The 288,358-nt window shown below is 41.4% G+C and overlaps 1 protein-coding gene and 1 long non-coding RNA gene across 5 annotated transcripts; one reads left to right on the top strand and one right to left on the bottom strand.

Annotated features, from left to right (window-relative positions):
* Positions 1-75,375: 75,375 nt before the first annotated feature.
* Positions 75,376-88,282, bottom strand: LOC139082202 (uncharacterized). The gene is made up of 3 exons (XR_011537955.1): positions 87,845-88,282; positions 87,251-87,292; positions 75,376-77,081 (listed from the first exon to the last, which is right to left on the bottom strand). It is a non-coding gene; the product is annotated as an uncharacterized lncRNA (long non-coding RNA).
* A 387-nt stretch (positions 88,283-88,669) lies between these two features.
* CDH11 (cadherin 11) lies at positions 88,670-235,063 on the top strand. 4 transcript variants are annotated; one of them, XM_070612042.1, is made up of 15 exons: positions 88,670-88,770; positions 89,082-89,159; positions 89,669-89,858; positions 150,769-150,893; positions 189,730-190,132; positions 194,409-194,703; positions 197,775-197,894; positions 200,027-200,194; positions 203,428-203,615; positions 208,357-208,610; positions 214,463-214,599; positions 215,429-215,562; positions 215,795-215,912; positions 231,161-231,412; positions 233,740-235,063. In XM_070612042.1, the coding sequence occupies exons 5-15, from the start codon at positions 189,905-189,907 to the stop codon at positions 234,234-234,236; spliced, it is 2,391 nt and encodes a 796-aa protein (XP_070468143.1). In that variant the 5' UTR covers positions 88,670-88,770; positions 89,082-89,159; positions 89,669-89,858; positions 150,769-150,893; positions 189,730-189,904; the 3' UTR covers positions 234,237-235,063. The 4 variants fall into 4 exon arrangements, with proteins under 4 accessions (XP_070468143.1, XP_070468144.1, XP_008521188.2 ...); XM_070612043.1 differs by lacking the exons at positions 88,670-88,770; positions 89,082-89,159; positions 89,669-89,858 and adding exons at positions 107,221-107,321; positions 109,893-110,084; XM_008522966.2 differs by lacking the exons at positions 88,670-88,770; positions 89,082-89,159; positions 89,669-89,858 and adding an exon at positions 133,474-133,791.
* The last annotated feature ends 53,295 nt before the right edge of the window (positions 235,064-288,358 follow it).

Raw genomic sequence — 288,358 nt, 5'->3', positions numbered from 1 at the left:
AGAGTTTGGGCAGATTCTTAAATTTTTAAAGGATTTTTGAGACTCAAAGAATTCCATCCCCCTCTTTTTATTTCCTTTAATGAAAGTACGTCTTGGTACAAGTAAGTGTCTTTCCTCAAATGTAATGAGAAGTTTGAAAGAGTTAGCTTCTAAGGCAGAGTTGCCTCCATGGTTAAACAAAGGATCTGCCAAGGATAAATGGATAAATCCGAAGTTGGAACACCTAGTTTTGATGCAAGAAGAAACCTTCCAAACCACTAGTTGTCCTGGTCAAATTAGTTTAGTTTAATGAGAAACTTTCATGATGTTTTATAGAAATGTTTGCAAAATCACAACCCTGTAAAATGTCATGTCATATTCCTTGTGACTTTGGGAAATGTCAGGAAGTAAGCTATACCAGTAGGGTTCTTAATGCTTCTGATAAAAGTCTTTCCTAGAGAGGGAAGCAGATATTTACAATTGCTGTTGAGCCACAGGTCACAAAACATAAAACAGCTGGTCGAATGGCAGAAGCAGAGGACCCCAAACTATTCACAGCAGCTCTCACCGTCTGTGGGTCGGGTCCAGAAGCAAGCTCATTACTAAGTGACTATTTCACTCTAGTAAGTCATTTCACCCTCTGGGAATCTGGATTCTCTCTCAGTAGATACTGGGATAACAGTAATGAACTCCTGAGGCTTGGAAAAAAGGTCAGTGAATTTTATAACTAAGGGACCACCTAGCATCCTTTTCCTTCAGACAAGTTTTCTGTTTTTAAATGGCTCTGGTTTTCTTTTACTTTAAAATTCAACACATAGCTATCTAAAAAATATTCAAATGTATGAAGAAAAAAGTACTCACAATTTCTCAGCTTAGAAATAACCACTATTAAACTTTTGGTGAAGTGTTAAGTTTTACATGGTTCTTAGTATGTTTCTGTTCATGTGAACATGCAAATGAGTTTACAGTGTGTAATGTGTGTTGGTAAATATGAAGTTTTGTGTATTGGTTTATCTCAGCTTCATTTTATAAAAATTTCCCTACAGCATCAGAAAGTCTTCAGTTAAATCATTTTTTTTTTGAGGAAGATTAACCCTGAGCTAACGTCTGCTGCCAATCCTCCTCTTTTTGCTGAGGAAGACTGGCCCTGAGCTAACATCCATGCCCATCTTCCTATACTTTATATGTGGGACGCCTGATACAGCATGGCTTGCCAAGCGGTGCCATGTCTGCATCTGGGATCTGAACTGGCGAATCCTGGGCCGCTGAAGTGGAACGTGCGAACTCAACCACTGCGCCACTGGGATGGTCCCCAGTTAAATCATTGTAATGGCTGTGTAATATTCCATCTACTAAATGCACTCTAATTCATTCATTGTTCTACTGTATTTGGAGAAGCATGTTGCACCTACATCCCCATGATTTTGCTGCCATAAATAAAAGTGATAGAAAAATTTTCACATAGGACTTCAGAAAAATATAATATTTAGACCCCCTCAGGAATGTGGGAATTTTAGATGAAAAAATATGGGCTAATCAGGGATTTTTCCAAGTCACTGTAAATAAATTAAAAGAGCAGGAATTTGCTTTGATGCTGGGGATGAGAGTTTTCTTTAAACCGTTGGAGGGAGAAAATTTCAAGTGGATCAAAACTAGAAATTACTCTTTTTCCACCAAAATACAGTAAAAAGGCAACAATCAAACAAAACCATTAGGAGAGATCAAGACTTTGACATCATTGTAAAGAAAAAAATGGCAGCATTTAGAGTGTTGATGAAGGCAACTATCATCACTCAATTCATTTAGTTAATAACAGTCTTGAAGGCCCCCTAAGAACAGAAAATAGACAAACTAAATAGAGGACAGGAGTAGTCAATCCTAGAACAACAGGCTTCTTCACACCTTTGATTTGTTTCTCCAATGATGCTAAAACTATAGTATATACCTAATGATAATGGAGATTTTGTGATACATATAGCATCAAAATGCAATCATTCCTATGTGTATATATATACGTGTGTGTGTCTGTACACATTCACATCATCTCTTCTAAGCCATATTCTTCCTCAATAAGCTTTTAATTAGACTTTAGTAAAAACAAGAGTGCAGTTCCTTTGTCTACTACAGAAGTGTAGCATTTGGGCTAATTCTGCCAGTAGCATACACCTGTTTCAAAGATCAAGCCAAGCCGAGGTGACATTCCTAGACAAATGCACCAATGAAGCGCATGGGAAATGTACACCATATTAAACTTCTACATTGTAGTCATTAAGTTGGTTTATGAAGCAGGAGGAACCTATCCAATTAGTTATTTGGTGCTCTGGCATGTACCTTAACTTACCATGGAAGCAATGGTGTTTTCAGGCCCTGCATCTTCAATCAGTACCACACAGTTCCTTAGGCATTGTGCATCATTCACTTGGTGTTTTAGAAGACTGTCATTGTGGAAAACGTGGCACGAAACTTTGAGGTCAGGATCACTTGCCCACTGTTTCCAATTTAGCCAGAGTGGAACCAGTTAATTATCTTTGAGAAACGATTTCCAGATTTTTCTTTTTTCAGCATGGATCTTTTTTCCCCTAGCGGGAATGATTTTGATGGGTGGCTGAATGTTTTGGCGCACACTGAAATCTAATTTTATTCCCTGCTGTTGAGGTAACGTAAGCTTGATTTCCCTTCGCTGAGGATGGAAGGCGTCAGAGTGGCGACCTGGCCAATTTCCCATTGATCCCATCCTCGTCCACGGGATGGAGTAGGGAGAGTGAATTGACCTAAGGAAACCTTTGGCTCGGTGCCCTCAGAAGTCAGGGTGTTAGTTTTCAGGCTCTGCCAGACACCGTGGCCAAGGCCAAGGGTGCTCTGTCAAATCTATCCATTTCAATTAAGGGCTAGAGAGTTGGGAAGTAAAATAATCAATTTTGCAAGCTGAACTCAATCATCCTGTCGACACTTTATCTTTGCTCCGGATATACTTGTACAGGATATGTTTAATACGACTCTATGGCATTATTCACTGATGACACTTCTGGTTAGAGATTGATCAAAGCTACTTTGTAAAAGTTATCAAGCTAAGAGAAAGTAGCAAAAGTTATATATATATGTGTGTGTGTGATGTAAGTGTGTGTGTTTGGTGTACAAAGCTACTTTATGCCAAGGTGTTTCTTATTTCTCATTGAAAGATCTGCATGAACAAATGCCAAGCTCTATTGCCAAATCAGCTAAATTATTTCTTAATGTATATTCAATGCTTCAGTCAAATTTCTTGATTACAGTCCCTCCCACATACCCCACAAAGCTATGGACTTTTACTAATGTCCTTTCCTTCAACAGTGATTCTTTCAACCATTTACTACCTCTCAATGCAATGATTTGGTCATTTATTAAGCAACTCTGGTGTGCCAGGCAGTGCATTTAGACATGTTCACACATTATTGGTTTGATCCTTAAATCTTTAGAATAGATACAAATTCTAACAGATAATTTTGAACAACCTAATTTACTTATCCCACTCTATTGTCGTTACTTTTTATATTGTATTCATTGAGAAGTGATCAAATTAGTGAAGGCAAGGTCTGGGTCTATCATCACCATTCTCTTTTTAGCATCTAGTAGTGTGTGTGAAACTGAGTAAGCACTCAATACTTCTAGTAAATTTGTGAATTATAATATCATTATTACCCCATTTATATAAATCAATTACCTGATGCTTAATGAGTTTAAGTAACTTAACTAAAAATCACACAACGTGTAAGTGTGAGAGCTGGGATTTGAATCTGGTTTTGTCCCCTCCCTTGTCTGCCTAAGCCCATCACTGATTGAGATCTCCTTGATTAGTTTATCCCAAGTTGGACCCATGCCCTGGTCTAGAGTTGTTTTCTGCCCCTCAGAGCACATGGCTTCAGATGATTCGTTCTTGAACAAAAGTGAGGTTCTGCCAATGAGGAAGAATGGTAATAGAAAAATAGCTTTGGATAGACAGCCAATAGTGCCTGCCACCAAAATGGAACAGTGAAATAGTTCACGGGAGCTACAGGGTGAGGGCTGTTTCTCGGTGTATGGCCTCAACTAGCACTTTAGTATTAATAATCCTGAAACTTTATTTCTAATTAATATCTCTCTCCCTATCTCTCTGTCTGTGAGTATCCAACAGATATTCCATACTTGAGTATTCCACAGGTTCTTCAACTCAACAAGACCCAAGTTGCGCTAGTCATCTTCTCCACAATATTTTTTCCTAATCCTGTGTTCCCTCTTATCTTGGACCTTGGGCACCACATCTGTCACTTCATCCAAGACTTGAACTTAAATGGCTTCTTACAATCTTTCTCCACTCTGACTGCTTCCTCCACTTAGACACATGGATTCTAGCATTGAGTTTTGTCATTTCTGAGACGCAAATATCTCTTAGAGTAGTCCACTCAACTCTATGGTTACCATCACTGTCTAGACTTATATCCTGATAGTGTCTCCTCTGGGAAATTTCCAGAACCTCTATTCTGGATTTCCGATCTCTGGTTTCCCCAAACCCAGTATAGGCTTGACTATGACACTATACCTTATTTCTCAGCTATAAATCTGCTTACAGTTCATCAATGTATCTTAGTTATCATCAAGATAAAAGGCCCCTTTTTATATGAATTTTCTTTAGCTATCCAGACTTACCTTCTGTCTATCCACCTTTTTCATTTTATCAGTGAGAAATCCTGAACTACATGAGTTTCAATAACACACCATGGATGACTTGTGCTTCCAGGTTGCCTTTAGCAATTAACAAGACAAAATATAAGAATGATGTTTTTCAGACCTAGAACAAAAGGTAGCTCAGGGAAGTGATCTCCAAGATAAGGAGATAAATGGAGTAAGTCCTACAATTTCCTGGAGCTTACTGCTTGGAGGTTTTCCAGGCCTCAGTGAAAGGAGGGGGACCTCAAACAGAGCCTTGGCCTTCCACAGTGGAGGAGATGGAATTGAGAGTTTGGGGAGATCAAGACAGCTAGAATCCACAGGGCAGTACTGAAGAGTACTAAAGAGGAGATGAACATATGGAGAGAAGAGCTGTACAAACAGAGCTCTGGAGGCAGGCAAGGGGTCCTCCTAAAGTCTCCGTCTGAGTACTGATCAGTGCACGGAGGGGAGGAAATTGCCAGAGGCAAGGGAAAGAGCCACCTGAAAGGAACAGTTGGAACAATCTCTGGAGTTTATATAGGCCCCAAAATACTTTGTTCTCCCACCAGTCAGAGTGAAAAATAACAATAATAATAAAACCTTGAGAATACATGTGGCATTGGGTAGAGTACACAGGAAGGTTATTGCCTCAACAGTGGAGTAAAATGAGCCCCACAGTCTAAACACTGCTCTAAACAGGCCTACCAAAGCTGAAAAGCAAACCTTGAAAGTATGAAATCATTTTCAAATAAATCATCTGCATCCCAGAACAAAGCTCAAATACATTTAAAGGAATACAAAAATGACCAGTACCCAACTAGGTAAAATTTACAGTGTCATCCTTCCAGTAAAAAATTACTAGGCATGCAAAGAAGCAGAAAAATGCCACCCATACTGAGGAGTAAAATCAATTAATAGAAACAGACCTAGGGATTTCAGACGATAGAAATAGTAGATGAAGTCATTAAAACAAGTGTAATAAATATATTTCATATGTTCAAGAATATTGAAGAGAATACGAACATGTTAAGAAAGACGTGGAAGATATGAAAAAGATCCAAATTGAACTTCTAGTGGTAAAAATATATATATATTCAGTATTTGAGATTAAAGGTATTCTGAATGAGATTAACAGCAGATTAGATACTGAAGAAGAAGAGATTAATGAATTTGAAGACACAGCAATAGATACTATCCAAAATAAAATGGAAAAAGGAAAAAAGCTGACACAAATAGCAACAACAACAGAGCTGTAGAAAAACTTTTAAGTGGCATAATATACATGTAATTGGAGCCCCTGAAAAGAGGGGAAGGTCATATTTGAAGAAATAGTAGCTACAATTTTTCCAAATTTGATCAATACTTTTAACTACATGTTTGAGAAACTCAATAAACCACAAGTGCAAGAATCATGAAGAATATTACACCAAGGTCATCATAATTAGATTGCTTAAAGATAAAGAGAAAATATAAAACATCCAGAGAGGTAAAAAGGCATTATACACAACGAAGCATAGGTAGAAATGACATTAGAAACAGTGCAAGCTGCAAGATAGTGTGCAAGTTTGTTCAATTACTTGCAGAGGGGAGAGGAGTGTCAACCACGAATGTTATATCCAGTGAATATATCTTTCAAAAATAAAGGCAGAATGAAGACTTTCTCAGAGAGACAACATCTGAAACAATCCATTAGCAGTGTGCATTACATGAAATACTAGAGGAATTCCTTCAAACAGAAGAAACGTGACACCCGATGGAAATTGGAATCTAACAAAGGAATGGAAGAGCTCCTGAAATGGTAAGTAAATGTTGACTATGTAAGATTTTTTTCTTATTTTTAAAAATTTCTTTACAAAGCATAAAAGCAAAATTTTTTTAAAAAATTATGTGGTTTATAAATATACAGAAGTAAAGTGTATGATAACAAGAGCACAAAGACCAAGGGAGGGAAAAATGGAAGAATACTTTTGTGAAATAAAAGATTACAATAAACACTAAAGCAACAAGCAAAAACAATTAAAAACTACTACTGTCAATAAGAAAATAAAAAAGATCATTTGAATCTTTAAAATATACTCAATCCAATAACATATAATGTTTTCTCTCTTTCTGTGCCTATTAATATATGTTATCTCTATTTCTGCTCAAGAGTACCTGGCAAACTTCTACTCATTTCTCAAGGATCTGCTTAACTAAAACCTACTCTGAGGAGCCTCCTGTGATGCTCATAGTCATGTGTACTTTCAGAAAAATAATGTTATGACCTTATTATTGTTCCTTTCCATGGCTTACTCCTCACCAGACTTTAAGTTTTTAAGAACAGACATTATGCATTGTCATCTCTCTATCTTCAGTAAATAGTGTAACCCTGCCCCACATCTAGGTACTTAGTAAATATTTATTGAATGAATGAAGAGTGAATATTCTATACTTTTATTAAGTCAAATTACCCTTTGGATCTTTCCATCCCCAGCAGATTTACTTTGCTAGCACCTGGTGACCTCTTTGATTCTAAAATAATCTGTTGGAAGACTAACAACTTAGGTTAAATAATACTTATTCTAATTAATCTTGAGATCATCAAGCCCAAATACTTCCATAGTAAATAATAAGACCAGTTCCAAGTAGAGTTCTTGGCATTATCTTGTTCCAAGAAAAATCCAGGGTATCTGAGAATTTCTACTATTAACATCATCTATGAAATCCTTTCCTGCAATATTCTGCAAAGTTCCACTCAAATGGCTCTTTATCATAAGAGCCCAGTCTGCCCAGTTCCCCAAATAGAAATAATCTTTTACCTCTTCTGACCCCCCGGCCCTTTGCACTTGGCCATTGGGTATAGCATTTTTGGATATGAACTAATTCTGTGTGCTTCTTCTCTCTCTTCCTAGACTATGAGCTCCTTTAATTTTACTCATCTGTCCCTCCCTCCTTGGAGCATATTGCCAAATTTAGTATACGTTCAATTACTCTCTTAAAGAAAATGAATGAAGAATTCAGACTACCATATGCCCAATTTTGATAAAGTTTGTCACCACTATACGGAATTGTGGGGAGCCACTGAGCTTAGATTTATATAGAGAGAAACTGAGGCTTAGAGAGAACAACAAAGTGTCTTTGCAAAATGTCTTTGTCAATCATCTATAATTCCATATCTATATTATGAAATTTCACAAAGATATATTTTACTTAAGACTTTTCAACAAGAGGCTGAAATTCTATTTTTACTTGTTGTTTTGTTTTCTTCTTAAAAAATGCTTTTAGGGGCTGGGCCAATGGTGTAGTGGTTAAGTCCGCATGCTCCACATTGGTGGCCCAGATTCGGATCCCAGGCACAGACATAGTACTGCTCATCAAGCCATGCTGTGGTGGCATCCCACATAAAATGGAGGAAGCTTGGCACAGAGGTTAGCTCAGTGACGATCTTCCTCAAACAAAAAGAGGAAGATTGGCAACAGATTTTAGCTCAGGGCCAATCTTCTTCACACACACACACACAATACTGTAAGAAATCTTATTAGAGGTCCATAACCCATTTATTCATTCACTTATTTATTCTTTCAATAAATGATCATTGTGGGCTACCCATGTGCAAGGCATGCTACCACCAAAGGATGAAGATATAAAGATTGATAGAACCAGAACCCTCGTCCTAAATGGGTTCCGATGATGGCAAAGACAGATATAAACAAAATATTAGTAGCATGTAATAAATGAAAGATAGAGTCATGCACAGAAAAGAGGAACCTACCCCAAAACAGCGAGGGAGCAAAAAGCAATGTGGATGACACACTATCTGAAATGAAACCTAGAGGAAGAGAAGACCAAGACCGAGGCAGGGTCAAGCATGGAGGAGAGTAGAGTGTATGGTAGAAGAACGGGTACAATAGGAGAGTGTCAAAAGACGTAGCTACAAAAGTAAGTAAAGGACAAATGACAGAGAACCTTTTGCGCAGAATAACAAAACTCAACTTTATTCTGAAGACAGAGAATCATTGAAGTGTTTAAGTGAATGAAGTTTCTATTTGTGCTAAAGAAAATCAGTGGGTTGTACGGAGAGTGTATTGGCGAGAGTAAGATTCCAACAAGAAAGACAATGAGCTTGCACTGGGATTCATTTTCCTTATCTAGAGAATGAGAGGAAGGCAAGAGATGATTCCCAATGCTAATCATTTATGATTTTCTAAATGAGGTATCTCTGGTTTGATGCTGTGGGAGGGACCTCAGGTATGGCGCTTTCCTTCTCAGAGCCTCTAAATTTCATCATCTCTAAAATGAGGGATCGGGCAAGGCAATCTCTGAGGTCTCCTTTCACACAAACAATCCATGGTCCTAAGATCATTTTCCTTCTCTCAGGTAATAACAAAAGTGTCAGAGAGTGTAAAACAATGTCCAATAATTTTATAATTAAAAAAATATGGGAATACTGCACTCCGATGTCTACTCATCTCTGGCAATTAGAAGATAATTACACTGCAAGTTTTTAAAAGGTCTCCCCAAACTTGATGGTTCAGCAAAAATTATTAATTGAAACTAAAAATAAACGTGTAACCCTCCCCACGTTCCCCTTCTCTCGTATCCTAGTGCGAGATCCCCAGTGAGCCCCATTTCAGCAACTAAGAAAACATACAATGGCTCTTCCTTATTGATTCTTTATTAGAACCACGTGTCTTGTTTGAACAGAAGACTCTGTGGGTGATGGAGGGCTCTGGGTACCCCCCTGGGCAATTAAGCCTGGGATTGTGAAAGTTGGAATTGCTGACTCCTGCCCTGGAGCTCCTGGAAGACCACTGCAGCTGACCCTCAATGCAAATAGTATAGACATCATTTGCCAAGGGGAAATAATATAAAAATTGGAACATTGAGAAGTCCAGGTTCTAGAATGAGGCTACCTGTGTTTAAATTCAGCTCCATCTCTTACTAGGAGTACAATCTTGGGAAATCTTGCAGACTCGTGTAAAACTCAATCTACTACTCTGATAAACAGGAATAATAATGATAATGCCTACATCATTTGGTCAACAGAAAATAAGATGTTTACCTTCCTAATGAATACTGTAACATACCTCCTTCTGCAATTTGATCCTTTCACTCAGCTCAACCATTTTTTTCTACTATGACATATATCTTCTAACATACTATATAATGAACTCATTTATTATTTTTACACATTTGTTTCTCCACCACCACAAAGAATATGAGATTCATGGGCAGGGCTCTTTGCCCAGTGATTAGCCCAAATTTCTAGAATTTTTCCTAGCACATAGTAGGCACTCAATAAACAGTTGTTGAATAAATAAATTAATAGTGAATTTCAAATTGGCTATTAGCATTTAATGAATGTTAGATGAAATTTTTGTCATTGACATCAACATCATCTTTAAATTCCATGTAATGTGGTGGTTTTGGTAGTTATCAAGAATTAATCACCTTATTTTATTTTTTCGTCATTGATAGCATTCAAGGTTACATTTGCAAGAGATGATGAAGTCAGATTTGGTTTATTCTCCCCTGGACACAGCTTCATTGACTGCCTGCTGTGTCAGGCCCTCCGCCACATGCTGGGGAAATGAGGAAAAGGAGATCTAAGTCCCAGCCTTTGAAACTCACAAACAGGTAGTGATTATTATCTTGCAATTAATGAACTGAATCTAAGGCCTCTAATGAATTTATTCCTTATCTAATTATATCACCTGTGATCCTCACACACGCAAATAAATGGTCTTTTCCTCTCTTCCTTCCCCACCTCCAACTCAGGAACTTCAAGGAGCCTAGGACAACGTCGGTGGCTTGGAGAGCAGGAATAAACAAAGGCCATGAAAATCACCTGGGAACTTCTTAAATAGGGAAGGACCCGGCCCAAGAAATTCTGGCTTGGTAAGTCTAAGGTAGGGCCAAGAAATTTGCCTTTTAGCAAGCATCCCAGGTGATTCTGCCCCAGGTGGGTTGCAGACTCCACCTGGAGAAACTCTGAGTTAGCGGGTGTATTTTGCGTGAGAAACAGTTAGAAGAGCATGCAATGGCTTTGAGATTCTGTGCACAGTGCTAGAAATCACAAGCAGTGTCTGCCAAGGGGTGACAAGGCTGAAATAAGAGGCAATGGGTGTCATATTTGCTGTCACTGGGTGCCTTGGCTAAGGAAATGACTGAGAAGAAAATTGGGGTATATCCAGGAGGATAAGGCTCAGGACAGGTACCAAAAACTAATAGCTCCTACAGTGGTCTGGAGGCCAGAATAGAAAACTTATCCTATTTGGTCTTTTCCCTCCAACTCCACAACTAGGTTGGGCCTCATGTCAAGCTCCTTTATTTCTCCTATCCTTCAGATGCACAGCATCCTACATGTCTGTCCTTTAGCGCTTCACTTCCATGCCCCACCTCCTTCATTCCAACAGCTTCCATTGCTCTTGACAAATTCCTCACGGGTCCCTCTGCTCTCCTCATTTTTGCTGCCGTGCATGCCCATCAATCTGGCAGAGGACAATGAGATTCCTAGGATACAGGACAATCCCCCTGAATGAATAAACTCACTCTGGGCACTAACTCCACAAGCAAGGGGCTCGCTGCAGAGAAACCTGGCAACTTCAGGGACCCGCAGCTCCTTGCCCTCACTCAGTGCTTCCAGAAAGGCAGAGACACGGCCTGGGGATCACAGAGACGCCAGCTGGTCACTGATGATTTTCCGCTTGTTTGATTTTTTTTTTTTTTTTTTGCTTTTTGGTCTATTTGTTTGTTTGAGGAGCTGTGGGCAGAAACGGGCCCTTCAGAGCTAGACGCTAATGAGAACTAGGCAGACATTCCTCCAAAAAACCACATCTCAAAATAAAACATAGATATTTTCTGAAGGTTTCAATTTACAAGCGGGAAAACTGAGGCCAGGGAGATGAAAATGCATTCTCTGTGTTTAGCAGATGTTCTGAGAGCTTTGTCTCCTAACAAGGTCCTTAGGTTGTTTTCTTCCTCACGCAGTCACAAAGAAAGGGATGACATTAAAATAGTATGTTCAAAACATGGAAATATTAGTTGTGAGCCAGTAAATTATCAATATTTCAATCTTTTTAAATGTAAAAAGATTCAGGTTTTTGGAGCTGGCCCAGTGGCATAGCGGTTAGGTTCAGCACACCCTGCTTCAGTGGCCCAGGGTTCATGGGTTCAGATCCCAGATGCGGACCAACACCAGTCATCAAGCCATGCTGTGGTAGCATCCTACATAGAAAATAGAGGAACACTGGCACAGATGTTAGCTCAGGGATAATCTTCTTCAAGCAAAAGGAAGAGGATTGGCAACAGGTGTTCTCTCAGGGCCAATCTTCCTCACCAAAAAGAAAAAAAAAAAGATTCAGATTTTAACATGGGCTTGCAATTTTCCAAAAACAATCGTGGTTCTGAAGAGAAGCTCAAGTGGCCTCATAAAATCTACCTGCTGGCGTCTGTTTGGTCAACATCTAAAGAGCAAAACTCTCATCCAACCAGCTAAAGGCTGCTAGTGCCAGATTTATTTATTTATTTATTTACTTTGAGGAAGATTAGCCCTGAGCTAACATCCACCACCAATCCTCCTCTTCTTGCTGAGGAAGATTGGCCATGATCTAACATCTGTGCCCATCTTCCTCTATTCTATATGTGGGAAGCCAGCCAAAGCATGGCTTGATAAGCAGTGGTTAGATGCTCACCCAGGATCTGAACCAGCGAACCCCGGGCCACCAAAGCAGAGTGTGCAAACTGGGCCAGCCCCCAGATTTATTTTTAATTATAATAATTAATAATATCACTTCCAAAATGCACAGATTAAAATATCAAATAAACATGCATGGACAGTGATAAAATATTTAAATTCTCAATGTGGCTGCCACATAAAAATGTTCCTATCCATTCATTTATTTATTTGTTACCTATTTATTGAGTATTTACTGTGGGTCAGGACTGTTATCAGCTCTATGGATTAACTCTTGAACAAGAAAGATAAAGTCTACCTTCAAAGGTCCTTTATTCTAGTGGGGGGTGGGGATAATAGTGAATAGCTCCAGGTGATGGTGAGGGCTGAGGAAGCCAAGCAAGGTGCGGAAACTAGAGAATGGTTAGGTCCTATTTTATAAAGTGGGCCTAAGGAAGACCTCCTGGAGGAGCTGGTTGCTGTGTACAGAGTTGACTGCACGGAGGGAAAAATGGATGGGAGACGAGTTGGGTGTTTTTTGCAGCAATCCATGTGAGGCAATAGAGGATTGGAATAAAGGAGTAGAAGGTGTGTGGTGAGATGTGGACCAAAATGGGATGCATTTTGGGAAGGAGAATTCATAGGGGCTTGCTGATCAATGGAATGAGAAAGTATAGAAGAGGGGACTCACAAATGACTCAGATTTCTGGGCAGAGTGACTGGGTGGATGGCAGTGTCATTTATTGAGCCGAGGAACTGGGGAGAGCGATTCAAGAACTGTATTGAAGATGTGATCTCCCTCATGCTCATACTTGGACTTGACACCAATCAGGGTAAGTTACACACACACACACAGAGCTTCCACCTGGAAAATCCTTACCTAATTCCCTTATTATCTTAGTAGTATTTGCATGTATGCTTTTGTACTCATCTGTATGCTGTTGACTCCAAATTTGACTATAAAGATGTTAGGGACTCTAGAATCTCAATACTCTTATCTGACATTTTAAAACAGAGAGAGAAGTGTGTGAAAGAGAATGATCCTTGTGATCATTAATGAGATAAGGAAAGTACCAAAGGGGGCCAGGAATGCGCTGCTCACTGGATAAAGGATGCAAAGCTTATTAAGAACATGACTCTCTTGTGGAGAACCAAGCAGAAGAATGCTGGACCAGGAGCCCTGAACCTGGAGTCTCAACTTCCCTATCCAAAGCTAAATCCACTGTTAGCATTCTGTCTCAGGCACGTCTATCTACAAGCCTTTCTGTCTTCATCTCCCCCATCTTCACAGGTGGAGTCCTGGGCTTGACTGCAGACCCACGCCAACCCTCCATGATTATAGTGTTCAGCTGATAAATGAAGAAACAGTGTGTATGAGATTTCTCCCTGTGACACATCAAACAGAGACAACTCCAGGTGTTCACATCAGGTTCAAATGTTTCATTTCTGGAAAGCTCTGTCAAACTCTCCACAGCCTGCCAGAATCGGAGCTTGCTCACAGCTGCAGGATGGTTTCCTTTTACTGTCTCACGCTTTCTACTCCCCTTCTCCAGCCCACGATGAACCATCAATGAAGGCTTCCTGTCATAACTTCCCTTGTGCACAAATTTAAAAACTTGGGTCAAATGACATTCAGGACCATGTCACCCTTCCTCAAGAAAGAGAAAGGATGGCCACTTCCATCTGTAGCCACCACAGCTTTCAGCCAGACCTGAATATAGTAATTGTGTAAGGGAGCACTCATTTATCCAGCATTGTCTATGTGATACCCATTGCAGTAGGCAATTCTCATTTCTCACAACAATTCTGTGACATGGGTGATCTTTATGGAGACAGGCTTATAAAGGAGACATCAAGGGAAATTGGTACAAACTATACTGGGCCCTTACCTCTATGAGGCGAGGTCACAGGCTAACTTGTTCAGACAAGTATTTCTTGGTCCCACTGATCTTCATGTCAGGATGTGGTATAACTGTTTCATTTCTTCCATTTCCTGATTGGTGAAAGGATCACCAATGATCATGGCAATTTTCTTTTGTCTTAGAATAGTTAATCTTTGCCTTTCTCCAGTTTGTTTATAGGAATTATACAGCTGAAATAGTTATTTGTTCAATTGATGCTGGCTAGTGGGAAGCCCATAGAACAACAGGGATCTGAGCATCGTCATCCTTGGGGTCAAGATATCAGGAATGCTTGAATTCATCTGAAAGTGTTTCAGTGCTTACAGGTCAATGCTTGTACTACATGTCACAAGACTCACCAAGATTTTATGCCACAATAAGAGGATAAAATCACTGAGGACTGAGCTCTCCAAATTATGAATGAAGGCCCCATTTTACCTTTCTTACTCATCTCAGGAATGGTGCAACTTCTTGGCACAAGACTGGGATTGTTATGTGTTAGAAGAGAGAGAAAATCAGAGAAATGTTGCACTGGGGCAAAGGGAAAGTGTCCTCCTTTGAGCTTGCGTGAGGGTGCCACATGGCCTGTTTCTATATCATCGATGGCCATCCGTGAGGCTAAAAAATGTGTCTGTGACTCTATGAGCCAAAGGCATCCTTGTTTCAGAACAAAAAGTATGTTTAATTATTGTTATTGATGCTTTTTACTAATTTCCAGAAGTACCGTGGCTGAAATAAAAAATTAAATCCACTAGAGTGATAAATGATTATATAATCCTAAATAACACACCTAATATACAAGAGACTTTTTCTTATGATAAATCTGGATCTCAACATAAATGAGAGTCATTTACCTCTTAATAACACTGAGGCATAGGCTACTGTGGGGAAATAGAGCAACGCAGAAACTTGTCTGCTAAGCCTGTCACCTGTCTCTGATGAATCGGGAGCTCATGGGAAATTTTCCATTAATACTCAAGAGGGCAAATCACATCAATCATATCTGTCCCTCAGAGGAAATATTCAAATACAACAATTTCCAGGTAGAAATATTTGAATTTGGTAAAGCAACAATAAAATTTTTAAGTAATATAATACCTGGCTGGAGTGGCAGTAGCCAAGAATTCTGAATCAATTCTCTCAGTGTTGGACACACAGAAATCCAACCGAATCAAATTAACTTTATTTTTAATCAAGATGAATTCCGCTGTGGGAATGTAGGAAAGACTCAGTCAAAGGCAAGTGTCTTGAGTCGGTGGCTGATGGAGGAACAAACGTATTGCTGAAATGCACGGTCTTTTACTTAAGAAACAGCTCACTTTCTCCTGCAGGACTCATGCTGCATGTGATTTGCAGTTTTAAACCAAAAGATATATCAGCAAGCTCTTTGTAAATGAAACTGCATGCAAATATGAGGTAGCTATTGTGGAGTTTGTAGTAGGAGAAACAGTAGCAGCAGCAAGAGTAGTAATAGCTAATAGTGATACGGCAGTAGTGGTAGTAACATTAGTAATAATAGGAGTGATGATAACAATAGAAATTGCAGCTTCTATTATAGAACCAAGCTGGGAAGATTGGGAGGGTGTCTTCCACCTTCCCCCTCCCCTTGCATAGATTAGGAAACTAAAGTTAGGAGAGAACAAAGGGTTTATAAAGGTCTTACAATAAGTCAACCGGACACCCAGCAACAGAATTCAAATTTTGTAACTCTCAGTCTATAAAATAGAACAGAAATCTATAAAGCTATGATTCTCAAAGCTATTCAAGAGGGAGAAAATCTGGAACCCATGGCAGTCTTTGTAGAACATGGAGACATATTACCATAGTTATGTCGTCACATAAACTAAGAATAGTCCCAGCAAAAAATGCAATTGTGCTCTTTGTCTACAATGCATTCATTAAGCGGGGAAAAAAGCTGCTAAAGTAAGCCTAATTAATTAAGAGTTTCTGAATCTTTGCATTAATGTTTGTTTCCTTAATGTGCATTATTGGATATTTTTTAGGAGGCCGTAAGAGAATGGGTTGTGGCTCATTTAAAGAAGAACATTTTGAGAGGTTGCAGTTGAAAGGGTTGTTTATGTGTCAAAAGAAATCTCGTGTGTCCATACATGTATCCACTGGAAGATATTCTTTCAGCTTGGATCCAAGCTCAAGATTACTCTTTACGTCGAAGTTTTGGAGCTGTCGTTCAAAGAAGAACCAAGAGATCAGAGAGTCCGGAGCTCGTGTGCGTGAGAAAGAAATCCTTAGGACTGAAAGAACAGAAGACAGATGTTTCCCAAGAACACCAGGAACACAGAGCATGTTAGAGGGAAGCAAAGACTCCTTGGCCAAGTAATTGACAAAGAAGTATTTAAAATGAGCCCTTAAATAGATGGTTGAACATCCGCAAATCAATCAACGTGATACACCACATCAACAAACTGAGGAATAAAAACCACACGATCATCTCAATAGATGCAGAGAAGGCATTTGACAAGATCCAACAGCCATTTATGATAAAAACTCTGAACAAAACGGGCATAGAAGGAAACTACCTCAACATAATAAAGGCCATATACGACAAACCCATAGCCAACATCATACTCAATGGGCAAAAACTGAACCCCATCCCCCTGAAAACAGGAACGAGACAAGGATGCCCTCTATCACCACTCTTATTTAACATAGTACTGGAGGTCCTGGCCAGAGCAATCAGGCAAGAAAAAGGAATAAAAGGAATCCAAATAGGGAGGGAAGAAGTGAAACTCTCGCTGTTTGCAGACGACATGATCTTACATATAGAAAACCCCAAAGAATCCATTGGAAAACTGTTAGAAGTAATCAACAACTACAGCAAAGTTGCAAGGTATAAAATCAATTTGCATAAATCAGTAGCATTTCTATACTCCAGTAATGAACCAACAGAAAAAGAATTCAAGAATATAATACCATTCACAATCGCAACAAAAAGAATAAAATACCTTGGGGTAAATTTAACTAAGGAAGTGAAGGACCTACATAATGAAAATTACAAGGCCTTTCTGAGAGAATTGGATGACGACATAAGGAGATGGAAAGACATTCCATGTACATGGATTGGAAGAATAAACATAGTTAAAATGTCCATTCTACCTAAAGCAATCTACAGATTCAACGCCATCCCAATCAGAATCCCAATGACATTCTTTACAGAATTAGAACAAAGAATCCTAAAATTCATATGGGGCAACAAAAGACCCCAAATTGCTAAAGCAATCCTGAGAAAAAAGAACAAAACGGGAGGCATCACAATCCCTGACTTCAAAACATACTACAAAGCTACAGTAATCAAAACAGCATGGTACTGGTACAAAAACAGGTGCACAGATCAATGGAACAGAATTGAAAGCCCAGAAATAAAACCACACATCTATAGACAGCTTATCTTCGACAAAGGAGCTGAGGGCATACAATGGAGAAAAGAAAGTCTTTTCAACAAATGGTGCTGGGAAAACTGGAAAGCCACATGTAAAAGAATGAAAATTGACCATTCTTTTTCACCATTCACCAAAATAAACTTAAAATGGATTAAAGACCTAAAGGTGAGACCTGAAACCATAAGGCTTCTGGAAGAAAACGTAGGCAGTACACTCTTTGACATAAGTATTAAAAGGATCTTTTCGGACACCATGCCTTCTCAGAGAAGGGAAACAATAGAAAGAATAAACAAATGGGACTTCATCAGATTAAAGAGCTTCTTCAAGGCAAACGAAAACAGGATTGAAACAAAAAAACAACCCACTAACTGGGAAAAAATATTTTCAAGTCATATATCTGACAAAGGCTTAATATCCTTAATATATAAAGAACTCTCACAACCCAACCACAAAACATCAAACAACCCAATCAAAAAATGGGCTGGAGACATGAACAGACATTTCTCCAAAGAAGATATACTGATGGCCAATAGGCACATGAAAAGATGCTCATCATCGCTGATCATCAGGGAAATGCAAATCAAAACTACACTAAGATATCACCTTACACCCGTTAGAATGACAAAAATATCTAAAACTAATAGCAACAAATGTTGGAGAGGTTGCGGAGAAAAAGGAACCCTCATACACTGCTGGTGGGAATGCAAACTGGTGCAGCCACTATGGAAAACAGTATGGAGATTCCTCAAAAAACTAAAAATAGAACTACCATATGATCCAGCCATCCCACTACTGGGTATTTATCCAAAGAGCCTGAAGTCAGCAATCCCAAAAGTCCTGTGCACCCCAATGTTTATTGCAGCACTGTTTACAATAGCCAAGACATGGAAGCAACCTAAGTGCCCATCAACAGACGAATGGATAAAGAAGATGTGGTACATATATACAATGGAATACTACTCAGCTGCAAAACAGAACAAAATCATTCCATTTGCAATAACATGGATGGACCTTGAGAGAATTATGTTAAGTGAAATAAGCCAGAGAGAGAAAGATAATCTGTGTATGACTCCACTCATATGAGGAATTTAAAACTATGGACCAAGAACAGTTTAGTGGATACCAGGGGAAAGGTGGGGTGGGGGGTGGGCACAAAGGGTGAAGTGGTGCACCTACAACATGACTGACAAACATTAATGTACAATTGAAATTTCACAAGATTGTAACCTATCAATAACTCAATAAAATAAATAAATAAAAAAATGAGCCCTTAAATAGGCTTAAAAATAAAGGTTGATTGAAGAAGTCAACCATTGTGTCACCAACCAACATGGACCAGGATCTACCTGACCTATACAACAGGGAATCCTCAGAAGACTGACAACCTAAGGATATCAATCTTCAGACTTCCACTTTAAGCAATTCCGTGGTAAAGAGGGATTAGAAATTAGTATGAGAAACCCCCAGGATGATGTCTGTAGCGTGATGTATCTAATTATGCTTCGGTTAACAGTGTATTATATAGAGTCTGGTTCTCGTTGCAGACTGTGGCTCAATCATTCTCAGCTTGTCCTGTCATTTTTATGAAGTCTTGAATTAAAGAATTCCCCCAGAGATGACCCTAGACAGGGAGTTACGCTAAGTGGACCTTAGCTGACCAGCAAAGTCAAGATTCAGGCGTGCAGACTGGTAAGCCCCACACTGAGAATGTTCGGCAGCTCCTTCCTAAATGCCTAGTAACACATTAACACAGTACTTGCCAGTAGGTAAGTAAGGGCAGATGCAAATGTTTAAGGGGGAAAAAAAAGGAGCGGATAAGAAAAATAAATTCACTATTTTTCCTTGTAATTTTTGTAGGGAAAAAAATCACTATTACTTTATATTAACTCAGATCCTACGACCTGAGTGTTATGTGACAAGATCATTTGGATACAACTTTCCAGATTTTCAAAATATCTTTCTCCAACCCTTCTTTTCATCCCTTTAAGCTATGGCTTCATCTCTCCCCATCCACTGCTCCTCTCCCTTACACTCCCTTCTACTTCTTCACCTCCCACTCACTCCATAACCCATCGCCTTACAGGTTAGGCTGTGCACCTGATACCCATGGCCCACACCCGACCAAAAGTCAGACTGCACCAGAACAGGGTTGCTCTCATGCTTTTGAAAAAAGCACCAGACTACCTATCACCTTTAAAAAGAAATCCTACTTTCAAGCGTTTGAATCAAGATTTCCTTTGCAGTCTCGCCAAAGGAGGAGAGGTCACTTTGCATCTTGTTTTAAAGGGGAGGACAGACAGACAGAGGAGAGAATCTGCCACTGCAAAGCATGCTGGGGTTGACTACAAAGGCTCTATCAGTGACCTTCTGGAACCAACCAACAATGATATCTGGAGCCAGTTTTGGTCCGGTAATTCTGCCTCAGGCTCTGCAGGAGGCTGCGGTAGAAACCTCATGCTCACAGCTAACTCCACTATTTGGCCTCGGGGAAAAGTTTCCCGGCCAAGTTTAAACCCCTGGAGACTAGGGGTGTATAATTTAAGCACTAACATAACCTAAGAGGGAAAGCAACAATACTAGTTCTCCCATAATGGAAAGATCATTATTTTTAGGTTTGTATAGAAAGCAGAGCTGGCAGCTGTGAGGAAAAACGTACCCTTTGAACAGGACCTACCATTGTTATATTTAAGCTGTTGGCCTACAGCTTTTGACTCAGAGGCGATTGTCACATGCTCAGAATTACCCCAGGAACAGTCACAGGCTTAATGATTTTGAAAGTAACAATATACAAATAAAGAAAGGTGAGGGACCACTGCTGAGAAGTGTTTTATGACCCATTATTTCTTTTGCTGCTAAAGAATTTGTAACCATACTTGGAGCTGATAAAGAATGATAATGCCACTTTTTTTTAAATTTTTGGTTTTTCTGCTTATAACTGTTTACCTGTCTTTCTCTAGGAAGGATAATGGAGGTTAAGTACTTAGTCAAACAGACTTAATTTAAAATATTGCGTCTGCTACTCACTATGTGGCTACGAGTAAATTACTAACCTCTCTTACTTTTCAGTTGTTTATCTGATAGATGCAGAATGGAGATAATACAGGATGTGTCTCAGAGAGACGGTGCACGATGTTTCATTCATTCTACACATATTTATTGGCAGCTACTCTGCATCTGGCAATGTGTTAGTTTCTGGGGATACAATGGAGAACAAGACAGACATAAAGATTCTTGCCCTGTTGGAACCCTACAATCAAGAGTGTCAGATGGGGCAAAAGGTAGGTACTTAATAAAGGATAGCCTTTATTCAATGGTTACATCCCACTGTAAAGACCATTGGGTGTGGGAGTGAAGGGGAGCAGAATGCACCATCCCAAACTATGCCTCATTGACATAAGGATTATCTTAAGCTGGTGTTTTTTAGGAAACAGCAGACACTGGAGAAGCTCTGAAAACTGAGTAGAAGTCACCCTTTTGTAAGAGACATTTACAATTATCAGGAAACTCTCCCTCTGTAAGGATGTCTTCCCCTCTGGGAAGGAAGAGGAAGATGACTAAATCTCTAGAAACTCTTATCAATGGAGAAGGCAGAGATTTAAATCTGCATAACAACTGTACCCTTGTTGACTGTGTTTTTCCTAGTAATGTCCCATGACTGGCCTCCTGGCCTCCCAACATCTTTCTTTTGTCTTTAGCTGAAGAAGGTATTTAAGGTGGTGGCTTGGGCCATTTCAGAGACTTGCTCGGTTTTCCTGGACATCTCCCAAGTATGCAGGAGGTGTACAGGTTGTTATATTTCTGTTTGCTTTTCTCCTGTTAATCTGTCTTTTATTACAGGGAGTCTCAGTCAAGAACCTAGAAGGGTAGAGGGAAAATTATTTTTCCTCCCCTCTGAGGGTGAAGTTGACCAGGCTTGATCCCAGATCTACCATGTATGAATGACTTGACTGGGGGTAGCATGTAACCTCTTGGAGTCTGTTTCTTCATCTGCAAATTGGGGGCAGTAATAACTGCCTCCCAGGGTTGGAGTAAGGATAAAATGTGGTAACTCACAGCTTCTGGCATTCAGAAGTTTGTGAATCAGAAACCCCTCAGACCAAGAAATTGACAAATTGATAATGGCAAGAGGGACTGAAAAACTGACTGAGTCTGAACGCCAACAAAAACAGCTGGCCAGCTCTGGCCTCCGTCCCACTTGATTGCCCTTTATTAGCATATATCCAGGTATCACGCTGCAGGCTGTGGAAGAGGCAGAAGAGAAAAGCACAGTTCCCCAGTCTGGGGGTAACGGGGAAAGACAGCCTCATGAGGAAGGTGGAGAGATAAGCAGCCTCACCCTAAGGGTGGGAGAATTCAGTGAGTGCAATGGGACAGGTACAAGTAAAAGGCTGTGGGGACACTGTGGGAATACAATCAAGTCTGAATCCCAGGAAGCATGTCTGCCATGTTGGTGACCAGACCTCTAAAGCACTGGGGACATTGTAAACAGAATGTTTTGTCATTCTGCAATCATGAATGCCTACCGGGGGAGACATCCACTGCTACATATGAGTCCCACACTAAACAGGGGGATGTGAAGAGAAAAATAGCATCTACATGGAATCCACTGAGGGCCAGGCACTGGGCTGGGTGCATTAAAATCATCTCCCTTGACCCTTAAAACAAGTCTGTGAATGAGACGCTTTTTTGCTCCATTGTAAAAGTGAGGAAGGTAAGATTTAGAGGATCTAATTCACTTGAGCAAAATCATGCAATCAGTAAGACAAGGCAATATGTGTACCCCCAGGGCTTATTGATTCAAATGTTCTTTTTCCTACTATACTATGATGCTTCTCACTAGTCATATATGGATCACAGTTTCCCTTGGGAGAGAAAAGTAAGTTAAAGAAGGTGGAAACAATCCAATAAATTGATTCAAAGTGTCATCCAAGTGCAGTGCACTATTATTATCAAAGGTTCAAAAGAAACACTGGATTTACCCAGGCAGAGTAATTTGCCAAAGAAAGTGAGGGCTATTTCAGGTCCAGCATTCAAGTTATTTTTGTCTGTTGATTTTTGCCTGATCCTTTTATAGGACATAATCTACTGTGACCATATGCAGTAGACATGTAAAGGACATGAGTCTACACCTTGACTTTGAGTAGGGACTCAGGACGTGATCTTGAAATCATTATGGTGGTTAATAAGCATGTTAAAATGGTTATATCATGTAGAACTATCCATGCTTTGCGACATAATTGAGTCAGTTCGTAGACATTATAAGGAGATATGGATTCAGGGGAAGACTCAAGGTAACAAAACTATGTATGGTCAAGGATCAGGGTCCTGAAAGAAGAGGCTTAGTTGTCCTTTGAGAGGCTGACTCACAAAATTCATGAGATTTGTCATCCGAAGCTCTTTTCTTAATGGACCAGATTTATCCCAATTCAAAGGCAAGAATAGATGTGCTTGGAAATTCACTCAAGGCTTAGCGGGATGTAAAACAATCCTGTAACCTGGTCAACAGTACTATTAAATCTGAGTATGTTAAAAAAAAAATAGAAGGGCATTTCTGCATCCAAGAAGAATAAGGAGAAAACAGCACTTTGTCAATGTTGATTCAGTACTGTCCGGGGAGAGATACTGAAGTTAGCATATACCCACATTCTGGACACTAGGCAGAGTTCAAGAGTCATCTCCACTACCTAGAGAATATACTTCTTAATATTATTCATCACTTTTTGCTCTAATTGCTGTTCACAATGGAATAATTGAAAAGTCTGATGTGGATTACTTGGAATTACAGAGTATATAGTATGATTATTTGCAAGGTATAACCTGCAAATATGTAATTGTACGTTAATATGTTGGCCTCTGAAATCTACTTTGGTCTCTTGTGATTTGGGTCAGTATGATTTAGCCTCAAGTGGTCACTTACCTTGAATGCCCTGATATTGTTTCTGCACTCATGATGCTGAGGCAAGACCCTGAATCCTGATGGTTACACCCAGGCCTATAGCCCAGAGACACCTTGTCTGCATCTAACACTATCACTTTAGTACATCATGACTATTGAAACAACGTACATTTTTATGTAAAGATTCACTCCCTAGTCCTTAAGCTGGAAGACAACAGGTGTGGCTCTTTTTTTTTCAAGTCCGAATGGGTGACTCTTGCTATGTGACATTCAGCCAACAGCCATTACTGCCTTTACTATGTTAGCAGGTACGAAAATGAGTAAGACAGAAGCACTGCCCATCAAGTACTGAGTCAGGTGGCAGAAACCATTCACGCGTTCATCCATTCATTTATACACCCATGAAACAAATATACATTGAGTGCCAACTATCTGCCAGACTCTGAAGATCCAGCAGCGATCAAAATAGACAAGTTCCTTGACTTCATCGTTCAATGAAGAAAGAAACATGTAGTGTGTGCAATGATGGTCCATGCTGTGGAAAATGTTAAACTAGGTTTAAGATGGAAAGAGAGCGAGAGGCTGGGGTAGGGACAGTGGTGGTCACTATTTTATATAGAGTAATAATGGAAGGCTTTTATATTAAGGGGACATTTGAGCAAAGACCTAAAGGAAGTGAAGGAATGAGCTAAGTGGATAAACGGGGAAAGAGTGCTCTTAGAAGAAGGAAACACCATATGCAAGGGCACACTTAGCAGGGTCAAGAAAAATGCAGAATGAAGTTGACATAGGAAGAACAGTAGGAGGTAATTTCAATGGGTTGAGGGGAACAAGATTATGTAGCACTTTGTAGGTCATGAGGAAGACTTTAGCTTTTCCTTGAAGTCAAAGGGAAAACTAGTGGAGAGGTTTAAATAGGGAGTAATGTGATCTGAACTGCTGTGTGGAGAACAGGTTGTTGAAAAGCAAGAGTGAGTAAAGATACTACAGAAAAACCGTCTCCAATGCTATGAACACCATTCTAACCTAGCAATTCAGGAATGATTTGTCCATTTAGAGACATCTGGAGCTGTTCAGAGGCTAGGCCCATGGGCCAGGGATGACCTCCTTTTTGTTTCTGTCCTTCCTCTAGCCTCCAAGAGGAAAAAAAAGAAATAGTGGTCCACGATCTCTGGAAAGAGCACCAGTGGAGCATTTGCCTATAATTGACTTGAGGTAGAGTAAGTTCCTACTCTTAAGCAAGGCAGGAATAAAAAAGGGTAAAGATTCAATCCAGGACACAAAAGGAAACTCAAATGACTCATTTCTTACCCTATCCCTGACCCCACTCTAGTCAGAGGACAATATAAATGCCCTCAAGTGGTAATGAAAAGGTGGAGATCCCAAGCTCTCTCTACTAGCCAAGAAGCTGACCAGAGAAAGAAATGACAGGAATCTGGAGTGTCTCTCCTGGGGCTGCATTTTTATCTTTCTCCAAAGGTTAAAATGGAGGCACACTACCATATTTGGGAAAGAAAGCCAGCAGTATTGATGATGATGTTGGCAGAGGCAATGAGCCAGCTAAGATGTCAACATTTCTGAATATAGTGGCTTTGGGGATGACATAAGAGATGGCAGGAGCAGCTGTGATGTGGGGAAAAAATGGTGAAAGCACCTCAGGACTAAAACAGTGACTCTAGGAAGGCACCAAAAATACAATCAAGAAAGAGACAGGTCAGCAAGATCCCGACTGAGGATCACATGGCCATTCTCTTCAGTGATCACTACCAGACAGTGGAGAAGGTAGAAGCTGCAGTGGAGATGGTGAGAAGGAGGTTCACAAAGGGCAGGGTAGCAAGTTGAGCAGATGCTGGCCAGAGTTGGTGGAAATGGAATCTAGAGCATGACAGAAAGGTGGTGGCAGTGGGTGTGTCAGTCCCCTCTCAATGATCAGGTAAAACAGCACACATTTACATAAGATGCTTCCTTCCAGCACCAAGTGGGAAAAGTCTAAATGGGCTTGGGACTTATCTAAATGTTAAACTAACAAAAGAGATATTTGCTCCATAATCTCCCCTGGGTTTATTTCTCCATCTAACTTGGGTTGCACTAATAGACGCATGAGAAGCTCCGTGTTGTAATAAATGTGGCAACTGTCAACTCCTGCTAGGACTGGAAAATGGGAAAGAATAAAGACACTACGAATAGCTCTGGCCACAGAAAGAATCATGGCCTTAGACAAGACGCAATGACATAGAGAATGAACTGGATTTGTCATGACTGAGAAACAAGTGAAAATGCAAGATTTATTGCTCTAGGACAGCAGAAACCAAAATTCCTGGGAAGGAAAAGGGTGGGAAAGGAGAAACATGGGAGAGGAAGGGCTTTTAAATACTCCCTCATGTATCAGGTAATCGAGAAGGCCAAGCGCACACCCTGGGCTGGACACATGCTCAGAAAAAGCCCAAGAAGACCTTAAACTTTCAGCTCTAGCTGACCTTCAGACTGTGCACAGCAGGGAGTGAAGACTGAGTCGGAGTTGCAAATGGACTGTCCAAGCTTTGAAGGAATGCCCCGACAGAAAGACAAAATCCACAAAGACTGAGAATATATCTTTTTCTTTCTTTTCCCTTTTTTTTCTCTTTTTGGCTCCAGGTGTCTAAGGAAACTGTGTCTAAACACTAGCTGACCAGTAAGCAAATAGAACACAGACTTTAGTGGCCACACTTGACAAATAATACAGAATTTCACAAAAGTGGTTTAGAAAATCACTAAATAAACAACAGCAGCTCATAACAATCAGCTACAACATACTATGGGAAGGGGGAGTTGCTGATTTCTAGAGTTGCTGCATCATATTATTCAAAACGTCCAGTTTCAACAAAAAATTATGAGGCATGCAAAGATACAAGGAACTGTGACTTATTCCCATATAAAAAAAATTAATAGGAGCTATAGTGTGTACAGTTTTCCCAAAACTAATATATCCTTTATAGGTAAATAAACTATGGTCAATCAACATGATGCAATATTCTTCTGCATTGAAAGGAAATGAATGATCAGGCTGCAAAAAGACACAGATGAATCTAAATACATATTACTAGATGAAAGAAATCAATCTGAAAGGGCTACATACTGTATAAATCCAATTATATAATATTCTGTAAAAGACAAAGCTATAGAGATAGTAAAAAAATCAGAAGCTTCATGGGGCGTGAGTCAAAGAGGTAGGATTGAGTAGGTGAAAAATGGGAATTTTGGTGATGAAATGCTTCTGTATGATACTGTAATGGTGGATACATGACACTATGCATGCATCAAAACCAATAGAACTTTACAGCACAAAATGAACCTTAACATGTAAATTTGTAAAAAATCCTGTAGGCATTTGGGGATTCTCAGGATGAAATGCATAATATGATAAAAGAATCTAACTATTTTACAAATACATGAAATAACCTCACTGAAGGGGGTAGAGGGAAAGGATGGTGACTAAGTACCTTTGGAATTGAGTGGACTCTATAAGATAAAGGCAAAAGGAGCTGTATATAAGCACTGTACTCTCATCAATAAAGTTGTTTTCCAGGACGGTGGGTTATTAATTCTCACACTATACATGTACATTGGAATGAACAATTAAGTCAATGGTGGTGAATGGTGGCAGCCAGGTTTCTCACTGTTGTATAGGAGGTTACACAGAAGCAAGGGGAAGAGGCTAGAATGATCTATGTGATGATGGATGATAGTTGGAGATATCTGTAAGAATTCATGTTTAGCTTAATATACATACAAGTGGCTATATATGGAAATATTTACAGATATGTGTATACACACAGTTTTAGTATACAAACATATATGCCCCTGGTTTGTAGGCTGAGAGGACCTAGAAAAAATGACATCCCAGTAGCAATGAGCACGCCTAGCTTCCAGATCTTGGTTTCTAATACCATTCTCCAATACAAGAAAACAGGTCTCCTTGGTAAAATGGATTATTCTAGGACTGGGGCAGAAAATATACAAAATAAGCATGGGCATCTTGTAGTGCCAGAAGGTAAGGAGGTGCTAAAAATAAATATCAATAATAGGGGACACAGGGGCCAACTGAAAGAGCTCCCAACGGCCAAAGCTGGGAGAATTTGAGCAACAGAATAAAGAAGTATGGGATTAAAAGTCTGAGTATAAAGTAAACATTGATGAGTCCATACTGACACAAATAAATCATTGAATAAATAAATCAATGTAGGAGAACAGACAAATCTCCCGTGCAAAAAAATTCCAAATAATTTACGTAGATTGTTCGCCCACAAGGTGGGAGAGTACAGCCCCACTCCCCTAGTGTGGGCTGTGCACAGCGACTTCCATCCAAAGACTCCAGCACGTAAAGAGGGGTATAAAGAATAACTTTACAGTTGAGAAACCTGACACACAGGAGCTCAGCCAGGTGGCCAATATCGACATAAATAGTGGCAAGCCATCTTGTGAGCACGTGGTCTTGATATGATGCGATGAAAATAGTACTTTATCTCTGTGGTCTTCCTCCCCCAAACACATAACTCCAGTCTAATCATGAGAAAAACATCATACAATTCTCAATTCTGGAACATTGTAGAGAGCGTCTGCACAGTACTTCTCAAAAATATTAAGATCATCAAAAACAAGGAAATTCTGAGGAATTGTCATAACCAAGAGGAGCCTAAGGAGTAGCAATAACTAGGTATAATATAGTATCCTTGGTGACCCTCGGACACCAAAAGCAATAGGTAAAAAAAAAATAAGGAAATCTGAATATAACGTGGACTTTGGTTAATAATAATGTATCAACACTGCTTCATCAATTGTCACAAATGTACAATCCTAATGCAACGTGTTCATATTGAGGGAAACTTGGTATGGAGTATATGAGAACTCAATACTATCTTCACAAATTTTTGGTAAACTTAAAACTGTTCTAAAATGAAAAGTTTACTTATAAAAAGAACAATGACTAATATCATATCACATTTTCCTCAAGTATTTTTCCCTATTTATTTTATATATATTTAAATTTATTTTATATGTACTTATATAACCTGTTTTTTCAATTATTTTAGATAAATTCATTAACCCTTGTTATCAAAAACCTTTTCTTTAAAACATTGCAACTGCAACAAAAAGTATGTATGGAGGTACCATAAGTACTCAATCTCTATTACTGTACATTTAAAGTGTTTTAAGACACCTCTATTTATAAAACATCTTCCACATAATATTTTTTAAAGATTAGATACAGGTGGATTTTTTTCACAGGTTTTCAAGGATGAGTATCAGCAGTGTGGTCACTTCAAGGGCGGAGAGTAGGAAACAAAAGTATTTGCTAAACACAATGCTTCTTACATTTTCACATACATAGGACTGGCCTGCAGATCTTGTGAGTTCAAATGCAGATTCTGATTCAGTAGATCTGGAGGGGGCATCTGAGATTCTGCATTTCCAACAAGATCTCAGGTGGTCTTGATGCTGCTGGGCGGTGGACCACACTTTGGATAGTCAGGCTGTAAAGAGCACTGTGCCTTGCTTCAGAGAAGCCAGATTGTCTGCTTTACCATCTTTCTTTCTAGTGTGACCTTCAAAGTCACATGCCATCTGAGAAAATATACCCTCCCTACCCCTTCCTCGTTCCTCTTTCCTCCTGTGGCTGCTGTGAATTAGATCATGAACGTGAAAGCTCTCTGTGACCTATGAAACACCTCGTGTAAGTATGTTTGAGTTCTGTCTTTCACTGGAAAGCTCACTGCAGTGAAGCCCCCATATTGTACATTGCAACTTTTGCAAAAGTGTCTCAATCACAAAAATGGCAACATTAGCAACTAAGACATGCATGAAATGGCTGCAGCACCATTAAGGTTCTTACAGTCCTCGTCGCTGGGAGTCAGACCGTTTAATCCTCATTAGGACTGACATCATTAGCGGAAAGAGTTAGGAGACGTAAGAGGCCATAAAATCTGCGCCTTGTTTTCAAGGAAATTGACATTCTTAGCAGAGCTAGGCATGGTACAGGTCATTAGGGATGGTGGGATCATCATTAAACAAAAGCAAGTCAATCACATTGAAGATGGCAGGCGAACCTTGTGTTTTCCCAGAAACGGATGCTCTCAGCAGCACGTTCTCATCAGGGGCCCACAACAACACTTTCCCAAATAAACAGGCATGTTGAGGTTTGCATTTCTGTCCCTGGGATATGATCATCAAGTTGTCAGGTAACATGACACCCAAGAGTTACAGATTCTGTGCAGATGGATCCAGCGTAACCTTACAATAAGGAAAATACATTTTATTTCATTTCTTTAATCAACTGGAAATTAATCACGTAAAGTATGATTTTATTTTATTATGAAGGCTTTGCTGGCACTAATAAATGGATGGATGGATGGATAGATGAATGGGTTAACAAGTGTAAAAATAAGTGAACGGTGAGTGATAAGGGTTGGACAGATCCAATCACGTGGGATTTGGTGAATAACACGATTATATTTTTAACATGCAAGAAACTCCATTAAACCCAAAGTTTTGACTAGTATATGAAGAAAACTACAACTAATGGAAAGCAGGCAAATATAATATACCTACATGCAGACAGAAATTGGGAAAGGAGGGAGAAAAATGGCAAAAAACTGAATTGAAAAATCTCAGAGGGCAGGAACCGTCTCTCTTATCCACAACTATATGTCCAGCACCAAGCAGACTTTCTGACACAACAGGAACTTAGTAAATATTGTTGAATGAATGAACGACCATGTGATTGCACCAACTGGGTTAAGACTTGAAAGTATATGAGCATCACTTGGGGAGTACAGATGAAATCTCCATTTCCAAAAATTCTGACTGTGTAGGTCTGGGGTGAATCCACAATATTTATTTCTCCAGTAACTATCCCTAGATGTTTCAGATACAGGTGAGCCTCACTGAGAAACTCCAACCAATTTTTTCATAAGAAGTTATTTTCGAGTGGCCCCAAAGAGGCACCAGACATGCCTCATGACATTCTGTTTTGGACAGTCTAATAGCTCAATACTGAAACCACATCTTTGATTTCGGGTTCAAGACTGTCTCTGGAATGCTAAATTTGCCAGGCCATCGGTTGAGCAGATAATTCTGTAGACAAGCTACATTTCAAACTCTACTGTCTGTTCAGAGATTTCTGTGTCTTGCTCTTTTCTGAGATATTAGTTAGTATAGTTGTTCGAACTTTGGATCAACATTGGAAGCGCCAAATGGAGGGGTTTCAAAAAGACCCATGCCTGAGGCATACTGTAGCCAGCAAAATCACAAATCTGGAGCTAGGACTCAGGGGTGACTATGTAGGATAGGTGTCCTCCATACAACCAGCTTGAAGACCCTGCTTCATCCGCACCTGCTCCACTTTCAATGAAGTTTCACATGGCCCCTTTTATCTTCTTCCTCACCATTGGTTGTATTTTCTGAAAACTGCTGGATTCAAAACCTTTTACGTCCTGAATTCTGGTTAAAAACAAGGGAAAAGCCCACTGCATTAAAATGAACCAGAGCAGAAATAAACGGGGAAAGAATCCATTTTTGAAATTATAGTTTCACATAGCTTACTTTCATTTAATAATTTAGTTTGGCAAGGCTGCGGTGTGCTCCGTTGTCATGCAGCTTGGATTCGAGAGGGAGAAAAAGGGCTGCAGATCCAGCAAGGGACCGCTGTCTGACTGGCCTGCCCTGGAAGTGATCCCACTGCCTGGGCTGGTATCCTCAGGTGGGAGAGGATCATTCACAAATGCATAACCTCTCTCTATTCATTAAAAAGACCTATGTGCTTTATATAGCTTCTGCCTTGTTCCAGAACAGATTAAGGAAAGTTTAAAGGTAATTCAATAAAGGAAAGATACATTGGAAGTAGGTGAAAACAATGAAGCAAAGAGAAGCAAGGACACATGGATAAAATGAAGCCAAATATGAGTCCATGTCCCCATCTACTCTCCCCAGGCCTCCCATAGGCTCCTCCGGGCTCCCCAGCCTCCCGAATGCTCTCAGCCTGCATGGTCCTCTCCTGATGCTGTTTTGTCATGCCGACTCCACCTCTCTCCGCCGACACCTTGCATCCAGTTGCCTGCCTTATGATGCTGCCCCGGCCGCGCTTCTCCAGCTTCAGCACGCACCAGAATCTCCTGGAGGGCTTGGTAAACCTCAGATTGCTGGGCTCCTCCACCTGAGTTCTTCCTTCAGTAGGTCTGGGGTCGGGCCTGAGAGTTTGCCTTTCCTACAAATATGCAGGTGATGCTCATGCTGCTGTGGGGACCACATTTTGAGACCCACTACTCTTACGGTTTCTCATTAGAATATGCACTCTTGGGACAAGACAAAATAGCTCTCCTGACTTACAAGGCTATGGAGTTTTGGCCTCTACCTTCTTCTATAGGCCTGCTGAGCAGCACTGTGTAGCCTCTAAGCTCCTACGACAGCTCCTCCTTCACACAGTTTCTCAAATGAGCCATACTCCCTTCTGGTACAAGCCCTCTGCACATGCAGTTCGCTCTCACCATTAACCTCATCACACAACCCCTGCCCCACCATCACCAAAACTCTATTTGTCCAGTTAACTCATGTGTCATCTCCACAGGGAAGCCCGTAGTATAAATCAGGTTTTCCTGTTTTATACTCCCACTATATTCCTTTCCTCTACAACACCCATCTCAGCTGGTAATTATTTATTCATAAGTGAGATATGTAGATTAATGTCTTTCTACTCCTCTAGACTCTAAGCCCCTGAGAGTAGCAGCCATGTTTGGTTTTGTGCACTTATTTTCCTTAGATCCTAGCACACTGCATGGGACAGAGAGGAATCATTTACTTCTAATGAAATAAGACTGCATATACTTGTAAAGAAACCAGTTGTTCAGAATTATTAGAACCATCTCTGATTCTTGAAGTAGGGTGAGGGTTGCATGTGACACAAACATCCTGGTCACCCCAAAGTAGCAAAGCGTGCATTGATGTCATCCCAACTGAAATTCCAGGAATTGAGCTCTTGGCTCCTGCCCTTCACTGAGTTCCTAGCATGGGCCAAGAGAAGACTTCCAGAGCACGTTATGGTGGTGATAGGTGGACAGAATGTGATACTCTGCTGGTACACTGCTGATGGCTGATGGTCTGGCTTAAAACAGAGTTGATTTAGAATCCTCAGAGGAATCGACGGACTCTATATACTCCAGGCCACATTCCAAGAATATTGCTTCTCTCAGCCAAACTTTTGAAAAATATTGGATATCATCAGTGTGTTTAAGATTTTCCTCCCTGGCAAGTCACTGGAGGGTAGTTCGATGGGTTCCATTAAAGACTGAAACTTTATGCTATACAAGCCAGCCTAGATGAGAAACCTGAACCTTGGACAAGCTGCCCAGGGCCTTCTGGGATAGCCAAGGTTACATCTACTATCATTTTAATAGTCGTATTCTGGCTTCCCTGATCTGTAAGCCTAAAGCTTTCAGGCTCCAAATTTCTTACAGGAGACTGCAATGGAGGCACAAAGATTCACGCAGTGAGAAGAATGGGGGCTGACTACAGATCACAATGATCTGGGTTCAAAACCTGCCTGTGCCAACGGCCAGTGTAGACACTTGAGCAAATTGTGTAAACCCTCTCTAACCACCCGTTTCCTCAATTGGAAATGTTAAATATGTTTTTAAATGATTAGGAATAAATAAGATAATGTATGTAAACTGACCAGCTTATAAAGTATAATAAATTTTATCTTTATTGTCATCTATGACTCATGATTTTAATCAGCTATTTTAAGGAACTGAAAGCTTGATATACAATCATAAAGCGATGTCACAGGAGTTTTCATTTGTGAAGCAGAGCAGATTTGAGGCCAGGCTAAGCCTGGCTACAAGCCTTTGTTCTTGTTCCCTCTAATGCCTTGAGAAAGACCCAATGGATGCTTTTTTAAAACACTAAAATAGAAAAAAGTGATTCCCCAGGGCCTAGTGGATGATGGGACCTAAGAGAATCAGGCTGTCTTTTGTGCTCAGTCGGGTGGCGGCAGGGCCGGCACCTGGGGCCCACCTCAGAGGCTTCTGTTCACAGCTGAGTCCTGCAACTCAGGCTGCTCCTGAACACCTTGTAAGTCGGGTATTAACCTGGCTTGCTCAGCTGCCAGATCCTCTCCCCAGTGGTTTCTGCAAAGAGTCTTAAGTTTGTCAGCTCATTTTTCACTTGCAGCATCTAACTCTGGAAATGGCGAATGGTCTTGGTCTTCCCCCAACTCTGATTAGCACACAGAGCATTTTTTTAACAGATTCTTCCATTTTTAATACTGCTCAGAGCACCAGAGTGAAACAGCACTCACTGGGCATCAGGAGACACTTTTGACCTGACTCTCCTTCTGAAAGGGCATTCAAGGAGCAGGAATGGCATATGCAAAGGTGCAGAGGCAACCAAAGGGCCTGGGGTATGTAGAAAGAATTTGGAAACTCAGTGTAGCTGGAGCCTTTGGAATTCAAAGGGTGGGTTAGACAATAGGGTCAGGCAGGGATGTTGGAAACAGACATTAAAGGGCCCTTCTTGTTCCTGGGTTCTTCTTACTCTCATAAGACACACGAAATCAGCACATGTAGGGGAGACATGGAGAGGCTGGCAAAATTAGAGTATGTGTATGAAATGCCACTCTCACTCCGGCAGGCTTTGAGAAGGATGGAGAGAATATAATTGAAACACAAGTAAACAAAACATCAGTCAGGATGTTCTGAAGTAGATGTTGAAGTAATCCAGATTTTAAAATTATATATACGTATATAATTTTATATAGTTATATATTATATATATAATTATATATATAATTTTTCCTTATGTAAACATCTTAACCACCCCCTAAGCCTGCACACGCACATGCGCGCGCACACACATACACACACACACATTTTAAATAGAGAAATCACAATGAGGACGGAGAACAGCCGTGAAATTGAGGAAGCCATCCTAAGGAAAAGTCAACTGGATGTGGGAAGAAATGGCGGAAAGAGCCGAGGAAGCCATCCTAAGGAAAAGTCAACTGGATGTGGGAAGAAATGGCGGAAAGAGCAAGCTTTTTGTTTGCTGGCTTAGCATGTCTAGATGGATAAATAAATTATCATGAAGGAAGCTTTAAACAAAGGCCTCTCCCTCAAGGGTCTTGGTTTTACCATTTGTAAGATTATCATTTGTAACTCCTGTCTCCGATTGAAGACAGAACTTTATCAGGGTAGAGGGAGGAGGTGTGACCTCTGTTGCAATCATGATCGTGCCCAAGGTGGCCTTCTGGTCAGCCAGCAGCTGTATTTTGGGAAGGAAGTTGGTGATTTGAGTCTACAGCATGAAGGCCTACATGCAAATATTTGAAAACCAGGATTAACGCTTCAGGGCTTGTTGCATGTTTGAACATTAGGATAAGAATTATGCCTGATGAAATAATTCCATAACCTGGGCTAGGTAAACCTGGCTTCTCAGTGTGTCTGGGCTATTTAAGTGAAAATTCAACCAAAGACACCATTTCCCAAAATTTTGAGTTATTTGCAGAGTGGATCCATGAGCTCGTTCTGTTCCTAGATAACTGACGTAAGTTGTCTCAGACTTAATTTCCTTAACTCTAAATTGGGTTACGAATACTGATCCCATCAGACTTCACTGAAGATAGAATAAGAGAAAGTGAGTAAAATGACTATGGCACAGTTTGATATATAGAAGGGCTCGCTTGAAGTTACTCCTTCCATCACTCTCTCTAGGGGATGAAGCCTCAGCTCATGGAATGCCTGATGATTTGGAGTCAAATAGGCCTGGAGGCTGTCTTATGAACTTGAACAACTTAAGTTGCCCAAGCCTCAATTTTCTCATCTTTCAAATGGAGCTAGGAGTAGCTACGTTACATGATTGATGAGCTATAGGCAATAATCTGTTTTCATTGAACCCTTGTTCAATACATGTTTGAAATAAATTGTATCAACTGTTACTGAATGAGCTGAAGCAGGGCATGGTCATGAGAGGTTTGCTCAGACAGTAACAGCCAATCCAAGAGAGAAAGAACTGGAACATTCCCTTTTTAACTAAGTTAATTGGTGATGAACATGTGGTGGGTAACAAATATGTTGGGGAAATGGAGCATTAAGCTCTCAATCGTTGGGAAAGAGTGATGTCTAAATAGTTTTCTTTTTTGCACAACTTTTTGTATAACAAGATTATAACAATTCAATTAACAGCAAACAATACATTTGAGCATTGATCAAATACTATGTGGCAGACGCAGTACTAGGTTTTGAAAGAAACAGAAAAAGAAGATAGAAGAAAATACAAACTCTCACCCGTTTCCCAGGGAAAGTAACCCATAAGCGAACGAGAGTAGGCAGAATTAGTCTTTCAAGTAACAGTAAGCACATCTGTGGCAATGCACAGAGCCTATTTCTTAGTTTTCTCTTTTTCCCCTAGGTGACCAATACTTGCCTTTGCAAGGAGTCACTTCCTCAGTTAGGAATGCACCCAACAGCTTCGACTGGAGAAGAACTAAATCACAGAGGTAACAAAAGATAGTGCCGCTCTCCAAGAAAAACTCACACAGAGACACAAAAAGACCTTGAACATCTAGAAAACGTGGGCCCCCATTAAGGAAGCAGAATGCATTTTCTATTTCTAAACAAACTTTAATATTTTTCATCTGGAGTTATTTCTATATCGTCAGCAGAAAAAAATCTTTGCATGTGGTTGTGTATTTATGAGTGAGTTTTATCTCTAAACAGATTTGTAACTAAAAACAGAAATATCTTTTTATGGGAGACAGCTGGTTGGGAGATTAAAGATACACACGGAGAGAGAGAGGGGCTCAAATTAACAAACATTCCTAGACATAGCATGTCTGTGAGTATTAGGAATCTTTTAACTTGTGACCTAAAAAATATCTAATTTCCACCAGTTTCCCAGGATAGATTTCAGCCTATTTGACATTTAAAAGAAAAAAAGATCTTGGAAAGCCTAGCATGGAACTATAACTCTTCAAAATCTCAAGGAATCATAGATAACCTATAAATACCGTGTGAACGTAAAATTCCTAAATATGCAGTTCCGTTTATGGGATTCAGGGAAAAAAAATTACGCATCAAATCAGGCCAATTCTGGGCTGACTTTCTCTTTCTTGGAATACAAAAAAGATGTGCTTCTGAAATTTTGGATTTGATCTCCAGTTTCGAGCATCTGCCACATGTTTGTGCTAGGAGTGTGCTGTCATTGCAATAAAACTATTCTTGAGTTTATGTTCCAAAGGGCACTGGCAAACATAAACTTTTGAATTTTACGAACTTGGGACTTTTTTTTATTGGGACTGGGTGAAACTCTTTGAATTTGGTAAACCAATCCCAAAATAGGATTTAAGTTACCAATGATGAAAACATCTCCAGTTATTTTCTTCCTAGTCCGGGAATGGCTTTTAAAATAAAGGACCAGAACTCAGGCTGGCTTCATCTGAGGCTGTGGTTACTGTCATGGGAACACTGGTGGGAGAGGGTTTGAGGACAATCACTTCCACGTGGTGAGCTCCATGTCCCAACTCAAGAGTCACATGGGCATTAAGCTGATTTAATTTTTGGAATCATCCGCATAAGACCAAGACATAGAGTTGGCTAGACTCAATGCTTTTAACACTAAAACCAGTTGCAATGGTCAGGGTTGGCTGATGCAACAGAAATTAAACAACGTCCATTTCCCACTCTTCTCCCAATCTTGCTGTGTGTTTCTCAAAATTTCATTATTAAAATTGACTTACATGTTTTGATTTGTTTGAAAAGGAAAGATATGCCTCTCTTATATGTGGAAAACTAGTATCAATTGCCACAAGAAGAAGGTTATGTAAAAATAAATACAATGAAAATAAAACAATGCTAGAAATTGTTGCCTCCTGATGACGCTCTAGTCTAATGCCTACTCTTTTGTGGTGGTTGTTTAAAGGGAGGTTAGCAAGTTTTAATAGATATTAAAGAAAAATTACCAACGAAGTCATTTAATGGACTGATGGATTACTGAAAAAGTTATACTTTTACCCTTTGTAATATTTACTGTCATGGGTTTACACTATGAAGAACGATCATCTTTAACAGTCATCAGCTGTTTATATTCTATGCTTTGGGAAATCCTTCTCTAGAGGGCAGCTGCTACCACTATACAGAAGCCATGTCACCTGATAAGGCACAGCTCTTTAAGAGCTTATCAGTCATTAGCACCCAGGAGTGGATGAACTTTAGATTCTTTCTCGGTCTCTTTTCTGCCCATCAACACTGCCTGCCTCATCTTCTTCATTCTAGAGTACGGACAAAGGGTGAAGCTTTCCTTTGCTCTCATATATTCCACACTTTTATATACATTGCTCCTACAATCTAGATAATTCTCCTCCTCAATGCAGTCTTTCCTCCCACAAACACGTCATTTTCCACTTAGACAATTTCCACTCACCCAGTAAGTAAGTCTCAAAGAACCTCTAGAGGACAAGTTGACGATAGAAATTAAATGTGCTACTTTGAGAAATGTATTAATCACAAGTCTTTTCTTAAAGGTATAAAGATATGAATACAAGACTGATTATTTTAGCATTGTTTGAAAAATAAAAATGGAAGTAATGACATTATCCATAAGACTGGCTAAATAACCATGCTTGCTCCATAAAATATATTTTGAAGCAGTTAAAAGTAATCCAATCATCTATATACTTACACGGGAAGATAGCCATCTTGTCTATATAATTTATTGAATGCCTCCTTGCTCCTTACCTGAATTAATTCATTCATTGAACCTTCTCAAATCACTAAGGAGTAGCAGTATTACCCCATATTACAGATAAGGAACTGAGGACATAGGAAGGTGAGGTTATTCACCCAAAGTCACCCTGTTAGTGTAGAGGCAAGATTTAACCCTAGGAATTTTAATGCCTTAGATAGTTCTTCTCAATTTTAGACTGTCTTGTAGCTTTCGAAGAAAATACATTGAATTGTTAACTTCATTTACCTTGGAAGGAAGTAGCAGATTCATAAGGGGTATCTCTGCATCCCAACAGAGCACATGGTGCTTGTTCTCATTGGCTAATTGCCTGATGCCTTTAAGCCCTACTTAGAGGGTAGAGACATGAAATGGGACATTTTTATTTATGGACATTTCTATTTATGCCAATACCAGGGTCCAATACAAGGATCATAGTGTTACTCTGTGAGACCCAATGTCCGGGGTAAAGACCTTCCCAAAGGACTCACCCCTGCAGGATTGGATTTTCATGACTATATCCCCATAGATCTTACTTGGGTTCACTATCTCGCAGTCCTGATTCCTCCCCACTTCCCGCCTCCTCGACCCTCTCAGTCTGGCACGTTTTGTACCTAGCTCATCTAGCTCTGTTTTATTTTTAACTCTTCTAAGATTTGGGGTTCTTCTTTAGACTTTCTGAATATCAGAGCTCAACTTATCCCCCCTTTTTGTGGTGGGAGGATTTTTATTTCCAGAGTCATGCTGAGCCGGCACTGCTGTCCCCAAGTGGAGCTGGGTAGGAAGAAGTTGATTATGGCCCATGGTTTTAATCTTTGGATCTCGTCTGTCTTTTCAAGGTGAAGCACAGAGATGTATTGGGGGACGCTGTTGATAAAATCACTGAGGTAGGGGCTGGCTTATTTTGAGTACATTATAATCACTATTGGCAAATCTATTCTGAAAAGCTCTCTTTGAAAACGAAAGCTCTGGGCAGTATGACAAGTATCATGAATTACCACCTTCCTACTCAACAACATAATTATTATTGTTGTTATTATTCCACAGAGGTTTATTTGCAAACTTTAAATAGCAAGTACTTTTATCTGGTTTCCTGCCAGATACCAGGTGTCCCACCCTCTGTCTTGGTTAATAATGACTATAAACATCAATTGGAAATAAGTCTGGAACATTTCCGTGATACGAAGTGGCAAAAGATGACTGAACATCACGGGGTTGACTATGGCAACAAGATGGGTGTTCCTACTGGGGCCGACACGGGGCAGACACTGTTATGTGCTTCATATTCAGAATCTCTCACCTTCTCAAGAAAACATCAAGGTAAACATTATGAGCCCATTTCAGAGATTGGGATATTGAGGATTTGAGAGGTCATGTGATTTGACCAAGGTCACCAGTAAGTGGTAGAACCATGATTCAGATGTACAACTTTCTGATCTAAAGCCCCAACATATTGTCTAATTCTGACTTCCATGGTCAAACCACAGACTTGCTTTGGTAACCTCCAGCCTTTGAAAGGAGTTCTTGAGAAATATGAATGCTAAAGAAATTCTTCTCTAATTTCTGGGTTGTGGCCACCATGAAGGGGTGGGGATATATGGATAGGAGTTTGCTTTTCTCCTTCCTAACCACGGCTACGCATTCTGGAATCTCCCAAACCTCACAGCACTGTGCTGCATCAGCACACAGCTGTGGAATGTCTTCCAGAGAAGATGTTTATTTTCACTGACTGACCCTTCCTCTCCCACGCTTTAGTTTTATTTTATTTTTTTTATGGGTGTAAGTGTGAACAATCACCATCCACATGAAATCTTCCAGCTGCTTCTGGAGCTCTTTGGAAGCCAAGGTCTGAAAGCCATAGTCTACTCTGCCCTGTTGGAGGCGCTCTCTGAGGGAGGGACCCTAGGGACCAGGCAAGGCTGGGAGGGAGCAGAGGGCAGGGAAAATCCAAGCCAAAGATGCCTCTGGACCTTCTGTGGCTGAGTGGGGCTGGCTGTTGGGATGATCAGCAGACATGGAAAGTCTTTCCAGCTCTGCTCCTGTTTCTTTCCCTACTGGTCCTCTGTGGATTTTAGGACTGGCTTCCAAGTGTTTTTCATTTGGTCTAAAGCAAAAGGCCCCGAGCTCCCCATCAGGAACTGCAACTTTTCACCTGATAAGAAAGTTATGAGATCTATTGGATACATTCCAAGTGTGTGGCATTAGATTATATACTTTTTTTTGCTGAGGAAGATTAGCTCTGAGCTAACATCCATGCCAACCTTCCTCCACTTTATTATATGTGGGTCACTGCCATAACATGGATGATGAGTGGTGTATGTCCCCCCACAAGACCTGAACTCGTGAACCTGGGCTGCCGAAGTGGAGTGCACCAAACCCAACCATTATGCCAGGAGGCCACCTCACATTATACAATTTTTTAAAACTTTTTTATTGAGATAAAATTCACAGAAGATGAACTTCACCATTTTAACCATTTTAAAGCATGCAATGCAGTGGTTTCCAGAACACTCACAATGTTGGGCAGCCAACACCAGTATCTAATTTCAGAATATTCCCATGACATCGACTCACTGAATCCCATCAACAATGCCATGAAGCAGGCATTCTTGTTTGCACTTTCCAGATGAGGAAATAGAGCCTAAGAGACCTAAAGTGACAGAGGTTACAAAGGTGTAGAGAGGTGGAACTGGTATTTATATGCCAGAGTGCCCCGTTTCAAAACCCAGCTGAGCCTGTTCACCTGGGGGGCTGCTCACAGGAATATTTCTTGATATACAGAGACATTCAAGTGGCACTAAAAGCGATGGCTTACTTCTCATAAGAAACCCAGAAATTCAAATGGAGGAGAAACACTTCGTGGCATTGAGCTTAAAAACTTCCCAGTGAAAAGTTGGAGAGGTACTACGAGATTGCAATCTATAACTTAGGATGGGAGTTGGGAGGTTATGACTTTGATGGAAGTGGAGCAGAGGGTACAAATGAAAAAACAAAAAAATAAGAAAAGTATGAGTTGCCACCAGAAAGTCTACACATACGTTTGATCAGTATCTCCCTACCTCTGTTTCAGTCATGACTCTGTAGGACTCTTCAGTACGTTACTCTGATGGATGAATGTGGTCTACACTCTTATCCAGGAACCAGTAGTTTAGCCAACAAACTAAGCCGCTTGTGTAGGGCAACACCAGGTTAGTACAGATGGGAACCATTAATTAGGAAGAATGCCTACAAGAGTGAGGAGACGTTATGCCAGCGTTGTAAGCACCCAGCATTAGGGGGAGATGAACTCAGGGAGGAAAGACATGCAGCAGGTGAGACCCAAACATGGAGGGTTCTGATCTCTCGAATCAGAGAGGGCTTCAGGCAGAACCCTAGAAGAGGAGGAATACTGAGCAGCCCTCAGACCACTCCCAAAGCCTTTATTCCTTCAGTGGCACCTTCCCTGATGCTTCCCCTCTCTCCCTGTAACATTCGGTCTCTCAGAGATGTTGCTCTTTTATTGCAAAGCCTGGTCCACGTGGATCCCCAGAGTAATTCTCATCTCCTCTTCTCATGGGATTGGAGGTAAAAACTGAGTATGCTCTTCCGGATGGAGTTACGTCTCCCTTTGGATCTAGAGGATTGACTTCAAGTTCAGAGGCATGGCTTCCTCCCTCTCGCTGCTGCTCAGTTAATTCCTTGCAGTTCTCTTTCTCCAGTCTGTGTTGGTTTCAGGGTCTGAGGTTTGCGCTTGAGCCCTTCTATCTGAGGGCTCCGATTCCTCACTGACTCCACTTGAATTACGCATATGCTTTTTAAATCCCTTACTTTAAAACTGCTGCAATTTCCCCATTCAAAAGGAAATATTTGAAAACAATCCCTTGAAGAATTGATATAGTAAAGATGTCAATTTTCCTCAAATGGATCTATAGGTTTAACGCAATTCCTATCAAAATCCCAGTAAGATCTTTTTTCATAGACATGGACAAACTTATTCTAAAATGTATACGGAAAGGCAAAGGACTTAGATCAGGTAAAACAATTCTGAAAAAGAAGAGTGAAAGAGACACTTTATCTAATGTTAAGGGTTGTTACATAGCCACGGTCATCGAGACCGTGTGGTATTGGCAGAGGAAAGGACAGAGAGCAAAGGAACAGAGTAGAGAACCCAGATATAGACTTACATAAATATAGCCAACTGATTTTTGACAAAGGCACAAAAGGGCAACCCTTTCAAAAATGGTACTGGAGCAACTGGACAACTGTAGGCAAAAAAAAATGAACCTTGACATAAAACGCACAACCTGCACAGAAATTAACTCAAAATAGATCAAAAACTTAAATGAAAACTGTAAAACTATAAAACTTTTAGAAAAAAAGAAAAACAGGACAAAATCATCAGGATCTAGGGCTACACAAAAGATTTTTAGACTTGACACTCAAAGCATGAAGCATAAAAGGAAAAACCGAGACATTGAACCTCATTGAGATTTTTAAAATTTGCTTGGTGAAAGACCCAGATAAGAGGATGAAAAGACAAGCTACAGACTGGGAGAAAATATTTGCAAACCGCATATCAGGCAAAGGATTAATTTCTAGAATATAAACAGAACTCTTGAAACTCAAGAGAAAAAAATAAAAACTAACAAAAATGATTCAATTAGACAATGCACAAAAGACAAGAAGAGATTTTTACCAAAGAGGATATACTGATGGCAAATAAGTACATGAAAAGATGCTCAATGTCATTAGCTATTAGGGAAATGCAAATTAAAACCGTAATGGGAGATCATTACACACCTATCAAAATGACTAAAATTAAAAATAGAGAAAATGCCAAACGCTGGCAAAAATGAAGATTAACTGCATCACTGATACATTGCTGGTGGGAATATAAAACAGTACCACCACTCGGGAAAAGGGTTCGGCAGTTTCCTATACAACTAAAAAGCAAAAATGTGACTATTACATAACTGAGAATCACACTCTGGTATTTATCCTAGATAGGTGAAAACTATGTCCACACAAAATCTTGTGCATAAATCCTCATGGAAGCTTTATTCACAATGTGCAAAACCTGTAAACAACCCCAATGTTCTTCCAAAGGTGAATGGTTAAGCAAATTGTGGTACCTCTATACCATTAAATGCTATGCAGTAACAAAAAAGAAATGAACCATTAACACACGTAACAACTTGAATGGATCTCAGGGGAATGAAGCTGAGGGAAAAAAGCCAATCTTAAGCACTAAATACTGTGGAACTCCATTTATATAACGTTTTTGAAATAAAATTATAGAGATGGAGAACAGATTAGAGTTGCCAGCCCTTAGGAATGGGATGGTGGAGTGGTGGGTGTAGCTGTAAAAGGATAACGCTGGGGCCAGCCTGGTGGCATAGTGGTTAAGTTTACCCGCTCTGCTTCGTTGGCCTTGGATTCACAAGTTTGGGTTCTGGGCACAGACCTAGCACTGCTCATCAAGCCATCCTGTGGCAGAATCCCACAGAAAATAGAGGAGGATGGGCACAGATGTGACCTCAGTGACCATCTTCCTCAAGTAAAAAGAGGAGGATTGGTAACAAATGTTAACTCAGGGCCAATCTTCCTAACAAAAAAATAAATATATAAAAGGGATAATGCAAAGCAGTCTTATGATGATGGAAAAATTTTGTATCTTGATGTAATTTTGGTGTTGGTGTTTACACAAATATACACGTGACAAAATTGGTATAACTAGATACACACACAGATGTGTGCACCTATAATTGGTGAGACCAGGATGAGCCTTGTGAACAGTATGAATGACAATTTCCTGATATTGATATTGTACAAAGTTACACAACATGTCACCACCAGGGGAAACTGGGGAAAAGACACATGGTACCTTCACCTACATACCTTTATAACTTCCTGTGAGTTCCTGATTATTTCAAAATAAAAAATAAAAATTCCCTTGAGCAGGGCATCCCCATAAATGACCCCCATTCTTTTCTTCCAGTAGAAAGGAGGCTGCCTTTGCCTCCCATGCTCTCTCTCTCGTTAATTCTACCAGTTACAATCTCATTTCCCTCCTACCAATTCATTCTAATTATCTTCCTTGAGGTCTCTGGCAATGCTTTAGTCTCTTCTCAGTCTTCTCAGGGATTTGACCACGTGGTAACTATTCACCAAACTCTGTCCTGGAGAACATTAATTTGATTAAAGATATTTGCGTAGGAAAATGGGTGGCTGAGTCTGTTATTCAAATACATTCCTAAAATGCTGAGTGAAACAACTTGCTTTACTGCGAAATTTCCGAGAGCCTTTAATAAAGTGATTTACTCTCTGAATTTCTAAGAATCTGTCTGATCTTGAAGCAATCGCCTCAGTATCTTTCCACATAAACTTTCTTTCCGGGAGCTAATTCATGAGAATGGTGCTCCATATAAGACCACTTTTGGAAATTTTGCTAATCTCTATATAGCTGCCACACCCATATACACCCACACGCATTTACACATCATTCTTTGTATGCCTAATTTCTCTGACCTCTGTGTTTCTTCATGACTCATATTACCTGTTCTATTTATGTCTCCCTAAAGGCTCATTATATTTCTTCCTTGCACCCTGCCATCATGATTCCCAAACTATAATGCTTATTGTTTCATGATATTCAGTATTCGGGTAGCTCATCTTTTCAATCTGCCTGCACCCTCTTGATGTCAATTTTCATGGTTTCATTTCCCTCTATGAAGCATCTTCTAAATCTTTCTCACTAATCAGACGTTGCCTCTCTAATTCACACTCATGTATCCAGTCTACAACTGGGCATCTCCATTTGGGTGTTGTGAAAGCAACTCCAAACCAACTGGCCCAAAGCTGAATTGCAATTTCCCAGTCCTGGTTGTTATAGGCTGAATGGTTGTGTGCCCCCCCAGAATCATATGCTGAAGCCCTAACCCTCAATGTGGTGGGTATTTGGAGGTGGGGCCTTCGGGAGTAATCAGGTTCAGATGAGGCCATGAGGGTGGGTTCTCATAATGGGATTAGTGTCCTTCTAAGAAGAGGAAGAGACCAGAGCTCTCACTCTCTCTGTCAAGCGAGGACACAGCAAGAAAGCAGCCGTCTTTGAGCCAGAGAGAGGGACCTCACTAGGAGCTACTGTCACCCTGATTTTGGACTTCCCAGCCTCCAGAACTGTGAGAAATAAGTGTGTGTTGTTTAAGACTGCTATGGTTTTTTGTTACAGCAGTCTGAGCTGACGAAGACACTGGTCACCTTCTCATTTTCCTCATTTCAGGAAAAATTACTTCCACCAAGCCATTCATCTAAGTGAGATACCTAAAGGTGGTTCTCAACCCCTACTGCCTCCCTCTCCATTAGAATTAGCATTTACAGAGTACCAGTACCTTCCATATGAATTAGGCCATATATACCCATTCCCTTATGGAAAATGTGATTTAGATGTTAAGCTTATGCCCAAACAAAAGTAATGGACCTATATCATAAATCACTATCTACCAGACATCCAAATCCAGAGTCTTTCCACCCAACTCTTCTACTTCCTTGAAATTCATTCTTTCAACCACAACTAATATTCATTCTCCCCTTTCCATTTTCTTTGCAATTCCCCATGGCTTCTTTCTTAAACACTTGCAATAGTTTCCTTAGCTGAATTTTTCATCTCCAATCTTTCCCTTCTCTATTGAATATTCATGCCAGCACCAGATTTTCATGATTTTCAGAAAAATTCATCAGCTCTCATTGGATACTAAATTAAGTTTACAATTTTTAACTGGAATTAAATGATTTACAATATGTCCCACCCTCTATCTCCATCTGTATATGCAAAATAGCACTGTTTCTTTTTTTTCAATCAAACACTTTCCTTTCTAACTACTTAATTATATGTATACTTCTGGTTTATACATTTATTTACTGGTATCAGAACCTCTGGATTGGAAGCTCCAGGTCCTAGCCCCAGACTGGTGTCTATCTTGCTTAATATCTCTCAACAAATTTTATAAAATAACCTAAAGAAGTGTTAATAACATATGTGTAGAGGAAAACAGATGGGAAGGACTGTGATAGCAAGAGGAGACTGATGTGAATTCAAGTCATTGCCTACATTCACATCTAGAAAGAGTTGTAAAAGGGCGAGTGAAAGGATGGATGCATTCATACAAGCATACATGAATGAATAGGTGGCAGATCACACTGTGAATTAAACAGTAAGCCTTAAATAGGTGGAAAAATTTAGGTAACTTCCTGCATCACTCAGCCTGAGCTACCAAACTGCGAGAATTGCCTTTGGTCATCTCGTACTGACAAAGGCTTGAAGATCCTAGTGCTACCTAAACCCTAATTTTCAGACTCCTCCATGTTCCTGCCATCGTAGGAGTCACTATTACCTACTTACTCCACATGAAACAAAAAGATGCATTGAAAAGCCATAAAACCAATGATGGGATATCTTGTCCTGCCTCATCAGTGAATTTCCTATGGACTTTAGTTTTCTCATCAGTAAATTGAAGGCACTGGATAAAGTAATATGGTAGGATGACCCTCACCTTGGTACACTGATTTTCTGGGCTTCTTGCTTGTGGATCAGCTTTTTGCTAGTGTGTCTCCCCCTAGCTTGGCCTCAGAGAACCATGAATCACTTCCTGCATGGGCAGGATGGGACTAAGAGTCTCAGTAGATCACCTGCATCTGTCTGAACTTCTCTTGGATAACCAATGCATCTGTCTTCATTTCTATTGCGGGTGTGGTTCCCTAAGATGGAGATGAATGTTGCAGGAACGTCATTATGGAGTACTCTTGAGATCAACACCCATGGGAAGATAGGGAAGGAAGCAGAATTGGAAGGATGGAGAAGTCAAGTGCAATGTAGTCTCAACCATTCATGACGTCATGAATTCAAATGACTTCATGATGAACTCTGAAACTTGGATGGCCTTTTAAAGTTGTCCCCAGTTGGAGTGGAGAGATAGGCCTTTATAATCCTATGTCAACTAGACATTGGATACAGGCTGCCCCAGTTGAGCAGAACAGTTCTCTTCAGCCAAGGTACTTCCAGAAGAGAACTAACTTCTGAGGGCTGTTTGTCAGTGGCACTTTCAGTAGCTGGATAATAGGCTCTTTAGTATTAAAACAAGTCTAGGTGGCCCATCATAATGATGGATTCTGTCTCCAGGTAAAGCACGGTGTCTGGAAATCATAATGCCTGGCAAAGAAGTAGGAATCTTTGTGCTGGCAGAGGTGTCTTAGAGAGTGGTTGAAATTCTTGCGTCTTTCTCACTGTATGGAGAATGATCTGGCACTACTTATAGCTATTTCCAAATTCCTCAATATGCTCATTCACATTGACATTGGCAGAGTCACTAACTTGCTGGTCTGTGACCTCTTTCTCCCAATCTTTGTTGACTGGCTAATTTTATTCTCCAATTCCCAATTCACCTTCTGGCCAGCAGACATCATTTTCAGTCTCTTCTGAGTTAGGTATCCATCGTTCTTTTGGATGGATTGCTTGGAATAAGTTGCACAATATAAGGTTGGCTTGATGGGTAAACAATTTGATGGGATAAATGGGGAACATGGATGGATTTATGGATGAGTGGATGGGCGTATTTGATGGAAAGCAGTACCCTCTGGCCAGTTATCTTGAATTCCTCCCTCTGTTCCTTCTGTTCCAATATCAAGGAGAAAAAAATGAGGTTAAAACTGGAACTTTTGTTGGAAAGAAGAGAAGAAAGTGAAGTAAAGTTCTCCAGTGCCAAAGGGGATCAATCTTACTGATCTCAAATGCACCATGCTCATCTCTATCTGGTTTTTTGCATATGCGGTTCTCTCCATCTGTGATTCCCTAGCCTCCACTCTGGTTTCATATAAATCCCATCTATCCTTCCTGATCCAAAAGAATTCCCTTGGACTACTCGGTCTTCAACAATCTACCTTGTTCTCTGAGCCAATTTAATATTCTCTGCCTAAATAATAGAACTCAAGGTAAGAAAAATTCATTGATCACATATTTTGTGTTTGTGGTTGTGTTATGACTTCAAGATTAAAGAAAAATGGTCAAAACTCAGTTCCTCTCTCAAGAAGTTTGTTTTCCTTTTTATGCATTTCATAGCAGTACAATATGGTAGTCATTACCATACAAGGTATACGATGTGTTGAGAACATGTGTATAGTAAATGCTCAGTAAATTTTTTAAATAAATGATTTCATGAATTAACAGATTTGCATTTCAGCAAACCATCCAGGATAGACGGATAAATTTACAATGTGGGAAGACCAGGTAGGGGGTTTTGCCTGAAATGAGATCCTAAGCTAGGATAGTGGCAAAGATGTCTGAGAGATAACTGAATAGTCAAGAAAATAGTGCCCTACTTAGGGACACACACAGAGTCCCTCTCAGGGATCTGTCATCAGAACATGTTGGGTCAATGAGTGAATGATGACAAAGTTTGCACCCTGTCACATTCAAAGTAATAAATCCACAAATTTAGAGGGAGTTTATTTTCTTTTTCTTACTATTATAAGTCTTTATCATGAATCTTCACATTTCTCCTTTTCCCCTAGTTTTAGCAAATGTATTTATAGTTCGATTTAAGTAATGAAGCATTTTACACAGTGATCTTTTCCCATTTAGAATAATCACTTGTTTTTTTTCTCCAAACATATTTTATATTAAGACATTTTGGGTACAAATTCCCACAATTTGAGAACAAATATCTTCCAGATATCAGACACATACTAAAGCTGAATTTTAGCAGCTTACCAATGAAATAAAACAGGTTGAAATTTGAGTTGTCAAATTGTCACTTTTGGTTCAGGAATGACCATCTGAGGAAGAGCAGATGCTCTCCTAAGCCCACTGCCATAGCATTAAGAAGCCCATTTTTTGCTGATTTGTTTAATACATGTAGTTTTGAATTCTAAATTTAAAAGAACTACGTCTCTTACCCATCCCCCTGACACACATGCATACTCTCACAAGGCTCAAGCTGTAAAAGGCAACTAATTTTGCCCCAAAACCAGTGTGTTCTTTTCACTCTTTGTGCTTTTGTTCATGGGTTTCTTCAGGGATAAACGTTTTCTGAAACACTTCTCTTCCTGTTGTTTAACTCCCAGATTTCCACTGTGAGAATTAGCCACTGCCATCTCTGTCTAGAATACATCATATTAATGTGTGTCATTATTAATGTCTGGCACAAAGGATGTGTTTGATAAACATCTATTGAATTAAATAAATACACAGATCATGAAGAGAAAATAAAAGATCAGAAAAGAAATGCATTTATAAAATTCCAATGAACATACACTTCAGATTTTTGCATTTCATTGTATATACATTTTTAGATGAAAGAAAAATATTGTAAATAAATGTCAAACTCTTCTTAGTAATGTGCATACAGAAGTGTCTGGGGGAAGTGTATACGATTTACTTGGAAGGGTGTAAAAATAGATGGATCTATGATGGGTAGAGGGATGGATGGATGAATAGATATGTGGTTTACAAAACAAGCAAAATGTTCACGGTAGAAACTAGGTGGTAGGTATGCGGGTGCTCACCGTAAAATCATTTGCTGTATTTGAAAAATTTTATAATAAAATGTTTGGAAGAAAAACAAGATGAAAAAGAAAGCTTAATCAAAGAATGTATACATGCAAAGAAAGTAATCTCACTGAGCCCCCCTGTCTCTGATAATCAGCATTGACTCAATTTTTTCATTAACTTATTTTTAAGCACCCACTATGGTTCACATAACAATATTGTGTTACAAGACAGGGAGGAAAGAACCTTTGCAAAAAATTTTCATGGGAGGAAGATTCTACTAAAGGTCACCCAGGTGGTCTCTCTCTCGATGTACACTTACCCAAATATTTAGGCATCAATCTGAGATAACACAACTCATAAGTTGAGAGATTAATGATAGTTTATATGTGTTTTTGAGATATGAGGGACGTTTTATGGAAACAACCAACCCAAGATTTGTAGCAGGATCACAGGGAGCTCTGGCCTGAAGCCGTGACATCATTCATGTACAATATTTTATTTATCTGGATTTCAAGGAAATAAATTAAGGATACATTTGAGGCTAGAGAATGAAGCTTTGGAAATCACATATATCTTTCTTCTGATTTTAGAGTTTGAGCAGACTAATAAATAAAGGGCTGGGGCTTGGTTGTTTAGATCCACGGGAGATGGAGAAAAGCCTGCAGTAATGGGGGCCCAGGTGTAAGGCCAGAGTCAGCTAGTCCCTTGGGAAGGTCACCTAATTCACAAGTTAATTCACTTACTTTGTGACCTGAAGTATGTTACAAGCTCTCCACACCTTGATTGCTTCATCTGTCAAATGGAGCAATAGGCTTTACGTGCAATTGTTGTTATGGACTTCTGCTGAATATGACAGATTGAACACACTGGTTTGTCTCCGATCCCTCCTAACAGTTCAGTAAAATGACAATAAAAAACTAAAAGAGGCATAAGCCTGAAAGGGCAAAGAGAACAAAGGAGGAAGTCAAAGAAGAAAAGAAATGGACACATAGGTTTGGAAGATAGAAAGCTGATAGGAGAGTGAAAACTGACTTAGTCGAGCAGAGAGAGTTGGGGGAACCAACTTACAAAAGCTTACAAAAGTAGCCACTTACAGCTTACAAAAGTAAGCCACTTTTTCTCTGAAAACTTGAGAAAAGCTCAAAAATTGGACACTCCAGTTGTCTAGGAAGGCAGAATGAGTTGCAAGATTGAACTCAGCAAGGTTTCTTAAAAGTCTTTATAAGATTGCTCAGATCCTCAAGTCATCTATTGCACTCTGTGGGACCAGGGAACCATCATTCCCCAACTTCCGTAGAAGACTGTATTTAATACTTAGAGAAAGTGGGGGCAACCCCGTAGCCGCGTGGTTGGGTTCACACGCCCCACTTCGGTGGCCCAGGGTCTTGCTGGTTCGGATCCTGCGTGAGGACCTAACACTGCTCATCAAGCCATGCTGAGGCAGCGTCCCACGTAGCAGAACTAGAAGGACCTACATCTAGAATATACAGCAATGTGCTGGGGCGGCTTTGGGGAGAAGAAAAAGAAAAAGAGGAATATTAGCAAGAGATGTTAGCTCAGGTACAATCTTTAAAAAAAAAAAAAACTTAGAAAAAGTGAACAAGAAATGCCAGTCTAAGGCCACAAGGCACAGATGAGGGTAGAAATGAGACAACATACTAAAAAGAGAGAGATTAAGTGAATGTCTACAGACCGAAAAGGGGAAACTCCACCTCAACCCCCTTTCTTATTTGGCTCCTGTAATTCTGGTGAGCAGTCTTAGAATTGTAGGAAATATGACAGTTCTCTACTTGAGAAACTGACCAGCTCAACGAAAGGGAAAAAAATTGATTAATAGATAGATGGATGGATGGGAAGAGAGAGAAACAGAAATAGTATACTAAGCTTTTTAGGAATGTGGAGAGAGGGAGGGGGAGGTGGAATGTTTGACAAGGGGAAGCAGATAGAAAGGAACTGAATCTCATCTTCATACCACGAAGTCAATAGATGGTATCTAAAAATGAAGAAAAGATAAGATAAGTATGAACATATTATTTAGAAATATGAAGCTAAATACTTGCTGAAAACCACCAAGGAATTTGAGAGCAGCTGTTTCTGGGCAGAAGAGATAAACTTGGGCAGGGTTTGGGCAAGGAACTGTTGATTTTTGTTACTTACACATTTATGTGATTTTTAAAAACTATACACATATTTCACTTTCACAAAAAACTGGTTCACATAAGCATTAGGGCTTATCAATAAGAGAATTGCACATGGAAGGCAGTGGGTCCTAATGGTGAAGATATGGACTCTGAGCTGGGTTGTGTAGATTCTCAGTCTGGCTCCAGCTCTTAAAGCTGTGTTGGCCTTGGGGAACTGATTCATGCTCGCTCTCGTTGCCTTAATTCTCCTATCTGTAGAATGAAAACAACTTCCTAATAAAATGAAGGACCAATTTCACAGCTTTATTGTCGGATTAGAGAATGAGTAAATTTCAGTGGATTAGGATATTTCTACCAAGTAGGAAGTGCTCAGTAAGAAGAGTATCATCGTTATGTAGAGCCATTTAAGAATGATGTTTACATATAAAAATGCATAGCAGTTAATAAAAGGATACTAAGGTCCATATTGAGAAGTCTGTTATATTGTTTAAAAAATAGGAAAATCCTGGAAATACAGGAACATGTAAACAACGATTTTCTCTTAGTTGTGAAGCTTTCTATACTTTCAAAATGTCTATAGTGAACAGATCTCACTTTTATAATCAGACACAAAACCTTGATTTTAAAATGCAAATGAGCTTTGGAAGATAAATCTGGCTGTCGTGGGGAGAAATGATGTGAAGATTAAATGAGAAATGGTAACATCTGGCACGTCCAGACAAGATATTGGCTTTGTCCAAAGGTAATTTTCTGAAAGAAAGGTGACAACTGGTTTTGTCCAATCTAGGTTCTAGTTGTGATCTGAGGTCCCAGCAACACACATACGCCTCTCCAACAATATCTGAAGAAATCCCTTTATTCAGATGCAACAATGATAAAATGTTTAGTCAAAAACGACTTAAAACATTAGTCTTAAGCATGGCTATTTACCAGTGTTTAATGGGTAGTAAACAATATAAAAATATTTATTGATTGAAGAGATAAAGAGTATTGGGATGTGAACTGCATACAGCTTCCCATATCATTATCTCAGATGCAATTATGTAAAATGACCCATAAGAGTTGCTGATTGTAGTGCTGATATAAACCTTTAATTCTGTTTTCATTAGGGAACTATCCAATCCCATCCACAACCACTGTCTTGGGCTAATTCTATCTGTTGAAGTTTCTTCTGGACTTCTTTTCTTGAGCTACCCAAGTTCTGCTGGTTTGCTTCTGTTTACTCCTCTCTGTTCCTTGTCACTTTGATCTGCATTCAGCTGGTCACTCTCTGGTATCAGAGCCCTTGTTATGCTATGCATAAGATCCCCGGCTTTTGTGGATATTCTCATTAATGTTCACTTTATGTAACTTAACATTGCTAAGGAAACTTGCTTCCCTCCATAACGGATGTCAAATGTTTTCATTCCGTTCATTCATTCATTTTTTTCAACAAATGAATATTGAGAACATGCTCAGCTCCTGATGTCCCCTGATGAGCAAGACGTAGTGCCTGATCTCAGGAAGGTTGAAGTCTAGTAGAGGCAACAGGTACTTCACTTTATAACCACAAAGGCAAGGATGTGTGCCTCAATAGAAGGAAATAAAGGTGCTAAATGACCGTATAAGGAAGCACCTGATCTAGACAGTGTGAGTCAGGGCGGATTTCTTGGGGAAGGAAAACTGTGTATTGCCTTCTGTCCCACCTCTCTAAATGGAATGCTTTTCATTCTTATCAACTGCTGATGCACTTTATCCCTCTGTTCTTTCTGGGACAGGCATAGTTTCCTAATGTGAACCTGAGTTATAAATGGATCTTCCATTGGTCTGAAGAATGATGTCCATGACACATCAGCATAATGTCATCAAACAAACACTGCATTGACAACAGCTTAGGTGGCTTCCACTTAACTTTTCTCATCCTGTTACTCTAAGCAACATTCTGAATTCCATGAGGGCTTAAGAGCAAATCTGTCTTGCTTAATGTTTTAACACAAGTGTTTAGCACTGTTTCTCAAATAGTAGGTGTTCCATGAATATTGGTTGAATAAATAAATAAATGGAGTGTAGAAGATAATTAATTTTTACTCATCTTCCAAATGAAAGGGCTGAATGAGATGGTCGCCAAGTCCTGCTTCCACTCAGAAATGCTTTAGTTATGTGTCAAATGGATCTTTTCATAACAATGGTGGTCTGTCTACACTTTCCTTCAACTTGCCTTCAACTGCTTCAAAGAAAAGTCATCAGACAATAAATCAAGGGCATTAGACTCAAATACTTCTGAACCACATGTGTGACAGAATGGACATAGGCCCTGGAATCAGATAGACCTGGGTTCTGATCCTGGTACTGTCAGTTGCTAATTAATTGTGAAGTGCAAGGACAATACAGATGCATTCTCTGGGCCTCAGCTTTTACCATCTCGAAAAGAGAAATAGTGATGTGCGCATGACATATAGAAGGCACTCAATACGTATTTGTTGCATGATTCAACTTAACAGAAAACCAGATGAAATAACCTATCTATATTGCCTGAGATGAGTGTTCAGGTGTTCACTTCCTCTTTCTATACATTTTACAATCAAATACAAGTAAATAGGATGATGGCTGGAATGATTTCTCTGACCTTGACAAAAAGTAAGCATCATGTCAAATTTTTAAAGGGATAAAACTGCACAACTTTCCTACTTTCCCACAGAATTTAAATAGAAAAGAACAAGTGAAATGAGACAAGCAATTTATTAATCCATTTCACAATAGGTCCGTATTACATTATCTTTAAGGTCCTTTAACAAACAAAAATTAATTTCTAGACCCACAAGTTGTTGGCACATTGATAGACTCCTTAATTACAGAGTCTTTGGTTTAGAAAATAATGATTGATTATTTTAGACTGTATTTCACTTAGTTATGGATGAGACTCTGAATATTTGCACAGAGAAATTATTTCAAAGTTATTATGATTAATAAGTGTTATAGACAGGATGTCTGAGTTATTGCAAAGTCTGAGACAATGAAAATAATTCTCTAGAGTATCTGAAAGGGTGGTTCTGAGGTAGATGACAGGAAATTGGGAAAGTGAATTGTGCTTCTGTTTATTTATTCCGCAAATATTTATTTGATACTTTCTAAATACCAAACCCTGTAGTTAGACGAGGCATGATTCTTACCCCAAGAAAATCATAGTATAATGGAGGAAACCAAATATTATAGAAACAAATGCAATGTGGTGACATAGGTGCCATGATAGAGTTCAGAGAGGGGTCTCAAATGTGTGACTTTATCTGACGTGCTACACAAACAAACAAACATTGCCTCACAGACAAGATGACTTGAGCTGAAGTTAGAGAGAGAAGGAGGGGCTTCCCAATGGCCAAGGGTAGGAAAGACATGCCAGATTGCTGAAATAGCATGAGCAAAGGCAGCATTAGGCTTAGGGGTCCCTTTTAGGGGCTTGGTTGTAGAGTGGAGGGTACCAACGTTGCACGGCAAGGATGAGGCTAGGGAGGTAAATGGTCCATTGGTGGTTTGCCCACAAGCAAGGAAAGTGACCACAGTCACATTTTAAAGAAACCATTCTGGTGTCAACATGGAAACCTAAAGATGTCTAAAACAGGCTCCATGAGGCTCTTTGAGAAACTATGCAGATAAAAGGATGACGGGCAATGCTGAGGTTCAAAATGGCAGTGGGATGCAGTATAGGTAAGGCGACCCTCAGGTTTCTGACTAAGGGTATTGAGTGTGGGGTAGGGAGTGAGGTTATTCCCAGAAATATGGAATTCAGAGAAAGAAATAAGTTTTATGGGCAGGATAGATTCCAAAAAAGAGATTACAGAGATCTGAATTACAGGTGTCTTTTATTCATTAGAGATATATTCTTAATGAGAAACGATAAAGTATTTGACATAGGTAAATCTTGGTTTTCAAAGTAGGGATCCAAGTTTCCTCAATCTTCTTGTTATTATAACACCAAGCAAAACAGAATGCTTTGCGCTTTAGCCTTACTGATGGAGTATAGAGGAACATGATTCACAGTAATTTTCATGGTGGTTGCTCTTGCTTTGGGATTCATTGCATGTTGTAAAAAGAGAGAGAGACTCCTATTCAATTCACAAGGTAAGGATATCAGGGGAAGATTTGGTTGGAGGTAAAGAAAAACACTGAAACTCATGGCTTCTCTTAAACTGGGTTCCAAGCCCATGTTTGTGTGTTCAATTACAAAGAAATAAAAATTATAGGAGAGTAAAATCTAACTCCAGGGTAACCTGATGTGACTTCCATCTTCTTTCCATGGGTAATCCTTGAGATGTCGTTCTGTTTATATTTTGTCTGTCCCTTTTTTGTTCCATCTGCGTCAAATTCCTTGGCAGAAGAGTTCAAGGAAGCAGTAGCGATAACGGAGATGTCACTGGATAGCCAGTTAAGGGTGAACCAGGACAAATAAATTGAAAACAAATTTAACTTCTATGTGTATAGACAGTACGGAATAAGGACTGTTCCAGGAATTGTAAAAAAGCAAAAATTCAGAGAAGGGAACACAATGCCCTGAACAGGCAGAGATCTTCCTCTTTTCCCTCCCAACCTTTTGGTGCAACATCTCTTAGACCAAATCCCCAGAGAGGCAGTCTTGTGTACTGGGATGCCCCAAAATGGGTTGGAACTCTAAGCACAGCCACTTGTTACCTATATGACTTGGGAACAACCTGTTCAATCTTACTGGTGTTTATTCACTTACATACATTCATTCATTCACGGAGGCAGGACAAGACAATGGTCATGTATTCGGCAGTGATTAAATGAAACAGTGAATTCACATTTTACAGGTGAGGAAAAAAACATAAAGAGAGATTATAGGGGTTCATAGTGAAGCCTAGACTTGATCCCAAGTCTCCTGATAGTGACCACAAATATTTCCCATAAGAGACAGTAACAGAGGACACCACCGTGCTTTGGAGGGGAATGGGACTATGAACATGATTTGGGTTCCTTGGAATCATAGCAGCATTTTTCCTCTGTTCTCAGATCTGTTTAAGATTGTGGGGCTCCAAGGGTAACTTGGGCAAAAATATTTGAGTAATTTATCAACCCTCCACTTTACTTATGCTGTTCAGCTCTGGCCTAAGGGAGTCAAACCACGAGCCTCGTTCACCAATGAAGCTCATCAATCATTCAATCCATCCTTGTCCCCAGCCCATGGAGAAGAACTGAAGTAGCTAAAGGGAAGTTTGGTATCATTTAAGGAACAGCCAGCACATAAATACGGTCGTTCAAGATGTATGCCTTTTAAAAAAAGAAATTGTTTTGCAATAAAAAGAAGTAATGATTATCAGGGCAAGAACCATGAAATAGCAGATTGGAAATAAAATATGCTTTTATTAAGTCTCTATTTCCATGTGGCGGAAAGGGAAATAAATAATAGAATGCAGAGCTAGGGACTGAGAAAATATTGCCAAGGGTGGAGTCTGATGACTTGAGTATGAAACAAAGACCCAGATTTGGAGAGAGTTAAATATGTTGGTGAAATCAGAACAAATTTTTAAGTTCACCACTGACCTCACATGCAATGCTTCTTTATTTCTTGACTTTTAAACTCGAGGGACCCTTTCATTTTTTTTCTTTTTTCTAATCTCTTTTGATTTCCTTTTAAGAAGTACTTAGCCATTGTTAGGCTCAAATAAATCCTCTGATTCATTAGGATTCATTGAGATTTTATAATATGGTGTTTTAAATAATACCGCAATTAACATTCTTTGTGCTCTGTTTTTTTATTCTCTGGTAATCTCTCTTTTGTCTCACCTTTGTGTGCTGCCTTGAAGCTATCATAGTCAATTTCATATATATATATGGACAGGTACATACATATATATATGTAACTTTGCTGGTAGATTGTCTAGGCTAGATTCTGGCTGCTTTCATTTTGTAGGTCACTGCAATGTCATATTCATACTGAAGTCTTTAGTGAACTGCTTTGTGCTAGGAGAAAAGTAGGAACATGTTAATTTTCCTTTTCTCTTATCCTTAAAAAAATCTCATTTTTAGCATCTTGATGAATTTATAAATCAGGCTTTAAGGTTTTATTAAGTTTCAGGTAACAGTAAATTAAAATCTCATTCACAGATGCTTCATTAATTTCATTTGTTGCCAATAAATGCATCTACATTCCCTGATCCATTTGAGTGTGTCCTATAAATATATATTAATAATGAATTCCCAGAAAGAAATGCAACACATTGTTGTGTAAAGCATATTACAATGACAAGTATTTTCAAAGTGTGTGTTTAATACATAATTCAAATTATCAAAATGTGGGTGTATAAATCATAGCAGAGCTTAGAAATGAACTTTACAAATTCTTATATGTAAATTTCTAGCAAGAATCTTTCTATTTTTCTTGTGAATGTGTGGGTTTGGAATAATTACTTGAGAGGCATCCACACATATTAATGGTTTATAAGCATGTCATAATTAATCTGTCCTCCTAAATGTAGCACAGAGGTATTCTTTCTTTAAATTACTTTAACTGCTACAGAAAAAGTGTCACAGCTTATGTTTACCTGATTGACTCTCCTAACTCTGGTTTTTGTCTTGGTTCAATGAGTAGTTCAAATACTGGAGATGTTGGGTCATTATTTTTGCTTTTGCGTGATTCAGACTGAGAGCTGCGCACATGGAACTTAGACTGAAGGATAAAAGAGCCAGGAATATCCAAGCTGTCTTCTCTCCTTGGATCCTGTAGCTTCAAATATTTATCTTGAGGGTGTCAAAAATAAGGATCATCATCAGGGAAGGGGGCTGACATTGGCTCTAAGTGGATGATGTTAGCTCTGTCTAGTCACAGAGGATTAAATTGGAATCTAAGAGTGAGTGCAACTCACCCAATTTTAGAAAGAATGTCTGACCAACTCAAAATATCTTAACATAAAGAGTACAGCCTTAGAGGCAACGAGTTTCCTGCTATTGGAAGAGGTTATGCAAAGGCAAGAAAACCTCTTGACAGGGAAGATAACCTCCTCTGGATGTCCATGAAAGTTCTCTCAACTCTGTCATTTTATGATTATCTCCCTGGGCCAAAGCTTTCTGAGGGAGAACAATACTCTAGTGGATTCTTAAATAAGCAGGTAAAATAATTTTTGGTCACCTGAGTTGGTTTTATCCTTTGTGAAATTAATTTAGAGTTTAGTATCTCAGAGTCTTTCCCCTTCTTTATAAGGGCACCAGTCATGTTGGATTAGGGCCCACCCTTATACAAAAGGGGAAACTTTGGACATGGAGATAGACTTGCACACAGAGAGAACATCATGTGAAGACTGGAGTCATGCTGCCACAAGCCAGGGAGCTACCAGAAGCTAGAAGAAAGGCCTTGAACAGATACTCCTCTAGAATTTTCAGAGGGAGCATGGCTTTGCTGACACATTGATTTCAGACCTAATGGTTAGACTTCTCTTTTACAATATGTTCTGTTCCCACCCAAGTCTGAAGACTGATTAAGAAAGAGGAGACTTCCTTTTCATCTAAAATGGTATCCTTTTAAATATTTTGGACATCTCTCTGAAAGCAATACTGTAAATTAAATCTCTTCCAAGATACAAAGGGTGAAGCAAATCTTTACCTATTTTCTTGCTCCATGTTGCAGATACTGCCAGGTAATGGTGTAGTGGGTCTCCCTGTCTAGAACAACCCCTGATCTGTGGGGTGAATGAACATGGCATCTGATACCTGAATCCTATTGGATTTTATTTATGTTTTGTTGCAAAACACTTTGACACTTTTATTACCTAATCCCTTCCTATTATCAACTCCAGAAAGTAGGCAAGGAGGCTAGTATTTCTACTTTAAACAAAAGATGGTCTCATTCATAGAAAGATTGAGTGGGCTGCTCATGATCACACAATGAACTAAAGACAGACTACAGACCAGTGTATTGGTATTTTGTGCTAAATGATTTTCACCTGGTAGATGTCAGCATGTGTTTTAATCCTCTCCTCTAATACTTCAAGATGTTTGCCTGCTTTGATACAGGACTCTCAAATATCTATTCTGTCTGCCTGGGAGAGGGTTAAATATTTTGGCCTCATTGCCTTCTGGTTTGGTTATGTGACTTGCATGGTGAATGAAATGTACATGATGAGTGGAAATGACATGTGCACATTTAAGAAAAAAATTATAAGTTATTGTGTGGTCCCAACATGCCTGGTCCCTCTGGCATAATGCTGGTAATACTCTCAACAGAAACTACTTTCTTAACTTGAGTTCTGGCATAAAAGTGGTATGGAGCATGCCATATCCAACACATAATGGTCATGTAGAGTGGATGACAACAATCTTTGTTTGTAAACTACTGAGATTTGAGAACACATCCTTAGCATAACATAATGTAAGCTAGCTGACTAACACAGACTTCAAAGACGTTATCTTCTCTATCTTGCCTCTGGAGGGAAGAAAAGATTTTACTGCTATTCAAAAATCAATATAGTAGAAACAGATATTGAATGTATTATGCAGACTTTTAATTTATGATGTGCTCAATATGTTAATACAGAGATTAAATACCTCTGTGTGATAAGACCTAAAACTTATTGAATACCTACTATGTTTTTAAGCACTTTATACCTCAATTTAACTGTCTCACATCAACCTTGAGAGGAGATGTGATGGAATATAGAAGCATGGGCAAATTTTTCCCTTTCCGGTACCATGCCTTCACATATAATGTAAGAGCTAGGAAATATTTTTTTAAAAAACACATTTTCTTCTTTTAAAAATGTGAAAATTAAATCTCAAAGAAAGGAAGAGACTTATTTAATATTCTTCATTTAATATTTGTGAGAAAGGCAGTACTAGAACCCAGATACTCTACATCAGGGTTAGCACAATTACCACAAAAGAAAGGATTTTCTAGAGAAGTGTTGGGTTTTTATTATTTCCCTCTTAACTGTAACCCTCATATAAATGATTATGCAGAGTTTCTCCGGGTCTAGAATGTTGAATTGCTCCAATTTTGCACAAAAATTTAATTTTGAACCATTTTCATGATTGGTATTATCAGGGCTTAAATTACAGATCCATCGTATGAAATGCAGACAAGAAGGGGCCCAACATCTTAAGGCAAATGTGGAGGAGAGAAATTTGGGATAGCATTCAAGCAAATTCTCAGTTATAAGTATATATATGAAGACAAGTATCTACCTGTAGAACTATTAGAATGGAAACCACATATACTAGACCAGATATCAAAGGTGAAATGCAAAATCTGATGTGGTTCCCTGAGGGTTAAGAGGGTCACCATAGTATATATATTTTAGAAGGTCCTTATCTGTGAATGTGAGCACTGATGGAGCTGTTCCAGGTGCTGACCTGTCCGGGCCATCCAGAGGTGAGAGATGCACCAGTCAGCTTCTCAGGGGTGAGGGGAGTGCTAGAGACTGTGGATTTGTAGTGGCATCAATTAAAGGGTCAATAGAGAAAATGGTCTCATGCACTGGAAATACCTTATAAAAAGCTGCAAAATAAACCAAGAAGCAAACGTAAGATGTATCAATTGTCATCATTGTAGATTTGAGAGTGGAGAAAAGGCTGGAGGAAATGAGGATCTCCTGTCCTCATGTCTTCAGAGGGGAAAACAGTGCTAGTGGAAAACATGAGAGAACTGTAAAAAGTGCCTGAGACCAAGTACATAAATTGTACAACATAAATCACTGTTCACACTTTTTGGCGTCAATATAAAACAAAATATTTCAAAAAGGATGAAAAGAAAACTGGTAACAACCAGGAGAGAGAAAGGTAGAGTTTTAGGAAAGAAATATGGGTGTGTTTTAGGTTTAAGAACATGGGCAAGAATGTGTGTATGTTGGCCTCAGGTGAACAAGAATGCTTGTGAGGGTGGAGTTTGCCAGAGCATGAGGAAGGACTTGCAAATATTTTAGTACAGTTAGGCCTAGGACATCTTAATTATAATCATTTGTCTCTGCACCGCCTTCTTGCTGAAGTCACAGTTCTTTCCAGATAAGCCACTAGGGAAGATCTGTGTGATGTGACACAATGAAGAGGCATTTGCAGGAATCCTGTCTGTCCCCTGTGGTTTCGCATCCTAATGAAGCTCACCCACTTTCCCTAAGCAGAATCCTAATGACTGAGGCCTTTTAACTCTCTCTTTGTACATTTTGAAGCTTTGCTGAAGTGTCTGAGAATTCATTATACTTTATTTGACTTCCTTTTATTCTACAGAAACAAGGAGTCTCTAATGGAATGCTGGAATCCACATGTTTCAGGAATTGCACCCAGTGAAGTGAAGGAGAATCTTTAAAAAAATGATGCTCCCTGGAAGATAGTTCAGCATTTATGTACACATGTATGTTCACACACATGTGCGAGCACATGCATCCTCACACTCGTGTATCACTCATGATATGGTTACTTGTTTCCAGTGAAGCCAACCCACTGAACTTTGAAAAAGAGGTCTACCCATCTATAAAATAAACTATGCACGTGGCAAACTACACTGGGAAAGAAAAAAATAAGTGTCAAAAAGAAAGCAATTCGGAAGGGCAATAGAACAAAAAGTAGTAGTTAATTATGATTTATAAACTTATTAACTTGCTGAGCATTGTAACGAACCGAAGAACAAATTTAATTTTAAATAGCATTAAAGCAGCAAAGTTGCCTAGATGGAAACACGAGCCAAGGAAATGTATCTAAAGACTGAGAAATCACAACTCTTTAGGAAATAGCCCAAACGTCACCTTTTAATTCAGCTTTCATCCATTTAACATGAATGCAAGCAGAACGAATACAGAATAACAATGACTCAGCATTTCCTAGATAATTGTTATTAAGTAAAACAATGTGTATATTTTTTTCTTCCTTTGACACAAGTTGCATACTATTTGCAAAAACAAATTACCATGGCACTTTATAGTTTTGAACCCTAACGTTCTTCATGCATACTCTGTGCAAGTCATGGTCTAATAGTCTATATATTACGCATGTACAATTAATCAGAAGAAAGCCTCATATCCTCTACTTTGAAAGCAAAAAACCCGAAACATTAAAATGATATAGAAATTTGGTATTATAGAAATAAGCTACATAATAGGTGATGACAAAGCTAACTTAATTGTATTCGATTACATAATATTACATTTCAGTTGAATTATAACTCTGAACTTTCCTGTTTTGCCCACTAGTATGTGAAACAGAGGAAAATTGTCGTGGAGAATAAATCAAACTGTACCTCCTTAGGCACATCCCACTTGGTAGAGTTTTAGGACCTGGGAAGTGATTCTGTTCCTACGCCAATCAAATGTAACACAGATTGATGATCAGAGATAAAGAGGAATAATGGTGTGTCTATACTAAAAAGTTTTAGGGAACTAAAAGCTTAACCTACCCTCAATCTTTTTAAAATGATGAATAATTTCTATAGAGCACCTGAGTTTTAGGCTCATTTCCTTGTTGTTTTTCTGAACTCCCCATGCTGAGCTCATCTGTGCCCCCACTGAATCTAGATCTTTTTTATATATAATTAAATTGTACACGTGCTGAGCTCTTATTCTATATCAGGCACTGTGTAAAGAGTTTTACAGAGATCATCTAGTTCCTCAAAAAAAATCCATTAACTGCTAGATGAACTGAGGATAAGAGAGTTGAAAAAGCCTTCCTAAACACATCAGGCTGAACTGGGGGAGCTGGAAGTGGATCTCAGGCAGCCTGACTCCATGTGGTGTTCTTAAGTCTCAGGCTGTTGGTGTGGTGGGATCCATGTGATGGATGGCTGGATGGCTGCTGGGTTGGTTGGTTGGTCAGCTGGTTGGTTTGCATGCCTTTCCCAATGGACTGGGAGCTTCTCGAAAACAAGGATTACAATTTATTCATTTATCCTGGAAGCACTGATCATGTACTACATACTAGACACTATTCTGGGTAATTGAAGTATAACAAGAAAGAAAATAGAAAAAACACCACACCTTACCTTCTGGTGGGGGAAGAAAGACAAATACAACTTTACAAATAGATACATAGCATGTCCAGTGTTATAAACTGCTATGGACAAAAATAACCCAGGAAGTGGAATCAGGAGTGCTAGTGATCAGATGGTAGGGAGCTATTTTACAGACGGTGGTCAAGGGAGGCTTCAAACCAAGGTGATACTAATTCCAGCAAAAGATCAGTCATTGAAAGGCCATGAAGCATGACTATATGAACTATGTAAAAGAAACACCAACAAGAGCAGATGGTAGCAGGTGACATCAGAGAAGTAGCAAAATGAGGGAGATGCCATCAGATAAAAGCTGAAGGCCATTTAAAAACCTTTGGTTTATGTATACAGCACCTGGTATAGTTCCCTTTCCACAGGTTTTCATTTTTTTCAAAAAAAGGAAAAGACTTGACTTTGACCTTGAACAGGTCACTCCTTGTCTCATTGATGTAGAATCATCATCAGATAAATAAATGATAAGGCTGGTAATGGGTTCTTGACCTCTGCATATCTGATTTTAAGTTGCATAAGTAAATTCATATTAGTATAAAAACTACTCTTTAATGGCTTAATAAGATAATTAATTTAAAATCAAGATCAATAAAGTTCTGAGAGAGAAGTGACCCTAGACTAACCCAAGATGAACCGTACTGTGCTCAGGACTACGGCTTTTAACAATCTGGCCTTTTATAGGATAATTTAAGGTATTACATGAGGAATTAAGCTTAACTAGTTGGCACTGGCTTCTAGAACACTCAGAGCAAAGGTATATGAGAGAGAGAGGAGGAGAGAAGGAGGGGGGAAGGGACAGGAAGAGAAGGAGGAGGAGGAGAAGGGGGAAGAGGAAAAGCAGAAGAAGGAGGAAAAGAGAAGAAAAAAGATAAGTAATTTTCTCAAGGACAGAACTTAGATTTTGGAATCAGTCAAATCTGGGTTCAAATTTCAACTCCTCCACTTGGCCATGAGACGACTGGCTGCTTACTTGCAGAAATTCCCATTCTCCTTTGTCCTTGCTAACCCTGACCTTGCCTTTCTTATCCTCTAATGGCTGTGTCCCCAGGGAGACTTGAGCCCACCTCAACTTCATGATTGGAACCTTTCTTGGTCTAAGGTCATATCTGAAATGTTTACGTGTGTGTAGGTACAAAATCTAGAAGGATCTAGGAGAGCTTCTAGTATAGTCTTCCTTGATCTTAAAGAAACGTAAGACAGGAATGTTCCCTTAATTCAGCCTCTAGAGAGTGACAGCTGCCATGTGCCAGGCTGCCTTATTTTGACAAGCTGCAAGTTAAAGGTGGCAAAATGTGAAGCTGGTAGAAAGCTGGCTCCTTGGGATGACGAGTCATTGAATTACACTATCTTGTACTTGAAATAGCAGTAGTATCATCTAAGCCACTCTTAGATGGGTTTTCTGTTTGTTGCAACTGAAAGCCAACTAGGTAACAAAATTCACAACGTAAGTGATCTCTTTCATCCACCAAATACCTAGTGAGCCCAATCAACCGTGCTAGGAGTGAAGGGTACAACGGTGATAAAGGTTCTTAATCCTGTTGAGCCTTAATTTACCAACTTTAAAGTGGTGCTACTAATACTGACCTCATAATCTCACCATTGAGATTAGATTATTATTAATCTTGAGCTTTGTAAACATTAGGAAATCAGCTGAGAGATTACTATTGTATAAATGGAAAGGTTCAATGGATGCCTCTGGACAATAAAAATGGTTCCAATACGAGATTTGGTAATTGATGATGACCTCTCTTCAGAATATTAACACCAAATAAGGATGTCTAAAATGTAGATAAGCTTTAGTTTTTTACCCTGAAGAAGGTTAGGCAATACCATTATGGTGTCATGGAAAGAATATAGTTCAGAATCTGAAATCCAAAGGGCTCTAATTTTTATTGCTAAGTGACTTGGGAAAACAACATATTTGCTCTTGATTCACTGAGAAAATAGAAGTTATATCAGAAGAAAAGTTCTACCTGTGTCCATCACCAAATATACCAAAGTCCCTGCATCTCTATCCACAAGGGTGTGTCTTTGTTCCTGTTATGGTGAATGAACTCAACCTTGCTTCACAGGCCAACTTCTCCAGTGTGCCCTGGGCCTTCTCTCACCTAGCCAAGGATCACTCTCTTGCTCTGACCACCTCTCTTTCATGCATTGTCAAGCTTCCCCTATTACCGTATCACTTCCAACATCATACAAATACACTGTAGTATTTCCCATCTCACTAAAAGCCCTACCTTTATCCCATAACCTCTTTAGCCTATTGCCCCATATCTGTTTCCTTTTACAGCAGAACTCCTAGAACGGGATGTACATTCACTGTCTTGACCTCTCCCCATCACGTTCCCCCTTGTACCAATTCAAATTTAGGCTTTTAGTCTGACATCTCCACGGGACCCACTCCTGTCAATTATTCCTGTCACCACACATATGGTCATGTATTGGTCCTCATCGCACTTATCAAATGAGCAACAATTGACATAAACTCCCTTCATCTCTAAATGCTTAACTTGGCTTCTGGGACACCACCACACAATTCTCTTCCTACTTCACTGATCATCACTCACCAGTTTCCTTTTTTGTTTTCCCTCATTTATCCCAGCTCTAAATAGTGAAGTGCCCCCTGATGGAGTCCTGGAACTCTCTTCTTATCTAACTGTACTTATCCCCAGGTTATCTCACTCAGTCCTTTGAATGTGGACCTCATGTGTTTCTCTCCTATTTGACTGAACATCTCAAAATTCATCCATCGCAAGCCAAACTCCTGATTTCTTGCCATCCCACCCCCAAATCGACTCTTTCTACAGTCTTCTCTCAGTAAATGACAACTTTATCTCACCAGTTTCTCAGAGCACAAACCTGGGTGTCATGATTGAGTCTCCTTCTCTCCTCACATCCCATTTCCAATTCATAAGCAAGCCCTGTCAGATTCATCTCCGAAATACTTTAAATGCAAACATCCCTCATGTTCCCTGCCGCTATCTCCAGGTCCAGCGACTGATTTCTTACCTGATTCTGTTTTGCCTGCCCTGCTCCCAATCTATTCCCCTCACAGCAGCCAGGATGACCCTTTTAAGACTGAGCACGCCACCCCTTAGCTCAGAATCCTCCAGTAGCTTTTTATTTCTTTCAGTAAAAAGGCTTCTTTCAGAGTACTAAAGACTGTCTACGGGCTCACAGGATTCTCCTGCCGCCAACCACCGCCCTGCTGACAGCATCTCCTACTACTTTCTCTTCCTCACTTCATTCAAGTCGCGTTTGCTTCCTTTTTTTCCTTGAAGACATCAAGCACCCTCAGGGTCTTCGCATCTGATGTTCTCTCTGCCTGAATGTTTGTCTCCAGTTACCTACCTGGAGAGCTTCCCCACATTGTTCAGGGCTCAACTCAAACACTGTCCTTCCCAAGAGGCCTTCTGTGACCAACACACATAAAATAATCCCTTATCAATAACACTCTATTCCCTTACCCTATTTAGTTTTCTTCAGAGGAGTTTCATCAACTAACATACTATGTTTGTTTCTCATGTGCCCTCTCTCCATTAGAATATAAGTAGCACAAGACACCAGTTGGTCAATTCTATTCACTGCTGTGCCTAGAACTGTGTCTATAACATCATTACCTCTCCATAAATGCCTCCGGGGAAAATAAAAGAATGAATGTAATAATCATCTATGATCATACAGACTATACAGACAAATACTAACAAATGTAAGAGTAGATTTAGCATTTGTGTATATTTCCTTCTTATCTTTTCCTACATATTCGTATACCTTTGTTTGTTTATTCATTTGTCTTGAAGAGTGTAGATCTCATAAAATACTCCATTTTACGGTCTAATTGTTTCACTTGACATGCAAGCCAAATTATTTTCACACATTATTTTCAACTTTTCATAAATGAGTCTTCTAATAAAATGGGGTAACATTGCTTCAAACAATGAGTCAGATTTTACCTATCCATCTGCCCATTACTGGACATTTAGGCTCTTTCCATTTCTTTCTTCACTCTTTTCATTAACCTTGCTATTTTCAGTACCATCCTACTTCTAAAACTTAACAATTTCCATCAATATTTCCATGTTGTGCTTTCTACCTGCCTAATCAGTTAATACTGAGTGTTCATACTGGATTGCATTACTGACAAAAATGGTTTTCACACTAGGGTTTCAAGCCTTGCTCTGTCCACGCATGAGTGTGGGAGTCACCATGTTGTCTTGGGAAGAGCATGGACTTTGAGTTCCTTGGGCATAGATTCAAATACCATTTCCAACACATACAAATTCTGTTACTTTAGGTAGCTTACTGAGTTAGCCTGAACTCAGCTTCTTCACTTAAAAGAAAAGTAGAAGGAACAAGACATATCTCACAGAGTTGTGGTCAAGATTGAATGACAACTAAACGAGAACAGTATACAAAGGTCTTGGAAAACTATAGAGATATTCCCTCTCTTTCCTTTGTTCAGCCACTTGTAGATTTTTTGCCTTCGCCGATGGTTCCAGTTTGTTGCCGTTGTTGTGGCAGGGGCCTCTCTAAAGGAAGATTACACAAATCTACCCTGTTAAACTCTAGGGACTGTGTGAATCGCTTTTGCCAATGAAATGTGGACAAAGGAGTGTGTCACTTTTGAGCAGAAGAAGCTTGGTCAAGCATGCCTTGTTGTATTCTAGGTCATAACAACCAAAAGGAGCTTGTTGTATTACCATGAGTCCCAGAGAGAAGAGGACAGAGCTATAGCTGACCTTCAGTGGACATGCAGCATATGAGAGAGAGACGAACTTCCATTTTATGAGTCACTGGGACTGGGGGACGTTTATTATCACAGTTTAATCTAGCCTACCCTGACTACCCACCCTAACAACACAAAAGAGAAGTATCCAGTGTGTCTCCCCACTTCAACAAAAAAACGAAGCATCTAGGATGTCCAGGTAAAAAAAGAAAACGTAAAATAAACAAACATGCAAAAAGCTATGCCTACTTAGAACCTAAGCCTGGCCAAGGCTCTTTGTGAGTTATTAAAATTATTTATAGGTGCTATTTGCCCTCAAAGAGATCACAGTCCATTATGTTAGCATATGTTGTTATAAATTATCTCTTTTCCGTTCACACAAGGGAAGATGTTCTCTGACCTGGAAACATGAAGGAGACGTCAAAAAATGTCCTTCTGCCAAAAGGATGTGGAGTGAAGAGAGAGTTTTCTCATTGAATCCACATCATATTCTACATATATCCCAAAGCGACTAGCTCACTGCAGTGTCTGTTATTGTAGAAGGACAAAAAGCAATTCCACAAGCTATTTTAGGTTTCTTAATGGAAAAACTAGATGCCGAAGATGAAAGAGTTATTAGAAAAATAAGTCTTAGCTTTCCTATAAAAGCATCCAAAATGTGCTGCATATCTTGGCCAGTCCATCAGCACTGTGAAGGTATACATTAACAGACGGGATCTCTAATCAAAATATACCTTTCTTCCCTAGAAAGTAGCCAAAGAAGAAAAAGAAGAGCCAGAAAAGACACGTGAAGTTGAGTGAACATGTTTCAACCTCATTTTTGATGCACCTTGTTTCCAATGACAGACAGAGTCCCTGTGGGGGGAGTTCACCCAGGCCATTCACTCAACCTCTGCTTTCTCTCCTCCCTTTCCTGGCATTATAGCTCCTCATCGCCTCTCTCAAGTTCTGCTTTTGATGATGTGCTTCTCTGTCCCTGATCCTTGCCATTTCCTCTTCTTCTTTTATTTAAATTTTTAATCATGATAAAAGATGCGTAACATAAAATTTACCATCTAAACATTTTTAAGTGTACAAATCAATAGTGTTAAGTATACTCACATTGTTGGGAAACTAATCTCCAAAACTTTTTCACCTTGCAAAATGCAACTCTACACCCATGAAATAACAGCTCCCCATTTCGCTCTCCCAAGCCCCTGCCAATCACCCTTCTTACTTTCTGTTTCTAGGAGTTTGACTACTCTTGATACCGCATGTAAGTGGAATCACACAGTATTTGTCTTTTTGTGACTGACTTATTTCACTTAGAATAATGTCCTCAAATTTCATCTATGTTATAGTATGTATCAGAATTTTCCTTCCTTTTTAAGGCTGAATAATATTCCATTGTATGTGTACATATACCACATTTTGCTTATCCGTTCATCAGTTCATGGACATCTGGACTGCTTCCATCTTTTGGCTACTATAAATAGTGCTGCTGCATACATGAAGGTGCCATCTCTTCTTATGAAATTTTGACTCTGTGCAGAACCTCAGCATAAGATAAAAAGAGTTTGTTTCTCTGCCTCCCATGGCATTTGGACAGGGATCAAACAGTGGAGCTGGAAGTAGGGAGAGGTGATGACGTATCTGCCTCGGGCATAAAGTTTAAAGGACTTCAAAAAACTCAGCAATCAAGGTCCATAGTATTTCAATGCACTTTTTAAGATATCAAAATTAATGCAAAGATCCACAATAGACAAAATATCAAAATCGTAAGTAAAGAAAAGCACAATAACAGTACTATAGAGAGCCACATTAGAGTCAGAAACAAAAGAAAAATTAGTAATACTGATCCTGCCTTTATTTAAAATTTACCATTCTGTTCATCATGGAATTTTTGCATTATTGTTTAAATTATGCATTAAAATATTATGTATCTTGATTACTGAGCTTTTTGGTACCTCCTTAAATAGTGACATCTGTGACAAGCACCTCACTTTCCTCACCCTAATCCCAGCTTGTCAAACAGATTAGAGTTATGTGCCTATGGTCCCCACTGGCTTGATAAAATCAGATCAGACTAAGCAATAGCTCCTTTATTTTTCTCTCTCTAAACCTGAGAAGGAGGCCAAGTTCTACAGCTTAAGTTATCATCCATTCTGCCCATGAACCTGCCAAATATATCATTCTTTGAAACAGCCCTTTTTGTGAAAATAAATTTTTCATGGCCAAATTAGTTTTGTAAGTGATCAGTTGAACAGAGGTGAACAGATAATACTTGAGGACGTCTAGGAAGATATGTTAGATGTGCTGATGTGTACTGAGGTGCCAGTATATGCTACGACTCTCTGAGGGAGGTGCAGCCTGCAGTAGTTTTCATTTTGAGAAAGAAAGCACCCTTTCAAGGACAATCCAACTCCGACATCCAGGGAAATGTCTAGAAATCTTGGGGAAGAGATCTCAATAAACTGTCTCGGAGAAGATGCACACAACTTGTGAGAAGGTAAATTGATAATAGGCGTGCTGACACAACCTAAAAAATAGTGTCACAACAGAAAGTTGAAAATAGCTCACTTGCCACTCTGAGGGAAGAAAGTTTACGTTGCATGATTTAACATCCTCCTGTTGTTAGATAGCACACAGCTTCGTGTAGGATAGAGTAGGAGAAATGTAAGTTATTGTTCACAATCCTTTTATAGCTGATATTCCTTCATTCACAGAAAAGTACCATTTTGTTAATTTCATTTTAACTTTCACAAAATCATCATTTAGAGTTGAAAGACAGGGTCAAAGCTGGCTTTACAAGAAGGGGGAGAAATGAATTGAAATCAATTAATTTGAAGGCATGGAAAAAGGCTTCTCTCTCAGCATTATAATTGTGAGATTCATTTCTCTGGGTGAGCCAAGGTGCTGGAGTTTCTTTTTTTTAGATATTGGCAGGTCAGCTGTTTTATAGACATCCCATTATAAAGAGTAGATCAAGTTTATTGGTTGCTCCCCATATGCCAGACCCTCTGCTAATCACTTATGTAGATTATACTTTTTAATACATATGACAGTCCCATGAAGTAGACACTATATTACCCCCATTTTACTCAAAAGGAAATTAGGTTCAAAGAAGTTAGGTCACTTACCAAACTCACAAACCTAGTAAACAATGGAGCTTGGATCATAAACCAAGCAGTCTGACTTGAGTTGGCTCATAACCACTAGAGGCTAGAACCTTAAAATCTTTGCCTTCTAAGTATCAGCAGGTATTAAGTTGGCATCCAACTGGCAGCAAGTTTGGGGGGAACACAAACCTTTCCAGCTAGGACCAACCTAAATAATGCAAAGGAATTAAAGAACAATCGAGAAAAGTGGTGGCAGGACCATCAGCATCAATATAATAGCTTCACACTTTCCATGTGTACAACAGTCAAAGAGAAAAGAGGGAAAAGCACCCCATGCCATGGTGGAGTTGTCATATTAAGAGTATCACTTTCTAGGAAAATAGAAGATTAAATCCATACCACATCATATCCACAAACTTTCAGAGAAAGAAAGATACTTAGAGGTAAATAATTCTCAAAATCTGACTATGGCAAAGACATTGACTCTACTCCCCAAACCCATGTCCTCCTCCACATTTCTTAGCTCCTTTCCACTAAGGCCATGTGATGAGGTCTGACTGATGGATTTGGCAAAGATCTAAGAACTAGTGCATGACCCTTCAGCTCTTCTTTTCGCCTCCTGCAAGGACATAAACATTTCAATGGCAGAGCCAATGACAGAGTATCTTGGATTGTTACTGCAAAGAAGACATCTTTTGAATAACATTCCATTATATGTACATACCACACATTTTTTATCTATTCATCCCACGATGAACACTCAGGTTGTTTCCATATCTTGGCTATTGTGAATAATGCTGCAATGAACATGGGGTGCAGTTATATCTTTGAGATCCTGTTTTCATTTCCTTTGGATATCTACCAAGAAGTGGGAATGCTGGATCATATGGTGGTTCTATTTTTAATTTTTGAGGAACCTCCATACTGTTTCCAAAGTGGTGGCACCAATTTACATTCCCATGAACAATGCAAAGGATTCCCTTTTCTCTACTTCTTCATGGAATCTAAAAAAGCTGAACTCCTAGAAACAGAGAGTAGAATAGTAGGAAGTGGGGAATAGGGAGATATTAGTCGAAGAATACAAACTTTCAGTTATAAGATGGAGAAGTTCTGAGGATCTAATGTACAGCACGGTGATTCTAGTTAATAATACTGTATTATATACTTGAAAGTTGCTAAGAGAGGAGATCTTAAATGTTCTCACCACAAAAAGCAACACAGTAATTATGTGACTTGATGAAAGTGCTAGCTAACCTATGTTGGTAATCATATTGCAATATATAAGTGGATCAAATCAACATGTTGTACACCTTAAATTTATACAATGTCATACAATCATATCTCAATAAAGTTGGAAAAAATAAAATAAAAAAAGAAGACATCTTCTCTGGAGAGTCATCTAAGCAGCGGATTTGTGAGTAGGAACAAAATTTAATGTGCTAAGTTTCTGAAATTTCATTGTTAATTAGTTACCACAGCACTACATAGCCTGTACTGATAAATGCATTGTATCAGGATCACCAAGAAAGCAGCCCAAAAATAACAGATTATAGGCCCACACTCCAGTCTACAAAATCAAACTTCCAAAGATGGAGTATGGATCGCTGTCCTTACAAATCTAGGATATTCTATTGATTAGCAGTTTTGAGAAACACTGTTACAGACACTTAGGCTAGTCCCACTCAGCCTTCCAAGCTGTTTCCTCTCCAAAACCTACCATTACAGATAGAAAAACACAAAAGGAAACCCACAGATGGTGAAGCTAAGCCTTGGGTGTCCCGGCACAGGACAGAGAGGAGCATGGGTCTGACCACCAGCTTTGCTATTTCCTTCTGGTATGGCATTGGGCAAACTTTTTAACCCTTCTGGATCTACTTTTTCTCATCTGGAAATTAGAGCTAAAAATAGCATCTACTTCTGGGGTGATGGACATATCTTCTTGATTGGAGTATTGGATACATAAATGCATATATTTGCCAAACTTTTGAAATTACACAGCTAAGACGTGCATCTCACTGAATGTAAGTTTTACAATAAGAATAATAATAATAGTAAATAAAACAGCACCTACTTGGTGGAGGTGTTGGGAAGATTAAATCAGATAACCACGGAGAACACTTAGCATGATGTCCGGCATCTTTTGGATGTCTGGCTACTATTAGCTATCATTATGTTTATACTATGTGTTACGTATTATTTATCATGTATCATTATCCACATATCTTCCAAAGTTACACATACCTAAAGCCACGGTAGATTTGGAAATGGGAGGAGAACTCAGACTATTTCAGATTGTAAATTTTGTCCTCGAGGTGTATTTGTTCATGTTTTAAGTGCGTAAGGTCTCTTTACCAAAAATACTTCAAAAAGCAAATTTCATACTTACTCTGCGAGTTTCTTACAGAATGTTTTGGATTCACACCTCAGCTTATCCATGACTCACAATTTTGCAAATGGTTCATGCTCCAACACACAATATATATTTTGTTATGCCTTTGCTATAATTAATCAAGCAGAAAATGAGTATTACATTTCCTAATGACAACTTTGTGCCCGCAAAGAAAAACCTCGCCACAATGTTAATACATCTATATAGTCACCTGCATCAAAATGCACAATCCTTAACCCCAATTTCAAGCCTTAATTGCCATAGGCCACAATAATAAAGGATTTTTTTTTAAAAAAAAAATACAGTTTCTCTAGGTTTTCGCTTTGAGAAACGCAACACGGCATAAGGATATATAACACATAGAGAACAACAGGATAAAGAATACCACGCATTACAAATCTGTTTGGAAAGAGACAGATTAAGTTGCTACAAATTTTAATTTACTGGAACCCAAGAAAATGCACTTAACAATGATAGACTTTAAGAATAAAAGTTTTTGTTGTAAGAAATGTGTGAAATGTAATATAGACTCTTCTATCAAGAGGACCCCAAGAAAAAGTATTTATTGAGTTTCTACTCTGTGCCTTGTTCTGTGCTAGAAATCCTGGGGATGCAGACAATGAAAAAAGCAAAATTCCTTTCCTAAGAAACTTAACACTTTGCATTGGGAATGCTGCCTACAGTTGGGGTTTTGATAAGTTGCCAGTCTCTTGTCTCAACAACAATAGCGACAACAATAAGGACAAGCTCTGAGATTAAAAACCTGAACATAAAATAAATGATAAATATGATCATCACAGAGAAATAAGTGACTCCTGGGCAACAGAAAGATTTGGACGTAGCAAAATTGCTTATGTTAACATATTTGAAGAAAATTATGGCTACCAAAAGAGAGAGGAGCAAGAGATGAGAGAGACAGATTCCCAATGTGAACAAGGTATGCGGGGGGTGGTGGTGGGGGGAGACCAGACACACCCATGTGGACCTCTCTCTCCTTGGACAATGCTAATCCTGTTGCAGGGACGGCACGCAGGCTATGAGTCTGACGCCATGGACCACGTGGGACCATCCCTGTGCTATCCTTCTTCATTTGTGAAGCTCCCCAAAATCTAACATTGCAGCAGGTCTTTTCATGCAATTCCCAACATAAATACACACACACACACACACACACACACACACACTTCTTAGACTTCTCCTTGTTACTAACTTCATCAACATGTTTAGTGTCTTATGAGTAGTTGATAAAAGTTGGCTTTCCCATAGGAAGATAGTAAACACATGTTGAGTATTTATATCGTTATCTTTTTGTTTAATCCTATTAACAACCCTCAAAGCTAGATATCATTATCCCATAATCATGTGTAACCTAAATGTCCTCTCCTCTTTTAGTTTACAAGCTGCAGAGAAATATTCGGTTTCACCAACGACCACTCAGATTTATAACTCAGCCCCTCTATAATATCCCACCCCCCAAAACAATCCATTGTCATAAAAGCATTATCAAACATGATGACGCTTACTGATGGTGTTTGGGAGGAGAATAAAGAGGAGAACTGATATTGCATTTATGTGAAAAACAAAATCTCCCTTAGACACTCCTCTTCTCCACAGTCAGCTCCTAGCTCAGATGCCAGTGGAACCACCTGAAGTTGCATGATACAGCAGCCCAGTACAACTTAGATCTGCCTTGACTCTGACTCCCAATTTGCCAACTCTCAACCATTCAAGGTGCTCAGTCAAAGCCAAACATTCTCCTGGAGCTGTGGTGTCCTTGAGAAGGCAATTTAGGTGCCATCTTTCTCCACTTGAGTATTTTCTTGCCGCTCACCATCCCTTCCACGTATTATTTATTTCCTTGAAACACATATGGGGCTCCACTTAGGAGAAATTCTGGTGAATGAAGTTGTCTTCATTCCCTTACAAGTAGTTGGGACTGTGAGCTTCTGCTTTGTCCAGATTGCCTCCATCTAACATTGAGATAACTCAAGTGTTAGGAAAACACAATAAATGTCCTAATCGATCATCATTTCTGGGACTGAATTCTTGGAAGTGAGCAGCTGAAGATCACAATACACTGAATTTGAAGAATGCAAAATTAGATTACCCTGTAAAGTCACTGGAGGGCCTCCAGTCAGCATTTCCCTAGTAATGCTGGAATTTGCCATGTGCGTTTCCTTCCACCTACGTGAGAAAGGAAAGTAAACGCAAAAGGGAAAAAAAACCCAGTAGTACAAGACAGCACATGATTCCAAATCTAATCTTGAGATGCAGAGGAGAACTTCTGTAGGAGCTTTAGAGCGAACCCCAGCAATCAGAGAAATGCATAAAGACTTCTCAGTGGTAGTAGATCTTGAAAGATGGCTGGAGAATATACGACACATGAAGAGAACATCAATATAACAAAATAGGCACAAGGATTTTTTATATACTTTCCATACATTTATTTCACTGGGGCTGGGATGACTGTCCAAATCAGCTCATCCAATTAGGGTTTTTAAGTTACTTGAGGGGAAGAGACTATCTCTATCAAAATTGCTTACAATCATCTGTTTTCAGACATGTTTAATTTTATTATTCTTGATGTACTGACGATATCCTTAAATCTTCTCACCATCTTTGATCTTCCAATCCTATTAAAGTTCTTCTACTTACTCTACTGAAGTCATTTTGAGAAGATGTGTATGAGCCAAACAAAAATTGATGTATTCTCATGCGACTGTGAGGCAGCTCTTCTATGAAAGGCACAGTGGCCACAGAATTAAATGGATTCATCAGAGAAAGAACCAAGCAAGCAAACCTGTCATTGACGATTGCAATCCTTACAATCAGCAGTGGATAGTTAGATACGCAAGAAATTAGAACATTTCAGGAACAGAGAATCATCTTTTCCCAAAATAAATCTAGCTTAAGCCTAGGATTATTATATGTTACTTCTCTGCTTCAATTTCCTTTTTTCCTCCTCTCCTCTTCTTCCGTCTCTTTTCTTCTCCCCAATCCTCTCTATAAAACAGAAAGAGAAATTATTTTGTGGTCAGACACACATGGGCTTGAGCATTACTATCTGGCTAACCAGGAGCAGAGTATTTCACCTTCCAGAGCCTCAGTTCCTGACAATTGCAAAATGAGGTTGATAACATCAGCCATTCAGGGTTGCTGTGCAGGTTAAATGACAGAATGTAGGCAAAATGCAAAATTTCTAGCAAGGGAATATGTACCTTTGACACAGTAGCTACCCTGGAAATAGTATCTATTATATGACAATTAATAGTAATTGCCATAGTAGTGGTGGGTTTTTTTTGTTTTTATTTTATTTTTTTAAAGATTTTATTTTTTTCCTTTTTCTCCCCAAAGCCCCCCGGTTCATAGTTGTATATTCTTCATTGTGGGTCCTTCTAGTTGTGGCATGTGGGATGGTGCCTCAGCGTGGTTTGATGAGCAGTGCCATGTCCACACCCAGGATTCAAACCAACGAAACACTGGGCCTCCTGCAGCAGAGCGCGTGAACTTAACCACTCAGCCACGGGGCCAGCCCCCATAGTAGTGGTGGTTTTAACATTAGTAGAAATAAACTTTTGTCCAAGACATATGGTACTCTAACTAGACTTGTTACAATTTCCATTAAAATTTATACTTAGATGAGATCATAGTGTTCCTGAAATATCCTCTCCTACTCACAGCAGAAGTTCCCTGGGAAATATGACAACACCTGTCAGATGGACGTGTGGCCCGAGTTCCTATGCCTGAAGTGAACCAAAGCTCTCTATTTTGAGGGGCACGAGATCCAGCGGCAGAGAGCTTTCCAGCCAGATATCCTTCCTTAGACTGAGCAGCATTCTCTCTCCCTCCTCGAAGTTTCCATCCACTAGTCCCAGTTTTGTGTCCCCTGGGGCCAAGCAAAATGAATCTACTCACTCTTCTTCGTGACAGCCCCTTAGAAATTTGAACAAAGTGATCATGTCACCTCAGAGCATTCTTTTCTGCAAACTATACACTCAAATAATTTCTCCATGTGGCTCAAATTCCAAGCCCTTCATTGTCCTGAATGTCAATGTGACACCCAAGACTGAAAACTCTAACGCCATCTATGGCGGAATACAGAGAACAGAGAACCATCTATGATGTGCACTGTGAGTTCATCATTGCAGCTAAATGAGTTGCCAATCTCTTTGTGTTGAAACTTATCAAGTGTATGATTAAGTAAAATATCCAGATCTATGATGTGCCTCTGTATGTGTGTTTGCCTGGGTAAGTCGTATATGTGCTTGTGTACACGTTTCCCTCTCTCCCTCTCCCTTCTCTCTCTCCTGCTAGAGAAGATCCTTGTAAATGGCTTCAATTTCACATGAATATTATGAGAATTAAATGGGTTTACATGTAAACTGCTTAGAATGGTGCCTAACCCACGTAAGCACTAAGTGAATGCTAGCTGTTATTCTTATCTTATCCTCACACGCATTGGTACAGTCCATTTGCCAAGGGCTGTGATAGATTCTGGGGATACAAATGATGTATAAAATATGGCCCCTACCCTTAAACAAATAAGAGTCATGGGAGAAAATTTTTTTTAATGATGGGTTAAGTAGTGTATTGTAATTAGGCACGTGGTGCAGCGTATGGAACACAAAGGAAAGATATTACGTTCACACTGGTGGTTGCGGAGAGGGAGGGACAAGGAGTATCAGGGAACTATTCCTGGAGGTTAGGATACCTGAGCATGGAGTTTTCAAAGAATAAATTGGAATTAGCCAGAGCATAAAGCGGCAAGCTTGTTCTAAGCATAGGGGAACAGTAGAGGATGATGCTATGGGCATTTGGAGCTCGGGAAGGTTTGATAGGTTTCCATGCATTTGGCTTCAAGATCTAGATGCATTGTAAAATGCTAAACGTCCAATTTACAGGAGGTTATCATCCTATCAGACTGAATGCTTGTCAGTCTACCTCTGAGAAATACCAAGGTGTACCAGAATGAAAAAGCTGTATGCAGACACCCAAGCTGCACAAGGTCTAAGCTGTACGATCTTGGCCATGCAGTTTATCACCTGGCATTGTAGTTTCTTCATCAACAAACTGGGTGTAATGAGACTTCACAATAATATGAGGAAGGCATCTCCCCTCTAGGAACTGATTAGGATGCTGCTGCCACTACTGCTGGTGGCGTTTTCCATTTATGACATGATCTTTAAGACAGACATTGGCCAAATAAAACATATAAGTATTCTGAAAGTCACACTGTTAACAGAGAGAAAGTAAAAGATGTTTATCATGGAAAAGCAATTACTGGGTGCTGGGCATGAGGGTGAGAAACAGGGTTAGGAGGAAGGGGGGGAAAAGACTGTTATTTGCAGCTGCCTTTCTGCTTTGAAATCATACCTTCTATTAAGTGATGCTCTGACTAAATTTCTCTACTTCTTCCACCAGAATCTTTTGGAGATACACAAACCTTTAGCCAAAAAAATAGTCTTCTTCATTTTAGACACCTGCCACATCTAAAACAGTTTTATCTGGTGATTGATTATTTTGTCGCGCATCTTCCAATGTTCGCATCTGTGACTCGTCTGACTTGAAGAAATCAGGCTGTCTGGGTGCATTTCCCCGCTTCGGGTGATGTAAGCCAAGCTACAGGAGGAGAGCACTTCAGACTGCAAACACCCTCGGCAACTTTTGCTTCCTTAGATGAACATTTCTTAGTCCATCAAGAATTGCTAGTATTAAACACTAAATGATGACTATATGTCCCATTGCAGAGAACTATTGATGCGATTTGGGCCAGTTAATGGATTTCACTTTTTATCTATTTTCCCTCCATATTCTAGACCGAAACCTCTTTTGAAGAGTTGGCGTGACGTAGGTGATTTTCGTTCCTCCTCTTCTGTCCTCATCCCTCTTCCAGGATTCCTTCTTCAAACGTCCTCTTTGGCAGTAAATTTAGCACACATTTATTGAACACCTACCCTATGCCCGTATGTTTGAGATACAGTGATGAAGTATCAATAATTGTTGGCCTCTAGATATCTCTTGCAGAGAGACAGGGGTGAGACAGACAAGCATAGGAAATAATACACCGTGGCAAGATCAAATTATAGACAAGACTCTCTGTGGGAAGGGAAAGGTCAGGGGGTATTTTTCTGAAATGTTTGATCCTTTAGCTCAGTTCTGAAAAATGAAAGATAATGAGGAGTAGGAGGGAGAGGAGAGGGGAGCAGAGGGAGAAAAACATTCACTGAGTATTTATGATATTCTAGGCACTGTGAATTGTCATCTTCCTAAGATTCAATAATTCTCTGAAGCAGGTACAGATGTTATTATCTTTTTACAGTTGTGGTAAACTGAGGCTCACAGAGGTAAAGGGTTTGCCCATAGCAAGGAAGGGCCATAATCAGAATTCCATCTTGGGTAGCTCAATTTCCAAGCCCATTGGCTATGCGATGGAATTCTGCTGCCTCCCGTGATAGGAGCAGAGAAGGAGAAAATAGGGATAGACAATGATGTGGACAACTCAGTCAGGAAAGACAACAGGTGAGAATCCTTGGATGTCATCAACAGCAACGAATTGTTGACAAATGGCCCTGAGTGGCAACATCAGGGGACCTGGCTGCCCTTTGCACTGAGCTCTGGGGTAAAGTGAATGCTTCTGAGTGTCTTCTGGCCATTATCACTGCCCCATGTCCTATTTTACCTGTGTCTCAGGACAGGACTTCAACTGACACAGAATCAATATAAATGTATCCTTTGGACAAAGATTTACAAAAACTGTGCCTGGAGTGATCGTAATCAGTAATCATGGGCTTTTCGAGGGAGAGAGAAACACACAAGTCTTTTGGACAAACCTCTTTGTCTTAGACAAGAAGTGGCTCAGAGCAAGGGAACTATTTGCCCAAAGCCAGAGTCCAGAATCCTGGTCTCCTGCTCAGAGCTGAGTGATTTCTCTTTTTAACGAATTAAACCTCAGGTGACACTGCCCTCCTGACTCAGGAGGATATTTGTGGGCACAGGAAAGGAGAACAGCCTAATGCCCAAAATGCTTTCCTAAAACTGCAGGTTGGAGAACCTTATCTCCCTCCCCGGGTCATCCTCCAGATGGCTCCTAGTCAATAATAAGCTTGAGACAGTCGCATGAGAATGACCCTTGACATCTTTCTTTCTCTCGCCTGCTATAACCAATTCAACACACAGTCCTGCTTCCATTTCCAAATCACGTCTAGAACACGCCCCTTCTTTGCTGCCACTGCCTTAGTCCAAGCCAGCAGCCCTTGTCTCCTGGTAAACTGCAACCAGTCTTTACACATCCATTCATGCTCTCAGTTAGCCGTAACGCTCTTTGTCAACAAATACAATCAGAACACTCCTGCTTAAAAAAAAAAATTCCACGACTGCCCACTGCATTTGAGTCAACGGTTCAGGATTCTTTCCTTATCCTACAAAGTCCTGGCTTATCTGTCTCTGTGTAATTCCTCAGAGCTCATTAAGCATCAGTCTTACTGATCTTTATTAGTTCAGCAAACGCTCCAAATTCCATCTCGTCTCAATGCCCTTACGCAGTCTATCCCTTCCATGGAATGTTCTCTTCCTACACTTATCCCAGCTAACCCTTCTGCAAATTTTAATTCTCAGCTTAAAAAGAATACCTTTAAGGAGTCTTCACTTACTTCTCCTTATAACCTCTCCCATATAAATTAGTTCCCCAGTTATATTCCCTTGTAGGCTCTGAGCAATTAAATCACATTTACTTATTCATTTATTAGCAAACTATTTGACTCTGAGTAAGCTGTTGAGTCTCTGAGCTTTCCCGTCCTCACCTAAAAAATGGGCATAAGAATACTTAGTCTGTAGAGTAGTTTTAAGGATTAGAATTAAAGTACTTAACAGGCATTCATTGAAAAGCTATTAAAAGTGTTATTCTTAAATTCTACCCATGCCCAGAACAAAACTCTGTCCAATGGGGAATCAATCACAGCTTAAGCCCAGAACTAAGGTGACTGTCAATCAGAATAGAGAGACTGTATGGAATATTGTTTCCAAGAAGAAAGCTCTTGAGACACCTGTGTATCATACCGCATTCTGTTCTGACCCACGTGTGCTCTGTGGAAACACTATTAGTTCTCAGCCACCAGAGGCAATCGAATAGGGAGAGGGAAATACACACAACAGCTAGAGAAAGCACTGAAGTACGCACGGCCTACATTGTGTAATTTTATCTATCTTAAACTGAGAGCACTAAAGAGAGACTTTTTAAAAAGCTTTCTCCATTGGGTAAGGATGATTTCTGCCTTCCTCTTCTCAGCACTGATAGTCAACGTTTCAATGTTCATGAAAATTGCAACACAGAGCTCTCTTAAATCCTGTTGTCCAAATTGTAGACTATTTGCAAAGTAAGCCAGTATCAATCTTGACTAACATTTCCAATGGTTCTCCTGGAGTGCAAACACATTTAAATGTGCTTATTCACAAGTTTAAAAAAGAATGTAAATGTATGCACATACGAACATTGAAATAGCCTTCTGTGAGGCATTTTAATAAGCCAGTCCCTCAGTCCATACCAACAAACTAGAATTAGCTATCAGATGCAGAACTGTCATTCTGCATACCTGTAATTCATTTCAGGAAATTCATATGTTCTAGAAAAGTTGTCTGCATGCCACCATTTTGTAAATTGGATTATAGTTTTAAAACACCCAAGAAAGTAGCTATTTTAACTAGCTTTCGAATGAAACCTTTGGTAAAGTGAAGAATCATTTTTGTAATGTGAATAATTGGCATCATTAAATTCGCTTTGTAAACAAAGGACACTCGTACCTTGTTTAGATTCAAGTGAATGATCCATCTGCTCTTGGTTTGGGGATTCATTCACTCAGTTAGCATTTTCCATGTGCTTACTATGCATGTATTCATTCTACAAATATTTACTGAGTGCTTACCATATGTCTGGCACCGTATTAGATGCTCAAGATACGGGAGTGAACAAGAGAGATGATGGACTTTGCGCTCTTAAAGCTTGTACTCTAGTGGGGCAAGATGACGAATAAAAACAGCTAAATAAAAATATGCAATACAATTTCAAGTAGACATATGTGCTATGAACAAGAATAAAGCATCTAAAGGGATAGAAAGCGAGGGGCTACAGGGGACTGGAGTGTGGAATGGTGCTTCTGCTGATGGGAAAGCCAGGGAAGTCCTGGTTAAACTGGCAAAACAAGGGAGCAAGCCATGAGAAAGAGTAGAGGCAGGGTGCTCCCGGCAGAGGGAACAGCAAAAGCCAAGGTTTTGAAGCTGGAGTACACTTGTGTGTGGACAATAGCAGGACGGTAAGTGTGGCCTGATTCATCAAGGGCGAGACTGGAAGATTGGCCAGGTGGCCAGCTTATGTTGCACCTTCCAAGCCATGCAATGGAGGGAGGCATGAGCCAACTGTTCTCACCACCAGCAGAAGCAGGAGGTGCATGGCCCTCAGAATCCACAGATTTCTGCCCACCAAGGAAAGAGATGGTTTTTTCCAAACAGATCAACATGTTTATATCTTTTTTCTTATACCCTCCTTTTTCCTCTCTTGCCTTCTCTGCTGCTATTGCCCTTCCCTCCCTCTCTCTCTCCCTTCCTTTCTTCCTTCTATGAATATTTATTGTGTACTTACTGCATTCCAGGCACTGTTCCTAGGGATCTGATGAACGCCCTCTGCCTGGGGTATAGAGGAAAGTTCTCCCTTTTCCCCACATCCCTCCCCATCATATCAAGACTAGAATCTGTTGCATGAGCTTCTCCACTGAAATGCAGGCAAGTGGGACAACTTGTGAGTCAAACACACGTAGGTTGGAATCCTAGCTCTAATACCTATCAGTTGTATTATTCTGGGCAGTCCATATAATTTCCTTGTTGTCTTAATTCTCTCATCTGTAAAAAAGGAATAATAATACAGACTTTGAAGGAAGTTTTTGAGAATTTCTAGTTTTATATATGTTAGTGATTATTTTTATTACATTATTATTTATGCTTGCTTTCTTCCTTTCCAACTTGAATCTCAAAGTAAACAAAGGCTTCATATAATAAGGCTTTGTATAAGGCTGAAATCATCTTCTGAGATTCTGTCTCCCCTAGTGTTCTAGAACATCATATTCATGATTATAGGATACAACCCAAGGGATCTGACAGCCCAGGATGACCCAGAGGGGGAGCATGATGGAAAGCTGTTTCTGCCCATGGGCGACCGTATTAAATGGCCCCAACTCTTCACCTATCCACACCCCCTACCATGCTTTGCCACTATGAAATTCCTCTCACTTAAAAAGCAGATCATATTTCTTTACCCCTTAACCTTTGTTCTGGCCATGTGGTATGCTTTGGCCAACAAAATAAGGTAGCAAAGAGAGTTTCCAGCTCTAAGCTTACACCTTAAAAGGCCCCGCAAACTTTTGCTTGATGGCCTGTGCAGTTGCCATCGCCATGCGAATGTGCCCAAGCAAGGCTTAGGAGGAGGGTGAGAAATACAGGAAGCTGAACCAAATTGCCCTAGCCCAGCCCAGTCCAGACCAGGCCAACCCACAGATGTATGAGAGTAAATAATTGTTATTTTAAGTCACTGAATGCTGGGACCATTCATAATCTAGTATTGTTATTGTGGTAATATTTGACTGACATACTAGCCTTAATTTAATCAATACAGTTATTAATTAAAATGATCAATTAATCAAATATATTTATTGGATTTCTATATTTAATACACCAGGTGCTGGGGATACAGATATAAATTAGAAGAGTATCATCCTTGCCGTTGGGAAGCTTATAGTCTAGGTAAGGGGGAAAGACAAAGAAATGCTACTGGCAAGAGTTAGAGAGAATGTTTCCGAGACAAGGGGATGCCTGGAGTCAGCCTTTAGCCTGAGATGATTGGCTGACTGGTCCTAGTGGTGGGAAGGGGAATTGCATCTATGAGATGCTTTCATTTTAATGAAAAGTAGGACTTAAAAACCCCAAAATTTCAGCTCTGGAAGGATCCTCCCCAGAATTCATTTTGAGTTAGCTCTCGTTTACTGTTAGGGGAACTGAGGCTCAGAGAAAGGGAATGACTTATTCAAGGTGACTCAAGGAATTTGTGGCTGATCTAGGACATGAACCGAGGGCCCCTGCCCCCAACGTTGGCACATCTAGTTCTATATGAGCCGAGACAGGCCTCAAAGTGTCAGTAAATTTTGAACTGCCATAATATTCTTGACCAGAAGTTTTATTACTAACACCGTTTAAGATAAGATTAATCTCCATCCTTATTATAATTCATAATTGTAACATGACTTTTTTGCTCAGGTGATTTGAGGTGTGATAATCAGACCTCATAATTAATAATAGTAATTAATAACTTTCATTTATTGAGCCTCTGCTCTCTTGCTTTAGGTATGTGGGTACATTTAATTCCTGCAACAATCTAGGCACAGACAAGGAGCCCCAGTTTACAGAATTAGAGACTGAATCTCAGGGAGATAAAGCCTTTGCCCAAAGTCATACAGCTAGTAAGTGACAGAACAAGAAATCAAGCCCAGATCAAAGGGCTGTGGTCTTCCCACTTTTCTCTGCAGACTCTGCTATGGGAATCTCCATCTGCAATGTCTGGCTCAGAAATGGCATCCCTGTTCCATCTTTCTCCACTTCGCCCTCTGCCTGGGGGAAGAATGATAGGAGCCCACTGCAATGTGATAAAACGATCTCCCTGTTTAGATCTTGCCTCACTTTTTACACCATGTACCAAAGGATGCCTCCAGAGCAGGAAGCTTTGAGAAGGCCTGGGGGAGCCTGGGGCTTCTAAGTGGAAACAAGGAACTGACTCAGCAGGGCCTGGCTATCTTCAGAGTCTGAGGACAGGCACATCAAAGGAATGAGAGCCTGGTACCTTTGATGGAGGAACCAACAGGAAATTATCAGCCTCGTGCTGACAAGGACAAAGACAAGAAAAGGCCCATTTGGGCCTCATCTCTGTCTGGATTGGAAGAGGCAGGAAGCAGAGGGGACTGCAATCCTGGCTCCAGAGCAACCATGAACCCTGGCTTCCTCTGACGAGCAAGGTGAAGGAAAGGTGAGGCAACTTAAGATAAACACCCAAACTTTGGGCTGCCTGGATGAACTGAATCTTTTAATTCAAGCTGTCAGTGGGTTCTTTTTTTCTCTTTTCCTTTTTTAATCGAAACTGTAGTCACACAATACTCCACCCAAGTGCCTGATATGGATTTCTAAGACAGATCCTAACATAGTCATAAAAACTCCCCTCTGAAATGTGCACTTTGTACTGTGTCTATGTGTAGGTGTGTTCAAAATGTCACGAACTGGAATGCCTAACTCTAGTTCCCAGGAATTAATCATTTAGAAGAGTGAAAGGGGGGAATTAACTTGCTTTAACACTTAGAAGACTCTCCTAAGTAGTCGCCAAAGTAGAATTGCTGAATAAAAATATGGTTATCTTTCCATAAGAACTAGAACTCTTTTTTTTTTTTTTTTTTTTTTTACATTTTTCTCTCTAAAATTGCCTTGCAAAAAGTTTTCCCACTGGGGCTCAGCTGCAGGTCACAGATACTCTGGGAATAAAGGCATGAAAGGAAATTTCTTTTTGCCTTTTTTTTTGGTTACAGTTCAATGATTTTTTGTAAATGTATATATTTGTGCAACCACCATCATTATCCAATCTTAGGATATTTTCATCACCCGGCAAATTTCCCTCATGCCCATTTGCAGTCAATTCCTGTTCATCTCCTTAGCCAGGACCATCATTGGTCTGCTTTCTGTCTATAAATTTGCCTTTTCTGGACATTTTATATAAATGGAATCCCACAATATGTGGCTTTTGCATCTAGCTTTTAGCAGGTTTTTAAAGTTCACTCATGACGTAACACGCATCAGCATTTCATTTCTTTTTAATGCTGAAGACTATTCCATTATATGGATGCCTTACATTTTGTTTACCCACAGCTGCTGGACATTTGGATTGCTTCCAGATTCAGGCTACAATGAATAATGCTGCTGTAAACATTCAGGTACATGTCTTTGTGTGGATACATGTTTTCAGTTCTCTGGAGCAGAATCCCAGGTGTGGAATTGCTGGCTTGTGCAAAGGAACACTGACTGCTGTACACTGGGCTCCATCTGATTCAGGTGTGCAGTGTCTGGGGCAATCTAGCAAGCAATTGGCAACTTACTTTTTAAAATCCGCTGATGCTGTCATTCACAAAAGGGATGGCCTAAAAGAAACAAAAAGCAGTTGTCATTTGATGAATTCTGAACAGAAGGCAGAGGGCAAAGGCCAGCTAATGTCAGATCACAGGTGACCAGGCTCACCCTTGAACTTGCCTCCCAAATGGAAATGATGCAAGTTTTCTCATGGATCAAGAGATGTCCTCACTATCACAGATCCTGCACGACATTGTGTGTGTGGAATTAGACTGACATGGTTCACATGGATAGGATGAGAAAATTTAGACAACAGTTAGTTGCCAAACAAGAGCAAAGGCCAAGTATCTCTGAGGGAGAGTGGGACCCTCCTGCCTTCTTTCCTGGGTAACCTCCTTTGTAAGAGGAAATGGCAAGGTCAGAGCACCATCACTATATTGTGGCGGGGAGTGTGGAGGCTTTAGGAGGTAGCCTCAGGGGACTTTGGGGGGTGGCCTGCGGCATATTCAAAGTTTTAGGGCTTAGAGAAGACGGAAGAGGCAGATGAAAAGAAAGGACCAAAGCGGTTGAGAGAGGAAGCAAAGCAGAGTGAAGAATGGGCTCAGTCTGGGTCAGGTACCAACCTGGGGAGGTGGCCTCGCGACTCCCTCGCCCGGGGCATGTGTATGGAGGGGGGAGGGGGGAGGGTTGCCGCATCCAGTGTCCAGAGGCTTGACACCTTGGAGGCCTTTAGGGGAGGCGGGGGTAGAGGAGCAAGGGAACCTCACAGCTGAAAACTTGGCGCACCCCTCTCCCAGCCGAGGACTGGGAAGTTTAAAGGCCATGGCCACTCGGAGGACGAAGGATGCGTCCGCTCCGCGCAGGACGCCGGAGGGAGGCAGCATCGGGCGCCGCCGGCATCCCGGAGTCGCCGAGAAGAACGCGGGCCGGGCGGAGAGGCTGGAGGTGGGACCCGGAGAGCCTCGCCCCGCCCGCCGCCCCCGCGCCGCGCGGATCCCCCGGAAGCTCGGCGCGCTCCCGGACCCAGGGCTGGAGGCCCGGAGCCTGAGGGCGGGGTTCGGTCTCCCTCTCTCCTGGCTCTCCGTCCCTTCCCCGTTCGCGCACGTCCGAGGCTTTCTCTTCCTTCTTTTCGTTAACTCCTTTCCGTTAACTCCTCTGGGCCTGCTTGCCCTCCGCGTCCCGCTTGCCCTTCTCCTTCGCGGGCCTGTCACTGTCCCCTCCTTCCGCATCCTCATCCCCGTCCCTCCTGGAGAATTTTTTACCCTCTTTATGCATTTGCTTCTTCACCTTCCCTCTGTCTCTTCTTGTACCGCCACCCCTCACCCTGGAAACTTGTTCTAGCCAGGGGTCCCCACCAGGTCACAGTCGTTCCCCTCCAGCCTCTGGACCGCAGAGTGTGCGGGTCCCCACTCCGCTCCCAGAACCAAGAGCGCCCCGCCCAGTCCCTGGCGGGATCCTGAAGCCTCGGCCCTGCCGGTCCTTTCTCCCGGCGACGCAAGGCCAGGAAGCCGGCCCGGGCTCCCTCCCTCCAGCGGGTCCTCCTTGAGGGGTAAAGAGGAGGACTGAGGGAGGATGCGGGCACTGCGCCCTCAGGGCCTGTCTTCCGCAGAACCGCACTCTCCACGGAGCCGGGCGGGTGTGCAGTGAGGGGGCCTGAGGCAACAAGTGACGCTACAGGCAGGGGCCATTGGTACCTGCGGGAGGCGGAAGCCTAGGCACCCGAGGGACGCATGAGGCCGACCCTGGCGGAGCGCTCCTCGCGCCCCCGCTCCAGACATGAGGCATCGGAGGAGGGGGTGGGGGAGAATTGTAGAGAACGGAGACGTGGCTTTTCCCAAGTCCGAAGTCTCCCTCCCCCAGGTTTCATCGCCCGCGCCCCAAGCAGAGTTTGCAAGGGATGGGGGAGGGGACCCGCCGACGTGGAGCGATTTTCGGAAGGTAGAACAATTCGCTATTGCCTCCCCCGCTTGGACGATGCTTTCCCCCAGCCCACCATCCAGGCCTCCCGGGCAAGGGCCCAGCCAGACCAGCTGGAGCGGATTTGGGTGAAGGAGGAAAAAGGGGCTCCCATCCTTGCCCAGCTTCCCTCCGCCGCCCTCCCTGATTGGCTGTGCGTCTCTGGAGCCCAACTTCAGTCGCTCTAGACTCTGTCTGAGCCCCAAGGGAGCCGGAGTGCAGCGACCCAGGCGGGAGGGGCGGCCACGAATCCAGGGGTTGGCATCTCGGGGCCCCTAGGGGGAGGGGCGCGGACAGGGTCGTCCCCCGCAGCCTCTGCGAGGCCCAGCTCGCCGCGTCTCGCGGCCTCGGCTCCTCTCCGTCCCCCGCCCTTTCCTTCCCTCCCAACGGCTGCCTCCCTCCTCCTCCCCCCCCCCACCCCCCCGCCCGCCCGCCTGCCCGCCCGCCCGCCAGCCCGCCACCTCCCCCCGGTTTCTCATTCCTGCCACTAGCGCGCTCGGCGGCTCATTCCGCGGCCACCGCCAGCCGAGGGGAGCGTCGCTAGCAGATGCCGCGGGGGCCGCTCGCAGCCGCCGCCGACTTGTGAATGGGACCCGGACTGGGGCCGGGGCTGACACCGCTGCGCTCGCCCTGCGCCAGGGACCGACGGCCGGAGCTCGCGCCCACGCTCCAGGGCCCCAGGTGAGGTGCGCCGCCGGTCCCTTCCTGCCGCCTGGATGGGGCTTCTTGGGGGTGGGGGGTGGTCTCTGGATGAGAATGTCTTGGAGGGAGGTCTAACTGGTGAAGCTTTCACTAATGCAAAGCAGAAACGGAGGAAGGCGGGGGTACAGAAGATTTGTTTAAAAATCCAAAAGGGAGCAGGGAGCCAGCTGTGGGCGCAGGCAGCGCAGGGGGCAGAGGCGCCAGATGTGCGCTCCAGCCTCTCTCCCCGCTCGGGCCTCGTCTGGGGTCTGCGCTGAGGCCGCGGGAGAGGGGGTTTGCACCCGGCAGGGGCAGGAGACTGCAGAGCTGCGCTCCGGACACGCCGCCAGCCCAGGTCGGGTCTCTGGGGAAAGTCGCCCTCGGCGCGGTGCCCGCCCGCCCGCCCGCCCGCGCTGCGCCTCTTTCCGAAAGCGGTGACATGACCGTGCTCTGCAGGGTTCCTGTCCTTCCTCCCCGATTCCCTCGAGCGCTGCCCAGGGCTCCGTCCTGCGTTCGAGACCTCCGGGGAAGCCCCAGGAAACGCAGGGAAGCCGGTTGGGGTCGGCGATTCCCCCGCACTTGAGTAGCGGGGGTCTGGTCCGCTGACTGCGGCTCTGGGCGGCCGACTGCGGGGCGCGCTCCAGCCCTCCAGCCTGAGTCTCTTCGGGAGCTCCGGGGGCCGTGCGTCGGCTCCCGCCAGCCCAAGGGGCGATCCGCGAGCGCCTCCGACTCCGGCTGGGCTCCGGCTTGGGCTTGGAGGAGCCTGCCGGGGTCGACGTTAACTTTGCGAAGCGAGCCGTCTCCGAAGCCTTCGCCTCCTCGCGGAGCGCGCCAAGCCTCTCCAGCTCTCGGCACACAAGGCCTCCCTTTCTCAGCTTTGCCCCGGAACGCGAGCCGCGGGTGGGATGCGCGGGGAAGCCCGGAGGATGGGGAGGGCGGCGAGGAGAGCACCCCTTTCCCCCTCCACCCGGGCAGAGCGGTGGGAAGGCCCCCTCGCGCTGTGAAGAGTCCCCCGAGAAAGTGGGGTCGGGGACGCCCCCGGGTCTCGCTTCCTTATCCCTTTTTTGCCAAGGCCCTGCTTTTGCGGGGGGGCTCTCACACCCCTCCCTCTCCCGTGCGAGCGGTTTTCTAGATGCTAGAAAAAGCCCTGTTGCTTTTGCTGATAATGCAGCAGGAATTTCACGGGCCATCGCACTGCTATTAAGAAATTGCATCTTTTAATTATTTAATAATGCCGTCCCTGCGTGACGACCGGTCGTCCCTCAGGGGTGGGGGTGAAGGGTTGTTCCTCAAACCCGGCTGCATGAGGCTATAGATCTGCGTAAAGTCTTTCCTCCAGTTTCCCCCTAAAGAAATGTTGCTCAGATGGCTCTGAAATCTTTCCTTGTTTTCCTCTTTTGATCATTCCTATCGGTTTCATATGAGGCAGGGAGTTAAGTTTTCGGTTTAATCACAGGGAAGCCACGATAATTAATCTGGCAAGAGGATGGATCAGTTTCTTTAGCACTTGGGCTCGTAGCAGCCATCGATGGTTTTGCGGGATGTCTGGATTTCTCGGGGATGGGGAGAGACTAGTGTTCTCAGGAGCGAGGATCCATCAGCCTGGCATCCGCGCATTCGCCACGCTGGGCTCTGAGCGCTAGAGCCTTACACGATGGGAGAGAAGAGAAGGGGCTGACCTTTGTTTCATTAGTCCTGGGATTATTCTTCCTACAAATATGGAGATGCAGACACCAGAACCCAGAAGTAGTCACTGCCTAACCCCAGCTGCTGGGAGCCTGGTCTTCCAGTAGAACAAAGGAATAAAAGTTGCAAAACAAAGGAGCAGAGTTGTGGCCAAAGCAAGAAGGGCCCTGAAGCTCCTGATCGCTAAAGTTCATGAATCCTGAGCTCTGATTCGAAGTCTTTGAGTTGACCAGTGGGCCCTGGAATTCGAACCTCGGTGCAAAACTGAAATCCTGCCTAGTACAAAGGAATGTGAGCAGTTTTCAAGCATAGACCAGGAAAAGGCATCTGAGAGGCCAGGAAACTTTGCTTGAGTGAGAATGGTCTTTACATCTTGCTTGTGAAACATTACAAATTAATGCATTAAAAATGCCTCGTAGCCACACTTTATTATTAATAATAATTACGATTATCATTATTTTCCTTGTTATTTCAGAGTCTACATAAGCTGGTCACTTTATTATGTTGTTTGGGGGAAAAAATCATCTTTCCCACCCCTGGGGAGGGGAAATGGAAAGCTGCATTGAAAGGACTAAGCTAGGATAGTCTGTGGAGGCCCAGAATGTAGATTTACCCAAACCAGGCTTATTGCTTACTAGAAAAATAGGCTTTTAAAATAGTTCTAATTGAAGCAAAGGACCATCTTGATAGCACTTCAGAACTTTCATTACATTCAGAATTCTTATCAGAACACCAGACAGTAAAATTTCTAGAAAGCTAAATTCTATTTTCAATTAAGATGCAATCTTTTGTTAATTTGAGAATTTTTTTTTTTTAAAGTTACCGCTCTGTGTTTGTATGACCCAGCACTCATGTTTCCTCTTTGCAGTGGATGTGGTGGCTGTGGCTGTGGATGTTTGTTTTTTATTCGTGCGAGAGAGGGGGCCAGGGTTAGAGAGCCATGCCATGATTTGGGGGAATACAGATCAATTTCATGCTCCTTTAATGCACTTGTCTTCATAATTCATGGTTTTTCTTCCACTTTGAATAGAATTACATGGCTGCTTTGTAAAGATTCTGGTTTGGGGACCCTCATATGGGAAACGCCACGACTTTCACCTCAAGGCTTGATTTACAGTGCCAGAGCTACACTCCCATGAGCATGGCACATCTCGGAACCTTGCCTGTGAATGCCTGTGACTTATGAAGTTGACAGTTCGTGTAAACTTTGATCTGTGATATTCACCTCTATTTTCAGAACCATCTAAAACAAGATCTGCAAAAATCCGATTTTAGTCTTACTTCATTTTCAACACACTTATGTAGACAGATGTTCAAGAAACATCATTTCGTTTAAGTTTATTTTCAATATTGATTTTTTCACTTTGATCATAGGCATACCTAATCATTAAATAATAATGATAAAACAGTGGTCAATAGAGTTTGAACATAGGTAGCAATCCTTTTTCTTGAACTGTGAAGTTTGTGGAACGTCTTATGAATTGCGAAGGGCTTTTTTCCTAGAAAAATCTGCGCATTGTGTAGTTTACCAGTGAATGACTTAAGGAATTGAAATGCATTCGGGATGTTTTTTCCCCCTGATGAAATTGATCATTGTTTCATTAAAGTTACTGATTTGTCAAGAACCCTCATTCTAGATTTACCACGCATTGTGCGTTGGCAGCCTTTCCCATCCAAAGTTATTGCCCCTGAAATATGTAAAAGTCTTTGGTCTATATAAATGTGTGACTTAATGGGCTAGGGGAAAATCATCAACAGGTCTGGTAAAAAGGAAAAAAAATAAAGCTGGAGGAAGTTGGACAAATTCCGGTGCACCGGTAGGAGTGGAAACCAGCTTTTCCATCAGGATTACTGTGATAGCCATCCACAGCCTCCTCTGTGGGCAGGAAGGACTAAAGAAAACACTCGAGGAGGATAATTAGACATCTTTCTGCTATAATTTTACCCTGACATTGAGAGCCTTGTGCATCTCTGGAAGTGGGCTCCTTCGCGGAAGATTGCACTTCTGGCCACTAGAGGGCAATGGCGCCCTTCTCCAACTTTCTGCATGGGCCCCATCTGCTTTTGAGGGCACCATGAAAAGCGGTTTTGTTACCACCAGCCTTGTCTCCCCTCTCAGGAGAGACCGAATTCAATCCAGCTGTAGTTCAGGCTCCCGCACGAACAGTTTGTCAGGATTAACATCTTTCTAGTCGGTGGATCCCGTTATCTTCAGCCTCTTCTTCCCACCTTGGAGTTTACTAGAAAGTTGGAAAATCTTGTAACTTAAGGTTGTCTGAGCTGGAGATGGGTGGGGGCTGGGCTGTCTGATAAACAAGGTCAGCTCTCACTGAAGCAGTGATCTGGGAGGATTTTCTGGCTCGTTTTTTTTTTTTTTTTTTCTGCCAGAAAAAGCATCATTTCAGACTCCGAGGGGAAGGGAATGAATAAAGAAGAGAAATATTAGTGAGACGGCTGTGGTATCATTGCCTGTTCTTTCAAGAGGTTTTGAGGACATCTGCAAGCCATTTCTAATTTGCAAAAGAGAATAGCAGTTTGATCTTTGGTAAACACTTGTGGGTATGGAGTTTTAATATAACAGTAAATGTTTTACTATTATCTTTAAACCGTTCTTCATATTACTGTATAAAACCTAACTTTTGCAGACAGTAAAATTTAATTCAAGATTGGTCCTCATGCACTGGAGTTTAATCATTTGACTTTTTTTTCCTCCTCAGTGATATGGAAATTACTGCTTAGGATTAAATTGCGTATTTCAGGCTACACAAATTTATATTTGTTACTCTTTGATAGTGTCATTATGAAAGTTCTGAAGAAGAATGAAAAAAAAAACCCTAATGCTATATTATAATTAAGAGGAAAGCTCTATTAAAAAAATAAGTACTGTCTTAAGTGGATTCTTATTTGTGTCTTTTTGTTTTTTTTAACTGAGTATGATTGCCTCTCTGGTGAATCAGGAGTGGAGTTCTTTGCAGCTCTGAGTGTGTTGGAATGCATAGACAGTAGATGAAGAAGGAATCAGTGCAAATGGATTATGGGAAGGAGCATTAAGTAACGCGGTGGAAAGTACGACAAAGTGTTTTGTAAACTGATGCTCGCTTACCACCGGACAGTTTATTTAACGTAAAAAAAGAAGGCACTTTTAAACTCTAAGTGCTTGTGAATAATACACGTTTGTTAGAACTGGAGGCAAAATTCCTCATTTTGTTTAATTACTCGTCAGACAGTTGCGGAGTTCTGAGATTCTTATTGAGATAAAGCGTCGTTCTCATCATCTGTATGGTCAAGGTTTCTGCTCAGGCAGAGAATCTGGTGCACCAGGATGTTAGGTGAGATAGGAGTATGAGAGAGGAGAGAGGGAAGGAGAAAGGGGAGGAGAAAAAGAGTGTGAGAGAGACTAATGATGCTGTTTCTCATGGCAGGCCAAATACCAGTGTCTCTCTCTCTCCTCCTTTAGACCGTGTGAGGTGCTGAATCCAGAAAGTTGGCATAAACAGCTCTACGGGCCACAGTAAACAGTGGCCAGGGTCTAATTCTATTGCCTCCTGGCACTGAGCACTCCTCAAACAACACTGTGAATCAGGACTGCCTTTTCCTGGAATTTTCCTGGTTGTTGCAGGTAACCAAAAGCCATCATACGCTTCCTCCACAAATTCCCTTATTTGCCAGAAATCCTCCTGACATGGCATTGGCATGATGTCACAAATTAAGGTTACTTCTCTGGAATCGCTTTTCTTGAAGCAAATGGCTTCGGGTGCGGCTTCGTCCCCACTGTGATGGTCCCCTAACACAGCAGCCAGGGCGGTGGAGGCGCCTCCCTGGTTTCCCTTTAAGAAGCATCGAGATCTCTTTTCAGCTGTCATTAGGCTCCATCAGTGAGAGCAAACAGTGAGAATGTAGAGTAGCATCCTCCCATCGATGCTGTTTGCTTCTCAGTAAGAACAAGCAGGATAAAGGCAGGGATGGACATATCAGGTCTAACTGCTGTGTACCCACCCCTGCCATGAATCTCCGGGAACGTGTTACCCATCCTCACATCCTGAATGCTCTGGCCTCTTGCCATCATCCCCAAAGCTTGGACCAGCCATTCAGACTTGGAGGCAGCATTGCCTAGTGGCAGGGCCTGGCTTAGGGTGAGGAGAGTGAGGCCGAGGCATGCAGGTGCAGAATCTTCATTTAAAATTTTGATATTTTTGGGGCCGGCCAGGTGGCGCAGTGGTTAAGTGCGCATGTTTCTCTTTGGCGGCCCAGGGTTCGCCGGTTGGGATCCCGGGTGCGGACATGGCACTGCTTGGCACGCCATGCTGTGGTAGGCGTCCCACATATGACGTAGAGGAAGATGGGCATGGATGTTAGCTCAGGACCAGTCTTCCTCAGCAAAAAAGAGGAGGATTGGCAGCAGTTAGCTCAGGGCTAATCTTCCTCAAAATAAAATAAAATAAAATATTGATATTTCGCTTATCATGGATATTTTCCATTAATCTTGATTTTTAAAGTATTGCATTACACTGAGTTTTATGGCATCCCCTTATATTTTGTGTGCAAGGACTGTGTGTCACCTGACTCATCCTGGTTCCAGCCTGCCTGGCATTTTGATCTTTCCCTGTTGCAGCTCTGCTGCTTACAAACTATGTGACCAGGAATAAGCAACATCCCATAGATTCAGATGTGTCATCTGTAAAGATGGAGCTAATGATAATGTCTACGTCCTGGGATTGTCGTAAAGATACAATGAGCATGGAATGCACCGCCTGGTTCATGATAAGCACTCAATAAATGCTCAGCCCTTTTGTCCTCTCAGACATTGACCTGGGGTGCAGTTTTATAGACTAATGGTGGCAGGGAGCAGATCCACCTTACAATTATTAGGCCAAAATTCTGCACCGAACATTCGCTTGAGATGGAGGCCTCTCCCAATTAGTGATGAATTGTTTATTAGCGACTGCCTTTTTTGGAAATATTTCATAACGTTTGAGTGATCCATCTCTCTTTCATTTAAAATATTCAAGAGGGAGTGGAGATTTTAGAGATAATTATGGCTTTTGAAACGCGCCTGCCTCCTTCCCACCTGTGCATCCCCTCTTGGTTCCTTTTACACGTGGGTGGCTGTGGTAAGTTGCCCTGAAGTTGTGCCTTCCTGGGAAAGTTTGCCAAGCATGTGATGTTGAGATATTCATCCTAAGCTTTGCTTTCATTTAAAGGGGGCTTATTACTATTCCAGACTGGCTTCAATGATAGTTAGTCTCTCGATAAATCCTCGCCATCGCAAGAACGTTCCTGTTTGTTTTTCAGGGAGATGCCGTTTGGGATGGTAAGGGGTTGAGCGGGGACACGTTTGACTCATGCAGAGACTGTGACTGGAGCAGCTCTGGCCCCGTCTGCGGTCTTCCTCAGACCCAGGCCAAAGCACAGTGATTTGGCACAGTGTTGAAAATAACAGGAACCCTCGCCCCCACGCAGCCCTTAATGGTTTTCCAACTGTTTTCACACCCCATGTCACAGTCAGGCTGGGTTTTCCAAGGCCCCTGGAGTTTCCAGGTTGTCCTGCTGTGTCCCATCTGCGGCCTTCTTTTGTCATCTGTTCCTACCCCAGGCCCTGCTGAGTTCCCTCCCAAGTGCACCTCGAGGTTACGGAAATACTGCCTATGTTGCCCCGGAACAGGGAAGGAGAGAGAGCCTACTTCGTGAGGCCCTACTATGTGCTGGGTGTTGTAGCTGATACCTCATTTATTCTGTGCAGTCACACTATGAGGAGGGTGCTGTCATCACCATTTTACAGATGGGGAAAATGACTCTTGGGAGGATTCCGGATGCTTGTCTAAGCGCTCGAGGCTGGAAGAGGGAAAGCTGGATTTGCAAGCCTGTTTTGACTCCACCTGCCCAGCAGTTTTCTACTATGAGTGACACGTGTCACAAGCCCAGGCCTCCCTAGCTTCCTGAAGAAGAGCAGCTGGATGGAGAGCTGAGCTGACTGTGCAGCCCTGGGCCCCACCTGATCCCAGATCTTATCCAGAAGAGGAGTGTCCAAGATCCTCTCCTCTGACTCTCCTCTCAGCAGTTTTTCTGTTTGCCATTACCCCTGCTGTTGCTTAAATGTCCTGATGACAGCCTGCTAACTGCCTCTCAGGGAACCTATGATGAGAGGCAGTTCATTCACTCCTTTCATTAAAATTTCCCATCCTCTGAGGAGCAAAACTACACCTCTTTTATGACTTTCTCCAAATAGTGGCTGCCTCTGCTCCTCATCACTTTTTCCTTCTCCTGACAGCTCTACAAATAATTGAAAGTCGATGTCAGATAATAGTTAAAATCCAGCATTTATTGAGCACTTAGCTTGTTTCAGGCACTGTGCTAAGAATATTGTGTCTAATGTGAGACTTATCCACAGTGACCCTATGAGCTGGTAAGATTGTCGCGAGCATCTCATAGAGGAAAAAAAAACCCCAGACGTTCCCAGTGATCCACGGCTGGTAGTTGGCAAAGCTGAGATTCCATCTCAGGCATCTGACGCCAAACTTAACGACTATCAGGATGCTCCACCGTCCAACGCTTCAACTAATCTGGTGAGATATGGTTTCCAGACCTCGCGCCTTCCTCATCTCTCCCGTCCACTTCCACTCCATTTTGTCCTTGTCCCCTTTAACTTGTGGCATCTTAAATCAGATTCCTTATCATGGACATTGTGACCACTGCACAGCGACTGGACCTATTCCTTCCTGTAATGAGGACTGAACATTTCACTTTACCAAGTAGAACTCTCAGGAATCAGCTGTCTGAAGTCATTAACTGAATGATCAACTCTTCTAGTCAACCTTCATTTAGAGATGAGGGTCCAGGGACCCGGAGAGGAACCATGGCTTGCCTTCGATCACACGGTAATTTAGGGGCAGATGGAAGGAGAAGTGGGCAATCTTGGCTCTTAACTCAATCTCTTACCATTATCTACAAGCAAAAAGTTATTTTTTTTTGTCTTTTTAGAGTGGATATAATTGTGATCTGATTCTTATTTAAACATTAGTTCCGGTATATATACATATAAAGATACACAGTATTATGTCATTGGCCACTTACGTTGTAACACTTAAACATGGGACTGTGCATTATTCTCTATTATTTGGAAGCCACGGTCAGCCAATCCAATGTCATTTGATAATAATTTGCAAAATGTGTCATTTGACCCTGGCCTTCAGCTCTTCCTCCTTTACGGTCACCGACCATTAATATGTCCATTCCTAGTCTCCATAGGTAGAGGAAGAACTGTGTCTTACCTTTCCACCCCAAGCTTCACAGGGCCCTCTGGCAGAGTTTGGTTTGAACTCCATTTCAAACCCATTTCTTTCTCACCTACTCTAGTGAAAGGCCCTGGGTTGGGTACATAGAAATAGTCAAATTGTAAGACTTCCCTTGGAGTGCTGACAGTATCAGTGGTGCAAAACATACTATGTCTGCCTCTGAAAGCTCAAGGCTGCGTACAGCAAACGCTGCAAAGGAAGTATAAATAGGGCCTCAGGAAGGACACGTCACATCCAGTTCAATAATCAAGGATGGTTCGGGGAAGGAATAACAGAGCTGCACGCCTGCATGGCAGATAGGGACCCTAGAGGCCACCTAGACCAACACAATATGCCACTAGGTGTTCCAGCCGTGTCACTGTAGTGACGATGGCTGGATCATTGCTGATGATGTGGAACTTTACCTCTAGATGCAAACCATTGAGACATTAGGAAACTTCACTATTAGAAATACTTGCTTAGATTGAGCCAAACTGTCTCCCCAAAGGTCGTATCCTTTGATGCAAGCCTTTGATGCCATGCAGAATAGACGGTATGCTTCCTCCACATCTCAGTTATTCAATATCTAAGTCCTCTTTCAGGTTGCCTTCTCCCTAGCCTTAACATCTCCATAGCGAACCCCGCATTGAGTTTTGCTCCAGCCCTTCTAACGGGAAAGGACCAAAGAGAGAAATCTAGGCAGCTAAACTCTTGACTATCAACTCCCTTCCACACACTTCTTTTGTTGCAGCCCAAGGCTACATTACATTAGCTTTTATTGCTAGCCACATCACCCAGAGGACTTATACTCCGCAGTTTATTTGTTTATTTGTTTTTCCTTATGTGCTGCTGTTAAGTCGCATTTCCCCACCTGTCCCTGTGCACGTAAGACATGATAAGGCACCTTCGGTGGTGAGAGCTCAGGATCTGCAGTCAGGCTGCCCTGCCTCAAAACTTGGCTCTGCCACCTCCCAGCTGTGCAAGTCACTTTCTCTGCTTCTCAGTTTCCCAATTTATAGCACTGGGTTAATAATATCTACCTTATAGGGTGACTCTGATATTCAATGATATTAATGTATAAAAATGCTTAAAACAGCGCACGGATGGAATGAGGCTGCTGTTATTATCATCTCTGTCTTGTTTCATATCGTTAGATTCAGTCCATTGATCCAGCCTCCCAAAACATTTTAAAATTTAATCTTTAGTCTGTCATACAGAATATCTGTCATCCTTCCCAGCCTCGTGCTATGAGTTGGTTTACTCAGTCACCTACCTTTCCCAATAAAAACAAAATAGCAACAAAAATACCCACAGGAGGAGCAGGGACAGAATCTTGTTAAACTACACACAAGACACCTCCTTTTGAGGGATTCCTCGCCCTGGAATACAGCATTCTGCATGTTCCTCATTCCTTCTAGGGCATATTCGTCATCTTGTTTGCTTTTTTGGCTGCATAGCATTGGAACCCTTTCCTGTGTTTGCACAATAACCTACAATAAGATGTTTTCTAGAATGAAGAGCCCTCCTTCTACACCAGAGGTCAGAAGTCCCAGATAGTTGCTTCCCTAGCTCTCCGGGAAGCTGGAACACTGAGTCAGCACCAACTTCCCAGTTGGCTTTAAGTTTGGATTCAGTATCTTACACATTCACAGGCATGCACGCACAATCACTGGCCGTGAAGAACTCACTCTGGTCATTGTGGCAGTGGCTGTAGCACCATCCAATCTCCAGGTGTTACCAGGGTGGTAGAGTCAGCTGTAGCCCCCTGTGCTCAGCAGGGACAGCCGTGGTGCCCTCACCCACCTGGTTCTGTGGCAGGATCTGGTCTCTGGTTATGACTGCCCAGCCTTCTGACCCTCCTGGCTGTTTTCTGAGTCTTTAGTATTCTCCAGTCTTCCTGCAAGAACTGTGCTACACAGAGTCTGTTTCTGTTGCTTTGAACTAAGAAGCCCAAAAAGCTTCCTTCCCAGCATATCCTTGCAACACTGTTGTGAGAAACCTTATCCACTGCGATACTGAATGAGGGATCTGGCTTTTGAGTTCCTCCCTAATGCTGAATAGAATGTCGATGGTCAAGTAGTTAGATGTTGGGGTGTGAGGTGCAGCACAGGGAAGCCTTCATTAAACATTGAATAGTACAATGTGGGTTGGGCAAGAATTCGGTAGAAGGTCAGTATCTGGGCAGAAGCCTAGTGATGTAGCTCAGTAGATGAGGTGGGATTTCCACAGGCAGCTGTGGCAGACAGCACGCGGCTAGACATGTGGATGGCAAATGCTCCCTTGGAAGGGAGAGGGCAGGTTGGATGGGAAAGTGGCCCATGGATGCTGGCTGTGGAGCCAATGCAAAATTTCCAAAAATATTATCCAGGGGAAGCTAAGGCCAGATTCAGGGACAAGAGTCCAAGTTGGAACCCTAATCCAAGGGTGGCAGGATGGAAAGGAATATTCTGAATTCAGAGCCAAACATCTTAGAGAAGCTAGGATGGAACACATAGGAACTCTCTAGGCATTGATGGGAGCATAAAAGATGTCCCTGTACGAATGAGCAAGTGGCCCCCAGTCATATCCCAGCTTCTGGAGGGGACAGTCCCACACTCTCCTGGCAGCATGGCCTCTGACTTGGCCCAAGGATTGGATGTTCAGGTGAAAGTTGTCAATACTGTCAGTTTGGTGAATTGGGGCCACGAGGACAGATAGGTAAAAGCTTCCTCTGTTGTTGGTTTCACACCATCCTAGGACAACTTCACTGACCACCTTTGGAAGGAATCAGGATCACCCTTCCAGAGAGGGAAGCCATCAGGGCTGGCTCAGGGTTTCAAGGTTTCTGAGACCCAGTAGCCTATCTAATAGGCAAGGTGGTTGAACCATAGAATGGCTTTGATTCTGTGGTTGATGGAACCTCTTGCCCAGGCCTGACCCAATCATCACCAAGCTGCGCAGAACTCTTGGAACCATGCGTCTAATTTCTATGTGGTGCTCCCTGACTGGTCACTATGGACACAGATCCAGTCCACAAACCAAGGGTGACTAACCAAACATCAGTGAGGCTGGCTGAGCATCTTTATCATTAGTTATCAACTTTCCATTGTCTACTTATTAAAGCATGTATATAAGGTTTTAAATGTTTAACAGCATATTTAAAGGTTTTATAAAATATTTTCTTGAGAGTAGCAGCAAAATTGTATTTAAATTCCAAACCCAAATTGAAAATCAGGGTTCGCTTATGCAAACAATGGTAATTCACAACACTTTGTCCTAAAGTATCCCAGTGGTGAAGGGAGATTGCTCTTGAACTGCCTTGCTCCACTGTAGGCCTCATGTAAAGACACGGCTGTAGTATAAGATACAGTTTTCACTTTTACTATTATTCTTGGGAACCCGAAAAGCACTATATAAATGAAGTATCGCTATTAGTAGTATTATCTTAAGAGTAAAAATTGCAATTTATCAGTTAGAGCTGTGCACACTCGCCTTCAAAGTAATGCACTGGTGATTTTTGGGTTTTATTCATCACCATTCCTACTGCAAACATTGCAGAGAATGTTCAGCTTCCGCAGATCTCAGCAGTGCATTTGGGAGCCTTAGTCCGGAGACAAATGCAGCCTGAGAGGACACATCTTTGAAGTGAGGGATGGATCCTGCGGAATCATTTCAGCTGCCCTCTCCCCATCAACCCCACTCCCGCTGTGCCTTACATTGTAAGCCAGAGAGGCACCCCGTTTCCCTTACAGAGAGGCATGCCTTGTGGTTTTTTCTTATTGGATACAGAACTTCTGTCTCATTTCTCACAAATAGAGAAAGATCACCTGTCAGCAAGTTTGTGGCCAATTGCTGACAAATTTTCCCTAATAGGCTGCCCTCTGGTTCCCTCGCTCTAGGCATCCCAGCCCAGTGCAGCCCTGGCGTTGCTGATAAATAGCTGTGTGGCCTTGGGCAAGCCAATTAACCTCAGTTTCCTCATCTGTAAAGTGGCCTTTTGGGTCCTTGCCAGCTCTAAAATGGTCTGGCTCTCAAATCTTCTTCCATAAATCACTTGGCTTGGGGCTTTCCGACCGTGGCATCTCGACATTCTAGACAAGGAGCCATGCAGATGTAAATGCCGGATATGAATGCGTGGATTTGGTTTGCCCGCAGAATATGCCCATGCGTGATGGTGGGCAGAGTATGCCTGCAGGGTGGTAAGTTTGGGACTCTCTATGGCATACGTTGAATGCTAAATTCAGGGTTTTGGACTTCATTGCCTAGGTCCTAGGGAGCCTTTGAAGGATTTGGAGCAGGAGAGTGATATGTTCAATGCTTTACTAAGTGATCTCTGGACCAGCATTGAGAAGAACTGTTAGAAAAGAAAAGAGACTCTAAACAGGGAAACCGGTAGGGAGGCTGTCATGGTAGGGATGGTTAAGTTGGGACTGGGTGCGGCATTATTGTCATTGCTGATGTGTACTGAGCATTTACTGTATGCACGCACTGTGCTCAGCACTTTCCATAAATTGTCTCAATCCATCCTTGCTACATCCTCAGTGAGGTAGAAGCTGTAATTATCCCCATTTATAATACATGGAAGCCAAGACTTAGGGGAATTAAACAACTTTCCCCAATGTTATGCAGTCAGTAGTGGACAAGCTGGGATTTGAACAGAGAGATGCCTTGTTCTCCAATGCTCTCTTATAGGGAGACAGATTTAGGAAGCTTCTAGGGGTAGGTTCATGAGACTTGCTACTGGCTGTCAGTGAGGAATGAGAATGGATATTTTGTGAAGTACTTACTGAGTGCCCAGGAGTGGTCCTCCAGAGGTGGTCTCATTGCATCTTCCCAACCCCATAAACAGGAACCCTCAGATCCCATGGAGATGCAGTTGCAAAGGATTTGAACTCAGCACCTGAAAGATCCAGAAGGCTTTTCCTGTGATTCTTCCAGTGCATCCAAGACTGATAGACTCTTGGCTTTCTTCCCACTCAGGATGATTTCAAGATGACACAAATATTATGTTTTCTGTAATGTGTTCCTACTACTTGAATGTTTAAAAAGATGCGTTAGGCAGAAAAGAAGTTGTCTGTCTAAGATCCATGTTCTCTCTTGAAATTTTGGTTCCTGCCAGCCCTGGCATAGATGAAAGGAAGATGTCACCAAGAATCCCACATCAGAACATTTATTTTGCACCCACGGTTTACAGTGTATTTCTAGGGAATGTTGAGAGAAGCCATGTAAACTCAGTCTTTTTCTGTAAATGGCATTCTCCGCTTTCTGCTGTGTAGCACTATACTTTTTACAATGTGTATAGAAGGTAGGAGTAGAGGATCACATTGAAGCTGCTCTGATGCATATTAATAAGGGCCCAGGCTTCTGAGAGATAAAAGAATCTCTATCCTGGATTTTAAGGAGACATTAAGAGGCATCCCATTTGTCACTGCAAGCTAAGACTTAAAAACAAATGTAATTGCAAACCTCAACATGCAAAGTCTTGTTCAAAGAGACAGAGGCCACAAGATGTCTGCGTTTTGTATTTCATCTGCTCCAGTATTTTGGAGCATTTTCATCTGCTACCACTTGCTCCATCCTTTTACCCATCTTTTCTTTGTTAACCAACTCGCTGTAGGACAAGAGCTCACTTCCCTTGTCTGGACTCAAGTTACCCGTTTTGCAGAAGAGGCTTAGAATGGAAAATTGCCTCCCCACAGGAGGGATCTTGAAGAACAGCTGAGCTCTGCTTAAAAAGTCAAAAAAGAAGTTCTAGTCCCGCTGCTTGACCCAGAGACTACATATATTATTCTTCTCTTAACCCAGCTCCTGGGGTTCAGATTTTTATTTGGAAAATGAAAAACAAATTGATGGTAAGCTTTGGGGAACTCAGATCTTAGTTCTGGCAAAGAGCCTCCAAAACCTGTTCCCCGACTCATTTAAATTAACAGTTGTGAAAACAAAGCAAGGAAGGAAAGCTTCGTGAGTAAGAATGTGAATTTATTAAATTCACCCAAATAGTATCACTCTTCAAGGGTTATCTGTCTTTGGTTAATGTTGAAAATATTGATATTAGTGTTTCCCCTCTTTTTATATTTGCATGGGGTACAATTTGATTAATGTTTTGTCTGAAGATGGTTCTGTTCTGGGAAAGTTACATTGATTGTATTGGCTTGGCCTGCTGAGCATGCTTCCCCATGCAGGGCTGATTTGGGTGCGAAACGGAGCTGTTTTGGAAACAGTAACTTTACCAGCATTGTTGTACCTCCTTTGAGGGCTCAGTTGGGTTTGCTATAGGAGAGCATTGAAGATGCAATTCACGTGCTCTCAAATGGGAGACATTGTGCTAATACAGCTTTAATTTTCATATCAAATTGAACAAGAAATGAGTTTGTCAGAAATAATCATGTTTATTGCAGAGGTGCCAGGTTGGGTAGTTACTGAGATGTGACTGTTACTCTGTGAGGTGACTCCGTGGTGGGGATGTGTAGATGGAGGTCGTCCAGTGTGCTGGACCCACTCACACCCCCTGGGAAACTCCTAGGCGCCATTCCTGGCATCCATTCACCCCAGCTACGAAAACCCCCAGTCTCCTGCTGTGTTTGGCTCAGTCGCTGCCTCATTCCCAGTGCCCTGCGGGGCTCCTTATAAAAACAAACCAAAACGAAATAGAAGAAAAAATAACGCTTATGTAAATAGTTCAGTCCCTATGAAATTTATGCTTTACTTAAAATATATTATGACTTGATACCTGAGTCCGCAAAGGTGGGCCTGGAAATCCAATGTAGTTTGGGGATGAACTGGGGAGACCTCACTCACTCTTATATTGAACACATAGGAGGTGATTTTAAACTTATTAGTTATCTGTGAGGCCAGAATTCTTTTGGGTTTTTACTTCTTAGGTTAACTTTTGAATATATTTTCTCCAAACACTCAACAACTCTTACAATTCATCCTGGATCTTAGGATCCAGGACAGTAGTAATATATCTGAGTTTCCAAAGTCAACTTAGGCTTCTCCTGGTGTTTTTTTTTTTTTTGAATGGCGGGGGGGGGGTGGGGGGCGGGGGTAGGTCTCTTTTTTGAGTTAATGGTTTTCTTTTTTTTTTTTTGATGGGGGGGTAGGTCTCTTTTTTGAGTGATTGAAATCCTATATCCTCTCAGTGCTCTGTTGCCTTCACAGCAACAATAAAAATACATATCCTTCCTTGATGATCGTGGTGTGTGCCTTATGTTCACTGTCTCATGTTCCATTCCGGACTACAGGGCAAGTCTGGTCTGAGTGTCGAGCAGTGATTGAAAGCTCACGGGCTAAAAGGAGTTCAGACTAAAAGGGCTCAGTTTCCACTGCCACCAGTGTTTGGCGGTGTGGCCATGTGTATATGACTTATCCTTTTTTGCTTCAGTTTCCTCATCTGCACCATTAGGATGATGACAATGGCACCTGCAAAGATTCGAGTGAGTACTTACTAAATGTTAGCTATAATGCTGTGAGTTAGAAATGCATAGTTATTTCTGCTCTGCAGACAGGAAGTGGAAGTGCAGAGAGTTTATACATCTGGGTCATATGACTAGTGAGTGACAGTGTGGCATTTGTGTCTAAGTTCAGTGACTCCAAACCCATTTGTTCCTTTCTGTCTCCGCTACTCAAGTGTACTAAGCTGTTGTTTCTCTCTGTTGCTCCAAACTCTCACGTTGATTTGACAAGGACTAGCTTTCCATCACTTATGAAGGTTTCATGCTTTGCTCTTAAAGAAATCGACATAAATAATGCTCTTTCCAGCATGAATCATATTTGCATACCGCTGAGGATGTTAAGAACTCATTTTTCTCCACCAAATCCTTTTCTTTTGAGCTTTTATATGTTTACAATTAAAATTTCAGGATGATAGCTCTCTAAGCTAGTGCTGTCCGGGAGACATATAACAACAAGCCACAAATGTGAGGCATATGTGTTATTTAAAATAGTTTAATAGTATCATTAAAAAAGGAAAAAGGTAACAGTGATTTTGGTAATGCGTTTTATTTAAGCCAATATATCCAAAATACCATAAATATAAAATTATTAATGTGATATTTCACATTCTTTTTTCATATTGAGTCTTTGAAACCTGGTGTGTATTTTATATGTCTCAGGTGGGACTAGATGCATTTCAAGCGCTCAGGGACCACATGCAGCGAGTGGATACTATATAGATACTGCAGGTCTTGATTTTTTCAAGAGACAATTTGTACATCAAATATCTTTTTAAACAACTCTTGGTGAGGAAGATACACTCTTGGGTACGCTCTTATCTAATTTCATTCTCAGAACAACTGTGTATATTCACCCCTATTTTTTTTCAAAGGAAACTTAAGGTTAATGTTATGTAATATGCTTATCATTCTACAACTAGTAAGATGCAGAACTTTTAGACTTTGCATATTTTGTCTCCCTGTCCAGGGCTATTTCTGCAATACTATAGCCACTTAATAGCGATGATGATGATGATGACTTTGAAGAAATAGCAATAATAATATTAACATAATTCTGTTAACACCTGGCATTGGTGAGTTTATAACACATTCTCTTACATTGTCTCATTTAGTGTTGTGTTCATTCACATTTCCTGCACAATCTTTTAAAATATGAACTTACATCCGAAACGAGTCCCTGGCAGATTGCAGATGGCAAGGTCCAAAGCTAACGAGGATGTGATAACTCATTGAACCAAACTGCTTCCAATGCTAAGTTTATCCAAGAAATCAGATTCGTGTACAGACTAGAGAGTTTCAATGGGATGTATGAAGTATGAACGCCAGAGAGATGAGGTGTGGTGCTTGGGCCATATCGGTATGTACATATGTGAATGGGCATGTGCAAGTCATGGTTGGAGGGAGAGAAGAGAAGGCACAGAGAGATGCACTGCCTCATAGCCACATGTCAGCCTCAGCACCTTTAAACCACAGCGGTGGGAGCCACCTTCTTTCACTCTTCTTAGCTCCACTGCTGCTTTCCTGAGTCTTCACCCCGAAGCTGGGTCTAACAGAGGCTCTAACAGAGGGATCGATAGAAAGGGGATGGCCAAGATAGAGTCTTACCTACAACCAGTGATAATCATGGCTTTCAGACATGTGGGTGAGTGTCCCTGAAACAAAACAAGACATTAGACTAAAATAGGTCATCTGTCCATCTACCCATCCATCCATCCACTTAGCAAGTATTCATGATACACTGATAATCACTTAGGCTGGAGATATAAGGATGGACAAGCTAGACATAGTTTCTACTATTATGGACCTTATATTTTGGTTTGAGGGAGCAGCAATAAACAAATGGACAAAATCATTTTCAGTAGTGATAAGTGTGATGAGTAAAACATGGCAATGTGATGTGTTGGGAAGTGATTCTGACATTTGAGAATGATAGCCACCCTCTCTGCTCATCCCAGCTGAGGAGTACTGCTGATGAGGATATGGAAGATGATGGTGATGATATTTGCCATTATTGGGGGCCTACAAAGTGATGAGTAGGGAGGGAAGAAGGAAAATAGAAAAAAGAGGATTGAAAATGGAAAGGAAGGAAAGGAGAGATGGAGGGAGGGAGAAAAGGAGGACAAGATATTAGTCTATGGCTGATATTTTTCATAAATGATGACAGGGAATTCCCAACAGTTGTTCTGAGAATTGGATTCCCCCATGTTGAAGGAGAGCTCCAGATAGGAAAAGTAACTTTACCAGCATCACAGGTGACGTTAGGGCTCTGCCAAGAGGAGAATCCGGGCCTCTTTGCCACAGCATCTGCTTGTTCATGCCCATGTCTCCTCATGGGTGTTCATTGCCTTTATGCCAGGGAAGGTCTGTCTTAGCAATCATGTATTAGGAGAGTTGTATGCATCTCTTGGGGGTTCTGAGGTCAATGAATGCATAGAACAAGTTTGTGTAAGTAAATGGTTGGAATGGATAAAATTATTAAAATATAGTTCCTCTGATTATGGATGGGAGCTTTGAGGTCCATCTCAAGAAGAGACATTTACATTAAATCCGAACTTCTCCCTTGATAAGAGGTGTTAGCTGTAAGTGGAAGGACACAGAATTGTTTTCTGAGAGGGCATCAAACAAAGCAATTGTCCGTCTTAGATATCACCAATAAGTGCCATTCTGGTAGGAGTCATCCTTGGTTGTCCTCTCATTCCACTTCCTTAAATTCACTGTCACTTAGTTTTTTTAAGATAGTTCTCTTTCTCAGAAAAGAGAAACTTTTTCTGTTTCCTTGGTTGGCCAGTCATCTCAGCCTCTTCCCTTAAATATTGGAGATTCTTACTGCTTTCATCCATGGTGTTTTCTTCTGGTCATCTTCTCTTCTCCTATAATACTTGTTTCTCGGGGATGATTCATAAATTTCATAGCATCATCTACCATCTTAACACTGGCCAATCCTCAGGCTGCATCCAGACTTAACTTAGCAAACCTTTAAATTCGATCCTTCTCCTGTTTTCCATATTTCAGTGACATCAACACTATCTGTCAAGTTATTATAGATCCATTACTATATAATAGATTACAGAAAGCTGGCTCAAAATAGTTTAAGAAAAAAAGAGAAAATTTTTGCCTTATAATTGGGAAGTTTAGGAGTGGTCCAGCTTCTGGCAAGACTAGATACAGGACTTAACAATCTTGTGAACAATCTTTCCATGTCTCCATCATATGTGGACATCTCCATCCACTTATCTCTGCTTCTCTTTGAGTGTTGGTATCATGCTCTATTCCTGCTGAGAGGTTTTCTCTATATGACAAAAACAATGACACAATGACATTAGAAGTCTCAGAACTTTTATATTTTAAGATCACAAAAGCAGAAAAGAATGATCTGTCTGCCTCTACATCAGAAAATGCCAAAGAAGAACTGAGAATGCCTTGTTTGGGCTACAATTTCATCTCTGAGGATATTTTCTGTCTTATGAATACTCTTAATGGCCCAACTTGGGTTGTATATTCATCCTTGTGTTGATAGTGGTGTTAGGACAGAAAAGAAAAACTCATGTACCATATAGATGCTCTGAATTGCTATTGGATAGATGAATAGATGAATAGATGAATGAACTAATATTTGGCTTCCCTAATCCTTTCTTGTCTTTTAGTCCGTTCATGTCTTCACTTGTGCTGTTTACTGTCTTTGGGAGAAGGGATTCATGACACCCTCCAATATAGAATTCCTCGGGTACAGCTGTCTATGTGCTGTTTCTCAGAAGCTATGGCTTCCATGAAGCCTAGACCAGCATGCCATCTCACAATTCATGATGCCCGGTTATATTGGATGGATGAATGAACGAGTAAGTTATTGAAAGTATAAATGAATGAATGAGAAAATAGATGGTTATAAAGCATTTCTGCTCAATATATCCTTTAGACTCAAAGATCTGAAAGTGACTTTGGAGGCCATTTTATTCATTTACTTTTTTTTTTTTACAGAGTTAGGTGCTGATCTTTACAGAAATTTAAATGATTACCCCCAAAGTCATATGGCACAATGGTATCAGAGCCGAGAATAGGACTTCAGCAGTTTTAACTCCTCATGAGATGCACTCTCCATTACACAATTTCTTTTCTCAACCAATATACCTTAGATAAGCACCTACTATATTTCAGGCCCAATAGGAGATGCTGTAAGGGATAGTAAAAATGAAAAGACAGAGTTCCAGTTCTCCAGCAGCTCACAGATGAATGAAGGCAATTTGGTGAGTTCCCAACAGCACAAATATTGTATACCCAGAGAAGGAATGTTATTCTCTCCAGCTGCCTTGATATTTTCTTGTTGTCTGAGTAGTATTTGAACATCTCATGTAACTGGACTACTAGGGTTGTTTTACAGAAGCACCTGAAGACATGTCAACTCTAGCATCCTGGTCTGTCATCCTCTAGTGTCCAGGAACTTAGGGATAGCAGGGAGAAGGAGGTGGTAACACCTGGCGACAGCTCATTTGTTATCATACACCTCATTTCTTAGGTTCTGTGAAGACACCACATCAGCCAGATTGGTTGTTCCAGGTTTTCTCTATCCAGTCTCATGAGCCTTCCTTTCTACATTTGATCTCTGTTGACCATTTCTTTTATCCCTTGAGTTCAACAAGCTGAATGTTCAGGTAGAAGGAAAAAGCAATAAGGGTTGCCAACCTTATGTCCCCTCAGTAATCCAGGCAATCCTAGGCTGGGTTCGGGTGGCTTACCTGCTCTCTTATGATGGTTTTTGGTTTGGTTATCATTCCAGTGGAGCTTTGCTGCCTGGAGAAATTACATATGGAAGCAATTTACAGACTCATATTCTGAACTTCCTTTTACGTGTTAAATTTCACAAACCAAAAGTCCCCAGTACTGACTGGAAGGAGGGAATGTCAGGGGCTTCCTGTGGAGGGAGGAGAAGCTTGGAATGTTCTGTTCTTTGCCATAGGACTGATTACATGAGCGTGGTCCCTTAGTAAAAATTCATAGAGCTATGCTTTTCTGTATGTATTTTATACTTCAAACTTTTAGAAAAACTGTAAAAGCAAAAATAAGAATTTTGTACCCCTAGAGCAGTGGTTATCAACCTGGGATGATTTTTCCACCAGGGGATATTTGGCAAGGTCTGGAGATATTTTTGGTTGTCACCACTGGCTAGGGGTGTGGTACTAGCATCTAATGGGTAGAGGCCAGGGATACTGGTAAACATCCTATAATACACAGAACAGCCGCCACTCCAAACAAATAATTGTCTGGCCCAATACTGCTGACAGCCAGAAGTCCTGCGTCAGAGAATGAAGATCAGTCTGAAAGATTCATTGTTGAAGGGCCGTAACAACCATTCACAGAGACTTATAAGGTGGATCATAGCTTCATTTCACAGTTGAGGAAACTGAGGCTAATAGAAGCTAATCTGTCCAGGGTCATCCAGTTAGGAAGCCAGGTCCCCATGAAGCCCTACCCTCACTCTTTACACCAATATATTATCTTGCCTATTATCACTTCTTCAGCACAAAAATCACAATTTTAAAACTTACATGTTTTTCTCAATAATTGGAATGCTTTTTGTGTAAAATAACCAGATAAAGGTATTAAGAAGAGGCTTATAAAGATATCAGCCACATGATCTTCTGCAACAATGCCCTCTTTGAAACATAATAATAGACTACTGTGAATTACTTTTTCCAAAAACTAGTCAAAAGAAAATTTGCAAACTGGAAGCACAGTGTTCTTGTTGTTGAACCAGTTGAAATTTGACCTTTGGCTACAGGTAAGCAGATGGCTATCATTCAGAGGAGTTAAAATGTGTTCCTGGCTGCTGTCAAGAGATAACATAGCCTCTTCCATTTCCTTGAGTATGAAGTATTCTGAAGTTTCCCATTTGTAAATATTGGTGTATGCGTAGTATATCACTCAGGATTGTAAATGGGAAACAGAACCAGTAGGATATGCATATATTAAGAGATGCATTGAAAGGAATGGGCTTAAGCGATTGTAGGGGTTGGCCAACAAGCCTGAAATCCATGAGGCAGGCAGGCAAGCAGGCAAAAACTCTAGGGCATGCATGGAAGCTGTAGTCCACGGTTGGAATTTCCTCTTCATTAGCTTCATTGATGCTCTTAAGGCTTTGCAAGTGGTCGAATCAGGCCCACCCAGATGACCTAGGATCATCTTCTTTACTTAAATTGGACTGATTGTACAGTTTAATTACATCTACAAAATATCTTCACGGAGATACCTCCATTAGTGTTTGATTGTATAACTGAGGACTATCCACCTAGCCAAGTGGACACATAAAACTGACCATCACACAGAGTAACTATTTTTTTCTAAGCCAGAAGTCAGTTTAGATGGTATAGTATGGTTATCAAAAAGTGTGATAAGTGTGAAGTAACGCAAAATACACTATTTCTCTTAAGAGTGAGAATATAGTTGGCCGTACCTAGCTATCTAGATCTCATCTGTTCTCCGTGTTTAGAGACATCTTTGTATACAACCAATTACTTGTAATTCTGTGTTAAAACGTACTGTGATGTCACACTGAGAAGCAGTGCAGCAAACTGGAAAGAGCTAGGACTGAGGTTAACCTGGACTCAAAGCCTAGCGGTGCCACGTAAGATCTATGTGAACTTAACTGTCCTAGGAATAATAATCCCCTGCCTCAGAGAAGCTGGTGAGATTCGCTTGAGAGACGCTGTGCGGTGGATGGCAACAGAGATACATGCATGCATGTAGTTGTTTTCGTAAGCGTCCATTTATCCAAATGTCTACCATGTAATTGCCACAGTGCTAGGTACTAGGCACACAGAGGTAAAACTATCATAGCCCTTACCCCAAACTGCTAATAGTCTGGAGGAGGAAGATATCATTAAGTTGGTAAATTCAATATGTTCTGATACATGCTGTAATGCACATATTTAGGACCATAAAAAGGCCTCTTGAATGTTGAATAACTGAAAGCAAAATGAATTAGGCAGAAGTCTGTTCTTTGAATGTATGCTCCTTGGATGGACATTAGGACCAGCTCTGCCTTAGTAGGGAATTACTGTTTGTTAGGGTTTAGCTAAAGCTCTGGGCAGGCTGCCAGGAGAAAGGTGATTGGATTTCCAGCGGTTGGCCATGTGAAGAACTCAAACAGTGTGGCCTATTTACTTGTCCACTTATTTATGGCCTTTCCTGTTCTTAAGAGGAGTAGAAGTAATTCACACCGGCAATGTGCTAAGATTTCAACAAAGGAAGATTTTAAAGAAATTAGGATGAGGGGAAAGTAAGAGTAGGGTTGAAAGATGTAGCAAAGGACTTCACTGAAAGCACACCATAATTTATGACATAGAGCCTTGTTTCCTAGTAACCAGAGCAACTGGAGAAACACCAAGAGTTATACCACCACAAAATAAGAATGCATTAGTGTCCAGGTGAGACAAAACATTTCTTGACACTGATGCCAGAAGAATTTCTCCCAAAGAGCCTTATAAAGAGTGCAGTGCCTTTAACAATTACCCAAGCATAAACAGAAAACCAGACACGGTACACATGTATTTACATATAAATATATGGTTGTATATACAGATACATCTCTAGCGCTGCTTAATTTAAGTAGGGGCCCAAGCAAGTCCAGCTCAGTCATCAAGAATCTTAAGACAGTGGTGACACCTCCATGGATTTCAAGGGTCCCATTTCAGCCCAGCCTCTCCCCGTTCTCTTCATGTTCCTTTAACACACTGCTCCATGGCCTCCTACCAGAAGGAGCCAAAATGACATGGCCTAGAAAGGGAGGATATAACCAGATGAACCAGACCTGCTGATCGTTCCAGAAACACACTGCTCTGAGTATTGGTCTCAGAGCCACTGAGAGCCTGAGTTCTGTGCCCCTCTGTCACTTGTCTCCCCTAGTAACTTCAGACAAGGCATTTTCCTCTGTGGTTCAGTGTTCGCATGCCTGGGAGTGGTCCCTGGGCTCCTAAGAGTCTTTGGGTCTCAGAAATCAATAGTGAACAGGTACAGCATCAGAGATGCGTTTTGGCCTTTGGCCTCCCGTGAATTCATGAGAAAAGAGAAACTTGCTTTTGTCATTAATGAATCTGTTAAAAAGTACATCACATCACTACATAAATGACATTAACACAGGGTTCTTTTTATTTATTTACTTTCCTCGAAGGAAAAGTCTCTCAAGAGGAAGAGAAACCAGTGTCCACTGTAGAGTCATGGTTAATGGGTCTGTGCAGGAATGGTACAAGGAGCCTGTGATTTGAGCTGAGTTACAAGAGAACTCAGGAGACATATCTGTGGACTAAGCGAATGGACAGCTGGCCCTTGGCCTGGGCTTGGTCCTGTAGCTATGGCCGTGTTCCTCAGCTCCTTTGTGTCTCAGGTGTCCCCACCAGTAAGAAGTAATAGCTGCTCCATCTTTATCAAGGTTGATGTGAATGGCTGTGTAAAGACAGTCTTATACTTAGATAGGGTTGGATGGTGCCAAAGACATGAAGAAGAGAGATTCCCACCAGTTTAGCCCAAAGCACTTCCATCTCCCTGGGCACCTTACCTCTCTGCTCCAGGCTCAGAGATGGCCATCATTGGGCAGCTATAGAAGGAATACAGCCTGGGAGTTGGGAATTCTGAATTCTTCTCCAGATTTTGTCATTTTTAGTTCAACCTTGGGCAAATAACTATCTTTCTTGGTGCATCTATTTACATATTTTTAAGCAATGGCGCTAAACTTGGTGACCTCAAAGAACCTTTCCATTTCTGAGGGGCTACAGTGTACCAATCACAATGCTACAGAGTAGAGATCTGTGAGCAAACAGGACAGATCCCGCCGTCTGTGAGAATTCTGTTGGAAGACCATCCAGGATAGGACAAGCTCAGGTTGGGGTGATAGGCATAAAGGAAATAAACAGAGTCGTGTCAGAGAAAGAGAGGTAAAGTGGATCTTTCTAGCTAGGGTGACCCAGGAAGACTTCTCTGAGGAGGTGACTTTATTTGATTTTCCCCTTCATCTTTGCAAACTACAAGTTGAAATGACGTCTGAAAGAATAGCTTTGTCCTTTGCACTCCGTCTCAGCAATAGCAGTAGAAGACAGAATTGATTTAGGGAGCAGTCTCCTGTCCTGAATTGTTTGTGGAATGTGCCAGGGTATAAATAAAGAAAAATAAATAGAGAAGGATCTTTGCAACTTGACCAAGAGATGCATTTATAGCTCTGGGGCGGAAATGGAGCTTGATAAAGAATTTTCAAGATGCATTAGTCAATTCAGTGAACGTTTACTGGGCACCTACTGTGTGCCTGACTTTAAGCAGGGAACTGAGGCTAGAGTGTTTAATCATCTAGAATCTTCCTGAAGAAAAGCCTAGTCTAGGGGCCGGCCCGGTGGTGCAGCGGTTAAATTCGCATGTTCCACTTCTTGGTGGCCCAGGGTTCTCAGGTTAAGATCCCAGGTGCCGACATGGCACCGCTTGGGAAGCCATGCTGTGGTAGGAGTCCCATGTATAAAGTAGAGGAAAATGGGCATGGATGTTCGCTCAGGGCCAGTCTTCCTCAGCAAAAAAGAGGAGCATTGGCAGTAGTTAGCTCAGGGCTAATCTTCCTAAAAAAAAAAAAAAAGGAAAGAAAGAAAAGCCTAGTCTAGAGGGAGAAGAGTCACACAGAAATAAATCATTCTATTGCACTAGTGGTGGTGGGAAGGGATATGGGACAATCAGAGAGATTGGTAATGGTGCTGGTTTGGTGAGGTATAAAGCAGTTCACAGAAAACACTAAGGATGAGTGTTTAGGTGAAAAATAAACCACCAAAATTATTTTGAATTATTTCTGTTGAGATTTTACAATATTTATATCACTTTTATCTTTGGAGTTAATACTGAAGAAATAGCTTGAAATGTTAAAAAATTAGATGTGCAAAATATTCAACGTAGCAAAAAAAAAAAAACGAATACTTAAATATCTAACAAGAGGAGATTAGTTAAATAAATTATGGTATATTTTTATATTGGGCTGTAATTGTCACTGGAAGTATTAACAGAGAAACAGTAGCTACATGGACATATGCTTCAAATAAAATGTTAAGAGGTGCAAAGTAGTCCACTGAATTATCTATTCAGTGTGATTTTAACTTTCTACACATACACACCAGAGGATGGAAAGGAATCATTCTGAAATACCAGCAGCAATGATGTAGGGGTGGTATGATTAATTATTTTATTTTAATTTTAAATTTTATTCTTTTCAACTTTTCATTAGCACGCATTAATACTTGAGAAAGAAACACATTGCAAATAACTCCAAACCTGGGGTATTTGGAGAAGAATGGAATAGTGGTTCCTTCTAGTTCAGTGTGTTTCTGATGAATTAGTCATTATTCCTCTGGAACAGAAGCTAAATCTTGGATTTAAAAATAAACTTTACATTTTGTTTCCAATTCTGAGCCTTTGCGATACTGCGATTCATTTTTACTGTCCACATTTTTTTTTCTTTCCAAATTTAAATGAAGCAAGAATAGAAAGCATATGTGAGTTTAGAAAACCTGGTTTTATTGTGTATTTCTGTTGGCACTCAGGAAGAGCTGGGGAAAAGGAAGGCAGAGATCTGGAAATGGAAAGCACCTTAGCATAGCCATTTTATGACTGAGAGCTAAAAGCCTTAAACATGAGGAGTGGTTTGCCCATGGTCCCATGGCTGGTTTATAGGAACAGCAGGCATCATTATGGTACAGATGAGGAGAAAAGGCTAAAAAGGGTTTGACCCAAGACTCATTGTTGTGATGATAGTGGTGGCGGTGATAGTGGTATTGTTGATAATGGTGATAATGGTATTTGAAGGTAGAATGAGGAACGGGGCTCATGTCAGTTGGAAGCTGCACTGTGGTCATTGTAAGAATATAGAACCTTCAGGATACATTCTTTTAAAAGCAGAAGCACCATATCAGAAAGAGATTTATAAACAATACTAAATCAGGTGGAATTTAAGGTCTAGATTCAAGCTTTGCTACTCCATGAAAACTCAGAACATGTCAGTTTTCCGAATAGAAATGTTTATCTCCATATCTGAATTTTAAAATTCATTGTGCATATGTTCCGTGATTTAAAAGTAACAGTCTTTTCCATTTTTCCCATTCTATTGCAAATTGCAATCGCACCATGTCATCAAAAAGTTATTTAGTGACAACTTATGGGGAGCCAAAAAGTTTCCTGTAATTTGCATATATTTTCCACATTTGGAATGTTAGTGATTAAGTTTTTTAGTGTTCACTTAAAATAATATATTATTAGTGAAAATAAATATAATAATAAATGCAAAATGTTGGCTTTCACGGCATATGCTAAACATTTTCACAGTGCAGCACAGCATATGCTTAGTTCTTCATTAAGAGATTTTAAAATAACTCGTATTTAGCAAGAATACATTATCTTTTATTCAGAATTAATTATATGCTGTTTTGTGTACCATAATTTAAAGTGCTACCCACTTCTAATATGTAATACGCAAAAGAAACTATGGTTACAATTCATTAGAATTGGCTTCTTTCCTTTGCCATTTAGTGACATAATGAACACATAGAGCTGAAATGCTATTTGTTACTTGAATCAAAAGTTACATGAAGTGCTGATAACTAACACTTACAAATCCTTCATTTTTTTAAGTCACAGCATGGCTCAGGAGAATGGAATAAGTCATGAGAGTAATTCATGCATAATTAGTTATTTTACCATTCTTTGATAGTTTTAAGAACAAGTTTTTAGATGGGCTTTTGGAATTAGAGGGTAGAAGAGCATTTAGAAATCATTTTGCATTATTCAAACATGGAGTGTTATTCAATTGTTTGGTATGCCCCAGCAGATACTTCTTTGAAAGCAAACTGTGGCTTCTGTAAAGAATTTGCTTCTAGGTGTCTATTAAATAAATGTAACATGCCTTCTTAGGAATGAAAGCCGCGGTCTCAAACACTGAACTGGAGGGATATTCATGGTCTGATTATGTGTCTGCAGCCTTTGTTTGATCATCTTCTATTTCAACTATTATTTTTAGTGATAAGGAAAATGATGCCCAGAGAGGTTAAATCCTTAGCCAGAGTAATAGCTCATGACTGGAAACCCAGCGATGGAGACCAGGTCTCTTGGTTGGGTAAGGTTGTTTTTTGGGCTGTGTGCAACCTGCTGATATGGTCACTTTCAACCTTCATTTTTACCAAGAAGTTCAATAAGGGAGGTCCATTTGAATAATATGTTACCTTAACTAAGCAGGATGAAAGGACAAAAACAGTCAAAGTACATCAAAAATGAAAATAAAAGTTCTGAAATGCAGTTTCCATTCTCGAATTATATGATGACATCTTGACTTTTTCATCAAAAGTGACAGAACCTTGAATAACAACACTACTACTCACGCTGACCAGGGTGGAATGAGATGAGCACTCTAATGCTTTGCTGATGAGCGTACAAAGCAAGACTGGAGGTATTTGGCAAAGTTTTTCTTGAACCTAAACATGTATAGACCTACAGTCTTAGCAGATTTACTTTTGGAAATGAAGCCTCAGGAAACATTCTGAAACACAAAGTTCGAATGATGAGAAAATGTTCTTCCCAGTGATTTCTTATAGTATGTAAATTGTACCTCAAAAAAGCTATTAAAAATTGTTCGTCACATTTGTACTTACTGGACTCAAAAGTGAAAACATGCCAATGAATACCCTTTAGAGAAAGTCTTTAAATAGTAGCAGTTCATTCATGTAACTTAAATGTTAGAAGCCATATGTTAGAGTTATGAAGATATTTTTAATAATATGGAGAAATACTTGCAATATAGTATTTATCAGAAGATACATGATAGAAATGATATGTAAACCACAATCTCTACTGTGAAAATTTTTTAAAGATGGTTAAAATAATCAGAAGATAATAAACCAGCATGGAAACTAATGATAGCTATTATTGGGTGATAAGATTATCCATTCATTATCTAGTCATTTGCTTATTTATTTGGTCAGTCTTATTCATTTTAAACCCATGCACTTTCAAAGTGTTCTTCCATGAGGATTAATTTCTGCTAAAAATCAGGAAAAAGGCATTAGGAGCACTTGAAGTGAGGCATCCTGAGACACAGGCATCTTGACCATGTCAAAGGACGACCACGTAAAGCACACAAGATTCAGCTATAGTCCCAAAATAGGTTTTCCCTGGGAAGGGGGACCTTTTGAATAGGATTGACAAAATTCATTATGATTTCACTTTCTCCGTCATAGTAATTGTGGATCAGCCCTAAGAATATAACGTGGAACAAGTTGCATCACAAACAATTCACCTAATGCAATCAATTTACATAAAACTCCCTCTTTATGCTTAGCCAATAGTAGAGTTTTTCATTTCCATCAATTACATCCACTGTAATCAAAGTGTTAAAGAGCACAGAATTCGGAATTTTCTCACTGCAGCAGCCCATGGTGAATGACTGGCATTGATTGATAAGCCCCTCCTTGCTGCTTGATACCTTCTCATGGTCAGGCCCTCAGTAGGTTCCAGTCCAGAATGTAAACATGTTTCCTTCAACTCATTAACTCAATTACACAGCCTCCGAATTGCAGCAAACATTCCTTATACAAAGCCACTTGCATAGTCTCTATGATAGCTGACACTTCATAATTCCTAAGGGAAAGCATGAAGAATTAGACTAAATTCCCTGGATTCTCAAAGAAAGGGAACATGATGAAGACATTGAAATTGCTCAGACTACACTGCTGTCATTGTTAGAGGAAGCGATACTGTGTCAGGTGAAAAATGTAATAGCTCTGATTACCCGGGACCCATCTTCTTGGACATTTCCAATTCACACTTAACTCTGAAGCCTGCTCTAAATAGAAAGATTCCAGAGTGTGCTGGTCTAGGGTTTTCTTTCATCTCAAATGATATCATTTTTTCTCATTTAAAATTCACTCTGAAGGTCCTAAAGTCAAATATTTGACATAGATGTTTCCATGAAAAAAAAATTTTCTCTCTCTTTCTCTCTGTTACACTTTCTCTCTCTTACTTTCTGTTGTGGAATATCTGAGTATACAATTTTGTGGGATGCCCAGTCTCTAGGCCAAACCCTGGCCTTCAGTGCCAAGGGTCATGGGACCTATTTCCTACATGCTCTGGCCCTTGCCTTGTTTTACAAGGGTTTTGTAAGAGGCGGTCTGCACACCATCTGTTTCTATATTACCTAGGGACCTCGTTTCAAGGAAGCACTCAGGACCCTAACCCAGGTCTCATGCACTGGGGATGTGCTCTGAGAAACTACCTTTGTAACAACCCTCTAGGTGTTTGCAAGGCTCCTTAAAGTTTGAGAAGTACCAGGTTAGCTCTTGCCCACTTTCAGAAAGCTTTCTCCCCTACTATCCCATTCTTTACTTCATAACAGTTTTCTTTACAGAGGCACATGAATAGTAAAGGAGGGTGAATAAACATCCTAATATCCCAGAGCCAACAGAGATGGATCTAGACTGGACTTTCAAGATGTGCTCTGTGGACCAGCGGCATCCTTATCACCTGGGGCTATATTAGAAATTCATTTTGGAGGTCCCACCCTGTAACTTTCTGATTCAGAAACACTTAGGGTGGTTTGAAGAAGCCATCCAGGTGATTCTGATGATTTATAAAGTTTGAGAACCACTCCTCTAAAGTGTAGTTATTTCATCTCCCAGCACCAACTACATGCCTCCATTCATTCAAATCATTCACCTTACCAATTTCTGTAAAGGATGAGACAGTTTTTTCCTTCAGATCACAATTCCTTTCACAGAATCTCAGAGGCTTAAAGATCCAGAAGAGATTTTGGAATCAATGTTGCAGGCAAATGATGCCTTTAAAATAGATAATGGTCCTTCCAGGAAGGTAATGGTTTTGGCTCTTAAAAGCAGCATCAAAATAGCCTGACATGACCCATTGGGTTTTAAATTAGATGACAGCCCCCTAAGTTAAAGCTAGTTCAGTTCAATCTTGGTTTTGACATTTACCAGCTGTGTAGCTTTTGGGGACGCTAAAGATTATCTGGGAGCTTTACTTTTCACATCCGAACGAGAGTATAATGATAGTACCTTTCTTTCACATGGCGATTTTGAACATTAAATGAGGCAATGAAAGGAAGGTGCTTTCCTGAGGGCCTGGTAACCAGCAAATGCCCAAAGACTGTGATAAGACATGTAACCATGGATATGCTTTGCAGTTTTCTGACCTCTAGTTCCCTCATTTTCAGTTGGGAGTAATTGTAGTGCCTTAAAGTGGTGAGTTTCAGTAATAAAACAGAACTGAGTGAGTCTGCAGCGAGAAAACTTACGGTCTTCCTAGGAAAGATGGAAGGATGGAGACCGGACCTCTCCGTATCCCCAGCCTCCGGGGCTGGTTTCAACACGTGTTCAGCACTTGATGAATAGACATGTGAACAATTAATCAATAGCTAAATTTTACAAAAAATAACTATTTTTACAATGCAGTTATATACATTCTTTGGCTAATACTTCCAACAACCCAATGAAGAAGAAGTGGTTACTTATCTCATTTTACAGAGGAGGAACGTCAAGCTCAGAGAGCTGGAAGGAATTGACTAAGGTGGGGTGACAGCTCAGGTTATCTGACTGCAGGGGTCCTACGCTCAATTCTTACACTCTATTGCTTTCACCTCTGTGTGACTTTGGCTGGTAATCTCCAGCATTAAGAAGAGGGGTGGGCAAGGTTAGAAATAATTTTTTAAGCACCTGTGGATAGTACTTTTTTTTTTTAATTCAGTATCTGTAAACTAATTAACTCCTAGCCAAAGTGAGGAAAGAGAGACTTTTTATTTTGTGGTTAATATTATTTTAAACTGTGCTCTTGTTAGATATAATACAGAAAACACATAGAAACAATTGTGCAGCTGAATTCGTTGTGATAAGGTGAAGGCCTTTAACCCACCAGCCCTGGAAGGAGGGAGAACCTGCCAGACATGCAGGAACCCATGCCTTCCTTGCCTCTGCAGGAGGGTGACCACTCTCCTGACGTATATGCCGATCACTTCTTCATTGCCAACGTGTGCATCCCAAACACTATAATTTAGTTGTGCCTGTTTTTCTTTTTTTATCTTTAGGTAGAGCTTCAACATTTATTTTAATCTATTAGTACCCCCACCACCCCCTGTCATTGATGAAATGTAATCGTTTATCCTATAATAAAGGGTTTCTCAATCTCAGCACTATTGACATTTTGAGCAGGAGAAATTTTTTATGAGGGTTCTTCTGTGCATTATAGGATATTTAACAGCATCCCTGGTCTCTACCCACTAGATGCCAAGTAGCATCCCTTCCCCAGTTGTGACAACCAAAAATGAGTCCAGACACTGCCAAATGTCCCCTAAGGGGCTAAAATCGACCCCAGTTGAGAACCAGTGCCATAGCGTTTCCTCTGTCCTCGCAATTTTTTGAAAATTGGATCTTGGATGAGTCTTAATGAGATTCAGATTCAATTTTGCTATTTATCTTCTTTATTCATTGCTAAGGCTTACTTTCTGGATGGTAGTGTGTACTTCCCTCTGGAGGCACATAATGTCAGTAATTTCTCTTTTTGTGATGTTAGCCATCATTGATGCCCAATGCCTAGATCCTTTATAAGGGGTTGCAGAATGTTGATATGCCACTTCTGTCATCCCATTGTCACTGATTTGCCAGAATATTTGTATAAAGAGCAGCCTGCCTCTGTGATTGGGTTGCCAGGAATTTGAATGGGAAATATATGAGACAAATTTCCCATTTTCTGGGGTGTCTTTGACCTAACAGCCAGCCTCTCCTATCCTTGCCATGTAAACAGACTCTTCTCAGCTTTTAAGACCCAACTTATCAAATGAGTCAGGACCAGTGTGGCCTCCCGGCCCCATTTCGTAGAGTCAGCCACTCCTCCCGTGCTGTTCAGGCTCAGTAGGAAGCCTACCATGTTGGGCATAATGATTGGTCATAATTGGTTCCCATCTCCTTCTCTCTCACTGGACAGTGAGTGAGGAAAGCGAGACTGTCTCTCAAGCTTCCTTCATCTCACTACCTAGATTGGAAGCAGACAGCTGGGTACCTGGGAGAGAACACGGGCTTTGCAGTGAGACAAACCTGGACCAAAACTCCAAATCTGAACAGTCGCTGCCGGCTAATTCAAGGGAGACACTCAAAGTTTTGTGCTTCAGTGTCTTCATTGTCAAAATAGAAAAAGTATGATCTCACAGAGCTGTTTTTAAGGATCAAGTTATTTGGAAAAGCTGCTTGTGGGAGACGAGCACCTCGTGGTCAGTAAATGTGGTCAGTACACATTTACGGTGTCCTTTCCTATTAGGAGAGTAGCTTGTCTTTAAGGAGTGCTTACTATATGGCATGCTATACTACATAGTGGCCGTTGTGGGCCTTCTCATTTGATCCCCCTCCATGCCCATATCCTGTGTTATAGGTAAAGAAAAGGACGATTACAGAGGTCACGTGTCCTGTCCCAAATTTCCAAGCTGAGGTGGGTTGACTCTAGACTTCAACTCAGACTTTTCTGATGCCAAAATCCATTCTATTATCTACTGTGCATTCTGCCTTTAATTGGGCATGAAGCTTTGAATGAATGAGTGAATGTCTAAATGAAAGGATATAAAAAGATAGTGCTATAAGTTTATTGGCAAATAATCCTTTCCTCCCAGAGGGCCACATTTCCCTGGAAGTCGGTTGAATCTGGACTTTGCATTTCACACTTGGCTTGAGACAGGAGTGATCAGAGCCGTGACTTTGGTGTGGACTTGGCAGGAAAGCGGGATGTCTCAGGCCAGCAGTGTGGTCTGTCTGCTCCTCACCTGTATTCGGTCACTGCCCAGAACTATTATCTGTTAAAGCTTGAGCCTCCTGATCAGCACCAGGCAAACAGGGCTCAGCTGAGCCCTCATCCGGCCAAATGTCAGGGTGCCCCTGGGGAGAATTTAACCTCGACATAGCCCAGGAAGCCGAACTCTCTTGAAAAGGCTGTGAGTGGACAAGCAGCTCTGTGGTTTACTCGCCGGGGTGGAGGTCTCCTGTCCACAGCCTCTGAGTGGGACCTCATTGAGGTGGGAAGGGGAGAGACTGTTAGGTGAACTCCGACTAGAGAAGCACTTGACACAGTGTGTGGACCAGAGTGGGTTGTCAGCACATTCTCTCTCCTTTATTCCCCTCCTTCTCGGGCATGCTGTGTAGACATTGTACGACATTTCCTTGAATCCGTTCTATGTTCATACTCCAGGTCACATGTGTGTTTTCAAGACAAACTGATTTCAGAGCACATCAGTAAACTATATAGCTATTTAAAATTGACAAGTTTTATTTCAGAATATATTCAGAGTGATAAGATTTTTGAGCGATATGATGTCTTTATGGTTCAGAGAATAGAAAAAAAATACTCAGGTTCCCTCTGGGGTGGTCTGGGTCTTGATACCGACAAATGACATTCTACTCTAATAGACAACTAAGGTAATCCACCATTTATTTTGATAGGCTCTATTGCTTTGCTATCAACAGCAGATACTCCCTGCTTATCTTGTGTGAGCTCTTTATCATTACCATTACACTGAATGGCTCATCCTTGGAATACCATTAATTTTTTATGCCAATTTTCAGAATATGTGGTTTGATGGATCAATTTAAATATTTAAGAGAAATATTGAAATATTGGATATAGAGCGGCATATACATGCAGTATTATACAATATTAAATATATTCAACACATATAAATTATAAATATGTGCCTTTTAATGTATAATAGCAAATCATTTGAGAGGTGACTTTTAGTAAGAAAATACAATACAATCTGGCAAGGGTTTATCGATTGATGATTACATTCCAGGCACTGCCATTCCCTAAAATGCTGGAGACACAAGATGAATAAAGTAGGACACCAGTCCTGATGGAGGTCACGGTACATCAGGGAGCCAGGCATGTGACGCAAAAACCATACAGGAAAAAAGTACCACAGAGAAAGGATTGGGCAAATTAAACTGCCCACTTTTGCACATCAAAAATATCATAAGCGAAATCATAACTAAAGAGCAACTGTGGGAAATAATTTAAAAAAATATGACCCACAGAAGTATTTTAATATTTGAATAAAGAGCTCTTGCAAAAAGAAAACAAAAATATCATCACTCCAATGGAAATGAGGAGAAAGACTTAATCATACAATTCCCAGGATTTTATGTGTGACTGTCCACACACATGAAGAATTCAACTGTGTTACTACTCAAAGAAAGAGAAATTAAAGAAATGATGCATTTATCCCTTTGAAAAAAAATCTGTGGGTGGAGAGATTGTTATCATGTTACCAGGGAGTATAATGGACATTCCATTATCATGCTGGTGTGCATGTTAATTAAAACATCTTTCTGGAAAATAATCTGTAATATGTACATGAGGGTTCAAAATGTCACCTCTTTTGACCCAGCAATTTCACCTCTAGGCATCCATTCTACGAGAAAAAGCAGGCATGCGGACAGAGATTAATGCACAATTAAGTTTGCTGCATTATTTATAATAGGAAAATTTTTAAGCTACCCAATAGCTCAATAGTAGGGGTTGAATGGTTATTTAGTTCATTGTACATCCTGACAGGCAATTACACTACCATTAGAAGCAGGGTTCCCAAAGAATGTTTAGTAGTGGGGCATGAAAATGCTCAGGGTACATATCAAGTCAGGTACCATAGAAGAAAGATCTCAATTGTTTTTAAAAATAGGGAAAAATAGTGCAAGGAGGTAGGTATTTTCTCACTTTTTTTCCAAAATTTTGACACTGAGTGTGCATTATCTGGTAATTAGAAAAATATCAATAAGTAAAACCTAAGAATTGTATTGATAATCATAATGAGATGTGAGATGAGAATTATACAGAGGAAAGAGAGGTTTCCAGAAGACTGATGAATTAATTCCACTTGATGAGTCAGACAGAGAAAGCTGGAGAAGAGAGATGGATTGTAAGGACTAAGACATAATTTGCCCTGTGGATAAGGGAAAGAAGGTCGTTTCAGGAGTGTGTGTTGGGCAAATGACAGAAGCATAAACATACCTGGCATGTTGAAGGAATGAAATTGATCTGCTGTGATGGGACCACGCACTCTGCTGGGCAGAGGGCTCAGTCGAATCAAGAAAGGTGAGAGACGCCAAGCTGTGAGAGGCTTTCCATTTTCAGGCCATGCTAAGGAGTTTAAGCATCGAAACCTCAGCTCAGAGTCTGGGAGACTCACAGCTGAATCCTGATTGGAAAACACACACCCACACGCACACATGCACACATACAGGGTAAGATCCATTTTGGTACAAGAATAAAAGGAAAAACATGCATATAAATATATGTACCAGTACTTTTCAGAAACATCTTGGGGAAAAAAATTCAATATTTTCTTCATGGTAAAATTCCAAAAAAACCTTGATAGGAAAAAAATGAACAGACTTAAAAATACTCTTTCTTTCCCTATGGCTAAGTCTTTCCTGTCCTTCAAGGCTTCCCACCCTTAAATAAATCTGTTGGAGATGCTTTTCCTGACCAACTATCCTATAGCAGGTGTTCCTTCCCATCTGTTATGTTAGTAATCACTAGTCAGATTGTAAATTCGTGCACAGTGAGATCTGTTGTATACGCCTGCTGTTTCCCCAGCACCTAGTACATATTGTCTGTACTCACTAAGAGTTGCTACTGGGGGCCTGCCCAGTGGTGGAGCACTAAGTTTGCCTGCTCCACTGCAGCGGCCTGGGGTTCACTGGTTCGGATCCCAGGTGCGGATCCTAGGTGCGGACCTACGAACCACTTATCAAGCCATGCTGTGGCAGGTGTCCCACATATAAAACAGGAAGAGGGGCTGACCCTGTGGCCTAGCGGTTAAGTTCGTGCACTCCACTTCCAAGGCCAAGGGTTTCACCAGTTTGGATCCTGGGCACCGACATGGCACCACTCATCAAGCCATGCTGAGACAGCGTCTCACATAGTACAACTAGAAGGACCTACAACTAAAATATACAACTGTGTACTGGGGGGCTTTGGGGAGAAGAGGAAAAAAATGGAAGAAGAAGATTGGCAACAGTTGTTAGCTCAGGTGCCAATCTTTAAGAATAAAAAAATAAAAAACAGAGGAAGACTGGTATGAATGTTAGCTCAGGGCCAATCTTCCTCAGCAAAAAGAGGAGGATTGGTAGCAAATGTTAGCTCAGGGTTAATCTTCCTCAAAAAAATAAAACAAAATAAACAGTTGCTACTGAATGAACTTGACAATGCCCTGCACTTGACAGGCTTCATCAGAATTCATGAAGTTGACTGCTTCTACGACTTCTCATGACTCAGACAACTCCTAGTCTAGGAATAAGTACAGGCATCTCGAGCTGGGGAATGTCACTTTTCACATACAAGTGGGTGTTCATTTTGAAATTGTCGTTAATCTTGGAGATAAAGAACAGCTGGATAATACAGGATAAAACAGTTCATTGCTTAAAGTCAAGCGGCAGGCCTGGGTTCTAGTTTAGCCTCTGTCTCAAATTCCCCAAATGGAATCACTTCCGCTTTCTTCCCTCAGTTTTCTCCCCTGTGCTGTGAGGATCTGATCTCAGTCTGAGTCGCTGATTCTAGAACCACAAGAGCCTCCATTTCTTACCTGCCTCATGATTTTGAGTGCAAAGTTCAGCAGAAAGTAGCAATGGATAAATGCTTGATACCTTATTGTCCAAAATATCTATTAGATCAGAATTCTTTGTATTTTGAGATTGATTACACCATCTGGGAAAGTTTCTGGAAAGTTCTGGAAAAAATAGCAGTTTCTCCCAGAGTGACAGAGGTTTTTTCTCAACTGTGTGTTAATGGGGAGTCCATGCTTTCCTTTGAGAACTCTCTACCCCTCTATTAAGGGAAGGACTTAGTACAGAAATGTATCTTTACTGATGCGAATGCTGAAGATAGTCTCTCACTGCTGGTATATTAAGTATGCCCGTTGCCACCACGAACACTAATGGATCCCCTGTCTCAAGCAGAAGGCAGCAGGTTTTGAGCTCCATGAATATACGCCTATTTACTTACTGCTAGAGATCTGTGAATTGTTTTTCTACACATGGAAACAGCAGAGTGAGGGCAAGAAACTGCAAAGTCATGTAGACAAACACCATCCCAGATTCAGCTCTCTAGATTTCACTATCAGTGTCAGGGAGATTTCTTTGACTTTGATATATTGTCAGAACATACATAGGAAAGAAATTTCCAGAAGAATGAACAGACGATGCCATAATTTGCTTTCAGTGATATGCGTCTCCTGGGAGTGGGGTGGGGGTTGCCAGAGCAAGTGATTGTAGTCCGAGAATCAGAGGACCAACATAATTGCCACCTTCTGCTTCAGAAACACTTAAACTAAACATCTCTGTGTTTCCATATCTGTGAATGAAGTCAGCGCGGGTGTTAAGCACACACAGAACATACAGACGCATTTCTGGCTAACATAAATGGAAGGGAAAATGTTTGAGAAGAGTCTGCTTTCTCCTTGATAGGCAGAGGTAAGATGCGGCAAAGTCTCGAAGATGAACAGAATGGCAAACTTCATGATGTTCAAGCTGTTATATATACCCCATCAAATATTTGTGGAACTTGATATTGCTGAGTTCTGTAGCTGTGTAATGACTTAATATTTAATTTAAAAGGATTTCCTCCTTGACGCATGCTGTGTGGATTGTAAAACCTATACAGTGCCTTTTAAGGTACCTCATAATTCACTTTTTTCATTGTCTTGACTACAGGAAACATGTTAGGATACTGTGTGGGCGAGATGTAGCATTTGCTCATTTTATTTTCCCTTTTTCTTTTCTTGGTTGCCATCGTGTTTTTGCATTAGAATCCCACTTATATAATGAGACTGTGCGATCCTCATTTCCATTGTTATTAATGATTCCTTTACATTAAATTTTCACTTTTCTGCCACATGTGCCCTATAAGAAAAAATACTTTTGCTGGAGCTGAGAAAGGAAGAGACACATGAAACGAGCTGCTACATTGAGCCAGGCTCTTTGCTCCGTTATCTCATTTTATCCATGTGTAATCATAAATAAAGATGCTTATACCCATTATTTTCCTCGGATAAGAAAACTGACATTTAGAGAGATTAAGTGATTTTCAGGTGTTCAGGTTGGAATAGTAGACACGGCATCTTTACTTCTCCGTGACCTTTGCATGGAGTGTTTGCTGAGGAATGTGAGCCTATGGGATATTTTCCCACTTAGAAATAACACGGTGCATTGGAAAGTGTATGGAACGTGCAGTGAAGCAGGTCTGGGTTCCATTTATGCCCCAGATACTCCCAAGATGCCTGCTGGGGGGTTGCTTAGACTCTCTTGAGTCTTAGTTGCCCCTTGAAAAAGTGGGGTTGACCACAGCTCTCTTTCTGAGTGTCTGTAGGATTAGCAATACCACATGCTCCTGGCTTGCCCTGGATCCTGGGGGGGTTATTCTTGTCTTGTCTTTTTCTCCACCCATCCTCCACTTATCAGCCTGTGAGCCATTGATGGAGTTATTGATGGCTCCTCCAGGTGGACAAGCAGCTCAGTGGGCCTCAGAGAGCGACGGCTTTCTTTTTTGGTCTGTCAGCATCTCTCCGTGAACGAGAAAAGAACAAGCAAAGACAGCCAGGCCTTTCAAGCCGGGATGCAGGAATTGGAAGAGCGGTTTGCAGGAGATAAATCAAAGAAAATTGTCCAGAACTGGTACAAACAAAATTTGAGCTTAACAAGTGCTGGAGTGGGGAGGCAGGATTTCTGCTCCTCTCACTGGAACACAATTACGCATCTCAACGGGGAACGCAGCTCGTTGGCAAACTCTTGGGGGCGCAGGAGCACTAGTCTCGTTCTGCCTGGGACCAGCGACTTGTAGCTCTTCCCAAAGGCAGAGCACTAGGCAGTCGGTCAACGCCACTTCTTCCTTATCACACCTCCTTTACCAAAAGCAATAGGTACTGTGTATTGAGCCCCACCCACTAACCAGGTGTGGAATACACTAGACACTTCATTACTTTCACCAATTTAACCTTCATGACAGTCCCAAGAAGAAGACCTAATCATTTCCACTTTATAGATGAGATAGCTTGTTCAGAGAGGTTAAACAACTGCCCCAAGGTCACACAGCTGTTTGGGACAGAGCTGATCCATTCCGTGCCGTGTCGTCTACCCTGGCTTTGCAGCAGTGCCTTGTCCAAGGACAGTATCCTGAGAGCAGCGGGCTGCGCCCATTTCATCAAAACAGATAAATCTTTAGGGCTGTATGGCTTGTGAGAGGTCGATTCTCCTGAAATACTTTTGGTTTACTGTGAAAGCCAGTGATTCGAAGATCCTTGCCAAAGGATCATCATAAATCCTGTTTAGACAGAGAAACCCCTAAAGGAAAAAGGTTCTTTGCAGTGGCCCACAGCCTGGAGCAACAGTGTCCAGAAGAGGAAAGTTTGCAACAATGCATGAATGAGAGCAGGAGCTTGTTTACATGGGCAGGGGCACAGATGGTCGCATAAGTAGGATTTGATGACGAGTCCCCTCATCCCACACAGAGGGTGGAGAAAGGGTTTCTGGACAGTGTTTGAGAGGCCACTATCACATGTGGATTCCTATAATCCTCTGAGTTGCTATGTCTCTTTGAGAGACAAGAAAGCTTGTCTGATGTTCTGTCCCATACCATGGGGAAAATTAAAGGCATGGCTGGAAGCCAGTTCTTTCAGCCCCCTTTTCCCTGTCCTGTTAGTCTAGTCAGGCTGGCAGACCAGTCTGGCCGCGCACACCCCCAAAGGATGGAGAGATGAGCAGATTACCAGTCACACAAGCTTTTCCTTCTGTGGATTCAGTCTGCTTACATTTGCCAGGATCCACCATGTGTAGGACACTGTGCTCTGTGCTAGAGGGTGTGGGATGCGAAGGAGGAGAACAGGACACTGTGTGTGTGTGTGTGTGTGTGTGTGTTTAGAGATGCTTCCTTCCTTTTGCAAGGATATTCCTAGGTATGTGCCTTTTAATAAAAAATATTAACTATCTCTTCCACCCAAGGATGGAAGATGATTTAATACTGCTCTAGTAATTTTTGCATTATTCTGTACAATATTTAGGAAGGGTTTATAAAGAACAATACTGTTTTGAACATATACACACATTCTGAGAAAGGTACGGACTTGGAAATAGAAGGGGAAATTACAAACAAGGGAACAGCCATGGGAGCTGCTTATAAATGTTCAACTTCTTGGGTGCTTCTTTGGACTTTGGGAAAAGTAATGTTATCATTCACACATTGTACATATATGTATATGAATTATCAATCAGCGACAATCCTATAAGGTAGACACGATTAGGGACACATTCCAGATAGAGAAACAAAAGTTCGAGAGGTTAAGTCTCTTGCCTGAGGTCACACAGCTAATAAGTGATGGAACCTTTATCTGAACCCCAGATTCCTGGGCAAAGCTCTGCTCTCTTGTTCCCCCCTGGAGTTTTATTGAAGGGCAGTGAGAGACAGTTAATTCAAGTATACTGAACTAGCACTGTTTCATTACTCTCATCAGCAACTTGTTCCCTGTGGAGCCTGGGTGTTTCTGCAGCGCTAACCAATGCACAGCCCCATCCTCTGTAACATTCCTGCCCCTGCTTCCACAGCCAGGCGAAGGAACAAGGAAAGAGAAAGTTAAGTGAACTCCCCAATGGGAAGTCACCAGGAGTCAATGGGTATTTGTGTTATTCTGTTTGTTTGATTTAGAACAAAACAAAACAACAAGTGTTCCCCGCCCCTGGGTCTAAGGACTTAGCCACAGATTTCACAACAGCGGTTCCCATGAATAATGAAATAGTTTCCCAGTTGTCTGAAAACAGCCACAACATCAAAGAGAGACACCAAAATGAAACTCAGGTGCTCCCTTCCTCTCCCCAGTGTGCCAAGCCTCAGCAGCATCCTAGCATCACCTGGGTACTTACTACATAGGCAGGAGCTCAGCCCCTTTCCCCAGATCTGCGGGAGCAGAATTGCATTTTAATAAGGCCCCTGGTGACTTGCACATTGCAGTGGGAGAAGCCCTGTTCTGTGGAATGCTGGGAAAGAGGAGGACTTACCTCCCACCCAGGGCCAGGGCTAGGGTGAAGTGAGTGAGTCTCTCACTCTGCCTCCAAAATTTGAGGATGCGAAAAAATGCAATGATCAAGCAATATTTAACACAATATTTAAAAAATTATAGAAAAACTTTTAAGGGTACTGGACATCGGTAGTCTTCTCCTTTCTGGATCTTTCGGGGAGAGGGCAGGAGAAGCTGGTGGAGGTCTGGGAGCTTTAGTTTCTTGTTTTCTCCAAACAGTGTGAATTTTCAGCAAGTGAAATTGCATTAAGAGTTGTTTCCATTTTGGTCTTCATACTTGTGTATTATTGGATTTTCAATAACTGTGATTATGCACCAAGAATGTAGCATTACCACCCGAACATTTAAGCTCCGAGTTCAATTTGACCGCGGAGCATAGATCATAGTAATGATGCTGATAATGATGCAAGTAGGTAACATTTATGGAGGGCTCGCTATCGCAAAGCATGCTACAAGAATTACCTTCTTTAGTTTTTACCAGAACCCTATGGGAGAGGTACCATTTTAATCTCCACTGTAGAGATGAGGAGATGGAGGTATATAGAAGTTGGATAGTGTGTCTGAAGATATCCAACTAGTAATTAGAGGGAGCAGAATTCAGATCTCGGCAACTTGCCCCAGAGTCGGCTCTTTACTACTTCACAAACCTACGGTAAAATAGTGTAAAATGAATTTACATGGTAGTCAAAGTTTTAAAGCAAATTTATGCATGCTTTTTCTTCTTCAATGTGTAAGTATTAGGTTGCCAAGTCTTTTTATTCTGAAAATCTGTCCCTTTTTAACATTTTTTATGTTAAAATGCTCTTTAAAACAATGAAATGAGAGTAATAGAGGATGGTAGTTGCCTTTTAAAAATGTCCGTAAAATTTTGGCTGCCATTTTCTTTTTAATTGGCTCATGAGGGGAGGGGAGAAGATGCTGTTAGTGGAAGGGACGACACAGATTTCAGGGTCCTCCCTGATCTACTGGAAGCACCTGTGAGCCAGGTGGGCCCCATGTGGCTCAGCCCCACCTTGTCTGTGCCTCTGCTCTGCCGTGTAGCGCCCCCGAGCAGGCCTCTCTGGCTAGCGTCTCTGTGGGCCTCATTAGCAGTGGGTGTGTGTCTCTCCACAGTGGCCCATTCACAGAGCTGCCAGCAGTGCCAGGGAGCCGCTCGGGGCTGCCTCTCCGGCTGTCCTGGGAGGCTGCTGCTCCAGGCTGTGTAGAACAAAGCTGGGCCTTGCCCTCTCACAGCCTGTGGCCCTTGTTGTCCCCACATGAGCCGTCCTGAGATGGAAGAGGGAAGGTGCCCCTTGGAGATGGCATTGTCACAGCTGCATCCTGCCTCTGGAGGAAGACTCTAAGCAGCCAACTGCTACTTGCTGACCTTCATGACGGTGGAGTGAGTAGGCGCTGGATTTACGAGCCTGGCCTCTCCATCTGCCAGCTGAGTGCAGGTGCCAGCGACACTGCCCACCCGAATGGGGGACGGGAATGGTGGCGCAGAGATCCCGGCAAAGGGGACCGGCTTCTGTGGACACAAGCTTTAGGTTGCTTGTGCCACTTTATTTATGTCCTGCCCCGCCCTAGCAGCTGGGCACTCCCCACCCTTGTCCGCCTTTGCTGTTTCTGTGCTTTCTACTCCGTTTGCCCTCTCCATCTGACATAGGCTTCGGTTTTAATTCCGGCTTGGTCGCTGCTGCCAGAGTTGTGGCTCAAGGACTCGGCCTGGACCGTGGATCCTATGTTAGGAGTTTCCGGAAGTTTGTTCTGGTCTATCCGGAGGAGAAATGGCATGGACTGGGCCCCATTGCCAGATTGTGCTGTCAGGGCACACGCGCTTGAGGCACTATTTCCATCTTCCGTCTTTGTCTGGTCTCCTCCTCATTCAATCTTCTTGAGTCTGTGGAGTTGACTACCAATTGGTGCCTGACCTAGTTACAGAGAGCCACTGCGTTCGCCCTTGCTCATCATAGACAGTGATCATAATGGTTTGTGCACTCTGGTTCAAAGTGGACTCAGTTATTTTAGAGTCATTTCTACCTCCTTGGAGTGTATGTGCATGCGGGTGCATATGTGCATGTATGTGTGTGTGTGTATGCATTTATATCTGTATGTGTGTGTGTATGCATGTATGTCTGTAGGCATGTGTGTGTGTGTTGTGCAGCTGCCTAGACGAAGGCTGACATTTTCGTTGCTATGCTGGCACTTTGCTTTGGGACTCAGTCCTGTGGCTTTGTATCGGATAGTTAAGGGCTTGTTGGTTTCCCTGTGTTGATCTCCTTTCAATTTCTACTTGGAGCACTTCTCTTGGGAGCTGGGTTCTCACATTTTCTGCTCCTGGTGTCAGCTCTGTCTGCTTCTTCTGCCAAAGGCCACCAAGGAGTTACTCAAAGGACCTTTGCAACTGTCTATTCAATGAATGAAGAGCTCAGTCGGGCAAGATCCTGGGACAGCGCATGCTTCTCCCTGGTCCTTTCTGCAGCATTACTGGGCCATGACTCATGCATTTGGCTTTTGCCTCTGCTGATCTCAGAAGCCACGTGGGAGGCTGGTTTTATGGTGTCTCCCAGAGTCCGTTTTCAACACCAGTTTACCTTGTATTTTGAAAGATATTCTTCCCAAACAAACTGTACTTATAAAGTAATAACCAATCTGTTTTCTCATTTTTAATTAATGGTATGTACATAACTGCCGATCAGAGCTTCTAATCAGTGTCAGTTCATCACCGTTAACATTTGTTTATTTCCTCAGCATCTTCTATGTGACGGACCTCTGCCAGGCGCTGGGAATAGAAAGGTGAACAAGATTCAGTCTTAGCAGGAATTTCCAATATGTGATATTGTTGTTAATTCATCATTTTAATTTTGGGGAAATTTACTGAGCGTCCTCTGTGTGTTGGGAGTGGTGCCGAGTGCCCTGCATACATCCCCTCCTTTTGTCTTCAGAGCTGACCTGTGAGTTACGCATTAGACGTGCCACTTTTCAGATGAGGAAACTGCCACTTGCAGGGTTGAGTCACTGGCCCAAAGTCACACATTTAATTACAAAGCAGAGGCGGGATTTGAACCCAGGATCTTCAGACTCAAACTTTCCCCTGGAGATTATAGTCACCAAGCGCCAGCATTCCTTCCTTCTCTTTCCTCCTGGGCAGCTGTTTGCTTTTCTGGGCCCCATGTTCTATTGTTTCTCTTCTGGCTTAGTTTTTTTCCAGGTTTATTGAGATTTAATGGACATATAACATTGTATTAGTCCAAAGTGTACAACATAATTTGATATATGTATATATTGCAAAATGATTACCACAATTACATTAGTTAACTTCGATCACCTCACATAGTTACAAATCTTTTCCCTTGTAATGAGAATTTTTAAGATCTACTCTCTTAGCAACTTTTAAATATATAATACATTATTGTTTGAAGTCTTTGTTTATGGTTTAGTTTGAAGTCTCTGAAAACCCTGAGTACAAATGAGTCTGTTGCCAGAAAGATTAATAGAGCTTTGAGCTTTCTAGGACGTTCAGCTTACTCACCTCCTGATTGTTGAGGTGGGGAAACTGAGGCTCTGAGTGGCAAAGGGATTTACCCATGGTCATATAGTGGCCAGGTCTGGGTTTGAACTCAGCATCTGTAACATGCTGGCCCGTTCTGTTGGTCACAGCATATACCTCCTCACTGGCTAATTTAGTCTGGGCTAGGTGGCAAATCTCAAGAGATCTATCTTCTGGATAATTCTATCTAGGCTTGAAGTAAGAACAGCCAAAATTAGATTATGATGCAAACTCATCAAGGGTCTAATTTTGTCCATCACTGGGTCCCTGCTTTCCAGCACAGCCCAGGTTCCCTTCAGGTGGTCAGCAGGTGTGTGTTGGATGAATGAACTGGATGGAACGCAAGGGGCCTCCGGGGATAATCTTCTCGTGCTTTCTGTTTGATAGTTGCTGACCACACCAGAGAGTACTTTAGAATCAAATTGATGGTATCAATATTTAATTTGACACTTCAATGATTGAATCATTTAGTATTGAAAACTATTTTCCTGTTTCTATTTCAGAATAAATTCGCTGGTTCTTTTGGCATCTTGAAGCAGAGTAGTTTTTAACTTTTTTTTTTTTTGGCTCTACGGGAAAGTGATGGAGGGAGCTCACTGATCAGACCACGAGTTCACTTTGAGCGTGGCCGGCTCAGGTCTCTACCTTGCCAAAGAGACACTTCAGGTTGTATGATGAGACTCCAAAAAGTTACAAATTTCTGTCTAGGACAGATAATATTTTAAAAAGTGTACAAAAAAATGAGGAAGAAGAGAGGAAAGATATCACCCGCAGTTTATTCACTCTGACTCATAAATCGTTCTTATTTTTTTCCTGCCTTCCAGTACTCAACTTAGTCAGGAATATTTTTATATTGTCGTAATTGGAGGAAAGGTTTTATTTCATAGTGAACCATGTTGAAATATTCCAACGTATTCTCCCACGTTGCTTTACAATTCGCATAATTGCAACTTTGGGGAAGGCCTGCTGATCCAGGCAGGGTGCGTACTGTGTCTTACTTAATATTCTTCTTTGACAACAAGGCAATTTTGACTTTATGTGAATAGAAGGATGTAATTCCTGCTGGGAATCTGGGTGAAATAGAATAGGGTTATGAAAGATTTGCAATACCTAGAAGATCCTGCATTTCAAGTCGGTTAGTCCACATGAGTCAGCTCATTAAATCTCGAAAGCTCTATTTCCCCACTGAAAAAAGAATACTTGAAACATGCATAGAGAAACTTAGAATTAGACAATATCAGAATTTAGTGGGTTGTTTTGCTTTTTAAAAAATTTAAATAATTAAGATGGCTTTAAAAGCAAGCTTCTTTCCTAATTGCTAGGCGCATTTTCCTCATTTCTGAAAATGGGTGGCATTTAACTGCAAGACAAAACAAACAAAGCAATAAAAATTTAAAACTAACTGCTTAGGAAAGCTGGCCTGGTCTTTAAACATCTTCAGAAAAACAACTAGAAAGGCAGTAAATCCATCTGCTCACTCTCAGGTCAAACCTGTTAGGATTAGTCTCCTGATGAGGTGACAGGGTTTTAGGGGAGGTGTCTGCAGAAAGAATCTGGTGGCGATGAGCTGACTTGGAAGAGAATGTTGAGAGAGCTTTCGTTCACTCTGTGTGCGTCATAATTTGGCAAGGTCGCGGGAGAGAATCTTCTTTAGGCCACTAAAAATAGATGGTCTCATAGATCCAATCGTGCCGTCATCTCTCCTTTCCTTTTCTTTAGTCATGTCTTATTTTGGGAGCTCTCTTCATTCTTCTCACCCACCTGCTTCCTCTGTAACTCTGTGTCGGCTTTGGATAAGCCACTGGCCCTCTGTGTGTCGGGAAAGAGGGGGAAGGTGAGAAATCTCTGCACTCCCACTCACTCGGCTGCTTTACCTTGCCGTTATCATTTCCTTCTTCCATCCTTCCTTCCTTCTCCATCCTACCTTCTTCCTTTCCCTCTTCCATCTTTTCTTCTCCCATCCTTTCTTCCTCTATGCTACCCTGCCTCCCTCCCTCCTTCCTTCTTTCCTCTTTTCACCCTTCTTCCCCGCCCCCTTCCTCTGTCTCACCTTAGCATGGCCCCCAATTCTACATATTTATCTCTGCAAAGAGACCGGCACATAGAAATGCCCGATACATAATTATTGAATAAGTGGAAGAAAGAATAAACAAATGGATGGTCTGAGCTGTAGAGAAGGCAGAGTTCTAGTGAGGGAACAATGGGGCTGGGGGACCTCTGCCTCCCTTGAAGGCATATGCTATTACTGTTTCAGTATCCCCTCTTTCCACACCCTGTAGCCCCACTTCCTAATACGTAACCTATTCACTTCATGTGTGTGTTCTATCACCATCTAGTCATCTGTTGTATACATCTGTCCATATCTAAACATGCACTATTCAGAATGAGGTTCTGTGAAAATTCAGAGGGGTCGTTTAACTCTCAGATTCATTGTGTCTGCTTTTTCCATCTTGATTCCATGAATTTGACACAGATTTTTGTAAATAGAATCTTACCCCAAACCCTAATATGTATAAAATGGACAAAACAGAGCTCCTGTGGATTAAATAGAGGAAAGGAGGAAGATGTGGGGATCCCAGAACCCCCCCTCACTGCCCTGACCCCCTTAGCTCCTGCAGCAGGCTTTGGGGTTCCCTGGACATGCCTAGGCGCTTGCAAACACAGTTAGTAAAGTCACTGGGTTAGATCAGGGCTGAGTTTCCATTGGTTCTTCCACCCGTGAATTGTGATGTCCCTCAACCTTCAAGTCTGGTCTCTCTGTTTACGGTTTGCAGCAAACGCAGATGGCTGTGCAGTAGGTGCTGTAGGAGCTATAAATGACGCAGACAACAGAGCTTCTGCTCTCCAGAAGCTCCCAGGGATTGGGGGTGGCAGGCAAATGGTGAGGAAAATAATTCCCTAAAACAACAAGGCGTGCCAGGACTTAAGGCCTGAATGACTGATAAAGACTCTCAGCAGTACGTGTGGCCTCTCATTCCATCAAATACTGATTGAGCGTCAGCTCTCTGCTAGGTATATGTGTGATGATGTAAAGGGGTCCAAGAAAATGACCTGACCCTCTAATCGTTTGCTGTTTATTTTTCTGTGCACTTTCTGACTGTACCCTTGAATGAATGTTCTACAAGAAGAGCAGCCCTGTCCCCTGTCTTTGTGGTACTCTCGCATCTGGACCAGTATCTGGCACATAGTAGATGTGTAAGAAACATTGGTTTATGGGCTGAATGGTTGATAAAGATGATGCCATAGTGAGGGGTGTGTGTGTGTATGTAAAGTCGGGAAAGGAAGGTGGGTTATCAGGAGGTAAAAATTCGTCCAGGGTCGGGGGGCTGGCCCCATGGCAGAGTAGTTAAGCTCGCGCGCTCTGCTTCAGCAGCCCGGGGTTTCACTGGTTCGGATCCTGGCTGCAGATATGGCACCACTCATCAGGCCATGCTGAAGTGGCATCCCACATAGCACAGCCAGAGACACTCACAGCTAGAATATACAACTACGTACTGGGGGGGCTTTGGGGAGAATAAGAAGGGGGGAAAAAAAGAAGATTAGCAACAGATGTTAGCTCTGGTGCCAATCTTTAGGGAAAAAAAATTGTCCAGGGCTTTAAAGGACAAGGAAAAATTTATAAAGAAAAGAAGAGGAACACACATTCTGTGCAAAGGCAAAAGTAGGAACAAAAGTAGGGAAGAATGAGACAATATGGGAAGCTGAGTAAAAATGATGTGTTCCTGGAAGGGGCTGCCCCAGGTGAGGCTGAAGGCCAGCAGGGCTGGCTACTGAAGGGCCTTCCTTGGGGGAAGAGCGAGTGCTGAGAAACGGAAGCCATGGGGTCAGATTGCCTGAGTTTGAAGCCCTGCAAGCTGGGGAACCGGAGTGCATTCCTCATCCTCTCTATCTTAGATTTCTCCACTTTCAGATTGATGTGACGATCCATTTAAGCACAGGACCTAGAAGAAAGCAGGGCTTGGTTATTGCAAAAACAAGAGGCCAGCCCAAGAAGTCCTTCAATGCTTCGAAACTGGGAGTGGCATGAGCAGACTCTGGTTTAGAGTGAGCATGTAGCAGCATGTGGAGGATGGGCTGGCTCTCATGGCCTCCTGGAGAAAGATGCTGCCTGCATCCTCCCCCGACTCCTTCCCTCACCTGCTCGAGACTCTGAATGTCCCCCACCTGCCAGCACTTCTCTAAGCCGCCAAATACTTCTGGCTCAGTTCTGTTTCCTCTACAGCGGTTGCTTGTTGCCTAAGGCCGAGTCACCTCTGTGAGATCCAGGGGGTTAGAGAACTATCTGGCATCGGTATCTGAAATGGCTGTGATCTAACTGAGGACCAGTTTTCACTCCATGAGCCCTGTGGTCCTGTCCTTACCTCTTTGTGTGACGCAGACCTGGCAAGCATATGCCTTGTTAGTCCGAGCTTTGAATGAAGCCCTCAGAACCTTCATTCATATTATTTCATACTGTCATTTCTCCTTTCTCACTTTTATTATGTAAAGCAGTACTGTATGCTTCTGTATTGGATGCATCTTTGCAGGCGGCCTTAAACTCCCTTTGGAATAAAATGGGGAATGTATAAAATGCGTAACAAGAATTATAGAGAGTGGTACAAGGTGGATTCTGTGCTCAGTGAGTTTTCAACCTAGTTTCTTCTCCATGAAGACCTAGATTCCTAGAGAGTTATTAGACTCTGCTCCAGCCTACGTCACCAGGTTGTGGCTGACGTTGGTCTCTCCCTATAATTCTATCTATGCCCTTGGAAGAGAACCAAGGTCATTCCCTGCAGTCCCATTACACAGCTGATCCCACACTTGGTATTACTAAGGACACTGCAGGGAGCCCGAGGAATGTCAGAGGCAGGGCCTCTGTGGCCTCTGCTTCTCTGCCACCTCCCACTCGGGGCCTCAGTTCGCTCCATCTGTAAAAGAATCAAAGTGCAATAGATCAGTGTCGCCCACTCTTAAGTCATTTGTATTTGTCTTCACAATATCTGGGCACTGCCTACACTGTTATTTACTTAATATTTTCTTTTGACTCATTCTGCTTTTCTTAAATATTTTTGAAGAGAATTATATCATTATCATTGATGGCACACTAGTACCTCTTGTCATAAATAAGAGGTAGCCCCCAAATTATATCTATAGTTAAAAAGAAACAATATAATTGAGTCTACTCTGAGCCTGAGACTGCCTCCTCTGTTAAAAGAGAGATTTGCTCAGGAATCACTGCCAATGGAGACTTTCTCTTTGCTGAGATCAAGTTTGAAAGAGAATTGAAAATGTATTGTCTACATCCTGACTCATTGTCATTTATTGCCAGGAATAAAAAAATAGTCATTTCTTGGGCTCCTATTGTGTCAGGCATTGCACTAATTATATAGAGTCCTTATAACAGAAAACTGATACATTTTTGATCATGATGATGTCCACTGATATTTAGTGAACAGTAAATGTGTGCCAGAAACAATAGCATAACTTGCATGCATTATCTCCTTTATCCTCATTGCCTTGCAGCTCTGCGAGGTGTTACAGTGTCCATTTTCCAGGTAAGGGAACATAGCTCTAAGTCCCGGAGCTGGTGCATAGTGGCGCCCCAGATGGGAACAGGTGCACTGGACTCACAGTTCCATGCCCCAGCAGGTGCTACACTTCCTGCCAAGGTCTGTCTCACTCCTCAGCTTGGCCCCCTGCTATCTCCCTGCTTCCTGGGTGACATGCCCTCTTGGTCTGGCTTCTGGACAGAGTCCTCTGGCTTTCTCCGAGGTGATCAGACCATCTTGTCAGTGATGTCAAACCTGGCCATGTCTACAGAGCACTCCAAGAGCTAAAGCGAGACCCCTGGTGTCCTCGTGGTCTTCTGCATATGCGGTGTCCTCTTAAAGATGGTCTTCTTCATGGTCCCAGCTTTGGCCCATGAAATCACAGGCTCAGGTTGCATGCTAGAGGGGGAAAGGCCCCCAGAGAGCCTCTAGCTCAGCCTGTCCTTGAATGTAGTCAGAGCTCTGTTGGAGGGAGGGAGCATGCTGTTAGCTGGGGAACTCATTCTTCCGAGTAATGAATTCTGCGGGCTCAGAATAGGAAAGTACTGTATTGACCATCAAGTGCACCCCAGTACCCAATGCCAGCATTCATTTTGTAACTTGTTGGGTAAAGAGTATGGTCTAAATATTTCAGAGATGAGCAATCAACATGAATCGCATATGTGTATGTGTGTGTGCATATGTGTGTCACTTACATACAATATTGGACAGCTGCAGACATCAAAGACAAGAAGCCATAAGATAGAGATTTAATAAGTGGACATGGCAGTGGAAGAATTCACAGAGCCTCTGATTTGAATACCATGAGGCCCAGTCCGGTAAGATGACCCAACTCCACACAGCTGTTGACAGTATTATTTTTCTCTTTGTTCTCAACTCTTAGCAATGGAATTAGTAAAAGTCAACTTTACTTGCAATCATTTGAGGAATTAAAAAAAAAGGTGACAAGGAAAAAGAGAAATGGAGTTTTGAGTGTGTGTGTCTGTGTGTCTGTGTGTCTGTGTGTCTGTGTGTCTGTGTGTGTCCGTGTCTGCATACGCCTGGGAAGTGAGTCCTGGGGGAACACTGTAGATAAAGCTTCCTACAAGAATATTAGATTCTCAGCAGAAGCATGTGATTTTTCCCAAGATCCTCAAGAATGTCAAAATTTGTGCATACAAGTGAAAAATATTATCCTCCCAATAAAGTGCAGCAAACTATAACTGAAACATTTTAATGGCCCGCTTCCCCTGCCGCCGTGAATGAATTCAGTGTACTTAATGAGGTGTGATGAGGATGCAGAGTGCCCGCTAGACTTGCTTGCTGGCTCGCGTCAGCCCCTCTGTGGCCAAATTCCCGTTTGTGCCTGAAGAAAATCACAGGTCACCACCACTGCAGGCCTTCAGAGGCACTGCCTACGGATGAGATCTCAATGCCAGGGACGCGCTTCTTTATCTACTAACTCATTTGCTGAAAAGCTATTTGCAAGCATTCGTTTGTGCCTTTGTCCTCCTGATACACAGTGGGTCAGAAAACATTCATGCTTCTTGCCCTTGTGGAGCTTATAAACAACTTGAATTTGTGCAGCTTATTTCTTCAGAAAAAGTGTCTAAGAAGAGGTAAATAACAAAATGATATTTTTTTCCTTAATTTTACGTAGCAAAAGGACAGTCTCAGTTAATTTTGAGAAGCCTTGTCTTGTTTCTTTCTGAGCATCATGGGCCCAGAGAGAACCCTCCCCTAATTATATCATAAATCAGTCACATTGCTGTGGCCCGGGCAGCTTACTTTTCTTACTATGAGAAGACAGTAGCAGGCTGCTACTATTTCTGGCACACAGCAAAAACTGCAGTGTGTGTATAAATACTTCTCTGACTTTGTGAATAGGGAGATTGGCAAATAAGTTGATTTCTTGGTTGTTATGAAAGTTGTCCAGACTTGATAAAATGTTAGAGATACTGTCTGAGGCCTTGGGTCACAGTCAAAGGTCCTTGCTGTTCCTCTTTCATTTTGAGGGGGCTTGCTCATTGGCTGCTTTCTCTGGATAGTTCAGTACTGATGTAGTCCTCAGTTATTTTATTTTTAAATCATTGGACTACTTCCCTAAATTAGTGCCCTAATTTATGTCTGGAGAAAGCAGTTGAGAATAGCTGGTGGATGAATTTCTATACATTCAAACTGCCTGTGTGCAAAGCCTGGCTTCGCTGCTCAGTGGCTTTGTGAATGTGGGCAACTTTACTCATCCTTTCTGGGCCTCAATTCCCTAGTTATGAAATAAATAAAATCATAGTGCTTGATGTATAGGATTCTTATAAGATTCAATTATATATTATAGGAAAGTACTTAGCCCCGGATCTGGCACATTGCAAACTCCCAGTAAATGTTAGCAATCATTTTTGCCTGTTTCGAATAGGTTGTGTCCACATAACACCCAGTTCCTGAAGATATGGAAGAGCTGGAAGAGTTAGCATCCTGTATACATGACTAGAATCAGGCCCTTCAATCGTCAAAGATGATTAAATGCCTTTACTTGGCATCTGAAGTAATTGGGAAACATCGATCGCACTTTTGTAAACTGGATACTTGCACAAACACATGGATTTACTGTCAGTCAAGAAGTACCTGTTGGTTACCCAGTCTTGTTAATAGCCAATTGTTTGCAAAATGATAGCCTATTTTACTGATTTTAACTATTTTAGAAAACAAACCAAAGAGCTTGCCGTTTTATCAAGGCTGAATAATTTAGGCCAAGTGCGTACCTCATTACAGTCCTTTAAAGAAATTACAAATTGTACCTGTCATTTGACATCAAGTAGATAAAAGGGCAATAGATTTTCAACTTTTTAAAATTTAAAAAATACAGTTTTATAGTTGTTCTCTAACTACTACCATTCATCTATTTCTCCAACAAGCCAAGCCCTACAGAGGGTAAGCAGCGTACTGACTCAGGCCAGATAAAAATGAGTATAAGATGTGGTTGCTGTCTTCAAGGAGCTCAGAGCTTCCCTGGATGCAACATGTGAAGGGACAGCCCGCCATAATAACAAAGAGCTCCACCCATGGGAGAAATCAAAGAGCAATATGGTGCACTAAGAGAATCCAGGAGTCCTGGAGTCCACACCATGGAATGAGGGAAAGTTCCACCACCGTTACACTAACAGGGAATGCGAGGGGAATTCAGATGAAGGAACCGTATGTGCAGAGAGGAACAGGGGACCATCAGGCCTTACCTGGGCAGGAGGTGAGGCTGGGGCAGCCCTGGGAGAAGTGCTTAAGCTGTGTTAACCATTGTGGACATCTCCTGATCTGATGGGGAACCATTTAGAGTTGAAATGTGATCAGATTTTTTGATGTAAAGATTGCCATCCTTTAGCAGGTAGCTTCCATCAAGAAGAGAGTTTCTGTTGTGCCATGTGCATTAGTGTCAAATGCTGAGATATCTGTTCATTCACAACAAGGAGGCAAATAAGCAGAATAAAATAAACCACAGAAGAGGTGAAAGTTGTTCTGGAGCACATGTGATTGCGTGGCCCCTGCTGGCTTTATTTTCCCCAGTAATTCTTTCTAAAACTTTACCAATTGACCAAATGCACATCCGTGAAATTTTCCTGAAGCTGGGTTATATTTATTTTTGTTTGCTTGCTACCTTCCCCCCTTCTCCAAAAAAGTTAACAAGTAAAACTGCTGGCATTTTAGGGCAAAAATAAAATATACTCTCTTGGAGAAAGGCTTTTTATTTGCCTTCTAATCTAAGTGTTCTCAGATTCTATAACAATATAAATAGACTTGTATACATGTGACTTTTATCGTGGATGTGCTTAACTTTAGCTTTTCCCCTTTTTCTGACATTTTGTTCATTTTTTATTCATTAGAGACATCTTGGCAAAGTGGGAAGGCACAGCAAGGGAAATCTGGATTTGAATTCCTATTCTGCTGCTAATTAGCTTTGTTATCTTAGGCAAGTTATTTAACTTCTCTGAGGTTAAATTGGCTTCTCTTTTAGGAGGTAGGGATGGAATAAAACAAGCCCCTCCCAGTGTTGTCGGCAAGATTAATTAAAAGAAAAATGCACTATAAATTGGGGGCATGTAGTGGGTGGCAAATAAAACTGGCACGTCCAGTATTGCAGTTGTTAATATGTTAAAGGGAGAAATTGAAACTACATAATTTGGGAGAGAAATAGGGACAAAACGTAGAGTAGCAGGAGGTTTGCTCATATGCTAGATGACTGTTTGTTTATTCATTTCCCAAAGATATTACAAAGGCTGTGAATATTTATTTAGTTCTGCTCCCAATAGCCCTTCTAATGGGGAATTATTTGGGTACAACGAAAGACATTTGTAAATGCGGCTGATAAGACTGGCTTTGCACAAGGAGTGTTTTGTTGGACACAAGAATTCTATTGTCCCCGGCTTCAGTTGTCAAGTGCCCGGGGAACCCAGAATTTATGGTGGCAGCACAATGAGCCTTTCAGGGCTGAGCGAAAGAGCTGTGAGATCCCGCTCCCCGGCTTTTCAGGCCTTCTAATCTTTTTATCGGGCCCGGACAATGCCGGATTCAGCTGCTGCCTGCGCCTCCTGACTGTCCATTGGCCGTCAGGTATTGTGCGGTAATTACCATGGTGACAATGGACTCTCTCTACGCCCGTCCATCCGCGCTTTGCAAAACCGCGAAGGTTGTCAGTTTGTATTAGGTGCTTCTAAAGGCATGGCTTACTTAGAAGAACAGCTAAAGAGAAATAAAGATAATCGTATTGCGTTTGATTTAAAGGACCACTGTGTCAAATCCATTTGGAGCCCAGGAACTCTTTATGGATGTTTTCTTGTAATTACAGTCAGACGTGGGGCGTCACCCTGCGCAGGCCGCAGTCGCCGGCCTTGGCGATTTCACAGGCAGGAATAACTTCGGGCAGCTGGCAGCACGAACGTCCGTTCAGGCGCCGAGGTCCAGGCTGAGCCGGGGAACTTTGAGGGTTTCCTGAACCAAGAGACTCAATTTCCTCATCTGAAAAAAGAGTGGCATGGAAAATTCTTATAGATTACTATTAATTAGATATTATATGATTGTAAGTTAATATGTGCAAATATATGAATATTAGTTCTATATAAATGGTTGTATATCTACCATAGGGCTTTGCAAATAGCAAAAGGACAATAAAAGGTAAAACTAACTTTTCAGTCATGCACAGTTGAAAAAGCACAACCTGTATCTTTTCATAATCACAGCTACTGATTATGGAGTGCCTACTCTGAGTGCAGCTTTGCATTTACTATCATTCTTCTTCACAATAATCCTACAGAATATTCTTATCCCATTATGTAATGAGGAAACTGAGGCTCAGAAAGTTCTTGCTTGCCCAAAGTCAAACGAGCTTGGAAGACGCAAAGCCTGGATTTTAAGTCTTGTCCCCTCACTTTCGATAGCCTAATGCTTCCCCCATTTTTTTAAAAAAATGATAATCTACAAACCTGTCTTCAAAATATGCTTCACTGTATGGTTTTGGAACTTTGGTGATAACTGGAAAGAAAAACACCCAGTGGTGATTAATAATTGGGTTTATTCATCCCCTCAACAGTGTCAGGAACGTATGACACCCACACAAAGAAGAAACCCTCACATGAGGGCACCCAGGGCTACTGCGTATATGTTGCGCCTTGTCCTGCCTGCAGAGCAAGAAAAACACATCAGCAAAACAGCCACTTTCTTGACCGACTGAAAAGTACATGACCTTTGCTTGACTTCTTTGCCTGATAAAAGTTTCAAAAACTTGATATTTCATTGGTTTATTTAATAGTAATATATTTAATCATAGTTTGTCAGCTCTGTACAGAAATCTCTCAGATTCCCTGATGTGTTGTTATATCAAAAAGGAGAAATTGACCATGGTCACATATGAGAGGGCTAGGCATCATTTACCTCTGAAAGTGAGCCTTGTGTGAGCTCCTAGAGCTGCTGGGAAAGGGGTGGACTTGTTAGTGGCCCAGTCTGACTATGCTACTTCCTTGCTCTGTGTACTTGGGCATTTACCACGTAGCTTCAGTTTCATCATCTGTAAAGTTGAGCTGTCACCGTCTCCTTGGACTATCCTCCTACCCTCAATGGCACCTCTTTCCCTTTTCAACCAACACCTTGTATTCTACCTGTACCAGCAGTGATCACACAGCAAGTGGCCGGGAGATCCTGAAACACGTGTTGATGGAGTAAGTGAGGTGGGACTATATTAATCTAATTCACATAGACTTTCAACACTTACCCCCAGCACTAAATGTTATTGTGCTGTTGACAATGATCCTGGCACACATCTGGGCTGGCTGAGCCCACATTCTAGAAGAGGACCCATACATAGAGATCTATAAGCCACGGTATGTGATTTAGAGCAGAGATCTTAAGAGAGGGATGAAATCAACACGACTTGTGGGTCAAAGGGAAGGGTAAGACCCTGTGGGTACCGAGCCTTCCATACAAATCAGAACTCAGCAAAAGGAATCTGTCACAATCATATCACATTCTTCTCTGAGTTTTCTCCTTGATTTTATGCTTGCCACGTGTTTTCTCTGTCCCGCTTTACACCCTTGGGTTCGGATGTGCTTTTTATTGATTTCTCATCTCTATGAAATAATATATGGCATGTAGTGTCTGTGCCTCTAAGAGGCTTGGTACCATGGGTGGCTGCATGCAGTGATGGAACAGGCTGAGAGAGGTCCTGTGATGTCCCGCAGGTTGGGAAATGAGGGGAAGATACCCTGAGAGTAGGTAGGGCTGGATGCAGCAACGCTGGGTTGTATTTTCCTGGCTTAGAAGGGAACCCATGATTCTGAGTCTAGAGTCATGAGATGTGGGAGAGAGGAGGGAAAATGAACATTCCAACTGAGAACGCCAATGCAGAAAGCAAAGGTCTGCAGTGGACCTGCCCAGACCTCCCAGACCCGATGGACTCTCTTTTTCCTGTCAACTCTGCTAGAAGCACAAAAGCAACTTCGATGTCTGTGTTCATTTTTTCCTTTTCTAAGAAATGTGGTGTAGTTGTATACCAACATTTCCCACAGAACCCACAGCCCCTCTTTCTCAAACGTTTGCTGTGATCAGAATTCATAGTCAATTAATCCATCTATTTTTCCTTTCCTTCCAAAGCTCTTAATTGTCTCTGCAGGCTTTTGGGGAAAGGAGTTTTATAGGAGATATTTTTCAGAGAGGTAAAGAATGCATGATGAATTGGGAATTCAATGAGTTTTTATAGATTTAAGAAGTAAGCTTTTAAAAACATACTGGCCACAGATACAGCTGTTTTATGAACTGGCTGGAGACTTGAGAAGGAAACCAGGAGAAGCACAGGCTATGAAGTCTGCTGTGCTGGGTCCGATCCCGCCTTGGCTGTTCTTGGCTATGCACCTTAGGCAAGAGTCTTACCCCTTTGACCGTGGGGTACGATACCCAGATGGGCTCATGATACCCAGAGTGGTTATATATATTTAAAGAGAGTACATTGCTGAGGCCTGTGACAAATGTCTGTTCCGTCTCTGTTTATAGTGTTCCAGTTATTTGTTGCTGAGTAACATACCGCCCCAAAATTTCATGGCTTATAACAACAATTTATTATTACCTCTTATAGTTGAATGGAGTGAACTCATCTGGGTAGTTTTCAGTTGGGATCTTTCACGCTGTGTAGTCATATAGCTGGAGTCACGTGATGGTGTGACGGGGTTGGATGTCCAAGACAGCTCCTTCACTCACCTTCTGGCACCTTCGTTTGGATGTCTGGAACTGCTAGAGATGGCTGGGCATCTCTCTCACTGTCTGCAGTTTCTCCACATGGCCAGCTGGAGCTGCCGCATAGCATGGAGATCTAGAGTGTTCAGACTTCTGACTTGGCAGCTGACCTCTCCCGGAGGAAGCTTTCTAAGAACACAAGAGAGGCTACAAGGCTCTTATGACTCAGCTTCTGAAATCATATAGTGTCACTTTTGCTATATTTTATTGGTTACTCAGGGACAGCGCAGATTCACATAGAAGGGGACTACACAGCAACATAAATATCTGAGGGTACGTTCCATTGGCAGGGGGGTCGGGGGGCACTTTGGTGACTGGCTACAACGTGTAACGTGGTTGCAAATAGGGTCCTCCTCACCAGTTACGTATTGAACGAACTGCCTCATGTGGCTTTTTCTCCATGACTCTCTGTGCATCTGGAAATAATTCCAATGCTACTCTGTCCTTGACATCCTGGGACTGGCATACGATAAGACAGTTTTATTGTTCTTGCTACAATCACAAAATCAAGGTTCTATGAGCAAATTTTAGTCGATTTACAATTTAACTTTAGCCCTTTACCAAGAAACATTTTTGCTGTTGCTGTTCTCATTGTTTTGGAGAAGGCATTGTATGTGAGGAAGTGTTAGACGGAACCAAGGAAAAGTGGACAAGTAAAAAAATGAAGTATAATAAATCAACTCAAAGTTAGAAGCTATTTAAGCCCATAATGCGGGCCGAGTTGATCCTAGAAGGTGGAAGCTCTAGAGATGAAGGACGTTCAAGAAATCCTTTCTGCTGTTTTTTAGGGAAGCGACGCCAGTGGCACCTTCCTTGGTTCAGTGCCTCAGTTTTTAAAGACGACAGCTGTTCAGACACTCCATATTCCTCTCTTCATTCATTCAACAAATATACATTGAACAGCTGCTCTGGGCTAGGAAATGTGTTAGACGCTTTGGGAGATATGGAGATGAATCAGACCAGAATCCAGGCGGAACACAGCCCCCACACAGTGACTCCATAGCGTGGTGTAGTGCAGGAGGGGGTGAGAAGAATGTAGTCTTGATAAAGAATTCCAGCTCCATCAGCCCAGTGCTCTGCTCTGTTGGCGTGGGGATGACATCTCCTGTCACCACCGCCCCACTCTCACTCCTCGCCCTTGAGCCTGTCATTCCACAAGGATCTGACAGCACCAGAACAGTGCTTCTCACTTTAGGGGGGAAGGTACTTGCTTTGGATGCTGAGAAAATGTAAGTTCTCTCAGAAATTGGCTCTGAGACTTCATATCCCCGCTACAGATTTGTTGTTAGTGATTTAGTAAATACATGCAAAGTACATAACATATTATAAGAAGGTGGATGTAAGACTGCTTTTATCTTTGTTATCAAAGTACCAAATGCACATATGATTAATCACACTATCCTGTGGTACCTCTAAATCCATGACAAATTTTTCCCACTTTGCACACAATTATAATTTGTTTACATCTCTCTCCCCACACCTGGACTGTTATCTTCTAAGAGAAAAATCTGTCTTATGCAACTGTGTGTCCCCAGTGTCTGGTAGTGCATCACTTTATTGATTCATGTCACCCCTAGGTTACTAATGGTCCTTTTACTTCTTTGCAGAAATCACTGTATTTTTGGCTCTGTGGCCCTGTGACACTCATTCCTGTCGCCATTTGTTGAGTGACCAATCAGATGGGTGGAGTGTGTTACAGAAATTGGCAACAGGTATCCAATGGGTGAAGAAGGTAAGATGGACCGACGTAACTGAATGATTCAAATGATACTTTATGTGTGGAGAAGGAAATTATGCCTACCCCACCCATCCCTCAAACTTGCCTTGATGGAGACCTTCACCAAACCCAAAGTAGATTCTGAGATGGGGGGAAAGGCCTACTTTCTTGGGCTTTGAGGAATGTGATTATTCATTGTCATGACTTGGTTCTCTTTATTAAACACCTGTTATGTGCCCATCCGGCGATGATAGTTTTCTTGAAGATGCAGACGTGAATGAAGGAACTAAAGGGGATTAGAGTTCTTTAGCAAGGACTCAGCCGGATAGATTGACAAAGACCTGCCCTGTTGCTTTTTTCCCCTTTTCTTCTTTTGAAAAGAATTCTTTAAATATCAACAAGATGGCTTCATCCCACAAGGAAAAGAGATTGCTAGAAAGTTCCTCAAAAGACAGAGCACTAGATCATAAGCCAGGAGGCTGATTTGAGCTCCCAGGCCCAGCTTTACCACTCACTGTCCGTGCACCCTTAGGTTAACATGCTCTTTTCTGGGCCACAAGGGTGGCTGGAACGTCTCTCATGTTCTTAAGTTTTAGGATTCTGTGAATCCATTTGCCTCCTCCACCTGCTCCGTGTAACTGGAGCTACCTTTATAGGATGTCCAAATATCCAGATAGAAATTTAAGAATTAATTCTACCAGCATGACTTTCCACAGTTTAGGATTCTAGACCTACCTATCCATATGCCTATGGCTCATCTCCACGTGGATGTCCAGCAGGTGCCTTAAATGCAGACTCAAAATACAAGTCCTGATTTTCTCCTCCAAAACTTCATTTTGTCCTGTGTGCCACATTTCAGTGATGTGTCAAAATTCATCCAGACCAGAAACATGGGAGGGATTCCCTGTACCTCTCAATCCCTCACCTCCAACAGGATTTATTCATATTGATTCCAATTGATTCTACTCTCTGATTATTTCTGAAATATTTTTATTTCTTTCTGTTCCCATCACCACCATCCAGATGTAAAACCAAATCCTCTTTCTTCCAGATTTCTGTAATTGCCACCTAACAGGTCTTTTTGCCTTCAGAGTTCCTTGTCCCTTGTCAGCTCCAGCATGATCCATCTTTCATACATATCCTGACAATGTCCCTAAATCCAGATATTATGTTGCTTTCCTACTCAATCCATTTCAATGATAGATATCTGAATTTCTTAAAGCCTCTAGGACCCTTCAATGATGGGGCCACTGTTTACTGTCCAGACTCATCTCTCAGCCACTCTCTCTCCACACCCAGCCCTCACTATACACATCTACTCTAGAATCTACCATATGGCACAACCATCATTTCCCCCAAACCCCATAATCTCTCTCTCCTTACAAGCTAACTATCCCTCATTTTATATCTTATCTTGGACCTCATTATCTCTAAGGAGCTCTCCCTGATCCCCTAAGCCTGAGCTATGGGTGTCTCCTAGACAACGCTTTAGTAGTCAGAGATTAGAGCATTTACTGTGCTTTCCACGTTGGGTTCTAATTGTCTATTTAATTGTCTGTCTTTCCAGGTAGATCTGGAAGTTCTTGAGGGCAGGATTTATTTTGTTGCTCCCACTTGCAAGCGGGGTATCTGGGCCAAAGTGGGCTCTCAATAAATATTTATCAAACATATAAGTAGAGACTTTAAGTATATTTTGAAAAGAAGATGAGGAAGGGGGGCGCCAATGTTACCAGAGATAAAAGTCATGATAACGGCAGCTAACAGGTGTGGAACACTTCCTAGGTGTCAGGCATAAAGATTTTTAGAGGTCTGACTTCCGTTAATGCTTGCACAATCTAATGTAACGGGAACTATTAATATCCAAGATTTTCTAAATGAGAAAACTGAGTGTGAGATAAGATAAGTAACTTGCCTCTGGCCATCTTGCCATACTTTTTACCTTGGGAAATTTGACTTTAGCCCTTTCCCCTAAATGAACCTGCTACGTTAAGGACAAAAAACATTTCCTCCACATAAGGCCAGAGGCTTTTTCTGCAGCTCACACAAGCTATTGTTGCCTAGATGGTCATCCTCCATGATCAGGACTCATAAATCTTTGGTGTTTTCCACTCATGTTTTATTATGGGTCTGTTTGGGAACAAAATTTCAATTTGAGGAGCTCCTCCAAAATCTTTCTCTTGTGTTCTGCTCACTGTTTGTTATGGGAATAAACCGCTGAATGAAAACACTCTCCCTGGGAGCAGAGCTGCACTTCACTGCAAATGCACCAATATGAGTTGGAAATTGTGTGACCGACTCCTCGCGCATTAGCATGTTTTGCACTCATTTGCTCTGCAGCCTGGCTCAGCAGATGAAATGCATCCCTCCTGTGGAAGTGTCTGTGAATGATGATCAGCTCATTTCTGCCAAGCCAAATGGGTCTCTTCATTTCATCAGCCCTTTGAATTCTTCAATAGGACATGAGACTGACATTTCCTATTTTTCTAGTTAATAGGGACAATTAGAATGCGGTATCAATGAAACAGAGTCAGAAGTTAAATAGAAAGTACTTGAATTTAATTTCTCTTTTAGGAAATCCGTTAGATTTTTTTTTTCCACTGAAGAATCAAGAACAGCCTGTTCTGAAGAGTTCTGCCTAGCTTTTATTTCAGGGAGAGGAAGGTAAAGGATTCTAATGCTGTAGCACCCGTAAAAAACCACGACATCGTACAGATGGAATGGTCCTTTGATCTTTCAGGATAAGCTTCTTGTTTTAGAGAGAGGGATTTTTTGTTTTTTTCTTTTTTGCCTAGAGGGAAAAAGGGACTTATTCATCATCATACTGTAAGTTTTGGAAGAACAAAACAAAACTAACCAACAACTTGGGCTCAAGACTCAGATTCTTGATCCCCAATCAGGTCACGATGCCAGAGCTTTTTGAACAAGTATGGTGTGCTGTGCACACAGGCAGAGATGGAGGGGCACTTTCCTTTTCCTCAAGGGGTTTACCTTGAAGTAGGTGTGTGTAAGGCACTCAGAATCCAAGGAAGGAAGGAAGAAGAGGTGGTGGAGGGAGACAGAGAGAAAGACTTTTAACAATGGTGGTGAGTGGGTTGGGCTCACAGGGTCAGCTCTCTGGCTGACTTCCAGGGAAATCCACTTGGACTTCCATTCCTGGTACACCTGTCTTCATCCCTCCTTAGAGCAAAGGAGGAATGAGCTGAGTATCTGCAGGACTGGGCTTCTCAGACCTGCTGCCTCGCTGGGCTTTTAGTAAGGCACTGGGGCACAACTATGAATGTCTGGAAGTGAAAAGTATTTGCCCTTATGTTCGTGAAAAGTGTACACACTTTGAGACCCTCCTGAATGATCATCAGCAGGAGCTGCTGGTCACAGGTCACCCAATTATCATTCATTAGCACAAAAATCAATCCCAAAAAGCTGCTTGAGGGGGCAGCTTACCTGCGCTGGAGTATCTACCAGGCTCTGCCTTTTCCTTGACAGTTTGAAATGTTGGCAGCCTGCCTCCTAAAACCCTGAGCCTGCTGGGTCTGTCTGAGAATGCACATTTCCTATTTCGGGATGTAGGCCACCGTGGAGAAAGAGGCCAAGGATCTGTCTGTAGCTGGTGTCACTAGAATCATAAACAGACACTTGCTGACTGCTTTAAAGATCTTCACTGTGTTCGATGTGACTGTCACTACTGCAGTCCACTAAGAATTACAGGAAGCTCTCCTGTGTCAGGCAACGTGAATGTCCTAGCTTTGTCCGAATCAACACTAAAGGAAAAACTTCAACCAAACTTGTGATTCTTTGATCTTGCTTTATTTAACTAACGAGGAACAAAATGCAGAGACCACTACTGATAATAACAATGAGAGCTGATATTTATCGAGCACCAGGGACGTGCTTTACGCTCATGATCTTGTTTGATGTCACCAGAACTTTGACTGATCTGGGCAGTCATCACGATTCTTTTCTAGATGAGGACACTGAGGTTCAGAGAGGTTCATAAACTTGCCCAGGGCCACATGATTAACAATGGGTAGAGCCAGGCTCTCTACCCCTAAGCACTGTCTCGTCTAATTCTTTCGTATCTTGCCTTCCAGTCTTAACTAAATTGGAGGGCAGTTACCTTACAGTTCTCCTGGTATGGCCATATTCTAAGTCGCCACTTGAGTTACAAAGGAGATCTAGAGGCTTCTGACTAGTACAGTGGATACAACTGAATGTGTACACTGAGTGGGAGATAATGCATGAGGAGAGGGAAAAAGAACCCTAGTTATCTTCCCTCACTGGCCATCTCTTGAGAACGTTCCTATTTTAGGCCTTGGAGTAGCTTTGGAGATACAACAATGAACCAATGCACATGCATCTGACATACAACAATAAAACTAAAGTCGGGCCTTCAAAGAGCCCCACGTCTTGTGGTGGAGCCAGGCTGGCAGCGAGCATGGCACAGAGTTTCTTCTAGACAGCTCCAGGGATCTGTACGTGCACAGAAGGTCTCAGTCTGATAGAGGAAATCAGGGGATGCTTCAGTGAGGAGGTGACCTTTAGGTTTAGATGTGAAGCATGAGTAGGAATTTTCCAGAAGATCAGGAGGGATTTTTCAGGCAAAGAGAACAGTACAGCAATTCTTGAGCCAAATTCCCCCATGAGTAGTTGGTTTTATTATCTTTAAATAGATAAAACAGTTAAATAAATGAAGATGGTTCGAAATTCAAAAGATGAAAAAAGGTCTACAGAGAATTGTCTCCTTCAACCTCTATCGTCTAATCCATGAATTCCCTTCCCTGGAGGCAACTGCTATTTTTGGTTTTCTGTGTGACTGTCCAGAGATTTTCTCGGCAGGTACAACCACTCGTATCCGTCTAAGTTGCTTCCTCCACATTTGTTTACGTAGATGGTATCCAACTGTAAAGGCTGTTCCACACACTGTCCTACCCCTTGATTTGAAAAAGGAAAATTTAAGTTTTTCCCTTTTTCGTTTTGCTTGCTTTCCTTTGATTTTAAACTTTAAATTTTTTGTTAAACATTTCAAACCTACAGAAAATTGCAAAAATAATGCAATGAATTCCTATGAACTCTTCATCTAGAGTCACTAAGTTTTTGTGTATTTTTATTGTTTTGCCATGATCTCTGCAACAATTTTATGGATTTAGTCCCTGATAAAGGTACAGCTGGGATGTCAGTTTCCTAGAACCCTGGGAGAGCTGCCTCTTCCCAGCACTTACTTAGCAAGATAACCAAAAGTACTTGAACCTGAGAATGTGTTCCTCTTAATTTCCCTGAGATGCCATAAGCAGCAAATCCACCCCCAGGATGGAAATGGCAGGAGGGGCCCCTCTTTGGGTTACTTGATACCTACCTTGTGCTCATCTTTGGGAAAGGGTTCTCCCCTATCTTGTCAGGCACTCACTCAGCAAGAGGTGGGGGTTACCAGCAGGTGAGCATCTCCCTGCCTTCTGGGCTCAGTGGTCCAGGGTGGGAACAGACAGTCTAGGTGAAATCTAATTACTTCACTTCCGACAACCAGCCATTTAGATAGCGTGACTCTTCTGTTCTGCTTGTCAGAGTCAACACGGCAGCCCAAAGGCTGGTGTAGGATTCCTACCTTTTCAAGATCAAAGCACCTGAGCGCTGCTCCAGTTATCTGTGCCCTTCCTCTGCACGTTACGTGGCAAGGGATAGTTTGTACTCAACGTGAGAAGGACTTTGAACACTGTGACAGGCAGGAAGTAATCCAAGAAGACAATGTGATATGGTTTCACAGAGGGCTCTGGGCCTAGGAGGGTTGTTTTCAGGTATTCATTCATTCATTTGCTCATTAAGTAATTCCTGAAAGGGTTCATGACACTCTTTCCTGCTTTTTGCCAAGACTCGCACATGTTCTTTGCAGGGTGGCTGCTCAAGATCTGTGGGGTGACAGACATATAGACATGTCCTGGCTGAAGAAAGCAGTGGAACCTGCGCGTGGTGGGGTGGAATCTCCAAGGAATGACTTTCTGGCATTCATTAATTCATTTATGGACCACTTGCTCTGTGCTAAATCCACATGTGCACCTGTGCAGAAGGCCATTGCAGTTCCCATTCTCATGGAACTCATATGCCAGTGAGGGGGATCCCCTGACCCCCTTCTTCTAAGTCTACCTATTTCCTTAAATTGGGCCCATCAGGAAGGTTTATTCGCCTGCTCCCAGAGTGCTTCAGGACAAAAGCAAGCGATCGTCTGTCTGCCTTCTTTCACCCATGTGATTTCTAAGGCACAGAATCACCATTTTCTCCGGAGGCTACTAACTCCAATTACCCTATGCCCTGTGGGGGCTCAGAGCTCAAGGCAGTTTGAGAGAGCAGAGAAGGAAAGGTAACAAGCCATACTGAAATCTGCCACCAATTTTTTGTGTCTGCTGAGGAGCTAGAAGGCTGCAGCCAGACCCCTGGCAGATGCTTCCATTTGGAAGCTTTAGAAAAGTTGTGGAGGGGCCACTGAGTTCATCTTTTCAAGAGGCTCTGAATTTAAGACTCTAAGCACCATTCAAAATGCTGTTAGGTTGCCATAGAAACAGTTCTTATACTTCTTTTTTCCTAAGAAAACGAATTTTTAAAAAATTCAGCCACATAACATACTTGCAAGAGCTAGTGAGAAGGTACCTCTTTAAATGAATGTCTAGCAAGTTTCCTGAAGTACCATATTTCTGTCCATAACAGATACTATTTTAGACCTCTCAACACTCCCAATTTCTCTTCAGAATTTCCACTTGAAAAATGGACCCAAGAGGATTGTTATTCATTGCCCCTAAAGATTTACATCATGCTTTGGGCAAAGAAAGAAAAAGCCTTTGTGGCTTGTGTAGTTTCGCTCTTGTCAAGGATTTGAGCTGGACCCCATAATGGCCGTGAGCAGCCTGAGCTCACACGGGAACAGCCCAGGTGGCTGGAGCTCAGGGTCATGGGAGCGTGTCCAGCTCCATGCCCTCTTCCCCACTCCTTCTCTACTAAGCTGCAGCATGATTCCTCCGAAATCTAAATGGTATCAAGTTCCCTCAGTCTAAAACCCAAAGCTTCAGAAGCTTGTTGTCCTTGCAGGATAAATTGCAGGGCCCTCCACCTGGCTGCCAAGACCGACATGATCCGGCCTCCACTCACCCTCATGTCCTAAAGCGCCCATCTCATCCTCCCATTTACTCTGTGTGCATATCAGATTGCTGGTGATCCAAGAACACCCTGTGATGTTCACTCTTAATTCTTTTTCACAAGTTTTCCTTCCCTCTTCCCATTTGTCTGGGTGTGCAGAGAAGGATCCACTCTTCCAGGTCGGGTTCCCTGACCCCATGAGGTAGAGTTTTTCACTTCTTCTCCCTAGTTCTTTGGTTCCTTGAGGGTCTCAATATTCCTTCCATGGGCCCTGGGCACCTTTGCCTTCATGAGCATCTTTTTCTCTAAAAAAATAATAAATATTATATTTTGTGATTGCTTTGGTATAAAGATGAATATAATCTTCTACCCTAGAAGATCGCTTTTCCTTCTGACTTTAAAAGAAATTAAAACATTCCTGTGTGAAGATGTGGAGAAAAGGGAACCCTTGTGTACTGTTGGTGGGAATGTAAATTAATGCAGACACTATGGAAAACGGTATGGAGGTTCCTCAAAAAATTAAAAATAGAATTGCCACATGATCCAGCAATTCCACTTCTGGATATTTTTCTGAAGAAAATGAAAACACTAACTCAAAAATATATATGCACCCCCACATCCTTTGCAGCATTATTCCCAATTGCCAAAACATGGAAGCAGCCTAAGTATCTATTGAAGGATGAATGGATAAAGATATGTGATATATATGTATATAATGAACTATTATTCAGCCATAAAAAAATAAGGAGATCTTGTCATTGGTGACAACATGGATGGACCATGGGGCATTATGCTAAGTGGAATAAGTCAGACAAAGACAAATACCATATGATCTCACTGAAATGTGGAATCTAAAAAAATCTCAAACTCATAGATAGAGCAGATGGGTGATTGCCAGAGGTGGGGGTTTAGAAGTGGGCAAAATGGGTGAAACTGGTCAAAAGGTACAGACTTCTAGCTATAAAATAGATAAGTTCTGGATATGTAACGTACAGTATGGTGACTATAGTTAATAATACTGTATTGTATATTTGAAAATTGCAAAGAAAGCAGATCTTAAAAGTTCTCATCACAAGAAAAAAATTATAGCTGTGTGTGGTGATGGATATTAAATAGACTTACTGTGGCAATCATTTTGCAATATATACAAATATCAAATCATTATACTATATTATATATAGTATGCCAGAAACTAATATAATGTTATATGTTAGTTATATCTCAATAAAAAAACAAACAACAACAACAACAAAACCATTCCTATGAGCCCCTAAAAGTATAGCAGGCTCCAGGCACTGCGCCTAATGGAGAAGTTGGCGTTGACATTCTTTTGTGATCCCTTTGCCATTTATTTGTGTAACAAGCCTGCAAGATCCTTGAGGATAGAATTTGGATGTTCAATGCTGCATCTTCTATCACCGTGTGTGGGTTACATGTGCACGCTCCATGCACATGGCCTTCACAGGAGTGAGACATGGTCTCCATCCACCTGGGCCTTCCACTGCTGAGAGCACTGGCAGGTTCTCCTTGATAAGCCAGTGTTTACCGTTCCACGTCCATTTTCAAAAGGGGTAATATCCTCCCTTCCCACTGTCTGCACAGCCCTTTAAAGTTTGCAGAGAGCTTGCTTGCGCATTATCCACTTTGATCCCTTGACGTGGGCATTATCCATCTCATCCCACGGAAAAATAAACTGAGGCTCAGAGAGCTTAAGCAGAGTCTGGAAAACAGAGTTGTCTCCTCCCCAGGGTCACACATAATACATGGCAGAGCCATGATTCTAGCCCTTTTTCATCTCCTAAGATTAATGTCAATGTTCTGTCCATCAAACCACAGAGGTACCAACCCAAATGAAGGTGGAGATCGCTTCACTTTCCTTTAACTTTTTTAGAAGCACCAAGACGTGTAAGCAACAGTAGATCCCAACGTAGGTAGAATTGCTTCTCAGTTGAACACTGCTGTGCACTACCCAGTTGCCACATCCCTGGAGGACTGGTGGTCCAGCTACTGGGAGTGCACATGGCAGAGAACCTTCAGCTCTCAGCCCCTGTCAGGTTGCCTCAGTTGCAGCTATTCATCTCAGCCAAGGACATGCCCCTTCCTGGGGCAGCCCACATCCAATGACTGAGCAATAGAGTTTGGCCATCTCAGTTCTACTTGGGATCTTCCTTAGCCCAGGGGACCAGGCACAGTGGTCTGAAGCATTGTTGGATCTCCATCCCACCTCACCTTCTCCCTATATTTGTTCCTGCTTTCATTCCCTTCCCATCCCTCTCATGGATGTTGATCTCAAGGGCACCCTCTAATAAACATCCCCATGTGAAACTCCATCTCAGAGTAGGCTTCTCACAGACCCCAATCTGACACAAACTCTATTGAATGTTTTGCAGCAAATCTTCTTGTGTCTTTCCGTGAATATACTAAATTCATTTGTTCCTTCATTGTTTTCGTTGAGTTTGTATTCATTGGATGCTAAGCTCTGTGCTAGGTACCAAAGATACTGTGGGGAACAAGACAGAAAAGGACCTCATGGAACTTAAACTACTTCTACTCTGAGGACCGGTTTTAATCCTGCTTCTTCCCTCAAACTGTGCTTCTCCCAGAGCATTCTGGCTGCCCCTGCACTTCAGTGGAGGGCAAGAGAAGTCTCCCATTGAGCCCTGCTGATTGCTTTTCTAAATACATGCTGCGTTTAAGAGGTCGATGCCCGTGTCTGAATGGCCTTCTCCTCCTCTTTCGTGGGACTCCTCTGTTCCTTTTGCTTAGCCCTATCAGGGGGCCCAGAGTGAAGTCTAGGTTAGGAGGGCCAAGGCTGGAACAGAAGAACAGAGGCTAGAATGGCTGCCCAGAATAGGTACTCAGGCGAAGGACCGAGGTGCAGGTGAGAAGACCAGTGGGAATCAAAGTCTAGATCAGAAGCTGAATTGAAAAGATAAGCTGGAGGGGAGGCAGGCCTGGATTTCATCTGCGGCGTGGTGGAGGAAGGGACTGGAGAGGGAAGTGGAGCCTTCCCTGCAATGGCCCCACGTCCTTATGAAACTATTTAATGACATCCCATTTCAATCAGAATTAAACCCAGGCACTAGCTCTACCGCCAGTGCCCCCCTAGACATGGTCACTCCCTCCCTTTCTGCCCCCCGCCAGCCCACTCAGCCGCACTGGACACTGCTTTCCCTTGAGCAGGCCCAGCCCTTTCTAGCTTCAAGGGCTTGGCACTTTCTGTCCCCTCAGTCTGGGTCTCCTCGCATACCTGGCTCCTTCTCATCACTTAGGGCTCAGCTTAAGTGTCCCCCCTAAGAGGCCTTTCCTGATGTCACACCCTCCAAAACCGCACCTGCCACCCACCAGGCAGTTCTTCGACAACGTTTCATCATTCCGTCTAATCCTTCACAGCGGTCATCACTGTTTGTGAATTTCATGTCCATTTCCTTTCGTGGTGTACTTTTTTATTGTCTGTTTTCCCCCATGAGATTCTAAGACCTCCAAGGTTCAGAGATGTGCCCAGCCCATAACCTTAACATCAAGAGCAATGCCATCCACACTAGTAATAGCTCAGTAAACATTTCTTGAATGAATGACTAAGCCAATACCTAGTTCTTAAATGTTTCTCTTGTGGCTTGACAGGAATACGATGGTTGGGGGGCCTGCCTTAGAAAATTGCGCGAGGCGGAGGGCTAGAGCGTGGACTCCTGCACATTGCTGGGTTGAGCAGAATCATCAGATATCTCGCTATTCCTTGTTCTCTCTCTCTCTTTCTGACTTCCTCCTGGGCCATCATTCAGATTTGAGTGGCGTCGTTTCCTGGAGTATCCACTCCTGGGACACCAACAACTGCATAATGGCTTCCCCACGTGTGCATCTGTGCATTAACACTGGCCTTTCAGGCCTGCTCCAGCTTGCCCGACCCATCTCCTGCCAGGAAAGAACGTGCATCTCTAAAACTCCGGAAAATTGGGGCTGACATGTAGCTTGGTACCCAAAGTGGTTTCACTCCAGCAAACACAGAGAATGATAGCCATGCACTTAAATACTTGAGCAGGTATCAATCAGGGGAATGTTCCAATAATCCATGTTCATAAAACCCGTTAGTATGGATTTTTGAAATAACATTTACTCTGCTTTATTCTTGACAAATGGTGTTTGTACCCATTGAGATATTTTATTTCAATTATGTGCCAGTGTTGTAGGGGGACGGTTTCTGACAATAGCAAGGCATAAGCCATTTTTACTGTGCTTCTATCGCTATTCCCATTGCTAAACTCGACTGGACAGTTCATTAAGATGAAACATTAACAGCACATGCTTTGGGGAGAATAATCAGGGAACATGACAGCTTGTGGAGGCCTCGGCATTCAGAGAAGCAGACAGATGACAAACATGCTGGTCTTTGGAAGAGGTGGCAATTGGCCAACCAGTCAGAAGCCATACGTTTGCCAAGCACCTACGTGTGTGTTCAGCCCTGAGCTGAGGTACTGGGGGACAGAAAATGCGGGAACCACGGCCTTTGTGCTCCAGGAACATGACATCTCTTTGGAAAGGCTGGGGAGATTTCGACTGTCAATCTGGGGGCCCCAGAAGGGTATGCATCAAATGCCTGACACTTTGGGGCTGCCTCTAAGTTCAGGAGTAATTCAGTGAGGATTTTAGAGAAGATTACTTAGATCTTGAAGAATAGCAGGATGTTGATTAGTAAACTATGTTCTAAATATAGTAGCTGCTAATGGCTGTGAGTTTGCTTTTCGGGGGTAATGAAAATGTTCTGGAATTAGATAGCAGTGATGATGCACAACTTTGCAAATGTACTAAAAAACACTGAATTATGCACTCTAAAAGGGTGGACTTTGGGGCCAGCCCAGTGACATAGTGGTTAAGTTTGCATGCTCTGCTTCAGCAGCCCGGGGATTGTGGGTTCAGATCCCAGACACGGACCTAGCATCGCTCATCATCCCATGCTGTGGTGGCATCCCACATAAAATAGAGGAAGATTGGCACAGATGGTAGCTCAGCAACGATCTTCCTCAAGCAAAAGGTGGAAGATTGGTAACAGATGTTAGCTCAGGGCCAATCTTCCCCCGCCCAAAAAAAAGGGGGGAGTTGATGATATGTGGATTCTATCTCAAAGCTGTTATTTTTTACAGTACTCTTCAAACTCAACACAGCTAAATTATAGTGAATTGTATCCTATGTTCAGAAAATTGGACTTAGTTGAAATAGAGAAAAGGCGGCGGGCAGACTAACATAGGCTGGAAGCATATACCCATTTTACAGATGAGGAAATGAAGAGTCAGATCAGTTCATGCCTTGCCCAAGAAGCCACAAAGCTGATAAATAATATGGCTGGGACTTCATCTCTAGACACTCCAGCTTCAGTGCTCAGGTGCTTCCCACACCACCCTGCTGGTGCCCAGAAAAAAACAGATCCTGGGTTGCAGCAGTAACGCAAATGATGACAATGATTTGCCTCTGCAGAGCGTCCTGGCCTTTGTTTCTCTCATCTGTTCTTACCGCATCCCTGTGAGGAATGATCCACACGGTTGTGTCGGTAGTTGCGAAAGTGGGTGTGTCTTAGGAAAAAAGGGAGACCCGGGGAAAGGAGACCAATGCTGTTTTTCCAGGCTGCAAAAAGAACACTGCATTCTCTTTTCTAGGCATGCACGGTGTTTCCACCTCCATGAGGGGTCTGTCTCCTTGGACCTTCATATGCAACCTATTTCCCCAGTGCAAGCCGAATTTCTAAGTGAAACCACCGTAGAGACGTGGGTTCCACGGATATGTAGAAACAAGGCTTGGAATTAGGTGTCCCGTCTGTTAAATACAGAAGTAAATGCTGTTTCTTTTCTCTTCTGTATGAGGAGCAGATACACATTTCTATTGTAAAGCACCCATCCAGATTAAAGCCACTTAAATCGTTATCTCCCCTGGGGTTAATAAGAGAGCTTTCGATGTCATTCTCAGCTTACTAGTGTAAACAATGGGTCAGATTCTCATCCTGTTGGCCGGGATGGAAATCTGACTCAGGATTTGTAAATACTGCTGCCTTTAATTTATTTTCACGGGGACATTTTCTTCCCCAGCAGACAGTGGAATAACAGCATCCTGGGAAAGAGCCTGTGGAGGAATCACGACGCATTAACCTGAGCCGTGAGATCTAAACAGAAGCTCTGTTTTCCATCTCCCGCCAGAGCTCAAATCCCGTGGTCCCCGCTGCTGGGCTGCATTTGGGAAGCGTAAATAAAATTAGATCTTTGCGGAGGAAAAAGAAACTAGGATTTATGAAACGGAAGTCTTTCTCAAGCAGCAAACATTCTCTTTCCCCATTTCACTACAGTTTTGTTAGCTTTAAAGGAATTAAAAGAATAAAATGTTAAAAAAAAAAGAAAGAAAGATGAATACTTCCTGAAATATATTCCAGCCTATTTCAGAGTATTTCCTTTTTTTCTGTCATTGAAGGTTCTGGGGTTCTGGACTTGCGGACTGACTCAGGGGTGGGAAAGCCTGGGTCTGATCTCGTTTCTACCTGTCACTTGCTAGGAAAGTGACTGCTCTGTGCTTCTTTTGCATATTTGTCAAATGTGGTCAACAATAGGGGGATGATTATAATCACCAATCATCAGTGTCTGCTCTGTAGGAATTTTGTGACAACTGAAGGAGGTGTTACCTCTAATGCACTTAGACCCATGCCTGTCACATAGAAAGGGCTCCCTGAACAGGACTCAGGGTGTGGCGATGGCGAGGCACAAATCTGTACCATTCCAAATATCCAGGTGTCTCCAAATGGAGGGCTGTATAGACAGGATGGCAGCGATTGATGGACTGCAGGTCACAGGTTTTTACGTCAGGCGCATGCAGTTTGATGCTGGAGGGCCGGCTTCCTCTGGAGCTGGCCTGAGCATCAGCTTATGAAGACGGCAACAGGCACAGCCTCCCCCTCTCCAGGCTGTGCTGGCCCACAGGCTAGTTACCACGCCCAGGGTGCTCCTTTCTGCAGAAGGGTGGTGCCTGTGAAAATGGCCCTCGGAATACAGAAGAAGCACCATGCAAGGGGCAGGAGAGGTGTCACATAAAGTGGCAGCCAACCTGGGTTGGAATTTCGGTTCTGCCTCTGTCTAACTGTGTGGCTTTAAACAGAAATACTCTCATGAGCTCATGGAATTTTTTGTTTTCTTTTTTTTAATGAAGGATAAAACAGTGACTGCCCTGACTGTCTCACGGGGTTGAGGAACGACTTGCATGTTTGAAACTGTGAAATTGTATTTGTCCTCCCCTTTTCCCAGCTCAGTGTAGCCCAGCGCATAGGAGGAGGAGCTGTGGATCGCCCTGTGTGTGTCGTTTCAGCTTCCTTGTGAGCTAGCTACCTGATTTCAGCCAAGCGATTTCACCCCATGAAGCTTTGGCTTTCTCATATGTCAAATGAGCATATTCGTTTTCAATTGTTGCTGTAACAGCTACCACAAATTTAGTGGCTTAAAACAACATGACTTTATTATGTTACAGTTTTGGAGACCAGAAGTCCAAAATAGGTCCTGTGGGCCAAAATCAAGTTGTCAGTAGGGCTGTGTTCCTTCTGGAGGTCCTAGGAGAGAATCTGTTTTCTTGTCTTTTTCAGATTCTAGGAATTTCTTGCATTCCTTGGCTCATGGCCTCTTCCTCTGTCTTCAAAGCTTGTCACTCCATCCTCAGCTTCTCTCATCGTATCTTCTGTCTTTCTGTCCCTCCTGCCTCCCTTTTATAATGACCCTTGTGATTACATTGAGTTCACCTGGATAATCCAGGCTAATCTGCCTATTTCAAGACCCTTAGTTGAACCACAGCTGCAAAGGCTTCTTTGCCATGTACGTTAACACATTCACAGGGTCTGGGAATTCGTATGTAGACGTCTTTGGGGAGAGGGCATTATTCTTATTTATAGGACTGTTGTAAGGGTCAAATAAGATAATGCGTGTAAAATACCTACCATAGTTCCCAGCCCATAGTAATAACTCTGTAAATGTTAATTCTCCTCCTTAGAATGACTGATAGTGACATTTTCTCGCATCCCTCCAGGAGATGGCTGGGGATTACCGTCGTCGTAATTCCCACAGCTCTGCACACTGGCAGAAATAGACTACGTGGTTGGCAGTAGCTAGAGTCTTCCACCCATTTTAGCCCTGGAAGGAAGCTGGTCTGCAGAAAGAGTTTTGTCTGAATAATGTCCCCTCCTGTAGGGTTAGCTTGACCAAGTTTTGCCTCTTTTCTGAGCCTCAGCCTTCTTACTTGTAAACTGAGGTAAGGGAGAGGGGCCTGGCTCTGCAGTTCTTATTTCCCCTGAAAATCTATGGACTGCAATCATTGATCACAGGTGAATCAAAAAATATGCAAGTTGGGCCAGCCTGGTGGCTCGGTGGTTAAGTCTGCACAATCCACTTTGGCGGCCTGGGGTTCGCCTGTTCGGATCCTGGGTATGGACCTGGTACCGCTTGGCAAGCCATGCTGTGGCAGGCATCCCACATATAAAGTAGAGGAAGATGGGCATGGATATTAGCTCAGGGCCAGTCTTCCTCAGCAAAAAGAGGAGGATTGGCAGCAGATGTTAGCTCAGGGCTAATCTTTCTCAAAAACAAAAGAAAATGTGCAAGTTAATGTTAAGGTCTGTTTACTGGATTCTCAGGGGAAAACAGTCCCTTGCAAAATAACAGTGACAGTGGAAATAACTATCACACTGTCCAGCCATCCATGAGCCTTCACAAGGCTTCCTGACTGTGGGTGTTCCGGCTCAGGCTAGGCTGTGAGATGACCTACGGGAGGCTGGCCCTGAGCACTTTCTGTAATGAGTGGGTCTCAGACAAGGGAGCATTTGAGCTCAGGCTTCAAGCTTAAGGTGGGGGCTGAATTCTTCCATTTGGAAGATTCCTTGTTCATGGATCAGGCATGGAAAAGGGAAGAAGCCTACTATGTGCCAGATGCCTGCGGGATGCTGTCTTCACATCATTTAATTCCCACACTTTGCCCTGTGCAGGGGGCATTTCCTCCCCATTTTTCAAATGAGAAAACAGAGCCTAAGAGAGATGGAATAATTTGCGTGATCATTTACAGCTGGTAAGTGGCAACGAGCAGAGGGAAATTGAATTAATACTTCCAATCCAAAACGGAGCTTCTTAGCTCTAACAGCAGGCCCTGCCTCAGCCTGAGCTATCAGGGTTTCTCTCCATGTCAGGGTACACATCGCAGGCCACTCGGTCAGCCCCTTGAACGTCTCAACTCTCTCATGAATGCACAGAAACCCAAGGCCACAGTATCTTTTTCTTCCGTGTTTTTTCTTTCACCCAAAGTCCTTGCAAGAAACATCTCCTTCTGTCCTGCCTTCTTCTTTTCAGCCCTCTGTATTCTGTCTCAAATCCCACTTTTCTGAGTTATTCTGGCAGAGAGTTGAGTGAGGGATGTTCGCAGACAGATTGAGACTTAGCATCCCGGTGCTCCCTCTTGCCTTCAGAGTCAAGCTGTCTTTGTGGACTGGACGCTATCTGTGGCACCGTCTTCACTGATAATATCTCTGGAACTCTTTTGGGGTCTGTGGTTTGAGTCATTTTAGAAATCGCACGAGCACTTTCTTAGGCGAGTATTGGAAGCTCGTCAAAGTTATGCAGAGACAAGATGAGTGCAGAACATGAGTTCGTGCCACTGAACTTGATTGAGGTGAGCAGTGACATGTGGCTCTAATGAGATGGAGCTGTGTTTTCTGTGTGACTCAGAAGCTTCTCCATCAGGACATTTGGATGCGTGGGTTCAGGTGTTTGCACGAGATCAATCTCTTTAATTGCAAACCGCAGTCCCTGTGGAGGAGTAACATAGCGGGCCCCTCATGAGCAGGTGCAGTATCAGATCAGGGCTTCTAAGAGTCCCGAGCAGAACGAAGCCAGCCCTTGAATCAAGCACACATTTTGCATTTCTCACGTGGTGCAAGCCATAGTGAAAATCAAGAGGCTCTGGGGGTGGAGGAAAAAAAATCCAGACAGCACAGAATTTGTGTCTCTATGAGAAAGGCTGTGCTTATTGGGCAGTCCACCTTCAAGTTGGATCACTACAAGTGAAATCTCTAAGATCAGATGTTCAGGGGTCACACTAGCTGTGTGACCTTGGGTGAATTACTTAGTCTCTCAGAGCTTCAATTTCTTCATCAATAAAGTAGGGATAACAGTAGTAAAAACCTATAAGGCTGTGTGCAGATTAACCAAAGAAAACACGTAGAAGGCTTGGCAGGGTGTTCATCATGGACTAAGCACACAATGATTGTGAGCCGCTCCCATCCTAGGCTACTGTTCATCAGCTGTGTCCTTCTGGACCAGCAGCGTCCGACTGAAGGCCGAATTGGGGCTGATTTTGGAGTTGTCCACTGCCAAATGGACACCATGATCCCCCTCCGGGAAATTCTTTCCTTTCTTGGTGTAGAATTTTCAGCCTAAGCTGTGCTCTCAGGTAGCAGACTTCATCTTCACGAGCACCTCTGAACATTAAGGAGGATGACTTATTCCTTTTTCCTCCATCAATAAAATGAGACGATAATAACCCTTACCTTGGTCGGCTGATGTGTAAAATGAGCTTATGTTTGGGAAAGCCCTTTGTAAATTACCAAGTGCTATAAAGTATGAATTATTATTGCGATTGCTCCACTCCAGACATTTCATAAACAATACAGAAAATTAAGGACGCATACTACTGGTATTCGAAAAGCATTTACGCCTTTTTAAGTATGTTGCTATAAACTATCGGCAGACGGGTTTGATAATACAGTCTTCAATCTGATTTAAATATTAGGAAGCGCCCACTGAGAGCAACTTTCTAGCAGAGACCATGCAGCAGATGCCAGCAGGCAGCGGAGTATAATGGCTAGCTGTGACAGCACTGTGGTTCCACTGGGTTTGAACATCAGCTACCAATGTGCTTCGTGACTTTGCCCCGAGAGAGCAAAGGTCTTATGAACCTCACTTCCCTCGTTTGTAAAATCAAGATGGTAATACCTGCCTTATTGAGTTGTTGTGAAGAGTAAATAAGATAGTGTTCACAAAGCCCTGGACACACTGAAGCGTTAATCAGAGTCAGGGCCCACGCCATCATCTGGGCTCCCAGCAGCATAACTGAGGTCACTGCCATTGCAGCCCAGCAGTCCACCTCCCAGCACCTCGCTCACCCTGCTGACCTTCAGGCCCCCAAGGTCAGTTCCAGCAGGGCCAGGTCTTTGCAGATTCCAATGCCTCCTCTTGATAAATTGTGTGTGAGTGGTGGGGTGGGAGGTGGAATGGAGTGTCAGACCACCTATTAAAGCCAGTGTGAACAGCCCGAATTTCTGGCCATGGTGAATTTCTGATGATGAGAGCTGACCAGACTCCGAGGACCCTACATCACCAGCCAACTCCATTTGGACAGTCCCGATACAGCCACGTCCACCCTGCTTTGGTGACAAACCAGAGAAATGTAAAATTGACCTCAACGCTCTTAAGTTCTAGGGCCCAAGGTTTTAATGCTGGTAATAGTAACAGGTAGTGTTTATCGAGCACTTAGTATACGACACAAACAGTGTGCAGCACGTCACAAGAATTATCTCCCTTCATCTTCACAACAAGCCGAGGAGAAATGTGCTGTATTGTGTGTGCTAGACCCCTCTTTTTCAGATGAGGCCACGTGATGAGGAAGAGCAGAGGTTGGCTTTGAACTCAGTGCTCTTTGCTGCTGCAGTGCCCACCAGCTCATGGGGGCAGAAGTCCTGGGGGAGGGTGACAGGCAGGAACTGACCAATCACGGTGGGCTGTTCTCTAGTCTAGCTCAGTCTGCACTCTGCCCTTCCCCATCTGTGTTAGTGTCCTGGGGCTGCCATAGTAACAAAGGACCACGAACTGGGCAGCTTAAACAATGGGAATTGATTGTCTCACAGTTGCAGGCCAGAAGTCTGAAATCAACACGTTGGCAGAGTTGCCTTCTTCTGAGGGCTGCGAGGGAGAACCTGTGCCAAGCCTTTCTCCTTCTCCTGGTAGTCTGAGGCTTTCCTTGGCTTTTAAATAGTGTTTCCCGTGTCCAAATGTCCCTTTATAAAGAGGAAAAGAGTCATATTGGGTTAAAGTCTATTCTAATGGCTTCTTCTTAACTTGATTTTGATCATCTGCAAAGACCCTATTTTCAAATGGGGTCACCTTCACAGATCCTGGGAGTCAGGACCTCAACATCTTTTTGGGAGGCACAGTTCAAGCCATGATACCATCCAAGCTCATTTCTAGGATTACCACTTTAGACATGAATGTGTCCCATGTAAGTCTTTTTCTCACGTACTTCTTCAACAGCCATTCATTGAATGCTTCCCATGTGCTCAATATCCTGCTACCTACAGGAGATGGATGATGAACAGAACACATGATCCCCCTCATCATGGGGCATGATGGTACACTCTCGGAGAATTTAAATCACTAGACCCCAAAGTACTGCAGCTAAACCTTTTATCAGTAATTTCAAATGGTTCATCTAAGGAACAAGTGAATGTAGCTTCCTCGTTCTGAGTAAATCTAAAGAGAGAACAACTGGAGACAAATATTAATATGTGATTAACATTATTTGCATATGTGGATCTCTGCTTCATCCATTGCTCTGCAAAATAGCGTGTGATTTCTTCAAGTCTGCCTGTGCTTTTTCCTAGTGTCTGGTGGGGTGTCATCACAGGCCTCCTAGACAAGCCCCGCAAGAAGGGTGATTTTAACCAGGCTGTGCCACTTCTTAGATGGAAGAATGATTAGCCTGTGCTCTGTTTAATTAAGCTTCGCTTAATGGGCAAACATTTTCTTTAACGGGCTTGCTGTCACCTCATCAGTTATTTAAGGCAGTTCATTTCACAGGAGGGGAGAAAAAAAGAGAGAGAAAGGAAAAAAAATTTCTCTTTTGCTCAAACTCCATTGGTCTGGGGAGACGCGTGGCTGTCTAGAAGACACCTAATTGCCGCTGCGATCATGTGCTTGTTCTCTATTTAGTCCTAGGCTTCTTATTGAAACACTAATCAGGGTTAGGTCTCACCTTTTGATGAATGATTTTGTAAAAACTTGATATTCCTCGGCTTAGCCAGGAATGTCTGCATGCAAGTATAATGCCACTCAGACTGAATGGGAAGATAACTAATGCCCTTAATTTTGCAAAGAGGGCTGTGATTTGGTACATACAGTACAGATCAAGGGAAATCAGAATGAAATTAATTTCCTTCTTTGCGTAGGCACCACCTCTGCTATATCATGAGCCACTTTTCTTTAGCTGTTTTTGCTGGGGATTTAGAGAACGCTTGGCACGTCTATTTGGGCTAATTTCCTGTAGCCAGGGTCAAATTGAGGTTATGTCATTTTATCTGATGTCAGAACTTGGGGAACTTAAGTTCTCTGACTCTCATTTCATTTGTCAAGTAGGAATAATTATCCCCAGATCACCCAACTGAGCATCATTCATGCTTCCAGTTCAAGGTCTAACACCACAGGTATGCCACACAAGATTATTTCCCTGTCCTTTTATTCCCTGAGCCCTCCCCCACCCACCAATCCTGGAAGGTGGGACAGAGGTAGTTGTTTTTCTGTATTTTTTCCCCCAGAGCAGTCACACACCCATCCTAAATCTGAGTCTTAGGCACCCTGTTGCTTCCAAATTCTCAGGGCTTACTGCGTCCAGGTGGAAAATAAATAACTAAAGCAGACATTCTTTTGTTTTGACTGAGGGACACCAAAATTATGGACATTTGGCTACCTCTGCATGGTCAAGTGACTTGCTGCCGACTTTCCATCTTTGCATGCTGCCACTCCAGCTATGAATCTAAGCATTTTCTTCACCTGCATTGGCCAAAGAGTAGAAGTCATTATCATCATAATTATTCTTTATTATTTGTGCGTGTGTGGTCTACCACCTGCCTCTGTTTTGGGCCTCACACACATTTCCTCTTTCTTGAGCCATCCCTGTGCTCTCACAGTCCCAAATTCTATCATTACCTGAACACAGAATCTAATTTCGTGTCCTAGATGTTTGGTCCTGCTGTTCCCTCTGCCTGAATTGCTATTCCTACCCTTGAACATCTGGTTCCTTCATATACTTCAAGACGTAATTCGGGTTTATCAAGTAAGTCTTCCCTCATCAACCACATCTTTGTACCCTGGTTTATGTGAGTCTCCTTGGAGCTCTCTCAGTTTCCTGATACATCAAAGCACCTCTCGCACTATATTTACCATTTTCTGGGCTGTCTCCCAGCCTGTCACCACCACCATGAGACTCTTGGTGGCTTGAGGACCATGACAGCATCTTCTTGTTATTGCCTCTGCTTAGCTCAACACCAGGTTCCAAGCTCATGCTCAAGGCATGTTTGGTGAGTGCATTTTCATTACTTTTTTGCGTTTGTGTGTGAACAAGCACCCATGAGTCCTGTGTTCGGAAATAACTTTGGAAGTTGCTCACTAAGCCAGCATGGTGCGTGCTCCTCATGTAAATGATCCTGACTCCAAGACTTGGGTATTAGTTGTTTTCTGAGAACCAGTGTGAACTCAGAGGATGAAAGAGAACATTATTCCTAATTCCTCAATCAATTAGCACTATAGATAATCCTTTCATCCTTAGGCCTTTTACATTGTAGGTCACCTGTCAATATCCAAGAGCCGACTCTTCCTTCTCCAGGGAAATCAAAGATTCTTCCTTGGTTTTCTCTGACCTCTGCTACTTGGATGTTAAAAGTTTCCAAAATTTCAACATTTCCCCTAACATGATCTCTTCTGCCTAATGATCTTGCTTCTGTGGGGAGTAGGCAAAAATATTTAAAGACAAAATGATTCTGGGATTTAGGATAAAAATCTCTTGAAGCTTGAAGACTGGTTTACCTAATCCAGTTCTTTAGTTTTAGAGATGAGTTTCCACTTTGTCAGACAAAGTACAGGACTTCCAGTTAAGTTTGAATTTCAGATAAACAACAAATAATTGTTTTCGTATAAGTTTGCCCCCCAAAATTGTATGGGACATACTTACACTAAAAACAATTGGTATTTATCTGAAATTCAAATTTCACTTGGTGCCTTGTGTTTTTATTTGCTAAATCTAGCACCCTAGTTCCCACAAAAGTTAATAACTTGCCCATTATGATTCAATAGGCTTGATATAAGATGATGATAGCGTTGAAACATTAGGCGAGCTTTCTAAGTTCCAAACCAGTATTCCTTCCTAAATCATAGGATCAGGAGTGGAAATTTTTCCACTCTAGCACAAAGTGCTTTTTGCAAGTTTGTGATGATGATGCCAGAAATCTGCCCCGTCTTAGCAAAGCAAGAGTTGGTTTAACATGGGACCCAACTCAAGAGAAATGAGCTATATATTAAGACAGTTTATCAAGGGTAATGGCAACATAGTTTTGTCAGTTCAGCACACCACAAGCCTGACTGCAAATGCCAGGTGAGCTCCCACTGAGGCCAGATCTTCTCTTAAAAAATGCTGTAGTTTTTTGTTGTGTAGGACATTGAAAAGGTAACAAAAGGAACTGTTTTGAGGATAACCAAAGCCCCGCACACAATAGAACAAGAGCAAAACTTACTCTGAAGCTACCCATTCAGCCACTATACAAGATGTCTAGATGTCTCCAATATACACTTTTAATTCTCCATGTTCACTAAGGAATTGATCTAAAATTCTCTAACCAGTGAGAAGTGAAAGGATTGTCATTATTCTGCTCTCATCTGAACTTCTCATTCTCATGCTTTCTTGTTCCAAGATGGCTTCATTGGGAAAAAAAAAATTCTATCTTTGTATTAAGGTCTTTATTATTCTTTGCAGGAAAAAGAAAATTGTATCTTTTCTCATCTATCTGCTCAAATTTCAATCTCAGCACCAAGTGTGTGACTTGTAATTATCTGAAGGAGACGTTGCTCCTTTTAAGTATGTTTAACAAAATGTCTGCTTGTTTTTTCTTATGACCCCAGGAACATTTTCTCTGGATTTTGGTTTGGATACCGTTGGTGTTTCACTCTGAGTTTTCTCAAAGTGAAACCTCCGTCCCCTCCTCATGTCACAAAACCTATACTCTGGTCGATTTATAGTAAGTAGTGTCACTTTTCAGTTAAGATCCAGTCTGAAAAGTCGCTCCCTCTTTTGTGTGTAAATTTAGTTGCCAGGACACACCCTGTATAACACTTAAACCTTTCCTCCTTAGCAGGAAGATCATAAGGGTTATCCAAGCAAAGAGGGTTGGGCATCTGTTGAAGAGGATGCCCAAGCTAGTGAAATGCTGATATAACACAAGGATTTAAATGAGGTAGCAGCTGAGGGTTCAGTTCACTCTAGGCAGGGTGAAGCAGGATTCAGCAGCACCTTGCAAAGACTCAGCCATATGGCCTGCTCGGACATCTCAGCTGCCAAGTGGGGAAGGGAAGGGAGGTAAGGCATGGACATTGTGCATGTCTGTGTGTGTCAGTGGGGGGGTGGGGAGGGGGTATAGCTAGAACAACTCTAAGGCAGTAGAAACTATCAAGATCCCAGAGTTCTTACTCTGGATGGGTCCAAAGAGTGTCCATCTGGGGAAGGAACACAGTCACCACCAGAGAGGTATAAATACAGGCAGGAGGCAGCAACATTTACTGTCTCCTCTGCCTAGATAGAAGTGGGACCCAAAGAAGTAGGTAAAAATGCCAGAGGCAGGAGCAGACCCCAGGGAGAAAAACCTGGCATGGCCTACTGGGCTTCTCCTGGAAAACAAGGCATGCACCTGTGATGTGCAGAGAACGGCTTCAGACAAGGATGAGGAGGGGGCTCCAGTACCATCCTTCCATTTCTACCTTTCAAAATTCTACCCATTTCCTTCAAGACCTAGGTCCTATCTCCTTTCTTTGTGAAGTGGCTATGCCATCCTGAGTATGTCTTGACCTCTCTTAATGTTTAAGCCTCTGCTTGATATAGCCCAGTCCGTAAGGTGGCGTACCCGAGCACCTGCTATGTGGCAGGCACTGTGCTAGGTGCTTTTCACACATCCTTTATAGCCTTTCCTTCCAGCATCTTCAGGAGTTTGGGTTATTGCCTCTGTTGTCCAGATAAGGAAACAAGAGCCTCGGGCACTTCACCGTCAGAGCGTTCAGTTGAGTTCATATGGCTAGTGAGCGCTGCAAATGGGATTTGAAGCCATAGAAAGCCCATTTGGAAGCTCTTGCCTTTCTACCTTTGATGCTGAACTTCTCCGTAATTCTTCTCTAAAGGTCTCAGTTTTTGTCTCTAGAGATGCTCAGAACTTGGCTAGATCTTATTCCACATAGCAACCACTTAAGAAATGTTTGTGGAGATGAGGATTTCTGCAATAATTCAATACTGTGAATTTAGTGAAACATTTTTTGCCATCAAGAAACTCATAAATTACTGGAATTTATAGAAAGTGAGTATTTCACCCAAGGGTCTTACATTCTTCAATCCAGACATCACCAATTCCTTCAACATTTCCTTGGAGGAATTGCCCCGACCCTTCCCCGATGTTCTCCAGCCTACTTGACTCTTCCAAATAGTCCTTGAATGAATGAATCATGATTTTCAAACTTCTCTCCCTCATAACATTTTCTGCATTAGAACAAAATTTTGCTCTACATCCTTCACTGCCTCAGCCTCTAAAGAAGGTGCTAATGAGTAATAAAATGCAAGTGGTGCACAGAACTGTAGGAAGGCAGCCAGACAATAAATATCTTCTAACAAAAGGAAGCAGCCCAATGTGAGATACCTCTGTGAGATCTTATAAGCTAATCATTGTCAAAAAGATTAGGTATGTCGCTCATGGAAGGAGGAATTATGTGCAGGTAGAGGCAAGTCCCAAGCATCAATGTTTCATCTGAGGGCATTAATGTGAGGCCCAGAATTATTCTCTGACAGGAAGAGCAGCTGGTCCCCAACCGCTGCTCACGCCACTGGCCACTTCAATACCCATGCTGCAAAGGAGATTCACTCCTATTTTCAACAGCAGATGAAAATAAGTTTGCCAAGATGACCTATTGGAACTCATATGGTCAGGAGAGCCCACGCCATCTCCTGTGACAGGTACCTGGCTTTGTCCACACTCCCCACGATTGCTCCATTCTTATCCCACATCAAGGATAATTGAAAGGTTCATGGTCTCTGCAGAGGGACTTCTGGTCTGTAGCTCTATTTTCTTTTTATTTATTTATTTGTTAATTGCAGTAACATTGGATTATAACATTATATAGCTTTCGGATGTACATCATAATATATTCTGAATTCTGTGTAGATTACATCATGTTCACCACCCAAAAATTAATTATAGTCCATCTTCTCACATGTGAGCCTAATCACCCCTTTTTCCCTCCCCTCTCCTCCCTTGCCCTATGGTAACCACCAATCCATTCTCTATCGCTATGTGTTTGATTGTCGTTGTTTTTATCTTCTACTTATGAGTGGTATCATACAGTATTTGACTTTCTCCCTCTGACTTATTTCACTCAGCATAATACCTCAAGGTCCATCCATGTTGTCACAAATGGCCGGATTTCATCATTTCTTATGGCTGAGTACTATTCCATAGTGTGTAAATACCACATCTTTATCCATTTGTCCCTTGACGGACACCTAGGTTGCTTCCAAGTCTTGGCTATTGTGTATCAGATAAGGGGTTAATATACAAAATATGCAAAGAGCTCATACAGCTCAACCACAAAAAAACTAACAACCCGATTAAAAAAATGGGCAAAAGATCTGAACAGAGACTTCTCCAAAGATGACATACGGATGGCCAACAGGCCTATGAAAACATGCTCAACATCATTAGCTATCAGGGAAATGCAAATCAGAACTACAATGAGGTATCACCTCACTCCGGTCAGAATGGCTATAATTAACAAGACAGGAAACAACAAGTGTTGGAGAGGATGTGGAGAGATGGGAACACTTGTACACTGCTGGTGGGAGTGCAAACTGGTGCAGCCACTATGGAAAGCAGTATGGAGTTTCCTCAGAAAATTAAGAATAGACCTGCTGTATGATCCAGCTATTCCACTGCTGGGTATTTATCCAAAGAACTTGATAACGCAAAGGCATAAAGATACCTGCACCCCTACGTTCATTGGTCTGTACCTCTATTGAGTCTGGGGCCCTGATCTATTTTCATGGCTTTCCTTGTTGGAATCAGCCATCCCCCTTCTCCTCACCCTACACCCTATCCCCTAGCCAAGTAGCTACATCAGAGGTCAGCTAACAAGTCACGACTACAGAATCCTTTTGGGTCTGGGGACAAACCAAAAGGATGCCCATGTACGTGAAAGGGACCCATTTGCAGCATCCGGCAGATTTTATATCCCTATCAGAGAAAGGAGCGAAATCTCATCTCCTTTCTGTAATAATAGTAATGGGTCATTTACATTTATCTACAACCCACACTACTCAAGGTTAAAAGCCAAAACTTTTAAAATTACCCAGAGGAACGTAAGTCGCCACTGCTGTCAGCATTTCATCATCCTTCTCCTCACCTGGGCAGTCTGCATTATGCTTTTACAAAGAGGTTCCCAATCCATTATCTCATTCAACCCTCGAATTAACTTGGGAGCCGGAGAGGTCAGGCATCATTCGTCCTTTTTTTTCGTAAGAGAAAATAGATTCAGAGAGGTGAAATGAGTTGTCAGCTGTTAGTGGGCCCACAGTTTCCTGAGGCGGGACCTCCTCCCTAAACCGGGAGATTATGGGCACTGAAGCAGGAATTTACTAACCTGCCGCTGGACTGAGACAGCAAGTCTGTTAGGTATCAAGATCTCAGCAGTGGTTTCTTTTTTCCTCTTTATTTTTTTTTTAACGCAGCTGAAGTGCTTTTCAAAGAAGCATTTTGCTGAATCTAGCTGTACGTGCTGTTTGCTGTGGGATGTGGGGCCTGTCAGTTTAACCATCCCCACCTATTGTAGCCACTTAGCCCTTGAATTTTAGGGCGTTCTGCGATCACACCTGGAGAGCCCCCCATCTTATCCGGCCCTTCATTTCACTGATGGGAAAACTGAGGTTTAGATGATGAGACATTGCACAATGAGTTCGTGGCAGGCCTTTGAATTCCTAGAGCAGGTTCTTTGTCCACCTTCATTGAACAGACATTTATGCTCCAGATGAGGATGTTTTAGTGCCTGGGACCAACACTGACTAATACAACTTTTTCTCCATGATTGAAATGACCACTGAGCACTTGAAATGGGACTAGCACATTGAGGAAGTAAATTTTCCACTTTATTTAATTTTCAATGGTTTAAATTTAAAAAGTTACATGTGTCTAGGTTGCTACCACATTGGATAGTGTAACTCTAGACCTGTGGTTCTCAATCTTGAATGTACACTGGCCCACTGGGAACTTCAAAAATATGGATTCCTGGTTTTCATTGATTTTACTTGGTTTGGAGTAAAGCCTGAGCCAGGGGATTTTTAAGGCTCCCCAGTTAATTCTAAGGTGCAGCCAAGTTCTAGAGACATTGGTCTATATTTTAATCTCCGTGAGGACCAGAGGCCATGTCAGCTGTGTATATCATGGTACCAGTGGCAAGGAATTCAGTGAGGAGTCAGCTCTCTTCCCAAATCTTAGGGAACTTCATATATCATGGGGAAGAGGAAAACACAAGCAGGGGCAAAGACTTTTAAAATGCCCTGCTTAAATTGTTTAAAAGAACAATGTGATCCAGAGGAGTGGAAATGGTCACTTCTACCTGGGAGAGGGAGAGGCAGGTGGGGTCTCTGTAGGGTAACTGTTCTGATAATGAATTATAAATAAGGAATATTTTTTCCAGAAATCCATTTGTAGCAAGAGATGTTTCTGCCAAGCAAGTCAAAACTCACTCACATCTGTAATTCACAATAGGATTAACCTCGGATTATGAAAAATCTAATTAAGTGAACCATATTATCTGAGACCCACAAAAGACACTTCACGTTGCCTTTGAAAGTCCTGCGTGTCTGAGAGTGTTCGGCATGTGCTTCAGAAAATGCTGTGCACACATACAAGGCACTTGGCTAGTTTACTGTATCCCATTACTTTTCCTTTATGCTTAACGTTTTTTAAAAATCCCACTACTTTTGATATATGACGTTAATACATTTGAAAAGAAAGAATTGGGCTTCAAAGATTGGGTTATTTGAAACCACGATGAGATCATTATGAGGCTATTGTTGGTCTCTGCTTTCTAAAAATAAGGGGGAAAATCCTCTGTGGTATATGCGGATGTACAGAAAAAGCCATTTAAAAATGTGGCAGAGTTTAGTCTACTCTTAGCATGATAGCCTGGTTTCGGGGGAGGGACATTAGAAAGAGACCTCCATAACAGCCCACCCACACTCTGATAAAAATCAACCTTCCGATAATTGGAAGCAGCTTGACTTTCTGCGTTCCACACTCCTGTTCAGCGTCTGATTAAGCTGGACGGATGTGTGTGGACAGCAGTGGATTGGGGTCACACGGGCTGGACTTCTCAGAATTCTAAAGGCTCTTGGCAATGGTGATTTGAGACACTCTCCCTACTCGATGTAGTAATTATTTCAAAAAACCACATCAAGCCCTTGTCAGTTACTAAGCCCACCTTGGGATAATTCCTCCTTTTATTGTTTATACTTTAAAAAAAAAAAAACAGACTCTGTAGAAAATGGTTCTCCGCAGGATGTCAGATTCCAGCGAGAATATGCAGATCGGTTTTCCTCTTTCAGTTCTCCACTGACCATCTTTAAAGGGAGCTCCTGGACTCTTATGGATGTCCTTTCCCATCTAGAACCTGGCTGGCTGTTTCCATAGAAATAGTTTGAAAGGGAGGACTGCTTTCAAGCCGGGGGCCTGGGGGAGAGGGCAGGGGAGATGAGATGCCACAGAAATTGTCTCTCTTTGTTGATGCTTTTCCCTCCCTCTTCGTTTTTCCTCTATAGAGTGAGGAGTTTAGATTTTGTTCACTTTGTCTTTTGCTTTGCATGTTTCTTATCTCTGTATTTGTTTTCCCATTTGTCTACTGAAGAAGGACTGACAGTGGAAGGTCTAAGCTATGGTTTCATCCAGTTCTGAGATTCTAGTATTGAATAATGCAACAAAATATCCCAACCTGAAACAGAAGTGGTAACACTGATAATACCTGCTCTTGGAAGAACTTGGGAACCAAAGTCTTCTCAGAATGTTCCACTTGAGCATCAGTTCATTGGCTTCACAAGTTTAACATGTTTAAAATCACACTCATGCTCTCTATCCCCAAACGAGGCCCTTCTCCGGTTGGGGCCAGGGGCAGCTCCACAGTCTTCTCACTCTCCTCGGACTGCACCCTCATCCTCTATCCTTCTCAGTCTGTCCAGTTGCCAAGGCCCTCCGCATCTGCATGATTTCTAGAACGGCCCCTTTTCCTCCACCTGAGTCTTGCTTTTCTAGTTTAGAGCCGTATTACCTCTCACCTGAACTGTTGGAATGACTCCAGAAAGTCTTCCTTGACTACACACCCTCCTCTCTCAAGATACTCTAGAATCCTCTACTTTTGTACTGTCCTAGATGGTAGCCACTAGCCACACTTGTCTATTGAGCTCTTGAAATGTGGCCAAGTCCAAACCAAGATGTGTCATCAGCTTAAGATGTCCAGGTTTTGAAGACTTCAGACCAAAAGAAAAAGCAAAATATTTCAATCATTCATATATTGATTACATATTGATATTATACAATTTGGGGCATACTGGTTTAAATAAACTATATTGTTAAAAATAATGTCCCCCATGTTTTTAAACTTTTTAAAGCTCTAGAAAATTTGAAGTTATACATGTGACTCATTATGTTTCTATTGGACAACACTGGCCTACTTTATCTCATCTTCCTCATATATTTGTATCCCTGCATTTAGTAATCCCTGTTGTAATTATTTTGTTCATCTCCTCTCATGGACAGTCTCCTGGAGCCCTTTGTAAGGCTTGCACCTTATTGCATGTTGTATGTACGTTGTATGTTATATCAGTGTATCCAGGACTTATAGTACGTATTTATGTGTTCTTGTTGAAGAAACAAAACTCCTAATTTATCCTCTTGATCACCTTACTGTGTGCCAGGCCATGTCAAGTACTACACAAAGTTCTCTCCATGCATATCTTATTTCATTTTAGCACTCCCTCTTTAAGGCCGGTCCGAGTGTTTTTCACATTTTCAACATGGCGGTGTAGAGGCTCACAGAGGTTGAATCTTATGCCTAGTGAGTAGTAACTCTTGATCTCTAACCCTCTAACCCTGGTTGACTCCTGAGTCCATGCCTTCAGCCATTTTGTCAGAACTGCTATTTTTCATGTCAGTTTCCCCTGCATACCTCCGACTGCTTTGACTCCATCAATCTCCTGACCAGAGTCCTTAATGGATTCCCATTGTGCATCAGGTGAAGTTCTGATTCCTAATGCTGAGATTCAAGGCCTGTCACATTAGCAGGGCTCTGCATTGCCTACTCCCAGAGGACACCATTCCCATTATATCTGATATAAGTGGGGCCTCCTGGAGTTGGGTCCCCAGTCCTGCCAACTGGGACTCGAACCTTCTAAATGAGATGAAACCTTCATCCAGGGAAGGTTGCTCTGTCTCAGCACAGCACAGCCTCCCTGTAGACATGGAAGATCCCTACTAGACTATTGCCATCCTCTTATTTTATAGAAGGAGAAACTCAGTTCTAGAGGAGGAAGTCTTTTTTGAAAGGTTACACAACTGTTCTGTGACAGAACCTTTGCTAGGACACAAGCATCTTCACTTTTGTTGTGGAGACCTCCCTGTTGCCTCAGTGTTCCTTGGAAATTCAGAAGAGAGGAAGGCATTTTCTGTCTGAATAAATAACCTCCACAGCTACGGTACTTCACACTTGCCAAAGAAGAAGCACCTCACTTTTTCCTCTTGATTATTATAGTTTACTAGGTTTGCTGTTGGATGATAAAAGAAGGCACTCAAGTTAACTCATGTACGGGAGGTTTACTGTCATCCGATGCATAGGGCATTGCAAGTGACATAGAAGTTGAGGAACAGAAGATCAGCAGGACTGGGTCCCACAGAGACAGCAGCTGGAGTGCAGGGCAGTCCTTGACCAGTAAGGTGTTCAGAGAACAGGGCAGTGCTCAGGGACAGAAGCCATATTTCTTTCTGTTTGATTTCATTTCTAACTGGCTTGCTCATAAACTGACTTCACTGAAACGTTGGCCATAGGATGTAACTTTGTGGTACTCCATCCCCCAGGTGCTTCATAACCTTTCTGTTTCTGCTCCCTCACTAACTGGCAAATGGTTCCTGTTTACTTTCATTCAAATTCACAAGTGAAAGTGATTCACCCAGCTTATCAGTTTGAACCAGGTTACACAGGTTGAACAATCATCGGTCAGTTTGTGGTTTGGTTATCATTGGACTAGATATGATTCAATCAGCCATGGCTCAGGGTGAGAGGGGAAGCTCCAGATGTTAGAGATTGTGAATATAGGTGTTTACTTGAAAGAGGCTAGAGTAGGCAAGTACGGGGAGCAGGAGTGATATGTTACAAATTTATCTGCAGACGTGTGGTCACTGATTCTTCTGTGCTCTTGCACACAGTCCTGTTTGCAGTGATCACCTCATACCATCATTCATCTGCTAAGACAACTGTGTCACCACTGTTTGAGTACAGTCTGCAGATCAGAGATGCATTGCAGCGTGTGTGTCCCCAGGGTCCAATCCAGGCCAGGCTCTGTGAAAAGTTATTGCTCAATGAAGGAGCGGCAAATAAAGAAAGCTTTATAGATATTTACTGCTCTGAGACGAAGGGAGATTTACAAATAGGGCTTTGATGCCACAAATGACGTTACGTTATGTTGAGCATCTGTCACTGCGATTTTTGCCCTAATCTTCCCTCAGGTATTTTAGCTCATGCAAAAGAAAAATTGAAAATAAAATCTCTCTCTTTCCACACATTAATAGAGAGTGTTTATTCCTAGTCTGAGATGACACTGCTGACAACGTTATTTCCTGTATGTGTTGATATACTTTATTCATCTTAATGATTAACATTTAAAAATATTACAGTGAGAAAAAACTAGCTTAAGATTGAGTATAGCACAAAGAATTTGTTCACTGCACACATTGCATTTGATCATCTTACCATTTGAAGACGATTTAATTATTTGAAGAGATAAAGAATCACTGAATGATTCTACATGTTTTGGGCCTGGGGATTTGTGGATTCCTATACTTTGTGGCTGTGAGAGCCTAAGAATATCAAGAGTGATCATACATACTTAAAAATAAATGAAATCCACCTCTCAGAAAGATGATTTTCAACATCAAATCCTATTCTGGGGTTGAGATGGTCCTTGAGATGGATCTTGCAGTCTCCTTCTCTTGAAGATGAGGAATGTGGAGTCCCAGAGTTTGGGAGCCAGGTCAAGCAAAAGCATGGCTTTTGCAGCCACATAACCTTGAATTTGAATTGCAGCCTTGCCAGTGATTCAGGGTGTACCCTTGGGTGATTTATTTAAGTACCCTGAGCCTCAGTTTCCTTGTAGATAAAATCTGAGTGATACTTACATACAGTTGTGGTGATATATACCAAACGCTGAGTGTACTACCCAGCACTAGAAAAACCACGCACCTGATCAAGGATGATCCCTACTATCATTGCCTGATTTTCTGTAGCTTGTAAGTGATGGAACCAGGATTTGGACCCAGGTCTGCCTGACACCAGGAAGTGAGTGATCCTTTCACTTCTAAAGCTAACATTCCTGTGGTTCTCTATTTCTCTAAAAGCAGAGACTCAGACTTACATTGGAGCAGATTTAAAATTTTCACTTGTCCCTAGAGAATATCACTGTCATGGATAAGGAGCCCTGTTTCCTTTACACTTTAACATTTGAATTTGGCATTAGAAAGTGGAGCAACATATGCAATGAGTATTTTGCCATCTCTGCCGTGTATTTTGCACCTGAGAAGAAGTGATTATTACCCCAAGCTTATGCTTTGCTCCAAGTATAGAAATCAGAGAAGAAGCAATGTGATTTGATAGTTATTGTAACTATCCTTTCCTTTCCTCATTCTTGGTGATTTCCTCAGACATGGCATAATTCCTGTTATTTGATTTGAAACTGGAGACCAGCTTAGAGCCCTAGTGATGAGATCTGAACGGGGAATAAAATATGCTTGAATTAATTTGCATAATGGAATCCGATTGGTTACAAAGCTGTGTTTGTTGGAGTGGAGAGCAGGGCCCCTGAGGTCCCGGACAAGGGGATATTGCAGAATGTGTGTGTGCAGAATGGAGTTTTGAGTTCTGGCATGAGCCTCGGTAATATTCTTAACGTAATGATAACCTGTCTTTAACTGTAAATTAGCTCCTTGGAAATGAAAAGAACAGGTCAGCCTGTCTGATCCTTCCAGCTCTGTGGGGAGGAGAATGCTGAAAAACCAAAGCCGCTTGCTTTCTGTGAAGCACTTTCGTCTTCCTTTCTCTACCCAATAACAATTTCCAGCAGGAGTCCAAATATACTTAAACACCCATATATGTCATTTTCTTTTACGGAGACAAAAGCAGGCACAGCGAGAGAGTTTTATGCTCAAGGCACAGTAGCTTATGACGGGCTATCTGCTCTCGAGATAGAGAGGCGAGCCTTCCACTTAGAGCTGGTGGTTTTGCAAATCCATTTTCCTGTCATGTTATTACTCCTGTGACTTTCAACAACATTTATTTTTCCTTCCAAGCAATATGCCCCCATCATAAAATAAAATTTTCCTATATGTTTTAGTGGAACCCCAATGCTTAGACCTCCTGGTATATTGCGGATATGGAAGAATTGTTCAAGAACTGCCTTGGGGTCTTTATTAAAACCAGTTAGAAAGTTGATATATTTCCTTAATTATTACCAACGTCAAGGTCTTCTTAGGAGGGCGGTCTATTAATTTTCATGTGTGATTCGTGCAAACTCTCTGCCACTGAATACATCGAGCAGATCTCTAGATTTTAGAAGCATTAAAAAACAAAAAACTCCCTGAAGACATCTTTTTTAACCTATACCTTTAGAAATTCTGAAATGGAGTTTATAAATAAGAGGCAAAGGGGCCAGCCTCGTGGTTAAGTTCACGCACTCGCCTTCGGCAGCCCTGGGTTCACAGTTTGGATCCTGGGCGCAGACCTACACACCATTCATCAAGCCATGCCGCAGCAGCATCCTACATGCAAAACAGGAAGATTGGCACAGATTTTAGTTCAGCAACAATCTTCCTCAAGCAAAAGGAATAAGATTGGCAACAGACGTTAGCTCAGGGCCAACCTCCCTCACCAAAAACAAAATAATAATAAATAAAAAAATATATATATACATATATGTAAAAATAAAAGACAAAGATAAACTTTTGTGTAATGTGCTGTTTAAGGACCTGGTTGGACTGTGTTCTTGCTGGACTGATGTAATTACCTCTTGTTCCTCTTCACTTTGGCCATTACTACAAAATGCTTTGTCTTCCTCTTTCTGGTTTGGTTTTAATGGTTTAGTCAGTATTACTCCCCCGCACACAGTGCCACCAAAACTTAAATTATTATCACCATAAAACTATTGTGTGTGTCTTGGGACATGTGTCTATGTTCGATCAGCAGTCTTCACTTAGAGAGGCAGTGTCGCATCAGATTGTAGCGAATACAAATGCAGATCTTGGAACCAAACATCCAGGGTTCATACCGCAGCTCCTCCACTTGCTGGCTCTGTAACCACGGGCAAGTCACTTAATCTTCCTGTGCCAAAAACTGCTTACCTGTAAAATGGAAACAACAATACTCCTACTTTGTGGAGTTATTATGAAGATTTATTGACTCAACTCAGTGAAAGCTCTCAAGAGAGAGTTAGGCAGATAAAAACCCTGGGACAAATGTTAGCTATTATTAATATTTTCATCATAGTCATGTTATTAATATACACCAGGTTCTAATAGTGGTTTACTTTAGGTGGCTTCTAGGTAACAGTTCTTATCACAGTATCCATATCATTTCCTTATGAACTTCAAACACATGCACATGACAAGAGTTGGTATTGTTCACTGGTTAAGAATATAGACTCTAGGCCCTGGCCTCATGGCTCTTTCCTCAAGCAAAAACAGGGGACGATTGGCAACAGATGTTAGCTCAGGGTGAATCTTCTCACCAAAAAAAATTAAAAAAAAAAAGGAATACAGACTTGGAGAACCAGATGTCATGGGTTCAAATTCCAGCTCCGCTACTTATCAAAAGCATAACCTTGGACAAGTTGCTTAATTTATCTGGGCCTCAGTTTCCTCATCGTTTAAAATAAGAATATTCACAGTACCTATTCATATGTTTGTTATAGGAATTAATAGAGGGGTTACTATTTGTAAAGTTTTAGAAGAATGGCTGGAAAAAGGTTTTGCTAAGTAGATTTTCATTCTGAAATTGAATAAATAAAAAACAGTCTTAAAATTCATCTTATGCATACCTGAGATTAATCATCAAAATAACTATATATATTACCTAGTAATATAAGCACTTACAAATAATGGGTCCAATGAATTACTTTTAAAAGCAATTTGGTTTTTCTCTTCTTTCCAACAGAAGAAAATAATTTCATCTTTTCAACCAAGGGTTTATTGTTTATTGGTCATGTGGATATTCTTAAATTCATTAGTATCAAGCTAGAATTTTTTTATAAAGGAAAAAAGTTGTCATCTAGTTTCAACACTTCTAGTGTCAAAAATAATTGTGCTTTACAGCAAAATGGCAGCCAGAAGAAAGAGGTGTAGAAATATCAACTTTAATTAAACCCTTTCTTTCAAATACACTTCACAGTTTATATGCAAGAATAATTTATCACCGTGTGAATGAACACTTAATACTTGGCATGGTGTAAAATGGGCAGAGATCTTGTTGTACCATATGCTCTTTCCTTGTTATTTCTTCTTCTTGAGATTCTGTGGTGGCAATGTCAAGTTTGAATGTGAAGTATGTGGTTCAAATCTTACATTCAACTCTTATTGATGGCCTGCTTCACCTTTGAAGAGCTCAGGCCCTGAACATGTAATTGTGAATAAGATATAATCCCACCCATTAAGAGGCATCCAGTCTAGTCAGGAGATGGCATATGAATCAGAAGAAATGCCCCACCATCTCTCACCAGAACTCCAACCATGAATATGAGGCTGGGAGCTGCTTGTAGAAAGTGTCACCCAGTGGCTTCACATTACAGAGAATGAGGCAGAGCCACCAAGAGGGAAACTGGTGAGCTGCCACGATAAGCTAATAGCAGATTATTGACCCTATCCTCAGCTTCCTGACTTAAGCCTGGGGATCTTCTTGTTGCTTCACGTTGCCTCATTTTAGGATCTAACCCCTCCTGGGTTCCTCCCTGTGCTCCTTCCGCACTGTTAGTTTGGCTTGCAAGAAACAGCATTTGATGTATTATTAATATGCCCGAGTCTGAGGGTGAAGCTGTTAAATGATGACACTGCCTTTTTAATCTTCCTCTTTCTTCCACGTAGCCCTTTACATATCCCAAAGTGTCTGTATACAACGAGTATTAAACCCCCATGCCTTGAAAAGAGACTAACAGAATACATCATGGAGTGGTATTGGGGCAATGATAGACACCTGAAATTAACTGTACATCTGTGGCCGCCCCAGATGCCATTATTCCATATTACAAAGGAAGCAGAAAGGCTTGGGTTGGTAAAGTCAAAGACCATCAGAAAGGAAGGGGTTCTCTACCAACAAATTAGAATTCCACCAATTCCCTTATTTTCTAGACTACTGAGGCCAGATGGCTATGGTATCCCCAGGTCACTCTTGTTCCTCAATTCCTTTTTTAGAGAAAGCACTTCACCACTCTCTCCTGGGAATCTCCATCTGTAAGGCAAGAGCACCTCCCTCTGCTGAGTGAGATTCCACAGGCTTGGATTGTGGCATTCTGGGAAGGGAGGGAGTGAGCCAGTGTGCCCGGTGCCCACTCTGGGTCCAGCCTGATACATGCAGCAGTTCTTGTCATCCCCTTTGTTCAGATGATACCCTGGAGGTTCAGAGGGCCTGAGTGGCATGCCAAGGTCATCCATATTGTAAGATATAGAAGTGGTATTCCAATCCAGGTCTATCTGATCTCCAAATCTAGGTACATTCCATTATGCAAAGATCCATACTTTCTCCTTCATGTTCCCTTTTCCCCCCCACCACTTTATCCAAAGTAGATTGCTAAGAATTTGATGATGCTTTTTATTCCTGCAACTCTCAGGACACTCACCAATTTCATTTATACCCACCAGTGCTGAACTGTCATCCTCAATATCAGTGTGTTATCCTCCATGCCCAACAAGTTTCTGCAATTCCCTCCTATTGGTGATGGATATAGTAATGAGGCTTGTCTGGTTCTGGGAGCTGGAGCTCCAACTGGAGTCTGGGTGGCACTCCAGGGGGTGAGGATGATTGTCCAGAAGAAAGTGTGAGGTGCTAAGAGAGGGAAGCAAGCAACAGAAGTTCTTTGGGGACAATAAAGTTTCTAGCACCAGAATTACTAAGTCCAGTGAATAAGTCCAAGAAGCTAAGACAGGAGTTAAGGACTAGAGAGAAGAGCCAGAGCACTGGAGAGAGGACTAGAGTGACTATAGGTCAGAAACGTGTAAGGTGTATGGAAAGGTGGTAGCTGCTCATCCTTACTATTGATGAGTAGCTGAGTCATGGCTGGACACACGGAAAAACAAGACTTTTGGACAAGTTGATAGCACATGGTGTTTTATTTCACTTCTCCTGGCTGGACAGAGTTTGTAAAATATCCTTTGTAAGACTTACAGATTAAGGTAGGATCTTTGGCTTCTTGTGTAGACCTTTGACCAAGCAAGAGCACATCTTGCTCATGTTGAATTGAATTGAATTGAATTGAATTGAATTGAGACTATAGCCTTCATTGGTCCACCAATGAGAACTTGACCCATTATTTCACTTAAAAATGTTTTTGTGACCACCAGTGGTTTCTCAGGATTTTCCGAGACCTCCCTTCTCTAGCAGGATCCATTGCTGCCATCCTCCTTCTGTATACCCTCCAGTGATGCTGGATGTCTTGAGACATGCTGTGCTTGTGACCAGCTCTGGGCTTGTGGCATGCTGATCTTTCTGCATGGACATCTCATCTACTCCCTTCTTCTCACAGTGATGCTCACTTCAGGGTTGAGCCTAGCCATCCTGTCCTCTTGGAAGTTTCCTTTAACTGCCCCCACGCTGCCATCTGCATCCTCAATCCCCATCAATTAGATGTTCTTCTCCTGGATTCCCATAATGCCCTAATTACAAAAACATACCCAAGCACAATTAAGATTAATAATAATAACAGATAAATATGGAGTGCTGACAGTGTACCAGGCATTGTTCTGAGAGACTTAGGGGAATTACTCATTTAATCCCCATGTTGAGGAGGCAGTGGGTACAATTCTCATCCTCATTTCAAAAATGAGCAAGCTGAGCTCAGAGAAGTCAGTTAGCTCACCCAAACCCATATGTAGTAAGTGGTTAAACAGCCAGTGAGACCTAAGCTTGTGAATTGCACAGCACATTTTGTCTTCTTATAGGCCTTGAAGGGTCTCCATGTGTGTGTATCTCACCCAGCATGTGTAAGCTACGAGAAAGCAGAGACTATTTCTTAAATCACGTCTCCCTCCTCACTACCCAAAGTGAAGTGCTCACGGGGTGTCATGTGGGTCACTGTTTACAGCATGAAATTGAAATGCAGTGGGGATGCAGCCTGCGCCTCATCTGACCTTTCTCTCTGCCTGTAGAAGCCGCCTGGGGAAGTGGGCAGGCCTGACGTGATGTGCTCAGCGAGCAGAGACATTCCACTCCAAGAGAGGTCTGTGTGACGCGTCTGGGAGGCCATCATCGGCCGCAACACCTCACGGTTGGTGGAAGAAGGGGTGACAGCCGCATTCTCCTGTGCCTACCACGTAACCAAAAATGAAGGAGAACTATTGTTTACAAGCCGCCTTGGTGTGCCTGGGCATGCTGTGCCACAGCCAGGCCTTTGCCACGGAGCGGCGGAGCCACCTGCGACCCTCGTTCCACGGACACCACGAGAAGGGCAAGGAGGGCCAGGTGCTGCAGCGTTCCAAGAGAGGCTGGGTCTGGAACCAGTTCTTTGTGATAGAGGAGTACACCGGGCCTGACCCCGTGCTCGTGGGCAGGGTAAGGCTGCTGTTATTCACTACCTACTTGTCTCCCTCTACCATTCCAGTAGGAAGGCATGGCCAGAAAATCTAGAAGGGAAAACACCAGTGCTCTGCCCATCCAATAAAATCCACAAAATCATTGTTCACACATCCTTCCAACCTTTTTTCCCCCCAGTTAATAAACCTATCCATAATATGTTAACATAGACATGTTAAGAACACCTATTTTCCACTTAATGTTATAGCATAAAAGTTCCCTTCTTTAATGGCTGCACAATGGTCTCCTGAATTCAAATGATGATTATTTATTTAACCATTTTCCAACTGGAGGCATTTCTCTGACCACACCCTAACCCCAACATGGATACCCCGCCTTTGTGTCCTCATAACACTGTGTACCCTTTTTATCATAGCCTTCCTTTTTGTATTACACATGTCTATTTATTTGTCTGTCTCCCTCACTGGACCTGAAGCTACTTGTTGTCAGGAATGGTGTCATCCTTGTGTCCCCAGGGCCTGGTGCTGAGCCTAGCTTTGGGGAAGCCTCTGAATACTGGATGAGATGAATGGCTGTGTCATAAGAATGGGTGGGAGTTTGTCTGCTTTGGCTTAGGGATGGCAACACCCTGTTTGGATGGCTTGAGAATCATAGCACTGCTCAATGTTGCCTTGTCCGTGTACCTACTACAAAATAGTGCAAATTTGGAGAGTCTAAAGTATGTTTGAAAAAATGTGTGCCCACTATCATTTATGGTAAAACATGCAACCATCTTTCAGATGATAGTGACGTTAACTACAAGGAGGTAGGTATTCACATACATAACAAGGAAAGCCTGCTATGTGCAGGTGCAGAGCTGGGCAAATGGTAAACCGGGGTAGAATTTTCCCTGATCTCAAAGAGTTCAGAAATTAGTAGAAAAGAGACATTCACCTAAGCAATGAAAAAAAAAAACCAAAATGAGGAATAGAATAATGAAGAAATTCAATACAAGTCATTATGAATTTACATGGTAAATTCGATATGGTTGCATTGTAACCTTTGGGAAGGATAAAAGAAAGTTTCGTGGAGAACATGATAATAACTGTGACCTGAAAGATGAGCAGAATTTTCCAGTGAAGGGGGAAAGGGAATAGATTTGAGGGGTGCTAATTTCTGAGCCTCAGAGATTCAAACAAAGTTGTGTCAATTGCTCTTTAACATGAGAACAGCATCCCATATTTATGAAATTGACATATTTGGAGAGGGTTCATATTAGCTTTGCAGTAATATTGTTCAGGGCTGGGAAAGTGTCTTTCTGAAGAAGTATATCAAAGGAATTTCATTCATTCATACCAAAATGGAAAGATTATGCCCAAAATAGGGGGAGACTTGGGAAATGGGAGCACAGGGAAATAATTAGCACTCAGAATTCCCTGCATCGAGGAGATGGGCTCTGTGCCCAGAGAGGAAGAAGAAACCTCAGCCGTGGCAGGGACTGCAGTAGCTTGAACAATGTGGAGAGCCGTGCATGAATTGTTTTGAGAAAATGGGACTTCTGCCGTGGAGACTTTCTCAGTGGGGAACAGCCTGTGTATTAGGGTGGGGGTTGCAGAAGAGACGGGGCCTGGAAAGGCATTTCAGCATCTCTGTGGAACAAGCAGTTGTCATGCCTACTAACAGGGAGAGTAGGGGAGAAAAAGGGAAGTAGTGAGTGACCTTTAAAATCTAAGCACGGGAGAATGAGTCTGGTGTGAAGTTGGATGGGGGGAAAGGAAAGAAAGTGGTTGGATGCTATGGATCTTCCTTTTGAGATAATGCTGACCTATGGTTCCCCGCGAATAAGGGAATAGACTTGATGACTTGTTCCTTAATCACTTTTGATTGACGACATTCAAGGTTGAATGATTTAAGATGCTCTGAAAAAGTGGGATTTGGCAACCCAGAGACTTTTCAGGATTCTTGCAGGAAGCGTGCTGTGTCACGCTGTGCTATGCAGAGGAGAAGCCATCAGTCTTCGGAGTTAGAAATTGGCTGTGTACACCTCAGCAACAGGATCCATTGATAGCATCGAGTGATTTCCCAAACTGAATTCCGTGTGGAACCTAATAAATACCATTGTCAGTTGTATAGAACATCTTTATTGGAGAGGGAAAAAAGGGAATTTATATCCAACTTGCAAATCTGAAAACAAGAAAAAGATAAGGAGGAGCATATTTATGAAATCTTCTAGTTATTCGGTTGATCATGAAATTTCTGTTTAATTCCCAAGAGACTTGCCAAATTCATATGTAATACATGAAGGACCCTAGACACATTTGTCTGGGCACTCTCATTAAAGTCAGCATTTCATTTCCTTCCTTGTTGCTCATGCACAAGGCTGAGCCCCTAGCTTTTGCCAGGTCTGAGGCAGGAAAAATGAACACGTACAAACCATTGTTGATGGGTGGGGTGAAAGCAGAGTAGGGTACAAGGATCCTGCCCTCACTATGGAAACTTGTGTGAAGATGGGGGCAACGCTATTGATTCGTCGGAGGCCATCAAATAACCTTATATTTTACTCAGAATGACCTTATTCATAAGAAATCTTAGCATAATTTAATGACAGCACATAGCTTGTTATGCATAACAAGTTTTGAAGGAAATGAGAGAAAGTGTGCTTTTCTTTTTCTTTTCCTGAGAAGCACAGTAGACTAGAGTCAAAATGGCCTCGGTAATTTGTACCTACAGGCATCCCCCTGAGCTGAAGTATTTGATCCTTCATTGGGACACTGCAGATCAATTAAATATTTTTTGGGAAATTGAAACAATACAAAAATTTTTAAAAAGCAATGTGTTCAGTCTTGTTTTGTGACTCTGGGCAAGTTCTCTAAGCCTTGGTTTCATAACAATAATAATTAAAATGGCATTAATCATATTAATATTAAAATGGCATTGATGATAGTAAGTGTAAAATAATATAATAACTGTTATATAATAATATTATTATACAATAATAATAAGCTAAAGAGTTTTAATTTATGCTGGATTTTCCTATGTAGTAGGCAGAACCAAAGGCTTTTCATCTTCCTGGTTACTCTTAAAGCAGTGAAAGGAAAGCTTCCCTTTCCCCACGAAGGGAATAATGAGGGCAGAGGAACTCAGATTAAGATGAAAGCTGCAGACATTGAGCTTGGACGACAAGGGAGGGTGAGGAATTTCTTGCTACAGGAAAATTGGACGTGGTCTTTGGGAGAGTTCCATGTTATGAAACACACAGCAGAGGGAAGGCAGAAAGGCACAGGATGGTTGCTTAGAGGAGGACCTGGCTGATTTCCTGGCCCTGCCAAGTGTGAATTTAGTCAAGTACCATTTTTTCTCTGGGTTTTGTCAAAGAAAGTGAAAAACCTAAGGACATTTAAGCTTCTTTCTACTGTCTAAGAAACTACATCTATATCAGCCCATCCCACCCACCTCATGCTTTATGGTTAGAATGGGAGCTTCTTCCACGCAGGCTGCATCCCCCAGTGTCATTCCCAGGGTGCCACACAGTAAGTCTTCTGGAAAGGTCTGATCAATGAATTGTTTGTAGGAACAAAAGCCAGGAAACAAGTTTAGTGTCCTTTGGAAGAGGACTGCTAAGAGAAATGATGATACCATCCATACAGTGGATGAGGTGGATCTTCATGGACCAATGTGGAAGGCTCACCTGAGTTTATTGTTGTAGGAAGACAGAGGTGAAGAGTGATGTGTGCACTATGGTACTTTATTGCATAAAAATACACTAGGACACTTGTTTATCTGGATAGATATTCTTGCACATGCATAGTATATTTCCCAGAGATTCACAAGAAACTGGTAATAGCAGTTGTCTCTGAGCAGTGAAAATGAAGGAATGAGAATCAGAACTGAGAAGACTGACTTATTGCATGAATGTTTATTTTTATTCTATTTTATTTATAAGAATCTTATATATTTATATATAATTTAAATATACAAATATGAATGTATTTCTTTCAAAATAACTCTGTATGCATATTTTGTATGTGTGCATATATAATAGGAGAGGGGGAGAGAGAGTATGAATCTTGGAATTAAAAAAAAAATGTTTGGACGCTGGCTTCACTGTTCCCTGGCTGTGTGACCTTGGCCAAGGCAATTAACTTCTCTAAGATTCTATTTCTTCATTTGTAAAATGGTATGAGAATGCCTGCTCTCATGGGGGGTGTGTGTGTGTGTGTGTGTGTGTGTATTGTAGCAAAAAGCATGTAAGTGAGTCTCTGCCCCCCCATTGCATCCCTCATGGAATTACAAATCTCCATTTCTCTTTTTCCAGCTTCATTCCGATATTGACTCTGGTGATGGGAACATTAAATACATTCTCTCAGGTGAAGGAGCCGGAACCATTTTTGTAATTGATGATAAATCAGGGAACATTCATGCCACCAAGACATTGGACCGAGAGGAGCGAGCCCAGTACACGCTGATGGCTCAAGCAGTGGACAGAGACACCAACCGGCCGCTGGAGCCTCCCTCAGAATTCATCGTCAAGGTCCAGGACATTAATGACAACCCTCCTGAGTTCTTACACGAGACCTACCATGCCAACGTGCCCGAGAGGTCCAACGTGGGTGCGTACTGTGGGAAGACCCACTCTGCCTGGTGTCTCTGCAGGTGGCTGAGCTGGTGCCCGTACTCCCAAATCAAGAAGGAGAGCTCATGCTATATGTTCTTTGGCAAAAAAAAAAAAAACAAAAAAATTTCATTTGTGTAGCTGAAATTTTGAATATTTAAAATGGACCTGAGGTTTTAAAATCTAAACATACATGGCCAGCCTGGTGGCATGGTGGTTAAGTTCATGCACTCCGCTTTGGCAGCCCGGGGTTCACAGGTTCGAATCCTAGCTGTGGACCTACATGCAGCTCATCAAGCCATGCTGTGGCGGTGTCCCACACACACAATAGAGGAAGGTTGGCACAGAAGTTAGCTGACCAAATCTTCCTCACCAAAGGAAAAAAAAAAAATCTAAACATACAAAATTTGAGGAAGTATGGAAGAGAGGAAAGAACATGATTGAATCCAGATCATTCTGGTCTGGTGCATGTCACTGTGTGACTTGGAAACTGTTATGTCTGTTCTCTGAGCCTTAGTTTCTTACTCTGTAGAAAGAGAATAACAATTTCTGGTCTTGCAGGATTAGAAACAATACGCATTCAGTCACTAGCACATGTTGATGTTCAATAAGTAATAGTAATGGTAATATTTTTTTGTGTAGGCATCATGCTACTTAATGATTTACATGCACTATTAGCATTTAATTTTTGCAATGATTCATCGTTGCAATGAGGAAGGTCCTATCTGACATATTTTGTAGATGGGAAACCCAAGCCAGAAACAGGTTAACTCATTTATCTAAAGTCATATGAGCTATTAAGTGGATCCAGAATAACACTTACCCATGACACTATGTCACCATCTATTAGAATAACTCAGAAGTAGGTATGTCTTTTTATTATGCAGAAAGACACATTGCATTGTTGGAGGATAATTCTCTGAAAGATTTCTTCAATTAGCCACCTTTTCCTGGCAATGAATTTCATTTTGCTTTATAGAATGCATGTAGTTGTGATCTTTTGAGAAACATGCCTCATGTTAAGAAAAGTTTGCCTTTCAGACAGTGAGAAGGGCTATTCGGATCACAGATTGAGTCTGGTTATATGAATCAGAGATTTAGAGTCCAAATGAAGTTAAGGATCACCAGGGCCAAGCCACCCATTTTACAGATGAGAAAACCAAGCAGCAAGAATGGGAATCAAGCTGCTCAAGAAAATTAGAAGCAGAAGTGAGCCTAGAGCCCTAAGCTCCTTCCACTCTGCATGTAGAGCCCGTGATGCTAAAAGAAAATCTCCTTCTCCATCTCCAGGAAAGTCACACTCTTCTCATACTTTACAAGAGCCACCCTGAGCCATTTCTTGCCTTCTTCTCTTCCCTTTTACCTGCCCAGTCCTTTAGTCCATCAGTATTCACCTGGGGATTTTAATGAGAAACAACAGACATCAAATAAATCCGTAAGTAGAGGACAATAATGTTAGCAACTGAGCCAAGAGGAAAAGGCCGGTCACCAAAAAGGATACTCCAAGGGGATTTTCATTTCTCCCACCTTTGGGGGCTCCTTGATGCTTAGAGGTAACACCTACACTTCCCATCATGGACAATGAGAGTAGAGTCTGCAGTCAGTACTGGGTTGCAATCGTGGCCTTGCCCCTGACCAACCGAATAAACCCAGACAACTTCTTAGATATTTCTCGGTTTTAATTTTGTCATCTATAAACTATGATGAAGGTCAAATAACATTGATGTAAAATGCAAACAGTTATAATGGACTTAGTGGGGCTCCAGAAGCAAATTAAGCATAAAAAAATAAAAGTTTCCCTAGCTGTACCATGATGGTAGAGAATAGAGCTTACTCTCTTTTATAAATCTCCACTACCTAGAATAGTGCCTGGTTAGATAGGAAGAGCTCAAAAAAAAGTTGTTTGCAGGAAATAAGGAATTACAGAAGAGTAATTAGAAAAAAGTGAGGTTTACTTCTGCACCACATGAAAATCACTGACAACCTTGTAAATGAAAGGGTTGTCAGGGGCGGCGTAAACAGGCTGCCCAGCCTCCCACGTAGAACCTTGCCCGTCTGCTGCTCATGTCACCGAAAGAACTTGGGTTTGGTTGTTTGCTGGATAGGAGTTAGACTCCTGACTCCAGCAGTAATCCACTTTGCAAAATAAATTGCACAACTTTATTACTCTCACATCCAATTTCTCACAGGTACAATGGATGTAGAAAATGCTGAGCAGACAGACGATGGCAGAACGTGCGAAATGTGTCCCAAACAGTGCCTAACACAGAGGAACTCGATAATTGCCGGTTCCGTCCCTTCAGCTTCTCCCCCTCCATTCTGAAACCCAACATGCCAGGCCCCCAGATACTTGTGCCCAGCAAGGAACAGAGGTTGTTCTAGGCAAGACAGACTCCCAGCTTCCTTCAATTCCCTGGTTTCCTTTCATTGTGACCCACAAATGTTCACCTTAGATCTCACCAGATGTCTCCTGGAGGTTTCTGTTCTTTGACTACGAGATCCGTTAGAGGTGGGAAGATGCACTTTTCATGCCAGTAGGGAACAACATTCTGTACAATATTTATAGCCATAAATTAATTAAAATGTAGTATTAGCAGCCATTTTATTACATGCAAAGCAACAATAAAATGATGTATTTATTGCTCTGCTACAGATGGGAGACTGCACTCTGTCCTTTCATGAAAAGCAATTCATCATTAATTACCCTTTATGAGACTCTTTGGGAAGATTTTTATTTAATTATTTGGTATACTGAACATTTCAATTGCATGGGTCTTAGAATGTTTTTGCAATAATGTTCATATTATTATTTTAACTACTTAGCATAGCAGGAGGTACTATGAATATAGAAAGTTCATTTTTAAGCTATGGGAATTTTTTAAAAAATGATAATAAGGAAGGAAGAAAAGATTATTTTGCATCTCAACCCTGGGAAAATGAGAAAATGAGAGCATGTTGAATAATTGTGGGGCTTCCCTCAGTTTTTAATTTTATGATGAAACTTTGTAATCTAGAATATAATTTGAAAAGCTGAGGGACTGTTGCTAATGAATTTACTTCCCTTTGAAGGAACGTCAGTAATCCAGGTGACAGCTTCAGATGCAGATGACCCTACCTACGGAAACAGCGCCAAGTTAGTGTACAGTATTCTGGAAGGACAACCCTACTTTTCAGTAGAAGCACAGACAGGTACCGTGGAATGTCATTGCGATCTCTGACACATTGTGGATCAGGAGGCCATGCCTGCTTACTAACCCTATTTGAGTCTCAGTTTTCTCAAATATGAAAAAGGCCACCTTACAGAAATATTGCAAAGATTAGACACTGCTCATGTGCCTGGCGTATCATTGGTGTCCAATGAGCCATACTTCTTATTGTTTCTGTCTGTATTTCACCATGTCACAATAATAAATATAATCTTAAAATGCATCTTTTGTCTTAAAATTGTGTTAAAATTCAATTTAAATTTAAGAATTTATCTTAAAATACTTAAATTTTTTCTTAAAATCAACTATGGATCCAAATTAAGAGACTATAGAACTTGGGGGCTGATATACAAACTGGCAGGTCTCAAAGCTTGCTTGGAAGCCCACTGTGCAGGGGTGGGGGGGGCGGTGTTAGTGCACAAGTGTGTTTGGGGGACAACACGTCCCCATCTCCTCCACTGCACTTATAGATCCCCAGTGGGCATCACCATCCAGCAGATGTCTTACAGGAAACAAATAGCAAAACCAGAGTGAACAAACATAGCAACCAAAACCAAAATCAAGATGCTGCACTTCATTTATAGCAAATTTGATTCTAGGATTTTTTTTACAGAATAAACACTAAAATCCTGTGAAACTACTAGTCCACAATATTATCCCCCCAAACCCTTTCTGTTTTCCACAATGTGCTGTATATATTTGAAAGATATTTACAATAATCTGGATTTATTATTATACTTAAAATTTGTCAAATATGTGCAGTCATTCATTGCTTAACTACAAGGATACGTTTTGAGAAATGAGAAATGCATTGTTAAGCGATTTCATCGTTGTAGGAACATCATAGAGTGTACTTGGACAAACCTAGATGGGATAGCCTACTACACACCTAGGATATATGGTACTAATCTTATGGGGCCACCATCATATATCTGGTCCTTCATTAACTGAAACTCATTATGCAGCACATGACTGTTTGTATATGTGTTTATATGTATGCACATAGTCTGCCAATTAGATGTTTTGCTCATTTACTAGACATAATTTCTGCTCACCTATGTAATCATTTATTTCTAGCCACTTTGCTTCAGAACACAATTTATGGGGCTGCTTGCTGTGATTTCATCAAAGGCATTTGCCATTTAGCCTTTCCAGGTTTAACCAAGGATTATTGTGGAATTTCATCTAGATTTTTGAGATGTTAAAAACCGGAGGAGGGACTCCAGTTGCAATCTTGTTTGTCTCAGGGTCTCATTGTGAAGAGCCACCAATTTGAACCTACCAAATTATTTAACAGATAAGGAAAACAAAGTTCAGTGAGTTCAAGGGTATTGCTGAGAAAAATACAAACATTGCGGGGGTTAAGAGATGGATAAGGGCTTAAAGCTTCCACAGCGCTCTCATATTTCCAGTATAAATGTTATCATATCTACAGACAGAAAAAGCTCGCACATGTTCCCAAGAGATTCAAGTGAGCATGGTTTTCATGCAAATTATGTGCTGATATCCAGGGATCGTGCAGAATTCAATCATTAATTTATCATTGTTGTCAGCAGTAGGCGATAGTAAACAGTGAGCATTTGTATGAGCATTGTGTATATTTTTAAGCCATTTGGTTCATTCTTTAAAACATTGTTAACATTTTAATGTGTTACTTGAAATACATCCCTGCTACTTTTAATTTGCACAATAGAAATGTTTCTAAGAACTGCGTGTAGGGATAAACTTTCTAAAGATTCTGCTGGCAATCCAAAAGCATGGGCTTAGTCACAGATAATCCATGCAGTAGGCTCTCAAATATTTCAGTCTTTAGGAGCTTTAAGCATTATACCTGAGAATAATGAGGTTATTACTTGCATTTACAGTTCAACCTGTAAAACATAAAATTTTAATACTATGTTAATAATTATGACAATTTGTGGGAAAGTACCTCTATTTGATACTTCAAGTATGTCTGCCTTTGGCTATAATTATCATGTCCAAGTGACTCCTCCATGAGGACAGATGCCTGAAGCGTGTCCTATTCATCTTTTCTTCCCCTATATCTAGGACTTTTTTGTTGTTAGGATGTTGTTATAAATGAGTATCTATGTTGTATTCTGCTTACCTGTCCAGGTATCATCAGAACAGCCCTTCCCAACATGGACAGGGAAGCCAAGGAGGAGTACCACGTGGTGATCCAGGCCAAGGACATGGGTGGACACATGGGTGGACTCTCAGGAACGACCAAAGTGACGATCACGCTGACCGATGTCAATGACAACCCACCAAAGTTTCCGCAGAGTAAGTAGGTGGCCTTGACTTTCACTTTTCCATGGTGCCACAGCCAGCTGTCTTCTCCGACCCAAGCCTACCTTACTCACCTTTCAAGAAAGCTAGAAAAATGAAGGCTCTTTATATCATTCTTGGAAAAAACAAAAACAGGACAACAGCAACAAGAAAACTTAGGTGGAGTAGATGTAGTAGGAGAAAAAGGAGATATGAAAAGTTCCGCAAGCTTGGAAACAGAAAATCTATATTGCTAGGTATTTAGGTCCTAGTGATGTGAACTAGTAATTAATTAACCTTTCTCTGTCTTAGTGTTCTCCTTTCTAACCTGGATATAACAGTCCCTGGATTAGTTATCTATTGCTATGTAACAAACTGCCCAAAACCTTTGTGGTTTAAAACAATAATAATTGTTTATTTTTGTCATGAGTCTGCAGTTTGGGCAAGACTTGGGGGAGACAGCCAGTCTCTCTTCCATAGCATCAACTGGGGACAGCTTGACTGGGATGAGAGGAGCCACTTCCAAGATGGCTCACTCAAATGGCTGGCGAGTTGGTGTTGGCTATTAGTTCCCCTCCATGTTTGCCTCTCCATGGAGTAGCTTGGATAGATTCTGAAAGTGACAGCCCCAAGGACACCAAGCAGAAACTGTATAGCCGCTGATGACTTAGCTTCAGAAATCACTCAGTCATTTTCACTGTAGTCATAAGACTGCCCAAATTTAAGTGGAGTTCTTGTAGCCCCACCTTTCAATGGAAGGACTGTTAAAGTCACGTTGAAGGAAAAGTATGTGGGATGGGAGATATTGTTTGGGTCATTTTCAGAAAATACAGTCTTCCACAAGACCTAAGGAGTAGGATGTTGTTAGAGCTAAATGAACTAGCATAAGATCTTACGTTGATATCCGGCATAAATTATCAACAAATATGAGCCAGTATCATTATCTAGGGAATATGGTCCTTCAACAAAACTTACTGGATTGCTGCAGGAAATAAAAGTAACAATGATTTTGAAAGGTTATTATTCATAAACTTAATTACAGCAACTACCATCCTTTAGTGAATAGTTGCCACTATTGCAAATCTCTACAAGAGCCTACTGGGTTCCCTGAAAGGTGCAGTGAGTTGCCCAAAGAATGTGGCAAAGCCAGAATTTGAACACAAATCTGTTTATGTATGTATAGGTATAGACAAAGGGACAGTATAATCATAATGATGCTGGTACATGGGCAGTTCACCATAAAAGTGTCTTCTTCATTAGATTAAGAGAGTAGCTGGTAAAGCCTGTGAGTTTATGCCAGAGAAATGGCACTTTTCACAAATGAGGAAACAAGCAAGGCAACCAAGTATGTCCCCGGGGAGGCTCCGTGGTCATCAAAGGAATACAAAGACACAATCTACACAAGGGAGACATTGAGACAGAGGATTACAAAACAATGACCAGTTCTCATTGGGTCCCAAAAAAGGTGAAGAAAGATGCTGTGCCTGGTCAGCATTTCCAATAAGCTTAAGCCTCATATAGCACTCTAAAAAAGTTCATGCTCCATTATCCACACTCTAAAATTGTCTAGTATGCTAGAAGGAAAAGGCCAAGCAGGATTATTAGCAGGCAGCCATCAATGTCCTTGCTCTCATACAATCATATGGTAATGTTACCTCACTACTGTCCAGGTAACAGTTTCACAGCCATAAGCTCAAATGAGATTTAGGGAAAATCAACTCATAGCAGGTTTTTCTAAACCTTCATGTAAATTGGTAATCATCTACAGACTCCCACTTTCCACTTGTCCTTTAATATGGAGGGCATGATGTGATTAAGTTGAGTATGGGTCCGAACTGGAAATATTCAAAGCCAAATAATATAGGTAAATATGGACAGAGTATTGAAACTGATAAAATTAAGTAGGCGGGAAAAAACTTAAAGAAGTTGAGTCACTTGCCCAAGACCACTCAGCTTAGAAGCGGTAGAGGCAAGGTTTCCAACCATTGCTTTTCTGTATTGTTTTACACGGAATATTTTTTAACAGTGAAAATGTAAATAAGATCGTCTCAAATCTCACTTCCCTACTGAAACCTTCCAGTAGCTTTCACTAGGTTTAAACGAAATTTGAAGTCGTTTCCATCTCCTCCAATGCCCTTTTCACACCGTTGGGCCCCAACCTACCTACCTACCCTTATCTCTGAACAGCAGGAATTTTGCTATTTGCTCTTCCTTTTGTCTATACTTTGTATCCCCAGATACTCACAAGATTACTTGCTCATTCCCTTCAGGGGAGTTCAGATGCCTTTTTCTGAGGGGTACCTTCTTGGACCATGCTGTTCAAAATCAATCTCTCTCTCCATCTTTGTCCTGCTCACCCACACATATTTAACGCAAGCATAGACATTCACACACACTCACATTCATACACATACACCATCACACTCACACAGTCACACACTCACAGTCTCATTACCCTCTGCCCCTCACCATACTTTCTTCTTCTTCTTCCCAGCAGTGACATCAGAGTATGTATACATTTGCTTTTTTCTCTTTAGTGTGCCTCCTTAAGGGAAGAATGTTGACGGTTTCATTTACTCCTGAGTCTCCAGGGACTAGGACAGTGCCCGGCATGTATTAGGTTCCCAATAAATAGGAAATGAATATATATGGAAGGCCACACTGAGAAATCTTTCCCACTAAGTCAGGGCTTAATCAAATGGTGATGGAGGTAAGGTAAGAGGAGTGTCAAATATAGAGCTAAAAGGGCCATTATCTTGATGGATAAAATTTGCATTTGATTTTAAAATAAATATGAAGCTATGGAAGCCTTTTAAAAAAAGAAGGTTTTTTTTTTTTTCTGGGCACCTGGGCAGGGCCATATGTGAACCTTGGAAATAACTTATGGACCATCCCGAAGACATGAAAAGAAGTCTTGGCTATTTGAATGTATAAAGACCAACAGGGTCTTCCATCATATCCTGATGGGAGATATAACTGAGCATTGTTTTCCTTTCTCATACATGGCAAGTGACCCCACTATATCACCCTGGACCCCGATATTGTTTCATCATCCTTTGTAGAACATATTTCCTTGACAAGCAGACCATGTGGGATCTTCCTCCCAGCCATCCACTGCTTTCATGTTTTCGAACAATAGAAAGTTCAATTTCAAACCCTTTGAGAAATGTATTGAGATTCAATGAAATCTAAAGTTTTACAGCTGCCAAATAAAAGAGAAAATAAAAATAGATGTCTTCTTCTTCTAGGCGTATACCAGATGTCTGTGTCAGAAGCAGCTGTCCCCGGGGAGGAAGTGGGAAGAGTGAAGGCTAAAGACCCAGACATTGGAGAAAATGGCTTAGTCACCTACAATATTGTTGATGGAGACGGTATGGAATTGTTTGAAATCACAACGGACTATGAAACACAGGAGGGCGTGGTGAAGCTGAAAAAGGTGAGTCAGGGTGAGGAATCAGACACGTCAGTGGTGTGGCTGGCTTTGCCAAGGCAACACTGCGGGAAACGGGGAGTTGAAGTTTAAGAAACGAGAATATGCACAACTGGGGGCTGACCTGACTTTGCAGTTGAGCTCTGAGCTCTAGGGAGATGACAGAACTGTATTCCTCTCTGTTGCTGCAGAGGGAGCTGGTGAAAGGGGCTGATGATGCCCAGCTGAGATGACTAGTTAGTTCTTATATGATTTGGCACAGTTTTCCCCTGCATAAATCGAAATTTTGGAGAATAGCCCGGAGCGTGCATGGCCTTCCCCCTTTAGATCTGCCAAGCTGAATCTGTTAATATGAGCTGTTCAGAACTTTTCCTGTTTCAGATATCCAGGGTCCACTACATTGCTGGACACCCTATGAAACTTGAACCAATCCTCTGTTTGATTTTCTCTCAAAATTGAACCTGAGAAACAATAATAATGGACCTTCTCCCAGAGTCAAACTGTCACTGAAAATGTGTCCTTGGAATTAATTCACAACCAAGAAGGTTTATTGTTTTGTTTTTTTTAAATCTAGCATTTACTCAGTACTAAATATTGTCCAAATAAAGCCTGAGTCTCTTAGAAACATTCAGTTATTTTTTCACGAAAATCATGTAAAGTCGATAGTGTGATCCCAATGCGCAGTGATATCTCCATTTAATTATGAAGAGATTGGGGCTCAGACGGATTAAATAATTTGACCCTGTCATAATCACGCAGTTAGCAATTTACAGACACAGAATTGAAACCTAGGGTGTTCTGAAACAACTTCCCTCTCAAGGCATTTTGGAAACCGCTGGACCAGAAAGGTTCATAAAAGAAAGCCAGATAGGATTCACTTTCAAATGAAGAAACAGTTCCAGTATATTCTAAAATGGTTTTCCCCCCTGATTCGCCACTTGAGAAATCAACACCTCTCCATCATCAAAGTATATGGAGCATTAAATCTGAATTGGATGATGGGATTACCTCGGTTTTAATCAAGCATTCATTTTCAACTTTGTTTTGTAGCATGAATATTAAGCTCCTTGGTGCAATGGAAAAGATTGGACTGTAACACTGATAAAAAATTAATTTAAAGAATCAATAAAAAGGCCAGGAGCTGGAGAAGAGGGCACGGGTGGGGTGTGGGAAGATTCCTGGAAGGAATCCTTCCGTAAGGGAAGAAGGGAAAGATGTGTTCTAGGAAGCTGACTTTTCACATTTGGAAGCCTCTTTGGGTTTGGGAGAAATATTATGGGACATAGAACAAAGAGAAACCAAGGAGGTCTCTGTCGTAAAAGCATATGGAAGTTGGGGTCAACTTTGGGTATGGGAGAAGTCAACACTAGTGACGATGGATGGTATAGCCACAGAAGCCTAATATCAGCCACAAGGGGCTGGGGTATTCCCTCCCTCTAATTTCTCTTCTGGAAAAGTGGCTGTGTGAATTGTGTGTAGCAAAGAGCTGTCAACTTACCTCATTAATTAATATTAGTATCCCTCCTGCTTGACACTGACAGATGAGCATTGACATAGCAATTCCTGCCTCTCATTCTTTGCTATTCAAGTAATTGGGTACTTGGTTATGCTAAGGTTGTCATCTGTTTTCGATGTATTCAGGGTGTACACACACACTGTCTCTCTAAATCCTGAAACATTTAAATCACCCTGTGGAACTCACACATCACAGACGAACTCTGCATATGGTTAATTTGCACATTTTCCCCCAATTGAGTGTGTTTATTCCAGGCAAAGGAATAATCTTGTTCAAAGCACTGATGTTTAGGTTTAAAACAGAGTAAAATGTTATTTCATTTGTAAAAGAACATTTGCTTAAACTTGCGGCATAAAGTTCCAAATGTGTGTAAGCATTAGAAGACATTTTAAATATTCCCTATTTTAATAAAACTATTTCGATGTCTCCCTATTTCTTTCCATTCTTCATCCACATGTATGTAGATGTGGATATATAACACTTCACACAGTTGCCATCATAGGGTGATCTCATTTGTTAACTTAATGTCACATCGTAAACACTTTACATGCTGTTACATAATATCCTTAATCATTTTTAACGACTGCATAACATCCCATCCTATTGATGGACTATTATTTCCTTAATAAAATCTCACGGTTGGATTTGGTCTTTCGTGTGTACATTTCCCCTGATTAGATAGAACCGTCTATTATATCTAACAAACATCATGCATTTTTGAATATTGTTTGTTTTTGGTTTTCTGTTGAATCGATCCCTCAGGGAGAACTTTCAGAGGTAGGATTAGTAACCTAGGAGGTATTAAGATTTTGATGGCTTATGCAGTGTGTTGCCTCATTTAGCTTTATTTCAACTCATAACATGGATATAAATGTTCACATGGGAAACTACCTTAAAGCTTTTTTGGAAGGAGGCAGGGAATAAATTGTAGGTAAATGCTTATGTGTTATCCTTCCATCAGCCCTGCTCCCCGTTCAGTCAAAGTGATTGGTGTATATGATCAGTCATTCCTGGGCAGTGGGGACGCAAAGATCAACCAGACTCAGTAGATTCGTTTGGGATGCTCCCCACCTAGCAGGGGTGGGAGATGAGGAACTACAGAAGGACAGCTAAGGGACCACGCAGATCTGCCTGGGGGAGCTGAGGAGGACATCACAAGGCAAGACGGCTTGGGCTGACACCAGAAGGCTTAGTAAAATCTCACCAAACTAGGAGAGGGCATTCCAGACAGGTGTCTGTAAAGATTTGGGGAGCTTTGCTTGGGATCTGAAAAGTATGAGTCAAACTGCAGCATGACTGTATGAGCCTCAACATCAATGGAACATTCCAGTGGGAACGTGACTCTGGGTCCCTAGGCATATGCCTCAACCAGGTTCCAAAGGTTCTGCTCTAGGAGCATCAACAGAGTATCTGAGATTGAAAAATTTCTCCTTACCTGATCTCAGAACGATCATATTCCAGTTTTTTTATCTTGTCTATTATTTGCAGAGATTGTTGAGAAATCACAACAATCTCATACCTTCAATCTATAAATATGACTCCTTTCTGCTGCTCAGTCACCCAATGAAGGACAAAGGAACTGCTGAGTCCCAGAATGATGGAGCAGCTTCGGGCAGACTTCACTACAGGAAGAGGGAGTGTTCTCTGACTCTGGCAAGATGGGGGTGGGAAGATGATGGAAAAAGTTGAACGTGTTTAACTTTCCTGAAAATGGAATCATCCTTAGTTTGGAGTTCTGTAGAATTAGGTCAGGACTAAGCCCTATGATTAGGTGCCCATTCAACATAAGTGTTTTCTGGGCAGATGATGGCAGCGTGGCAGGCAGATGCTCGCCCGAAAAGACCCAACACTTTCCAAACATTTGGTAGTTCGGCATCATCCAGAGTGTTAGTTAGAAAGTTCTGTTTCCTGGGCATGAGGGCTTGTTTCTCTGCTACAATTTGACTTTTCATCCTTTGCTGATTGATTCACTGTACCTCCTCTCATTCAAAATTAGGGAGTGTTTACCATAAATCTCCCATTAACTGCAGCCATGCAAATGCTGTTTCTCAATTTTTTTTCATATCTGTGTAAAATCTCTACTGTTTATGATTGGACTTCCCCCCCCATATGTCTTATATCAAGAAAGCATTATTCGCATCCTCCTTATCACTTGACATTAATGGAAGGTAATGTAGAAATGAGCACAATCAAAACAAAACAATGCTGTTAGAATCTAGCTAGAAAATTGTATTGTAGTCTTGCAAAAGGGAGACTGAGAAGCATAACAGATATGTTAAAAATTAGCACCATACTGAGATTTTCTTCTTGATGTGTTCAGGAGTGCAAGAATTGCAAGAGGAATAATTGTGTCAATAAGTTAGTTAATGTCATTCAACAAACCCACCCACCAAAATTACCCATAAACCACCTTAAGTCATCTTATGGGGCACTGCCAGCAAAAGTCCCAGACTTTGGGAAGTGCTGGGTCACAAACTTAAAAAATGAGGCTATTAGTCTGATTAAGCCAGATGTGTGTAGGCGTGGAGGGGAGCAGTCATCTAACAAGACATCCCTTTGCTTTCTGGCTGAAGTTCAGAGGGATTTTTGTTTTTTGTGTTTTTGGTGAGGAAGATTGGCCCTTAGCTAACATCTGTTGCCAATCTTCCTCTTTTTGCTTGAGGAAGATTGGCCCTGAGCTAACATCTGTGCCAATCTTCCTCTATTTTGTATGTGGGACACTGCCACAGCATGGCTTGATGAGCAGTGTGTAGATCTGTGCCCAGGATCCAAACCCATGAACCCTGGGCTGCCAAAGTGGAGTGTGCAAGCTTAACCACTACACCACCAGGCCAGCCCAATTCAGCGGGTATTTTTATTACCAAGATTCTTAGTACCTTACAGATTGGACCACAGCATTTATTTTTGTAGTGTTTTAATTCTTTTCCTTAGATGATTTTTAGTGACCAATTTTGGCAGCCTTAATCTTGTTATTTAGAATGAGGTTGATTTTAGATCATGTGGTCCTTCTGTGTTTGTTGTGCTCCTAGAATTACCCATTAAGCACATTCCAAGTTTCAGCAACTGATTTGTTTGATTTTCTGACCAAATGGCTCAGGTAATTGAATATTGAATAGACACTGATTTTCTCTCTTTGAGGAACTATTCACTCTGCCCTTAAAACAATCAGGTCTTTCTCTTCCATTATTCTTTCAAGGAATTGGTTTTCAATCTTCTCTTCCTTCTTGCCAGCCTGTAGATTTTGAAACCAAAAGAGCATACAGCTTAAAGGTAGAGGCAGCCAACGTGCACATCGACCCCAAGTTCATCAGCAACGGGCCCTTCAAGGACACCGTGACAGTCAAGATTGCAGTGGAAGATGCTGATGAGCCCCCCATGTTCCTGGCCCCAAGTTACATCCACGAAGTCCAAGAAAATGCAGCCGCTGGCACCGTGGTTGGGAGAGTACATGCCAAAGACCCTGATGCTGCCAACAGTGCGATAAGGTACAAACAGATTTATTTTAAAAGCCTAGATGGGCAATTTTAGAGGCAAGAGGTTTTAGGAAAGCCTTGCAGGAACCACATCCTTCAGTTTCAAAACGGGTCCAAGATGATCAGGTTCAATGTGACGTAAACAAGATTGAGATTTAGAAGACATGAGTTCTACTCCACATCTGCTACTAACTTGTCGGATAGGTTTGTTCAAGCTGCATAATTTCTCTCTGGAACAGATTTCCCAGTGTCTACTCGGTGATATAACCCTTAGCTGGGCCTTTCTGCCTCAGGTGAAGTATAAATAGTGTTTGTGAAATAATTATAGTAATTATAATTTATTGAATACCTTTCTATGCTCCAGTTACTCTACTGGGTGTGTTAGACATATGATCTGATTTATCACCTCAACTTTATTTTATAAGAATGATTATCCCTTACATGGAGAGGAAATTGGGGCCCTGCAAGGCACAGTGGCTTGCCTAGAATGACATAGCCAGTGAACAGGAAGCTAGGAAAGCAAGTTCTATCTAACCACTGCTGAACACTTTGGAGAGGTAACAAAGTGCCAAACAAACTTAGGGTGCTTTTGTTACTATGAATATATTTTTGTGACTTAGAAAAGCAAGCTAGAAAGGTGATTCAGACCCCTGCATCCCTTTTCCCTAGTGAGTTAAGGACCAGTGAGGCTGTTGATGAAGATGAGAGGGTGATAAAAAGGAGGCCCGAGTCTCAGATTCCAGACATTCATGGGGCAGAAATGCATAGTTGCCTGACACCTGCTCTGGACTGGATTATAGCAAGTGTTTCTTCTTCCGTGGCCATTCCCATAATTTCTTTCTTGCCTGGACTCCTTCCTCTGTCTCCTCATGGTCTGCCTGCCTCCAGTCTCCTTTCCTTTTTATCAACTGTAGCCAGACTGATCGTTTTAAAACTCACATCCAAATATCACATCGTACTTCAGTTAAACAACAACGAAAAATCAGTGATCAAATTGTTCCCCACTGCCTTTACCCCCCAAATAGTCTCAACTCTCTTTTCTTAGCTTAAGGCTCTTCTTCGAGCCTCTCCACCCCAGTTCCTGCTGTGTCCTACTGATCTCTTCTGCTTTTTGCCTTACTCCTCCTTCACACCAGACTCTAACTCGCAGCGAGACTGGGCTACTTGCCATTCTCTGAACTAGAGCTTGCACCCGCCAAATTCCTCACCTTCTTCACATGTCCTTCCTCCTGCTTGGAGCTCTCTCTCTCTTTCTTCCAACTTGCTGCATGGTACTCATTTTTCCCATCCTCACTTAGGCGTGACCTCCTCTAGGAGTTCTTCCAGGGCCCCCTACTGATGGATGAGATCCCTTTCCACCTCACCGCACTACATCATAGTGACACCGTACATTGTGCGTTGTCCTCAACACGCTCAAAAAGGGTCAGGGATGGGTCTATCTAGTTCAGGGGTTGATAAGCTACAGTCCACAGAACAAATCAAGTCACCATTTGCATTTTGAGGAATCTCTACTGTTTTCCATAATAGCTATATCTCAAAAAGATATCTGCATGCCCATGTTCATTGCAGCATTATTCACGATAGTCAAGACATGGAAACAACTTAATGTCCATCAGTGGATGAATGGATAAGCAAAATGTGGTATATGCATACAATGGAATATTATTCAGCCTTAAAAAAAGAAGAAAATCCCGCCATATGTGATAATATGGATGAATTTGGAGAACATTATGCTAAGTGACATAAGCTAGACACAGAGAGACAAATATAGCATGATATCACTTGTATGTGGAATCTAAAAATGTCAGACTTAGAGAAACAGAAAAGAATGGTGGTTTCCAGGGGCTAGTGGGTGGGGAAAATGAGGAGATATTGGTCATAGGGTACAACTTTCAGCTATAAGATATATAAGTTCTAGAGATCTAATGTACAGCATAGTAACTATAGTTGATAATAATGTACTGTATACTTGAAATTTACTAAGAGAGTAGATCTTAGATACCCTCACCACACACACACACACACACACACACACACACTGGTAACTAGTGAGGTGAAGAATATGTTAATTAGCTTGATCATGGTAATCATTACATAAACTATACTTACATCAAAAGACTATGTTGTACACATTAAATATGGACAATTTTTTCTTTGTCAATCATTCCTCAATAAAGACAGGGAAAAAAAGTAAACAGATCTGAGTATGAAATAAAATTGTCATGGATTATGGAGTTTTCCTGTTTACACCAAAGAAAATGCTGGCAGGCCAGAAGAAAGTCCCAAATGTAAATTTCGTACCATTACCTTTAAATCCTAGAACTTTTTTCCTTTAGGGAGAAAGGAAGAGAATTATCCTTTATTGAGCATCAATAAAGGCCTCAGGCAACTTGTACTAAGTTATTTAAATAACACAGACATGTTTTGAGGCTGTGATTGCATTAGGATCCAGAAAAATGGAAGTACTGAAGCTCAAAGGGATGACATGAATTCCTTAAAGTCACATGGCCAGCCAGTAATGGAGACTGGATTTTGGCCCAGATCTGCCTTGAGTCCATTTTGAGCTTTTCACTCTAGCCCAGCAACCACTAATGAAAAGATTTCCCAAGAATATTTGAGTACTGTGTTCTCTCTGTGCAGGAAGATACATCGCATAATGACTGAGAATTGGTGTAAGAACTTTCCACTACTCAAAAATGTTCATGATGGGAATTTTAAATGAGTTAGCTTTGGCGTAGAATATTGAGGTGCATTAGCAACTTTTGAGAAAAGTAGTGATGTAAAAACAGCTGCTCCTTTCCTCTGAACCTCATTGTCTCCAAGGATCCGTGTCTGCAATTGGTTATTTGGGTCATGTTTTCAGTGGTAGGTGTCCTGTGCGTGTAGGCAATTTCCTTGTCTATAATTGTCCAAAGATGCTCAGTACCACCCTTGGACCAACTGGCCTCACCCTCTCAGGTCCCTTTTTGTTCAGTGAGCCTCCGATCCACACTACCTACTTTCCTGATTGCTTATCTTCACCTTTAAGGAAATTGATGTCCTTGTACATGTGGATAAGGCCTTACAGTGTCACCCAAACTCCTAGCTGCATGAAAATATTGCAGATCTTTCTTCACAGACTCCATAGCATTAGATACTCTTTTGTTTACCATTATCTTCCTGAAATATTCTCTCCTCTTAGCCTCCTTGGCAATAACCTCTTCATGCCTCAGATAGCACCATACCTGGTGTCTTCAGTAGTCATTGATCCCTGTCCAGGCACTGGGGGCTCCTTGGGGCTCAGCCTTTTAACTTTGGCCTTTCTCTCTCTTCTCTCACCTAGAGTGTTCCCACCCATGCCAGGATTGAATTAACTTGATGCTCCAGGTTCTCAGCCTCTAGGCCGATCTTTCTCCCTGCTTCTACTTCTGTACTTATTCGGTTGACTGCTGTGTATTTTCACCCACTTATTTTTTTCCTTCACTAGGTTGCTCATGCATTCAAAACATAGTTTTGAGCTCATAATTATTGAGACATACTTTTGAAAAAGGCTGACTCCACCCCTGACTCTCAAACCTACGATAGAGTGGAATCTTTGCTCAGTTAGCATGGCAGCACATCCCTAGTGGAATTGCAGCCTCTCCTTCCTGCTAAGTGGACTTTGTTTTTGTATCTCCCAATGTCTCCCTCTTGCTGATACTCAGCTGCAAACTCTTCAGGACTCCACCAGCCTTTCACAGATCTGCAAATACCCACTGAGTCCTACTGGTGCTTTCTATATCCCTTAGTCTTCCATTCCGTCTGTCACTCCCTTTCCTAACTCCTTTATCACCTTATTCCTTAAAAACTACATCAGATCCTTAAATTTCCTTTGTCCTTTCCTCTACTCTATCTTGCTCAGACCATCTTGCCCCCCCTCCACCTTATTAATCACCCTGATAGTCAGATTCCATTTATTTGTTCCTCTGATCAAAGGGCTTCCATGACTTTTCACTGGCTGTAGGATGAAGGGCACACTCTGTAGATTGACATTTGAGAGCTTCCGTGATCCATCCACAGCATGTAACAGCACCAGAAACAACAGAAATCATAACAGTTATTATTTGTTGTACAGCTTAACCATATGTGAGGCACTAAGTTATGTATCTCAAACATCTATTATTTTGTGTCATTCTCACAGATAACCTAAAAGTTAGGTACAATTAATATTCAAGTTTAAAAGATAAATAAACTGAGATTTAAAGAACTTAAATGGCTTTTCCAGTATCACTCAGCTTATAGATAGTAGAGCATGAACTTGTACCTCGTACATTACAAAACCAAAATCCATGCCCTTCACTTCTATAAAATAGTGTTTTGAATTATTAATTATCCTTCTTCCCCTGAGTGCGTCTTGTCATGTCAACTAGATAGCAAACTGCCTGGTGGCAGGGGAAAAGGTCTTCTATTATTTTTGCCTCCTTTTCACACAGGGCTACTTGCTGAGGCTCGGTTATTGAGCTTCTCCCTATGTTAATGAGGTGTCTGATGGCTTATCCTCAGCTTCCTCCCTGGGGAGGGGACTCCTCATTCCCTTCCCACAGGTAACTGTGAAGCCCAATGGGATCATGGCTGAGCTCATGTTTTGCATACTGTGAAGTGCTACTTGATGCGCAGCTCCTCTTTCCTGGAAAGAACATGATCTAGAATTAGAAGGTTGGGGTTCTAATATTGGCTCCCCAAGAAACTACATATACACCATTTCAAATCCCATCATTTGTAAATCAAGAAGCTTAAACCCTGTGATACCCATGGTCTTTGCTACCTCTAATATTCTTGGATTTTTATGACCCTCAATCAATGCCTTCAGATATATGTATTTTGTAAACTTTAGGAAAACCCAGATAAGCCCTCGAAGAGCAGGAAACTACCCAGTTATGAAGCCCAGCATGCTACTCGAGTTAACATAATCATCTTTGCTCTTCTCCGTTTTGGAGTCGGTCTGGTGGAGTGAAACGGAAAAGGACCTTGGAGTTCAACAGACTCATTAAAGCCAGGACAGCAATACTTATAACTCTCTGGGTATCCAGGGCAAGTTATTTTCCCTTTTATCTCAATAAAGGTCATTCTTCTTACCCCACCTCCCTCCCACTTTGCCATAAATATACTCCGGTAATATTCTGGAAATTATTTTAGCTTTTGTTAGGAAGAAGCAAATGTGCTAGTGGACAGGAGTAGCTAAAACCTCTGGCTATGTTGTGAGGCTGAGCCTGGAGTCAGTGAAGTGTGAGGAGAATGCTCTACAAATGTGTGGCCAAGCTTGCTTTGCATATTTCCCCCTGGAATTCAGAAGCTAGCCACCCGAGAACCCTTAAAACTAAACAAATAAACTAAATAAATTCACTCAAATTATACTCAGAGTTTTCTTTAAATAAGGAGAAAACTGATTTTTTAAAACCATAAATGATCCTTGATGGTAAATTTAGATAAACTCAAAACTATTTAATATTTCGTATGCAAAAATCTGGCAAAGATTTGATGCTTTTGTGACTTTCTGAGTAGTTTGGGAGCAAGGCAAACCCATTTCCCAAATGCAGTTTCATAAATATTCAGGTGGTGGGTGATTGTAGTAAATATGGAGAATATGCAACATGTTATTACGCTTCTCAATCAAATATGCTAAATAGCTCTTTCATTCATTGTACTGAATAAAGAATTCCAGTGTGGCAAAATGATTTCTATAAAAGATTCATGTACGAAGTTTGAAAAGTAAATTTGATTAAAGAGAAAACCTAGCTCAAGCAATTCATTGAAAAAGTTGCTTTAAATATAGCGTGGAGAAAATATTCAAATATTAAGCTGCTTGGAATGTCTCGGTTTAATTGCCTCATTTGCATTCTGCTTAGGTATTCAATCGATCGTCATACTGACCTCGACAGGTTTTTCACTATTAATGCAGACGATGGTTTTATTAAAACTACGAAACCTTTGGATAGAGAGGAAACTGCCTGGCTCAACATATCGGTTTTTGCAGCAGAAATCCGTAAGTGTTCTCCTAAGGGTTTTGATTCTACTTTACCAAAGATTATTCCTTAAGACTATATATTCTGGAAAATGACAGACAGCTGAGATAGAATGAATTTTTTAGTCTTAAACATATTTTTCAATCTTTAAAATTTATTTTTGGTCATCTCTCTAGGAAGACATATAAGCAAATAGAGATATTTTCATTTTCTCTGGCAGAACTGGCAAGGGAGCTGATAACCCTCAGCAGCTTGAAACTCATAACCGTTACTGAAGGATTCCCCACTTTAGCCTGTTGCTCAGTTTTGTTTAAACCCAGAGCAGCAGAATCCTTAGAGCTGAGATTTGTGGGTTCTTGTTTACCTGTAGACCAATGGTTCTCAAAGTTGCTTGCATCGGAATATCATGGAAGGCTTGATATAACAAAGATTTCTGGATCCTACCCTCAGAGTCTCTGATTCAGTAGGTCTGGGGTCAGGCCTGAGAATTTTCATTTCCAACAAGTTCCCTGAGAGTTGTGATGCTCTGGGGACCCCACTTTAGGAACCACTGTTATGGACCACACTCTGGAGGGCCAGGCTCCATTATAAGCATTTAGAATTAAACCTCAGCATCAGAGTTACCAGAAAAGATGCGATTTAATTTACTAGTCTAATACTGACATTTATTCCAGGACACTTCCCTCACACTGGACCTAGCATACTTCAGGTTTTAGATGGCTTTTGTGCCAATGATGCCTTTCCCTGCACTGCCCGACTGAGTGGCTGTAGCTTACTCTTTCCTAAGAGTAACCTTGGACTAATGTGGATTCCTCCCTTGCATTGACTCTCTGAATTCTCTCCTTCCAGACAAAGTGCATCAGGAAGCCAAAGTCCCAGTGGCCATTAGGGTCCTTGATGTCAATGATAATGCTCCCAAGTTTGCTGCCCCTTATGAAGGCTTCATCTGTGAGAGTGATCAGACCAAGCCACTTTCTAACCAGGTAATGCTGCTTCCCCTCCCCTGGCTATGAGCAAGGCATTTGGAAACAGAGTTTGGTTTTGAGAACATCACCTGGAGATACATCCCATTGCCTAAGAAGGCTTCAGGGCCCTAGTTTAGCTCTGGAGCTATGCTCTCTAATTAAAACTGAGCTGCTTTGCCAGCCAGGAATTTTTGAACAAATGATGTGCCAATGTCAGCATGATTATTTATGGGCCACCTTTCTCTTTCAGCCAATTGTTACAATTAGTGCAGATGACAAGGATGACACGGCCAACGGACCAAGATTTATCTTCAGTCTACCCCCTGAAATCATTCACAATCCAAATTTCACAGTGAGAGACAACAGAGGTTCGTACCAAACTTCCTATGCATTCAGAGAAGTAGAAATGGAAAATTAATGGCATTTATACTGCAGAGCACAAGTATTTTCCCTAATCTTAATAATGCCTTTCTGTTGAAGAACAAACAAGAAATAATAATGTCACCTTTATTTTGAGACATGGGCTCATGTGGTGCATATGAATAAGTGAGTCTAATTTATTTCACTTTTTTTTGGTGGCTTTGATATTCATGAAGCAGTGGGAAAACCAAGTGGGGAAGCTTACAGGGTCAATATGCAAACAACTTCATTTATCTTTTTTTTAAGAGCTTGATAAACCCTTGAGGAGAAGCATGACTTTATGAATATTGATATCAAGTAAAGCATTAAAAGAGATTAGTTCAACTTTGTAAGGCAATGTAATCTTTCAGCTGGCCTTCCCATCCAAGCCCAGTTTTAATGCAGTGTGGTTGGGCACAGAGCTTGATACCCAAAGGTGGGTGTGGAATTATTGCCTGAAGGACAGGAAGAAAGCATTGTTTGGCCACTGTAATCATGGCAAAATGTCATGTGATTGCTACTTATTGCATCAGTCAAGGAGGTTCTAGACTTACAAATTATTGGAAGTAGTTGTTTTTGTTGTATAGGCCCAAACAAATGCAGTCCCTTGACAAAGTTGGTGGCAGAATCAGGATCAAAAAGTAGGTTTCTTGACTCCTGTACATACTATTTTGGTCTGCACCTGTTCCTAGAAACCTGTGACAATGCAGGTCTGTAGAAACAGGAAGACAAATGTCATCATTCGACAAAGGAATAAAAGATAGTCCTCTTGAGTACATGTGTTTTCATTAGCCACATGCCAGCTATGTACCAGGTTATAGATTGATTGCTTTCCCAGTAACTGAGATCAGGCTTATAGGATCTTAAATTAATCTAATAATTATTATTTCTTTCCCCATCACTGTTACCACTATCATAAATACCAGTAGCTATATGTTCCAGACACCATACCAAGATCCTTCTCATACTCTATCCATTTAATTCTCTCAACACACTGTAGGTAAAGCATATTATTATCATTCCCATTTTGAAGGTGAGGAAAATGAGGCACAGAACCATCCAGTAACTTATTCAAAGTCAATCAGCCACATGGGAGTTAGATCTAGGTTTTAAACCCAGGCAGTCAGAGGCTAGAAGTTACAGCCTTAACTACCGTACCTTAGTAGGTTAATTATTAAAGCAGAGAAGTGTTCCCATTGCTTGTTGGATTTGGAAAGATATGATCTGACATACTTTATTATTATTTCTTGAACTGATTTGAGCGTTTAATTATGGCCCTTATAAATCAAGCACATATCAAATGAGTCTGTGGGGTACAATGTCTTAGATGCTATCGGACATTCTCTCCTGTTGCTTTGTTTTCTGCAGTGGACGTGTTCTTGAGAGCCTAGGTGTGAAGGACGTTATATGGAGACACGTGTTGTAGGAACCCTACAAAACAACCTATGATTCACTTTGTAAATGATTCCCATCATTTTGAAATAGAAACGTTATGTGGAGGTCTTTCATTTTATATTTAATCTAGGATTTTTCTTTTCCGTGTTGGCTTTGGTTGATATGCACCTGTGAGCACCTTAAGCCCCTTAAATGGTAATTCTGCACCAAGACAGATGAGTGGTACTCAATTAGGAGCACATGTACCTCCAGTGGTACACGTACATAATATGGGAATTTCTTTTCGTAAAGGTAGATTTCTCCAAAGCAGGGAGACTCTGGCATGTAGTGGGCATTTAATAAGCATTTCCTGAGCTGAATTGAACAAAGTGGTATAAACAGTGTTCTCATAATACTTTCTAAGATATGCATGCATCTTTGAGTTCATGAGAATCCCTGCCTCCACTCTTGGAAATTTCTTAATTCCTAAATTATTTCTGATCCCATCCTGGGTTGATGGATTGCTCCATTAGCATAGGCTTATGGCAGTTTTATGATGAAGAAGACATGAATACCAAAGAACGTCAGCACACGTTTAGTTTTACCAATAGTGGGGTGATTGACTCTGTTGTCCAGAAAACTCTGGTATTCTCACATACCTCTTATGCTGCCACCTCTTTTATTATATTTTCTCAGATATTTGTGGTCAAACTCTACCTGTGTGTTCATATAATCCTCAACTTACATTTGAGATGTATTCCCAGCAACATCCCTGTTTATCACTGGACACCTCCTGACACAGCAGGTGTTTCTAGGCTTTTCTTACTGTGCAAACTTCCCCTGCATCATTTGCCTTGTCTTCTTTCTTTTTATGTGTGCGATAATACTGAGTTGCTGTTAACTCTCTGAAAACATTACACTAAGACATATTGTTCTCTAGGGAGTTATAAGTATTTCACTTTGTTGCAATATTTGGGGATGCCATCTATATTTTTCAAGGAGATTGTATTGTCATGGATGAGCCAGCCTGCTACACAATCTATCTTCCCTGTCCTTTCCTATAAAAGACTATTCTTACATGGAGCTACCTCTTTTCCAGGGAATTGCTACTTTTTAAGAAAAATGACTTTATTAACTATGGCAAACAGCTAATGAAAACTCCAATGTTTAGAGCTATTACAAAACCTGAAAGCAAAAACAGTCCTATAATTATCATTTAATAGAGTTTCTTTCTACTAGCTCCTAAAAGTAATTACATATTGAAGTAATCCAAAAGGAGTAATCACATTCTCCATCCTATTAATAGCCTACTGAGTTACCAAATTTCTCGGCTGAGACTGTTTTCCATAGAAAACATGAGATAATGGTTTATATCATGCTGAGTAAAAGCCTCAGATTTCTTCCTCTTTGAGTGTTTGCTTCCATTATGCCGTGTAGGTAATCAGGATTGTGTTTGCCTAAACTCGGCATAAGCATTTGGCATATTTAGAAATATAACGGAAGCCATCTTAATACACACAAGCATTTTATTTCACTTTATCTTACTCCATCTACAGCCCGAGCTTCAAAGACAACTCAGCAGGCAGCAGGAAAGTAGAACACAGCCCATCTTGGGCTATTAATACCAAGAAGGGTGCTGTTGGGGCAGGTGAAGAGCTGATCCTTCCAGGTTTTGAGATGTATTTACTTTGAAAATATCAGACTTATGGCATCTCTAAAAACACAAGAAATGTGTAATGGATAAGAAAGTGCAAAGAAAAAAATAATGAACTAGCTCCTCTCATCTGGCTAGCTCTTCATTGGTTTATAAAACTTTCTCCTGGCGATTGTTTCACTTGATTCCTTAAACAGCCCCATGCGGTAGACACATTGGATATTTTTATCCCCATTTTCTAGATGAGAAAGGAATTTGAGACTATCAGAAGCTTCAGAGACTTGCCCAAAGTCATGCTGCCAATAAGTGAGATTAGACTAAAGAGTTTGAGTAGTTGGAGGGTTCCGTCTGATGTATCCAACACTATGTTATGACTACAAAGCTCATGTCTTTTCTAGTTAATTCTGTTTAAAAAATCTTTGTTTACCTCCTAGCAAATAATAATAATCTTCAAAGGAGGAAAAATCTGACATTCAGTTCAATTCATCAATCTAGGATTCAAGGGAGACTATGAACAGAGAAGGACAAACCATGCTTCAATTTCAATTTTCATCACAGCCGTAATAATTGTAGTAAAATATATTTGCAAAAGATTTTATAATTTTCTTTTACTGCATAATTAATAATATATATTCCCTGTAGGAAAATTAGAAAATACAAAATGCAGAAATTAAATTAAAGATAATAAAATAACTTGATAACATACTATCCAGAAATAATCACTGCTGGTTTTTAGACCCTTCCAGACTTTTTCTTGGCCTCTATTTTGATCTTTAGAAAAGGCTATCAGAAAATACATGGCCATTTTTTTCCCTCTTAGTAATATGGGATGCACACTTTTCAGCATCAGTCTGCTCATGTCAACATTTTCCTCTAAATATCATCCTAACATCCACTACAAGGCTATCTGACATCAGTTGACTATTGTTGTGTAAGTGCATTGTTTTCAGACACCTTTGCCGAATCTCTATTTGAGGTTTAAGGATAAATTCCTAGAGTGGAATTACTGGCTCAAAATCTTTTGATAGTTAATTGACAAACTGCCCATCAGAAATATTTCGACCACCAAAAATATTTGCAGTACCATCAGTAAAATAGGTGAGGTCTTATTTCCTCACGTTCAAGCTGACTCTAGATGTTTTTATTCTTTTTAGATCATTGACAAATTGATAAGTGAAATATAATCACATTTTCAAATAGTTTCTTTCATTACTATTAAAGCTGAGATTTTTTAAATAAGTATTAATTTATTCTTCTTTTATTTATTTGTTTTGATGAGGGAGAGTGTCCCTGACATAACATCTGTGCCAATCTTGCTCTATTTTATACGTGAGGCGCCACCACAGCGTGGCTTGATGAGCAGTGCTAGGTCTGCTCTTGGGATCTGAACCAGTGAACCCTGGGCCGCCAAAGCACAGTGTGCAAATTTAACCACCATGCCACCGGGCCAGCCCCCATTTCATCTTCTTTGCTTTATAAATTGGCTGTTCATGTCCTTTACCCACTTTTTGAATTGTATATTCATCCATTTGCAATTGATTTGTAAAGTCTCTTCATCTGCTAAAGCTGTTAACCTTTGACCTATTGTACCTATTGTATAGAGTTCCTCAGTGTATCAACTTCCTTTCAGCTCTGATGATGCTGTGTTCTTAAGTACAGATGTTGCACTTTTTGTATCAGTTTTTCTCTGTTTACTATTATCCTTAGGAAGGCTCTCCTTATCCAAAATTAGTATCAATATTCACCTCTCTTTTCTTCCTTCTTATCTATCATGTTTCCCATTTCAACTGTTTCTCCATGTGAAATAAATATACAACCCCCATGCGTTGCCATTTCCTAAATATCATTTAAGAATAATCAGTCATTTCCAACTGCTTTGTTACACCATCTTTATATCATCTGCATTGCATACTCTACGATTTTGGGGGACTTTCAGTTTTTCTCATTCTATTTACTCTAGTACTAATATCATATTTTTCTTTAATGGTTGCATGCATGCATATGTTCAAATCTGACAGATGCCTTCTGCACATTATTATCATTTTATTACTCTTTCCTAAATTTTGGTTTCTTTGTTCCTCGAGAAAGAATTTAGAATTATTTTTCAGGTGCCTGATGTAAGTACCTTTGTGAATTTTATTGTTTATTTAATCCATTAGTAAATTTATGGATTAATTTAAGAACTAAAACTTTAAAATATTCTTCCCATCCAGAAGCATGGTCTGACTTTCCATTGAATGAGTTCTCTTTTTCTTACCATCAGGAATGTTTTATCCTTTTCTTCATTTTTACTCCATACATTTCTTATTAAATTTATGGCTTAGCTACTTTATATTGTCAATGCTGTTGTAAAGTTGATTTTTAACTTATATTTTCTAAGTGACTATTTTTAGTATAAATAGCTATTTTAACTAGTTCATTTATTATGGGACATTGTTCTAAAATGATATAACTTCTCAGCTAATTTTCCTGGATTTTCTAGGAGACAACTATATAAAAAATAATGAGAATTTGCTTCATCGTTTTTTAATATTTGGGGTTTTTTTTGTCTTATTGCATAGATTTTCACTTTTAGAATATGTGCTAAATAATAACAATAATAATGACCACTCTTGGCTTAATTTTTACTATAATGAGGATATTAGTTCTAGCATTTCACCATTAAGCATAACATTAGTTGTTAGATTAAAATTAAGATCCGTATTGTGGGGTGTGTGCATTTGAGTGTGTTTTAAAAGGAAATTTCCTTTCCCATTATTATTTTATTTAAAAAATGAGTATTCAATATTTATCACAGGCAACTTTTGGATTCTAACAAGAAGATAGTATAATTTTACCCTTTGACCTAATGATTTGACAAATTAATTAAGTTGCAATATCCTAATACTGAACCTCATATTTTTAATTCCCAAACCTCTTGTTCCAAACAATGACCATTTGATAAAATATAGAGGAAAAAGCAAGGGGTAGAGATTAAATGCTTAACTTTACTCTATCTCTGGAAGGAGAACAATCTTAACACCTGAATATTTGACACATAATCCTATTACTGTTTTATAAAAGAAATTGTCAATTATTACGTTATTCCTAATTCACGGATTTAGCTGCTATTTTAAGAGATAAAGACACTGAAATACCGAAAGCTGGACACAACTGGAACACATCCTAGGTTCCTAGAACCCCAAGGCCACATGCTTTCCAATGGTTCTTCTCAAGTAAAGATGAAAGCCTGTCACATCATGGGGTCACTTTATTATTAAAACATTGTGTAGTCATTTAAGCAACAGAGGACAGTTTCAGGAGCTTGCATTAAGTTCCTATTATAACAACAACAAAAATAGTCAGGATTTGCAAGTCAACAGATTAGAAGAGAAGCCCTTTAGATGTCATGAAGCACCTTCCTTATTTCATTTGACCTTCTCTGCCCTTGATGTTTCTTCCATATTTAGTGTCAGTGACATTCATCAAAAACTAGGTATTTCCTCGTTCCTCATCTTAATCTCTTCTTTTTATCTTTCATAATCATGGAAAAATGAGCTGTTCTCATGTACTGTGGGCCAGGAAGGGCCCTAGGAGTAAGGCTTTAGCGATGAATCAGACATAGTTCCTAAGGTGGCTGTAGTGAGGAAGGACAGCTAATTTTGATAGTGGCTATTAGTGACCTATCTACAGAGGAGCTGTGACTGTCATGGTAGCCTCCAAGCAGGCCTATCTGATTCCAGGCTTGCCCCCACTTAACTCAGTCCTTGCTAATAAACATACCTGATGCTGTCTCTTTCTTCTTAAAATTCTTCTCTGGCTCTTCATTTCCTATGAATTTTACTGAAACTTAATAGCTTAGTGAGCAAGAAATTATATAATCTATCCCCTGTAAATTTTCCCTCCATCATAACCTTTCTCTTGCTGCAGTAAACCTTAAACTCTAGAACTTTAAACCACCTCTAGTTGTGTAAATATGCCACACTTGCTGGGAATGTACTCCACCTGTCTGTTCCTCCTCTTTCAAGTCTCACCATAAATGAAGTCGCTTAGGTGAAGCTTTGCTGGACATCCCCAGCCTGTCTTGGATGCTTCCTCCTCTGTGCTCCAGGAACTCTGCACTAACCTTTCCTATTTCTCTTATCACTCTGCATTCTAAGCGCTCATTTCCTTGTCTGTCTCCCACTAGAATATAGGTTCTATGGGGCAGTATCCTAACACTTAAGAAAAGAGAGTTGACCAAATGCATGAATTATAAGTGAAAAAGTCGATGGCAAACATGTAATGTGCTTCAGAAATTTCAAGGATTTGTTCTTAGTTATTATTATGGGAAAAACTATTGTGTTATGATAGAAGCTTCAAGCTGAAAAAGACAACCCACCTTTGGTGTTAGAATATTAAGAATGAGTCAATCACCCACCTCTTCCATCCTTTCATCCATTGGTTATTTATTATTCCACAAAGTTGTATTGGACATCTGGGGCTTGGATCCAGGAAGAGATGACCTTCAAATGTCTTCATTTTGCAAGTATAATATTATCAAAGATGGGCCAAGTTGCAGACTAAACAAGCTCTGATACATGATACCTTCAGAGTTAAGTTTGAACTGCTAAAAAAACAGAAAAACAAAACAGAACTGGAAAAAAAAATTGCTTAGGAAGCATTTTTGGCTGATTAAAAGGGAATAGCCAAGACAGATTCTCCCTGATTAGACCAATTGGCCAAGATCTTTCTTTCTTTGCTTTTTTTTCTTTGTTCTAAACTAAAGACATTTTTTTTTATGAGCAGCACCAAATAGCATCCAAATTTGTTTCTTGTTTTTTGCTTTTATAATTTAAAGATAGCCAAACAGATTTCTGTGGAACTTTTTTTCCCCTTAATTGCTTCAATATGGAAGATGCTCTGCTGGCAGATCAAAATGGCAGATGTCTTTTAATGCCCTGCCATTTTGCCTGTGTAAATAATTATGTTCCTTTTCTGCCTGAAATTCGTTGCTGCGGTTTGTCCAACACAGAACACAATACATCTGGGAACCCATCCCCTCTCCAACTCCACAAAAAGGAAATAGGTGTTCTTGGAAGCTCAGACGCATTATTTTTTCAAGGTTCCCTCTGGTCATTGACTTAACTAACTCCTAGGGTTTCTCAACTCACTAAAAGACCCTAAATGTTTATACCCCGCTGAATTCCTTAGTAGATTTCCTTGTCTTAAACCAGGAAATATTTAGGCAGTATGTTTCTTACTCCTTCCCTATCACCAAGGAGAAAATTATCCTCAAACGAAAGTGGAGGTAGGGGCCGGCCCAGTGGCATAGTGGTTAAGTTCATACGCTCCACTTTGGCGGCCCAGGGTTCACAGACTTGGATCCTGCGCGCAGACCTACATACCGCTCATCAAGCCATGCTGTAGCAGCATCCCACACAGAGGAACTAGAAGGACTTAAAACTAGGATATACAGCTATGCACTGGGGCTTTGGGGAGAAAAACAATAGAGGAAGCTTGACAACAGATGTTAGCTCAGAGCCAAGCTCACTAAAAAAATATCAAGACAACTTTTTTACAAAAAAATAAGGTGGAGGGAGAGTTGATTCTAAGGGATGTGCTGAAAAATCTATTAATGCCAACAAACAATGCACACTTAGATGTCTTGTACACTCATGCACATAAGTAATTATTCCTATGATGTTATTTGTTGTATTTAATATTTTGCCAATCCCTCAGTATCAAAGACGTTAATTAAAAGATCATGATTACCCCCTCCCCAGTAGTGGGCAATTCCTTGATTCAGTTGGAAGACCTTACAGCCATCAGAGTCTCGGGTCAAGCAATTTACTTTGTTAGTATTTTAAGACTAGTCTCTTATTGAATTTACCTCATTGTAGCATTTCCTTCCTTCTTAAATATTGGAAAAATAGTAGATTTCTTTCTGCCTCTTGCGTGTTGGTTTGTTTATGAAGGTGTGTGTATGTTTCTGAAAATGCTGTGGGAAAGGAGGTATTAAATGTGAGTCTCTCTGCCATATAATTCTTAGGTTTCTAAGAGCAGTTCTTTTATCTGGGATCTGAGTCCACCTGGATCTTCCTGTAGGCTTTGATGGTGTCCATGTAATTATATAACCATGTCAGGGAAATTTGGTAAAAAAAGAACCAAAGTAATTTTCATACAATAATATCAGGATTCTGGAGTCTGCTGTGTGTTATTAAAAATATCGTGAAACCTAGAGGGGTTTGAATCTTAGTTTTGTTTGTATTTTCCATATTATTGTGAGTAATTGCTTCCTTCTTTGTTTCTCAATTTCCTTTCCTATAAAATAAAGGTAATTATACTTTCTGTACATAGTTTCAAAAATTCTTTGGGATAAGCTATGCGGAAGCGACAAAGAGTAAGGTTTACACATATTACTAGCTCAATAAATGTGGCTTAGTTGAATCGGACTCAGCCTAAATAATAAAAAAGAATAATGAGATAAAAAGATGACGATATTTAGCAGGAACAAAATCCACGATATATGTGCAAGCAGCATTGATCAGGTTAGGTTCAAAGTGCAGAGTGGTGGAGGAGGGAAACTGGAAATTGACTGCAAGATAATGAATCAGTAAAATCTGACTGTGGAAAAGCCAGATTGATGCTGAGATGTAGTGAAAGGAACATCATTCAGCTATTTATTCTGTTAACACACCAAACACTGCTAAATGCACAAAGATGAGTGAGACAGGTCCCTGCCCTCAAGGAGATGACTGTCTGGTGGAGAGGTTAGGCATTCGAACAATCACATAAACTGTGAAATTGAAATATGCAATATGTGCCATGACTACAGGTAGATAGTTCATGTGGCATTCAGAAAGGCAAGAAAATAAAGATACAGAGACAAGCTGTTAAGTTCACCTTTAAGCATTAGTAATATCGGAAATATAAATGCTACAAACTTTAAAAATATTGTTTGAAATTTCTATTATTTCAGTCCCTTAGATTGAAGGTGGCAAACAGTGGCATCAAAAATTAAAATTAATTTTTCAAAAATCACAAATCTCAGCATAAAAATCTAAATAATTAAACTTTCCAATGATGTCTGTTGTAATTGTGTAGCATTTATACTTCTGAAATTCTTAGAGCTTAAAACTCCACTAAGGCTTTTGGGACACACACTATATACAGTGTATGTATTTTACATATGTGCTTATATATATATATATATATATAATATAGTTTTCTATTATCATGGTAAAGCTATTGCCACATTTCTCTGGATAGTGGAAAGAGCCCAGAGGAAAGTAATCAAATAATGCTTATTCTGCTAGTGACTGCATAACTAAGCGTCCTCAAGTGCGTGGAAGCCTTTTATGCAGTAGATAGATTACTTTGTCTCCGAGGCTGCAGCAGAAAGGGTAGAATAGCTAGATTTGGGTCAGAAGTAGATAAAATAAGAGCAAGGGTTGACCTAGATTCTCCATATCTTTAACAGTCTCAAAAGAAGGGTCCCAGACAGATGTACCCTGGGCCTTTCTTCACAGGCTGAAGTGTCTCTGATCGGGTCAAGCAGTGGGGAATCTTAAGCTTCAGAGCAGAGGACAGAGGAAAAGGAGTGGCAAGGAAGAGCATGTTAAGAGCTTTAGGGAAACAGGTGAGAGTACAGGTGCTTTGCTGCAGGGCATCCTCTTTTCAAGTTACTAACATGCAGGGGCTATGATCATAAACTGTCCATGTTGCTCTGCTCCCAATTTTCCTTTTTTTCTTTGGCTAATACAAGGTTGGTACCCAGTGCAACCCAGTACCCTATCTGTCGAAAGCTGTTTCCCCACCATAATTTTTCTTTCTGATGTCAGTTGTATGTGTCCCTCCACTGGGCCACATCATCATCATAACCCTTACTTGCATCCCCAAACTGGTACCATGGAGACCATTGTTATCAGGGACCTGTACATTTTGTTAGTGTAATGACAACGTATACAGGTAAACACAGCATATGATTAGGCGGCCAGGTTGTAGACATAAAAATTTGAAACCTGAATTTATTTCCCGTTAATAGAAACACTGCAATTTGTGCATGACATGTACTGGTAATTAGTGGCCCCATTTTCAAGTTTTTGCCTAAGAAGGAAAAAAAAAAAAGGAATTGTCTTCACGTCTGTGGCCAGAGTTGAGAAAGTTGGATGTCAGGATGAAAAACTAAGGTGCTTGAAACACATTTTCTTATCATGGGAAATATGTTGCCCGGGACTGAAGACTGTGAACTCTTTTCTTACCCCAGGATGATGAGCGCTTCTGTGTAGGCACTTGGATTCAAAGCTGTGACATTTCCAAGAATTTGCCTGCCGCCCTTTGCCAATAAGTTTCTCTTCTTCATTAGTCTACTGCTCAAAAAGGAGAGCTTCCAGAAAAGAATTAGTACTTACTGTGCATCTCCAATAGTCTGGCGCTGTGCTAAGTACTTTTGTGAATGGAATCAAATTTAACCCTAAAAATTATTAGTTTCCTGGATGTGAATAAAAAACTCAAGACATTTATCTAATATGTCTAAAGTCAGGCAATGAATATGGAGAGGATTTAAGATTCAAACCCAGGTCTATCTGACCTCAAATACTGAAAGATTTTCTCTTTGGAAGCTTTATAAAGGAGAAAGATCTGAGAAATCATTTGATGGAAATTTAAAAATTGATGTAACATTTGTCTTTCTCTGCCTCATCTCATTAACCGTGGAACCAATTTGACACTTCCCCGAAAATATGTCCTTATGGAACCTCTTTTTTTTCTCTTGAGGCACCTGTAAACCTCAGTAATATATATGTCCAAGTGAGGGGACCCTCTCAAAGACAGATGGAGGAGTGGCTGCTGGTTAGAATAATTTAGAGGAAAGAGAATCTGTAGTCAAACAGGATGCAAAATTGATTTCTAGCATAGGGGTTTTGTTATTGTTGTTAGTTTGTTTCTTTTTCCATTTGTTTTTCTAGATTCATCTTTCGTGAAGTTCCTGCCCACAGTGGCTCTTTTTATTAGTGAAAGGTCAGTGATCAGAGTAGACCACAAGAAAGACCATCACAGGGCACAGCGCTGACTCCTCTAAAACAGCCCTCGTGAAAGAAAGCTCACCCTCCCGTTGGTGGTGGGGCTGCTTAGATCTAGAGAGGAAATAGTTTATTCATCCAAGCAACATAGACCACCTCAATGCCGCACCAGTCTGGTTAGACAGGTTTCCCTTCCACACATTCACCCGTCACCAGTTCCCCGGCCCTGGAGCATCTCAGTATTGCCTACGTTTTCTGGTAGGAATCTGTTAAGTCTCCTGAGCCCTCTGGAAGCACAGCACACAGGACAACCACTGGCTTTTATTACATTATTTGGTTCCAATAACCACCCCGTGAGTCATGCTTGATATCAACCAGTGTTCCTCACTTTAAAGATGAACAAGTGAGGCTCTAGACATGGCAAATTAGTGTGTGCCCAAGAAGAGCCCCTCAGTCCATTTCTTTCCCACCTGTTGAACTAATCTTCAAATCCATATGTGAAATACATTTGACTAGAAGAGATTAAAAAAAAATTTCTCGAGATTCCACTGATCCATCAGCCAGAGATTATAAAAGGTTTAGTCAGCTGGGGATTTTGATGAGCTTTTATATAATAGTTTCAGCGTGTCTGAGAGGACTCCGCTGTTCAGAATATGAAACATCTTGAATTCACATGCTGGCGCCCGGCTCAGATCCATGTTTTCCGTTCGTGTTTGATTTTCAATTACCTTCACATGTAGGTCAGCCTGCTGAGATGCAGAGGCACAGTCTTGCGTGGATGCCACATTGAAGAAGAGATTTTAAATTACAGCTTCCACAGGTTTTAAAAAACAAAACCATTCACATTCTCTTCAACCCAACACCATGGGTGATAGGGTGGGACCCAAAAGATAAATTAACTAAATGATCTACTGGGGATGTCATCCATATCACAGAGGTATATTTGACTGAGCGATTTAATTAGTTTTCTTTTCTTCTTAAATTTTTCATTTTCATTTTTATTCACGATGGCATTAGTGACATTTCAGATCATTAAAATGAGGTAGATATTGTAACTTTTAATTTATGAAAGTCTTATTGACCTCAAAAGAAATATGGGACGGAAAAAGTAAGATTTTTTGAAATAATCTGTGATAAAGATGCAAATATTGGTAATTGTTAAGCATCTTAAGAACAATGGTATAGCCTAGAATAGGAAGGAATAGTCAAGAAACTGAATTTTCAGTTAACATTTTATCTGAGCAGTTTGTTTTTATTATTTCATGATTTTTCCATGGTATAGATAATTTTTCTCCAGTGATAAGAGCAATATATTCCAATCACACAAAATTCAGAAAATTTAGAAATGAAGGCTGGCTGTTCTGCCTTGTTTTGATTGAGATGTTGGCAGTGAAGGGCAGAGAATCTGTCATTATTAGGCCTCCCAAAAACCATTGCATGTACACATCTTAGCTTCTGCAGTACTTGGAATAGCTACCCATCCCTAAATGAGAGTGAGTCTGCCTTTTACATAGACATCTATGGATCTCACAGAGAATATATTGCATGTGCTTTAACCTAAAGCATATCAATTTATTTTTGAGATTTTACGATATCTTTTCCTACAACAAGAGCTAATTCGTGGTACTGTCAATCCATTTAAAGCCTGCTAGCTCTTGGGCCATCATATTGGTGACAACATTCATATTGCTATAGATTACTAATTCTTACCTCATCAACGGAGGCAGGCCATACTGAGGATCTGTGTGCGTGTGTGTGTGTGTGTGTGTGTGTGTGCGTGTGTGTGTGTGTGTGTGTTGTGTGTGTGTAGGGGTGTAATTTGATGGAGCGTATTCAAAACTTCTACGGTTTTATAATACCAATCTTCTCCTCCAGAGCATACAGCCTGGGAAAAATATTTTTGGCTGGTAGAAATATGCAGAAAACATGATGAGGAAGCATTTGGGGACATAGATTACAAAAGATTGAGAAATACATGAAAGCCAATATCTGGAATTTTGGTTAAACCTTTTACAGAACACAGTTGTGCATGCGTTCAACAAATATTTGTTGAATGTCTGCTGGGTGTCCAGCACTGGAGAGACTGAGATGAATCAGATAAAATTGTCTATTCCCCAGAAGTTGACAGTCTAGGAGAGGTCAGTGGTTATGGCAGCAAATAATGACAGAATAGCAGGATACCAATTTCTACAGGAATATACAGTGTCATGGGTCACAAAGGAGATGATGGAAGAGGTCTAGAAAGGGCCCCCTGAAGAGCTGGCTTTTGGATTCAATTTTGAGGCTGGAGAAGTTAATCTGTCATGATAAAAAGAACAGCCTTTAGGGCATTAGAGCAGTGGGTAAAAAGCCAGAACAAACGGAAGAGCGTGATGTGCTTGGGGAACAGAAGTAAGTTCTACTTGTCAGGCTGAACTGGAATGTGTGGGAAGGGGTGGGATGGGAGCCTGGAAGGCAAACTCAAGTCTAGATTAGGGAAAAATCTGGCGGTCCGCTGTGTAGAGGTGGACTGTGTTGTGTGGGCAAGACAGAAAACTTGGAATCGTTTTAAGCAGGAGGAGCAACATGTTTAACTGAGTGGCTAGTGGGGCTTGGATTTCAAAGGAACTGTAAACCTGCTGCTGGGTTTATAAAATATTTTCTCTTTAAAGACGATATTTTCCTTTAGGACTCATGCGTGGGTTCATAGTTTGGGCAAGGTTTCAGGGTAGATTGGAAATCTCTTAAAGAAGCAAACAAACAAAAACTGGCCAAAGGCTTTTCATGAACCAGAGAAAGTACAAACATGAAAAGAAGCTTTTTTGTGGTTTTTCTCATATTCACTTACATATTTAATTATATCCCATACTAACAGAGTATGTGGTTGAAGCCCACACTCTCTTGGGGTATCTGTTGAAGGGGCAATGCTCAACCAGAAAATGGGGTGCTTAGCTTGCTAATGAGGCCCCTCAGTATTTACCAAATAAAAAAGAGCCAATTTCTGGGTTTTATCCCAAAATGCAAAGAGATCATTCTATGATCTTGTCATGCCAAATGACAGCAGCTTCCATAGATGCCTAGATTAAAGAGCAAGTGGGGAAGATTCTGGTTGTTAAGTTGGGTGATGAGAAGAGCACCCTCAAATCTGCCAAGCTGAATGCAAAAATGGGAAGACTGTGTTTCAAACGGTCTAGCCTAAGAGTGCGCTGTGTCTCCCCTCTCCCAACAGATAATACCGCAGGGGTGTACGCCCGGCGTGGAGGGTTCAGCCGGCAGAAGCAGGATTTGTACCTCCTGCCCATCGTGATCAGTGATGGTGGAATCCCGCCCATGAGCAGCACCAACACCCTCACCATCAAAGTCTGTGGGTGCGACGTGAACGGGGCGCTGCTCTCCTGCAATGCTGAGGCCTACATCCTGAATGCTGGCCTGAGCACCGGGGCGCTGATCGCCATCCTTGCCTGCATCGTCATTCTCCTGGGTAAGGGCTCTCACTTACAGGGAGGGCCTTACAACCAGATACCCATCCTCGAAACACATGTATTTCTTGAGGTCAGGCTGGTTTCTGGGGACTCTGCTACACCCTGTGGATACAATTTGAGACAAGAAAGAGGCAGTGCCTGCTCTCATTCATTGTGTGGTACAGTGTGGGGAGCAGACAGCAGACCAAGCAGTGATAGCAAAGTCAGGGAGGGTTATGATGAGCAGGTTGTGGGGCATCACAGGACTACACAGCAGAAGCTGTCGGGGGCACTGTGAGGGGACATCAGAGAAGGTTTTGCAGAAGAATGTAGGCAGACATCGAGTATTTGAGCAATGATTTGCCTTGCAAGAGGAAGGAGAAGAGTTAGAGGAGAGAGAATAATCCTGACACAAGAGACAGTGTGTGAAGCACTCAAGGAACTGGGCGAAAGTTGGCCTGGCTAAAGCTGAGTCTTGACTCCTCCTCTATCATCATATATAATATCTGGGTGCAGGCCTCAGCTTATGGGGCTCCTGGGAAGCTTTTCCTGCACTTGCCAGCTGAGTTAGTTCTTCTGCACTTTCATCCCATCTGTGGTTTACTCTGTAACAACAAGAATGTGCTGATGCAAATAGCATCTACCATTGCTGGGCCTCAGGAAGATTAGATCATTGGTCTCAACAGAAATCGGGATTCAAATCCAAGTATGTATGACATCAAATTTATGCTTATTCCATAATGTATAGTTTTCCATTGAGTGAATTAGTAGGGCCCAGCTACGTGAGGAAAAGCCAGTGAGCTTAGTTCAACAGATAGTTACTGAGTGTTATCTGGGTACCAGGCCCTATGTTCAGCCCTGGGGGATAAAGAGAAGAATCATAGAAGATCTCTGTACTTGAGAAGTTCATAGTCTGTCAAGGAAAATATGCATGAACAGGTAAACTACAGAGGCATATGGTTTGTGCCATGAACCAAAGGTGGTGGGGGTACAAGAGTAGCAAGTGCCCGACATTGCCTGGGAAGGTCAGAGACATCTTCCTGGAGGATGTAACATACTTTGTCAGATGCTGAAAGAGTTTTCCAACTGGTGAAAGGGTCTAGAATGGATATTCCAAGCAAAGGGAACAGAACACGAAAGAGCTCCGAAATTCATAGTCTAGTAGAGGAGCCGGATGTGTAAACCAGGTGATAAGTGTTATGATGATGGTAAGAACAGGGCCAGGTGGGTGCATGGAGTGGGTGCCAATAGCCCTGTTTAGTGTCAGGATGGGGTTCCAGGAAAGGTTTCCACGATGAAAGATAAGACAGAGTCAGCCAAGCAAAGAAAGCGAAAGGAGTGGTCTGGTGGGAAGTGTTGTCAAGAACAAGGCACAGAGGAAGGACTCTGCTTGGTGAGCCCTGGGAGCCATGTGCAGCCTGGCAAGTACACGCCCTCATCCCTGCATCTCAGAGTGATGGTGGGCCCAGAGGGGCTCTAAGTCCACTTGCCAAATTCAGCCACAAACATTTTCTTCAGTATTGCTAAGTGTGTGGGAGAGTGTTCTAATGGAACGTTGTAAAAACATCTTGTGGGGAGGTGCGGGGATCGATAAAGAATTAAGCAGCATCTGAGTTTTCCTTATAAGGAACTCTGCTCACTCATCCTAGATGCCCTGAGCTTAGTGGAAGCCCCTCTTTCAGGGAAGAGATGGAGTTGCTTCATCTGGAGTTTCAGCTGATGCTATTTTCCTGTATTCAAATAAGCTAGAGAAGATTTGTCTCTCGGGGGTCTTTATAAACTTCTGCTCTTCTACTTGGTGGTCTGAAGAGAATCTAGCCATGCTTATGATAAGATTTCTTGTTAAAGCAGAGAAGGGTCTATGTTGACCCCACCCCCAACCTCTGGGCAGGAGCTAAGCATCACCTCCTATAGAAAGTTAGGACCCAGAGTTTCTGACTGTCCTCATTCCCAAACTTTGGAGAGGCAGCTGTCTTCCTTTGCACAAAGAAATGAGCATAAGCCACTTTTAGGAGGCTGCAGACGAACATATTTAGAATGTTTCTAATTCTTAGGAAGATGACTTCCAAATAGTGTTGGATTCATTTGTAAAGAGCTCAAAATAGTTCCAGCTTGCCGGTTTGTTTGGATATAATATTTTCCTGGCAGCATTTTGCAGAGCACGAGCCAGGTGGGGGGCCATTTTGCACATCTTTGGGGATTCTAGGTGGAGCTCTCATTTCATAGCTGGGTTCCAGGTCTGAAGCCTGTGCACGCCATGCTCTATGCCCAGCAGACGCCCCTCTATACCTTCCAGAATCCGGGAATGCCGGCCTTCACCTGTGCTTACTTTCTTCTTTCCTTGCAGTCATCGTAGTGTTGTTTGTGACCCTGAGAAGACAAAAGAAAGAGCCACTCATCGTCTTTGAGGAAGAAGACGTCCGTGAGAACATCATTACCTATGATGATGAAGGGGGCGGGGAAGAAGACACAGAAGCCTTTGATATCGCCACCCTCCAGAATCCTGATGGTATCAATGGATTTATCCCTCGCAAAGACATAAAACCCGAGTATCAGTACATGCCTAGACCCGGTCTCCGGCCAGCGCCCAACAGTGTGGATGTGGATGACTTCATCAACACTAGAATACAGGAGGCGGATAATGACCCGACCGCCCCTCCTTATGACTCCATCCAAATCTACGGTTATGAAGGCAGGGGCTCGGTGGCCGGGTCGCTGAGCTCCTTAGAGTCTGCCACCACAGATTCAGACTTGGACTATGACTACCTACAGAACTGGGGACCTCGTTTTAAGAAACTAGCAGACTTGTATGGTTCCAAAGACACTTTTGATGACGACTCTTAACAATAACGATACAAATTTGGCCTTAAGAACTGTGTCTGGCGTTCTGAAGAATCTAGAAGATATGTAAACAGGTATTTTTTTAAATCAAGGAAAGGCTCATTTAAAACAAGCAAAGTTTTACAGAGAGGATACATTTAATAAAACTGCAAGGACATCAAAGTGGTAAATACTGTGAAGTACCTTTTCCCACAAAAAAAGGCAAATATTGAGGTTGTTTATCAACTTCTAGAGAAAAACCACTTGGCATACAAAAATGTTTAAGTGAAGGAGAAGTCTCATGGTGAACTTACAATGAAGGGAAATTGTTTATGTGTTATGAACATCTAAGTCTTTCTTTCTTTTTTTTTTTTAATTTGTCAAAGAAGCTTCCACAAAATTAGAAAGGACGACAGTTCTGAGCTGTAATTTCGCCTTAAACTATGGACACTCTATATGTAGTGCATTTTTAAACTTGAAATATATAATATTCAGCCAGCTTAAACCCATACAATGTATGTACAATACAATGTACAATTATGTCTCTTGAACATCAATCTTGTTACGCTGATTCTTGTAAATCTTTTTGCTTCTACTTTCATCTTAAACTAATACGTGCCAGATATAACTGTCTTGTTTCAGTGAGGGGCGCCCTATTTCTATGTCATTTTTAATGTATCTATTTGTACAATTTTAAAGTTCTTATTTTAGTATACATACAAATATCAGTATTCTGACATGTAAGAAATGTTACGGCATCACACTTATATTTTATGAACATTGTACTGTTGCTTTAATATGAGCTTCAATATAAGAAGCAACCTTTGAAATAAAAAAAGATTCTTTTTTAATTCTGGGTTTGAGTCTTAACATTGAAAAAACTTGAGTGTTCCTAATGACCCATTTATATTTCTAATTTATGATAATTGTGATCTTTTAATAACCCTATTTATGGTCTGTTGTAGTCTGCTGCTTTTATTGTTTATTTAAAAATCAGATATGCTTTGCAAATGTTCTTTTCAGACAAGATTCTGTAACATCGTGTAAAGCTTTTGTACATTGTCGGTGTTAGCTTCCTGGCTTCTCTTCGCACACATCTTCTGAAAAAGAAGGATGGTAAAGCTCTAGGTCAGTCTATGATTTTGCAATAACTTGTTATATAATATGCATTTATCTTGTATATCAGTAATTCGGTGGTTCTGACGGACAAATCCGTGAAGGAATGAAATTCTCAGAACTCTGAAGTTCCAGATGTAGATTTTATGCCCCATACTGAGCATTTAGGGGTTGGGAGAGTAAGGAATCAAAAGTATAAATTTGCCACACACAGGTGTCAGCCCACCCCTGTTATTCTATTTTTCCTTGCTTTGATCTTCCGAGGCTCTCATAATGACTCTGACAGTTGAAGCTACTTGTTTTTCCTCCTGTAATTTTAACTCCTCTGAACATAATGTGGCGTTTTAAACTTTGATAAAAGAAAGAGAAATTCATTTCCAAACCTTTGTTTTAAAATATGCTTTGTTTTACAATAAGCTCAGAATGAGGGCAGGGGCCACGGTGGATTCCGAGGGTCAGTGCCATTTGCTTCGGGAGTCTGCCCGCAGTCTCCTGCAGTCCCAGCCAGCTGCCTGGGGATTGGGACTTCTGTGAAGGACGTTTCATCTGCTCAGCTGGGCCAAAGGTCAAATACAGCAATACTCTGGGAAACACCACTAGAAGTCATTCTGCAACTGTTTCCCCTCTCTGCCCCTAAACACAGGGCACACGCTTTCTCTTGCATTGCAGACAATTTTTAGACTATCTTTTTTTTTTAACTTTATTGTGAAAGTTTGTTTCAAGCATTTCTTGATATCCTGCTATGCTATTTTTACCACTCAGTCAAATGCATACAAAGAGAAGTGTTTTTATGAAGTGCTCACTTCCATTATACTTTACACTGAAAACAAATTGAACACTTCAGTGGAATAAATTCTGTGGACAATGTTACTTTGGAATCTTTCATTTCAGTGAAGGATTGCACACTCTCAATACTTCCATAATTGCAGGTTTTGTTCATTTTTTACATAGTTTTTGTAATCCAAAGAATATTTTGCTAGATTTGCACAGATCTCCAATTGAATTTGAAATGAAGAAATCACTCAAAAGGAATATGAATAGCACTTAAACAAGTATCCAGCTGTAAGTAACCCCATCACCACGGATGAGCCCTTTTTCTAGGAATGTATTTGGATTAGATTTGACAACTACATTTTCACATTCTTATGTTTAAGTTTAAAAAAAAGAAAAAAGCCTGTCTTCAATAGTTAAAAATACTTATTTTTCTTTTTATCTTCTCTTTTTTACTTTAAACCTCTATTGTTTGTAGCACCCTCTTAGAAGCTTGGAAATAAAATGTCTTTCCTGAGTAGTGGAGTCCTTTTTCATTGGGAACATATTGCCTTAAAAGCGATCTTAGTTTAAGGGGTCCTCCCTTATTTCGATATAAAGTAATCACTACTTTATGACACCAATTCAACAGGAGGAGGAGCGCAGCTCTGTTCTTCTTGTCCTAGAGTAGTGGGTATTGTTTACATTCATCCTTCATTCATCCATTCATTCGCTCACCAAAATCTAGCTTTCTAGACCCTGTGCTAGTTACTTAAGGGTACAGAATGAATCTTACTACTTTCCTTGACAACTTTCAGTCTTCCCAACTCTGTTCCAAAATATCTGTCCTGTTGTTTTATAATCGTCTATTTACCTCTATGCTTACCCACCTCCCCAGACAATGCAACAAGGTATTTCCTCTCCTTCAAGGTTGAGGGAACAAAATAAATGAAAGATATAACAGGAGATGGTGAGATGTTGACCGTAAATGGAGGGTAGGCCAATTGCAGCAGTTCTGGACAGATCTTGTGTTTAGGTAAATTGTGTCTTATAGCCCCGTCTTCCAGGGGATGATGGGGAAGATATGGGAGCAGATTATTCACATCATTTGGAGAAACTTATTAAAAGTATACATTCATACTTGAGAATGTATGCCCAGAGAATATGACTCTGTATGTCAGGTGGGACCTGGTCAGGAGTATTTGAAATTGCTCCTGGGTAATGGTGCCACATCCTTCACCTCTTTTTGAGAGCCTTTGTGCGAATATGGGTGGGGCGTTAGGGAGTGAATTGGGATCTCTGTGAAGGAAAGTGGACAAATCTATCTGGCAAGCAGTGCGGAGGCCAGATTAGGAGCATCTAAACCTAGAGGTATACCAGGAGGGTTTTTAGGAGAATAAAAGTAAGATAGAATGAGAGCTTAAAATAATTCAGTAAATTGGGGATGGAAAAGGGCAAAGATGGCTGCTTCCACACGGCCATCAGCCTGGTCTCGACCATCATCATCTCCGACCTGGAAGACTGAAACAGCCTCTCAGCCATTCTCCACCTCCCAACCTCTTCTCCCCAAAGAAACCAGAGGGATATCAACACACGACTCAGATTACACCAGAGGGATATTAACACACGACTCAGATTACATGACTCCTTAAGTGAAACCTCTTCACAGGCTTCCCGAAGTCTTCAAATAAATTCCAATTCCCTTACTTTATTGCTTTACATGACCAGGGCCCTACAAACCTCTCCAACTTCATCTTATTCCATTCTCCTTTCAGTGCACTATGCCCCAATCACATCCGTCATCCATCACTTCCTCAGAGAGACAAAATGTGCCCCCTTCTCCATCTAAAGTAGGTCACCCTTTGTTGATTTCCTTTGTATCGATTACAACTCTTCAGACTTACTTTGCTTTTCGTGTTGGTGGGTCTGATGACCCCAGCAAAATGTAAGCTCCAAGAGGGCAAGAATCTTTTTTTCTTGTTGTTTGTCCAGTTCTTGTTGTTGTGTGTCAGTGTTGTATGTCAGCATGTGCCTGAAACATAGTAGGTACACAGTCGATACTTCTTGAATGAATCATGGTGCACCCATAAGGCAGACTGATCAGGATTTGATGACCAATTAGAGAATGCCAGTGTTCTTTTAAGCTTCCGTACCTGAGAAATTGAGTGCATTGTGATCTTGGTACCAGGGGTTGTGAATCCAAAAGGGAAAGTGGGTTTGGGGGAAAGAAGTTAAATTAACATTGGATTGGACTGGTAAATTGGAGGTGCTTGTGTGACAGCTAGATGGAGCTGTCAAGTAGGTAATCAGAAATAGGGATGTGAAGAAGTAGGGCTGGGCGTGTAGAGCAGGACTCATCAGATGGTGGTTGAAGTCTCAGGAGTGACTGTGATTCTAATTGGGTTTCACTGCTCTCTCCCAACTTTAAAGGAGGATTTCGATGGTGAAGTAAGTCCCTCTGGTGTTGAAAAGTAATGCTGACTTTAGTTTCGTTAATAAGGATAATTAGTAAGTGTAAACCTTATCCATGTATGTCAAATGCTTTGAAAAATAAGAAGGGAATATTAATTAATTCACTAATTCTTTTCTCCAATTAACAAGGCTCTTTTGAACTCATACTACGTGGGAGAGTATGTGCTAGATATGAAACACTGATCTCATGCCTGTGAGAAGGCAAAGCATGTGCTACAATTTCCACATTACACTCAGAGAAATGGTAGACCAGAGAGATCAAGCATCTCTCCGAAGCACACACAGGAAATGATTGTCAAAGCTGGGTGGGAATAGATCTCATTTCTCCCAACTTGGTCAAGGGATTTATCCCTTAAACCTAAAGAGCCAACACAATAATATTTTTCGTACTCAGTGATTCAGTGGAGACATTGGCAGTTAAGAATTTGGGATGGACACTCCCCAGCCTCCATGGATTTCAGTTTATTATTCCATTCACCACAGAGCTGAGCTACAGGATCTAGTCATATCTGATTGCCCAGCGTGCCTTCCAAGACCAAAAGCCACACACGGGACAGGATTGTGAATTATTTCCACTGGGGTTTGCATCTTTCTACAATAGGAATGTTTAAAATCAAATATAAAAGACACTGATTAGGCATTTTATTGCTGTTTGTATTATGTTTCACAGAGAAGTTTGATATTTCCTCCTCTTCATGGGATTAAAATTGTGTAAAAAAGACAAACGTCAATGTCAGGAGCCTCTGTTAGGCCCCAACAGCTTGGAAGAAGAACGGAACTTTCATCTTGCAGACTAACTCATCTAATTATTTTTTATGATCGGAGGCTGCCATCTTCTTAAAAGGACGTTCTTCATTCCAGGTGTTTTTATTCATTTTAAACATGATTTTATAGTTCTTTGTCATTTCAATCTACTGATCCTCATGACTTGGTCATCTCTCAGAGGCTCTCAGAGGCAACACCAGTCTAAGACTCATCCTGCGCAGAGCTCAAGTCTTCAGTTCAAAAGTAAAAGCAATGTACCCCTTGTTGGGTGTGGCATTTGATCCACCCTTTTGTGTAAAGCCTGGCTCCAATGCTTGCTAGCTGCGCGACTTTGGACAGGTATCATGGCCTCACTGGATTTCATTTTCCACAAAAATGCAAAGCAAATAATACTTCCTACATTGTCAGAGATAGTGAAGAATAAATGAGCTCATGTTACTACAGCCACTAGAAGTTCCTAGAACAGGGCAAACACTTAAGATAAAGGTAGCAATTATATTGGTAGTGTCTGTATTCTCTTCCCAATCCCAGCTTCCAGAACAATGGAAGGGAAAAACTTGCCATCTCATGCCTCCCTTCTCCTCTTCAAAACCAATTCATTCTCTCATCTCTCTCCTGAGTCAACAGGAGAACATAACTTTTAGCACCTGTTGGTTTAGTTCAGGCAGGGAACTGATCAACAGTTTCCTACCACCACAAAGAAATAAAGAAATAACTTTAAAAAAAATAAGACTGATTATCTGATCAATGAATTCACTTATGTTTGATTAGTGTCGGGGATCAGAATTAGCCACCCCAAAATGTGTCTCTTTGGAATGAGGGTTATCTTGGGCTGGTTACTTTTAAAAACTGCAGACATTGGAGAAGCTCTGAAAACGCAGAATTTAACCCTTTGTAAGAGACTTTTACATTTGTAAGGGAAATCTCCATCTGTAAACGTGTCTCCCTCTCTGTACCTGGAAGAAGGAGGGATGACCTTCTCTCTAGAAACTCTTGTCAGTGTGGAAGGCACGGACCTAGACCTAAATCTGCATAATAACCTCTTGTTTACTGTGCTTTTCTGGTCATCTCCCATAACTGACTGCCCCCAAGCCCAACATCCTCCTTTGTCTTTAGCTGAAGATGGTATTTAAGATGAGAGCCTCTGCCATTTTAAAGAGTTGCTCAGTTCGCCTGAGTCTCTCCCACGTATGCATGTTTTAAAGCTCTGTTTGATTTTCTCCTGTTATTCTGTCTCTTGTCAATTTAATTTGCAGCCCAGCCAGAAGAACCTAGAGCTGGTAGAGAAAATGTTCTTCTTCCCCTGCACCAGAATATATAGATAACATTGGCAAAGCAACAGGGAAAATAGCTTTTAAATGTTTTATTAGAAGACAATAAACAAATTCACATGATTCCGAGTTGTATTTAAGTGGATAGAAACTGTATCAAATGGTATTTGAAATTGGGATGAGCTTGTCAAGAACTGCACAAACTTTGACATTTCTAATCTAAGGAATTTGATATTTGATACGTTTTTGCTCATTTGTTCAAACAATGGTGCTCCTTTTTTTATAGACATAATTTTCTGAAAATATTTAGATTTGAAGACATATAATTTCATTAGAATACTTCATTTTTTATATAACAACTCTGATGAGTTTAATTTAACCACAATTTTTACTTCATTTAGCACTCAGGAAATTGGAAATTATTTTATGTTATGGTAATTTTCTCCCTCTTTTTTTTAAAAAACACTAACTGGGATACGAACAAAATAACACTGCTTGGAATTATAATTTTCAAATTACTTTCTCTTGTGAATTGGTGAAGAGGTGGTCAGTTGGATAAGGCTGACCTAGCACACTAGATCAGCCCTCCCATGGGGCACTCTCCTTTTCTTTTTTTTTCACTTTGGATTCCCAGCACAAAATAGGCGCAGAGCAAATATTAAGGGCAGGAATATAGGATTGGATGGATAAAGGGGAATAAATTCTTCATTTCATGTTCTAGGTGTTACAGCATCTTGAACTACTGGAAATGTAGAAGAGAATTAGCTGAGTGTCTTCCTTCATTCCCCAGCTGCATGCTTTGATGGTACCATTATAATGCTTTGGATTTAGACTTGACATGATGGGAAATTCTTCCCTGGATATTCACGCAACACACACTCAAATCAAACTGGGGCCCAATGCACTGAGCGGATTGCTGAAGTGCCTTCAGATGGTCTGCGTGATTTGCTAGTCCTGAAAGTTCACTTAATTTCTGTGGGTCTCATTTTCTGTTTCTGTACAGTGGGGACATGTGATCTCTGTCTGGCATGCCTCCAAGAATCCCAGAAAAGATTGACCTAGAACAGGAAAATAACTAAATATATAGCTTGCTGCACAAATGAATGATTTTATTGTTGTTTTGGCTGTTATTTGGGCTTGTTCCTACTGTAACTGGATCTTTCTAGCATCTGCAAATGATTCAGAAGATAACCTCAGATCCAAAAGCGAATTTAACTGACCCTTTGCTTCTGTTTTGAAGACTTTGTTCCAGTAGCCCAGAGTGGACTGAAATGGCCGCTGAGGGATGGATACTGCATCTTGTTGTGTAAAGCTTTTGGCCCCAGCAGTTTTCCAGCACAGCCTCTCAACTTCCCTGCAGTCTCCTCACCAGCATGGAAATAGTGACTCCTGGGCCTAGGCTATGAAGACTCTGACGCAGGAAGCCCATTGTTTTCCAAGTGTGGAATGAGCGTATCTGCATCTCTGGTGGTTGGGAGAAGTGGGTTTAAGTGACATTGAATAACAACACATTTTAAAGGACAAAAAGTGTTCCCTTTTAAATTACTAAGCAGATAATCTGCACATAATTTTCCCTCCGTCTGTAGGCTTTGTGTGTGTGTGTGTGTGTGTGTGTGTCTGTGAGGAAAACTGGCCCTGAGCTAACATCTGTTGCCAATCTTCCTCTTTCTTTTTTTTTTATTTCTTCCCCAAAACCCCAGTACATAGTTGGGTATCCTAGTCATAGGTCATTCCAGCTCTTCTATGTGGGACGCCCCCACAGCGTGGCTTGATGCACCATGCATAGGTCCATGCCCAGGCTCCAAACCTACGAAGCCTGGGTCGCCAAAATGGAGCCTGTGAACATAACAGCTATGCCCCTGGGCCAGCCCCCTCCCTCCCTCTGGAATCCACTTTCCACTAAGATGGTTCATTCCCTGACCACTCAGCTAAGCCAGCCTCCTATTCCCTGTCCACCATATTGCCTCTTTGCCATTTGCAGAGTGACAAAGACTGCCTCCTTTGGCAAACTTTAATCAGGCTCCTCTGAGTCCTCAGTTCTACTAGGCCCACACTTAGCCTTCCCTCTCTGTCTTCATAGAATCCAGTTTGAGCAAAAATCCTGCTAAGTCAGTTGAGAGAAAATTCTCCACCTTTGGCATCTATCCTCGTATCTTTTTTTTTTTTTTTTGAGGAAGATTAGCTCTGAGCTAACATCCACCACCAATCCTCCTCTTTTTGCTGAGGAAGATTGGCCTTGAGCTAACATCTGTGCCCATCTTCCTCTACTTTATATGTAAGACACCTGCCACAGCATGGCTTGATAAGTGGCGCATAGGTCTGCACCCGGGATCTGAACCGGCGAACCCTGGGCCAATGAAGCAGAGCACATGAACTTGACTGCTGTGCCACCAGGCCAGCCCCAAGACTACCCTCATATCTTAATCACCCTGGTCTGCCCTCAGCAAGAATTCTATAGAGTAGGTAGCAAGAATCCCCTTACCTCTGAGGTTTCCTTTTAATTTTCTTTCCACTGACCCCTATCTGCTCCTTGAATTATAAATCCCCACTTGTCCTTGTTGACCCTGTCATACTCACCCTCATATCGCTTCCCCTACATTAACTGCAGGGTATGTGGGGTTAAAACCAAAAGCACCCCTCCCCTTTCCCTGCTTCTTTAGTTACATTCAGATGTATCTGTTTCTTTAATCTTTGTATTCCCTAAGCTTCACATAACGCATGAAACTAGTGTTGTGATTAGAACACTGACCTCCCCTTGATTAGAGCACCAACCTCCACTCTCACAACACACCTAGAAGTCACAAATAGTTAAAACCCAGGTGGCCTCACACTGAAGTCTTAACTAATGACAGGTACTTAAAGTTTATGGAAGGAAAACTGATGTCCAGAGCATATCAAGAAACTAGAGATTCCAAGACCCCAACTCCTTGGCTTCCTGCTGCTGGAATCCACCATCCATCACAGAAGCAGACAACCAAGGACATTCACCTGCAGATTCCCTTATCTTGCCACCTATCTCCCTGCATGTAATCCATTCCTCACAACCTTTAAAACCCCTTTCCTCCTGTCTCTCAGGGAGATGGATCTGAGGGCTTACTCCTGTCTCCTGGCTGATATCATCCTAAGTAAAACCCCTTTCCTTGCCACAAGCTCAGCAACCAGTTTCTGGCCCCCTCTTGTGCAGTGGGTAAATGAACCTGGGCTGTGTTTAGCAACAGTTGGAATCCAATCTCTCTCCTCTACTTGAAAACCTCATTGTGGTAGCCCCACTTGAATAACGCGTGCCTTACTGTCTTTAACAAGTGTCACGAGTAGTTTTTTTAAACAAGAGTACAGTAGTCCCCCCTTACCATGGGAGATGCATTCCAAGACCCCCAGTGGATGCCTGAATTCATGGAGAGCACCTAACCCTATGCACATGTATTTGAAGTGTGATAACAAAACTAGCACAAATTTCTTTTTCTTTCTTCACAATTTCACAAATGAAAGATTCCTTCTTGCGTAGATCTTCGCAACGTTGGTATATGATTTTTTTCTTTTAACCGGAAACTTTCACCTTTTCGCTTCAAGGAAGATCTTTACAGCTTCTCTTTGGGCATATCCGAATTGCCAGCATTGCTACTCTTGCACTTTGGGACCGTTATTAAGTACGATAAGGGTTACTTGAACACAAGCACTGCGATACGCCGCAGTTGATCTGATAACTGAGAAGGCTGCTAAGTGCCTAACAGTCGGGTAGGAAGACAGTGTGGGTATGCTGGACGAAGGGATGATTCACATCCTGGGTGGGATGGAGCACGATGGTGTGAGATATCATTATGCTACTCAGAATGGCAGGCAATTTAAAATTTATGAATTGTTTATTTCTGTAATTTTCCATTTAATACTTTTGGACCGCTGTTGACAAGTAAGGGAATCCTCGAAAGTGAAACCACGGATAAGGAGGGCTACTGTACCTATCACTTTCTGATTTTTTTTTCTTTTTCCAATGCTTGCTTTGTTTGTTTTCAGTAAATGTTGACTCTCTCAAATGTAAGCCTCATAGGGAGCAAAGACTTTGTCTTTTTCACTATGCATCCCAGAGCCTAGAATAGAGCCTGGCATGTTGTAGGTGTTCAATAAATAATTGTTGGCCCATTAGAGATGGTGGTAAAATTTGTATTGTTCGTTCTGATGGGGTAAGGCCTACTTTGGGGTTGTATATCTAAGCTTTATAAACTCCCTTTTTGAAAAGGGAGTTGAGACCTCAAGATTAAAGTCTTCAGCAGCAAATGTCTAGCTAGAATTTAAGAACATGATTTTCTTTCCGTCCATTTATCTGTGCAGTTACCTTCCATACCATGGAGAGTTTTCCACTAGTAGCAGTCATACGATGTTTCCTTTTAAAATTGTGATATTGTGATTTATAATAAGAAATACATGTATATATTTGTTCTTCATCCCCTTTCTGGCAGAGCTTCTAAAACTCTCGGAATTTCTTAAGTGTTAAGAGCATGAAGGTGTCTTTTGTTATAACAACATGGTGACTTTTGGACTGCACCTAAGGATGGGGCTGGTTGTTGACCTCTGGGGAGGGGAGAGGGGCTGGAGGTTGAATCAACCACGAGTGGCCAATGATTTAATTAATCGTAGCTGTGTAATGAGGCCTCTGAAAAAACCGAAAGGACAGGGTTCGGAGAGCTTCCAGGTTGTGAACACAGGGAGATTTGAGGAGAGTGGTGCACCTGCAGAGCACGAAATCTCCACGACCCTTCCTGACATCTCATCCTGTGCATCCCTTCCATCTGTCTGTTCCTGAGTTATATCCTTTTATAATAAACCAGCAATCTAGTAAGTAAAATGTTTCTCTGACATCTGTGAGCCCTGCTAGCATATTAGTCGAACCCAAGGGTAGTTGGAACCTATGAGATATAGGCAGTCAGTCAGAAGCATAGGTGACAACCTGGGAGCAGGCAGGGGGAGCAGTGTTGTAGGACTGAGCCTTTAACCAGGTCAGAATGGTGTCAGAATTGAGTAGGACACAGCTGGTGTCAAAGAATTGCTTGTTGGTGGGGAAATCCTCCAGCCCCTCATGTTGGAACTGAGGTCAGAAATCTTTAAAACTATATCTGTTTAAATAAAAATGAGCTACTTAGGGGTTGGCCTGGTGGCATATTGGTTAAATTTGTGTGCTCTGCTTCGGCGACCTGAGGTTCCCAGGTTTGGATCCTGGGTGCAGACCTAGCACCACTCATCAAGCCACATTGTGGTGACGTCCCACATAAAGTGGAGGAAGATTGGCACAGATGTTAGCTCAGTGACAATCTTCCTCAAGCAAAGGAAGAGGACTGGCAACAGATGTTAGCTCAGGGTCAATCTTCCTCACAAAAAAAAATAAGAGAGAGAGAGAGAAAGAGAGAGAGCGCTGCTTAAAGATAAATATATACTACATAAGTAATCCATCTGTTACTCAAATATGCTGATTGGGCAGAGGGTACGAGGAGAAAGGTGTTGTATTCAGGTGTACCCTGGGAGTTTGGGCAACATTGATGGTGTCCAGCCAGCCCACTTATGCATGAGAGAGCTGAGGTCCTAGAAGGTAAGTTAACTTGCTTCAAAAATCACAGGACCAAGAAGAGGATCTAGAGAGAAAATAGGGCTCTCTTGCTTGTGACTTAACTCCCAGTTCTAGGAAAACTGAGCCCCAGAGTTACCGGCCATTGTGTCCGTTCTTCTTTTGCTTTCATGTGGATTAAGTTCTACTGGTGATGTTGAGATGGTGATTAAGTACTGACACAGGCCTACAACTTGACAGGAAACTTGATAAGACAAACGACTTGATTGCTCAAATCCAAATAGTAAGAAAAAGTGATGGAGGGGGAACCTGGAGATGAACAAAGACTTAGGTGACATATGAACCAAACCATCTCTTGGATCTTTAGTCAACCTTATGTGAATCTTTATTCAAGCAAATAAAACGTATTAAAGCCGTGAGTCACTCAAAGAAAGTTGAATACCGATCGGATATTTGATATTATATGATATTTGATAATAATTTGACATTATTGCTTTTGCGATTAGATTTTTGAAAAAGGTTTTTTTCTTTAGCAATACATACTGAAATATATATATGTATAATAATGTCTGAAATTTATCTCGTATGAATTGGGGCTAAGGGGTGAGGAATGGTGGGGCATATGGATGGAATAAGGTTGTCCACGCATCGGTAATTGTTGAAGCTGTCTGATAGATATGTATGGGCTCCTTATACTCTTCTTTCTGCTTTTGTTTGACATGTTCCATGATAAAAAATAAACAAAATGTGCCCCTGGCTTCACTGCACTCGTTGTTCTTGATAATGTCTTGCCTTCATCCCAGACCAACTGATTCAGAATCAGATGGAATTTACACATGTATATGTTCTTAAGCAGCGCCTTATCCAGCAATCTTGGAGACAGAAGAAAAAGGAAAAATTAGTAATATTGATACTGCCTTTATTTAAAAAGTTGATATTTTCTTCATCATGTATTTTTTGCATTAATGTTGATTTTCTAAAAAATTTTTCATGAAATTTTATTTATCTTGATAATTGAGGTTTTGGTGCTCCCTTAAATTGTGCACCCAGGGGTAATGCCTCAGGGGCAATTCCTCACCCCTGTGATTCCATGTAAGTGTAATGAGGGCTGAGAAAACTTGGGTGACTGGTCTAGGCCAGCACATCTCAAATTTTAATGTGCTTGCAAATCCACCGGGGATCTTGTTGAAAAGTGACTCAGGAGGTCTGGAATGGAACCTGAGAGTATATGTATTAACAAGTTCCTAGGTGATGAGGATGCTTCTGCTCTACAGACCATAATTTGTGTAACAAGGTTCTGAGCTATTCCAAAAGGTGTGAGGTAAAACATACCTCATGTGCACACAGAAGCAGAGTGAATGTTATCCCACTGAAGACCATCCCCTTCCACGTGAGGTAAAGATCACATGGATGGGGGATCCATGTCCCCAGCATTTGACTGACAGAGTGACTGTTAGAGCCACTGAGTTGAATCATTTCCTAACCCAAAGGACTCCCCAATAAGTAAATGGCGAAGTGAAAGACAAGCAGCTGTAGGTCTGAGACTCCTCTGGCCATTACTATTGAGCAGGGCTTGATATCCATCCTGCCAGAAGGAGACCCCAAATGCGGTTTCTTGGAAATCAGCATTAGCTGCTTGCCTGGGTTTATATCCCCTTAAAATATTTCCTTCTGGTCTGCAGTCCAGCCTGCCACATTTGGATGGAAAGTTCCTCTCAGGTCAGCTGCCAGCAGGCAGAGCATCCTACCTGGGGCACATACCAAGCAAACTCCATCGCTTTGATTCAATGCATTCAGCCTAAGGGTGGGCTGAGCTGTGACAACCAACTCTCAGACTGAGAAAGCGTACAGGTTTTGTATCTCAGACCACAATCTGAGTACTGCAGAAAACATCACTCTTTTTCTTTCTTTTAAATCTCCATAGGACATGCCCATTCTGCCAAAACTGGAGGAATTGCATTGCACCCCAGCCATGATCACCTTTGAGTTTCCTATTCAGGGTTGCACTGGAATCTAGGAACCTTCTGGAAAATGGAGGAAGAGTCTTTAATCTCCTTTTCAACGTATTTGAAGCAGACATCTTGTTTGTGCAAGCCACAGTGGTCTGAGGAATTTCTGAGCTTGACTCCTGAGAGTATAGAGAATATCTAATGTCTAGGGTCTCACTTCCTTACTCACCCTATACCCCGTTTCCTGTGACATACACCAATTCCTTGCAGTTATCCCAAAGGGTGACCTGTGGGTCAGCTCAGTCAGATGGACGTCACCCCTTTTTGTCTTAGCTGAGAGTGGAGTTGAACAATCAATGTCTCCCCTCTCACTGCTGTTATTTGTTTCCTTGGGTTTCATCTTTTATAAAACAGTCTGAAAAGCTATTTGACTTCAGGCTATGTCTGCTTTCTACAGGGTAAATAATCTTGAGGCTAGAAGCACAAAACTTTCTGGCAGCTTTTTAAAAGTAGAATAGAATGGGACAGAAAATATAAGAGAATCAGGTCTGATTAATATTTAGCAAAAGTATTCTGCTTTATCATTCTGGTGGTGGGAGGGGTAGACAGGAAACATGACAAATCAGTAAATATATATATGGTTATAGCCAACGTTCTATGTACTTGTATAGTGGTAAGTGGTAAGGAGACAAAAAAAAAAGAGAAGAAACCAGAGAAAGTGGAAAGGAATTATCAGGTGCAAGAGAAGGTACGTAAATTGTAGATAGTCTGGCCAAGGAATGCCTCAGCGAAAAGGTGATATTTGAGTAAAGCCCAGACTAGAGTAAGCAGCTAATCACCCAGCCATCTGCTGTGAGAGTATTTCAAGCAGTGGCAACAGCGAGAACGGAACGAGAAAGGCAAAAGAGAGAGCGAAGGGAATACTTGCGTGAAATACAGCAGATAAACGAATTTATCTGTAATATTTGTATGGCTCATATAAATCAATAAGGTACCAATGGATAAATAAGTAAAAGGATAAATGCAACTGACTAGTAGAAGAATCATGTATATATCGTGTATATATCGCCACCAACTAGTAATCAAATAAATAGACACTGAACTCAGGTAGCATTTAAACTACTATATTTCAATGAAACCAAGATCAAAACAAATAAAAACAGTTAAAATTATAATACTAGCACTGACAAGAATTCAGAGAAACAAACGCTTTTAACGTTTTGATGGCAGAAGTGTAAAATGTATACTTTGGAAAATTAATTTGGCGATGCATATGGTGAGCCAAGTTGTCAGAAGAGCAGTCATACTACCTCTAAGAAGGTACCCAGGGATGTCATCCAAATACAGAAAAATACCTGGGTTTCTTTATTCACAAGAGTGGTCAGTGGTATCCAAAGCAAATTAAATGTCCATCAACTTCATATTATTTCTCCATGTGGAGGAAATGATGGCCTCTGTAGTCAGAGCAGTCCAGAGAAACAGAACCAACAGGAAAACCTGCAGGGTAAGCCAGCAGGCTGGAGACCCAGGTAAAAGTTGCAGTTTAAATCCAACGGCAGTCTGTTGGCAAAATTCCCTTTTCTTCCAGCAATATCACTATTTTTCTATTAAAGCCTTCAACTGATTGGATGAGGACCACCCACATTATGGAGGGTAATCTGCTTTACTCAAAGTTTACTGATTTGAATGAATCTTATCAAAAAAATACCTTCACAGAAACATCTAGAATAAGGTTTGATCAAATATCTGGGCACCATGATCGTGCCCAGTTGACACATAAAATTAGCCATCACAGCCTGCAACAGCTTCAGATTTACATAACGCTTCAAGTCCATAATACCAGAGAACAAAAAGAACACCTCTTCCTTGATGGATCTAGCAAAATCCAAGAGAAGATTGGGCCGGCTCAGAGTCCATGGCAATCCCTAAACCAACCCAGTTGGGCAAGGGTAAGACTATGATCGTTCGACAAGCCTAAGTCACACAGAGGACGAGAAGAGGGGTAGCCCTAATTGTACCATAGGAATGGATTTCTTAGAGAAAAGAGGTACAAGAAGAGGATGAGATAAGCATGTTGAGCAGACAGAAGTTCTGACTAGAGTTTCCCTCAGACGTTATCCTAGCCAAACTTCACAGAGCTGTCAGTATGGCATTAATATCCTTTCCATATAATCTTTTTTTTTGCTGAGGAAGGTTAGCCCTGAGCTAACATCTGCACCAATCTTCCTCCACTTTATATGTGGGTTGCTGCCACAGCATGGCCGATGAGTGGTATAGATCCATGCCCAAGATCTGAGCCCATGAACCTGGGCTGCTAAAGTGGAGCGCTCCAGACTTAACCACTACACCACAGGGCTGGCTCCTCCATATAATCTTTTTATTTTCCAAGTACTGTCCTTTATTTGTTCAAAAGAATAAAGGGGGAGATAATAGATTTCTCTCTGCTCTGGTCACACCACAACTGTAAAATGGTTTCCAGATATGAAAACCCTAGTTGTCAGAAAGCACTAACAAATCAGCATCTATCTGAGTGATAAAGAATTTTAAAATCATTTCACAAAGATAAGGGCTAAAGTTAAACTTCTCTGGGTATATTTAGAGCTGACAACAATCCCCAAAATCATCCTGTGGGATGAGGGTAGGCTTCCTCTGTGTGGGTTTGTGGTTGAGAGTGATAATAAAAATTATTATTCTCAGTGTAAGCAAGGACGACAGAATTTATGTCTTTCGAAAATAATAAGCTTCCCATTACTGGTGGTATTCAAGGAGATGCTATAGAATCCCTGATTAGGGATATTGCCATTATATATTTTCAGGGATTAGACTAAAATCTAAGGATCTTTTTTTTTTTTTTTTGAGTTCAAAATACTCTTACCAAGACAGGAATCTTAAGGGTGGTTGGGGGATGTTACGGGCCAGGTCTCAATATAATAGTGACATAGCAATATTTTGGATTGAATATTTCAATTCAAATATTCAATTGAGTATTTCAATTTGGCACCATTATAAGGAAATCCAGCTTTTTTTTCCTCCACTAAAACAAAGGACCACGTGGGACTTTAACATCAAAATATTTAAATCTTTTCCTTTTTGTTTCTCTTGCAGATCAAATTTGATTATTCAACCTTGCATTTTCAGAAGATATTGTTCGTTTTTACAAATTGCTAAAAAGGGGGCATTTGAAAGCTAATTTCAAATTGCTTCTCCATGAGGCCTGGACCTATAGATGCTCAGTGACTTCATCTTCTAATGATTTATGGGCAGAAAAGACTAGGTAGTGTTGTCCAACTGAAGGATAGTTTCTCATAGACTTAATTCTCATACATTCATTGAAAATGTATGTCTTCAAGTTTTAATATTTGTTAAGTACTAAAACCATATTTCTGTTTTAGAATGAGAACTCTGAGGCAAATAAGAACGTTAAGGAAAAGAAAATAAAAATTAATTTATAGCATATATGAAGAAGTGTTTAAACATCGATTTGATAAGAAGAGACCTACCACCTGAAAAATTTCTGTTTTTTATAGATCAAAATGGCCAAATACTCGCAATTTCAATAGAAGAAGAAGAAACAAAGATGAAGAAAAATAAAAGAAAAAAAGGAAAATGAAATGTTAGTAACAATTAAATTAAATGATAAATATTTTCAAATGAGTGAATAAAAATGAGAGCAAAAATAACAAGATCAAGACCTCCATTTATGTGCAAACAGACATATGCAAAAAAAGAAGCTTAATTCATCCTTCATCCTTATACAAAAATTAACTCAAAATAAAGACTTGAATGTATGACCAAAACTGTGAAATGTCAAGAAGAAAATCCTTCTGACATTGGGTCAGACAAAGACTTTTTTTAGCCCAAACCATAAAGGAAAAAAGCTCAACAAATTGTATTTCATCAATATTAAGAACTTCTGCTCTTAAAGAAAGGACAAGTCACAGACCAGGAAAAAATATTTGCAATCATGTATTTATGTTGAAAGGTTTGTCTCCAGAAAATCTAAACACCTCTTAAAATTCAATAATTAGAAAATAAACAGTCAGATTCAAAAACGGACCAAAGATCTAAAAAGATACTTCACTAAAGAACTTGTATAGATGGCAAATAAACACATGAAAAGATGTTTCACAGTCTTAGTCATTAGGTAAATGCAAATTAAAGCCACCATGAAAACCACTAACACGTAATAGAATAGTAACAAACAAACAAACAAACAACCCCAAAATACCAAGAGTTAGAGAGAACATGGACCAAATGGAATCCTCATATATTGCTGGTTGTGTGCAAAGTATTACAACTGATTTGGAAAACCTCTATGTAACCCCACTCTGAGGTATTTAACCAAGTAAAATAAAAACTACATTCACACAAAACACTATATGCAAATATTTATAGTGGCTTTATTCATAAACCTAAAGACTGAAAACAACCTAAAATATTCATCAACTAGGGAAGAGATAAATAAACTGTGATAGATCCAATCAAAAGAATAAACTATTAATACACATAACATGGGTGAATTTCAAACGCATTTATGCTCAGTGAAAGAAGCCAGGCTCAAAAGGCCACATATTGTATTCTTCCATTTATATGACCTTCTTGCAAAGACAAAACTATAGGGACAGTTAATAGACCAGTGTTTGCCAAGGATTGGGGGAGGGGAGACGTTGACTACCAAGGAGGATGAAGGAATTTTCTTCTGTATCTTAATTATGGTGGTGGTTACATGACTGCCTATATTTGTCAAGACTAACAGAACTGTGCACTTAAAAGTGTGGACTTTACTGTATATGGCTCACACATCAATAAAATAAATGGGAAAGAAGTATTAGATTATAAAACTTGTCCACCTTCATAAACAGGAGCATCTCCATCCTGTGCCATCCTCCCAGCAGGCTTCCTGGTCCAGATCCGAAATCCCAGAAGGTGGGGGCTAAGCCACTTGTCATACCTATGTGTACTTAACATAGGGTGGGCCTACTGCCAATGCCAGGCAGCTTCTCAAGCTGCCAGGATGTATTCTCCGTCTCCCATTAGTCCCATTAAGAACAAGCCAATGACTTTAATTTGGATTCCTGATTGAACTATAAACTGCACTCCATCTGCTTCGTAGTCTAAGCAACAGATAGGCCAACACTTCCTGGAGAGGAATTCACTCAAGTGCTCGAATGGAGGAAATGGGTGGCTGAAGATGTTGGTGCCAAACCTCTGGTGATTAGGGAGGTCTTCTTTCGTGGGACACTTTCTTGATACATCCATTCGTCTCTCGTAGGCCCATCTGGCTTTGTGGGGTGCAGAAAGTTTACTACATCTGTTAAAACAGCTGATAAAGAATATTCCCATCTTCAGCTTGTTGCAGATCCCCTCCAGGCTGGCAACCTTACCCCAAGCAGTCCTTGCTTAAGGGCAGTCCTTGATTGGGGGCAGCAAGGGGTGTTTGCCAATCACTGCCTGTGCTCTCACATCTTGCTTGCAACTTTTCTTAAATTCAAGAAAATAAGTCTTTCCAGTCGGGCTGGAGCCTTTGCTTTGTGACCAGAGCAGGACTTTTAAGAGCTTTGTCCATACTGAGCAGTTCTGGGGAGAGGAGGCAGCTGAACTCTGAAGTCCAGGAGCCTGTGTGATGAAACAAGCGATCAAACTGATTATCCCAGCTAAACAGATTCTCAGTTTCTTTACCTCGTCTGCCCTCCAAGGCAGAGCCAACATGGCCAAACTGGTTCTCGGGGCTTTTGAGGAACAAAATAAGGAGGAGAGTGGGAGACAAAAGAAATGAGGCTCTGTGGATAAGACCAGGGGAAAAAACTTTCAGGAAGTGTTAAGAGAGAGGTGATGAGTAGTTATGCTGTGTAAGAAAATGAATGGAAGAGAAAGTAACATTTTAAACTTTGTTGCTGTGATCCACATTCAAGATAGGTCAGAAAAAAATTGAGTTGGTCTGCAACTAATCTTGGGTTACTCAACTTTTGTTGTTTTCAATTCTTTTTCTTGTTCTGCTCTAAATTTTGTCAGCTATCCTAACTCAGGTCACGACTATGCTGAACTTTTGCCTTAGGCCTAGGAGACACCTTGCCTTTCTTCTATTTCTCACTCCGATATATAATTTGTCATCAAAATATTGGTTTTAGAGGCCAGCCCCGTGGCCAAGTGGTCAAGTTCGCACACACTGCTTTGATGGCCTGGTGTTTCACTGGTTCAGATCCTGGGCACGGACGTGCCACTGCTCATCAAGACATGCTGAGGCGGCGTCCCACATGCCACAACCAGAAGGACCTATAAGTAGAATATATGACTATGTACTGGAGACCTTGGGACAAAGAAGAAGAAGAAAAAGAAAAGAAGATTGGCAACAGCTGTTAGCTCAGGGCCAGTCTAAAAATAAATGTTGATTTTACCTTAGATATGTCTCTTGCTTCTTCTCCACACAGCTGTCAATCATTTTCTTAAGTGAAGAAACTGTCTTACCTGAAACAACCTCCTCCACTCTCTCTCTACCTCTAGTCTAACCTTATTAATCTTTTCTCCATAATGTTGCAAGAAGAATCTTTCTAGAATACAAATCTGATTATGGTTGACTCTTGCTTAAAACTCAGCAATTCTCCACTGCTTATGGCTGAGTCACAACCCAATCTCTAGCAAAGTATTCAAGATCCAACCTGCTCCATCCTCATCTCCCACCAGGCACCAAGAAACACTGATGTATTAGAAGGCCTCAGATCAGGCCAGGCTCCATTCACTGCATCCCAATGTCTTTAAATCTGCAGATTCCCTTTGTTTGGAACATTCTCCCTAAGTGTCTACTGGATGCTCAAAATTCTGCTCCTCCTTCATTTCTCACCAAGGCGTCATCTCGTTTCTGGACTCTCCTCCTCTGTACATCTTTGGCATCCTAAGATTCTGACCACCCTCTCTCCCACCATACAAATGCAAAAGGACATTGAGCTAAATTAATATTAGAAAAAAGTTTCTCCGAAGATGAACTTTATTTATTATGTGGAATTCATTAGCTTCTTTGTGTCAACTCCCTGATTCTACAATAAGATCATGGTGCTAACGAAAGGGCATTCAAGGCTTGTGCTTGATTTTGTTTTTCCTTATCATTTTTCCTCAAAACACTCGATCCCCATCCCCACCCCCAGTGAATGCTGTGGGCACCTTATAATGCAACCAGCACAAATTACAGCCTGCTTTTTTAAAACAACTGTATTGAAATAATTCACATATCATACAATTTATGCATTAAAGTGTACAACTCAATGTTTTTTTGATATACTAACAGGATTGTGTGCAGCCTCTGATGTCGGGCTCCGACTTTTCCCCCTTGTTTTGGTCTTTAGCCTGGCTGCCAGGGCTCGCCCTGAGGTCAGAATAAGCCACTTATTGGTCAAAGGTTGTGCTTCCGCCCCCTGGGCAAGTGATATTTTTACCCTTCACCACTGAATGTGTGCAGATGGCTTGGAGGCTGCTATCATGGTTCATAGGTTTTGCTCCACATTCAGCCAGGGACTAGTAGGCGGGAGGTTCCCTCTCCGATCTCTCCTGAGAAGGCACAGCTGTGGGCGCACACACAGTCTTCCAGACTTACAGGGATGAGCAAGATGTTATTTGCAAGCCTGCCTTCCAGGAGTTGCCTCTGCATCAGTGTTAGGTCAGAGGTTGTGTTTAAGCTTCATGTGCCAGAAAGGTTTCTGCTCTCTGTTGATGAGTCTGTGTGTGGCTTGGAAAATGCTTTCAAGTTCACCCCACTTCCTGTTTGCTCTTGAGTGGGTTCAGCCTAGCACATGTGCACAGCCATTCCGACTTCCAGAACTGACCAAGACCTTCTCATCTGTTTCCTTGTTTCTCTATTAAAATTTTCTTTGCTCTGCCATTTTGCTTCTGTCATGGAGCTTCTAGCCTCTCAATTGCTCTCCATCAAGATCTCCTTTGTTTTCCACAACACCCATTGTCCTAGTCTTTTCTCATGGTTTTGGGTGCTGGAAGGCCAAGATTTGGATGCCAGTATGGTTGAGTGAGGACCCTCTTCCTGGTTCACAGTTGGCACCTTCTTACAGTGTCCTCACGTGGTGGAAGGGGACAGCCATCTCTCTAGAACCTCTTTAATGAGGCACTAATCCCATTCACCAGGGTTCTACTCTCATCACTTAAGCAGCATCTACTAATACCATCACCTTTGGGGATTAGGATTTCAACATATGAAGTTTGCAGGGTCACAAACATTCAGACAATAGCCCCCATAGGCAAGGAAGCAGTGTGGAACTCTTGTTGTTACAGCCTGCCTTTCCCCCAGGCACTGAACAGGAACTGAGGATGGGACCCACTTTTCCCAGAGTGACACCGATGCTCCATTAGTGGGTACTGTGGGAGAGTGGAAGCCCATTGTCTTCTCAACTTGTCTCTCCCAGTATGGAAGCCCCTCTCTAGGACTGCACTGGGTTGGAGGTGATGGGGGGCAATTGATGGGGGATAGGAGGAGAAGCATTCTTGATCTATCCTGCCTGAAATAGAGCTGCGCCCGCACAGTGAGAGATGAGTGGAGAAAGAGAGCCTGCCACCTCTCAGTCTCCATTGACTAGAATAGAGCATAGAGCCTCTGTGACTTGGGACTGAGGGATAAAAACCATAAGCAGCCTGCCCCTCCCAGGTGGACTCATAACCCCAGCCTGTGAGCTGGGAGGAAGGAGACTCTACCTTCTTGGGGTCATCTGTCCAGTGGAGAGTGCCCAGGGTAGAGTTTCTGTAACAGGACTAGGGGGAAAGGTGAGCAGGTCCTGGCTCAAATGCATGGACTCTTGTTTTTCATATTGAAATTTAATAAATTTTCTTGAATATGTATTTCTTCATTTGAATGTGTCTTTGGGACAATTTCCAGACACTTTAAATGATTGGTTTTGTTTTGTTTTATTTTTTATAATTTCCACCAGTTAAATTGTTCTTTCGCTGGGAAATGCATCCACTGACACCCTTACTCCACCATGTTAGAAGTCCTGGAATTACTTTCTTCTCACAACAAGTACATAAGATAGCAAATCAGGGAACGAGTGGCTGCTTCTGTCTATACACCATCTCTGTTTCTTACCTTATCACTTTGATTTTATGAATGTGAACTTCGATCTCTTAAGCTTGGATTTTTGAAACTCTGCTCCAAATTCACCCCTCCCCGACACACTCGGTTTTCACTTATCTTTCTGCTCTTTCTATGAAAACCAATACAGTTGAGAGTGTTTATCTAGTTCTTTGAAATCCTTGGCTTTATTCCTTCATAGCAGATTTTTATGCGCTTTGCATGTGGACTTAATAAATGTTAGTTCACTGCCTTCTTTCCTTCCTTCCTGAGCATCATTTACCATGCTATGCCTTAGGTTTAAGGGCTAATCAAACCTATCTTATCTCCCTTGCTAGATGATTATAGTCTGAGGTGTAAGGACACCTATTTTTCTTTTTCTGAATTTTCCTTGGAGCTGGCACTCTACTTTTCAAGTATCAGGTGCTCAGTACATGTCTGTTTATTGACTAATTACACCAAGCAAAGGTGCCCATGCTGGAGATCCTTCTCAGTGAGGAAAGGTAGAGAGAAAGAGACAAGAAAGAGACCAGCATCAGATTACGTATGTTACAGCAGCAGGCCAATCTGTGGAGGATGCTGCTGCTGGGCAATCTCAGGTAATGACCTGGACTGAATCTCACGCTGGATGATTAGGGGTACATGAGAGCTGTAGGCAGCAGAAGACCTTGGACAACATTAAGTGTATCATTCTAAACTGTGAGAAAGAGGCCATCCCGTATGGGAAGAAGGCACTGACATTGCTAAACACGGATCGCAGGAGTTTACGGAAATCTCGCAGCCAAACTTTGCTGGGATAGCAGTAGGCTTGCAGGGCAAGATGCAGAGAATCCCCAAGAGAGCCGATGTGTGCACTTGTGGGAAGCCAAACTGCGGGGCATGACAAAGGAGAGAGGCAGATAGGAGTAACAGCTGGATCAAGAGCAAAGTTTGTATTGAACAAACTGGAATTTTCTCTTCAGACCAACTCGGAGGTCAGAAGCACCAGACGAGTTACAGAAATATGCATGTTTATTGTATGTCAAAGTAGCCAGACTCTCTGTGCTCCATGGGTGGGCTGGGTGGAAATGACCCTGATGACGGAGGGAACAAGCCAGCCTCTGTGTCTGATGTTGCATGATGGGCTGAGAAGCCTCAAACATAGGCAGTTTATGAGGACCCAAATCTAATAATGAAGGAATGCAAATGGAGACATCTGGGCTGTGTGCCTATGTGCAAAACATCGCTCTGGCAAGGAGGAAGAGAAACTGTTTGATGAAAAAGTGCTTTTAAAAATTTACTGCAAATATTATACATTAAAAAAAAATAATGCTTGTCCATTCAAGAGTACCTAGAATATTTAACAAAGTAGAAGCAAAGAGTGAGACCCAACCACGCAGAATCTGGCTGTCAACATTTCAGTCCTCTTCCCTCCCCACTAGTCTTCTTCTTTTTGCTTCTAGCCTATTTCATATGCAATATGCAAGTTTTACATGGTCGTGATCATATTCTATGCACATTTCTGCACCTTACATCTTTCTCCTAATAATGTATCATATGTATTTTTTATGTTACCAATTTTCCATAAGCACCATTTTAATGGCTGTATAACAATCCATCACATGGGTGTGTTATCATTTAATAATTTCTTTCATTATCTATTTAGGTTTTTTATTATTATATCAACAGAATGGGAACCTATGGGGTGATAAACATATTTCTGCAAATATATTTCTGCATATTTATTTTCCCCTATGTCTTAGGTTATTTCATTTGGATGGATTTCTGGAAGTGCAATTGCTGGCTCATAATAACCCTGCATGAACATTTTTAAGACTCTTGATCCATTAATGCCAAATTGCTTTGCGAGACTTCTGCATCAATTTACATTTCCATGCAGTGTATGGGAGTTCTTAGAAAGATAAATATTAAGACACAGAGGGAATCTGCCAGAGTCTCTAGGTAAGAATTAATGGAATGAGCTGCTGGGTATCACCCAAGAGATGAAAGGGAATAAAATCATATCAGTGATGCACAAATAGAGAATATTCCTGGCATATACCTGAGTAATAAGTGGGTGCTTGTTCTCAGATAATCACCTGTATTCAAGAGCCAACTTCTGTGATACGGCCTCCAGGACACCTTCCCACATCACTCCAGTCAAAATAGGTTACCCTTTTCCTCATGGATCTTCCTTCAGAACCCTTTCTCTGGCCCCTCTTATTAAAGTTGGTTCTACTCAAAATGCCTGTTAAAGTCCAGGTTCATCACAGGTATTCATGCAACGTTGCTAAATTTAATTTGTATGTCCAAAGGCCATGGGAATGTGAAAAGAAAGGAAACAGGAAGAAAGACGAGCTGGGACGATTATGTGGGGACAGGAGGAAGTTAGTGCAGTAGTGTATTGTGCAAGGCTGGCTTTCTGTTTGGTCATGATGAAGAAACTATTGGCATCAAGATTTTCTGAAATCGTTAGGGAGCAGAGACTAATAGATTTAATCATTTCATGTTTTGGGATATAAGATTGAGGAATTCATACCTTGAGAAATGTGCTGATGTCTGTGTCTCATGGTGGAGTCTCATGGGAGCCATAACCAGATCATACTCCTGTAGGTAGTGCTAGGGGTGGAGATGAGGAGAGCGTTTCTTAAAGGGAATGGGTACTCCAGCTATCAAACATCCTGGGAAGAAGTCATCTTGTGTAGGAAAGAACCAGGGTAAGAAAATCTGATTTCTGTAGAGGCAATCGGTGTGTGCTGTGTCCCAAGGAGGAGAAAAGTAGGCTGTACTTCCTCCCACTGTAATCAAATCTTCACCACAAACTTCATGTATGTTGCTAGCTGTGTCTCTGCAGCCCAATGTGGATCTCAGGGAAGGTGTTCATCCAGGGACCGAAGGGAAGGAAGTTGGAGGAGTGCAGAGGGAGAGCATGCATAGAACCACCATCAAGTCGCAGCTTTGCCCAGGCAAATGGTGACTTCTTCAGGGTCACTGCCAGAGAGTGAGCCAAAGCCAGCTTAAATGAGGAGATGCAGAAAAGGCCATGGGACCTGCTCCGGAGCACATCTGAAGCATCACCTTGGGAACCAGTCAAGAATAGCTCCTCATTGCATTGGGCATGTCCAGTTTGCAAACACAAGGGTAGAAGGGGCAGTGGCCACCATAACTCATATACTTAGTTATACAATAGGGACAAGATGAGCTACTCTGCTCAGGTTTTTCTCTGCCTCCTGCTACAGGACCTTCACACATGTAGACTTCTCACAGTCACCTTATGTAGTCACTGGTTATGCATACATTTTTCATGTAAAGAGATGACTTATGTACAATTTATAGGAAACATAGGTATTAAATTCTGGGTCAGGAAACTCAGAACCTGGCCATCTATAAAGAAAAGTTCAAAGAGAAGAAGAATAAGGAAGCTTAAAGAGGAGGAAATTGATCCTTCTCTCTTTACCAAAAGGAAAAAAAAAAGTAAAAGGTAAAACCTATGAAAGCAAGTAACCGAGATGCTGGAGATGCAGAGCGGCTGGAGATCTGAACATGTTTACAAAGTAAAGAGAAGGCATTTTATTAAAAAGTTTACAAATAGCCTTTGGATTAGGGCGATATGATTAGAGGTGATTGAATCATTTTATTTAATGTTGATTTGATACATTCACTGCTAATTAAATATGTTCAAAATTAAAGCCAGTTATCTTGGAATGGAAAAACAAAGGCAAACTTGAAGAACAAAGAGTTTTCAAGACATCGGAAGAGCTGACATCTTCTAAGTGTGTGTGGGGGGAGTGGCTGTGATCCACTCAGAGGGCAAAACATGCCTTATAGAGATGAGAAGGAGAAAATTTTAAGGAAAAACAAAGCTCCAAAAATACGGGGTTCATAAAAAATTGATGAGCAACATTTATTGTATAGCTTGTGTTATTGAGAGAAGAAATTTACATATGTAATATAAAAATAGCCTTTTTAAATAAAAACATTATCAGGACACAATTAATTGCCATAAAAGTACCCAAAAAGTATAAAATGAACTTGAGAAGTGCTGTTTAGCATTGTTAACATAATTTGGGTAAACAACTATTCCTTCTATCAGGAAATTATCCTTCATTTCTTTTCTTTCCTTTGTTTTAAAGATTGGCACCTGAGCTAACAACTGTTGCCAATCTTTTTTTTTTTCTGCGTTATCTCCCCAAATCCCCCCCGTACATAGTTGTATATCTTAGTTATGGTTCCTACTAGCTGTGGCATGCGGGATGCTTCCTCAGTGTGGCCTGAGGAGTGGTGCCATGTCTGCGCACAGGATCCGAACCCACAGAACCTTGGGCCGCCTAAGCGGAGCGTGTGAACTTAACCACTCGGCCACGGGGCCGGTCCCTGTCCTTCATTTCTGCATGTGCAAATGCTGCCAGTCTCTGTTATGTTCCAAATAAAAGATCTCTCTTCCCTGCTCAATAGTGCTTTAAATTTCTATGTCACTTAATTGCAACAGTTACTTTTAGACAGAGTCAGTGTCTCTTCTGGAAATCCCTACGTTAGTATTTTTACGTTTAGTGGGTTTTTGGTAAACACAGAAGAAATGCATGCAGGAGAAAACTTTGTCATTTCAAAGTGCTCTTCATGAATTTTAGTTTCAGTAATGCATCAGTTGTGAAAGCAAAGTCTAATTTGCAAATTTATACTAAAGTAGAATTACCCCCATCTCCTTCAACTTCAATATTTGATAGCCCTTTGAATCAAACAGAAAATAAAAAGGCCCCACTGGTGAGTTTTGATTGACACAGCCGATCTATTCTGGGCAAAGTTCTGTGCTCAGCATGGAGATGCCTGAATCAATAGAACACTAAAGCCTCAAACCCATCTTGGAGATGTTTGAATCCCCGAATGGAAATGTTGACCTTTTCTTGTTGGAAAGTCACTCCCCACTTTAATGAAGTTGCAGCTGCAAAGAAAAGTGCACGGTCAGCTGGAGTCAGAAAATAATTTCATACTGATTGGATGTTGATCATTCCTGACATCAAATCCCCTACCTCGATCCTGTTACTGCAGACCCTCATTAGAGGGCATAACCTCGAATGGCCAGGTCTCCAGCTCCTCTCTGAAGCAGGGCTGAGACAAATGAGATTTCAGGAAGACCAGCTAAGGGACGAGTCACCCATCCATTCTCCAAGGGACTCAAAGGTGGATCAAACAAGACATTGAAAAGCTATGATCTGAGAGGTTGCAAAGGAGATAACACTGATTTAAAATTCCGGATTCCATCCACTTTCTAGGAATGAGAAAAGTGACATGTTCCTGTAATACACAGATTTTAGAAATGGATGTTCAGGACATAGCTTCCCCCGGGCCCATTTCTCAGTGAAAGTCTTGACGGTGGGGGAAACCAGGTTTCCTTGATATCTCAGTATGAAGGATGGGGTCCTTTGAAAAAGAGACACTCCATCTTGAGTTCCTAACTGTGAGGCCACCGGAAGAGGTGCCAGTTTCTCTGTCTCATGAAATGCTGAGTTTGTCACTCAGTGGGAACGATTGTCCCCTCCGATGCCTTTGAGTTGTATCTGAGCAGAGAGATATGAGCTTTTCTCCCTGCCTTCAGAAGACTCAAGGAGCCCTGAAGGTCAGACACGATAAGACAACTGGACCAAGTTTGATGTAGAGTACTGTTTTGGTTTGTTTTTAGGTGATCAGACCAGAGTCATCCCAGAATGGACTGAGCCGCCTTTGGAAGAAAAGGCATGAGCTCTTTATACTCAGATGTGTTCAGACCTGTGTTCAGAAAGACTTCTCTGGGGCCAGCCCAGTAGTGCAGTGGTTAAGTTCATACGTACTGCTTCGGCAGCCCGGGGTTCGCTGGTTCGGATCCCAGGTGTGGACACGGCACCGCTTGGCAAGCCATGCGGTGGGATGCGTCCCACATACAAAGTAGAGGAAGATAGGCACGGATGTTAGCTCAGGGCCAGTCTTCCTCAGCAAAAAGAGGAGGATTGGCAGCAGATGTTAGCTCAGGGCTAATCTTCCTCAAAAATATTAACTAAGTAAAATAAATAAATAAATATACTTTTTTTTTTAAAAAAAAAAGAAAGACTTCTCCGCAATGTGATCAAGATATTAAAGATGCTGGTGAACAAGGAATGGGCAAGAAAGTGGCTTGGGTGTCCTTTAAGGTTACTTCAATCCCCCAAGTCAGAAACTTAATTTCATCACCAATAAAATGGGGATTTAGAAACATCCCTCGCTCACAGAGAGTCCATGAGAATTGAATGTGACACTGTACGTGCAGTATCCAACACAGGGCCGCACCTATGGTGGGGCCTTAATTAAAGTTAGTGCTCTTCTTATAAACAATTCAGCTCTAACCAAAGCTTCCTTATTCTGGGAGTTGCAATTAAAATTTAAATATATACCGTGCTCGAAGGTGTCCGCCTGACGTGTCTTAGGAAAGGGAAGTTTTAATAAGTACACATGCTCACCCTGGTGATATGCTGACATTTAAGAGCAATAATATTTGAACTGAGCAAGGCAAAAGGTTGACACCCTGACGTGACTGCCCCACATAATCATCTGGGCCCCTTTCTTGTTCAGGAGGAGAGATTATGCACCTGGCTCAGCAGGGCGCTGCTCGCCTTGTTTGCTGGTGAAATCTAAATCCGGTGCCACTCTCTGTTTGTTTAATGCTGCTGTCAGAAGGGAGAAATAAAAGTCTCATGATTTCTCTCCATAGCACTCATACCCAGACCTCCGGTAGGCAAGAAACTCAACCCTAAGGGAGCAGTATCGGAATTAAGCCCTGGGTGGAGACACAAGGTAATCATCTTTTCCTTTGATCCCTAAGGGGTGGCTGTAAGTATTAGGGAATTTCACCAAGAGTCCAAAAAACGCAGTTTGTTTAACGTATCTGTTGTCCACAGGTTAATGCATATATTTCATTTACTCCTAAATAAACCATCCAAAGGGAGTGCTCTGTGATGGGGTTCAGGGCAGGCCACCCCAGAATGTGCCACTTTGGCATGTGGATTATTTCAAACTGAAGACAATCAGGGCCTGACAGATTCTAGAAGAGCTTTTTACCTCCCCCTTAATTGTCTAAAAGTATTTAGATAAGGGCGTGTATCATGAAGAGAGCTATTACCAGAGATAACTTTTTATATCCAAAAGACTTCTTTGCCTGGTATGGCAAACATTTGTTTACCAAACATTTGCTCTTCCCACCTTCCTGTGAATTGTCTCCCTCGCCTTTGAAATCTCAGACATCTACCCACTTCTGCTTAGCTCAGGATGGCATATAAGCCTCAATTGCCTGCCTATCTGGGAGCCTCATATCTTTGGGGTTCCCATATGTACGAAATTAAATTTGTTTTTCTCCTGTTAATCTGTCTTACATCAATTTAATTATTAGGCAAGCCAAAGAACTTAGAAGAGAAGAAAGGAAAAAAAATTTCTCTTCTACACCTACAACAAAGTAAAATTTTTATAAAATATATTTGGACATATACATGTTAAGTAATGGTTTAAAGAACTAGGAAATGCTCTTTTGGATATGAAACTATATTATACAGCGGCAAAAATTAACACAGTGAAGTACTTGTGAAAAATCAGACACATGGATCAAGGAGACAGAATGTATATACAATTACCCATATGATATCAACATGTCATTGTGTAATTGGAGGGAAGGGACCATCTTATAAATGACATTTGTAAAACTAGCTCATTTTTCTCTCTTTCTTTTGGTGAAGAAGATTGTCCCTGAGCTAACATCTATTGCCAATCTTCCTCTATTTGCTTGAGGAAGATTGTCCCTGAGCGAACAGCTGTACGAATCCTCCTCTACTTTTTGTATGTGGGATGCCACCACAGCGTAGCTTAATGAATGGTGTGTAGGTTGGCACCCAGAATCTAAACCTGTGAACCCCGGACTGCAGAAGCCAAGTGTGCAAACCCAACCACTATGTCATAGAGCCAGCCGCAAAAGACTAGCTAATTTTTAAGGGAATAAAAATGTCAATAAATCCTTTTCATCTATATATTAGTATATAGCATACATATGGATGAAGGACTTATATATAAAATATTCTAAGCACAGAAAATTAAAATAAAACCAATATTTTATGAGATTTTTTGAGAAGGAAATACTTGTAAACTTTGAAGTGATAAAAAGTCTTAAGGGAAAGATCCAACAATTTTATCTCCCACAAAATGAAAATTTTGTCTACAATAAGATAAAACAAAAAAAATTAAAAAGTCAGATTCAGAAAAACTCATATTCAGATGATGATATCTAAAATATCTTTAGAATTTGTACATATTTATAATAAAAACTATCCCAGATTATAATAGATATGTTAGCAAAGAAAAATTCTCAAATAAGAAAGAAGAAATTGTAATCAGAAATGAGAAAACAGATGGAACATTTTCATCTGCTATGTAACCAAAAACAGAAAAATGGAGTAATTTGGTGTTTTAAATTTGTGGTGAATTGGTAAATTGCTATGCTGTGAGGAACAATGAAAATCAATAGAAACCTTTTGGAAATTAATATGCAAAACATCGAACCATAAAAATATACAAAACCTTTTGAAGCACTAGCAAAAGAATTAATATTAAGGAATTTATTTGATGGAAAACCATATATCTGATAAGGGGTTAATATCCAAAATATATAAGGAATTCATACAACTCAATAGCAAAAAAAATTAACAATCCAATTAAAAAGTGGGCAAAGGAACTGAATAGATATTTCTCCAAAGAAGACATATAAACAACCAATAGGTACATGAAAAGATGCTCAACATCACTAATCATCAGGGAAATGAAAATCAATACCTCAAGGAACCATCACCTCACACGTGGTGTTAGAATGGCTTCATCAAGAAGACAAGAGATAAGAAGTATTGGTGATGATGTGGAGAAAAGGGTACCCTTGTGCACTGTTGGCTGGAATGTAAATTGGTTCAGATATAATGGAAAACAGTGTGGAGATTGCCCCCAAAATTAAAAGCAGAATTACCGTATGATCCAGCAATCCCACTTCTGGATATGTATCCAAAAGGAAATGAAAACAGGACAATGAAAAGCTATCTGCACTCTCATGTTTATTACAGCATTATTCACAATAGCCAAGACATGGAAACAACATAAGTGTTTGTCAGTGAATGAATGGGTAAAGAAAGTGTGGTGTATTATATACAGTGCAATATTATTCAGCCATGATAAAGAAGGAAATCACTTATGACAACATGGAGGGACCTTGAGGACATTATGCTAAGTGAGATAAATCAGACACAGAAAGAAAAATACTGTGTGATATCACTTATATGTAGAATCTGAAAGAGCTAAGCTTGCAGAAACAGATAGTAGAATGATGGTTACCAGGGGCTGGATGGGAGGGGTGGGGGAACTGGGAAAAGTTGATCAAAGGGCACAAACTTGCAGTTAGAAGATGAATAAGTTCTGGAGATCTAATGCACAGCATTGTAATTACAGTCGACTATACTGTGTTATATACTTCAAAGTTGCTAAGAGACTAGATCTTAAATGTTCTCGCCACAAATGAAATGATAACAATGTGACGTGGTGGAGGTGTAAGTAATTAACTTGGTAATCATGTTGCAATATATAAACATATCCAATGAACCCCTTGTACGTCTTAAACTTACACAATGTTATGAGTCAATCATATCTCAATGAAAAAATAAAATAAAGAGTATGTTGTGAAGGATAAAAAAAATTCTAAAATCTGAAGATGCCCTTTGGAGCACTGTCTGAAACTTGAAAAGGAAAATATAGGGGAAAATGGAAGCAAATTTACAATGTTGCCAGTTTAGAAGAAGGTTTAGCTCAAACCGTTGGGTGAATACGTAAGGGGGCAGGTTGTGAGGGGAAGTATTTTCAATACTATACTCTGAAATGCTTGCCACAGTTTCTGGAGAGAGCCTTTGGAATTTAAAGATAGAATCTAGTGATTTTCAGCCATGGCTACATGTCAGTACTAACTAGGAAAGTTAAAAAAAAAAATACTGATTCCTGGGTCCACACTCCACCAATTAAATCAGAATATCTTGGGAGTGAAGCCCAGGCTTCTGTAACCTTTAAAAATGCCTCAAGTGATCATAATGTGTAGCCAAGATTAAGATCCTTATGTCAAAAAAGCATCTAAATATCAGCTCTGCTTATAGCTTTCCAGGAATGCATAGTTTTCTTTTTCCTTTCTTTTCTTTTCTTTTTCTCTGTCTTCCTCCCAAACAAGAACAGAGACAAAACCCAACATCAGACTTCAGCAAGATTAAAAGAAAACATTCACTTCCGTATGTAGTTATATGTTTATTTAATGTATTTATTTACATACTTGTGTATTTATACTCTTTTCAGGTTAATATTTTACCTGATTATAAGATTTATGATTATAAAATGTCTTTACTATAAAATTAATTCAGGCTCATGTTGAAGCTTTAAAAGAACACAAACATAAAACTCAAAATCACCTGAATTCACAGGTCAAAGAAACAACCAGAAATTTCTTGGTGGATGTTTTTTCCCAGTCTCATTTTATGTATAACTTGGTGTGTATTTTTTAGAGTTAAGATTATACTCTGCATAAAGTTTTAACGGTATGTTTTCCTCATCAAATCCTATATTTTTGGTTGTTCCCATATTAATAAAAAATCCTAAAATATCAGTTAAATTGTTTTTAATTGTTTGGCTGCTAGATTTTTTTAATTTTTTAAAAAATTTCATATTGCATAAGGAGGGATAATCAAGTGGCCCAGCTTGTATCCGGTTGCATATAAATTAGAATAATAATGTTTAATCATATCTGCCCTCAGGGAAGTGAGGCTCAAATGAGACGAAGCTGGTAAATTTCTCAGCATGATCTCCAGCAGCTAGTAGCAGGGAAATAAGTGATTAGGGTGATAGGGCATCTTTTGTTATAGAGTTTGGGTTTAGTCCTGGGTTCCTGAGATAACTTCAGATCCATAAAGGTGAAAGTGGAGTTTCCTGTTATTCATAGCAATCCCCTTCAACCACACTTGAGTTTGTGTTGAGATGATTTTTGGAAAGCGTCTTGGTAAGTATACGATGGCGCTGGTTGCCAGAGGAACCAACCATATCATTAGAGGGCTGGAACTTTCTGTTTCACCCTCCTCACCTCCGGGGAGGGAAGAGGGGCTAGCGGTTGAATCATCACCAATGGCCAAGGGTTTAATCAGGCCTACCGACATAAGGAAGCCTTCATAAAAGTCTCTAAAGTAAGGGGTTTGAAGAGCTTCAAGGTTGGTGAACACGAGGAGATGCTGGGAGAGTGGTCCCCAGAGAGAGCATCGAAGTTCCGAGACCCTTTCCCCATACCTTGCCCTATGCGTCTCTTCCATTGGACTGTTCTTGAAATGCATCTTTTTATAATAAACCCATAATCTAGTGAGTAAACTGTTGTCCTGAGTTCTGTCATAGCAAATTATCAAAGCCAAGGAGGGGGTCATGGGAAACTCTGAAGGGTCAGAAGCACAGGCGACAACTTGGACTTGTGATTGGCACCTGCAGTAGGGACAGTCTTGTGGGACTGAGCCCTTACCCTGTGGGATCTGATGTTATCTCCTGGGAAATAGTGTCAGAACTGAGACAAATTGTCGGACACCCAGCTCGTGTCTGAGAGTTCCTTGGTATAGGAAATTCCCCACACATTTGGTGACCAGAAGTGTCAGAAATGTTCTGGAAATAGAATGAGAGAGTAAAGGAGGAACAGAGAGTTTTTGCCTCTTCAATATACTTAGGCAATGATTTATCTAGTATAAATTCCTAAGGGTGATAGGCACAGTGCGCACTTCTAAATTTGCAAACACGTCGTTAACAAGTAAAGTGGGGCTGATTTTTGCTCCTATAGAGTACAGGAGTGTACCTGCTTCCCACACTCTCAAAGCACTGGGCACTATGTTTCTAATACATTCATTCACTCCTTCATTCATATTTGCCAACCTGATAGTCAAATCACATCTTATTTTAATTTTCATGTACTTGATTACCAGGAAAGCTAAGAGGAGCTTGTAGGCTTATTAGCCAATGTATTTTTTTTCTTTTATGTTCAGTGTCTGTGCTGCTCCCAACCATATCATGTTACTTCTCAAAATCTTAATTTCTCATTTCTATTGCTGTGTCGCCACCAGGACCTTGATACTGAGCAATGGGCTCGCTCTGCTCCCCACCATCTGAGCCAATCCATCACAATGAGTTAGAGATGGAGAAAGGACATTTAATTAGATCAGCTGGCAAATCAGAAGATGGTGACTAATGTCGCAAAAGCCCTTCTTCAAAACTTACCGAATCTTGAGGCAGTTGTGTAGGGTCTTCTGTCAGCTGTGATGGATACCTTGTAAGTGTGTTTCCGGCCTGTGGTCAGCCTGTTCCTGGAGAGACACTCATAGACTAGAGTTTTAATTTATCAAGCTATTGGGGAGTACATACGTAAACGGAGGCCGTAAATCAGGAGAGCATGTGAATGTTTTTCGAGTGTGCGCAGAGCAGTGAGTAGTCAGACAGAGGAGGGGTTGGGGCCATTTAGCATAACAAGATGGCCTCACTTATGCTTGCTTACAGTCTCAGACTGTGTATTCATAAGGACAATAAGAGCCGCCCTGAAGGCTCTCAGTTGTATCTTTAGAAGGCGTGAGGAGTATCTAAGTTTACCACAGGGCAGAGAAGGAGCCTGAGGCAGTGAAGTGGCTGGTCCTTGGCTTTGCATTTTCCGCCTTGGAATCCCTGCTGCTGGTGAGCTGCATTCCCCTGGGGAGAGAAAGCTTGTCTAATGTGTCTCCTGTCTGGGAGCTGTGTGGGTACTGGCTCAGCTTCCCCAAGAGCACCCAGGGATCAAGACTTCTCCCTTCGGAGCTGGTTCCCGCTTCTAGGGGAGGAGAGGCTGGGCTGGGAAGAGCTGGCTGTCTCCTGCTTTGGTAGGACAGGGTGAGTCATACGGGAATGAGTCTGGGCCCACAGGACTCATCAAGCAGGAATCTAAGAGAAAGTCGTCAAGATCATTCCAGACACAAAAAGTAAGATGTCATCCTCACAGAGAGAAAGCTGGGCTGCCAGTTACCACACTCCTATTCTTCGCAGCTTGTAATGGTGGGCTTGATATTCGCCTTTGCACCTGGTTGGTTGGCAAGAGGTACGTATTACAGTCACCGTTTACAGACCATGAAACTAAGCCTGGAGCTTCAGCTATTTCTTTTAACTATGGCTCTGATTCCCTCTGGCTTTTGGCTGTCCAGTCTCTCCAACTCTTAACAGATGATGGGTCCCATCAGGAATTCACTGGTGTCTCCCTCTTCTGGGTGAGACAGTACCTGCCTCCCCACCCACCCTTTGACCCCACGCCTGGGAGCCAGCGGTTCTTCTCTAGTCAGAAGCAGCGGGGTCACAGGATGGCTTGGGGACTGTGGACAGTGCTGCTCCTCCTAAAAGACTCATCAGAAGTGGCCTTCCCTTCCCAGGCAGTGGGCCTTGACGGCAGAGCAAAACATCCCATCCTTGTTCTTTAGGCTTTTTTCCCACCCCTTGTGTGTTCTTAAGAGGTTTTCCTACCATCTCTGGGCCTCTGGACAGGAAGCTCAGAACACCGAAGTACAGCTAACTTTACCACCTTCACAAGTTTGCCTAGAACTGAGGCAGGCTCCCCTGCAATGGTGACCCCTCAGCCAAAAAACAAAAACTATTCAAAAGCAAGATCAAGAGACATTTAGTGTTTTGGTTTAAACATTCTGCTGCTACAATTGATTTTTTCAAGTGATTGTTTTCTTTGAGCAAAACCACTTCCTAAAATCCATTGATGCTTTTCCATTTCCCATTTGGCATTCGCAAGAGAGGATGTTCTGTTTTTGGTTGGGGGAGAAAGAAGTCTCCTGAACATCCCTTTGCTACAAAATTTGAAATCTGCCCATCTATTTGCCTGTCTCTTCTGATAAACTGAGAGGCCCTCAGGCCTGATGTTAAATGGTTTGGCTCTTTCTAAGTCCAGCATCTCACATTGTGCCTAACCTGTAGATAAATAACACTGAATGATGAACAAGTGAATGGAGATACATTGCTTATAGTTCCAGGGCTCTGACAATCAAGTTAGGGGTCAACGTTTTCTCCCTCTGAGGAACGTGTAATCTCAAGCAGACAAAAGGTCTGAGGAGTTTATGGCTGGCAGGGACCTTTGAGGAATCCTGTGATCAGGACCTCTCTTTTTGTAGATGTCTAAGAATGATGGCGAGAAGTGTCTAAAGTCACAGGGTGCACTAGAGCCATAGCAGATAGTTAGAGAGCTAGAGAGATATGGAGTAGACAGAGATATATATGTATATGTGTATATACATACAGATACACGTATATCTGTCTACTGTATATTGCTCTACCTCTCTGTATATCTATACCAACACAACCCACACATAGATCTATAAATCTAAATACACACATGTGCTTTTATATACATCTATGTATGCGTATGTATATATATACATACACACACATATATAATATATAATTTTTTAAAACTGATTCATATTTAAAGAATGTTCATTGGATGCTAACCTTCCTCCCCTTTCACCCCGCCCACCAAATACACACACACACACACACACATACACACACACACAGACCTACACACACACTTTGCTAACCTCTGAGGATCAATGATTTTAGAGGCTAGTTTTTGGATACTGGACAGATGTCAGGGAGACAAACCCGAGAGCCTCTGTGCTGAACACTAGGCTAAGATGGCACGGAGAGAAGGGCTCTGATTTTTGGGGGGAGGGGCCATTCAGGAGGTGAAATCAAGGAGACAATATTCTTGTTCTTTCTCTTCTAGGAGTTGACTCTCCCCTGCGTTTCTCCAGGACAACACTGTTCCTGGCTTGAGATGTCCTCTTGAAGTGAGACCAGAGGGGCCTTCCTCGGTGAAGGCACATACCATGGAGAATATTGTTTCCAGCTCTTGAAAACTTAGAGCCGCAATTTATCAAAAAGTCCTGTAATTTGAGGTGTTGCTGCATTGAACAGATTACTCCCCTCCCAAGAGAGCAGACTCAAAGGCTGGTGACACAAAACAGTCCTTCCTCTGATCAGCAAAATCATGCATTCCAAAACAAATCCCCAGGGGCCTTCTGCCTCAATTATCTGTGGATTCTTCTTCTTGTCTCTGATCTCCCCTTTAATACCATTGGTCTTGTCTCTTGTTTGTCTTTGAATACTACAGAATGATCTTTTGCTCTCTTCCTGGCCTTTGCAGGCCAACATGCTGTCCCCAGAGGAAACTCTGAGCCACGTGTTTTGCAGTGGACTCCCTGATGTTTTTGACCTTGGCCTCACTCATCTGAAGGAGAGCTTTCTGGCAGCCTTGGCCGGGCTCTTATCTCTCTCATCCATGCAGGGGTGTCAGAATGTCCCGGGGAATCATCAATCAAGGGCCCCATCCTGACATCAGCTCTTAGAAACTCTCTGGGTGCCTTGAGTGCATCTGGAGGTCTAGGCAGACCACACTGGGCGGCTTTTATCTACAGACCCTTCCCAGAGCAGCGAGCTGATTGATGGCAAAATGGAGAATTAAACATTTATGTGTGGAAGACCAGAAAGGGACAGGAAGAAAGGAATTTAAGTGCATCTGCTTGCTGGAGGAACATTATCTGTGTGAGCACTTGCGTTCCTCCCAACAATGCCCATTTCTCTCACACGCCTGTGAGGAAAATCACCTCCGTGTCATGTTTGTCATGGGTCGCCCAATCATATTAGGTAGCTGAGCTGCTTCTCCATGTAAACAATTGCAAAAGACCTGTGATCACTTTCTCTTCATTCAGGATTCATGGAAGCATTATCCTCTCCAGTTTATTTCCTGATCCCTTCTCCCACCCTAACTCCATGCTGAATCTCTTCTCCCAGAAATAGTTGAGAACCAGTCACCTCACTTCAGAGAACACTCTGGAGGTCCGGGGAGTGAGAATGATGCCCACCTTGTCTGAGTGAAGGTGTGTTATGATCAAGGGGGTGTCACACTCATTCTAGGTGAGATTGGAACTGTGAGAGGCAAAATTCATCTCGGTAGAAGCCAAAACTTTCTAACAATGTTGTTTTCAAACAAATCAAAGGACTGCCTTGGCAGGTAATGGATCCCTCTCTATCTGGATGTTTTTAAGAAAATGTTAGACAACTGTCTTAGTAACAAAGGGGGGTTCATGTTTTTGGTATGGAACTATGTGATTTTTAAAGGCCCTGCAAAATCTAAGATTCTAGGAGTTTCTTCTGCTCCTTTGATATTCCCCAGCTTTCTCCTTGTAATATTTTAGGATCAATACACTATATTTCAGGCTCGAATCTCTTACCATGATGCCAGATGTTTCCTTCATGGAATCTTGACTAAGGACCCCAAGAAGGGACAAAATTCTTCTCTAATGTAGAGAACATTTTTGCTTCTGTTCTTCAAAGGAATCCAAAAGTAGGGTTTATGGATTCAGATGCCTAATTCCTCAGGTTTCTAAACTCGTGTAGAAAATTTACCTGCAAACTTAAGCAGTTGCATTGTTCTAAGTAGAGAGGTAAGTTGTCTACTTTTTTTGATGATCAGACACTTCTTAAGGGTGAAAAGAACATTCCCAGTATACTGGTAGAGAGTGGGTGCACCTTCAGATCCCTTGGGGCCCCTACCCACACCTCTTTGTCTCATTGTCGCTGTTTCTGTCTGTCTATCTCTCTGTCAAACTGGATGAAAAATGCAACCCAAGTGCAGATGTCATGAGTACCTTACATAGCACAGGATGCTATGAGAGGAACCAAGCAGGGAATTGGCAAGCTATTAAAAAAGCGTTTGGGATTTAGAATCACAAGAGGCAACACAAAGCTTGAACACAGGCTTTGAAGTCTATTGAAAATAAATTTTAATTCCGATTTGACCTCTATAGCTCTGGAATCTGGGACCTCGTTAATAAAATGAAAGTACTAATACCTATTGCTTCCAAAAGATCAATACTGATAGATACCAGCAGCTCCTGCAATAATTCAAATAGATCCTAGAGACGGGGTAGTAAGTACTGATTCAGTATTAATTATTAAGGTAACCACTATCATAAAAAGAAAAACCACAGATGATATTTTTTGAACCAAAGGGCCCACCTGTTTTATAAATTTGATAGAGAGGTGAGCTATTTTATAGGAACTGAATTTGTGAATCTGACATATAGAGAAAAAGCAGAAAGGTTCACATTTTCAGGAAGAGCAGTTTTTGGAGCTCAGTAATTCTCAGTGGTGGACCTGGTGAGCTGGTGACATAATTAAGCCTGAACTGTAAGGTTGAGAGGGATTTCTTTTTGATAGAATTTGATTTTTACTTAGTATTTCGAATGTCAGAAGGGTTGGAAGACACTAAAGAGCTTAGCACTCTTTGGATAAAGACCTACTGTTACAGGCTTAGTTTCAGCACTTGGTCAAATGGCCTCATAGGTTGAAGGAGCTTGGGCAAGAAGGTGAATAAATCATGTTGGTCATACACTATACATTGGGAACTCTGCTTGGGTCTTACACATGCTTCCTTGTATCTTTACAACTCAAGAAGTAGGTGCTATTTTTGTGAAGGTTTTTCTATTTTCAGGAAGCATAATATTTTAGAGCAGAGGACGTTCTCCAAATTGCAAACTGTTTTGTGACATATGCCTTCCTTTCATCTGTCCTAAAATGCTTCCAGTGAGCATCCTTGTCTTGATGTACTGCAGTTTGGTTCATTCCAGCCAAAACCTTAGTGACCCCTTTGCACTTTAGGGTAAGCTTTATCATTCTTATCAGATATGTGCGCACACTCACTATAGACGTGGTCCCATGGCATCGTAACTGTTGATTTCTGGGTCTTTCCACCTCTCCAGAGTACAAACAAGGTCTTAATCATCATCATATCCCCAGCTCTTAGTATAATTGTTACAAAAGGATGTATTCAAATTGCTGGATGAATGAATTTATAAATGAATTTTAACTTCTTTTTTGGACCTTCTCGGCAATGATAATGTTCAGCGTCAGGTCTAAACAATACTACGTGAAGAATAACAGGACTATAAGGTCGACCCTTCCACATCAGGGTAAGATGATCCTTTTGATTTTTCTTTTAAGGAAGCAATTTCAGATTAATAGGATGCTTTTCTGCCAACTTGTGTACATCATAAAAGAAATCAGAATAATTTATAAAATTTTCATCTCAGTTCTAACCAATCATTTTAAACACAAACATGAAGGCATTTCTTAATGATAATAAGTGTGGGTGATGTGGGAAACTGAGTTTCTGTAACTCAGGCTCTCTCCAGGATAAAGTAGTATCACCCTTCTCGGAAACTGCATCAACTGCATTATCAAGGGGGTCCCCTTGAGACACACCTACTCAGAGGCATGCATTATGAAGGGTCCACTCCATCCTGCTGTCAGAGGGGCTCATGCTTGCCATTTTAGTCTTAGTGAAAACAACTCTTTGGTGTGTGATCTCATATACAAATGGCTATTTATGCTGGGCTTTCCTATACCCCACCCCATCAAACCACACTCCTTAGAGATTTCTCATTGGGTTTTAATGTATTATCAAAGCAGAAATTATCACATGGCAAAGGAATTTTCCTCTGCACGCTGCTGTCCATCATAATATATAGTCTTATCAAGCTACTCAAATATATATGATAGCATTACATCAGCATTTGCCTTTCTTGAAGAGTCCTGAAACAAATGATACATTTAGAATTTTTCTCTGTTTTGGAAAAGTCTATGAATTCGAATGCGGATGGCAGGAATGACCGGGAGTTTGGTTTTTACTCTTCGCTTGCTAGAATTTCTAATCAAAGAGACCACATTGGACATTTCTGTTTCAGAATCACAAATGTGGTCCCCTTCCCATAGGGATGATTCAGAAAGGTGGTGAGCTTTGCAATCCTGATATTCAATCTTGACTCTATCTCCAACTCTAACATTGACTGATATGTTCAATAAATGATAAGTGATATTTATCACTGTTGTCAGGTCAGTTCAAGGCTTGGTGACATGGCCACGAGTCTCAGCCGCCATTTCATACTCCACCTGACTTACATAGTAGCTCCTCTTGGATGATTTCCTCTACTTAGAGTCCATCATCTGCTGTTGTATGGAGCTGAGCTCTTTGAATTCATGTTGCATATTGCAATGCAAAAGGTGCTTTATGTTGTATGACTCTTGCCTACCTCTTTAGTCTCAACTATGACTTTTCCCTTTTCTTAGTTGGTATACCACCACAGAGAACTATCTACCAGCAGAGTGCTCTTAGACAATTTACCTTACTTCTCGGAGCCTCCTTACCCATCCAATGGCAATAATCATGGTACCCACCTAAGGGTTGTTGGAAGACTAGTCGGATTTATGCATGCAAAGTGCTTATGAGCATTTTAAGCCTATCTACAGTGAGAAGAGACTGGACAAAACAGAGAGTCTGGGGAGGAAATTGTAATAGAGATGGTAACAGCCCAGACTTGAGCAGTGGAAGCAATGAAAACACCTAAGGTCTATTGGCATTTACTGAATGTCAGGTGCAGACTAAGCATTTCACCTGAATTGACACCTTTAATGATTGGGAGAACTCTGAGCTGCCAGTATCCTTATTTTGAAAATAAAGAGACTATAGTTCAGAGAGATAAAAACAAAACAAAAAGTTCCATTTGATGGTAGAACCCAGATTTGCTCAAGGTTTATGTAAAGCAAAAGTAGCAGTCTATCTTTGAAATAGTGGAGAAATAGAAAAATAACAGTTTTCATTGTGTTCATAGGTTACAAAACGCTCGCAAACATTTTGTCTACTGTGCTTCCAAATCACACAGTAGAATCACAAAGAACCCGTATTTAAAGTCTGATATAAACAGGTGTATTATGATTTAAAGAGATAGAGAATTCAAAACCAGGGAAATGGTTCATTCGTGCAATGCAGTACCATGCAACCATTTAAAAAAATGATGGTGATGAGCCAACCCTGATGGCCTAGTGGTTCAAATTCAGCGTGCTCCACTTTGGTGCCCCAGGTTCGTTTCCCAGGCACAGAACCACACTGCTCATCTGTCCATAGCCATGCGGTGGCGATGGCTCACATGGAAGAACCAGAACTTGCAACTATACACAGTTGTGTACTGGGGCTTTGGGGAATTAAAAGGAGAAAAAAAAATAGGAGGAAGATTGGCAACAGATATTAGCTTAGGGCAAAACTTCCCCTGCCAAATAAAAAAGAAAAGTGATGGTGAAGCCTATTTTGATGTTGAAAAACGTGCTCTGCGAATTGTTGAGTGATACGAGCAGTTTAGAGAGCAGCATGTATGGTGTGATGCCATGTTTATGAGCGAGTACACATGGCTTCCACAATCAGAAAAAATAATTATACTATTTAAATTTGACAATGAAAATAAACTTGTTTTCCCACTTTGGCCAAAACAAAATCCAAACTCCCATTATATTAGTTTCTAATGACTGTCTCGTCTACTACCCTGTAAACTCCATGAAGGCAGTGGTCACATCTTTCTGTCACTTTATCCCAGCACCTAGCATAGGGATTGGCATAGAGTGTATTCTCAAAAGAAAAATGTTTCATTTGTTTGTGTTAATAAGGTATGTGTGCATATATGGTGTAGTGTGTGATAGGAGCCTTGTCACTGACTCATCTGTCCTCAGTTTCCCAGCTGTAAAGAGCCAGATAAGAGTTTTTCATTCACTAGTCTGTAGTCCATGGGAAACTTCTCATCTGATAATCTTTTATTTTTGAAGTTTCTTCTTAAAATGAATAAACAGCAATTGCCCATAGTCCTGAGTTCTCCTTTCCCCCCTCACCCCCCACCCCATTGCAGAGAATAAGCCTTGCTCTTACTGTGCCAACACAGATGACGGAGCTGAATGTCCCAGCATTCTGGGGCAAGGGATGGTCCCTTCTCCCTTTGCTTCCCACTTGTGATGAGAGGGTCCCTGGAGCCCCCCAGTTGTCAGCCTTCAGCACTATAGCTGTCTTGCCCAACTGAATCGTTCAGTTGTCTGCTAGCCTATCCTCCTTACCTACACATTTCAACCCATCTCCCCTTCAATTCCCAGGAAGTGTGAATGGACTTTACTGTAACCAGCCCTTGTGAAATTTTATTCTCTGATTAACAAACCAGGAAAATTCCTTCAAAGAGATGTGCAAAGATAGAAGCAAAACAAGGGAGAGCTTTTTACCCGGGACAGTTAAAGGCAGTGGAATTGAGTGGAATTTGAATCTTAGTCCAGAAATGAAGCAAGAGATATAGTAGAATATAGCCAAATTAAGAAGAAAATTAGTGAGATCACACACACACCATCAAACGAGGGGGAGAATGAGAAAGGTTTGGAGATACTGCGTGGGTTAAGAGGAATCATTTAATACAAAAATGTGCAGCTTGCGTCGGAGGAGGTCTTTTATCTGATGCTGTCAGGAGCAGTCGATATCTTAAGGGATTCAGAATAAACAAAAAGAGTTAAAGAGCAGGCAAAGCCGTTTTTGGAAAAGGCTTTGCGGTAGACACATCCTTCTCCCCAAATCTATTTTGGATATGTCAAGCTTTCTAGCGCAGAGACTTCAGTACTGGTGTTCAGCTTTTATAGATACTCTAGCCTTCTCCGGATTTCATAGATGAAAAAAAGAAAGACAGCATGAGGCCGGAAAATTCTGGACTAGAATTCTTCTAAGATACATTTTACTTTCTTTGATCTTTGTAATTCACCATCTTTAACACCCACGTCATTTTTGCTCCTGAGGTCAACGTTTTACAGGAATGGCCGACACACTGTTATTCTGAATCCGCCTCGACTTCATTTGTGTTCAACTTTGCTAAGCTTGCAGATGCCAGTTTGGGCACATTTAGAGGGAATGCAAATGGCCAGCAGGATTTTTATTGATCGAAAGGAACATGTTTAAACAACCCTCAATAGATCTACAAATTAGAGAATTCCCCACATTAGAATTTCACTCCGTGAGCATTTCCTTCTCTTTAATTGCTCGCTTGCTCCTTCATTCCATCGACATTCTCCATCAGTGTTTAAATACTGCAGCTGTTTCTCCCCGGTGTTTGTCTCTTTTAGATTAACATTAACTTGCCATTTCAATCCTCTAAAAAATGCTTATGATTGACAAAACTTTATGAAACTGTGGCAAATTGGAAGAAAATTAGCACCACGAACAAGGACCAGTTAAGCCGCATTCAGAGAGAAATTTGTCGTTGTGGGCTAACAGTGTAATTGGCTGGTTAGCTACATTGTAAACAGATTCAGCTTTATCCTCCACCACTCTCTTTTTTCTCTTCCTTTCTTTTTTGTTCCCCTGAGACTTAAAGTTGTACAATTTCACGTCATTGAAACCCTTGGAAGTGTTTTCCAAAAATTTGAGACACTTTTGTTTGGTTCGTTTTAAAATGAATGCCACGGATCTTTAAGGTATTGTGTGATAATGATCTTTTTAAACCTTTCGCTTTCTGTTTCCTTATCAGCCATTAGTGGCTCTCTTAATCAAGAGACATCACATCAAAATAGCCAAGTGGGCCAGGAATCTAAGTAAACTGGACTTTTTTCTCCCTAATACTTGTTTATTTTTAATTGAGGTCTAATTTACATATAGTAAATACACACATTTTTAACATAGAATGATTTCGGATACATATGTATATCGCTGTAATCGTCACCCAAATTGAAAGAAATCAGATCTTTAGAACAGAGACTTTGAAGCATTATTTTTAAGGGTTTTCAAACCACCTTCCCCCCAAAATGATATGGAAAAATCCCCTGTGAAGCATACACCTTTCATTCTTCAGAAAGAACCCATGGTTCTAAATCTAAAATAAGCCTTGTCCAGAAGACCTTATTTTTGAAACAGCAGCCGGGTAAATGAAAAAAGGGAATTCAATAGTGTATGATGAGGAGGATGAAAAATTAGTCACTTTTTCCAGGACCAATATTTAAGTCATATAAGAGGTGTCCTTTTCAGCTTTTCTGTAACTACTCCTGGAGCCCCAGTTCACAGCTCTGTGTTCTGAAATGGAACATCGCCATCAGGCATAGCCGGCACATCATTCAGGTCATTATTTATTCACTTATTTATTTATTTTCATTATGTCTGCAGCAGCTTGCCTGCTAAATGCCTGTATAACGGCTAATTAAAATAGCTTTTAGACATTATATTTTTCAATTAAGATGCAATTCGCTAAACCAATCAATTACAGGTTATTATAAAATTTTAAAGGTGACTTAAAATGCAATGGCACAAAATTAAGAAACCATAATTTACTCAAAAGGGCCACCTTGATTTTGAAGTGTCAACCCCTGAACTCTGTAAGATCTCTAAAGTGTGTGGTAATTATGTCGCTCCCTCCCCAACTCTGACTAATGTATTAAAATAAATTAAAAAGGCGAATTAGAAACATGCTTATGAAGTTTCCCCTGCATTATTAAATCAGGAACAAAGAATCATATTCTTCATGCCAACGTGCCACAATCTATACTGTCCTTGAGATGAACACAAATTGGGAATAGCTAACATCAGTTCGTGGAAAAGAAGCTTGCGTCATCATGAAGGCTTATCTTTCAGCCTTGCTAACACATCCCTGGGTGTACCCAGATGTGGACACGTGCCTTATGCTGGTGCATTTCTTATCCAGACAGAAGCTCATAGTGGGAAAATTTTCATTAGGCAAAAGATGTGGGTGTCATTAAAAGGGAACAAGATTAGTATTGACTGTGGAAGGAGAGGTCAGAGAGGGGTCCGGCTTTCTCATACTGTGCTTTTTCATATATATCTAATCATTTCAGATCCTGATGAGTCCTTTGTGTGCGGAATTCCTGCTTTAAGTGTTGTAATACATCAAGCCAAGGTTCATCTCAAAAAATGTGCTTCGAAGGCTGTTCCAATTCTGCTACCATAAATTTATTATTTAAAGAAAATGCTGTGGCATACAATATTTTAGCATCTTAAAAATGCAGGAGGGCTAACACAGAGGGCAAAGACAGGACGGGAACATGAGCAATAACTTCTGCTGGTTGTTATTGGAGCTGGATGTCCTGGCGTGGCCAGAGAGATCAAAAGTGGTGGAGGATCCAGAAATAACAGAGTAGATCAGAGGAGAAGGCCTTTTTCTACATTGCTCTGCTCCCAGGGCGATGTCTGCAGCAGAGGCCCCAGGAGGCAGGAGCTGCACTCCCAGGCCTAATAAAGAGACCATTTCTCCTCTCAGATGGCCAGCAACGGCAGCATTAGCCTCTAACTACTCCACCTCCTTCCCAGCTCTCTGCCCAGAAATGCTCGCCCAAGGGCCTCAGAGGATCTTCCACGTCCACCTCCCATCTTATCAGCTGGACAGTGTGTGCCTGGTCATTGTCTCCAGCCACATCTCAAACCCCCAAGGAATTAAAAATGAGTGTTGTCTGCTGGAGCTAAGGCTTGGAGTGTAAGGGCATCCTCACCCTGAGCAGAAATCTGCAGCCCTAGGGAACAAATCAGCGATGTCGGACACCTGGGTTCCCATCTTCCCAGGCATGTACTCAGCAAAAACCTTACTCTCCGGTGTCAGTGACCTCATGTGTAAAAACTTAGACCCTGCCTCATGACATCTGGACAAATCAACGATGTAGTGCGTGCAACATGTTTGGCACAGGGCAGGGCCCAAAGCCAGGACTCAGAGTGTTAGTTCCTTCTTCTCTTCCTTCAGTGCGTCCAGCAGGTATACCCTTCTCTTTTGTCTTTTAATTGTTCTACAGCCCCAGACAATTTCTTGGTGCCATCAAAACCCCCTAGGGGAGGGAGATTGATTTCTTATGCCTAAATCTTAAGTGTTCTGTCTTACGAGGCACACAGCTCTGTGTCCTTGTCTAGGACTCAGTATCTGATGTGGCCAGCTTCCTGTTGACCTCCCCATGCAAGAGGGGGTCCTCCTCTTTTCCCCTGAAGTTGCTTTTACTGGAACACCTGGAATGGCACTGTGACATTCCAAGAATCGTCCCGTGACTGAAAGAATTTTTCCATGTATTAATTTAATTTTCACTCACTTAACAGTACTTACTAAAAGCTTCCTCTGCACCGTCAGCTCAGGCTCATGCATGGTCTCCTCTCCAGTTAGCATGGCCTTAGTCAGCCTCTCCCAGATGCAGGGTATTTCCCTCTCATGTCCCCATGTTCCTTTTAACTCCAGCAACTTTCTCCTCTTCTACACTTAGTTTCTCTTTTATGTGCAACACACTTTATGATGGCGCTGATGCTGATGCAGACTAATTATTGCAAGACAGATGTTTCTCCTTAGGACATAGAATACTTTTCTCCAAACATGGGTGTGGCATCTGATGAAATCCTCCAGCACTGCCTACGAAGAGCTGTGTGACCTTGGCAAGTCGCTTGGCCTCTCTGAGCATTTTTTCCCCTAAATTTAAATCAGAGCTCAAAATGCCTTTTCTCAGGGTTCTGTGAAACAATCACAATGGAAGACTCTAGCACGTGGAAGCTCAGAGTAAGAACAACTTCTATGTTTGTGTCTTCTCTTCAGTCATGGATCCCATTTGGGTATTTTTTCCAATACTTTTTATCGTGGTAAAATACACTTAACATAAAACTTATCATCTTAACCATTTTTTTAATGATTTTTTTTCTTTCTTTCTTTTGAGGAAGATTAGCCCTGAGCGAACATCCACCACCAATCCTCCTCTTTTTGCTGAGGAAGACTGGCCCTGACCTAACATCTGTACCCATCCTCCTCCACTTTATATGTGGAATGCTGCCACAGCATGGCTTGGTGAGTGGTGTGTAGGTCCACACCCAGGATCTGAACCCAGAAACCCTGGGCCGCCGAAGTGGAGCTTGCAGACTTAACCACTATACTACCACCAGGCTGGCCCCAGAACTCATTTATTTTTAAAGTTTATTATCCTCAATCCACAGTTTGGTGGAGTGCCCAATATCACAGATATAAGACAGAGCCCCACGACTGTCACTCACCAGCTGTGTGACCCTGAGTAATGTGAGGAAACTGCATGAGACTCAGTTTTCTTTTCTATAAAATAGGAATAAAAATAGTACTTCCCGTAGAGGAGTGTTGTGAGCTAATGACCATAAAACATTTATCTGAGTCTGTTCCCAATAAGAGCAATAAATGGCAGGATTGTTGTTATCATCAATTCTATCTCCACCATTATTATGGAGAAAGTAAATTCCTCAATTACTTTAGTTAGTGACAGCTAAATGAAGTGAGGATGTGTCCTTTTCACCAGAGAAAAGAGTGCTCAAAAGCAATCTAGGTAAAGAATAGTATTTGCAAAAAGACTGGAATGATTTGCAATACAATTTCATATTATATGACCCTTCTTGGCACGTCTCCCATCCTCCATTCTTTCCTAAAAGTCTCCCAGCACCCAGGAAAGCACACAGTAGAATCTCCCCTTCTGCCAAATGCTGTGTGCCAGTTGCAGGAATCATTCTTCTGTTCTGCTGTTTGAGTCGTGGTTAGTTCAGATAAAGTCAGTGTCTTGTAAGGAACATACATTCTAGATGGCTCCCCAAGATGCAACACCCAGGTGTTTTTTTCTATGTACACTCTGATATATTAGCATCTAAAAATCATTGTGAACCACCTAAGAACTACTTGCTATGTGTTTACTGTAGTGCTAGAGAGCAGGAATTATACACGTATCATCCCTTTTAATACTCAGAATGAATGTAAATTAGACAACGTCCCCATTTTAGAGATGAAGAGATTGAGCCTCATAAAGGTGAATTAACACGATGATTTTAACTCACACAGCTTCTCTAGTAGGATCTGGGGTTTGAGAGTAGCTCTGTGTGAATCTAGCCTTTATTTTTTAATTTTAATTTTTTATGGTCGGTTTCAAATAAACTGTTCCCTTATAATTTTGCATTCTCTCTTTTTGCTTTTGTTTCATTGAGAAAGATTCCCCCTGAGCTAACATCTGTTGTCAATCTTCCTCTCTTTTTTCTTCCTTTCCATAGCCCCAGTACCTGGTTGTATATTCTAGTTGTAAGTCCTTCTAGTTCTTCTATGTGAGCTGCCACCACAGCATGGCTACTGACAGACGAGCAGTGGTGTTCTGTGCCCGGGAACTGAACCTGGGCCTCCAAAGCAGAGCATGCCGAACTTTAACCATGAGGCCATCAGGACTGGTTCTGTTTGAATCTGATCTTTACTCTGCTCTTCTTCCTCTAGGACAACTCAAAAACTGTTGGGTTGGGGGCTATCTGTCATTTGCCTGTATATTTCAGAGTGAGTGGAAAGTAAGGGCCACTTTAAGCATGGATATTTGGAGAAACAAGAATCCAAAATTAATTCTGCTGTCTTGACAAGACGGAGGAAGGAATATATTCCCAGTGCTAGTATTAAAGTTAATGGACTGGATCATAAATGGATTAGATAGATGAATAACGAAATTTAAAAAAAGAGCCCTCTCTCCAATATGTGGCATTATCGTCATCTTTACAGTAAAAATATTCCCCTATCTGAAAGTATAGGTAAAATGTTCTGACATTTGAAAGTGTGATGCACAGAAGCTCCAAGACTCCTCCAGTGTTTAAATACCTTTCCGACACATTCCCACTTCATAGCTGAGGGAACTGAGGCTAGGAGAACAAATAGCAGCCAGAAGGAAAGTGGTAGATCCAGTTAGGGATCAAGAGGACCTTTCTGGAGCTTCGTCTGTGCACCGATTACTCTCCTGAGGTGTCCTCATTCCACACAGCTTCGTGGGAAGATCCAGGCCCCAGATCAATGAGATGCGCTCTCTGATCCCATTTCCCCTTACATCTATAGGGGCTTGCTAAGCCCTACCACCTCTGGGGACTTCAGCTTCTCCATCTGGAAAGCAGAAATGACATTGCTTGTCTCATGAGGCTTTTGTGAGCAAGAGATTTGATGGCATTTGTGAAAGTGCCTTTTGCCAAGCTTGGTGCATGCTTTACACTTTTAAGAAATGTTGCATTCCCGTCTTTCCCTTTGGACAATACTTTAGATAAATAAAGTAAACCTTACCCCATTTCTCAGATTAGGATGCCCAGGCCACAGCTGCTGACAGCTTGTGTGGCTTTGTGTTCAATAAAGAGGCACATGGAAGATTCATCGGCCAGATGTGACAAATGGGCACTTTCTCCTTTCATTAGCTGGTGGCAGACCATCGATTGAAGTTACAACCTGTCATCTCTCTTGATGACCTTTGAGCTATCGACCCTTGTAATTTTCTTAAATGAATATTCCATCTACAGGACATGTACCTGCCAATTTCAGAGATCAATACCATCCTTTTTGGTGGTCATTACAGGGATTTGTAATGTCACCCCTCAAAGCAGATGCTTGGGTTAGAAGGAACCAATTCATTCTGTCCAGGGCAAACAGATCTCAGCACTTTTGTTGAAAATACAACCATCTGGGAGAATCACTTTCTCTAATGAGCAGTTCTTAGTGGAAGAATTCTACCCTCAAGGGCAATTTGAGTCAGTTATTCAAGTGGTCATTGAATGTTCTTTTATTTCTTTATCATCTACAATGTGTCAGACTCACTGCTAAGCATAGTGCCTGTAGTTAGTACTACCTAGGATATGTACACACATACACATAAACACATATATGTATATTATACGTGTATACGCACACATATGTGTGTTTATATATGTGTGTATGTGATGGAACCACTGATTTGCAGAGATGGTATGCACATAAACAACTACTAAATGAACAAATGCCTTATCTATCAGAAGAGAGAGGTAGCTAATACTCTGTGAGAACCTAGAAGAAAAAAGAAAACATCATTTTAACACAGATAGATCAGAGATGACTTCATAGATTGCGAAGTTTGTGAAGAATTTGGACAAATGCACATGAAGAAAGGGAGGGTATTGAGAGAGAAGAAAAAGCATAAGTGCAAAATGTGGCTATGAAATTGTGGGCAGACTATGCGCAGCATAAATGAAGAGCAGGGCCTTGTCTCACTTATCTTTGTTTTTCTGGCACCTGTGTCAGCACAAAGTTGATCGTTAAAGGTTTGTTGAATGAGAGTAGCTGTGGATAGACTAAACAAGGCTCGGGGACAATTAATTTTCTATAATAACGTAAGTGTTATAGATCTGATCCCTGGGAAGTTTAGAACAAGAAGGGGAGATATAGATACAGATATAGATATGAATATGGATATGGATATGAATATGGATATGGATATCAATCACAAACACATTTCTCAGTCTGTGCTAAAATGTGTGCTTGTCAATGTTCATAAATACTGTGCTACTGGTTGACCTTAGAAATATATGGTGTTCAAGTAACAAAATTTACTTCATTCCATTTAATTACTGTGGCCCAAAATTCATTCTTACATTGCAGAAGGGAAACTACCCAGAAGGCCTACCTGCTTCTGAAGGAGGAAGCCCATTTCTGAGCTGTAAATCTGACCTGTGGAGCCCAGCGGTTTGAAAGAGGCTTCAATTATTTCTGGCTGTCCTTGGAATTGTAAAGGCCTTGGCACTGAAGGATGCTGGGATTCTCTAAGGCTGACCCTACCACAATTCATCAGTGAGCAGGCAGCAAACCCCTGAAACGATGTCCCATCTGGTGCGCTCAGGATGCACACGGCCTGGAGGCAGGGCGGAGGTGTCACCACTCATGGGCGCTCAGCATTTGACTCGTGTTACCGTAAAACTGTGCACTGGTGGCATCCTGATCTTTGGAGCTGGTCGTGTCATTGTTGAAGAAAAGTCAGGAATTTGAATGAAGGCGTGATAAAGGGAGTTGAAAGCACAAAAGAATGGAGAAAAAGACCTTCAGCAGCAAGTAGAGGAAATTTGACTCGAAGTCACCCAGGGAGGGAGGGGAGTGTTTACTTTCTCACATGATGAGAAAGTCTGAGGTTGGAGCCAAATGCCTCCACTGACTTCAGGAATATTCTCGTCTCCTTTCTTTCTCTCCACGTCTCTTCTCCTTCTTCCTCTCCCTTTCTCTGCATCGTAGCTTTGATTCTCTCAGTGGCTTGCCCTCAGTATTTCCCCTTTTAATCAGGCATCCTCTGTGTAGCTGGAAAAGAGGTACAGGTATCGAGCCCAAAGCTTACATTAGCTTCACTTTCTGGAAGGAAACAGAGAGCTTACTAAGTCTATATATGATCCCGGTTGGTGAAGACTCATTGTGCAGTCACTGTGGCCAGATAGATCGGGTACCCTAAGTGGCCAGACCTGGGTCACACTCAGGGTGACAGGATACTGTGCTTGGCAGCCAGGGCGGAAACACATTAAGTGGAAGAGGGACAGTTTCCAAAAGAGACGTCCGGAGTGGGAGGCTGTTACGACACCCAAGATGAGCAGGAGGCTGCCGTTTTAGAAATGGGTGAAAGACTCTTTTAGGCAGTTCACAAACTGACCAGTGAAGTAAACAACTTTTCCAGAGACCTTATTAATTTGGTGAGGGTAGCAGGATAGAAAGAGAAAAGAAAGTAAAACTCTGGGCACATCCACAATACTCCAGCATGTGGTAGAGTGGCCTGATTCTGCAACAAAGTAAAACTAGGACCTTTTGTTTTGTTTTGTTTTGAGGAAGATTAGCCCCGAGCTAACATCTGCTGCCAATCCTCCTCTTTTTGCTGAGGAAGACTGGCCCTGAGCTAACATCCGTGCCCATCTTCCTCTACTTTATATATGGGATGCCTACCACAGCATGGCTTGTCAGGCAGTGCCGTGTCCACACCTGGGATCCGAACTGGCCAACCCTGGGCTGCCAAAGCAGAACGTGCACACTTAACCACTGTGCCATGGGCTGGCCCCCAAAACTAGGACCTCTTGAAATGTTGCAGCCCATCCTCAACATCAATTCTTTTTGTCTTTTAAGCCAAACTTGATGAGTACAGCTTTTGCTACAGGCATAGTCTTGTGTTCATTACATAAATAATAATAATAATGATGGTGCTGATGATATTCTCAGGTAAAAAGTATACCATAAGTCAGATGGGCTTAGTCATCAGGTCTGGACATTCTCAAAATATATGGTGGCCCATGGAAGGAAGGAAGGAAGTCATCTGGGAGGGCTGGGGTTGAGGGAGCTGACTTGGATCTTAGGAGAGACATTCAAAATATAATACTGAGCACCAACTCCATGCCAAGCTTTGTCCATTTCTTTTTATATTACTCTTTCATTTAATCCTTCAGAACTTCCACCAGAGAGAGGTTATTATCATTTCTTCATTTGGAAGAGAAGACTGAA

The sequence above is a fragment of the Equus przewalskii genome, chromosome 3, assembly GCF_037783145.1.
Source record: "Equus przewalskii isolate Varuska chromosome 3, EquPr2, whole genome shotgun sequence".
NCBI classification, from domain to species: domain Eukaryota; kingdom Metazoa; phylum Chordata; class Mammalia; order Perissodactyla; family Equidae; genus Equus; species Equus przewalskii.
The sequence above is the reverse complement of the archived record's forward strand: the minus strand, read 5'-3'. Positions and strand labels throughout refer to the sequence as shown.

Coding starts and splice junctions, on each gene's coding strand:
- CDH11 (XM_070612042.1), top strand. CDS start 189,905: ATGAAGGAGAACTATTGTTTACAAGCCGCCTTGGTGTGCCTGGGCATG. Junction 197,895..200,026: donor TTCAGTAGAAGCACAGACAG/GTACCGTGGAAT, acceptor TTACCTGTCCAG/GTATCATCAGAACAGCCCTT. Junction 231,413..233,739: donor CTGCATCGTCATTCTCCTGG/GTAAGGGCTCTC, acceptor CTTTCCTTGCAG/TCATCGTAGTGTTGTTTGTG.